Source organism: Anarhichas minor, unplaced genomic scaffold, assembly GCF_050575085.1.
Source record: "Anarhichas minor isolate MPS153535 unplaced genomic scaffold, ASM5057508v1 ptg000010l, whole genome shotgun sequence".
In the NCBI taxonomy this organism is placed as follows: Eukaryota; Metazoa; Chordata; class Actinopteri; order Perciformes; family Anarhichadidae; genus Anarhichas; species Anarhichas minor.
This window is the reverse complement of record NW_027466456.1, coordinates 18,388,073-18,667,697: the sequence shown is the minus strand read 5'-3', so window position 1 is coordinate 18,667,697 and position 279,625 is coordinate 18,388,073. Positions and strand designations below refer to the sequence as shown.

The window sequence follows — 279,625 nt, the reverse complement described above, 5'->3', positions numbered from 1 at the left end:
ATTCTTATTGTGTTGTTATAGTAAAATCTATCTGCAAAGATAATTAGCATATTTCCTTGTAAGAAACACATTTTTATTTTGTTAAATTCAAATAAAACGCTGACAGAGAGAGAAAGACATGTATGAAGGACTTTTAATAAAATGTCATGAAGCGCTAAGAAGAGATGAGAAACCTAAAGTATTTGGAAAAATATAGGGGACCAAAAATGAGGGGATTAAAGAGACATCAGAGATTCAAAATAGCATATGACTCAAACTTGAATTCTATCTAATTTTCCACTGTGTGAAAGGAAGAGAGGGTCTTAAGTTGAATGAGCCCTCTAATGCCACACATGGGTTTTCTATCCCATGGATCAGCCTGTAAGGATTTAACACACTCAGGAGGAACTCAATTGGCCTCAGTGAATATTAACTGGACTTAATGTGCAGCATATTGGCTCGCAAATGATTTAATAATATGTCTTCATTTCCTTTGTTAAATCAATGACAGTAAGGATTCAGGCCTTATTGGCGGGAAGCCTCACTGTGTCCTCAGGATTTCCCCTCTTTTTTGTGCAGTCCAATCATATCAAGAAAATAAACCCATTGTGGCTTCAGACCAGAAGGGGGCGCCCAAGAATGTCATTTATGAACTTGGCCTCTCCTCCGAGGTCTTGTTTGCAGAGGAGGAGAGCTAAAGACCCACAGAAAGCTTTGTTTTCGTTCAAAGTGAATGAGAGATTGGTGATCGCAGGGTTAACTTGGGGGCAACACAATATGTGGAACATCTTACAGCATAAAGCAGGTCATAACAACGCCAGAAACATCCCCAAAAATCACCATTTAGTTTTGTTGTCAGAGTTGTTTGAAATGTTTCGTGCCGAAACAATTCTTCAGTTTGGCATGATACCAAAAACACCTTACACTGATATTATAGAAATATAATACAGAAATATTGTTCTAAATCTTTTCATTTTCCATTGATCGAAGAAGTCAACGTTCTGAAATGTTAGAATTTGTCAAAACACAGTCTTACATTATCAACATTTTTATTTAAATCAGGACCCATCTGATGAAAGAACAAATAAACAAGATTCAAATGTGTGACCAGACATACAGATTTCCGTAATTAGACATATTTGTTGATGGGTACCAAAAGCCTTGAGCCTTAATATTCTGCCCTTACAATAACAACAACAACAACAACAACAACAACAACAACAACAATAATAATAATAATAATAATAATAATGTTATTTATAAAGAACTTATCAAGCAGGAGAGTGTGTCTCAAGTGCTTTTCTTTAATTGGAATAATAAAGTTTAAAAACAGGGAAAAGGCTACCAAAGGAAGAATAAAGTAAAAGTAAAATAGATTTAAAAAAAACAATTGTATAAAAGTGTTGTTTTCTCCATTCTATGCATTAATACATTGTGTGACTTGTGGTGTAATGTAAAAGATAGGTAGGTGCCTTTAATTTGGTTTCAGAATCCATGAAGAAAAGAAAAAAACGGTGTTTATAAAGAGCTGAATATACATCAAACACAAACTACAGGTGTGATGAACCAATCCCGGGCCTTTAAATCAGCAAAAAACATAGGGTTAATGACTTATTTTGGGAGCTTAAATGTACATGGTTAAGAGTATGTTTATGTGTGTACACAAATACTGTATGTGTATACATTACAGTGTGTGTGTGTGTGTGTGTGCGTGTGTGTGTGGAGTTGAAGCAGAGAGGCTGTTTGTAGTGAAAACAGTGAGAAAGAAGACACAGAGAGGAAGCTAAACACAGGCTGCTCTTTGAAGTACAGAGCAGGGTTATGCTATTGTACGCAGGTTATTTAACCAACACAAACACAAGTTATATGTTATTCTGGGACATATCTGATCATCTACTTCTGATAACATGTAATATATGGTATACTATTGTATAAATAGTGCAGATTAAAGTGAATATGTCATGGAGGCTATAAATTGTACTATTAATGGGTTGGAGGCGGCGAGAGATTTCCCGTGTTAAGTTGATGAGGTAGTGTGGCATACAGGAAGGGAAATAGCATGTGTGTAGTTCAGTGGGAGGTGGTGCAGGGGATGTAAGGAGAACTATAGGCCTGTGTATGTTGGAGAGGTGCGGAGTGCGCAGCAGTGCAAATTGAGGTCAGTTTCAGCCGAGTAGCCTTTTAGCTTTGATCCCTCGGCTGAACTGGATGAAAGACATCCTGCTTCCCTCGCCAAGGAGGGAGGAAGGGGAGGCGAGCAGGGGGAGGACCTCAGTTTTCTACCTGACAAATATGGCTTGATGCAGCACAAACTGTTTCCTCTATTACGCCGATAATCTTTTTTTTTTGTCATCAGTCTCTCCCCGTAGCCTGGAGCGATCCGCTGTTTGCGTGTGTGTGGGGCCTTGTGTGTGCAATCTGGTGCAAAAGCATCCGAGTTCATGCCAATCACTGTGCGTGTGATCAGAAAACAATGACTTAATGAGATTACGGTGTTTAGACTTGACTCACTGTGTCACTAATGTGTCTTAACTGCATGTGAACATAGTGTGGATGCCATGGTTCAAAGCAACCAGGAACTATTATTTTTTTAAGGGGAAATCTGAATGAATGATAATTGCAGTTTATTACAAATTAGGTGTTATGTATGTGGTTTTAAGCATCATTTCTACCAGTTACTAAAACATTGTAACGGAGCATGGGGGCATCACTGCAACAAAAACCAACATGGCAAGAAACAGTGACATAATCAAGTTTAGCAGAAGTTATTTGGGAAAGAAAACACAGAGTAAGTACGCAAACTATTTATCACAATTTGATGACTGTGGTAAATGAGACTCACTTTTAACTTTGACCTACCGGGCTTACCGTAGATCTATCAGCTGAGACAACACACGCTAAACCAAAATGAAAATGCTTTTGCAATCACCCCAATATAGCACGTTTATTAGGATTGAGCCCTTTGAATAGCAGCCTATCGCAGATCCCCCTGGGGAGCCATAGACATGGCCTTGACTTTGATGTTTGTTGGAATAGTGGTGGTGCAAAGCTGAGGCATAGACTGCAATGACAGCAAAGAAACAAAACAGGTAAAGTGGTTTCAATGTCCATTGGATGAGGAGAAAAGCCTGTCAACAAATCTGAGTGAAACTAGAGACCACCTTGCTGTGGGATCACGCCAACCTCAATGCCCCTTTCTCAGACCTAGCCCATTTCCAAACTCTGCCGTCATTTTAATCCAAACAACACACCTGTAAATTTTAGTGCCAGCATCTTGCAAAGCTATCGAGGTGACAAAATCTGTCCACAGAAATATGAACACCTGGCAAAGGCGTCTGTGGTACTCGCCATCGTCGCCATCGTGGCTGCTAATTATAGGGGCTAAAAGGTCGAGCCCAAGAGCAAATCATCTTTTGTGTGCCATCACTTTCTGTTTCACCTGAAAATTAAGTGATTTACACAATCTGCTTGTTTTATGTGGGTGTAGGGCTTTGTTGTAGTGACGTCGCTGTTTTCGCAGATCTCAGAAATTAAAGATGCTCTGTGGAGTTTTCTAGTCAACAAACAAAACTTATGTTTACATCCGGTGTTACTCAACAAAACACATTTAAAAAATATCTTGAGGTTCCTTCTAAACATCGGCAAAACCTTTATTTTTTATTTTAGGTCATGCATTGTTTACATCCATGTTTGCTAGCTTGCAGTCGTCACCTTCACTGTCTTTGGTGCGCATTGCAAAACATTTTGTCTCGTCACAGCCACCCAACTGTTGTATCAGAACAACAACGTTAAACCAATGGCTCCTCTTGTGTGCACGTGCGTCAATACAAACTCATAAAAACATCACTACACGGTGCTCCTAGTGGTCAAAAACTCCACAGGGTGTCTTTAACTTGGTGAATAAAATGTTATCTTAATGAATGTGTAAAGAAATGGTGACAAGTCGATGAAAAATAAGAACCAAGTTGTGACAAACTGTCCAGCTCTCACCTTATCTTCATTTTGCTTGTCCTCATTTCTCATTTGGCGTTCTCTCTTTGTCGTCACCTTTCTGCTTCGAAGCTGAACTACTTCAAAGGGTTTCTTCGCACTGGAAAGAACAGACACATAAGGAACATAAATGACAGGATGGAACTGTAAATTCAAATACAATAGAGCTCAGGAACAACGAGGATTAATAGAGGGCCACTTTCCTGTGTTTGACATTCGACCAGTAGAAGGTAAATGTCCTGTATGGTCTTCATTTATTTATTCTTGTCAGAGTAGAGCTTGTAAATGATGAAACAATGAAAACAGTCATCTGGAAAGAGAGTTTGTACAGTTGAAGTTAATCCATCACAAACAGACTAAAAAGAAGACCTCCAGTAAGATTTTAGGACAGAGCTTTTGAGAAGAGTCTGCGCTCCTAGATACCTTTGTAAACACTATAACAGATGTTAGATTACCTGGTTATATAACAATACAATTATGAAAGGTAATGATGACTCTCATACGGCGTGGAAACTTGCACACAAAGAATGCAATTTTGAAATAGCCTCCATCATAATGCATGACTGACGTTAGCATAAATAATCCAATTATGACAAACAAAAGTAAGCTGTTTACCAGGTTGCTAATTATGAACTCAACCTTAATTGATAGACAGGTTGACGTCTCACACCCAAATGCTAACGTGCCCTGAGGAGAAACACAACAACAACGACTGAAGAATGACCCTTTTTCCATTCAGCCATCTTGCATAATGAGACATGTTCCAACTGCTGGGCATCTCTCTGGCTCTGGCAAGCACCTTCTTCAATTAACTGAAGTACAGGTTGTTCTTTCATGGATTAGTGTTGTCTTAAGTTTGAAATTACAAGCAAACAGGTTGATATTCGCAGGTGTTTGATGTTGTGCATGCAAGTCGCAAGTTATCCTTTGGTGTAAGGAATATTAAAGTCCTTTATTCACGTTAAACAAGAAAAACATCAATGCAAAAGTACTACAAGTTTAAGTCAGAGTTTTGCAATAAAATGTACTGAAGAATCAAGACTCATTATGCAGAAATGCCCCGTTCGAGTTATTTTATATGCAGCAACATATGAGCTGGTGGACAAGACAATTTGAACCACGTTACAGTACATGTATACTGTTTAGGTATTTAAATCTACAGCAATGTGTCATTATATGCTGATCATGTGCTTTGTTTGCTAAGAGTTAATCTTACTAGACTTACTAGTTGCTATTAACTCTCGAGAAAGCAGCCTGTGTTTTATCTCTCTTTCGTTTTGTCTTCACAGGCTCTTCAAATACTAGGTATAAAAACATATTACCCTGATGGGATTTTTTCACAGAAGACATCTTGACATGTCACAGTAGGAGAAGCACAGGTGTAAATACTAAAATGAAGGATGGCTGATCCACGGAGACCCTCACGCTATGGAAGGTAACCTGGTGGTTTTATATATGACCAGCCCTTTTCAGTCCGGGCCCCTCATCTTTTTAACTCCTTGCCTGAGTATTTAAAGCAAGCCAAATCCATTTTCACTACAGGGCCTTTTTCTTATTTTGCTGGAGCTATGCCTATACATTTTACCTCTGTGGCATGGTGAGTTTTTTTTCTCTGTTTTATGTGTCACTATGTTTGGAAAAAATATGAATCAATGGTATAATAATGATTACTACTATAGCTGTCCAATAGTGGACTAAAAAGCACAATATTCCAACTTTAAATGTAGAAGTACAAAGTACAAAGCAGCATAAAACTGTGCTACTACAGTAAAGTACAAGTACTTCAAGATTGTAGAAGTATATTCCTTCAGTAAACGTACTCAGTTACTTGCAGTCTCGTCTTCTTTACTGACTTGCAATGTATGCAGAACCCAACAAGACCCCCGAGAACTCACATCTGTTTAAGTGTCCGTAGGATGGGACAGGAAAGGTAGTAAACTCCTAAATCAATCTCCCACTCCAAATTTAATTACATCCGGCTCCCACGCAACACATTCCTAACCCACTTGTGTGCAACAGGAAATAGAACATTAGGCATTTGGATTGGTTAATGCGTTTCATAAGCGTAACAATGAGAGTTACATTAAAGAATAATGATTTCCTCAGTGCACATCCATCATGGGTCTATACAGCCAGCAGACAATGCTCTCGCTTCTCACACACACATACACATGTTAGCATATAGACACTGGGACAGAGAATTCCCCAGATTTGCGTAATGGTAACTGTCATTTGGTTTACGCAAACAAACACACACGCACACACACGCAAACACGGTGACGCAGAGGCAGAGCCGTGTTGTGATCTTTCAACATCCAAGGGTTGCCCATCGCGTGACTGCAGTGCAGAAAGCGAGAGCACAGGGAGGTTTCTTGGATGTTTAACATGTCATCCAACCTGTTTCAGCTCATAATGAGATGGCAGTTGGATAGCTATCAGGGAGCCACACAAAGGCAGGATTGAGACGGGCTGACACCTCAGTGGGCTGCTCATTGACCTGGGATCAGCCCGGCGTCAGGCACATCATCAAAGAGCAACAACAAACCCAAACTGTCTGCCATAAAACAGAAACAGCCACGCAATACCATAAATATACATGTGATTGACAGGCATGTACTAATATGCCCATCTAATCATAATCTTCTATCCCAAATGATTTGGACATACAGAATCATAGTGAAATTGTTACTAAAATTGACAAAAAAAACGTAATACTGCGTCATTAAGTTCAGTCATAAATCCTCTTAAAAATGTTCAACATGTTTTTTATTTGAATGGTTATCTAAAATACCTGACACTAAATTTTGCGCACACTTTGACCATTCCTTCTATTTTCTTTGTCTTGCTGTGGCGATAATGTTTTTGTGATGCATTTTCCTTGTTTCTTTTGTTTGGACGGATCATCTTTAGTTTGATCCAATAGTTTCCTCTAACTGTACGTTTTGGAGTTTGTTGTTGAATGGCAACAACCAAAATTTCTGTATCATTTCAATTTGATTGAACTTATTCCATTGATACTTTTTAATACATTTTTTTCCCCAGGAGATTTAACTAATGACGGGTTCAAAATAGGGATATACTGAATCATTCGCTGTGCTTTCTATGTACCAGTTTCCACTTGTGGCTTTGTCTCCTCTGAAAATGAACTTGGTGGGAATAAGTTGTGGCCAATGGCCTTTAAAGGTTTTAGCATAATCAATGAAACTGTGGTATATTGATCACATAATTGTTGTTGGTTGTAATGAGTACTCATGTTTTTTGGACCTTGGTTGACAGTCTTTTTCTAGGTTTTGTTGCGCACATGCGCAGTAACTCACTGAAGGTATAACGGACGAATAAAGTAAATAAACGCTATCTCTGCAACCACCTCGTTAATACACTGCAGAAACAATAAATCGATGATAGATACTTTGAGCAACCCCAACAACAACACAAGGCTGACCTCGAGCCTCCAGGAACAGAACCGGACGGTGAGGTGATTCTGCCATAACAGCCACCGTCAGAGCGGTAGGTCACCAACTAGCTCTGAAGACTTTCCCCCCAAATACAATCATTAAAAAATGATCTTCCATAAAACGATGAATCAACTTTTCCGGGCGTCTCAACACAATTTGGCCATTAGGTCTAATAAACATTGAAAAGTTTCTGCTGTCAGTACATTATTTTAGAGCAGATCATCTGAGCGGGGAGTCAGCAGGACCATGGTGCTCCAGCTCTACGGGCCAAAAAGGCCGAAAACCTTCGATCTTAGGAGGCTGGATTCAATACATGCATGGTTTGGGTTTACTTTTTCCCAGAACAATCGTGCCTAACAAGCATTGACCCAATAGTGACATTATAATCTGTACAGGAACATGAAAAAGCACAGTGAGTATATTTAACTAGCGTACTTTCACAGAGTATATCGAGGGTTTAAGAATAAATACATATTGTTTAAAGTCTATGTCTTACTTTGTGACTGACAAAGATCCATGATTGAAATGTAGAAGAATGCATGAATTAGCTCGTACGGGAGCGTAAGGAGCGGATTCTACTTTCTGCCTTTAGTGTATACGATGGACATTAAATTGTAAGTATGGAACTGAAGTGTAGATAATATTCAAAGCCAGCACTCAAGGCCTCCTTCAGTAACGTAAATCAGTCTCCGTGTCCACAGCAGCAGCAGCAGCAGCAGCAGCAGTTTGGGACTACAGGCTGCAGTTAGAGTTTCACCAGAGAGGCTGTGTGGTCCTCCAGTCTCCTGCTATTAGTTTGTTTACAGAAGTTAAAGCTGTGAGCTGCTGAGTGCCCGGGGCCAGCATTCCAATACAGTGGCTCATACAAGCATGCACGGGCACACTCTACAAAGCTGTTGTCTCTCAATACAATGTATGCAAACCCGCAGCATTGAGCAGCACGTCCCAAACTCTCATCCCGAGCATTTCTTTTTCCGTTTCTCTTCTGAAAGAATCCTTCTTCCTCACTGCACACAGTTCCTCTTCTGCTGTTTTTCTCGCTATTTGTCCACATTTCAGAAATCCTTTGTTCCTCACTTTGAACATGCACAACCATCTCTTCGCGCCGCAAAACATAACCGCACGCCGGTCTCGCTATGGAAATGGAGGAAAAGTGGCGGTCTGGTCCGTCTGGACTTCTGAACAGCAGGTGATAGCTGTTGCAATGAATGTTACACACATCTTATATACCCAGTTAAAGAAAAAAGTCTGGCAACAATATTATGTAAGCCATTTTTACATGCTCCAAACACAATTCTACACAACTAATATAATCAACTAGAAGATTTACCACAATATCACGTATTTTTCGCCATGAGTCCGTGAGCTACGCACTACGGACAAAGCTACCAGCACAAAGCTAAAAGCTAACACGGACAACCAACATATCAGAAAGCAAGAGAATTCGACGTATATGACGTATATGTTATGTGTTCGACGTATATCCTGTTTGTCATTGAACTGTTTCCTTGAAGAAAGGGGGGTCAATCTAACTTAGGGGAGCTGGGGGAAGGGATTTGACTTTCGGTGTATCGGATTTTACGCTTTGCGAGGGACGGCGCGGTTTTGATTCTGACTGGCTAACGATTCTATCAATCAATACCACGTTGTCCCAGCTCAATTCTACAGGCTCTGACATGTCGAATGAGGGTTCACTGACTGAAATCGAGCAATGGGCTGCTGAGTTAGGTCTCCATAGACACAGAGAAACTGCAGTCAGACGAGACAGCTCCATGGATCACAGACACAAAACAGGGCTCAGATAGGATTCAAGCTCTTACAATGAAGCCAAACTGCTGTATTTGGATGTATTGAACACTAGTAGTGATAAAACAAGTGAAATATATAGTTATATAGTATATAAAATTACAATGGAACAGCTGGTTCCAAAATGACCATTTTGGTGACCTCGCCTGACCGCTCTGTACTAAAACCTCTCAAATTTTGTTTTGCTTCACTTCATCAAAGTGACAATTTCCAGAGAGACTGTTCACATGTTGTGCTATGATTTGGGAGAGGTTTAAACTTTCAGATGCATCATTCAAAAGAGATAATCATGCTTTCACTGTTTGTTTTTTCAGGCCAACCTGAAACTTTTCAATTTGAGCTGTGTGCCATCTTCATTTACTCTTAACCAGTAACATATACACTGATATTTACACATCTGAACAAATCTCACACGTGTTACCTTTATTATAACATCATAATTATTCAAAAAGACCTTGTAGTTGCAGAAATACACTCTTTTTAGTATGGGTATGCAATTTTCGAGCAGAGGCCTAAAAATAGGGCTAGGGTTAAACCAACAGTTGATTGATGAGATGACACACGGGGTGTAATTAGTTATGGGCCTGACAGCTACTTAAAACTGTTTCAGTCTTGGGGGAACAGACAAATATGCAGACATAATTCCTATTCTGTATTTGAAGAATCTGTATATCCATCTATAGCACACACTGTTATGCACCAACACGTCAAGTAAAATGGAAGGAATGTAAATAGCTTTTAAATGTGCGAGCATACAGTAGGGACAAAGCAATACAACTAAACTGCAGTAATTAGTCAGGGTCACAGGGTAGTTGAAAGAATGCTGGTTGTATTGAAAAGACTGTATCAACTGCCTCTGGCATGAAATGGCTGTCATTTCACATGCTGATAAGAATGTCATATTCATCTCTCAGTCTTTGTCTGAAGATTTTAGTGGGCAAGCTCTCGAGCTGCTTATCAGTACAGGTGTTACACATGTTGACTCGAAAGCCTCGATCTTGAATGGTTACACACCTGAGCTGGTAATGGACTCGCCTTATCTCGTTTAAACAGTTCTGATTGTTGATAGGCAGGCATGTTCACACCTAGAGACAAGAAACAACACTGCTCCAAAGCTTAGCTGCCATTGTTCTCTCAAACTATGGTCGCATATAAACTATTTCCTGCATTGTGCTGTCAAAGATTGGTGGAAACTTGAGTAATCTCAAACCAAATCCTCACCAAAACACATATACAGTTTCAGTATCAGACTCTTGTGCAATATAACTCTTTGTGGAACTTCAATCTTTGCTCAGTTCTTCAGGACAGCAAACAAAAACGTGATCTTTGGAACGTCTCCTCACGACCATTTCACCTCAGTCGCTCTGTACCTGAGAGCTGCTGGCCACATTGCATCAACATTTTACTCTCCATTCAACAACCATAAAGCTGTCATCTCATTTATGTTAATGTGAATGTTTAGTCATTCACACACAACAGAAAATTGGACAATATGCAGACACACCCTGCGCTAATGGCCCCAAACGCCGTTGGCCACAGGTATTGCCGAATTCTCCACTACTTGGCGAACGGCCCAGGTCTTTCAAGGCAGATGATGACCTCAGTTTACAGTCAGAGCACTTGTGTAGTCTGCAGTCACGCGATCCACTAAAACACTGAATAACATTCTTCAGCGGTCGCTCTTCAGTTTCAGATGGCCTTCAATTTGTCTTTGTTTCTGTAAACACTCCTCCGCGTTCCAAATACGGTAACTTCTGTTCACTGGTTGCAAAAAACCAACATGGCGACGGTCGTAATCCAAGATGGCGATGGTGAAATTGCCGAACTTGAGGCTTCAACATAGCAATCCACAAACCAATAGGTGATGTCACGATGACTACGTCCACTTCTTATATACAGTCTATATGGTCAGGACCAATTAATAACTTTTTAAGAATAAATTACAGTTTGACATTTTTATTAGACTGTAATGACATTATTACTGCAATATGTCTGTAACATATTATTATTAAACACAACAAGGAGTTTTCCACTGGTCTTGAAACAGTCTCAATGTAATACTGATGCCTCAATATGACCTACATCAGTAAACACGACAAACATCGAGAAGATTGGCTATTTCTATATAATTGTTCTTGATTCTTATCATCCATCCGACGGGTTAGATTCTGACGAAATCAGATGAAATTAGATAGTTTTACCAGAAAGTCCTCCAGCTCAGACTCCAGCGGGGCCTTCTGCTGCGTCCAGCCTACCACGGACAGACTCAGAAACACTCACATTGTATACACAACACCATTTAGGCATGGATAGCCTACACAATAACGGCCGTGCCTCTCTATAAAGTTCACCGCCTAACCCTAAGGCCACACAACCGTTATCAGATATTTCTGCTGAAGCCATGTCCCATTTACTGGTTTACACCTTGATGCCCCATATGTACACACGCTGGAAGTGCAGTTAAGGGCACAGGGAGGAATATGAATATAACATAAATGAGCAGGCTGCTTAAAGTCATACAGCTTATACTATCATGTACAACATCTGGTGGCATGAGTGGTAGAAAGGTCATGAAACCAAGAAGCGTGCTTCTGTAAACACTTAACCCCTACCACCTTAAACTATGAAGAAACCTAGCATAATGAATCCAATGCAAACATTCCTAGCAAAAAGTTAATTAATATGCAAATGTAGGCCGATCTTCATGACTGATACCTAAGCCATATAGTATAATGACATGTTTGTGATGCAAATGTGAACAGGCTACGTCACTGATTACCCTGGGAGTCCATTTGAGTTGGGTGATGCTCATTTATGTAAGTCAGTATCTTACTGATATGGCAATGTGGATGACACGGTCCCATCTCACATTTGTTGTTTTGTTATGTGATGGGGGTAATTTATGTAACCGCACGCTCAATGCGACACGTAAAACACACCCCAGAAGTCATTCAGAAGCTGGATTGTGTAACTGTCTTGTTCCCAGAGGCTGCCATTGTTTGTAATGTCTCCTGAGAGTGTCTGTGTCTGTATATTGTGTAAATGGCTGCCACATGTCCCGAGGCCTCCACCTGTGAAATAACCATTTCTATTTTTGGCCCTTTCTCCACAAACCCAACAGGCATCGTGAAACAAAAAAAGAAAATGTTATGTGTTTTAGTTTACATCCAGGGGTGTGTTTGGATTCAATGATTTACAATAAAATTAAGCAGTCAAAACAATCTCTCACTTACTTAGTGGTCCAGTAAAGACAAAAAGACAAAAAGCAAAATTCATGGGAGCTACCAGCCGCAACAAAAAAACATTGTGATTTTTTAAAGTATAAACTAACCGCATGAGTTTGCAATGATTTCATTACACAACTAGACGCATGATAAAGAATTTAAAGAAAGTCAATGCCTTTATTTTTGATTTGTGTTTTCAAGCTTCCTTTAATGTTACCAGCAATAAATCGACTTTACCCCTAGAAGGCCCTTAAATTTGTCAGAAAATCTGCCTGGAAATCCAAAATATAGCAACCACAGAGTCCTGTATGAAATCAAAATACTGGTGTGAAGGCGGATTGATGAAGAGCAAACATAAAATTCAGTTTTCGGAAGCAGTGTCTTGTGAAAAACACTTTTGATGATCTTTACAATGAATCTTTAGGCTCCAGTGAATCTCCTGGAATTCTAATCAACATGGCGATTGTAGATGTGACAGTATTACGTGGGAAAGAGCGAGACTGTGCGTGTGTATGTGTTTTTGGTCTCTGGCTGGGTAACCACAGGGCAGGTGAAGTAATGCCTGTCAGTGAACCCACGCAGGATGGCGTGTCTGGCAGAGCCAGCTGCTATAGAGGTGTCGAAAACCTCTCTTTGCTTGCTTTTACTGTACTCCATCTCTGCCCTCCAGCTTCTCTGCTTCTCTGTTTACCTCCCTGGTTCAATTTTCATTCTCCATCACAGAGAGAGAGACAAAACACACACATCTGTTCTGTTTGAATATTGTTCTTGAGTACACATTTAAGATAGTGTTACATTTTTGAACAATTTTGAGTAACTTTCTGCTTTTACTCACTCCATTTATCTGAAGGATTTACTTTCAGGTCTTACATTCAACATTAGATACGATCTTTATTTCCCCCTAACTTATGTAGTTTCTTTCTTTCTTTCATCGGCTGATCTGAATAGAGACAAATCCCACAAAACTGTAAATATAATCTGTTTGAGTTATAGCAAAACTAAACTCTACTCCTTCACAATAAATAGGTCTACTTTACAGTAGATATTTGGATATACATGCACTCTAGTATTCAGTGGTGGAAAAAGAGATCCTTCAGATCCTTTACTTAAGTACCACAATTCAAGCACAAATGTTTTGTTGATCAATTAAACCGTCAATCGACTGATCCTCCTGTCTCTCATTCTCTGCCCTTTCTTGACCTCCGTCTCTCTACTTTCCACACACTGTGGGCCTCAGGGAAAAGGGAGAAGCTGCTGAACTACTGCGCTAAATAAGGGCTGGTATGACGTGCTCGCTCATATTGTCTTTCTTTGTCTGTCAGTCTGAGGGTTTCGCACACCAGATGCCCTCAGACACATCTAATATCTCTACAATGTAAAACACCCTCATACAAGAGCAGCTCTCCTGGTTCACCTGCAGGACAAGGCGAGCTATGAACTTCTAGTCCTGGGTCGATCAGTCAAGAAGGGGGGGGGGGGGGAGATCAGGACACCAAAAACCAACATGTACCTCCACTTAACCCGCAAGTGTTTGAGTGACTCGGCAAACAAAGGCTAGAGGTAAAACCCACAGCTTATATGAACTGTATCTGCAGTCATTACTCAGGCCTGTGGACCGCTATAACACAAGAGGGCTGACCTTAGCTGTTGTTAGTTGAAGAACGTGCAAGTGTTCATGCATGATATCACCAAATCCAGTCACGAAAGGATTGTTTGCGCAGATAAACAGCCTTCTTATTTGATATCTCACTCCCAGCAGTCCAGACAGCCCCTGAACACATGCAGCTAACTGTGGGAGAGACACACAAATACCTACTGGTTTTGGGAATGGGAAGCTACATGCCACTCAAAAACCTGCCTCTCATTGTGAGAGGTAATAAAGCCGTGCACATGCAGAGCGGGGATGTCTAGCACCCTTATTGTGTTTGCTATACACAGGCACTCAAAGCAGCGAGTCACTGAAGAACAGGCCTGCTGTAGATTAGACGCTGTTACAGCGACCCTTGCGTCTAATCCTTGCACGCACACGCCACCGGGAATGTGTTACTCCCAAGACACAGGCTTGGATTAAAGCTGGGAGTTATCGGCATGTGCAGCGCACACACAAAGACAGAGCCATTAACATAGAGAACGGTACAAGCTGCTCTCCTTTGTGTGGGATGAGATGAAGTCGAGCAGCCACTTCTGCATAAACAGAAGTCACCAGCGAAGGAGCAGCGAGAGGAGAAACAGACAACAGCGATGACAAGGAGTGAAATTTGGTCTCAAACTCCGCCGAGCCATATTAAAATGACAAAGGCTGGAAACTTGCTCTTTATGTTGTTGCCGTGATGCAGCCTCATAAACTCGGAAAAACATCCTTTCATTTTGCCATATGATTTCCCCAATTTCCCCATGGGGATCATTAAAGTTTCATCCTTCTTATAATGACTGAGCGCATTGTGCTCAAACAACAAAAACTATTTGCAGTTGTGTACACTCTGAATGTGCCAAATATTAGAAGCTTCTTGTTGATATTAAGTTGCAGCATATTTTACATAATTCAAATCTCCTGTTTCAAAGCTTATACATCTTTGTCTGTTTTTATTGATGTCCTTCTTGGTGGATGGTAATCAATAAGATTAAAAGAGTTGGTTTATCCATGTTACAAATCATAATTTCTCATATATGTTTTGTATATTTAACCATGCAATTTGTTCTGAAATATCTGTCTAAAACAAGGGAATCTATTTTATTTTTGGTGCTCGCATACTTCAAAAACTCAACAACATCAACCCCTTCCAGAACCCTTTCATTTTCATTGGAAGTTAAATTGTAACTTAACAAATGCAAAGAAGGTGGGCAAGGGGCTGAGAGAAGAAACCACTTCAGTATGAGGAAAGCCTCGATGCAGCTTCAACACAGCTGTTCTGCTCATTCTCTGTAACCAGTGTAATGTTAGCATTAAAAAGTGGTGGAATTAGCAAGCTAACGTTAGCTAGCTAACTACCTAGCCACTATAAGAGAAAAATGAAACAACTAAATGTTTCATCCACACACTCTTGTCACAGCGCAGGAAAGCACAATGCTTTCATGAACACTGATTCACCAGTTTCATGCTGATCGCTTGATTTCCAGCCCACAGAAAGAAGAGAACAGGCTTGTGCAGTGCTGTGATTGTAATGTTACACAGTGGTTATGGAAAAAGTAAAAATGATAGACGCTGTGGGGAATGGCGAGGAGGGGGTCAGATTAAATGGCGTTAACATTCTTTCATTTTATGATTTAGATCCCAAACGGTTGATTCTATCTCAGATTTGGCCTTGCAAGATTAGGGCCGATTTAAAACAGTAGCCTAGATGGTGTTTTGAGCCATTTTCAACTATGAAATGCAGTTTCTATAAATTTGGTTAGAAATGTCTCTACAGTCATATTGTTTAGTTTATAGCTTAAAAACGCATTTTGTTCAGCAGTTACTCTTTAAAGGTGTCCTGTGGAGTTGTTTGACCACTTGTAGTGCTACAGAGCAGTGCAAGTGGGTCCCTGGATTGTTTGTACGACGCACGTGCACAAGCACACTTGCATATGGGTGAGGCAATACAAAGTCCTGCTGCTGGTTTCACGCTGTTCCACTGATTGACAGTTGATGGAACTTACGCTCAAAGAAGCACAGCAATGAATCAATCATGGCGGGGAAGGAGAATACTGCAAGCTAGCAAACACAGATGTAGCCTAATTCAGGATTTAAATATTCAAAAAATTAGCTTTTCAAATGTTTTATGAGAAAGGAAATGCATTCAACACATTTTCTAGACTTCAAGGATACAAAGTGCACTCGTGAGAAACACTGAATATAAACTTGGCTTTTGTTTGTTTACCAGAAAACCCCATAGGGCCACTTTGAACTTTTAGAGTGTTCTGTGGATTATCGAGAAACAAGAACACTGTTACTGAAAAAAATGTCAGTGCTCTGAGCACCACAAACAAAATTCTCTTCCATTGTTTTGGGATGAAGGCAGCAATTGCAGAGACAGATATTTACAAAAACTCTATATATAGAGATAAGAGAGAATGTTTGTTTTTTTGTCATTTGAGTGAACTGACCCTTTAATCATTCGCCCCATCAGTATGCCGTTTGACGAGCAACACAAAATAGTGTTAACATTCTGTGTATATGCAAAAATGCGTCTGTTTGTTTAAAATGAAACTGCGTCCTGTCTAACTGCAGCCTGTCACAGGCAGCGCCGGGCTGGCAGATGGAGTGTACATTGTGAGTGTGTGCAACCGCTCTAACCGATCAGTCAACCGCCCATGTTTGTGTCGAGCTGCTGAGGCTCAGAAAAGTTCCTGAGTTTGGTGACTCACGAAGCTTGGCCGCAGCTGGATGCTGACAATATGTTTTCGTCTTCTGCTCAGGCATTCATTCAGTATCTGGCCAGGCATTGTGAAACCTGGGAGTATCCCAGCTTCATTAATCCAACTCCCAGACAATAGCGTGGAAAGACAAATGTTTGAAACACTCGTGTTAGTCAACTAACCAATTGAGTCATTGTTTTGAGCATGCATCAAAACAGCTTGACAAGAGGTTAAAGAAAAGCATCGAGCCCCTCAAATGCCAGCACAGACCCCAGTACCTCGACCCCCAACCCATGTCAAAAAATAGAAACATACATAAGTGACGGTGGTTTGTGTTGTGTTTCTTACCATCAGCAACTGTTGGCTTATTTTGGACATGACAGCAATGGCATACTCTTCCGAAGCTTAACCAAGTAGTTTAAGACTAGTCCCTTTAAAAAATATTCATTGTTGAAAAAAAATAGAGAAGTCCAGGTCAATTTACCATCTTTCCTCTGAGTTTTTAACCACATCTCATGGTCATCATCAAGGGCGGGAGTTTGCTTAGTTGTCATCTTGTGACATATGATAACAGGTGTTCGTATGTGGGGTAGGGTTAGTCCACATTGTTTTGCCTTCTTGATTTGAGGTTAAAAGCTCTGGAAAAAAATAATAAATGGAGCTTGACTTTCTCAAACAAGCTCAAAAATAAACTTTTATGCTCAATGCTCATGTGTTGTTTTTGAAACGTCCACATGGGTCGATCTCCAAGATTCAGAACTGCAAACTCCACCTGGATAGTTCGTGAAAATGCAAGTAGTATGCCTGAGTTCCTAAAAAACGTTCCTGTAAAAGTTAATATCGGGAAAAAGTGCCACATAGCTGTAAGTTACTATGAAGGAATGTTGCTGGCCGTGTACTCAAACCTCTTGACACAGGAGACCACAATGCTCCGGTAGCTTGAATCATCCTCCTCCAAATGTTTGTTTTGATGCTAATCTCCAGCAAACGAGGTTGTGAATGACTTTTGCAATGGTTCTGTTGCTCAAGTTGTTTTGTTTATATTTTTGTGATGTTGCATAATAACCCAGTTTTCCTCAGATTTGTGAGGTCAGTGCACAATCTAAGTTTGCCAATTTTGCAACAGTCAAAGAATATAATTTGAGCTGTCGGCTCTGATTCCAACATCCTTACTGACGCATCATAATACAACAAATAGCTGTCATCCTCTGCTCAATTGGCAAAATGTACTGTTAGATATTCAGTCTCTAATAAATGACATAAAAAGCAGTACTTTCCATCGGTGAATCACATAATAGTGAACTACAACTCAGGTGATTCACATCTGAGTACAATTTGTATTAACCTCAACCACACCCTGATTTACCAAGCTTGTCTAAGTTGCATTGACTTAATCATTAGCTAACCTTTCATCACATCAACCAATTTGTGGTTTTAGAATGTTTGTCCACCAAACACCTAATCTGTGCTGAAGGGCTTGTGCTGATTGCACAAAATGGAGCTGAATAGCTGTGAAGTTATTAATGGGATTTTAGTGATTTTTTCTCACTTTTACTAACTATGAGCTTTTCATCTGGAGTTCTGCTGCGTTTGCAATTGGCTTATTGGCCTTTAATAAATATCTCCATCCGAAGGTGTTTCTCTGCATATTACCCTTTGGTGAAAGAGGTTTGTGTGTGTCAGAGGCTCACAATAAGAAGGAAAAGGAAATTAAGGTCACGTACAACATGAAAAATAAACTTGAAATATCTACATTAGCTTAAACATGTAAGAATTTATGTAACATTTTAAACCAGTCAACATACAAAACAGTCAAAGTGAAATTAAAGAAATACGTCAATATCCTTGTTTGAATCTACAGTCTGTGGTTTCATGTTTTTTTACCTTTCAAGTCAGCTGTAGTAAAAATGTCACATTGGAGAACATTTCTGCTGTATTTTACATTATCACAGCAAACCCCAATATAAATCAATACCAGCTTCACTACAGACCCGGTAGCCGAGTGTGTGTGAGCCATGGCTTCACGGTGTCAGTCCTCTGCCGCTTGGCTCCCATTATGGATTGGTTATTAAATGCAGGGCAGCGTTTGGCTTTGTGAAAGCCCTATCAGTGTTGACAAAGAAACAGATGACTTGTGGGCCTGGGCCAACACAGTGGCAACACCCGCTGAGGGGAAGAATTGCTCAATGGGCTGATAATGCAGCTCATGCTATCTGCTGCTGATTGCTTTATAGCTGTGTAATCCAGGGACAGTTTGTTTTAGAGTTTAGGCGACCAAATATGGCCGAATGTCACTGCAGCGATCCATATTTATTTTATTATTTTTACAAGAGCATGAATTCCCGTTGTGTATGGATCTTGTTATCTGTGCAAATAGAAATCATGGTAGAGGTTAATGAATGATACATTGTCTGAATCAAATCTGTCGTGTCTGCTCCTGAAATGATATTAGCCGTCTGCAGCTTTCAATAACACTTTTCACCAAAAAACCGCCCTGGATTCAATCTATATGCTCAGAAAGGATGTTGCATTACAAGCTGTGATATGGCAGTTTATGTAATAGGCCACATCCTGGTCTTAATTGTGTTGCTGTGTGAAGTGGGTCACGTCTAACAGTGTGTAGCATACCCAGTTATACGCTGTCCCCAGAGAGCTTTGATGCCTATTGACTGGAGCTGAGTAACGAAACGTCAAAGCGGCGTTAGAGTACAGCGTGTTCAGTAAGTCCCTCTTGTTCTGCCAGATTGAGTTGCACCAGGTATTCATAAATCTGCCACGTGTGAAGTCCTTCCTGAGTTCTTTGTAGCTACGAGCCACTGTCAATCTCAGGTTGCAGCACTTCAACTTAAGAAATGTTTAATGTATATTAAATGTAGTTGTCAATCCTTGTATCTGCATATGTGAAGAAATATGTCAGTTAATATCATCAGACCAACATTATTTTGTTGTGTAGCTTTGTCTAATATGATTTCTTTTGTAATTTGAGTTGTATTATGTCTGAAATATAATTTAATAATTTCTTCTTTAAGTCAGATATGTTGCCCATATTCTAAATTACATATTTTTTTCCTCGCTCTGAACGGGTCAAACTGTATATTAGCAAGCTAGTTTTAGTTTATTTCAGTTGGTTCTTTCAGCTACCTGGCCATTACTGGGTGTGAATATTGAGTAACAACTACAGTAATCACTACATAATAACTAGTTTATGTGGTGCAACCAATTAGGATTTTGAGATGAATAAATCTTCCCTTTGTTTCAACTTACAAAGACTGGTGCGACGGACGGGAGAAAGAATAACCCTCTACACGTCTTGTTTTGCCTCTGACAGAGAAGAAATAAATACTGTAGAGCTACTTTCCAAAAGCAAACCTTTGGCAGAGCACATTGCAGTGTTTGTTGTGTGTCTCCTCTCTCTCTCTCTGGGACCTACTGTACAGTACTGAGCCACACAGAGTGGGACAATGTGCCAAATGGGTGGCCTGAGGCAAGGAACACCAAGAAACCATCAAGTTTGGTGGTTTGACTGCGAGCAGGGGGAGCGATTGGTTTGGTTTACATTGAAATTAAGGCAGAGAAATGAGAAACTGCTGTTTACATTTTAGATGGACTGTTCTCTGTATTTCCATCCACACCCAGGGAAAACCTAAGTCAAGGAGTTATGAAAAATGCATCCTATAATTGAACATGCGAAATGTGAAACAGAGCTTCGACTCGCTTTAGTTTACAGTTCAAAACGCAGGCATTATAGATGTGCTCAGGGTTATTATAGCATTCAGCATGTGGACTTTTTAAAAGGTTTTCTGCAACGTGACGTATGTATAGAGTAAATAAGTATAAATACAGTATTGAAACTTACTGGACCATGGTTACCTGGATAACACCACAGCAATGTTTAACGAGAAATATGTTTTGTTTAAATTGTGAAGAAAGAATGTATTAAATGAACAGACACATTAAATATGTTATGACTTAAATGACTCCGCCGCTAAATTTTTCAAGATTTATGCCTGTCATAGTAAATGATGAATACTTCATTGTTGACCATTTTCAACAGCATAGAGATCCAGATTTCTTTTATACTTTTGTTCTATCCAGGGTGCCATTGCTTTCTTTTCAAAATGATATGAAAATCAATTAACAGACTCTCAATACTTGGTGAAGATATCTGTCACAGTGAAGATCAAGTCTGGATTGATTTTTGTCAAAGTTTTTATGAAGTTGCATGATAAACGTGATGACTACAAACTCTTGTTTACAACGTGTACTGAGGTAATAAATCAAGTGAGAAGTAGGGTCATTTGTTCATAGACTTTTATACAATCAAACTTATTTTTGCAACCAGAGGAGTCGTTCCCTCATGGCCATTAGAAAGAATGCAAGTTTAAGGCAGTTTTGTTGAGTCTATATTGTCATGTCATCATATTGACATATGTGTATATAGTGTCTATTTTTGCCTGTATTCAATTACAAAAAGAAAAAAGACAACAACAGACATTTCTACCAAATTGTGCCTGATTTGAACTGAGGCATAGATGTCTTGTAATTTGCAAATCATGAGATCAGTGTTTACTAGGAAGCAATTTGAGAGTTTGCCTGAGCCACAGTTTATTTTTGGCAATCAGCTCAGATTTAATGATCACCTTGAGCGGGCTTTAATTATGAGTAGATGCCATATATTCACACAGACCACATTAAACAAGGACGTACATGTCCATTGTCTGGCGTATTCCTCATAGGTGTGACCCGGTTTCTGTGACAAAATGACCACAGGGCGTTGTGTGCTTTCTTATTATGCAATGAAGGATCTCACCTCCTAGAAACTGTAAACCCTGCCATCTAATCACCAGCAACGGAACAAGGACAAAGAGAAGGGATTTGACTCACGTAATCTGCTGCTGTAGACGTTTTCTGCACATGTCAGTGTGGCGCTGAATGTTTTCCCCCTGAGGAGTTCTTCTTTCAGTCATGTGCTCAGCTACAGTGGGAAAAGCAGGTCAACGGAAATGTGAGGGGGGACAAGTGTTTCTCATCATACGGTGTGAGGTGTGCGACAACAGAGCAAACCACTAAAGTCATGAAATGAATGTGGCACCTGTGTTCTTTATGTTTTTGACCACTTACTGTAAAACCCTTTCTTTACCTTGTTGTTATAGATACCATGACATTTTCAGCGTGTTCCTCTCAAAGTATCATCCAGGCAGACAATCGTTTTCATTCATTTCTAAACTCAATGAAAGTTTATTGACAGACTTTAATTTTTGGGCATAAATACATTATAGATGTATAGATTTATACTTTGTATATATTTATATTCTTACATTTGATTCTGATTGGCTGCGTTCAAAATGTAGAGTGACTTGGTACAAGAATGTCTTCGTATATACATGTGTAGATGCTCTTGTTCTTTTAGATTCATTTGCTCCTTGAACTGAGTTGTTTCACAACAATAATGCCTCTTCAAAAATAAATCAAAATGGATGAGAGATTACTTTACTCAAGTCTCTGCAAATACATTTTAATAATAGTGAAATCAATGGAAAGCAACAGCCTTGAAGGTGGGCATCTAAAACAAGGCATGAGCCAGTTAGTATGACAAGAAAGGAATACAAAGCACTATGTCACAATATAGACATCTAATCAATATCTATATTGATTAGATATTTAATCTATATCTGTATATATAAATATATATATATGTATATATATTGTATCTATAGACATAATATCTCGAGAATAACACAGAAAATCAAATAGAAAGTTCAACTAGTCCGACATACAAGTATTGTGTGTGTTTATCCAAAGCCTGATATATATCTTTCCTCATTCAATAAAGCTCAATTTGTACCAAAACTAAAAACACATTGGTGCGCCACACCTGTGGCTCCTGCCTTATGACACAACCCACTTTGCTGCTCCCATGAATACTTAGTAGCCCAACAAATGTGTATTAAATCACTGTTCAGAATAGTTACTCATGTTTGAGTAACGTTTGCAAAAAAACTACGATGACCAGCTGTCATTACCCAACATTTAAAAACAATGAAGCCATATATAAGTGAGAGCCATTTGTGAAGATTTATGTCTCCAATAAGTACCAGTGGATTTGGGGCTGAGAGCCACAGACAGGATAGGAAAGACAACAACAACTCCTCATTTTAATACGGCACAAACCACTTTAAGAACAGTGAATGCTAAATAAAGCATAGAGTATCTAACCTTGACTTTATTGACTATTTAGTATACAGCATCACATTTAGCAGCTGTTTAAATTCCCCGAATGCCGAGGCTTTAACCATAAATTTGTCATGGGGCTTTCCTATAGGAAACATTGACACTCAAGCATCCAGCGCTGCAAGTGTGCAATGTACATGCACCTCAGATGATGGTGTCAACCGCTATCAACGTATTGAGTGTACACTAAAGTACGGCACGCAAGTTTATTTATATATATCATTTGTCTACCTCTGTGTTGTACGTGGTTGCGTATGTGTGTGTTTATGTGTGTGTGGAAAAGCAGGTATGCTCTGCCACCTCTAATTAACTCGGTGGAGATGCGTATGACTCAGCAGCAGTTGACAGCATAATCACCCTGTGGCTCACCTGTTTATACGCGCAAACACACACTCACGCATGCTTACACCACACACTTGGTAGTAGGCCGGCAAAACCTTTGTGAACCCCTGGGAGAGTTCTCGTTCTGCATCAGGGTGAAACCCGGAGACTTCTGTGGAAAAACGCAACCATAAAACACAGGCATGCCATAACCCATCACTGAATGCCAGCCGAGGAGCATTCTCGCCAACGTGAGTGCGTGTGTTTGTCTGTCTGTCTGATGTAACCTGGCAGCTCAGGTGCAAACAGAGGGCAACACGCCGTTTAGAGATGGCAACCTGCAGCCACAGGCAAGCTAGAAAATGAACGTTCAGGCAAATTAAGCAGCAGCTATTTAAGACACAAACAGACACAAACAAACACCATGGTTTCACAAAGCTGGAAATTATTTTTCTTATTTCTGTGTATGTAGCTTGTTCAATTAATCTGACTTTCAGTGTATTTGTGCCCGTTAATGGCTTTCTGTACCAGGTGAGTTCATGGCTTGAAGGAAAATCCAGATTTATTTTTTACCAACCTGAGCATTGTTACTTTAGTTATGATAACATGGCACCGCAACAAGCATCTTAAGTTCAAAAGGTCTTTAAGTTTCTGTTTCACTGGCAGTCTGTTGTTTCACGAGCAGGAATAACACACAGTAACACTGACATAACAACAGACAGGTGAATAAGACTGAAATGATCCAAACGCGGTTCATGACCTCCACTGGCATGCAGCAACAATCACAGGCTCATCGTGCTTTATCCTGCATCCTTTACCCTGACCTTTTTTTTAAATAACAAGTCATCACGTGCCAGGAAGCACCATCAGCACTGCCAAGCCCTGATGAAAGTTGTGAATTTAAAGAGATGCAGGTGGTGGCACAAAGGGTCTAAAAAGCTGAGTGTGGAGATGTGGAGGAGTGGAAAGTTTGCCACTCTTATTTGTAAAAATCTTCCACTAATCCCATCAGAAGACGAAGAAAAGGCTCTGGTATAATCTGTTGATAAGTGATCAGGCTTTGTTTACCACAACGTTGATTAGTGTACAAAGTACTGAAAAAAAAAAAAAGAAGAAGATTAACAAATACAGAGAAAACTTCTAAAGAGGAAAGGAAGAACAATTCCAGTAAACAATTCCACTTTTCAGTTTTGTTAAGAGAGAAGTGAGAAGTTTCTTGGATGTCTTGGTTTCATTTGAACAAAGTTTAAATTCCAAAATGTACGTCAGCAGGTGCTAAGTGCACCCTTGCAGGCATATGGGCTACAGCAGCAGAAGACCACAATGGTAGGGCTGTGCAAAAATATCGATATACCTTACGATAGTGTATCGAGATGTCTGTGACTACTATTGATACATTTAAAAAAATTCAGTTTTGAACCGCTCCTGTAATGCCAAATGTCGCTGCCTATTGCCTTCTAAGGCCAGTGACCTCCCGGCCTGTCACATGATTCGGCCAAAATCACAACACGGCGTCTCACAAGCAAGCGGCCGTGTACCGTGGAGCCGCGCGAGCTGTCATCCCGACTCGCCGACACATGATGGATGTAGCAGTGTCGTGCCCAGGATTTACAATGAGGTGAAGAAATGTGTGAAAACATCCCTCCCCCCTACAGAGAGAGAGAGTAGCCCTGACGTGCGATGTTAGTCGACTAGACCACCGAATCGAATGTTACAATTACGTCACACCACATCACGACACCACAGCACGAGAGCCGTACAGGCAGTAACATCGCAGAGTTTCTGAAAACTGAACCTGGAGGAATGAGGAACGAGCCATAGTGACTGACACCAATATGACGTTCATGGCATACTTTACATGTGCGTAAGTTAAGAGTGGTCAGTGACACAATAAGAAAAGAATACAGTATGAATTTTTGTTTCAAATGAAGTTGTGGCAAGGGCATTTGAGATAAAGTGTTCAGTGACACAATGAGAATACAATATGCATTTTATTTTCATATAATTTTTGATGGCAAATGCATTTCAGTTCAGTGTGTTCACTGCAGCAGGTTTGATGCAATTTGTCCGCTGAGTTATCAATATGTGATGTACGTATTAGACTATCCAGGTGGTACACAGAAAATTGTATTTTCAGTTTCAATTGTAATTTTTATATTTTCATAAAAAAATAGAGTATCGCAATATATTGAAATATGTATCGTATCATATTGCGATATATCGTATCATATTGCGATATATCGTATCGTGACATGTGTCGCGATACATATCGTATTGTGACGTGCTTGCCAAAACACAGCCCTACACACCGGGTGCCAATCCTGTCAGCCAACAATAGGAAACTGAAGCTACAATTGGCACGAGCTTTTCAGAACAGAACAGAACATTGGAAAAACGTTGATCGATCTGATGAGTCTTGATTTCTGCTACGACGTTCAGATGGTAGGGTCAACATTTGTCATAAACAACATGAAAGCATTGATCCGTCCTGCGTTGTATCAACAGTTCAGGCTGCTGCTGGTGGTGTTATGGTGTGCGGGATAATCATCTCAAAAGCGTCTTTCTTGAACATGACAATGAGTTCACGATACTCAAATGGCCTGGAACGGGAAATTGACAAATCTGCAGCAACTGCGTGATGCTATGATGTCAATATGGACTAAATATCTAAGGAATGTTTCCAGCACCTTGTTGAATCTCTGCCACAAAGAATTAAGGCAGTTATGAAAACAAAAGGGGTTCAACCTCGGTACTAGCAAGCTGCACCTAATAAAGTAGGTTGTGACCTAGATGTCTAAAAATTATTTTCTCAAAAATGATGATGTTTTTGTGCTAAACCATCACACAGTCCGTGACTCAAACAAGCTCAACACAAACTCACATTGGTAATGTGTAACTTACTTTTCACAGGTGTGCTGTACAAACAGGTGTGGTTTAATCCTCCCACAAACTGGGATGAGGAAGCGGCGATAGGGATCTCGTAAATTAACGGACAATCAACAGCGTAGGCGTTTATCAGAAACAATCAGAAGTAAGCGATGTGTAATAGGCTCTAATGAGTCAAAGTAAATCAAATTAAATGCAGGGCTTGCACCGATCGGCCCTCGCAACAATGAAACCTGTTTGTTTAAGTGTGATGTGGGTGGCGATAACTCCGGTGCTGCTGCCTTGGAAACAAAATAATTTAAACTGTGTTGTGCAATGCCTTGACTCTTCATCTATGATGACAAACTGAGGGATCGCCTCTGCCAAAATCATCAAACAGTTTTACGGCTAAAAATGGGAGCTGTGATGGGGAGAGAACCTGTTCATGCACACAGAAACTCTGCATCTTGTACAAATACACCTGGAACACGCCCCGTATACATGGCAACTGGGACCAACAACCACTTTAAACACAACCACAGAAAAGAGGTTCTTGCAAGCTGCTGGGATTCACTACACCCGGTCAAATCATTCGACAATAACCGAACAGCAAAACATGAACCCACAATGTTAGGCTGTTTGATGTTCCGTGGCTCTTTTTTTCCCCCTTCTTGTTTTTTAATCTTTCCTTCAATAGAGGGGAGTCTGAAAGGCAGAGTCGAGATGTTTAAGAACACGGTTTGTGGCGGTAAAACCCACAGATAACAATAAGCGTTTTACACTGAGCAGGAATTCAAAGAACTTGAGGAGAGAAACACAGAGACAATACTTGGCTGTGAAAGAGTGACGATGACTCTAACATGCTAAATCTCTGCCTTTGTGCCCCGAAGCTTTGATCCCAAACTTCCAGCGAGCCTCTTGTTGAGTCTGTTTGCTCTTATTCAGATATATTAAGACCTGCTATTATGTGCCGACTTCAGAAACAGCCTGTGGTATTTGCTCAAAGATTAGTTTACTTAAAAAAAAAAACCAAAAGGTCCTGAAATCAGAGGGGGAAACCTTCCATTGACAGAGATGAGAGGTAATCTGTGCACATTTCAAGGCTGTGCTAGTGTGTGTATGTGGACCGTGTGAGTGCATATGGCTGTTTTTGTGCCTTTCTTTTACTGTTAGATAAATATGCATTGAAAGTGTTGGGCTTGAAAGAACAAGCGGCAGGAGCGTAAACTTCTTCTTTCATACTCTGAGTCCAATACACTGTTTACTGAGACACATAGAGGTTAGAGCCAAACAGCCTCTGAGGAGCTGCCACAGGCCTGTCAAGCTTTTGTGTGTGTGTGCGTGTGTGTGTGTGTGTGTGTGTTTGTGTACTTTTAAGGGCATGTATCGGAGGGCTTGTTTGGAAGATTTGTGTGTTTGAATGTTGCCTACTGCCGTTCATCCAGCGAGCAGTCAAGGTTCATTTGGGTCACTGTGGTTCCCCGAGGATACTGACTGTGCCGGCGGCCGGTCGGGTCAACGAACATCACTGACCTTTGACCTTTACCCTTGTCCCGGGACTGACCCTGCCAGATGATTGACTGCAGCCTGGGAGGAATCTGAGGTGCCCATGAGTTTCAACAATGTCAACAGATGACCCTAAAAATATCAGTGTTCACTGTGGGCTTGAAGGATGGTGGATGGTGACGCAACAGGAATTACGTTCATGTTGGGCGATTCTGCTTGATTTCTTATGTCCAGTATGTTAGTCAACAACATTATGAGATGATAATTCCTGAGGGCTGTGTGTTTGTCAGCTTGTTTTGAAATTATTGCTCCTAGTGGTGAAAAAAATAATAATTGAATGCAGCTTTAAACAATAAAAAGAAAACTATAAGCTAGATGCTCTACCATTTAAGTTATAATTCCAACATCAAATTGAACAATTCTCACCAATAATGTGCAGTAAGTAAGTTATGGATTCGAGCTTTAACCCTGACATAATCATAGTCACCACGCTCAGTTATTGTTCCGTTCTTCACTCTTTTCTACAGGACTTTTCTGAATCACCCAATATCAACACTATATGTTTTGACAGGTTGTGACACACCCACACACACACACACACACACACACACACACACACAAATCCGCACTTACACAAACAAATCTTTAAATTAGATGAGGCATGAAATCATTATGAAAACAAAGACAGATGATGGGAGTGAATAGTGCGGTGAAGTGTGTTAAAAGTTCTTTCTAAACAAATGTGTTTGTGTGCATTTGAGCAGCTGATTGAGCAACATAGGTGCACTGAATGTTTCTGTTTGATGATTTGAATATGGACAGACACATACCACAGTCATACTCACCTGGGCCATTAACCCACCCTCACAGTCTCTTTGGAAGAATGTGAAGTAATAAGTGTCGTCTCAGAGGTTTTCTGTCTCTCAGGACCTGACAGACTGTGTGAATAGGGTTGTGCTGTAGATCACATCACTACTGAAGGAGTGCAAGGAAGTATTCATCATGTAAGAAAACACATAAATAATACACTCTAAATCATATCTTCTTATGAACAAAGAACGACACAACACAAACCTACAAACAATTCAACGTATCCTCATACAACGGTTCATATGATATTTTATATGACGAAAAGTTACGTCTCATTTTTTGTGCGTTTTCTGACAAAAACCAGCAACACTTGTCAATTTCCGCTTGTTACGTGCATACGATCTTTTCAAAAATAAACAGGAAACTCAGTTAGGTTTAATCAACAAAACTACTTAGGTTTAGGAAAAGATCAGGAAATAGTTAGGCTTAGGCAACAAATCCACTTAATTAGGTTTAATTAGATTGTTTGTGTTTAAATAGCCATGGAAGTGGACTTATATTTCCTCGTTCATGATATCATTCACAATAATTTCATGGAATATCTACGAATTACGGCACATTATTTTTCCTAGCTTTTGCTACAAATGCTGGATGAGGCCAGCCTGAACAATTACTCAACCCATCATTACATTTCAGCACCAGATGTCTAGCATTTAGCTATACTGATATTAGCACATGCTATGTTAGCATTCATTTCAAAGATGATTGGAATTAGTTAAAGTGACGTATTGCAATATTTATACATTTGCAGTACTACGAACTGGGTGTCTGTGGTGAAATTCCCAGAAAATATGCTGTACTAAGTTACTGTTTTAACCAAACGTTTGCTGCTGCTTCACATTAAAAGCATTTGACTAGTGAAAGACGAGATCACTTTTAATATAAAGTAGTCACAGAAATGCGATGTGTTTGTCAGTGAGCTTGACACTGACTGTTATCCTTCCATAAAAAATGCATCTACAAAACAATTCGGCATTTTTGGCATTTTTTGAGTGCCAATCCTTTTAAAAATAGGGAATAATGGAACAAGAAGGAGGAGCAACAGTGAGCTGTTAGATGATCAGTTAAAGATTTAAGGCTTCATTGGAGGAGTGGATTGAGCAGTGCTCATTTCCACTTGCTAATAAACAAGCTACGTAAAGAGGAGGTTCAACAATGCCCAGAATATTTAAGCAGAGGGAACGCAGCAGAAATACTTTAACCAACTGCCTCCATAGCACATCTTATTGTGAACATTATCATTTATACATAAAGAACGATTTAAATTTTGAATGTTTTTTAAAAGCAATAGCTCACTTCAGATGTTAAGCTTTGCATCGGGCCGGGCCGAACGCCCCTTAGCTGTGATATAATCGCAACATGCCATGGCCTGTCGTGAGCTATTGCTTTTTATTCTTTTATTCTAAAGGTTATTAAAGCTTCTGCATGTGACTTTTATTTTGTGTTGATTTTGAAAATCTCTGTGGACAACAATGGTAATGTTTCCAGGCACCAGAGTCCCTTTAGAAAACTGCTAATTGTACCGCAGCAGGGCCTGACATTCTGCCCCGCTCAGTCCGGGTTCTGGTTCTCCCGTGCCCCTCTTTCCTCCAGCGGGCCCAGTACAGCCTTGAACTCCAGCAGCGTGATGTCAGTGTTGGCTCCCAGAGGAGACCGGCGGAGCAGCGAGGCGAAGCTCTGCTTTTGGCCAGAAGAGGAGCCGATGCTGCCGGGTGCGGAGCTCCCCACATCCCTCCAGTGTTTCAGGTCAAAGCCTGATCTGGGTCTGTCCGCGGTGGGCTGGTCGCTTCTCATTGAAGTCTGAGCTGAAGCAGTTTCTGGTGAACCTGCAAGCTGAAAATCATTTCATCTGATTTCACGGGTAACTCTAGTAGATGACAGGCATTGAGAATAACTATTTAGAAATAGCAAATCTTCTCAGTCATGATCCTGTTTGCTTATGTTGATCATATAGAGGCATCAGCAGTAGTGAATCGAGGCTCTTTCAGTTAAAGGTTTCTTGTCGTAACTTTAAGCAAGGGTAACATTGAACTTTGCTTGGCAAAATTAAATTCCCTCATACTTGGTGCACAAGGTCAGAGGGGTTTCATTTTTGCCAACAGTTCAAATTCAAAAATCCATAATCCAAATACATAAAAGAAAGAAAAAAAAGATTTGAACCTGCCGTCACTTCCAAAGGGATTTTAAATGAGAGACTAACACGAGACTATGAGTACATCTAAATTATGGATGTTTACTTTACTGTTAAAGGTTTGTTTATATCAGTGATTGCTTGTATACAGAGCTGTAAAACTGGCCAACATATTGAATTATGATTAAATGGGAAACATACTCCGATTTTCCATCAATAACAACAACTCTTCAATTATATAAGTAAATGGAACTTAAAGAGCTTGTCACTGGACAAAATATTTTATTTCTCAGACATGTTTGAGTTGCAGGGCACTGAGCAGTTACTCTCAGTGTTGACAGCAGTCACTATCCAAACTTCAGGTTTAAAGGACCCAGTGAGACTAATCTTCTGTCATAATTACCATGACAGTAATATTTCTCTTCTAACTGCTCTCAGACTGGCTGCTGACCTCTGACCTGAAGATTACCTGTGATGAGCCCTGACTGATGTGCTTGTTTACTCTGTAAGGCCCGCGTCATTCTGTTGGCTGGTTAAGATGAGCAAAAAGGGAAAGAGAAAACCAAGGCGAGAGGGAAGTCAGAAGAAAAAATAATGTTAAAGAATGTTAAGATGAGGAAAACCCCCATCACAACATTTTAACCCTGGCTAATATCCGCTTTGTAGCTGTTGACATGGGAACTGACAAAAAGTATCGGTCTGTATCTGTTATTGTTAACTAGCTGGCCTACAAAAATGTCAAGACTGCATGTCTTTGTTATTGTTTTTTTTTCTACCCCTATTTATAGCTCACAGATGAGGGTTTTTACGTCTCTCATGAACAGTAAAAAGTTCAATTGATGGCCCCTCAGGAGTTTTAAACAGTGTTTTAAAGTAACACCAGGGTCTTAAAGGAGGCAATACGTGTCACATTCACAGAAATAGCTCTCCCTGCTTTTTTTAATGTGAAATATTAAGTGCCACATCTTTGCACTCTCTCTACTTACTCGTTTCTCTGTAAACTCTGCAGGGCGTAGTGACAACCCTAAAATCCAGTTAGTGTGTCTTCCAGTGTTTGGTGTTGACACAACCTGAGCCGGGTTTGATCTGCAGGAAGCTAAGGGCCGGAAGTTTGACTGAAGGGGCAACCTCCAAGGCTGAAAAATTAAGCCAACACGGAAGTGCCAAAAACCGTCACCTGAGCTAATTCGAGTCACTAAACTTAACTTCTCTGCAGTGTCCTTCTTGCATCACTCCACACTCTCTTTTCTAGTTTTCTAAGTTTGAATTTATTAGAACTAAAAAGTACAGCAACACGCATAGCATAGTCCTAAATTACGTATTTACCACCTACACGTGGTGCCTCAGCTGACTAACACGTGTCCATGTTGACGTGGTAGCAGTACTGTAAGGCAAAAGTTGACAGCCTCAACTTTTGTGTGGATAAAATATTTTATTTCCTTCAATGCATTTGTTTGAATTTTGAATAAAATGTGAACGGGGGGTCAACACAGCCCTACACCAAAAATGGGAACTAGCAGCATTAAGGACTGCAGAGCAGGGGGACACTGGTCTGTCCAAATTGGGTAGAAAAAGAAAAAATATTTTGTAATACCACATTTCTGTCAAAAGGTACATTCTGGTCCATTAGAGTATAAAACTGAACTCATATATTAGTGAAAAAGGTAAGGGCCCCTAAATGCGCATACAAGAAAGAATATGTTGACGTACTCTTTAATGTAGAATACCTTTTTCAGGTGTAAGTTTATCAGTTCATCAGAATTTTCTGGGTATGTGCGCATGTGTACGGGCGGCACGAGTGTCCGTGTGTGCAAAGTGCAAATGAAAATGATAAGCGATCCAGTTGGAAGCCGAGTCAGGGCTCCATCCTGTGATGTAACAGCTAATGACAGTAAATGAGTTGAGCTCTTTGCTCGGGCAGATCAGTGGCTTCCAGAGGAAAAGAGCCTGCGGTTCACTTTAAGTGCTGTGTTGTTATTTCTGAAGTGAATGGAGTTTGTTATCACAGCTTGGCCCCCCTCGCTCCCGCCCCCCCTCTGTCATTCTGCAGAGGGACATAGCAAATCCCCTGCTGCGTTTCTCATGCTAAACACCACATGACTGCACACACACACACACACACACACACACACACACACACACACACGAAGGAAGAAAGCATGCATGCACACACATTTATGTTGCAGTATGAAGCATGGAGAAAAGTACCTGAAGGTGAAAAAGATGTGTTTGTGGTTGAAGGAGCTCATGGCGTGCGACTCGCCGGCTACCGCTATGACTTTGCTTACATGTTACTTATCTTATCTGCTTTTCACGTTGGCAGACAATAAAACACACACACACACACACACACACACAATCATTTTGGTATGCACCAAAGTAACCAGTATTTTGGCAGGTGTTCCCCAGTTTACTTTATCAGGTTAAGATAATCTTCCCTTTGAGTACACACACACACACAGACACACACACACACAGACACACTAGAGGCAACAAGTAACTAAATACAAAACAATGACAGAAACCTTTTGCAGCACTTAAACCACAAACAAACATGTCCTTACCCTCTATCTAAACCCATATGAGTAATGTCAGACCTGATTCATTAGGCATCATTAAGGCCTAAGCCTCACTACCAAACCCAAGACTAAATAACAGCAGGGAACCCCATGCATCTGGTGATCCCTGAGCTATTGATATCTGTCAAAACAACATTTCAGAAGAACCAGTTTTTTAATAGCACACACACACACACACACACACACACACACACACACACACACACACACATACAGACACTAGAGACAACAAGTAACTAAATACATTTACTCAAGTACTCTCCTTAAGTACAAGTTAGAATGTACTTACAAACTGATACATGTACTTTACTTGAATATTTCTGATTCAAACTACTTTCTACTTCTTTCCCTTGTACTAGTAGTAGTTACTGATCACTTTGCAGATAAATATTTTGTCCTTAAAAACAGTATACGTGGAGCAGTTGCACCCGCACTGTTTTTACGTTAACACATCGTACTCTGAAAGAGACCATTACCCATGACTACTTTTACTTTTACAGATGCCGGCAGAAGAATGTCCAACCCTGAGAACCTGGCTGACAGTGAAACAAACTCGGCCCTAAAAGAAAACAATATCATCAACCAGCGGAACAGGTGAGTGTTGCGCGTCACTCTGCGTCTGTTGTCAGAGCTGCAGCGTCAGACGTGAGCCGTCGGGCCTGGGCCTGCATACCAGCCTGGGCCTGCATACGTCAGGAGGAGGCCGGCTGCAGCAACTGCTGCTGTTAATAGTGATGCGTGCGTGTTTGTGTGGGAACAACTGTAGTGGGGAATAAGATCTATTGTCTGGCCAGAGGCATGAAATATCAGATGAGCCTATTAGAGGGAACACACTGTACAGGAGATCATTGAGAAAAAGCACACAGTGCAACAGTAACGACGTCTCGTACTGGTCTGACCTGCATCTGGGTCGGGCAGACACATCAGCTTAATGCTACATACAAGGTCTCCCTCAGGAAACTGGTAGGCAGAGGTAGTGAATCACCTGCTGAGCTACATGAGACAGATCCTGACACATCTCATCTCGTTATAAATGTAGTGAGATGACTTGACGCCTTGCTCATCAGGCAGGAAACCTTGACTATAAAATGTGGGAAACCCTGTGATGAGTCAGCAAAGGATTTACTTACCAGCACTGTTTAAGTGTAACTATATATGGTATTTCTCAAGCCTGTTTAGTGGCTGCCGTCATTCTCCCTCAATGCTGGACCAATTAAAAAAATAGTTGTCCCTATTAGTCACTTCATTTGAACTTGTGGGGTGTAAAAAGTTCAACACCAAAGGTAGCGCTGCTGTGAGGGTGTAATCATTGTCTATATCAGAAAACAACGGCCGAAGCTGACATGAAACAATGCGCTGAGTATATAGACAACATTTTACCCAAAATCCATGAAGGTATATAAGAGTGCTGTGAAAATGTATCCAGATGACACCCATTCACGTGTGCTGAAGGGCACACGAAGAAGTATGTTCTGGCATTCAGATGGGTCACATAAAGTCATCTGGTCTCACACTCCAGCCTTGAAGACATACTTTTGCATCATCATGGGAGATAAGTCCGTTGTTTTTTTCCAGTTTCAGAATGTTCTAGAAAGCGTCTGCCTCTCCAAACAGGACAGGATAAGCCAGATTCCTGCACGAATATCGAGAAAGTTGATCTTTAGTAGAGTAGTATTGTAAGCAGGTCAAAATATTTCATCCCTTTGGCAGATCCTTTTTAATACTTTACAGAAAATAAGATTTAAAGACCCCGAGTTGTCACTCGGTGTCTCGGCCCTACAAACTGCTGTTGTAATACAACAAATTAGATTTGTGACGTGTTGTTTTTGCTCCAGAAATATCTGAGATTCCATGAGCAGCCAGAATAGTCTGCTGGATCAATCTTCAGCAGAGTTCTTGAGTGAAAAGCTCAAGGATATTTGCCCTTAAGGGAAAATTTAGTGCAAATACCGGCAGGATTAGCACATGCTCTGTGAGCTCTGATGCAAAAACACAGGGTGCAACGATGTGGGGTATGCACCTGGCCTAGACCATGTGGATGAGCACCTGGGAGACAGTCAGGTGAGTTTGGAGAGCCTGTCAATCCTAGTCCTGGTGGCCCCGCGGCAAGCTGCCAGTTCAGATTTACTGCCCTGTTTGGGTTTAAACCTGAGCTTGTGTTCTGAGATCTGTCCTATATAAACATGCAACCACGTAGTCTACACACTTGTATGAGAGTGTGCGCCCACAGACACCCAAGCGCACAAACAGATTATCTTGGATGTTTATACAGAACGACTCGAGCACAGATCTGATAAGGCTTATCTGATCCTTATCTGAGAAATTCTCACGCACCTGTGTGCTGCTCAGAGAATGTGTATGTGAGTTTTTTTTATAACACACAGAAAATAAAGGCAAAATAATGATGGCATCATGTGAGGTCTCGGCACATCCTGCTGCAGCAGTAAATGCATGTGTTTATTTCCTGGATTAGACTGGATTAGATATCAACAGTTTTACATATTACAGTGTCATTTTTGTAAAGTTCTCTGACGGCACACACCAAAAGAAATTCCAGCATGAAGAAGGGAGGGGAGGCCCATTTGTTAGATCTAAACCAGACTGTAGACAGACTTGAGAGTTAATTTGTTGAACTAAGAGGTTGAGTTTGCCCAGTGTTTGTGACATGACATGTAGGATGAGATGAAGTATGTTTGTATCGAAGTTGGCTATTGGCTTGTAGGTAATGGTGAGAAAAAGGGACAAGGTAGGGAGAATAATGAATGACGATAATGTTAGGGATAGTAACAACGGTGAAAGCTTTTTTTTTCTTATTCTGTAAATTCAACACTTTGTGCACACTGAAAATAAATTATGTTAATAATGAGTTAATAACAGAGTTAAAATGATTCGCAAAGTAGCAAATACTGAGTAAGGTTCTTGACTTTTTACACATTTTTGATGAATTCTCGGTAAATTAAGACATTTTTCAAACTAAAACATAGCTGACCAAGGAACTGCTTTAAACTGCTCTTACATTCTATCAATCATATTGTCATTTAAAAAATGTAAGTTGCAGACCTTCCAAAAATTCACTTAAAGGTCAATTTAAGTGAAGATGTATCTGCACAAATTTAAAATGATTTTTTTCCCCGGACACTTATTGGTCACCATACATTAGACTTGTCTCTATGGACCAGTCTAACATGTTTTTTTGTGACAGCACAGTATTTCCATGTTTGTCAAGTTTAACAGATGACTCATGATAGTGTAAAATCAATCAATGAGGATTGATACATACAGTATACATCCAGGCGTTGCCAGTTTAAGTCTGGAAGCCCACACTGCACCAATGGTACATCTTTATGTTGCTCTCATGTGTGCCAGGATGTGCAGACAGGATTAGAAATGAGACATTAAATATGCAAGCACGTGTTTAGTACTTAATCATTCTGTACATGCCTGCCACATGAACGCTTAAAAAGCAGTAGCACTCTTGCTTCAGTCGTTGTTGAACAGGCGAACAAAGAGCAGAAACTTCACTTGCTATTTTTGTCATGCACAACATCATTTGAAGATCAAAATAACAAAAATCTAGTTTTCTCTTTTCTTTGAAGCATTATGACCTCTCAGTGAATTTGATGTACTCCTAAAAGACACACAACTGCTTCTTTAAGGCTTATGACACTATCTGATTGACTGTTTTGTGGACTGTGTTGTCATGCTATGCGTCGCAGCGTGCTGCAGTGGCTCGGCTCAGTCAGATATCAGATCTACAGACCCCCCCCCCCCCCCCCCCTTACCGACATCACACACCTCGCTGAGCGTGCCAGAACTCTCTGAACTGACAGAAAATGCCCGCATGCGCTGGCACGTTATTGTCGCATGCGTGATAATCTGGCTACACCAGAAACAGAGCGGCGATGAGAGGGCCGATAGGCGGCAGCCAGCCGCTGGTGGAGCTGCTCCACTGAGTGTGCAGAGGAGGTGAGAAGGAGAAATGTGATAAGATTGTTGTTACATCTCTTTTTCTGATTGCAGGTAGAGACCATGTGCTGTGGGGGAAATAGTTGATTCACAGTAACGTGAGACAAATCTTCTTTTCAAGTGGAATTTTCAATTTGGCATCACATTTATGAATCTCTGATCAAAAGGAGACATATGAATATATCACATGTGAATATAACAGAGACCTATGCATTTAGGTGTGAATTAATTAGAGTGCAAAAGCTGTAAACAAAAAGTATGCAGCAAGTTCACATCAGACATCCAGTCCTCCATAACCAAATCAGAGAACAGAATGTTTTTTCCTTGGTGAAGCACTGAGCACACCTCGTACATTAAAGAGGAATACTTGTTCTGGAATAATTCGGACATAATCTGGGAGTTGGGAGTTATTCCTGGTAAGTAACTTTTAAATCCAGGGGACCTTTTGAGGGATACGGGTGCTGTTAACTCCTATGTTCAAGACTCCATTTTGTCATTTTCAGATGAGACTGATACAGGGGATAAAATTCTGATGCGAGGAATGGGGTTGAGGGTGTTGCCTGTTCCGGAGCATATGCTGAATCTAGACTGTGGCTTGGTGCAGGGCAGAGTTCCTATTGGAGTGAGACCAGCGTTACCAGTGGAAGGGATTGACATCATTTTGGGAAACGACCTGGCTGGCAGTCGTTTGTGGGCAGATGTGCCTCCTCCTCCGATAGTCACTCCTTTTCCTTCAGCCTCAGAACAGCCTGATGAGAGTGCTGTAAACTTCCCCAAAGTTTTCCCTGTGTGTGCGATTACTCGATCGATGAGTCGTTCTGAATCAAAGGAGGTAGATGTGGAGGAACATTTGCTGTGTTTACCTGATTTTCCTTTGTCTATGTCTCATAGTGATCTGCAGAATGGACAGAGAGCAGATCCAGCCTTGGAGGAGTTGTTTGGATCAGTGCTGTCAGTTGGTGAAGTGAAACATGTTTCCAAGGGCTACCTTCTTCATGATGGTATTTTGGTGAGGAAGTGGGTGCCCCATGGTGAGTATTTTGTTGGGGATCCCATTTTTCAAGTTGTCATTCCAGCCAAGCTTCGTGGTCATGTGTTAAGACTTGCTCATGATGGGTCAGGGCATTTGGGTGTCCGAAAAACCTATGACCAGGTTTTTCGCCATTTCTTCTGGCCATGAATGAAAAAGGATGTTTCTATGCATATTAAAACCTGTAGTTTGTGTCAGATGACTGGTAGGCCGAATCAGGTCACTAAACCCGCTCCACTGGAGCCGATTCCAGCTATCAGTCAGCCGTTTGAGTACCTAATCATTGATTGTGTGGGGCCGCTGCCCCGTGCGAAGTCTGGTAGCCAGTATTTACTGACTGTTATGTGTCAAAGCACCAGATACCCGGCAGCGTATCCTTTGCGAACAATAACTGCAAAATCTGTGGTTAAGGCCCTGAGGCAATTTATAACTGTGTTTGGCATCCCTAGAGTCGTACAAAGTGACCACATTTTTCTTCTTACCTGATGGCCCAAGTGTTAAAACTGCTAAAAATTTGTATTTTTTTTTTTTTCTTTTTATGTGTGTGTACATTTATTGTTTACCTTATGAGTACTTCTGTTTGGACGCTCGCTTGCCTAGATATTCCCATTAAGGGACCAATTAAGTATTTTTGATCAAAAACATGCTAAACATGCAACATGTGTGCTGCATGTTAGCCTTGGCGTTGTCACAGAGCTGCTAGCATGGAAGTAGAGACTCTTAGTCTCGTTTAAATGAGCAGTTTTGTTGTGTATTTTATTTTCATCACTGCCTGAGGCATTTAGTGGAATTCTGAGCGGTGACAATTTATCCTGAGTGCCACACCTGGCACTACCAACACAATGGTAGAGCTACGTACTGTATATATAAACTCATGATTGTTATTGAAGAGAACTTCTTGCCAACAGCCAAAGTTTCCATAAGATGTCGTGTTTGTGGGCATCACAAAATGTGACAGATTGACAGCAGCCATGCCTTAAATCACCTGGCGAACACACACAGACACACACAATTAATCAGCACAGGTGAGAATAGGTAAGGTAAGCAGGAGAAAAGGAGGTGGGAGTGGAGCAGGAAGGGGGATTTAGGTTAAAACCATAATTACAGACTTTGTGTTATTTTTGGGGCTGCTGTCAGAGAGCTACCATGTAGAACAAAAACAATGACAGAAACCTTTTGCAGCACTTAAGCCACAAACAAACATGTCCTTACCTTCTATCTAAACCCATATGAGTAATGTCAGACCTTATTCATCAGCGCGTCATTACGGCCTAAGCCTCACTACCAAACCCAAGACTAAATAACAGCCAGGCAACCCCTGTACCTGGTGATCCCTGAGCTATTGATATCTGTCAAAACAACATTTCAGAAGAACCCGTTTTTTAGTAGCACCTACCTACACACACACACACACACTGGGCAAACCTCAGCTGCTAAACACACACGCGATGGCATACTCTCAATAATGACTCACAGCTATACCTGACACTATTAAGCATTGTGAAACACAAGCTGGGTTACCCTCCGAGTCACTGTTTCCTCATATTTCATACTAATCCTTTTTTCAGACAAACACGGACGAGCAGCTATAATAGCACAAGTATGTTTGGACATGTTGAGTGAATGACCAGGCTACATGTGACAGGCGATCTGTCACACACCACACACACTGTACATAACCCCCCCCCCAACAATAACTCAAGTCAATATGATAAGATGCAAGATAGGGGCTGCTCCATCAGAGCCCCGGGTCAATGTCAGTCACGAAACATGCTCAACCCGCGATAAGAGAGGCCACGAAAACACACTAGTTATGTAAAATGCTATCTAAACATTGCACAAAGCAGACTGGCGTCTGGTTTTGTGGGTGTGATCCCTCACCTGTCTTGAAGATGAGGAATACACCCGTGACATGACGTGTGTGTGTAGGTGTGAGGAATGTATTTTTCCATCTAGAAAACGTTCAGCGCTCAGAGGCCTGGAGCAGCTCACAATATAAACTGCAAAGTATAAACAAGCACAGGCCCAGAGTCCTATGAGGCTTGTGAGGAACGAGCTTTTAAGATATACTGGATTATGCTGAGTTTGACAAACCTGAGACAAAAAAGTACACCATGGTCTTTCTTTTGCCTTTATCATTTGCAATTATAATCAGATGGGCGTGGATCAAACTGGAGGTGCAGGTGTTTTGGGTTGTTTTTGGCATTGACACTTGACTTGCCAAGTCAGGCCAAGTCCATTTATTTATAGAGCATGTTAAAAGAAAAGTAAAAACAAGATAATGAGATGATTAAAGTGAAAGTAATGAACAAAATAATTATAACAATACAAAAGGCATTTTGCTTATAGAACTCACTGGTTCATGAAGACAAGAAAATGAATAATTTACTGGCAATGACATTAGTAGAGAAACCAACTCAATATTTGAGATAAAAGTAAGACCTAAAATGGATTAAAAAAAATCTACATGTGTTACATGTACAGCTCTGAATTATTTGTTGAATCTTCAGCCAGGATTCAAAATTGAATTATTTGCATGGGTATTTACGTTTGACAACAGGGTGCAAAAATGTAGGTTGGCATACAGCAGTAGTCTACGGCACCAACGCTGTAGTTAGAGCTGAACAATTTCAGAGAAATATCTCTTTGCAATATATGTTTTTCTATTAATTAAACCCCTGTATTTGCTCTGCATAGTTTCAAAAGAAGATATGTTTGTACTCCAATCGCAAATTGAACTGGTTTAATTTGAATCAGATGAATGGATGCAGTAGCTTGTTGTTGATGACCAGAACAGTCCAGTAAACTTAGCTGTCTGTGGAAAAACGGATTAATTCAGCTGAAATTCATTAATCTATTAATGTTAATCTATTAGCGATATGCTTAGCATTACTCGATACTAGTTAATAACAACATTTTATAATCACATTTAGTTGCACTGATACTGAGACCTGACACTTGTTGTATTTCCTAAAAGGAGGACTTATTTGTGATTAATGTTATCTTCTAGCGTATTTTTAGTTAGATAGTTAGTACATAGTTCCACTTGTAAATTAAAAGTTTGATTTTAATTAAACGCATATGCAGATTTATTATGATATTATAATACAATACCCCTCCCCCTCCAACGTGAGGGTAAGGCAGCCTGTATGTAACCCGAGAGGAGAAGGGGAAACAGGGTCTGGCTGCTGGACACTAAGAGAGCACTGTTTATACGTCACTGGACATGAGTCAATACGCAGAATCTATAAACACACACAAATTATTGGACCAGTCAGAGTTAAAATTTGCAGATCTCTAAGCTACATTTTGTGTGCGTCAGTCTTTTTTATTCCCTCTGTGCAACGAGAACCATTTGGTGGCAGAGAGCTGAAAACACCATGAGTCAGATCCTCATGGCATCAATAGAAGTTCAGATTTTTGCTAAGAGACAGAGGGAGCTCCTGAAATACGAAGATCCAGGTTTGTGATTGCAGCAGCAGGCCTCTCAACCGGCGCGCCATTCCCTCTCTCACACATGGACCACCTGGGTGATCTGTTTATGGAAGCCGTCCCAGCTTCTGGCCCTGAGCACATTCAAGCTATTCATGCCTCTCTTGTTTAAAGAAAGTCAATTTATAAAGTCTCCTGCACAAGCAGTATGCAGATTAGAAACAGAGTGACTTGTCCAATCAGTCCAATGCTTTCAATCTGGACATAAAGCAGCTCAGTCCTATAACACAACCACCACGACTTACGTCACTGTTTTGGATTAACATTGTTCCTTTGGTGGATTATAGGAGACATCTCCAAAGATTTTTTTTTTCCATGCTCCCAGAGGAGCATCATGTAAAAAAAAAGAAGAGGGGCAGGTATTACGTGTGTGTGTTTCGTGCGAGACCAAAGTGTTTCCACAGGTTAATTTGTAGGGAGCAGCTCCCGCTGCTGTCACGCACGGCTCACAACTTTGTTTTGCTGCTGCCGTGAAAAGTGTTTTTGAGCTAACCCAAACACAGTCTATAGTAACAGTGATATTATCTACCTGAGCACACGGGGCCCACCTGCGGGGCACTGACACAGCGAGGGAGATGTTTTACCTCGTCTGCACGAATGGGCCCGGAGCAGAGGAGTGAGGCGGGAGGGAGTGGGGGCGTGGGGGAGGGGGGAGCGTGACGGAGAGTTTTACAAGCTAACACGGCATGATGCTGTTTGGGCAGGTTGAGCCTGCAGACTCACTGACTTTTCATCAGATAGTTTTTTTTCACCTTAACGGCCACACTGTAATTAATCAGATGTCTGGGTTGGATAGGCACGCAAGGGCTGGGTTCAAGACCTTTTGTTTGGATAGATGCCTGGTCAGGTGTGTAGCTGTATAAATAGTAACTGCCTGTTTTCTCACAATGTCTTTTGGAGAAAGTTCTATTAGAGTGGTGTGGCAGCGACACATCTCCTGACAGGAATGAGCCAACAGAGCAGCAATTATGGTTTTATTCTTATTTTTTTTGCATGATTGAACTTTACTGACACTCTGTGTCTTCGTCTTCTGACCCCTCAGTCAACGGTTAATGCTTTATCTAAGCACTGAAACACTATCAGTTTCTCCCGCCGAGATACAGCAGAGGGTCAAATGTTTTTGGGGACACAATCACACTGCTGCATTATAATTCTGTATTCCCACCGTTATCATGCAGATTGCCTATATGACCGCCCATCCCGTCATCAAGCAGGTGCTGCATTTTCTGTCTTTAAACAGTTTTTCCTCCCCACCATCCACCTGGCTGTCCCAATGGCCAAACCTGTTTCTCTGGCATGCAGAGGGGAGTTAACGGATCTTAGAGAACGTACAATCAAGGGCCGGATCTATTTCCAAATTAAACAGGAGAGTTGGGGATTGTGCCAAAACTCACACCAAAAAGGTAGACTCAAACTGCTAAACATTGGCAGCTGACACATGGGTGGCATTTATCCTAACCGATGATAAGGTTGTAGTGGATGGATAAGCCTTGTGATAATCATCGACAAATCCCCTGAAGAAACCATATCTACGTAATATTTGTATGCTAACCCATTTTGAGCAAAAATGAAACACATACGTAAACACATAAAAACAGCAATTCCGTGTGTCAATACATTTTGGGCACCCCTGGTGTCCAGAAGTACATAAAAAGTAGACAATGTTATATGACTCACATTTCTACATCGGCATAAATCTCTCCCGGTTAAATCACGAGCACAGTAGATAAAAACGATAAAAAGACTGGTACGACTACCAAGATGCATTTCATAAATAAACATACAATCACTGAGCTTAAGATTCTGTAGCACGCGCCACTAACTGCGGGCAGATTGCACCATTTATTAAACTGTTTTTACGATCTGCACCTTAAAACAAGTTAACTTTTCATTTCTGTCATTTTTGGATGAATTCAGCAGCGATGGAGCAGTTTTTTGCTCCCAACTGAAACAACTAATTTTTTATTTGCTACTGCTCTGGTTCGTGCCGCTGGCTGGCTTCTTCTCCATGGCAAGGACAGCCAAGGCTAATGCAGTATCTAGAGCCGTCCGTCATGACAAAATTAAGGACAAAACAGGATTTCTCATAAACAAAGTTGAATGAATTCAAACTGCTGGTCACAGCGTATAGTGCCTTTTCATTATCCAGGAGAGTGTTCCTTGATTGTTCTAGCATCTGATTCTCATGCTGGGGGTTGCTGTGCAGCCATGCAGCTGCTGTTTGCTCTGGTGGATCAATGCAGGAGCAGAGGCAGGAAACATTATAGCCCAACAGCCAGCTGGAGGAGATTAGGACTTTTTTTCCCCAATCAAACATCCGATCCTTAATGATAATAATTTACGAATTACCACCGGATCAATATCTAATAGCACTCACTACAAACAGTAGCATCTGCTCAGGAGCCCAGGTATCTAATCACCCCTGCAGTGAGCCATGTAAAGTCTACAGAGATTAGAAAAAGAAAAGGCATTTAACTCTACATCTTTGAAAATAAATAGTTAGCCTAGAGTTTCTGTACTTTGGGTGGGGACCCACCAATGGGTCACTTGATATACAAACAGAAATGCGGCATTTATTATGTTTGTAGTTATGATTTGGTTAGGAATCTATCATTTCTTAACAGTCTATTTGGAGATGCCTCTCTGAACATAGAAGTAAATAACTAAACTATTTAATCAACTGCACATGATGATTTGATGTCAACCTCCAAAATCTGTATAGTTTCCCTTTAAGAAAAGTCCCTCCAGAGCCACAAAAGACATAATAGTGCAACGTGTTTCATGGGCAGAATAATTATCTATGTTACGGGTAAACTGTAAATTTGGTAGAGTGCCCCTTTAAAGTGCTGCACTACTGCAATATCTCAAGATACCTAAAATATCCTCTTTTCTCTTTAATCCACAGCTTGAATAAAGTACAGGCTTATTGCATGAAAACAAAACTCCTTTCTTTTCTTTTTAGAAAAGCTTATAAACACCTTTGAAAAATCACCAAAAAACTCTATTTAGAATAAAATGTAAGTTATTGGCCCTTATGGCAAAAATATGAAAAATATACAGCTTCACGCTACATTGCACTCTATAATGGGCTGAATAAGACGCCAATGGTTATGTATAAAATAAGCTAAAAAGCCCAGGATATAGGCCTGTGATAGCCCCTTTTAAAACTGTTCATTGTGGTAATACATACTGGTGAGAAGAACGAGATCTAAATATATCCCACACACTAATGTTGTCAATCAGCGAGATGTTTGTTGGGTTTGTCTGTGGTATGGCTCCATGGTACCTGTTCAAAATCCGTGCTAAGTTTGCAGATAAAGGCCCCGGGGTAGATGTTCCACCTCTCAATCAAAGAAATAAGAGGGGCGGTTGAGGTTCAGACGGTGCAAAAATAGTGCTCCGGAGAGGTAGGTTGAGAGGCAGGCGAAGCATCTCGTGCAAACCACTATGCGTGAGTAGAGTGTTTGGATCCTATTTCAAGTTTAGACAGAAAAGGGCTGAACGGCTGCCAGGTAAACAGTGCAGCACAGGTACTGATTTGGCCCTGTGTTTATGCTTACACAAAAACAGCCTACAGCACACTGCTGAATGAAGGTAGGTCCTATCAGCTGCAGCGATAAAGCGAGGTGTCTATGGCTAAGATCAATCACTGCTCCTTTTTCTTTTTTATCCAAGCCCTCACACTCCCTCCCTCACACTCCCTCCCTCACACTCCCTCCCAGCTCGGCATGCGAGGGGACTCTAGCGTGTGAAGAGTTGAATTGGACGATAGCGGCAGATAGGGCAGGTACTGAGCCTGTGTTGCCCGCATGTCGGCGGTTCATTGACAGACACGCACTAACAGTTACATTTGACAGGCAGGATTAAGGGGTGCACTCAGGTCTGCTTCTCCGTCGATGGCGCTATGTTTTGAGTTTCTGTAGACAGCAGACCACCATCTGATCTCAAAGGCACCAGAGGTGTTCAGGAGATCAGAGTCAACATATGTTAATGTACACTTATATATACTGTACATACAGAGGTAGAAGAGGTGGTGTGACCATCAAAAGGGGAACCTCTTCTGTTGGGGTTAGGATTCAGTTTTATTGCATGTATCGAGGCAATAAGGTACGGGGGGGGGGGGTGTGAAATTACATCACTGCCTTTGTGTGGGATTTAGGTACTGGAGGTGCCAGGCTGCCTTTCACCTGTGCCTCACCTGTATTTCACCTCTATCCTTAATTACTTTAATTGTATGCTTGTTGGCTCCGTTTATTTATATGTATCTATTTTTTTTTCATGCTGTTGGTCTGGCAGGGTGTGAGCACCTCAGGTAAGAATGCAGAAAAAACCAAAATAGCAGCGCAGGCTGCCAACTGACTGGAGGATACGCTGCTTCATTTCATCAGATTTAATTCATTAATCGCTGACGCAGAAGCAGCAGAGTTTACGCCCATCAAACCAGGCTTATGAAAACTCTGAGTCACTGCACATACTTTATTTGTGTCTCTGTGTCTATATCAGGTATCCAACAATACATTTTATGCCACATGCAGCAGATGCCGGTGAGTGCATTCTTGCGTTATGCATCACGACAGCTTTGTGGGAACTTCTTGTTTGTCACTTCTTCAGTGTTCAGGTGTGCTTCTGATTACATGGATGAGGCTCCCCCACCACCATTTATCTTCGAAAACACAAAGGTATGATTCTACAGACGCACAACAAAGCAGGCAGCAAACGTTTAGAGGGCCGCATTGTCGCGTAATGACAGTAATCACTGTTCAAAGAATAGATGGAATGTATTCGTCTTACTTTTCTATAGCCGAAGTACATGCACAATATCACACATTTTCACACCCACACCTGAGCAGACGCACAGCTGCAGACAAACATACACCCACATACACAAACCCCTGCACCGGTGCCGACTGTGCTGAGTGCAGGAATATGTGGAATTGATGTGGAATGTCTGATTTTTAGGTTGGCTGTGAAGTAAACACATTGCCGTACCTACCAGTGCGCCCAAATGAAGCATGTTGACTATCAGCAGCCTCTGTCAGAGACTAGATCTGCTGCAGGGAATCTTGGGAATGTCAGCTACGCAGCGCGTCTTGTTGCAGTTCCTCCCTGCCCTGCTCACCCACAGCCCGCACTTTGTTTATACAAAGACATGGGGGGGTTGGACACCCTTCACTCACAGAGAAGAAAGAAACGAAAGATGAGATACAGGTAAGAAGTCATCCAGAGACACACAGACAAGGGTTAGCGTGTGAGCACAGACTGCAGCAGAGGTGGGGCTATTTTTGGAGCTGCAAAGGGTTCACCCGATGAATTTACATTACTGGAATTCCACTCATGTCAGCACTTAAAAGAGACTTCTCCTCTTGCTCAAAGGAGACACTTTAAATCTGAGGTGAGCTTAAACAACAAGGTGCCAATTTTAGGAGCGACACATTAACAGGTTATATAAGCGTGATGTGTTTCTCTAGTCCTGCTGTTGAGCAGACTTGACTTCTCTGACCTTGATGACCTTGCGATTAAAGCAGTTTGACTGCAATAAATATATTATTTTCCATTAGAACCAGAAGGTAAAAGATGATCCGGACCGTGTCATATCATTTTGAAATGAACCCGAATATCCGGAGAAGAATGGCAATATGATATTTTACTGATCCCTGTGGGGAAATCGTGTTTCCACCTCGGATTTCAAATTGCCATGTGGAAGATTAAAACTGAAAACAGGTGTGCTGCCTTTCACACCAAATCACTCCAGCACAGGTGTGTGTAGCCGCCTTGGCAGAGTACCTGAAATCAAATACAGCCTCATCAAACTGCTGCAAAGAAGAAGAAAAAACACGCAGGCACACCTACCACCATCCCGGCGGTGTAACATTCTCAGTGTGCCTTGTCAGAGTGTTGTACGGTGTCGGTGATAATGACAGCACGCACGCCGCTGCTTTCCTCAGCTCTGGTTTTAGGCTCACAGCGGTCGGCCTCCTGAGTTTCAACAAAAACATTTCGGTTTCAACTCTCCAGCTGCTGCAGCGATGTCACAGTGAGAGAAGGAAACTGTTTCCAAAATCTAAATTTGATCAGAGGATGTTTGACTACCTCTGGTTTCTTAGGCCGTCCATCCACCCGTTAGCTATACTCGCTTATCCTCAACTAAATAGAATACCGTTCAAAACCTCCTGCAATCAACAGCTTTCAATCACAAGGTCCTTATCAGTGGATGGAGTGTGTTTGTTGTAGATGGATCTGCTGGTGGTATGATTTAAAACCTACTTTAAACAGCCAATGTCAACAGATCCATCTCAAGACAACTGAGCAAAGTCCATCTGCTGATGACGACCATGCGATATGGTCGAAGGCTCTTGGAAAAGCTAGTAAGTTGATCTTGAGTTTTGTCAAACCACTCTCTCCGAGATCAAGAGTGAACTTTGACGTTTTAAATGTTACATGTTTTTTCAATCAGAAGGCCTAAGATTGAGTGTTTCAGTCATGTGTACGTACCATAACAAGCTAAAAGATGGACGAAATACTAAGTGACCCCGCTGACGAGCCATACTGTACATTTACAGAGGTCCACAGTAAACTGGCTGATTCCGATACACATTACAATCCAGCACACATAACTTTTCCATTTCAAATCCTGAGATGAACAGTGACAACCGACAGATTAACATTGTTTGAAAAAAATGTAAAAAGGAGCCGTCAAACACAGACAGACTGTACACGTAATTGATCGACTTGCCCTCCGAATTCCGTTGCTTTCCCACACTCACACAAACACCAACCGCTCTGGGTACGATGAGATCTGTAATCATGCCTGTCATGTACAACCAAGGTGATAATTAGGCCATACAATTGAAACACGTAGATACGCAAACCGCTCACGATGCGAAATATAGATTCATATCTCAGTGCTGTCGGGATCAGACTGGACTATCTTATATATGGTATCATTGTCAAATTCTTCATTCCTGTAGGGGTCTTTCATGTGGTTTTTGTTTAGCATAATTCCCAAAATCCATTACAGGGCCACTATGAATCTTTTCATAAACACTATGTGAACAATGTATAGTTGAACTTACACTAATTCGTTCAGGTCCCAGCAAAGTCCGAGCAGCTGAGATAGGAGGAGTGCTGGAGAAGACAGTTTAATGATTATTACCGGCCTGAGGCGAAGCTCATAACTCATGTTAACTCTCCAGCATCTTTCTGCACCATCAACTGGCTGAAAGCTGTTGGCAGGAGAAGAGTTAGTGGGAAAGACATTTGGTTTACAGGTGTCGGGATGTCTGTTTACTTAAAACCTGTTAGGGTAGCTACGCTCCCTAGAAAAATGTGCTTGTCGACTAAACGTCTGCAGACAAATGTGACATGGCATTGATTTATGACTCATATGTTCAAGAGTGACTTCACCCCCAGGTCTTAACCTAAGTCCACCTGATGTGTGGCAGTGGGCAAGGGGCTGAGAGGTGAAACCATGTTGGGATCAAAATGAAGGCTGGGTTCGAAGATGGGGGTAGTCCGAACTAGGGGGGGCCAGAAGTAGGGGGGTAGAAAAAGGTTAATTTGGCGTTGTTGGTTTTGCACCTCCGTCTCCGGAGCACCCATTGATCCATTTCAACCATAAAATACAGATTTTTATAAATTTGGTAAGAAATTTCAATACCAACACCAGCATTTATGTGTTTATCGCTATACAGTCATATAATTTAGTTTGTAGCTTGAAAATAATGTGTAAGTGTGCACTCTTTAAGGTTGTTGTGTGGATCTAATACACTGCAATCACACAATGCACATGCACTAGACCTACAGTCTGTGTTTATGATACTTCCACCAGGAGGCGCCAACCTTGGAAATGATCTAAAGACTTTCAATTATATTTTACTGCATTAGTTTTGAGCTTTTAAGCATTATGATGGAAATTTCAGCAATATACTGAAGTACAAACCATTTGGAGATTCAACACAAATAAACTGAGACTCTCTGATTGTTAGTTGAATGTATTGCGGGGCAGTTATAACCAGTCGTACCAAACAAACTGGCAACTTGTTGGACCAAGAACTCTCGGTTCATGGTGATTTTGTTGTGTGTTACTAACTGCACAACAAGCCAGAGGGGACAAGCAGAGGTCGTCAGTGTCAGTAGACCTGCAGCCTCACCAGGAAACTAACCGCAAGCCTTCACTGCATGTAGTGAGGAACTATAGGACCAAAAAATGTCTTGATCTGGCCCTTCTCATTCAAAAGTATGAGACTTGGACTGAATTCATGTATATGCTATGATATGACCCTGGTAAGAAATCAATTTCTTCATATTATAAATTTGGATTATGAGGACTCAAACAGTGTTTTTTTTTAGCCTATGATCTATTTCTGAAAAGAAATAAGCCCTATACTTTCAGATACATTAAACAATAGAGCAGTATTGTTGTTATCCATTGTGTATTACGTCATCCAAACCCATCTCTTTCATTTCAGTTGTGCGTCCGCGTTACTTCCCCGTTCCACCGGAGCGCCGGTGAGGGAGTAACAGGTCCAAGTGAACAGCTGTAAACACCTTGTCTATTTCTCCATGTATTCCGCTCTCTTCCATCCGCAGACTTTTTCTGATATTTTTTTCATAAAAGGCGAGTAAAGAGGAGAAATATTAATCCGGATCAAGAAAAGAATAATGCATTTGGACTAATTTTACGCATTTCACTGAATCTGGAATCCAGACAGAAAAAGGGCAACTGATACAACTTTTTGTCAATCTTGCGAGCAGAATACGTTTATGTGATAGGAACAAAATGCAGTTCAGAAAAAAGTGCGTCTTAAACTGTAAAATGTTGCCTGTAGTAGGCTATATATTGTATTTTATTTTTGAAAAATAAAGGACAGACAGACTAATTATTTTTCATACCTGCCCTCTTTTTCTTTCTTCCCTGGCGTGTCATGGTAGCGTCCAATTGTAAACATACACACTAAATCACTCAATCGCTTCAATGGATTCGGGCTGGAAACCCCGCCTGTGGGCCGTCCCTTGCCGAGGCATTATATTATACCAAGACATGCGTGTCTCCGGAGACAGATCTGTATTCTACTGTTCCAGACTGAGGATCAGGGTGCCTCCAGCGCTTAAGACGTGCCTCTACAACACACAAACACACAGAGTCATTTCTGCTGCCAGGACTGCTACACCTGCTCTGCTGCTTAAAGATCACGCTTCTTTTTGGGAAAATGAAACTTGAAGTTTTCTCAGCACATCACTTCGCGCAGAAGCCGCTGGAGTTGTGCATGGACGCAGAGGGGGGAATCCCGTCCCCTCTATCCGGGGACGAGATGGGGTCGGACGGGGACTGCGTGGCCAACAGCCCGGCACCTGTTACCCAGACCGGCGAAGGCAGCAAAGGGAAGCCCTACACCCGCCGACCCAAACCTCCTTACTCCTACATCGCCCTCATCGCCATGGCCATCCGGGAGTCCAGCAGTGGCCGCCTCACTCTGGCAGAGATCAACGACTACCTGATGAAGAAGTTCCCGTTTTTCCGCGGCACTTACACCGGCTGGAGGAACTCGGTGCGCCACAACCTGTCACTCAACGACTGCTTTCTCAAAGTGCTGCGGGACCCGTCCCGGCCATGGGGCAAGGACAACTACTGGATGCTCAACCCGCACAGCGAGTACACCTTCGCTGACGGCGTGTTCCGCCGCAGGAGGAAGCGCATCGCCAAGAGGTCCGCCAAGGAGCGGGAGAGCCCGGACATCCTCAGCGAGGACACCCGCCTCCCCGCCCCGGAGGAGAGGGTGGGGGCCAAGTTCTCCAGCTCTTTCGCCATCGACAGCATCCTCAGCACACCCTTCAAACGGAGGGAGGACAGCCACGTCGATGCGGAAACCCACGCCCCCCGGCTCTACTGGTCCCCAGGGGCCCACATACTGCCTTACACTCTGTGCTACCCGGCACAGCGCACGTACCTGTCAGAGGCTGCGTACAGCAGCACAGAGCCCAGCAGGGATGCACTCACGTACTACCTCCAGCAGACAGCGCCGGGCATGGCTGCACCTGAGGCCGCTCTCCACGCGCGCAAGATGCCCAACAAGGCGCGAGGTTTCCATATAGACTCCTTGCTGTCATAAAGCACCCGGACTGTTGTCAGACTTGTATGTTTTGACCCATGATGTGCACTTTTGTGGGCGCTCCTAGCTTTCAGTACTTTAGCTGTTGAACTGTTTGGGTCTGTACTGTAAGTCATTCTGCAGTGAAAAAAAAAATTGACCATGGCGTGTTGTCAACTGTTTGGTGACTTGGTAAATAGTTGCTGTCATCGCAGGACATTCCACTGCGAGTGCATGTGGGTGCGTGTATGTGTGTGTGTGTGTGTGTGTGTGTGTGTGTGTGTGTGTGTGTGTGTGTGTGTGTGTGTGTGTGTGTGTGTGTGTGTGTGTGTGTGTGTGTGCGTGCGTGTGCGTGTATGTGCATGAGTGTATCCATGGTTCTTTGGTCATTTCCACTGTATAACGGCAACCAAGCGCCATGTTGAAACATAATACTATTAATCTATTTATTCTTTTCATGTTTTGTATGACCTGCTGTATAAAAAAGGATATTGTCTTGTATATATGTCAAACTAATTATTGACTGAGCTACGGTGAGAATCACGTGGCTGCACTAGAAACGCATGGAAATGCCTGATGTTTTCTTAAGATTGATTCATGCATGCCTGGTATTTTTATGAATAAAAACGTGAAACAATGGGACCCTGATGTTCAATGAGATGTTCATTATACAGACATGAAAGAGAGAGGGTTGGAGATCAGAAGCAGGTGTACAGATCAGTAGGGGCGGGAGTGAATGGGCCGCACACCTGTTCAACAGGAGAGGTCTGCGGTAGATTTGACTGCAAAGGGAATAACAGGGGGGCGGGGAATTGTTGGTTTATAATCTGTTGAAAATTAACTACAAAATCATAATCATCAAAGTCAAAATAATAGAATAAAAGCCCAGAATACTGCCTCTCACACCGATTCCCTCAGGACTGATTTTTCCAAATTAAAATATATGACTATTTGCGGCTTATTAAAATGGAAAAACAAAGTCAATCTATTGCAATCAAGGCAACAACCACAGCAAACAACTAAAATAACAGATACAATAAGGATTTAACATAAAAATGTGATTGTTCAAATTATTGTTATATTGTCATGTTATTTATAAAGTAATGTACATGCATGTGCCAAGCTCACTGAAAAGATCCCAGAAAACACATCCTGTCACATAAAAAAATACATTTCAAACAAAGAACTATTTCTCACGAGCTACAATTGAAATCTTTCACAACAAGATGTATATAGCTATCTACCCTCATCATAAATGAACGTTGTATTAGAATGATTATTAATGTTTGTCATATTTTGATGTTAGTGATATTAATGCTTTTGCTGATTTATCAAAATAACAATATGAACAATGTCACGTATTGTTTACTAAACTATATTAAAATGTGTTTGGTGCAATGGTTTCTACATCGTGATCAGTGTTTTTTCACAAACTTATAATAAACAAGAGACACAACAAATATTCAAATATTGACACTTTCATTCCAACAAAGCCCCACTTCATTTGATAAAGATGCGATGTGAAACGTGCCCACAGCGTGTAAACAAAATATAAAGTAAACTCAATGTGTTTCGTCATCAAAACACAACTTTCAGTTCTGATTATTTATAGTAATGTTATATATTTGTATTTCATATGTTCGAATATACACACAATATTATTCTCCATGACATGCTCACACCAAACACTCCTGCAGGCTGTTTACTGCTCGTGTCCCGAGGAGGCTGCAGTTGCTCTCCGCGGTCCTGAAACAGACCCCAGACTCATCAGCCTCTGGTCCAGTCATGAGCAATAGTTTATGTAAAGTCTTAGGTATGGTTCTTAAGAAAACCATTCGACTAAATTCAATACAAAGACGAGAAAACCGTTGTTGACTCCAACACAAGTTCCCAAAGGTTATTTTCAAATAACCACTATTCATCCTTCAGTCTCAGTGTTCCTCAAAAACATGGCTGCTAAATAATAAGGTAATGCTATATGCATTTATAAAATAAGAAGAATTACAGGACACAAAATGAAACCCAAATATACGGATGCTACTTAATCATCATTGTTATTATTATTAAGCAAGTTGATGGAAAGCGAGTGTAACACTTTTATTATTATTCAAAGTAACAGATCGTATACGTAAAACATATCAAATGACTTAACTCAAGTAATTTGTAAAATGTTGTTAACCTGATGTTGGAGTTTTGGACATGAGCTCCTCCGGTGCAGATGGATGAGTCCAAACGAACCTGCACATTTCAACACTAAATATCCTGTCATCTTGTTTTTGTTTTTCATCTTAACATTTGACCATGTTCTATTAACACCTGTATAATGAGTATACACTGATCAGGTATGTACTTTACATCTCATGTGCCCCTGCTGATCGTCATGCACATGCACGTTGAGGCTTCGAAAACAGAAGACGAGGTCTATGTTCAGAGCGCACCGAGAAGTCTGACAGGTGACAGGTGAGACTTGCTCCTGTTTTCAGGGACAATGCTGCAACCTGCAGGTGAAACGCCGGAACAGCATACCTGTCTGCGGGGGCGGTCACGTGGCTCTAACGCTCTCGGTATCCCCTCATTGTTCACGTCCTTGTTGTCATGTCGCGCATCCTTCATATTTGTAAACAGCCTTTCTCTGCATCTGCATTTCAACTGGTGCCTGTCTCAACCCCGGTCCACATCGGCAGGAGCAGGAACTCGGGCCTGTTCCAGGGCTGGCTGCTGTGCAAATAAGGCCCACGGTGTTATGAAACCAAACTTTAAGGCAGGCACAATGTTAGGAAGTCCAAACAGTCTGTCACTCCGGCAAAATGAACCGCGCATGACCTCCCAGATTCCCGGAGAGGCAGCTCCAAAGCTCCCGGCACCGCCACAGGAAACACAGACGGAGCCGAAAGAATATTAGATTACCGTTAAAAGGAGCTGAACTCGGTGTTTGTTATTGTTTTATTCAATGAATCACGTTTGTTACAGGCCTATATTACATATAAGTATAGAGTAAAAACCATTTAAGACCACACTAATTATTGTTATGTACAAACGTTGTGTTTTTGACTATTTGGGAAAAACTTGTTTTTAAATATTTGTATTTATTAATCACAAATAGAGAATCCTTATGATTTAGTGTATTTCCATTTAAATGTGATATAATCATAGGCCGTCCGCATTTTATTTTAAAATGACCTGAAATAGGTTACCTGCGGTCAGACAGCCCGATAAAAACTCTCTCGAAATCGCATCTACCAAATGTTTTATGGGGGGCGAACAATATCTTTCAGCCTAAACATGAAAACAAACAGAAGGCCTTATTGTGTCGGCAACAGGCTCATATGGGCCTCCAGCCGAGACTGTACTCCAAAGGCAAACTCCTCTATCAAAAACAACTCTGAATAGCTTTCGTGGTGGCCGCCGATCACATCATATTTCCAAAAGGCTAAATTAGGAGCTCATATAATCTCGGTGCGTAAAAGCAGCCGGAGCACCGTCTTCAAAGCGCTCGCAGAACAAAGATTCCCTCTGCAAGCCGAGGCATCCTGATCTCGGCGGGGGTCATAAGTTTTGATGTCGCAGGAAATTTCTGGGGCCGTTAAGATCCTCCAAACTGCTCTGTGTGTGTGTGTGTGTGTGTGTGTGTGTGTGTGTGTGTGTGTGTGTGTGTGTGTGTGTGTGTGTGTGTGTGTGTGTGTGTGTGTGTGTGTGTGTGTGTGTGTGTGTGTGTGTGTGTGTGTGTGTGTGTCATGGTGGAAAATGATTTTATCCGCATATCCTTTGTTGTGCAAAGTGCAAAGGTTGTTGTTGCTGGTTATTGTTTGGAAAATCCTCCAGGCTATATCTAAACTTAAAAAGGTTGTGTCGGCAACACACGTGCACAGACACAGGTTTGAGTGTGTGAAATAAAATGTGACTGTGTTATTTTTTCCCTGCAAAGTTTTCACGGTGTTGTGGTTTGTTTAATCTCTTACAAACATCAGTATATTGGGCCTGTGATAAAGAAAAGAAGCAATCAAACGTACCTTAAACTATAAGCTGAAATAGTGCACGAGTACAAATAGCTTAGTAAAAATAAATCGTGACAAGTATGAACAACACAACCAAGAACAAAAGAATCTCGGTTTAGTGACAGCCACAAAAAGTGATGTTTTTTCTTCAATGATCTCCGCTTCGTCGCAACACGGATGTTGATACTACCTTTATGGGATATATAACTCCATCATGTTGGACAAATCTGTGTGTGATGTCTCCATAGGGGAGGAAACTGTCGACGCCCGTTCGCCTAATTTCGCTTTTCTCTCTCTAATGAACGTGGGGCCCATGGGACCGGCTCTGGCCCGGGGCGGTAAGCTGACACTGGCGCGCTGTGTGTGGTATCCAGGGCCGGGCTTGATGGAAAAAGCCTGCTTCCACTCATGTCAAAGTCATTTACTCAGAGCAACCCCCCGCTTACACACGCACGGTGAAGACCACCACCTCTCCATCTCTCACACTCCTCGCCCCAGCCCGGCACCGCGACAGTTTGTTTTTGTTATCCTCTGGACCAGTTTGGGAGGAAATTATGAGCAAAATAATACAAATAATACGAGACAGTGCGTTTTTTTTTCTTTTTGTTGCTTCGCAGCGATGCGTTTGGGTATCATCTGCCGCAGATATCACGTTGGCCAAAGTGAATGTTATGTGTCGTCATGGCTTCACTTTGCAAGTTGAACCTTTTGCACATACTGTGGTGGTTTATTCGTGTCAGGAAAATGTATGATCTGTGGCTGAAATCACAACTTCATAGATGCAGGACCAGAGAGGGTGGAAAAACTCGTTTTTTAAACGTGTGCGTCTGGCGTGTGGCGCTGTTGATTGGGATGTCTGGGGGAGGTTTGATAGATAGCCTAATTGCGTGTATAGTCCGAATTTGGACAGAGGGGGTGGGAGGGGGAGGAAGAAGGCGAGGAGAGGATAAAATGAGGGGCTTTAACACTGTTGAGAACGGTAAGTGGACCTGGGCCAGATTTGGCAAGAGAGCGGAGGAAGGGAGGGGGGGGGGGGTGTTCTATTCGTTACTGATTACAGGGAGATTTGCAGGCGCAGAGTGCGGATGAGGAGAAGGGGTGGGATGTGTGTGTGTGTGTGTGGGGGGGGGGGGGGGGGGGGGGGGGGGCTCTCGTGGAGGGAAGAAAGATTTATGAAATGATAGGTGGTCGAGCTTTGTTTGGCTGGACTGTTGCGCGCAATAGGTCGAGGGGTTTTCGTGTTTCCTCCACTTGAGGGATTATTAAGGCGGTCGATGGCCACCCGGCGCGCCACGCAGCACCACTTAGCACCGCTGTGACACCCAGTGGAGCCCCTGTGTCGTGCTAAAACCCTGGACACTCAGTCTCCAGTGAATAACCAGCTACCCTACCCCCTACCCCCTCCCTTTCTCTTCCTCTTCCTCTCTCTGTCAGTGCGTACTCGCCGTGCGTTCTGCATGCGTCAAGGAAGCACCGTGCGTAACGGGAGAGTCGTGCGTAACGGGAGACAGATTTCACTCCATTTTGCACTGGGATTCTGAGGACCACTGGCGGTGTAACGCAAGCTTGCAAGAAAACTGACCGCTGGATCCCAATATATTTCTACTTTAAAACATCTCGGAGCTCGTATTTTCTCCCTCCCTCTCTTCACTCTACGCCAGTCGTACGTCAGAGCTGACATGACGACCGAGACCCCTCAGCAGCAGCTGGACCCTCCGCCTCCTCTGAGATCCAGCCCGGCGTCCGGCGCCCTGCACCCCGCAATGCTGAGCCAACAAGCCGCCACAGAAAGTTCGTCTACCGCCATTAAAGGAAAGAAGACGGGCTCCGGTTTACGGCGACCGGAAAAGCCGCCGTACTCCTACATCGCTCTCATCGTTATGGCAATACAGAGCTCCCCCACCAAACGACTGACACTCAGTGAGATCTACCAGTTCCTCCAAGCTCGCTTCCCGTTCTTCAGGGGCTCATATCAGGGCTGGAAGAACTCCGTCCGGCATAATCTTTCGCTGAACGAGTGCTTCATCAAGCTGCCCAAAGGGCTGGGCAGGCCGGGGAAAGGCCACTACTGGACCATCGATCCGGGCAGTGAGTTCATGTTCGAGGAAGGCTCGTTTCGTCGCAGACCCAGAGGCTTCAGAAGAAAATGTCAAGCTCTGAAGCCCATGTATCGGATGATGAACGGCATAGGCTTCGGCACCTCTATCCTCCCGCAGAGTTTTGACTTTCAAGCTCCATCCGCCACTCTCGCCTGTCACAGCAACGGCTACAACTTGGACATGATGAGTAATTCAATGGCCGGGGGATACGACGGGCTGAGCGGTGGCCACCACGTACCCCACATGTCCCCGAGCCCCGGTTCCACGTACATGGCGAGCTGTCCTGTGCCGTCGAACGGGGACTATGGACCGGACAGCAGCAGCAGCCCCGTACCGTCCTCTCCAGCCATGGCCAGCGCGCTGGACGGCCACTCCCCGTACGCCAGTACATCCGCACACTGGGCGTCCTCCGGCGGGTCCCCCTACATCAAACAGCAGCCTCTAACCTCCAGCAGCCCCGCATCCTCTGGTTTACACTCCGGCATGTCGCCTTATTCCCTGGAGCAGAGCTATCTTCACCAGAACGGCAGGGACAGCCACAGCACCGACATATCAGGTACCACCAACTCGCGCATGGTTCATACTGGGGATGATGAACCCCGCCAAATATCTTTGGGGGTTATCATAGAAATTAATAAATAATAAAACAATCCTCACAGCATGTCCATCTTATCTCAATCAGAGGCTGCAATCAGCAACATTTTTGTTGCAAAGTGCAGCAGAGGCCTGCAACAAATTCTAAATGTTTTGAAGGAGTGAAAACTCAAATTATATATTAATTATGACTAATGTTTAAATTTCAGGATTTTCGTTTTTATTTCAAAGGCAAAAGTTTACATATCAGAAAAAAACTGTCAATTATGACTACTAATTTCAATTGTTTTAATTGTATTTAACCCTAAATTATTTCCGTTTTAGCGTTTACTAAACTCACCAGCTGTGGGAGACAAAATCATTTTCGCAATTGTTTAACTCATTGCATTGAATAATAAAGTTACATTCAATGTTAAATAATAAAACCTGGCCTAAGCTTGGTCCAGCCAAATTATCATTCAAAATGTTTTTGAGGCCAATAAATAAATAACATTCAGATTCTAATGCGTGAATGTGTCCCTTGAATCCACAGTCTGCGGGATTTTCTAAACCACATCTGTGCACGTGCTAATAAATAGATTAAGATAAACAGCTATTTTTTTTGGTGATCGCGTTCTTAATTCACCTCCCCAGTTCACGCTAATTTGCTTTAGCATAATACACCGAGGCTTTACTAAAGTCAGGGGATTTCACCGAGGCGAGTTACCCATGCTGGAGCCTAAAGGGTCCCAGAGGTTAACTAAACAAAGAGTTTGCAGCTCGGACCACACCGGCGGAGGATTTCAACCAGCGCGTATCCACAAGAGACGGCAGGCCTTGTTAAACTTTACGCAGCGTCTTAATTGAGCCTGCACGGAGGGTAAATGTGTTGGACTGCACAGTGCGGGGTCGGTAACTGTACTGTCAGGCAGAGGCTTGTGTGTTGTCTGTGAAAACGAGCGTAGGGCAGCGAGCTGTGGCCTGGAGGATAAAGCCTGCTGTCTTCCCCTGAAAAACACAGTCACATCTGGAGTCCTTATGACCTTGACGAAGCCACAGCCTCCCTATTTATTTTTCTCTTTCTGGAAATAGAGGCTCACTTACAGACACAAAATGACGGCCTCATTTAAATATGTTTGCAGGTTTGGGGCTCTCCAAGGGGACAGAAATACACAGATAAGATGACTGTGTTTAGTTAGAAATCAAAATAAAAGCATCCAATTGAATAAAAAATAAATAGCTAAAGGGAGGTGCGATGCTTTTAAGAATATAAATAACTGGAATTGAATGCACTGTCACCTTAGGAAGGTAGGCAGATTAGGCAAATTTCTAACAAATATATTTTTTAAATATTTTATTTCTGCTCTTAAATAAATTTGCAATTTATATAACTGCAAATTCATCTGTAAAAAGGTGAAGCAATGATTGCCCATCTTTTTATAAACAATTATTATTTATGCAAATCAAGCACCAGTCAATTGTATTCCTTTTAAAAGCACATTTGAACGTGAATACTCATTCTGCGGTTGTCTCAGGCTAATCTACATTTCATTTTGAAGATCTAAAAACATTCATTTCTGTTCACAACGAACCATATCTACCCCCACCCCAACACAGTTTTTTTTTTGTGCCGAATAATTTCGCAAAAACTTGGCTTAAGATGCTCAATATAAAACTATTAGGCTACTTATAAAGCCGAATGAATATTAATGTCTGCACCTCTTCATTTACATATCTGCACTTTCTCCTCTGCAGTGGGGATTCCACGTTATCAGAGCCATTCCTCGGTGTGCGACAGGAAAGACTTTGTGTTAAACTTCAACGGCATCTCGTCCTTCCACCCTTCGGCTGGCGGATCCTACTATCACCATCACCACCATCACCATCCCCAGAGCGTCTGTCAGGACATCAAACCGTGCGTGATGTGAGCTGCCCCCGTCACCGCGTGCGCGACGGACACAGTGAAACTGCAGCTCCGTCACAAGAGAACAAACAAGCGGACAGTTTTGGATGTATCGTGGCGTCCGCTTTCACATGTTTGCCTCCAACATGCAGCCAAAGTAGCTTTCTTGGTTGGACTTGAGAAAACTATGCATTGAAGGAAATGAATGAAGAAACCCCAGAGGCCTTTCAAACAAATTAAATTTAAAAAAAACACTCAGCCAATATGAACCCCGACAAGCGTTTTCTTCTTCAAAAGAAGCTTCAGAAACACGACTTTTAATGTGTTTGCTCTTGTAACATGTGCAAACTAATTATATTCCATGTAACTATGTTCTATCCTATTAGAGTAACTACACCTTGCACTTATTGTATAACCCTTTGCCAACTTTTTGTCCTGTAAAAGGTTTCAATAAAGCTGATATATATTTTAGGCTACATACAGCTTTCTGTCTTTTCATGCACATTCAAGTAGAAATCGTCTTGGCTTTGCACTAAGGGGGCGTGATATTGAGCTTGTGGCATAAACACATAATTCCATCTTGAATATTGCTTTCTGGCCGTTTACAGTTATGGTCAGCGGGTTGAAAGACCATTTACTAAACATACGATACTTGTACTTTAACCAAGTATTTCAATTAATGCTGCTTTATACTTACTCATTTGTTTGTCAGCTGGAGTTAATATGCAGAATAATAATTAACATGCCAAACCTATGATCAGTTTATAATATTTAAAGCTTGATTATAGATTAAACATATATATCCCTTGCAAACAGCTACAACATTGAGATTATTCTGACATGTTGATGCATCAGTTATTACAGTAAATTAATACTATAGACAGGGGCCATACATAGTACTTTAACTTTTGATACTGAATTGCTGTTAATACTTCTTAATTTGTAAGTATTCGATCATAACTTATACTTCTTAAGGAGCATTTTTATATTGTAGTATACTTTTTCTTAAGTAAATGATCCGATTACCTCTTCTACCACTGATGGTCATGTTTTGAATTAGTATTATTCTCTATAATCAGTGACATTCAATTAGAAAGGTATGACAACCTAATGTGCATATAGCTTCCACATAAATGTTTGCTCTGAATCTTGTTTTTTAGTCAAAGAAACCTTTTAGTCTTCAATCAATAATGTATGTTTTCAGAGTGCTTTAAAGGGGAAATATCTGTTTTTCAATAGATTCTGTGTTGGTTTGCAGCTGTGATGATAATGGAGGTGTTGCAGTGGTGGAAGAAGTTCAGATCCTTTACTTAACTAAACGTAGCGATGCCACTGTATAAACACAAAGCTTCAAGTTTTATTTCTGTATCTCCACTACAAGTAAAAGTGCCACATTTAAATAGTTTCTTTAGTGAAATTACAAAGGTATTACAGCAAACGTTACTTCTATACTTTTTTCATACATCAGAATGGCCCCTGTGATTATACATTTTTATACTAATGGATTGTCACTACCTTTTTATTAAAATGCAAAAAGATTTTGAATGTGTGAAGTCAAAGTGGAGTCGATTGTATGTCATGTTGGGCAGTTTCAAGCAATGAATCGGGTTATCTTGTCATTTATATCTCCAAGTATAGCTACAGCTGTCAAATCAATGAAGAGGAGTTGAGTTATAAAGTAGTATAACATAGAAATACTCAAGTAAAGAATGTGCAGCTCAAAATATTACCTGTTTGAGTAAATGTACGAACTACTCCACCCCTGTTGATAAGTAGAGGTATTTGGAAACACGATTACTTTAAAGCAATATAGATGAAAAACTACACAGGCTGAGCATTGAAGCTTGCAGACTGCTGACGTGAGGTGTGGGGCTCAACAGATTGACGTCCTTTGAAAGTAAGACTACAATGTAAAAGGAAGAAGTGACTTCTTCGAAAATCTGATCATTCCCCGGTTGAATATTTCCACATTTTGCAAGTTTCACAGCCACCACCAGCATGTCTAAAACAGCTGAAAGTCTTTTCGCCTCCTGAGGCTGCTCCTTTCCATGTGGACATCCGGGGCTGCCAAAAATTTCAAGACGCCATATAAACAAAGACACGACGTCTATGGAAATGCAACAACTTGGTATTTTTAGAGTGCAGTAAACAGATCGGACTCGCAGAGAGCTGCCTCGTCACACAAACAGAAAGCAGACTGGGGCGGCTGCACTTGTGCTGCTCCTCTAGGTTTTGTCTAGATGGCTTTTGGTCATGACTCAAACGCAGCATCCCCAATGACTAAAATATGCAGATAGAGATTTGGCAGTGGCAGCTCCTTACAAGGCCCCCCTGACATAATCACAGTTCCTTAAAATGCCCCGTTGAGTCACTATCTGTGTCTTGAATGCAGCGTCTCAGAAGATGTTTTCGCCAGGATGTTTAATATCTGTTACCTCAGTGTTTATTTGTCGTGTTAAAGCGCATCATGGGTTTTCTCTGGAGCAAAGGACTTTGTGAGTATCTTTTGTCATGTAACTTGAGTAATTGTCTGGTTGAATAAACTAAATTCAACCAGTTTTAAAATGTCTAAGGGATTACAAATGAGAACCATGTGAGAAAGTCATGCTTTCACAAGTTATATTTCCAAATTTGAACTGCCCAACAAGCCACATGTGGACAAATCCTCATGTGGTCCAATGATGCAGAGAACAAGAAAAGATCTGGCAGCAAATTATACATTGTCTTCATATCTGCTTATAAGCAAGCTTCAGATCCACAATCAGGCAGCAAAACACAGTGGGTTTTCAACACTTTGCGGTCCAACAAATGTCCTGTGGGATTGGTAACAGAGAGAAGAAAGAACAGTCACATATCAAAAAGAAAAATGTCTTCGACTAGACAACAAAGTCCCTTCTAATTACCTCGATGCAACCCTCCATGATGAAAAGTCACACAAAGTGGCCTTGCAGCTGCTGGATTTTCCATGAGAAGATTTGTAAGGTGTGCTGAACTTTCAATATGGTGGAGTACAGCGCCATCTAGTGGCTGACCTCATCACACAGAGATGATGTTTGTGCAGCAGGAGGATATTACGAGGGAGGCACAAAGCAGAGACACGGATGCATTGGCCAAATTAAATTAACAGTACTCTGAGAAAGCACAAACAAAATCAAATGTGACCTCTGTCTCAGCCAATGATGAAGTTCACCTGCTGAATCCCATTCAATTTAATATACAGTATATGTGTATAATATCATATCATATTATGACTGAAGCTGACTACATTCAGCTGACTACATTCCCAGCCTACATTCCCAGCCTTCAGTCTTTTAGCTAAACGAGGATAAACAAGTCCCCGGCTTCTTTGTGGTCTACTGGACAAACACAAGTGATGTCTCACTTTAACTCTCGGTTAGATGCCAAACAAATGTACTGCTCAAAGGGTCACTGTTTCTTTAATATGGACCACAAGCTGGGCAAAACCCACCTGGTTGATTCCACTCAGACACAGTCATGGTCCACAGCTTTTTGCAAATTGTGCTCAGTTACAAATGTGACCCAGGCTGTTGTATCACTGAATAAAATGCATCTTGTTACTGTATGTGTGGAATCCCTCACTGTTTGAGGCTAACCTTTTAAAAATACTTACTGGACCGATTCTGCCTAATAGTTTGAAGCCCTATGAAGCTGTGAAGCTCATGACACATGAACAATAAATGAAAAGACAATTTTGGTATTGTAAGAAAAGGTCACTGAATGAGAAGACAGAACTGTTTTATGTTCTATGGCTCTGATTGGTTGTTTCATTGATTAACGTTTGTTCCACCAATCGGGCAGAGAACAGTAAGCTTCGATAGCTCGGCTTAATTGCTCCTAAATCAGAGCGTTTTTGTTAGTAACCATTTTTAAAGTATTTAACACAATGCAAAAGGGAGTTTATTGGAAAGGGTGTGGTTAATTACCATGACTGCACTGAACTACCATCATGCACGGTTTGACAAAGAGCTGTGCAGGTGTTTCATGTCACGCCTTTGTTAACTAACTGTTATTAGTGTTATTACCCAACACAATTCCTCTTCATGCTCTGCGTACTGTAGCGATTATAGATAATTGAATAATTTGGGTTATGGTAGTTGTCAAACTATTCTTTGCTGAGTTAAAGGTAGTTTGGAAGCAAAGGGAAATAATGATAATTTCTTCCACACCATTTGTAGAAGCCTATTATTTGATGTGGTTCAACATGCTGGATAGTTCCTTCATTGTTTCAGAACCAAGGCCGCCTATCACTACTCACCTTCAATATATGGCAACAATACAGAAACATGCTGAAGTGATCAAGTGTCGAAATCTTCCAGAACAATCTCATAGTTTAGCGGATTGATTTGTCGCACCACCCTGTAGGGGCCTCTCCAACGTGGAGCGATTTTGGCAGAGAAGGACTTTTGCACTTTGGAATATGGTCGATATTTCACCCAGACTCTGTCCTTTTCCGCAAACTTTTGCTTTTTTCCTGTATCGGTCAGAATTGTGTGTCTGTCGGGTCTTGGCCATCTGTGGGCTCTTTAAACTGCTGCAGATTTGTTATTTGGGCCATTTTACGATAGGATGGTTCATCCAGCATACAAAACTAGGGGTCCAGCTCGGCGTCCACTGTGCCCTGCGGTGTCGCTCCTAAAGACTCATGAACAGCTGTGTGGAGGGCAAAACAAGAACTCGGGTAAGTACTTGTCCCGACTTTGATGATGTTGGTCCTCCACTTATGATTCAATCATGGCCTTCAAGTTTCGGTTTACCCTTTCAGTGAGGTTGCTCTGTGAATATGTATGATTTTGTTGATTTGTAAAACTGAGTTTCTCCACAAAGAATCAAACAAAAGCACCATTTAAATCTTGTGTTTACCAGAGATGTGTTCATACGTTCCTTAGATATAAGTCAGTCAGCATGAAAAAAGCATAAAAAAATGACTATTGACTCAAGAAATTGTAGCCAAATAAAACGACCGTTGAGTCGACTTATCAGCTAAGAGGGGGCAACCTTGTGGAAGGGTTGACTCTGAAGAGGAGAGAGAGCCCAGAGCTTGGCAGTGACACAGGAACAGTTTAAAGCTGTCAACGAGCAGCTGGCTGCCTGGTCCCAACCACTAGCAAGCAAACCAGAGAAAAAAGGGAAGAAGAAGAAAAAAGAAAAGTTAGGCATGTCTGGCCTTGTAGATGAGATACGGCACCTGTTCCACAGCTCTCTAAGAAGACCAAGACCAGTAACAATAACAACAAAGAGGTTGTACCCAAGAAGAAACTCAATAAATAGGAAGGGATGCGCTCCAACCAGCCGCCGGTTCCCAGATCTGGGGGCCGCCTGAGTCATCAGCTACAGGGGGAAAGGAACGAGGAGAAAGAGGCCTCTTGGACATCAACAAGCTTCCTGGGGACAAGCTTGGCCGTGTAGTGCATATCATCCAGTCCAGGGAGCCTTCACTCAAAAACTCAAACCCTGCAGGAGATCCAAATTGACTTTGAGACGCTAAAGCCTTCCAACTGTGCAATCTGGAGAGATATGCGTCCTCCTGCCTTCACATGAAGAAAAGGGTTCCGGTTGAGAGGCCTGTGGAGTCCACGGCTACCTCCAATAATCCTCTTCAGAGAGCAGCAGCTCACCACACAGACAGCCAAGATGAGGGGACAGCACTAATAAAGCATCAGAAGAAGCAGGGCCAGTCTGTGCAGGAGGTGAAGAAGACACATTGGACATGTTCACGTTCAGACTGGCCCTGCACAGACTGGGCTTCCTTCCCAAATTGCAGGCCTTCAGTCCAGCAGTCAGCTGAAGTAAAAGCATCCGCCGTCTCCTGCAGGTGTCACTGCTCTTCCTGCAGCTGCGCTCTTGAGTAACTTTGAGTACCTGATGCCTTTCGGCCAGCCTCTCATGCATCTGTCCCACCGCACAGGCAGCTCCCCCTCACCAGCACCTCAACACTTCAACCAAGTACAATTATACCTGCAGCGGTTAGAGCAGGCCTGTCAGCCCCTAGTAGTCCATGCGGTACTAGTCTGTCTGTGTGTCTCCTCCCAGACCTCACTGCCTTCTCCCCAGCTCCCTATTCAGTCCCCAGGCTCAGCCGGTCCCGTCACATCAGCAAGCTTATTACTGCCACTTTCAACAAGTGCAAATAATTCAGAAAATTGTCTCAGCAGATTGAGTCAAATGACAATACAGATGAACTGGGCAATGAAGACTGATAGTCTGCTACAGTCGCTTCTTGTGGAATTAGAAAGGAATGGTTATATTGGAGATATCTCACCTTAGAAATGGCCACTTGCCTACCAGCCCACCTAATCACTGACATGACGTGATGTAAAAAATAAATAAACGGTCTTAAGCTGCTTCAGATGCTAATAAATCCCCCAGGTGATACTGCAGCATTTGACTAATAAACTGCGGTACAGCTTGTTGTTAATACAGCACATTTCTAGTAACAACTAATAAAATGGATATCCCGGTAATTAAGCGTTTGCTTACCGGGTGTGAATGCCCAGTAGCATTTTAGAGACATTGTTCATTATCTAATAACTTGAAGGTTTTTATGTTGATGAATCTTCTGTTTCCACTTTTTTTCTACATAGGAAATATGAAAAACTTTATTTACATGTTACAAAATCCTGCGAGACTTGCTGACACAAATTGTTTTTTTTACACTAAAGTCAAACATTTTTCAGTAAGTAAACCTGTACAGATTATTAAATTGTCTAATGACTGAATGGAAAACTTGCTATTCAGGCTTGTTCTCTGTTGCTGCATGGACAAATATAGTGTGAAGTTCCAAAGGTTTATTGAACATAAACTGAGACACAATTCAATTTTTTTTTCTTCTGGTCAGTTTCTATGCTAATCTTGATTTCATTTGAAATGGCGTGCAAATAAAGATGGATAAAACTGCTTGTGTGTCATCGTGTGAGGAAAAGTATGCCACTCATCAGTGCAGCTAAATCAGAAACAGCTCAATCTGAAGGAAAAGTTTTCTGCAGTCATTTCCCATGACCTTATTTGGATTTTCAGAGAAGCTCGGCACATTTGTCCAACTGGTCTTAAATGTTGAGTTTAGGGGTTAAAAAAAAAAAAGGGGGGAAAAACTGCCACACTGTGAGGAGCTTTGTGGCCTTGAGAGCAGCTTCACCCTCTTCAAACCAGTCACAGCCGGAGCAAGATTAATGTTTTGCACATGGATGATTGGCAGCTATTTATTTGAAAACCAATTCCAATGTGCTCTTTGAGCGCATGACTTTGAGGTCCTGGAATATTTTGGAAATCTGTCTGTGTTTAATTAGGCACTTAATATAAACACTGTCGATGACACACTGAAGTGCCTGCAAAACAATTCTGTTCTCGATCCCTCAGGAGTAAGAATTCATAGAAAAAGACCACAAACTGATGTGAGGTCAGTAAAAATACAGAATTTAAATACACTTATTTTTTTATGGACATTCCTTATGGAATTGTGGACCTTATTGAACTAAAATGAGCTTTTAAAACAAAGGTTTTCTTTCTTTACCTCCTTGTTATTGCATGTGCATCAATGTAGCAGCAGAGGGGGCTATGTTACTACTCAATGCCAGTTTGTGTACTGAAATGACTTACAAGCTGGTGAGGCTGGTGGTATTTACATTTTTTTGCTATTTCTACTCCACTACTCTACGTCTCAGAGACAAATGTCGTACTTTCTACTTCAGGATCAGAATCAGCTTTACCGGACTGTTAAGTCGAGATGAAAGGCGTTGCGCAAACAAGTCAAGTTAATTGTCGGATGTTCAAAAGTTCCTCCTGGAGAATGTAAGAAGACCGGAAACTACATTTATTAATTAATTACTCTATCAGGATAAGATAAACTTGTGTGAAAATTCAGAAGAATTAGCCTAAACTACCCAACAGTGAACTAATGTTATGTAAAGTCATTAATGTGAGCTCCACCTTCACCTGCAACATTAAAGTCATGAACACATTATTACAATGATAATTATAATTCAATATCAGGCTATAATATATTAGGCTATATATCATTTTGAAATGGGGCGTTCTGTATGATTACTATTTTTAATTTCGGTACTTTAAGCAGGCTACATTTTGATGCTAATAGTTCTCTACTTTCACTCAAAGGTGCTAAATTCTAGATTCTGAGCACATCTATTGCCTCCACACGGCTCTCAACATGGGGATTGTTGAGCAGGAGGCTCACGGCTAACGGTGCTAACGGTGCTAACAGCGTGAACAGTGCTAACAACACAAACAGACAGAGCTAACAGTTTTTACCTGGGAGGGAACCGCAGGCTAAGACTCTATTCTTCTGCGATGCCTCCTCTGTTGGTCAGGGAGCAGTGAAGGGCATGAGCCAGTGGGGCTCACATGCACTAACATGCACTAAAGCTGCCAGCTCGGCTATCTAAACAGAGAAAGGGGAAGATTGGATTACAACAACAACAACACACACACACACACACACACACACACACACACACACACACACACACACACACACACACACACACACACACACACAGGGAGAGCGACTTCATTCTCTGCTCAGTTATTACTCCACTCTATCTTTACATAGTAAATAGTTATTAATGCTTTGAATATTAAGAACCTTTAAGCATTTTGAATGCAGGGCTTTGTAGCAGAGTAGTTCTACATTGTGCTATTTCTACTTTTAGCCAAGGCCTACTAAAGTAAAAGATCCTACAACGTCCATCCATCATGCACTTCTAGGGACCGACCACTGGGGGGCATGAGTGTGTCGTAGGCCTACATTAAGAAAACCTTCAGCTTCTTCTCAGCAGGAGTTTCTGCTTAAAACCTATGTAGTAAAAATCCAATTGAGTTCTCCTAACCGTTCATTTATAACAAATGAACACCACTGTAATTTTCTCATACTATTTACATATAAGGACGTCTGCATTCGATGTGCTTTTTGTATTTGGTGCAAGATATTATCTAGGAATCTCAGTGTAGTGACAGAAGGAGGGATCCGTGCTGCAGATATGGACGGGTTTGTCCTGTAACGAATGGCATGACTAATTAGTCAAACACATTCAACCACAGCTACAGTCTCATACACCCACCTGCGGGTCGCTGGTTCAGTTCCCTGAAGGGCCAGTTCTCCCTCCACACACACACACCGACAAGATGCTGTCGACAGGGGTCACTGGTCAGTCGTGGCCGGTTCAGAGGACTCACCGGCCGGACCTCACAGGTGACGGTTCGCTCTGCATTTGCTTCGTCGCGAGAGGCCTGACAACACATGCAAATCACAGAACAGAGAGCAGCATGGAAACAAGCAAGTGGGAAAGTATCGCTTCTCACAGATGATCACTGTTTTATCAGAGTTTGTTGTTTGTTTGTTTGTTTTTATTTCCTCCTCTCTTAAATAAATACTAATTCTGAAAGAGCTGTTCTCTTAGTCAATCCGGTAAATCTCCAGGATAAAGATGAGATAAAGAAGCTGACATGTACCTCTTTTATTGCATTAGGCCGGTCTTGTTTTTTAAATTAATATTATTGTTATTTCCATTGGCTCTCGTGCATGTTAACAATGAAATGTTAACATGCTCTCGTGCATGTTAACATTTGCCCAAAAATATGTCACGTTAAAAGGCAAAGTTTGAACTTCTCTCCAACAAATGCACAGTCGAGCTTTATGTTAACTTCACAGCTTTACCAGAATTACTTCCGTCAATAAATCAATTCTGGAAATATTTAAAAGTTTTAAATGTAAATATATTTGCAGAATTTAAAGAATATGCAGGTGAATTTTATAAACGTATTTACATGTTGTTGAAATCCATAAACTTCAATGAGAGATAGGACAGTTTTATGAAGTTTGATAAACATGTCATGTTGGAGTTGTCACTCTCTGGCTGCCGTTTAATAGACTAGTTGATATGACACCGTGATGAAACAGAACAACCTTGGCTTAAATGTTGCAAATAAAACTCACACGTTACATGTTGTTCTGATTCATACTTTTACAATAATTTTATACGATCAATTAAAACAGGTATTTCTTTCTTTTTCTAATAGGTTTTTAGACACATAAGTATATTCAAAAACAAATATGAAGACAGGGTTTCTCAACAAATGATAGCCTAGTCATAATAATACTGAATTAATCAAATTGAAATACTTTTAGAAATGCATTAATCTTGAATACAGGAGTGTTAAAGCGGTGAACAAACAAATCTAATAAAGAAAAAGGAGATTTAAAGACAATCATTAAATAGTGGTTATTATTTCATCCTGTTGTTTTCATACAAATTGTGTCAGTTTGATACTAATAAAATAAAATAAATGTATATCCTCTGTCATGTTAAAAAAGACAGAATAACTACACCCTTCCCTTAATGGCCTCCATATTCCTAATGTTTTTAAACGATTGTTTCCATCATGGCTGCGAACACACCGATGTTGTTTTGAGGCTTTGCAATCAACACGACGGAACATAACTTTCTAGAAGCCACGGGGGGGTCTCGATGGCTCTGTTAACAGCCGTTCAGTGTGAATGACATTTGGAAGGTCTTCATCTTAAAAAAAAAAAAACAGAAGAAAAATCCCACCTCAGTCTCAGCAGCCGCTCGCACCCAGGGGACCTTTTCTCACCCATCCCGACCAAATGATGTTCATTTAACCTTTAATTAGTTTCCACACACCGCCCACCGACGCTGTCGGGAGGCTCCCGCACTCTTTCATGTCCGTCTGTTTATTCAGAGGCTCGACAGCAGCTGATGCGAGTTCCTCGCAGACTGCAGCCTGATGAGTAGTAGCTCACTTTGCATTCGTAATCCGCAATCCCTTTGGTCTAATTACGGGTTAAGGTATCGAAAAATATGTTAAACCGTTCATTTAGGAGAAGGCAGAGTATTCCCGGGCCTACACGACTGATATGAGACAGCTATAGCAGAATATACTTGTGGGTGGCCGTTTTTGTGAATTTTGGGAGCTGCCTTTTCATTTCCACTTTTACGTTACGAGTTGTGATATTTGGGAGATGACGAGGAGGGTACACCGATTCGGTCAGACGTTTTAAGGCTTGTAACCCCACACTAAACTAAATATCCTCGTTTCAAGAATAGACTAATGAGAAGTTATTTTATGACTAACAATATGATACATTAATACAAAATAATAAATGTCTCACAAATTGAGTAATTAAGTGTTTTTTCTCAGTATTTTAGGCACACCCTTAACAGCATTTTAATAACTCCATGGAGTTATGAGGAGAGGGGGGAGGAGGAGGAGGAGGAGGAGGAGGAGGAGGAGGAGGCGGGTGTAGTAACTTTTGTCGCCCATACAGCTTTTCCACAGCTCCATTTCGTCCTCCAATTGGATGATGGAGCACACTTTCGGGGAGGAGCAGCTCGAGTAGCCAAAAGGGAGGAAAAAATGTTAAGGGTAAAAAAAAGTTCCTATCCGTGTGGACTCACGCTCCTCCAGTCTTACTTTTAGCCTTCTCGGTTTCCCAAATGTTCACTGCGGCAGCGTGCGCTCTGTCCGGTTCACCGTGGCGAGCTGTGGCTTAAAAAAAAGGACTTCCAGACGATACAGAAAGAAGAGAAACCAGTAACAGAATCGGAGCACACGGCGAAGTTGCGAGAGCTTCTGGAGGGGACGCAGTTTGGGGAGGTTTTACGCATTGCGCAGGATGCAGGCGCGCTACTCCGTCTCCAGCCCCAACTCTTTGGGAGTTGTACCGTACATCAGCAGCGACCAGAGCTACTACCGGGCCGGCGGTGGATACACCGGGATGCCTGCGCCCATGAGCATGTACTCCCATGCGGCCCACGACCAGTACCCGGCCAGTATGGCCCGGGCGTACGGACCGTACACCCCTCAGCACCAGCCGAAGGACATGGTCAAACCTCCCTACAGCTACATTGCTCTCATCACCATGGCCATCCAGAATTCACCGGAGAAAAAGATCACCCTGAATGGGATTTATCAGTTTATCATGGAGAGGTTCCCGTTCTACCGGGACAACAAGCAGGGCTGGCAGAACAGCATAAGGCACAATCTGTCTCTCAACGAGTGCTTTGTCAAAGTGCCCCGGGACGATAAGAAGCCCGGTAAGGGCAGCTACTGGACTCTTGACCCGGACTCCTACAACATGTTTGAGAACGGCAGCTTCCTACGGCGCCGGAGGAGGTTCAAAAAGAAGGACGTGCAGAAGGACAAGGACGACCGGGACAGGGAGGGCAAGGACCCCTCGTCTCGCACCCCGGGCAGTGAGCAGGACCCGTTGGTGCAGGGCTCTCATCCGGTGCGGATCCAGGATATAAAGACGGAGAACGGGACCTCAACGCCACCGCAGGCCGCTTCCCCGGCCCTGAGCGCCGTGCCCAAGACCGAGAGCCCCGACAGCAGCAGCAGCAGCATGTCAACGGGCAGCCCGCACAGCGTGCCCTCCACCCGGTCACTCAGCATGGATGGACCCGAGCACCACCAACACCACGGCCAGGTCCCGGCGCAGGGCTTCAGCGTGGATAACATCATGACCAGCCTGCGGGGGTCTCCGCAGGCCGAGCTGTCCCCGCCACTCATCGCCTCCTCTCGGACAGGTATCGCCCCTTCCATGTCGCTCAACTACTCCCCGAATCAAACATCCGCATACAGCACGACGACCTGCAACCAGAACGCCATCTCCTCCAACTCCAACGCGACCTATCACTGCAACATGCAAGCCATGAGCCTGTACGCGGGGGACCGGTCCTCCGGCGGCCACCTGGCGCCGTCCACCACGGTGGAGGAGGCTCTGCCCGACTATTGCATCACCACGTCCACCTCGTCCCCTCTCGGACACAGCAACCTGAGCCAGGCGGGCCAGGACGGCCACCACGCGCACCAGGGACGGCTCGCGTCCTGGTACGGGGACCTGAGCCACTTGAGCCCGGGTTATCCGGCGCAGCAGCAGAACTTCCACTCCGTGCGGGAGATGTTCGAGTCCCAGCGGATCGGGCTGAACGGCTCCCCGGTCAACGGGAATAATAGCTGTCAGATGGCTTTCCCATCCGGCCAGTCCATCTACCGCACCTCAGGAGCTTTTGTTTATGACTGCAGCAAGTTCTGAAAGCCAAAGTGTTGTCTTATAAATTAATAACTCTAATATATGTTTTACATTTTGTTTTGTACTTTTGGTCGTTTGCTCTCATTCCGAATGGACATAAGAGATTCAGAGACTTTTTTTTTTGTCGAGACGTGTGTAACACCGAAAACACGTAAGTTTTCTTCCCTCTAACTTTGAGAATTGTTTATAAAGATGGCTCAAATACCAGCTTTTATGACCATATACTGTAAATTATAACCTAATATAGTAATTTATTTTTTAGAAAAAGGGGAGTGGTTGGATATTGAGGACCAAACACTTTTAAGTTTTTCCAGTTTTCTTATTGCTTTATGTGTCCCAGTTCTTGTATAGAAATAGAGGGGGGGCTTTGTAGTCTGTACTGACTTATTTTATTCATTTTGTCTTATTTGTTAAAAAATATTTTGAAGGCATTACATTTTGTTTGTTTAATAAAGTGCCGTATTTGATCTTAATTTGACTGATTTATTAGCAGTGGGGAAGGAGTTTTTATTTTATTTTATTTAATTAAAAGATGGATAACCAGATAGAAGGCAAAATGTGTTTGGCGTGTAAAACATTTTACGTTATTTTGAACTTGCTAAAAATAGAGGCCAGTGAGAAACACTCTTTTTTTTTTTTAGTAAATAACGAAGGAGTGTGTAGCCTATATTTTTATTGCCGTTTTAGCAGATGCGTGCATTTGAGTTTCTCTGTGCATTATTTGGATTATTTTAATTAATGAAAGAAAAAACGAACTAAACACTAAGTAAATCTCATAGGACTTGTTTGGTTCAAGAAGGAATATTTTACTAAACGTTATCAGGGGGTCTGCGGCCCTACTTGGCGCAGCAGAGGCCAAATGTAACCGTCCAGAGGTTACCTCATATATCAAAGAGGTGAAACGGATTCATGTTCATTTTGACTTTCAGTATAAAAACCTAGACCTGCAGATTGAAGATATTTGACATGCATAAGTGTAAATGCAGCGGTAAATAAACTCACATGTGGCAGCAGTTCAGCAGTGCGGTTTGAACTCTACTAAAGGCCTTGTGAGCGAAACAAATCAGTCATTACAAACCGAGCAGGCTTCCGTCTGACTGCTGTTTGTGAATGATGGGAGGTTTTAGATGCAAAAAAAACCCAACAACTACAGCTGCATTTGTTTTGGATGTCTTCAGGGGACATTTTGCTGCACGAGCAGACCCCACAGGTCCTGCAGATGCATGATGGGGACGGTCTGACTGGTTCAGCCTGCTTTGTGTATGAAGGATAAAGAATTACAGCAGCACTGACCTGTTATGACTGACTGAAGCATTGCTGCTGTCAGATGTTTATTTATTTATGTGATTCCCTGATGACGTGAGCCCCCCCCCCCCCACACCAAAAAAAGAGACCCAGATTCCAATGAAGATCATTACGCCATTGTTTTAGCCTACGTGCAGGAAGATCAATGGCAGCGTGCATGTCGAGTTATTACCTATTCGTATTAAGATTACTATAAATTCGACACGTTGTATTTTTTTTAGATACAAAATAATCAGAAAAAGTGATCATTGTGAACCATTTAATAGAACGTAATAGTGAAATATATATAATCTATTATAAATACAATTATTCTGACAACATTCAAATCAGCAATAATAATAACACTCATAATAATAATGATATATCATTGTTACGAGTTCTTATTATTATTATAATACACATGAATCATAATTGTTAACAATAGCAACAATTATGATTCATGTGTATCATAATAATAATTTAGTTTTGTGTTTGTTTGAGCTCCTGCGCCTCCTCATGTGTGTTTTGATCCAGCGGCCTTCAGGCTGTCTGTCTGCCTGTCTGTGTGTGTCTGCCTGTATGTGTGTGTGCGTGTGTGTGTGTGTGTGTGTGTGTGTGTGTGTGTGTGTGTGTGTGTGTGTGTGTGTGTGTGTCCTTGCAAGGCGGAGCAGGCGGTGAACGCTTACACGTGATTGTCAATTTCAAGCCTGTGTTGATGAGATTTTAATGAGTGAGTAAAACTAAAAATTCCAGCGCACAAACGCTCCCCAGGGCCACCCGTCAGATGAGTCAAGCCCATAAAACGAACGTAAACAATGCGCACCACTGCCACTGCACCTTCCGCAGGGGTTTAACTGCAAAATGATGTTTAAAACCACAACATATGCACATAAAGATGCCCAACAATAATAATAAAACTAGATTGTGGCTTTTAAACAGACATCTGTGGGATTGATGCGGCACTCAGGGGTCAAGGAAGGAAAAGCCTGTCACGGCTGAGAATCATTTTTCATTGTAAGGACAAGACAGGAGGAGGTGATGGGGGTCAATAGAGAGGATGTCAACAATGCACTTTAGGAAAGGACGGCGAGAAGCCTGCAGTGAAGCCTGTCACGGCCTTATCTAAAAGCACCTTCACTGGGACTGTGGACCGCAGACCGGAGCAGTTTACAGGTTCTGCAGCGTTCAAATGAAAAGACTCCCAGAGGAGGAGAGGACAGGAAACGCTGCCATTACCCGCAAACAGACGCACCGATAAGCGCATTCAAAAAGATCCGTGTTGTGTTGGAGGTCTTTTTTATGTTCATTACTTCCCATCTATTTCAAATATACATCGCCTCAGGGTGTGTACCTACACAGGTGTGTAGGTGCCTGCAGTGCTCACACTATGATGAGCATTTGCAAAGAAGAATCAGTGCAATGTACTGTTGCGTTTTAGTGAGAACCCGATAGCTCACATCTCATGTAGTAAACGTTTGTCAGATACCAACGAATTTACAGTGGATTGATTCACTGAGGCGGAACTATTTTCTTGCGCAGATTGTATTCGTAAGAAGCTTCTTTTTTTCACTAAAGCATCGCTGATTATTTTTACATATAAAAGCCACATTATTAAAGTGTTCTATTTCACTTTTAGCATATTTTTGCAGCTGAAGCAAAATATATTTTAAAAAATGCACGCGGAGAGCTCTTGGATAATCGGCGTTCATGGTTTACGTCCAAAATCGGAGGAAAATCCCCGGATATTAAATGTAATCTGGGTTTTGAGGTCCTGCAACACTTATTTAAATTAGGAACAAATATGTATTTGATATCAAAACCTTACAAAAAGGACATTCAAATAGTATAAACAGAATATTGGATTACACACTAAAGGCGTTTAACTTTAAGTGCAGACAATTTGTGGCAACTTAAAACTAATATATGAAGGCCTAATTATAAGACTCTCTCACTCTTCAGTCTGAAGTGTGCATGTGTGTGTGCGTGTTTAACACAAGCAAGGTGAAACAAAATATTAAATGTATGTCCTCTGATGAATTGCATGATGATTTGATGCGTCACTGCTGATATCTGGATTGATTCATTTTTTTTAAAGAAAACGTTATTTGTATTTTCACCCATTCCAACATTTTACAGCCTGAATCATTGTCCGCGTTGTGACTTCTATTGAGCTTTTACTTCTTTACATTTTGTGACAACACGTCTCTCTCGAGTAGAAGAGCGTTAACATCAACAATGGAAGAGTCAGATTTCTCTTAATTATTTTGTCCCAATTACACTGGTTATCTAGCACATAACCACCAGCTGAAAAAGGAGGAAAAAAAGGCAGATATTTTGAAGGAAGCATGATATTTAGCCTCTTATATGAAATGATGAAAACATAGATTTTGCTATCCAGCAGGCATAAACAACCATAGTAGCCTACGTTAATATTTCATTACAATATAATTCGAATTTAGTTTCCTGAGAATATGTTTTTATGACAGTTAATCAAAAGATGTGCTTTACATTAAACAAGTCTGTCAAAATGTGCTCACAAGCAGTTAATACATCAACTTCTTTCTCCCTGCAGGCTTGATTTGAGATATTTCCCCCTAAAGTAGAGCCACTCATTGTCCATTACATTTGACATGAAATACATAATATTCTTATCTTAAGGACTCATGGAATCATGAGCTTAAATTGACCGTTAGAATCGTTTCATCCCCTTAAAGTGTTTGTTTAGCTGCATGACATGTTCTTTTTATTGCTGTACATTCGTGGTCCAAAAATCCCGGCGAGCTTTGCTTTCTTTGAGTGCCAACAGTGAGCCGGATCACAAGGCTCGCCTAATTGTTGTTGAGCGCTACGCGGTGCACCTGCGAGAGGCTCCGGGCTCTCTGTGTGTTTTCTGCTCTCAGCGCGGTTTCAGGCGCCCAAACAAGCTCAGAGCCACATCTGTTTCCAATCCAGAGTCCAGGACGATCACAGCGAGACATTTAAATGTCCCGTAGGTGTTGTCCCAGAGACAGACAGAGGCGATCCCGCCCTACACCCGGGCCGCTCACTGAGACCCGCAGGCCTCCGCACAAGTTGAATGTCAAACCGCTCAAAAATATAACCAGTGGTAAATAAGTTCATTTAGGACAATTTGAGCTACTACTTTCCTAAAGTATTTATACTTTCTGCTGCTTTATTGTGTGTTAATACTGTCATTTTCAATCCACCATTTTTCTGACAGCGTGCAATACTTTACAGATTCATATTTTCGATATAAAATATTATTTAAAAACTATATATATATATATATATACACACTGACAGGAGCCATTGTGCAGCACAATAAGCTTTCTTTCTCATATCTTGCCGATAGTAGACTTATTTTACTCACCACTTTCTAGTTTGTGTTGTGGTGCTTTTACTCGCGCTAAATTAATAAAGATCTGAATAAATCTTCCACTACTCGTAAATTCCCCCAAATCTCGCTAGCTGAAATGTTGCGGAATGTTGGGCCCAAGACGGGCTATTAAACACGACGCATGTTATTATAAAGTATATATCTGCATTATAATAATTCGATACTACGTGAGGAAATTACTACATTTATAATTACAGTCACGGACTTATTTTTGCAAACAAGACCGATGAAACTCTGTAAGGATTAGTAAGACTCACGTGGTTATCCCCTCACAGCAGTTTAAAGATATACTCTCGAATTAAGTGTGAATTCACAATTCACAAATGGAAGCAAACATATGTGTTGAGAAAGAATACACACCTGGAGGTTTAAATAACATCTGTAAGATGGTGTTTTCACTGTATCAGCGTAAACAAACCCCCATAACGACTATCATCAGGACCAGAGCAGATTCAGGCTCTACGCGCTCACTGCGCCCTCGAAATGAGCAGACAGTCTGGACGGACAAGGGCCGTTTGAGAGCGGAGCTCTGCGCGTCAGGCCCGGGGAGAGACGCACTTCCTGCCGAATAAAAGAGCGCAGTGTGCTCGCTAATAAAAACCCTGGAGAGCCGGAGCGAGCGGAGGGAAGAGAAAACGACAGGAGCTGAGTCATCCGACCTCTGCACAACCTGGTCAACACACACACACACACACACACACACACACACACACACACACACACACACACACACACACACACACACACACACACACACACACACATTTATCTGACAGACTTACCTGCATTTCCTGGATGAAGATTTGCTGCTTGCTGCCATGGGCAGGCGTAAAGAGATAAGACAAACACATACAAACAAAAACACACAAACGACACAAGTGCCTCCTGGAAACCTCCATCTTAATATTAATATGAACATCATTTATCACAGATTTGTTAGCATCAGAAAAAACACGAGAACAACATGTAAAGACCAGTCTTTATTATACCAAACAGCTCATTTGTTCATCATAAATAAACCCGTTGATTGCTATTTTCCATGATATGAATTCTTTAATTTGTCTATACATTTGGCCATTTCATCCTCCGACAGAGAGAACTTTGACATCTAAATCAATAAAGTTACGATCAAAAGAAGCAAAGACGTAAATAAACCTTCAACCCTTGCCATCTATATACATAATGACATGATCAGTGTGGAAATAAAAAAGGCATCCCTGCTATGTGATAGCAAAACAAAATCAAAATGACATGACGCTAGAAATGGACACAAGACACAAAAAAATAGAAGGTTCAGGTAAACAAAGAAGAAAGCACACAATTACTTCATTTGGAAAAGTCATGAACAAATACAACAGGTTCCTTCCTCTTGGTGGACCACCGGAGTGCTGAAACGTTTCCCTCCTGGGTGGAATGATGACTGATTTGGACTCAGGCATTTGGGTTTTTCTTCATCAGCAGGACGTCTGCATCCACCATCTCCTTCACCAGCTCCTGCAGAGGGACACCGTGCAGGCACAAGTTAACATAGTTACATTAAAAAAAAAAAAGTAACTTTAAAGATGAATCAGTCTTTTCAATGAAATGAATCTCTCGACTTCGTCTTTAGTTATCTACACTGTGGTTTATATCGGGCCTGCTATTAATGAGGATGCCAACTCTATTCAGTACCAGCAATAATTCAATATTAGCATTTATTGACTTTCAGCCAAAATGTATTTGAAGAATGACTGATGATTTTTGCTGGATATTAAAGCTCCATATTTTCTATACTGCACAGAATACTGTGAAGTACCAAAAACCGTCTTCAAGTGTCAGCTCAGAATTCGGGTCAGTTTTGATTTCATTCAAAATGTTGCTAATCTTATACCATATTTTATTTAGGCAATGTTCTCGTTTGGCTGCTTGTGGACTCTTTTGTCTCAACAAATGATACCTCTGGTATCCGTGTCGTACCAACAGTCACCCAAAAACTTAAAACAATACACATTCCTTTACTCACTACACTACCCTGGTATTGTTTACTCAATTCTGCTCTACATTCATGCTTGTAAGGAAATAGCAACAAGATGTAATTAAAAAACTAAAATAGTTATTTGAGTCTAACTGTGGAGACTTTTGTCTGATTTGTTTTTATGTACATGTGGCTTTGCATACCTTTGTCATATTTTGAGATGTATTGAAAAGATATTTTATCATTTAATTTGATTAAAACCCTTTCCAAAAAAGGAAGTGATTTTATATTCCTTCTCTTATAACGTACGGTCAGCTGGCATCAGGCTGACTCAGGACATGATGACTGAGACATGACAGTAGGCATGGACTCGTACTCTTTCTGCTGCTCCTTCACGTGATGGGCCTCAGTAGTCTTAGCACAAAAACTACACTCACGTTAAGAGTGATTTCACATCCTTCATCTCACTATGCACCCACCTACTCTGATAACCCCGCCCACCTTCTACATATGTAAAGAAATACAGACTCATAGACACTTGGTCCCCCTTTCTTTCTTTTTTTTTTTTTTTTAGCTCTGTCACAAATCCTTATAGGCCTTCAAATATATCATTTTTATCTTTGGGCATTGTCCTTTCTGTGGCTCAATTACAGTATATTTCATCAAATCATTCCCCGTCTGTACTCGTGTGTCAGAAATATCATTAATATCATATTGATTTCATCCACATCATCCAGCTCATCAGATGTGTGACACGCACCTCAAAAGTGACCTTTGTCTTCCAACCCAACCTCTGATATGCTTTGGTGCTGTCGCCTTGCAGGTAGTCCTGTTAAACGGAAAGAAAGAGGAGAGAGAAAGGGAGGGAGAGGGGGAAAGAGAGAGGGGAGAGAGAAAGGGAGGGAGAGGGGGAAAGAGAGAGGGGAGAGAGAAAAAACAAATCATCCGTCATGTCTGATGTGATGCCCACGGGGAGGAGAACCCTGCAGCCAGCTGATGTGTCGTCCTCAGATGAAGACATACTGGATTTAACTCAATGTCCAATCCTGACGTCTGCAACAGGGTGCAAAAGATGGAGGGTGATTCTCTCTCTTTCTCTCTCTCCCCCCCACCCCCACCCACCCACACACACAGTATCTCCCCTCTCTCGGGGAAAAAGGGAGGTCACAGAGTCTCGCTGGCCATCAATCGCCCCTCTCGGCTCCCCACCACCAATCTGTCCAGACGGCCCCCGTCGGTGCCAGAGGATGATGAATTGTGGGACTCTGGTGGTGTAACCCCCAGTCCAGGACCCCCCACTCACCTTCCCCCCCTCCTCCACCCCTAACTCATTTCCCCCCCTGTTGTGTTTTGCACCGGGTTCAAGATCCAGCGAGACCCTTCATGAGACCACCAAAGAGACCGAAAAAAAGAAAAACTTTCCCCTGTACGTCCTTTATGTTTGTAAAGCTTCCTTTCTCTCTCTCTTTCTCTCTCTCTCTCTCTCTCTCTCTCTCTCTCCCTCTCTTTCTCCCACTTCTATTTCCAACTCAATTTCATCTCTCAGGCATCATCCGTATTAAGTTTGTATCAGAAACGCACATGTTGGCCTCGAGGGGTCTAATAAAACGTGATGAATCTCCTCTTTCAATGAACTGATACTGTATGTTCCTTAATCCTGCAGCTGATTCCAAAGTGAACGACTGCTCTGAGAAAACCCTGCGTTGAAAAGTCAACAAAGACTTCTATTTTTCATTCTTTTAAAGTTTTTTTTTTTCTTCCTTGTAATCTTTAACAGTCGTGGCTTTGGTGCTTTCTCAAGAAACGCGTGGTGGTCTCCCCCTTTCTTTCTTTGTTGTTTTCCCTCTGCATGGAGGTTGTATTTATATAAACTATATCGCCAAAAGTATGTGGACACCCGGGCATTTCACTCACGTGTGATTGCTGAGCATCTCGTTCCCAAACCATGGACATTAATTGCTGCTACAATAGCCGACGCGCTTCTGGGAAATCTTTCTTCAAGGTTTAAGAGCCCGACTGCAGGAATTTGCTTCAATTCAGCCACAAGAGCATTTAAGTTGATTTATACTTGTGCGTTAAGGAGTTACAGGGTAGCTACGCAGCATATATGCACAGAGCTGCTTCAGCTGAAGTGCCCCTGCTGAAAAATACGTACGTCTTAATGGTGTGTTGTGTTATGTGTGTGTATGTACCTTTGCTGTACTTGGGAAAATCCAAAGACACATTTCAATTGAGGTGGAAAATAAAGACGATTTAATCTAATCTAATGCCCGTACAGAATTTTGTGAGCGAAGACGGCGTGTAGCAAAATGGAAATGCAGTTATCCTCTCCTTTTTAGTGACACATCTAGCCAAGCCAACTCCCCTACACATGCTATCATCACTCTCCATCATGGCGAATCACAGAACGTAAATATGCCAACTGCTCTGAATAGTCTGATACTCTCTAATGAATGAGGGCAGACCTTCCCGCTGACGCTGCCTGATCCCAAGCTGTGAAGTTCTTCCATAGAAAATAGAATATATGATGACAAACCTACTGGATCTTGTGCCATAATTGCATTTATTCTAGTGCAATAATTATATTCACACTATAGCAATTGTTCATTTGACTGTTTATTTTAGAGCCTGTGTTGTCGGGATGTATGTTTGCAGAAGTTGTTTTGTTTTTCCTGTGTGTCTTCAGGACTAGCGCTCCTAATTCCATTGTAAGGACAAGAAAGGCTTTCTATTCTATTGTGTTCTATTTATGGACCTGACCTAGTCCATTATCATTATCATGTTGAAACAGGAAAAGGGTTTTCCCCCCACACGGTTGCCACAAAGTGGAGGCGCATTTTGGGTGATGTGTCATAACATTTCCATTATGAACCAATATGCTTTGCCCGATCCATGAAGAACAGCCCAGAAGTACACAGGCGTCAGGCGGCCATAAAGTGAAAGAAAGAGAGCAGTGTGTGTTATCTGACGTTGAACCTCTTGAAAACGTCTTTTCTGGGTGATCTTATTACAGAGGAACGCTCACATGGGCACTGGCATAGTTCAGCCTTTTCAGAGAGCAGGGACCCACATCTCAGGGAGGCTCCACGCCGCTTAATCACAGTCTTCTGATTACACACAAAGGCACGAACACTGAACACACACACGGAGAACAAGCACAGGCTGATTCCGTCTGCGACACCGCTCGGTTTTGAAAACCTGGTTCAGTTCAGGGTGTTTTTTTTATTACTTTTGGACATCACAGGGTGCACATGCAGATGAAAGCTACCGGGCCTTTTCCTGTAACGGCAGCACAAGCAGCTCTTTCTCATGTGAGCAGCTCTGTACATTACTCACATCCATTTCTGGCTCCGAAGCCATAACTGGAAACATTTTCAGACTAATGACCTACAGCAACGAGACATAGTTAATCATGGGGCCGAATGTAATTATTATAGGGCGACTTACTCCACAATTACATTAAATAATCCACTTGCTTCATAATTATGTTGATTAGGGTTTGTAATGGTGAACATTTCCAAGCTGGCATAAAAGAAACATCGACTGGTCTCCTCACGAACACTGAAGCCGGTCTGAAGTCAAGTGTTACGCACAAATTCATTTTTTTCTTTGTGGAAAATAAACCCGGTTAAACATTTGTGCTTCTATGTCCCTTGTTGATTGGTTGCTAAATGCAAAGAGGGCGGGTCTTATCTGGTATGAGCCTGTCAGAGGCCAATGCCAGAAAAAGGAGAGGAAAACAAATGCAAGAAAGCTGGCATGCTGCAGAGCAGTGAGAAGAAAAAGACTCTGAAGCAGCGTTTTGTTTAGTTTCTGTCTGCGTGCATATGTAAATCAAATGAACTGAAATAAACTCAGAGCTGTGACGTAAACGGCAGGCGGCAACCTCCGGCTCTGAAGAGCGACGCCATGAGGAAGTGCCTTAAACTTGCATTCTTTCTAATTGCAATCAAGCAGTTCAGCTTGTTGCAAAAATAAGTCTGATTGTGTTGAAGTCTATGAGAAAATGTCCCTACATCTCACTTGATTCATCACCTTTGTAAATTACCTTTTAGCAAATGATGCTCTCATTTAGAGTGAAATAGACAATAAAGCATGGTACACTTTATATGTCGTGGCTTTGACTTTGTGATTGACAAAACCAAGATGGCGCCGGCCAAAATGCCGTACTCTAGATTTAAAACGGGCAGCCGTAAATCAATGGGTAACGTCACTGTGACTACCTCCACCTCTCATATGCCGTCGATGGTTGATGCCAAAAGACGATGTGAGGAGTGAAAGAACGCCCACGGGAGAAGACCCCCCGGCAGGAGAACCCTACCTTTAATGTATGCAGTGACCTTCAGCTACCTGCTATGTGTGTAGCCTCAGTCAAGGTGCCATCCATCTGTCACTCACTTCAACTGAAGCCAGAGCAACTGACAAATATAAAAATCTGTTCCCTGTTTTTAGTTCAGCTCCAATTGGTTCCAGCAGACTCACAGGTAAAAGTTTGCTTTCGCCGAACTTTAACTAGTGAATTTGCGTTGGCGACCAATACGAGTGTTGTCTCACAAGTCATCTAGAGACCTGGAGACATGAAATAGGCCTGACTGTCGAACCTTTCAGATTTGTTATTCATGTAAAGTTCTTGTAATGCTGCTTGTGATTAGGACACTGAGGAGTCTGGCACACTTTGTTAGTTGGATTTTGTAGAAAAACAAGTTTATATTCTTTAAACTAAGGTATCTCCAATATTGAAACATTTAAAATGATACGCAGCGCTAACAGGAAGCGGTGTACCTTGTATTATCATCATCTTTGTCATCGTCATAGTCACGCCCGGCCTCTGAAATCTCCATCTGAGCTTGGTAGGAGAACATCTGTTGAAATCAGACTCTTGTGTGCTAAGTCTGCCGTCTTAGCACACAACCACACGGTTCAGCATCCAGGAAGCTAATCCGGCGCCTGGTCTTTCTCAAGCAGGATTTCTGCAGGTGACAGACAATCTCACCCTCGCAGATCCGTCTGGAGAGCGACGGCTCACTGGAATAAAAAGCTGCTTCCAAACTGCTAACAAGAGCGTTCTGCGGCCAAGTGAACTCACCCCAAACACAGCATGTAGCAAATAATTCAAACACAAACTACTAACAGATGCGGGGGCACAATATAATCGTCATATGGATCCGATTTTGAACCAAACCCAACGTTTTGGTATATCCTGTTTAAGAGCAGCGCTCTGCCCAAGTCTGAAACTACGCAGCAGCGGTAATAACAACAACTAGAAAGCCGAAAGCCGTGACAAGATGTGTCCCTCACCCTGCGAGCATTAGAAACATTTTAGAGATTATATTTCAATGTGTGAGCTATACGCCCGCTCACCATCTGAGACCACGTTACAGGCCGGTGAGAGAGCATCACGGGCTCCGAGCACCGATGTGCATCCTGAGCAGGAAGTAAGATGGGGGAGAACGCGTATGCAAATGCTTTCATACCAGAGCCAAAGTTGGAAAAATTGAGAGCAGAGTTTTATTTGTTATGATGTGTCTGATGGGTTCAGAGCAGGCACAGTAGTGGCACACATGAGTATTTGTTTTTGAAAACGATGGATGTAACTCACTACGACAGTATCCATTCGCTTCAGTGGTTGTTGCTATACAGAAGATCAAAAAAGTGATTCAAGTCGCTAAATTAATTCAAGACGAAGCTCAAAAATTTGCAAAATAAGCTAAAGTTCTGATTGGCTGTTTTATAGCAATGCCCTCAGGTAGTCACATTAACTTTTACTGTTGTCAAGTACAGAATTGCCTGAATTTATTTGTCAATAAATCAGCTTCATTTTCAATCACTTGCTAATTGGTAGAACTGACAAATCAACCAGGAGACTTTTATGGCTCTCCGAGCGGTAGTAACGCTCCAGTGGCTCACCGGGGACAAATGAGAGCTGACATCTGTTCCTCAATGGATGCTCTCGTGGTGGTTGGTGATATCGGGGAGTTGAAACATGTTTTAAGTCCATATTTTATGATAAATAATTAGTTTAAGTTCATCTGAAAAGGATCTTGTTTTGGCCATGCTAAATACGACTTTTGCCACTCAGAAGAAAAGACAGAAGTAGCATAACCTTATACTGGAAAATGTCTCTGTGAAGAGGACGACTAACTAACTGTGACTCTTACTGTAAGTTAACCGGATTGCTTTTTATATGGTTAATGGTTTTGGAAGGCATTGACAAACAATGTCATCCTGGCATTATACGGCAACAGAGGAGAAAAATGCTGACGTGGGTTATGTTTCCATTTAGTATGAAGTACTTGCTGATATTTAGTTTGATCAGAAGCAGGACGAGGGGTGGAGGGTTGACCTTACTATACAGGACTGTTTTTCAAAACGTCAGTATATCCTCGCCAACCACGTGGCCTATCATTCCCCATCTCTCCCTTCTTGCCTTTTTTTTCCCTGACACGCTCCACTCTAATAAAGACTAGACGCCATAAAAAATAATCTTTAGAAATGTAAAAGTGAGAGACGATGGTGTGATCATGGTTCATAAAGCACACAGGCAGTAAAAGGCACTCAGGGAAGGCATTTAACGCAAAGGAATTCTGGTATCACTGCACGGCCTTTCAATAAATCACACAGCACACCGGGGCTGACCTCCGAACACATAAGGGCACGCACGCAAACATGTAGCAGCGTGTGAACACTCACACACACACACACACACACACACACCTACAACACATGTATGTCGGGAAAAGTAGAAATAAATACTAAATGTCCATAATATTACTTTCTTCCTACTGGAATCACAACTACTTACGGGAGACACATCAAACGTTCTTGAGAAAACATCTCTCTCTCTCTCTCTCTGAGGGGTGCATGCTGGGAGACTATGATGTGGTTTTGGAAGTCCAGCGTCTCTGGCATTTGTACAGTAGTGGACATGAGGCTGCGAATACAGAGACTTCAAAGAAAATCAGATACAGCGGCAGAGAATGCTGTGAGGGTCTGGAGCCCACGGTCTCCATGTCCCCAGCAGACCCAGATGTTCCGGCCAGACCCAGAGGTGCTGACCTCGCCCTCGCTGGGCTTTTGACGAAAGAACTCGACCCTTATCCTGGGCTTTTTATACACGGGATGACGACGACGCTATTACGACAGCGATGGGAGACATGAAGGAGGGATGAACATGAAAATTCAGTTCGCCCTCCAGAACTCCAACTGCTGCCTGTCCGTAGGGACATGGAGGCGGCTGCGTTCTCCCTGCGACCGGGTGTGTGAGCTGGTATAAGTGTGTGCAGGTCGGGACACACTCCCAGCAGAAAAAAAGAAAAGCAGAAAGAGTGAGCTTCATTTGTTCAGACTCAGAGCCACAAATCTGTCACTGGTCAATTTCTAACGCACCTCAACATACTTTAAAGCACAAAAGGCCAGTTTCATCTGGAGGAGGAAATAAGAGACTCATGTGGTGGTGTGCGTACCATTGGTTGTCTCTTTTTCTGCAAAATTCTGAATTCTTATAAATACAGGCCACTGTATTTATATTTTTGGATTGCACCGGCAATATTTATGTACATTATGTTATTATAGCTTATTGATGTTAAAATGTATGTATGTTTTTTACATTTTAACATCATAAGATCCAGTTTTTCCTCTTATATTTCCCCTTCAGTTGCTTTGAGGCAGGACAATAACTAGCTCTTCATTGACACTATATGATGTTTACAGTGAGTGAAATATGTAAACCCATGTGTTTTTTTTGTTTTTTTACAGCTGCAACGTTCCATGAAATGGAATCACTCTACATTCAGCCTGATTTATTTGGCGTTTTAAGGAATCCTGGCATCTCACTGGAATTTTAAAGGAAGTGCTTTGGGTTTGATTTAGATTTGTGATGATTGGGGTCGGAAAGGTTAACCGTTTGTGTCTGTGTGTGTGTGTGTGTGTTAACATACTTTGGCAACACAAATCACACATTTCAAAGCACCACTGAAATACATTTAGATGAATCGTGAGATGCTGCGTCTTTAGGAATCCAAGAAAGTTATTAGCCACTCCCAGCCAGAGGTCAAAGGTCAGGTCCAGTGTGTGTGTGTGTGTGTGTGTGAGAGCGAGAGAGCGCTGTGTGAGTTATAGCTCAGGTTTCCTTCCCTGACTCCCCATGCAGCTTGGCCTGCACACAATGTGTTGAGTGACCTCTAAAGGGTGGCCCTGTCACCCTGATGAGTCTGTACACTACACTACACACACTACACACAACACACACACAAAGAGAGAGAGACATATATGGCAGCCTTTAAAGAGTCTTGATTTACAGTTAGACCAATGCAGGACACCACAAACACACAACAGGAAACAATTAGCATAAAAGCAGGAACGTGTGAATCTCCAACAGGAAAAGAGTAAACTTGTGATATTTATGAAGCCAGAAGAACATCACATCGCAAACTGCCACTACACTCCGTCTCCTCGCCTCCACTGGGCTCTGCTGTGTTGATTGGTCTCCATCAGTGCTCATTAAAATTCCTGGGGGAGCCGTGTGATAAATATTTACGCGGCTGAGGACACACTCCACACACACTCCAAACACACTCGAGCGGCTGGATCTAACTGCCGATAGTGTTAAGTGCCCAGAAGGCTCTGGCAGCGAGAGAGATCCGCAGCCCGTCGCGTGGTTGCATACGCTTACTGTCAAGATAACGGGAGGAGGCCGTCCATTTATGGCCGTTAATCAAGGCTCAAATTTGAGTTTCTGCGTGTGTGTCCAAGGATAGTCTTCTAATGTGTGAAGTTTATGGAAATGAAGAGGAAAATATCGCACATTTGCACATCTGGATATAAATGCATTTGTGGACACACACACACACACACACACACACACACACACACACACACACACACACACACACACACACACACACACACACACAGTGTAACCACAGTGGAGCTGGACTCCTCACTACTGTTGCCGACCCCCCCCCCCCCCCCCCCACCCCCTCCCCCCTCCTGTATTCTATTATTCCTGCGGACGGGAAACAGATCATAATTCCTGGAGTCAGCAGAAAGTTGCAGACTGAGAGAGTGAGACAAGGAGGGAGGGAGGGTGAGAGAGGAGGGAGAAAAAAAAGTTGTGTGTGTGTGTGGGGGGGGGGGGCTCAGGTGACTGTTCACTTCCACTGAGGTCAAAATGAAACTGTGCAGTTAAGTCACTTCCAGTGAAAAGTGTAATGTGTGTTTAGTCTGTTTGTGCATTTGTATAATATAGTTTAGGTGAAGCAGCACTCCGCGTGTGTGTGTGATGAGTGTTTTTCTATCAGTGTTTCATATTTCAGGAGACATCAAAGGCGAACATAATTTCCCTTCTTTAAAAAAATCTTGAAACGACATTGTTTACAATCATACTACAGAGAGAGAGAGACAGAGAGAGAGAGCGAGAGAGAGAGACAGAGAGAGAGACAGAGAGAGAGAGAGAGCGAGAGAGAGAGACAGAGAGAGAGAGAGAGAGAGAGAGAGAGACAGAGAGAGAGAGACAGAGAGAGAGAGAGAGAGACAGAGAGAGAGAGAGACAGAGAGAGAGACAGAGAGAGAGACAGAGAGAGAGAGAGACAGAGAGAGAGAGAGAGAGAGAGAGAGACAGAGAGAGAAAGGGTGGGAGAGGAAAAGGTCATCCAGTCTTATCTTAATTGTTGGGTAATCTCGACAAAGCACTGGATGGTCTGTCTGGGCTTTGACACCCAGCCTCAGTGTTTAGATGATGTTTGTCGTCCACTCCAGTGAATTAAAATAACATCTTTCCCACCAGAATCAATGCTAACATTGCTAAATAAAGCTGGAGAAGAGGGGGCATAGGGCCTTCCAAGACAGGCAGTTCATGTGGAAATGATTCTTAATTATCGTTCTGCAGACTGACACCAAATTGCCCTTCATGGTTACTCAATGTATTGCACAAGTGTGTGTGTGTGTGTGTGTGTGTTATCCATTGTCATCCTTGAGAAAACTATGAGTCTCGACTGACTGAGGTCTGCATGTGGGAGTAATGGACATAATGCTATTCTGTGACAACTTCGCTTCAGATGGCACTTTTCAAAGACACAGCGAATATATTTTATGAAGAGTAATAATTTTGTGAGCCTCCTGTCTTTGTGACGCGGAGCTTACTGAGACCATTCTCAGACAGGTCCGCTGGCCTAGCTGAGAATCACTGGTTTAGATCACTGGAGTACACTGGACCTGTTTGACATCCTGTTTGATTGTTTGACTGAGGTTGCAGTGGACACTTGTCAAGCCGTGGCTGATAGGTACAATGTTATTACGCTCTAAAGGATTGCTGAGCTACACAAACCACAATAAACTACAAAAATATGTGTTTTCTCTAAAATGTTGTAACTCTGGATCTACAGCTTCACAAACCGGGCTCTGTATTCATTTGTATGAACTCAGGATAAAGCTGCACAATGAATCAAAATTTTATCGGAATAATTCCTACTGCCATTTTCAATCGCAGGAAGCATTTGTTAAAGGTGAAATGTGTGTTGAAATACCATTTTAAATGAAATATTGTGATGCTGCAGAAATGTCTTGGCCTACACATCATATTCTACAGACTTCAGAAATCTTTGTTTGGTACTGATCCGTAAAAATGAGCATTCCCTCTAATATCGCAAATCATATCGCAAGAATTTTTTTCAAAATCCAGGAGAAAAATGTGGACAAATATTGTGATGTAGATGTGCGGGAGAGATATATAGAGGGGAGTTATGGTTGAAACAAGCAGTGTAGCGCGCACACACACACACACACACACACACACACACACACACACACACACACACACACACACACACACACACACACACACACACACACACACACACACACACACACAGTGGATGTGATATATGTGGTCTGATTCAGGCCTTGGCTGAGCTCTCGGCGGTGTCGGGGTTAAGCGAGGTGGTTCCACTCAAAATCTGCTGTCTGCAACTCTCAGCTCCCAACACACTATTTATTAGTCTCTCGCTCTTTTAACCTCAGCTGCTCTCTGAACATGCTAACATAACGAGCAGCCATCACTCATCCTCTGCATGGAGTCTGCATCGCTCAGCGTTGAGAGGAACGCTTTGTTCTGGATATTCACATGCTCCGTGAACACAGTGTGGATCAAGCAGTGATGTGAAAGACTTGATCAAAGCCATTCAAATATTCAATATTTTTCATAAATTAAAACTATAGTAGGTTTGGGTTCTGATAACTGTCTCCATTTTCATTTCTCCTATTTTTGTTGATGATATTTAAGGTCAGGGGTTGCAGGACAAATCTAAGGGACCGTGAGACAATTAACAGGAAAGAATGGAAGAAAAAAACACAATTTGTCTTCTAACTTTTCTTGCGTTTTGTTTCCCATTAACATTAAACAATCTAAATTTGGCTTTACAGAAAATGTCTTCAAAGGCTAAAGCATTATAACTGTTTTGGAACAGTTCTGAGTCGGCACGTATACCTCAAATACGGGTGATAATCGAATTTACAAAATCCAAACAAACAGGTTATCTTCTGAAAACGGCCGCATCGTTTACTGCAAAAGCATCCTTCGTAAAAATTCAAACGTCAAGAATCCTAGAAAATAATCAAACACAAGCTGCTTCATATTGAAAACAGGGTGAAAATTAAAAAATGCTTTTAAACTCTAACATTTTAAATGTTGTGAATAGTTCAACCCCATGAAGAGAAAGCACATTTCTCACTTTCCTCTAATCTACACACTTCTCCCAAACAATTATCCTGGGGACATTTTCTTCCCTGGAAAGTGGGTCTCTCTTCTTTTTCTGCAGTGACATTGCTAAACAGTCGTGACTTTAGCATCTCATCAGTGAATAGAAATAAGGTAGAAGCAGCAGGTACAAAGAGGGCAAACAGGAGAAAGAAGGAGGCTTGAATGGGCATGCCCATCGGTCCTGGGTCGATGGATTTCAATCCCTGCGCCCTTCCCTTCTTCCCTCTGCCTGTTGGGGGGTTGGATGACATATGGGGAGGAGGAGGGAACAGTCCTCTATAGGCTACTTCTCCTCCAGAACGGCGTTTCCTCTCCGAGCAGCATTCCTCATTTTATCAGCCCCAATAATCTGCCGTTCTCCTCGTGCCCAAACAGGGAGAGCTGGGACCTGAGCGAGCGCGAGTGTGCCGCTCTCTCTCTCTCTCTCCCTCACGCCGACTCCCTCTTTCTATGTCTGTTGGCTGGCGATAGAGTGATAAAGCCGGGAGAAAAACAGTGAGCTGTCTGTAGGGGAAGCGGAATGTAACCGAACACACTTGTGCTTTACTTGAGTATTTCCATTTTATGCCGTGTTAGACTTCATCTCACAGGGAAATATTGTACTTTAGACTCCACGGCAATTGTAATTACCAGTTACTTTGCGGATGAAGATTTATTTTCACACAAAATGTGTGAAGATCTACAAATATATTAAGAACTGTACTTTATTAAACCAACAACAGCACATAATATAAAATAGGTCAGGCGGAAAAGGAAGACAAGCCGTCACATGATCAGGCAAATTGTAGACGAACAGATCAGCCAAACTTTAGATGAGAGAACAAAGTTAGTTAAATGGTAAGTTGTGGTTAGGTTTAAATTACAGACTGATTTAACAGTTGAACCACTATGTTGCCACTGTGCCACATTCACAGTTGTATTGTGCTATGAGGTGTTATTAGTGACATTGTGGGAGCACTCTGGTTTAGATCATCTAACTACACTTGTTTACGACCGGTCTAATTGTCTGCTTGTGTTTATTGCCCAATTCAATCCACTTCAGTGAAGTCGGTGCAACTCAAGATTTTCTTCTTTTCACATTTTTAATGCAGGACGTTTTACTTGGAATGGAGCGTTTTTTTACATTGTGATGCCGCTAGTTTTGCTGAAGTAAAAATATATAAATGTTTCCTCCACCACAGCTGCAGCAGTGGAGGGAGGTGTGTGTGTGTGTGTGTGGGGGGGGGGGGGAGGGGGGCACAGTACGACGAACGAGCGAGCTCCGAGAATGATTGAGTGAGAAACAGAAATAAATTGAGCAAGAGCCAGAGAGTGGGAGAGAGAGAGAGGGAGGAAAGAGGGGAGAGAGGGAAAGGAAAAGTAATGCGACGGAGCAGCCTTAGGGTTACAGGAATGTGGGGGCTCCTGAGTTCAGGAGGGTGTGTGTGTGTGTGTGTGTGTGTGTGTGTGTGTCATATTAGTGTGTGAATACTGGGGCGACTGAAGGGAGCGGCCCCAGAATTAATTACCCAATCAAGATAAGAAACCAGGGAAAGACATTAGAGAGGTCACACTACAATTAACCTCTTAGTCTAAACCCCTCTCTCTCTCTCTCACACACGCACACACACACGCACACACACACACACACACACACACAGAATGAAAAAGTCATAGACCTGGAGGTTCATTGCCGAAAACGCAGTGAAGTAAAGTCACAGGTCACAGTTCGATATCACCTTCCAGCAGTGACTTTCGCTGACCACTCAGCCCGATGTGCTTTTATTTTGAAGCATTTCCTGTATTCTGTTATTTTTGGGGAGGTGCAGTGAATCTACCTGTCCGGTTCCAGAAACCCTGGCAGAGCCGGCTTGTTTACAGTGGGATATTGAGTGAGTCGGGGGCTCGAGTGGAGTGGAGTCGGATGTGGTTCACACATTCCACCAGAGACTCAGATTACACTGCAGGAAACACCGGCCCTGCAAGACACACACTGCCTGACTCTGTGATTTATAAACACACCGCTCTATGGGACACACACACACAGACACACACTCGCAGAGACACATTAAAAGAAATCTCAGCGACTCGGCTCTGAGCCGGTGCTACAACCTCCATCCCTCGCTCACTTTCCTCCTTTCCTTCCTGCCTTTCCTGTGATTCTCAAACTCTCGGCTCTTAGCTCCGCGTACGTTTTCGTTTGTATCATCGTTTCATATTCTACTCACGTTTATCAAATTCTTTGATTATGATTTCGAAAAACACGATAGGTGCCACATTTCAGTATCAATATCATGACGGAACTGGTGCTTCAGTTAAAAAAAAGCACGTCATGAAAATCAATAATGATTTCAGGAATTCAATGTAGAGCTGTATTTTTTCTGAACTTTGCAAATGGCAGAATGCTGGATTTAGTGGTATTGTTTTGCAATATGAGATTGTTTCACTGCACAACAATGTGATGTTTGCAGCTCTTCTTAAGAGTGCAGGGTTGGGTGAAATGATGATATACTGCGAGACAACATAACTTTGTCAGTGCGTTTCTCTTTGCTTTCTATGTCGTCAATGACGAGGACTCTCCCTGGCAGTATTGCAACTTGCATGAATGTTGGAACAACCTTGATTTTTTTCAACTATTTACTTTCTCTGAATTTAAAAAGATTCTGCATCGTAATTCGCCGGGTTCGCTGAAAATATAATTTTGTATTTGCCGAGAGAAGATATTATCCATGCTGCCCGAACAAGGGGAGCATGTTATAACATTGTTATTGGGGTAGGAAGCGGCAGGCTTCATGGGAAGTGTAGTCCAAACACTGATATTCAAAAATGCTGCCTACCGAAGCAGATGTAACCCTTTAGGAATTAAACTACATTAGGAAGAATGATTTACTTTCATTCTCCGTCTCATAATCCTCACGTTACAGCCCAACATTCAAAACAGAACACAGCATCATTTATAAGAATGCCAGAGCGATGTAGGCGAGCACTGGTCCCGGCTCAGCTAAGGGGTTGAGGTCTGAATCCCTGCCCAGACCCTCAATTTCTCTCCCGTCTGACAGTCCAACGGCCATGTTCCCCGAAGTCGCTCAGTGGAGAACTCTGGGTAATCAAGCCCAGCTGGGACTAGGGGGCAAAGACACAGGCTGACGTCGCTCACCCCTTTTCTCCCTCACCCTGTCAACAAGGCTCTCTCCCTCTCTTCTCTCTCCACCTCGTCTGGCAGGTTTCTCTCGTCAGGCCCAGCGCCGAGTCGGGCTGGCTGATAGCGCAGGAATCCTGGCCCACAATCCTCGGTGCTCCCTCGCTATCCCTGCGTCAGCGTATTACTGAAAAAAGGTGCCGGAGATGCACCTATCCATCACACCCGCTGACGCCGCGGTACAAATAACTGCATAGTATGCAAATGCAGACGTCACAGAAACAACTCTCAGACCGCCGGATAGCCGACTACAGCCTGAAGCAGAACCGGAGACGCCGCCTTTCGCTTGGCGAGACCAGGCGTTCCGGCCTTAATAACAACGCACACCACTGTGTGTCACCATCTTTATCAATGCTCCTTTATATTCGTACACCTTCATATCTAATGTGGCTCCACACTGCTGCCGTGTCTCTCCTGTTTCTCTCTGGCAGCAGTACCGGGTCAGTCTGTGTGTTGGACTGCTGAGGGCCCCAGGGTGGTTCCGCTCTGACGGTAGGAGGAAACTCCTTCAGGAAATACCAAACTGCCACATACACACACACACAGACACACACACACACACACACACACACACACACACACACACACACACACACACACACACACACACACACACACACACACACACACACACACAATCTCTCTTTCTCCTACAAGCAGACTAAAGCTCCTGCACAAACTGCTCGGGTTAAGAAGCCCAGCACTCTTCTTTCAGTTAGTTTCAGCGCACAGGTCAGACGGAGTCGAACACTCTCAGGTAGTTTGCATTCTCAACCCTGTGGTGTGACACAACCCAGGGTTGAGTTGCAGCCAGGCTTTTTATTTGCATTAATTATAGCTCAATTAAACAATAAATCACGGTGGAGCCAGGTTTCTGCCCCTGAGAGGCCAACCTCTCCCCTCAGACTAGTAACAGTTGATAAGAGTTATGTGCTTCCTGAAGAGTTAAAAAATGAGGTTAATTAGCATGCAAGATAGACACTTCTGTACAAGACTTTACAAAAATGAACAAACGCTGCTGGCCTGCAGTGTGGTTGTACTTGTCAAGCAGTTTTGTCTATTGAACATCTTTTTTTTGTTAAAATAAGTTTATGAACTCCCTTTAATTCCAGTTGATTTTGAGTTGAATCGATAAACAATAACGTGACACTAGTGGAGATATTCAGCTTCTTTTTACAAGCTTTTAGTCTTCATTTTAAGACTGCAACAGGTAAGTAAAGCTCTCTCTCCTCAACGTCAGATTTGCAGAGGGGAAGACGGAAAGAGACAAAAAATAAACGACGTCCTCCTCCCCTGGCCTATTCACATCCGTATAGGTTAGTGATGACGCAACATCCCCTGTGTCGTTTTGCATGCTGTTGATATGAGTGGCGCTCGGCTCTCTCTCTTTAGAATCAGTGTTCTCTGTAGATAAGATCCCTCACATTTTCACATTTTCTTGAAATCTAAATGGGTTAAAACTATTTTGAAGTCTCTCACTCATCTGAATGTGACTGCTGGTGAGGTTGCCGCGCTAGAATTAGGGAAAAAGACAATTATAGAATTATTTTGTAACAAGTTAAGTCTTATTTCAGGTCAGAATGTTTTCAGGTTTCCTGCCATGTGCTCCCGGTGCAAAAAAGCTCAGCTGCCACATTCACTTCCCAAACCTCTGGTGAAGCTCCTCGTCGTCAGGTGTAAAGCAGCAAAAGTAATTCCTGTATTATTAAATGCTAAACTTCTACAGTCTTGTACTAGTGTTAAGGTCAGATAGTTTGTGGTGGCCTTATTGGCTTGGCTTTTCAAATTTTCCCAGATTACACAATATTTGGCGTGTAAAAGGTTTTCTTTTGCAGTCCAGCACCGTCTAACATGAAATATGTTGTGATTCTGACTGCAGTGTTAAATGTTTTTTTACACTCATTTCAAGGTACTGTTTGTCTGAAATGCACCTCTATGTCTGTGTGTGTGTGTGCGCACATTTGTGTGTTTCCAAGCTGCAGCTCTGTGGTTGACCACAGGAAGTTCTAATCAGCAGCACGGCGTAGCTGCTATACCTTCCCTTTCCCCTGGTGACCTCCTCCACACCCCTCTCCCTCCACAATAGAGATACCAGGATCACATTACAGACTCTGAGGGTTAAGGGTCAATCCCATTTTTCAGCCCTCTCTGTCCCTTTTTCCCCTTACAGATCCTTTCCCAGGGGTTAAAGCCTCCCGTCACCTAAATTCACATCAGTTCACGCGTGGCGAGGGAGTGGTATCCGTCGGAAACCCTCCGTCTCCTCTCCCACACTCTTCCCCCCCCTCCTCACCCACCCACCCACCCACACAGCCTTTTTAGTGTTTCCTTGACAGACAGTTCTCTGATCTCTGGGACCACTCACACAAAGACATGGACATGGTTTAAAAACATGTTTAAAACACTGCTGGCCTCTTTGTGTCATTGTGTTGGTGTGTCTCTGTTACACCCCAGTTAAAGTCTGTGCTTTACTGCTGCAGAGGATCGGGTTACTGGGAGGTAACGCTGAGTCTGTGATGACCTCCTGCAAAGGAAACCAACCACTTTACAATAATAATGCAATGCAGCAGGATATATATTTTGGGCACCCAGGGTTCCACAAGTTAAAGTCCTGCTCGTATTCTGCACAATTAGCCCTTTTCCCACCGCATGAACTTAATCTGTTCCCGGAGGCTTCTCAAGAGCTCAACTTTTAAGATCCTTGAGAGCCGTTGGTGCGAGGTTGTTACTTGCATTTCAAAAAAAATTTGAAATATATTCTATTAAAAACGCAACACTACTTACCACTTTCTCATTTTTTGGTTTGCTCCGCTGCACACTTTGTAACGCTGTGTTTTTTTATAATCCTGCTCCATCTTTTGAATTTAGTCTCTGCACTGTGTAGCTGCATGTTGTATTCCCATTTCTGGGTGTTTGTTCTAGTCTTTTAAAGTAAACCTGCGTTTAGTATAACGTTCTCACCGATTTATGCTGGACTGTGTTAGAATATATATATTTATTTTGTGCACAAACTTAACATAACGTTCATTTTATTTTGGGATTCTAGGTGACTTTTGGTGACTATGGCTCTGTGTTTTGTTTGCAGCAACAAAGTGCTCCGATACAAACCTCTGATTGGCTTCCTCTGCATAGCAATCGTGTCTGAGGATCGTGGATATTTAAGTACTTTGAGTAACTCAGAAAAAAAACATGATTTCTCAGAGACCAAGCTGAAATAATTAAAAATGGTCAAATTTAAACATAACAACCTACAGCGATGAGTAGCGTCCCGTGTCTCTAAGTTAAGGATATAAACGATGAAGTGGGAATTAACAATGGCGAAAAATACTCCTTCCACTTAGCAACCCTATACATGTGGCCGATTCGGAGTCACGGTTTCATAATCCCTGTTAACTACAGTTTGACTCTCAATCAGACAAGGGAGCAACAGCTTAACGTCACTGAATCTGACAGGTGATCATTTTCTCACACACTTCCGCAAAATGTCGTTTTAATAAGCGTCATTAAATTGCACTGAATAGAGAGAGAGAGCATGGCTCCATGAGGAGCGTGGGATAGTTACGGTGTAAACGATGGAAGAGGAAGTGGCGCTCATCAGATACGCAGGCCTATGGAAATGTGAGTACAGACATGACGCTGCCAAACGGTAGAGGGAAGCTGTCGTTACCATCGCAACGCCTCAAATCCTGCACTACTTCAAACAACTTCATGGCTCAGTGGCTAAACAGATTAAAAACAAAACAGTCCGGGACCTACAATGGTTTTGATCAGTATCAGCTCCATAAAGCCCATTTGATTTCCATTGTTCTTATATAACATACAGTAATATCCCCTTTATACCTTTCATTTAACTTGTTTTGGGTGATCGGATAGTGCATGACCACACAGGTGTAAACGCAGACAAAAACGCACTGAGGATGGATTGTGATCCGATTGTTTATGGTACACCATAATTCTGTACAAGTACAAAGGAAAACAGCCATGCAAACGTCTGCAAACAACAGCAGTGCATGTTCACTGATGTACAGACTCTACTTCACAGTCATTCTTGTGAGGAAGAGAGGGTCTCCAAATTCTGTCCAAACCTTCCGGTCACAACAGATCCAGATTAACGTTCCTCTCCGTCTCTAGTGTTAAAATCAAGCTGTCAAAGTAATAATTGGATTGAAAAATATAAATATCACATTGAGACTCAATACGATCAACATATTTTCAATATTAAAGGGACAAAGGACAAATAACTTGATTGCGATTCCTAGCATGAAAACCTGTTCGTCTGGACTTGGTAGATCTATTCAACTATATATTTCAGTGGACTTTACTTTGAAAAGTTTTTGAGTTGCGATTCATTAAAAATCATATTCAAATGTTTATGGTAACTGGTTGAAACGCTGTAATGGACACTGGGAAAATTGAACCTGCGCGTAAAAATCTGCGACCATTTTCTACAACCTTGTCTTTTATGGCTATCCGTGCAGCAGCAGCAGCAGAGCGCCTGGCTGTGAGCGCTGTTTCCAGACGGCAGAATTCCAGGTGAGTGGAAAGGGAATGGCTTGACTGGGAACCGTCTTGGAAAAGGACACCCAATTCCTCCCTAATCTACGGAAACCTTTTAAAATAATGCTAATATTTCATGCTCCCTTTGTGTGAAAGTACCGTGGACCTCTGCCAAACATCCAGACTCTGCACTGATAGCCGTTTCGTGTGTCAAGTGTCATAAATTCAGCCGGCGGGGCTCCACTAAGCTTGTTCAACGGATAAATCTTACTGCTCATAAAAGTAATTTGCTCCTTCATGTCTGTCTGGTGTTCAAACATTCGCCTCAATCCATCAACGCTGCTAACTGTCAGAACACTAAGGCCTCTCCTTACCTCACATTTCCCCTTATCACTGGCTTCTACGAAGAGGAATCTGAGGAATCCTGGAGCTCAGTCTGTTCGCCAACAACCAATACGACACGGCGAAACACGCACACACACGAACACATTAATTCCTGACACATAAATCGCACAAATTGATCACAGATGCTGGCGCTAACTACTGCGGGCTGAGAAGCAAGAGCGGAATAAAACAACATAATGGACAATGACGTGTGAATCTGAGCTTGGGGACGATGTTTCGCGTGCTAATAAAGTCATACACTGGCCCGTAAGGCCGACCGCCACCTCTTCTTGTTTTAAGAACTACAGCACTGTATAGGAACTCCACCCAGTGAAATGGGCTGACTTTGCTGCCTCAGCGCTTCCATCCAAACGGCTGCGGTTCAGTCAGAGGTCTCGCTGCCTCGGCCCCGAGATGAAGCACCTCGGAGAGCCAGCAGTCCTAACTGGCCCCTGGCTTCCACCGCCGGCCTCTGACTGACACCGCTGCACTGCCAGAGACATAAAGCAGGATAATAATAGCTGCTCATTCCTCCCTATCCCATACCGACCGACCAGACAGGCCCACACTGTCCAAATCCATATATGTAACTGCATGATAAAGATGAATACCTCAGTCTACAGCCGTACCGAAATCAGATCCATCTCGTCAGGTTCAACATATTCAGCAAGTCACGAGATCGTGGTCGGTCATGGACTCCGTCTGATGCTTTTTGTGTCAACCTTGTAATAAAAGTGAAATAGTCCCTTAAGAGGAAAATTAAATGTTATTCATTACCAGTGTCCTTTTTGTCCATCTGTTCTTCTGGTTATGATGATATAGTGTAGTTATCGCTTTAGCAGCGAGTGCATAGGACATCACTAAACTTCAATAGAAGGGGTACAAGTAGTCAACAAGTTAAAATAAATTACCCAGAAATCATCAGCAAGAAGTAACTCCAATGGACTGATGTATCCCTGCAGGGATGTTTCAGGCCGATGCTTCTTTTCAGCTTACAAACTAGTGACACTGGGAGGGCATTCCCCCAAAATGTCACTGCATTAATGATTTTTTTTGGGGGGGGGGTTCAGAACTATTTACAGTGAAGCTGAGATTGTTGATTCATCACAATTGCCCAGACTATATACTGTAACAGAACTGTAACATTGTAAAATGGTGTGCGTTCACCACCAACGCATCTACAGGAGTACAAATTACTTAGTAGTCGGTAATTCTGAGAGAAGAAGAGTGAGAGGAAACAAGAGTGAAAAAGGTGCAGCATTGCACTCCTTTCTACATATTTTCCATCACTCTTCTCCCCGTTGTTATTACAGTGAGGTTGGCAGGTGTGGGAGTTTGAGACCAGACATTGAAGTTCTTTGTCTGTGTTGTTCTGTAGACATTGACTTTCAGGGGGAAGTCTGCATGTTCTTCACTGTAGATACTTGCAGTGCCGCCATGCTGCTGTACCTCTATAATCCACCTGGTGGTTAAAACACTAGATTAACCCAAAGGAATAATGGCCACAAGAATGAAAATAAGACCCACGTTGTAAAATCTGCCTGAAAGAAGTGGAATATGAAACAGCTGATGAGCTGAAGAGCATCTTGTGATTTGAAAAACTTCTCAACTGGATGTATGAAGAGCAGTCCAACCTAATACTGGGAAACTCTAAAAAAGCCACAATATTTCAGGCTTCATTAAATAGCAGATATTACGCAACAAAGCAGGCCAACTGTTCAAATCTTCTCTGGGGCACAGGCACAGAAGTGTATGAGTTACTGCCTGCAAGGAGCCATTATGTCAGCAGCACACACATGTGTGTGTGTGTGTGTGCGTGTGAGGGGGGGGGCCATACCTGTTTTTCTCATTGTTAGGATAAAGAATTTGCTCCGCAGCGGGATCTGACACTGTGGTTGCTGCAATCTTCCTGTGTCTGCACGAGTCGTCCACCAGTGGTGGTACTATGTACTGGAAAGTTGAGACTGTTAAAGCAGTAAATGGTGTGGATTTAATTCGGGTTATACAATATCTGCTGAAAAACTAAGTCGCTGGACAGACAACAGAGCTCGCCTCGTCCTCCTCCAATCAAAGAAACTGTAAAACTCATTCTGTGTGTGGAGACGGCACTACAGTGGATTTATGAGGTCTGGTCCGCCAGCATGGAGTCAAATGAAACCCAACACCAGCTCTGTTTCTTCAATGAGGCCTAAGAACCGAGCACCTAATGTCTGCTGCTACAAAAGACACCATTCGGACTATAAAGGTGTCACTCTGCTTCAACAAAGTGCTTGTCGCATGGTCTGTAACCCCCTCCTCCAACCCCCTTTTTTGGCATAGGACTGCGAAGAGATTGTCCAAAAGCGTGAGGTGTTATCCCCATATGAATGACTAAAGCCACCCTCTAGTCGGCTTTTCACCTCACCTTTGACTGTCGCCATTTGGAACTTCCAATGTAGACGGGCGACACCTAATACCAACTACTGCACTTCATCTTGAGCATACCTTCACCTTAAGGTCCCTGCTCGCGTCTACTGTTGGTGAAATATTTGGTCTACCTTGCTTTGTCTTTCCTTTGGTCTAGTTTACTGAAGTGTTCCGTCTTCCCATGTGCTTTGTCATGTTGTTTTTTTAAGGAACTCTTTGTAACTTTGGTTTTTGAATAGTGCTCTACGACTTAAGATTAATATTCCTTCCATCCCATCACTTCCGTGTCAACCTGTGCCTGCTCCACCTCAGCTTGTAGCTCAGCTTTGCTGTTCCAACGCCATTGAGCAACAGATTGCATAATCATACAGCTGCAATGCAACATAAGAGTTTTTATTATTTTAGTTTTTTAAAAGAGGTAAGACACAATTATAGTCTGCCAGGTTGGTATCCGTTTCTTTTAGTTCTTTTCATGAAACTAAGGTTTTGTTTTTCTGGAATTTAATTGCATCTATAGTGTATATTCAGGGGTAATGGGGGATGAGGGTTGCACAATAGGGCCCATTTGTTCAGCCTGGTACCACCTAGCAGACCTGCTCAATATATTATGTAGCTTTAAACTCTTGAACTCAGATTTTCCTCCTTGAATTTCTTTCTTCAGCAGCCTCGACGCTAGAAAATACAGCTCTTTTCCACATTGTATGACATCATCACATATATTCAGCATCATATATATTGTGTCTCTGCTAGTTGCAACACTTCATTGAAACTATATGACGCTTGCACTAAATGAGTTATTGAAACCACCATGTTCTCACGGCTGCACGATAACATCATTTGGAAATGTTCAAGGCGTCATGTGATTTTGTACACACTTGTCATGTTATACACATTTCCCACAGTTTCCCACACGTTTTATATCTCTCGAGTCCCTGAGACCTCGACTAAAAGTTGAAACGTTTTTTTGGGGGGTTTGAACAATGCCTGGCTGTACAACATGCGTGTGTAACAATGGTCCAGGTTGAAAAGAGTTTTGCTCAGGCGCACCTTCACATATTGCGTTTTTCTTAGTCCTCTGAATACCTGGACAAAGAAAGTGCAGCTACATCTCAAAACACAAGTACTGAATATCAGGTCAGGGCGCTCACTGACTCACATTTCTTTGTTATAAATAGCAGCAGGTGATCAACTGAGACAATGAGTCTACTGATGCGGCTTGCTATTTAAAGTGTGCACACCTCTGCTTTGGGTGTGTGTTATACAGTTATATGGGCTGAACAGTACATAATGTATGTATGTAGCTTTCATGTTTGTTTATTCCTTTTATATTTGATATAAATATTTAATTTGACTATTAATGCACACAATTTGGAACTGTGCTTGTATGACACTGAGCCGTGCAACTTCAACGTGAACCAGACTAGCTAGTTGCTTAGTAATGTCTGTGCACATGCTCCGTGATGGCTCTAATTTAGGCCGCTTGCAAAACAAGGTTTTGGTTCCTGTGTCCAGCTTTGCTCAGCTCATGCATCGTCGGTGGGAGCAATCAAAGCGCGCTCCGCGAAACTCATGACATCACTAACTGAAGTAGCGAAGGCAGGTCGCAACACTTCAACACAAAGCCACAAGGAAAGCATCCAGCATCACACAGCGAGGATACCTGTGGTATCCAAGGGTGGACTTGTCCTTTAAGCTTAAATAAAGCTCGTCAATGCAAAACATAATTAAGTAACCAGATCAGTCCGGTTTGTCTTTGTTACGTTGATGACCTCAACTGATTTGTTTGAAAAGGTTTCAACAACACCCGTTGCCTTTATTCTCCTGGATCACTGGAACTATTGTCTGAGCTCCTCATCCGATGACGACAGGACTGATGACGTGTAAGAATACGCAGCAGAGTATTTTGGGTGAATCGGTTGCGCACATCTCACTACTGGAGTGACAGCCATCCACAGCGAGGAGGAAGTTTAGAGTTGACACACTCACAGACAGACAGTTGACAGATGCCGAGGTGTGGTTTGTCAACAGGGCTATTGTTCAGGGTTGATGTGGGAGCTTTCAATTCTTACCTGTAGTCTAAATAAAAAATAAAATAAAAATAAAAAACAGGCCTGGCAACTTCTCTGCAAAGGTCTCACAACCCACAATTAGCATTTCATGCCATGCCATGCTGTAAGAACTCTTTTATTTATGCATTTCAGGGAACTAAAAACAAAAACTCAACCTGAAACGACAAACTGTGTATTGCGGTGCGTCCGCTCATGTGTATGCAGCACACACACTCACACAGGCCGGTGGTATGCAGCACACCCGCTTTACACACTCGTTTGTGCCGCACAAGAATAAACTTGCACGTTTAAAACAAAAGGATGATCGACAGTGTATGACTGCACTGCTGTGAATGCTGCTACGTGACTGTAACAAAGACGAATCTACAGCTCGCTGTTTGTGATACATGGGAACATCTGACAGCGATTCCTCCGAGTCAATCAATTGCCTCCAACTCATGCTTACTGGGAAGATAGTGATGTCAGCGTGATGATCTTGCGCTGAAGTAGTTGATTAATTGACTGGCGCTTATCTTAAGAAAAACAATATTGACAATCGATTAATCTTTGGAGTAATTTGTCAAACTTCTTATTTGAAGATGTCACTTTGGGCCCTGGGAAATAATGATGTGCATTTCCTTCTACTTTCAAACCTTTTATTTTTACTCTAAATTGCCCTGATTAAGTAAAAAAGATGATGATGAGACAAAAATAAAGATGTAAATGTAACTTTCTTAAAAGAAATGATCGAAACAAGAAGAATGTTATTAGTTTCAGTTGATTTCGTTGCTTTATGATTTTGAGCGAAGTCGTGACTATCTGATGAAAGAAACAACGTTTTGGATTCTGGTCTCCACAGAGTGCGTAGGTGGTAGGTGATAAAGGGGGCACCTGTCTGTCTGCTTTTTCTGACAGGAGGATAATCTCGCCTGGAAGGGCATTCCTGTGTTGCCGACCAGCGCTTGCTGCATCACTGTGACTGAGACGCAGACATTAAGTGCAAGAGGGCGATGAGGTGGGCTGAGAAAATGACAGTGGAGGAGTTCTGTGCAACCCTGATCAGACAGAGAGCGATAAAGACAGAGTGAGAGCCAACTTCCCATTCATCACCACTTCTGCTCCTCCTCCTCTGCATGAGAGGTCGGACACAAACCGCAGCGCTGTCACTCAACTCGCGGCAGCTAATCCCCTGCAGCGACACGTGAACTTGGAAGTATGGCAGCAGGGCTGCATTAGCACAGAGACGCAAGTGTGTGTGTGCACGTAGACACATGCAAATACATGCACATACTGACTGGTGCACAAACATAATCGCCGCAGTCCAAAACTAAGTCTATATGAACAATCAGTGCTTCCAAAGCTAACTGGGACAAATTGGGATCTGCAACAAATAATTCAGGTTAAAGTTTAAACAAAAGAAAAGAGAGAAACTTCTGATTCGTGGAGATGATCTGAAATTTCACAAGCTCATAAGTAGTAAACTACAGTGTGGAGATAATGTTGGAATATTCCTTTTACACTTAAGGAGCTCCCCAATTATTTTATCAGTTTCCAAGTCATCGTGAATTATCTTCTGTGGCTCTGGTGGAGCTTCGACAAGTCCAGACAATAAAATAGCCCAGATGATGTCATAGTGATGTCACCAGGGTTATCCGACTTTTTCTTGGGAGAATGTTTTTGCGCAATACCTGCATTACAAACCAGGGGAATGATGTTTGAAAGGCATGGATGTTTGCCATGCGGGGACGGTCCAACTAAAATGCCAGATGCTATTTGTCTGAAGACGTCAACAGCAGCAGAAACTAAACGAAGCTCATTAAAGTACCTGAAGTAGCAAAAAGAAGTGATGTTTGACTGCAGCTTGAAACTACAGGAGCTAAACCAAAAAGAAATATGATAAACAGTACATGGAGCTGAGTTTACTCGGACTGTCTCAAGTGCTTCACAATGGCCTCAGTGTACGATTTGTAAAGTAGTGCTAGCTAATGGAAGCATGAGTTTCAAGCAGAGAGAGTGGTGACGGAGTTCCAAGGTGAGCCTCAGGGCACCAGAGGTCTCATAATGGGTTGCACCACACATTACTAAAGACCCAATGTCTATAGTATCGATGGTAACAGTTCTAACCGCACCAGGAATGTTGGGAGTTCTAGTTTTCACCCTACTTTTGTCTGAGGAGGGGCTCTAAAAGAACCTGCATTACGAAATGTACTATTCAGCATTTTTGGTGTTTGACCTATAGGGATTAAACATGACAACATGTTGGGCTCTATCGCAACAGTTTTGATCCTTCTTTTTTAAATTGAACTCTCGTAAATCCCCCGACTTCATGTACGGTGCAGTACAAAATGACTGCAGTGATCCTATAACTGCACTTAACTTCTTTCTGGCATATGCCGGCAGAACAACTCACGTACGCACACACCCTCAAGCACAAGATAGCTCCACCTCATCTGTTGTGCTGTACTAATTCACGTACCTATATTCAATTTTAGCATTGCTGTAGTTCCAGCCTTGTAAATCTCTCAACAAGGTCTAAACACAACCGTGTGAACCAGACGAAGGAAACCTCCTGAACTCACTAGAAATATCTTTGGCCACGGCACTACATGTCACCTGGCAACCAAAACTAATCACAACATAGCAAAGGCCGTGACACACCTTCGCAAAGATCAGGCAGAGGCCGCTCACCTGAGTCAAACCTCAGTGCTGGCAGAAACCCACAGGCTGACAAGTGTGACTGACGGCTCTACAAAGCCAATTCAATGGAAACGAACAGCAGCCATGACAGTTGGAGCAGTTAGTCATAAAACCCCCGACAGCTTCAAAACCAACATCTTTTGTTTCCGCGTGTTGACGTTCTATAGAAAATGGCTGTGGTTTATTTTATTCTCTGTTTAATGAGCATGTTTCGCATCCAGGAAACAGCTTCCACAACCACGGCGGTAAAATTCGCGGTCACCTCTGCAGCCTCGAAGGCTTTGTTTCCCAAATAAACACAAGACAAGTGCACCGTTATACACCGGGAAAAACACACACACACACACACACACACACACACTCGCACCACATGTGAAGCACACCTGCATATTTAACCCCCTCTCGCCCCGCCCGGGTTGCTCGCCCCTGTCCCAAGGGGCTAGGGAGATAAATGAGCTCATGTCAAACACACACACACTGACAGGGATAATGATGAATTACATATATATTAACACACAGCCTGAGGACTCACTCTTCTTACGTACAGACACACACATTTTCTTTCACCAACACAGCAAACCAAAACCAAAAAGGTGCGAGTAAGCTGGATACCTCACACACACACACACACACACACGCACACACACACACACACACACACACGCGCACGATGACAGGTATTTCCACTTCAGGAGAGCCACAATGCTGAGCTGTGAGCCCGGTGTCAGTCACTTCCTGTCTGAAGGGGTCAGAGGTTAAACACTCTTCAGTCTATTTAACCCCTTCTACAGAAATGAAGAGACAGTGAGACAGAGCAGAGAAATCGCCTGCTGTAATTGAACCGTTTCACTCTCGTTATCCCTGCAATCTTTACCCCGTTCCCACTGAGCCTCACAGGCAATGCAGTAGAAACTGTTGGTTGTTCCAGCTAATTCACTGAAACCTGGAAAGTGAAGCGCAAACTAACAAAGAATAGATGAAGTGGCTGACGGATAGAAGGAGAGCTTAAAAAAAAAAAAGACTACAAAAAACAGAAATCAAGAAAACTTTTGCTGGTTCCAGGTTCTCAAATGTGAAATCTGCTTTCGACAGTTGCTTTTCACTGTAAATTCAACATCTTTTGGTTGAGGACTGTTTGATGGACAAAAATAATAAGACGTCACCTCGGGCAGTCAGAACCTGTGACGCCTGATGAAGGTCGATGACAGCGATATTATAGCTCTAACAAACTAAGTGCTGCAGTGAACGTGCAGGAATTATTTATCTTCTTTTAAACGACTTCATTCTCTTATGCATCTGTCTACCAGGTGTGCTGTGGACAACACTTAGTTTTACCATGTGGAGGAGCAGAATCTTTCAAATCCTTTCATCGGCTGCTTAAGTCAGTAAGCGGATGTTGCAACTAGTTTCAGCTTTATTGATGGACTGGGTTGCTTGGGTTGCTTGATTAGGTCAGGTAGGCATCAGCACCAAAGAGTGTATTGTCCATTTGTTCTTGTATCACAAAAGCTCTTGTGAAAGACACCAAACGGCTCCTCTGCTGATAAGTCACCATTGGACCAGTGTCTAGAGTAGTTTTCAGTGCGGATTCTTGGTTAAGACCTTGAATGAATGAGCCGACACGCACAAAGAACACAGGCCCAGGTGTGTGACCGGTGCTTCCATCGGCAGTCAGTCAGCAGGGACCTCCTTGCTAATCCTCCGCCATCACTCAACTGCATCTCAGCTCTAATCTCGCCGGGCCAAAGCTCAGCAGAGGGGAGCTGCTGGCTTTAAACCGAGAACCTGACAGCTAATCTTCGGCCACAACACCCCGGGGTAACCCTACACCCTCCCCAGGGGAGCAGCCACAATACCCCAGGGCCACAGCGATGAGAGAAAGACCTCCCAAATATCAGAGACACTTCACGCCTTGGGAGAGACGGAGGGATACAATGATGGCTCATTTTTTTGGGGTTTTGGATGCTCACCGCCATTATAAACTTAAGCACTGGCTGATTAAAAAAAAGAGAGACATTACATTTCTTGAGTGCTTTCAAAGCAGCTTCTCATTCCACAGAATTGCCCTCACCGGCTGAGGGATTCAATTCAACACACGCCATCGCTATTAAAGTAGAAATTGTCAAGGTTGCTTGCCTGAATACGAGCCCCCATTCTTCACCAACTGGCAGGATGCAGCCTACATTACTCTTAAAGAGGCGGACTGGCTCGTTTAAAAGCATACAATAAGCAGTCGGGGGGCTGCCAACTGGACCCGTTACAGCTGATAAGTGTATGGTCCCAGACACAATGACCGGCAATCAGATACATGCAGAGAATACATGCAACATTCATGTTAAGGTCAGGTATATGGAACAATATGTGCTACGCTGTTTCATGAATTCTATAGAACTATATAAATGACAGATTATCAGCAGCAGTGAGTGTGGTTTGTTGATACGGTCTGCAAGTCTGCCTGATAAACGGCACAGCAAGCAAGAGATCAGAAAGAAAGAGAAACAAGTGCTGCAGAGAAAAAGGAAATGTAGGCAATAATAATAATGTGTAACATATGGCTAAAACATGCTAAACCACCAGTATGGTTCTCAAGTTATCAATAATTAAGTGACAAGTTAGCTTTGGCCGAAGTCGTGAGGAATAAGCGCTTTGTTTCCTACAAATGAACAAAGGAAAGTATAAAGTGTGAAGATCATGGTGGTCTGGAAGTGAGTGGGCTCACTGGAGTCAAACATTTCTGAAAAATCGGACTTACCACTTCGGTGGGACGGTAGTATTTAGAGTCCACCTTCACATGGACCACTCCCGTCTCCTGGCAACGGCCAACCTCATTCTCATCCTTTCCCTCCCACCTGGAAAGACACACACATTTTACAACACTGTCCCACATCTGCTGCAGGGTTCAGCTTTCCTTTCCTCCGTCTCCCTGATTATTTCTTGTGCAGTTTGTTTCTTTAACGTCTCGTGCAGACAAAACACGCCACCTGTCCAATTGTTTTTGTTTAAATCAACACAGCAGTCATACACACACACCTTCCCCAACATGCCAGTGTCTTCCAGGAGGTGAATGAGAGGTGAGACAGAGGAGGGGACTGAGATGTGGCACTGAACAGGAGACAGAAGTTTTCTAAAATATAGCCTCTTTCAGACATGGACCCTGTTACATTGATGGCTTCACTGATGACCATCCTGCTGGTTTCTCAGTCCACGAAAATACATTTTCTCAATAATTTGTCTATTGATTTCATTTAATATTGAACTCTGGTGCCGATTTTAAACAGGAGGACAATACCAAAGCATACTTTTCTATGTTAGAGGCATTTTGCTGTATATGTTTTGCTGCCTAGCCTCGTCTCATGTGGGTTATTTTACTCACTTTTGAATAAGAAACGATAATTATTAATCATTCATTTATTAAAGCGCTCTTAAGAAGACAAAAACTCTGGATAGAGTATCTCTGTGAGTTCACGCTGTGAACTTTACGTTAATGTGACGGCATTCAAATCAGACTTGTGCTGGAAGCCAAAACATCGATGTAAATGTCTGAAAAAGTACGGCGTATACGTGTATCTGTGGGCACTCACACAATGGTCTTCCCCATATGTTGGAAGGCCTTCTCCACAAACTCCCTCACGCTGTGCACCTCCCCCGTCGCGATGACGTAATCCTCTGGCTCCTCCTGCTGCAGCATCAGCCACATAGCCTGAAAGAGACGGAGACAGGACAGGGACAGAGAGGTTAAACCACTGAGCGATCATAAAGACAGTTCGGCGCTCCACACTGGACCCTGCCCAGTTCGGTCCTGACAGACAGGAAGTGAACCTGCGACCTCTGAGCGTTGGCATTCGCGCGTACCTCTGTCCTGACGTCACCGCAGGGGACTCATGGGACAAATACCGTGGGAAAGGAGGACAGAGGGCTCCCCCAGGCCCACTGTGTTGCCGGCACACACAAAGCACACACAGCATGCACCTACGCATGCAAACACAACGCTTTAAAACGACACCAAAAGTTAATAAAAAAAGAGAGGACAAACTTCCAGAAATAAAAGTACAGCAGCATCAAGTTCTGACTTGTATTTCTAACTGGCCGGTGCAGGCAGGCAGTATTATCATTAGCCGATATATCCCAGTGAAAGCTGATAGTCTGAATCCCTTAATGGACCCAGCGCTATATTAAACATCCAGCGAGAGTGCCTGTTCTCGGTCCCATAATATTTATGGTGAACCAGAGCCAGCAGGTCAGAGCTGCTGACCTCTGGCACGTCTAGCCTGATTAGAGGAGACTCGGAGGGGACACAGAGACAGACAGACAGACAGACAGGAAAATGCTCATAACTGCACGTTTAAAGTTGTTACATACAGTAAATGAGGGTATGGTTTTGATTTATTGATTCTGCTGGTAGATTGAAGTTCTTAAATATTTTCTGGTAAACTATTTGAGCTACAAGAACAGCGACAAAGAAACCAACGCGTGTTGAAATCAAAAGCTAGTTTATTTTTCAATGGATTTGTGTTTATTAACATATTGTAGCTCCTCAGTGCCTCCCTTTAATATCTCAAACAAGACGAGTCCATAACTCATGATGATCATGAAACTGACAAACAAATCCTGTCGATGGCTCCGTCCTAATGCTTTGGTTGTGACACAGTTACAGCAGTAACTGATATTGGCAACTCCTTGGTGCCCGAAAAATGTCGACATAAAGAACCAACATTTTTGTGCATGGTTTTCAGTTTTTAAATACTATAAAGAGGAACGGTTAAATAAAAAATGGATTTAGTGAGCTGACTTGATGAAGAGATGAATGCAACAGGTGCTTTACAGTTTGGGTGAACATCAAAACTCCCAACACTCAATGAAGGTAAGTGGCACCTTTCACCAGGAGCTCTGCTCCGGCCTATTGTACACGAGTCCAGCCACTCAGCTGCTGTCTGTTCTCCACAGCAGAAAGGTGGAGAAGGTGTGGAGTTGGTTTCCTCTCCGTCTCTACAGAGGTTACTTAAACACTTTGCCTGTCTCGCTCTCAGAGGATCACATCAGCGCAGTTTATGTGCTCTACTTGGTTTTGCATTGAATAGTGTGTGTGTGTGTGTGTGTGTGTTTTCCATGTGTGTGTATGTGTCCCATCCGGCCCCATCAGGATGTTTTATGTGATACAGTTGGACAGCAGAGACTGGCTGTCTCCCTCCGCACATTTAGCAGATTATGGGTTCCCTCTGCAGTAGTACTCATAGGTGTGTCTTTTGCAGAAACACACAGAAAAAAAATACTAAAAACCAAACTTCCCAGGAGCAGTTCATATAAGCTTCAATGTCGCTCACACCACGCACAAAAGAAATGCACGAAACGGATTCTGCAAAGGGTTTATCCACTTGAGAGCATGAATGTATTCATTAAATTGCAATGCAAACTGCCCATTAGATATAGATATTAGAAGTGGTGCAAGAGGAAACGTCAGGCGTCGCCAAAATATTAGTATGAATGCTATGAACGCCATAAATATACACAGCAAATTGAATGCTTGTTTTTGCGTTACCTTTAAGTACTGTATGTACCGATTGTGGTATAGTATAAGCGCATGCCTGCTCTGAGACACGCACACACACACACACACTAGCAGCAAGGAATGCTCCTCCTCGGGGGGGCGAGGCCATCCTATCTCAGGATCGTTCAGGGTCAGCTGACCGCTCAACGCTGATGGCTCCCCTGAGCCTGACCCCTCGCCCTCTGGCCCCTGATGAACACACCAGATTCTCACACTGCTGCATGAGCCAATAATAGCACCTCGGTGTCGGACTGACAGCAGAACAAATTAATCGAAGCATGTTCAATTTTCCACGACCAGAGCTCCATTACAATCTGTGCTCACAATTGTTCCCACATTTTGACATTTCCAATATCATGTACATCCTAGCATGTGCTTCAGAGAAACACAACCGGGACCCACTCATAGAAAAAAGGCTTCCATAGCGCTACGTGAGTTGTGAAACTGCACAGGGAACCTTTTTCCCCATGAATGATAAAACAGAGCAGCATTGTAGGACATGTAGGACGGTACGTCAGCACTAGTCCCAAAACAATAAATGAATTAGCTGGTTAATGCACTGACAGCATTCAGTTACTTCAAAATGCTTCATTTGAGATGAAAACAAATGAAGCAGAGAGCTAATCAGTCACAACTCTGACGATATATATATATATATGTATATATATATATATATATATATAATTGTAAATGGAATATCTTTTAGTTTTGGATGTTTGGCCAGACAAAACAAGATTTCTTTTGTATTTTGATGGTAACTTTCTAGATACAAGAATTTAAAAAATAAAGAATTCATCAATAATAAAAATAATCACTACTTGCAGCCTGACACATTACAATATAATATTTAAGAAATCATAAAGAATACAGATAGATCTAGCCTGAGAATTTAACCAGAGGCCGATTCACATCACGCCATTTTAAAATAACCGGACCTTTTCCTTCTCAGTATGAGCAGGATTAATTATCGGTGGAAACGCGAGACATCGACGCTGTTACACTGTTTTGATCGTCTTGACTGTCGGATTATTTGAACTGGTAATGGAGCAGGCTCTTTCCCTCTTCCCCGCGGGCCACACTGATGAATGTGTGGCCTGCAGTAAACTGGATGGCTGCGATGACGGGAGTTGGGAACGCAGCTCGGCTTCTCTCGCAGCCAGAGAAAATGTTTACGGCTGGAGCTGAGTGATACGGCCCGATTCTTAACCAGGAAATGTGATAAATAATATGATGGGTACTTTTCTGCTCGTTGTAGTGGGAATAAAGCTCAGTGAAATCATGGGAGACTGTGGTGCATTCTTCTTCTAATAACAGCTAAGGGGAGAGTGCTGGCTCCACTGCGGGTATTCCCACATTTAACTCATCTTTTTCTCACTCCTTTTTCAGGCCACTCTTCCTCCATTTTTCACTTTTAGGCCCCTTTCTCCTTCCTTTCCCCCTCAGGTGCCCCTCCCCTCTCTCTCTCTCTCTCTCTCTCTCTCTCTCTCTCTCTCTCTCTCTCTCTCTCTCTCTCTCTCTCTCTCTCTCTCTCTCTCTCTCTCTCTCTCTCTCTCTCTCTCTCTCTCTCTCTCTCTCTCTCTCTCTCTCTCTCTCTCTCTCTCTCTCTCTGCTTCATTAGCTATCTGATAAACAGCTCGGAGGTTCAGCCCTTCACACTGAACCCGCACCTTCCTGTTCACATGGCCACAGGATGACCCCCATCACACACGCCACACTCGACTCCAGCTCAGAGACAGATACTGACCCCTGCAGCCACCCGCGACCCCTTTACCTGAATTATATTTTCTGACACACGAGGTGGAAACCTGGTGACCAAAGTTCAAATGCCGTGTTTTGTTCAGAGACTGCAGAAATAACATGGATGTATATAATATCTGTGACATTGTAAGTTTCCGATGGGAATGCTTTTGAAATACATACTTAGCTTAACCTCTCTTTGCCATCTTTGTCAGTTTGACAACCGGGGAGCAGAACATTTGGAAACTGGAAACTGTTTAGATCTGGTCAGTTGGTAAAATGTCTGGACTTGTTTAGCTTTGTTGAAATGTCTTCTTTACTTTTTTCGTTGGGCAATATGACGTAATATACCGCTAGAAATTGTTTTGAATGATTGTATTTGCAGGATTTTTACACCAACAAGTATCTTCTCTCAGATACTTAATTAGTCAAAAATACATTCCCACCTGCATTTGTTATCCAAAACCTTTGAGAACATGTTTTATATCTATTGTAATTATTGTACAAAAATATACGTACCATGCTAGAAGATTATCCGTACTGGCCATCTAGTAAAGTTTATTTCATCTTTCAGGACTAAATGCTGTGGTAATATATCCATCTTTCACTTCAGTTTTGTTGTTTGTTGATTTGATTATTAATCTACAAAAATACATCTATGGATATGATGATAAAGTGACAACACTCATTTCCAAACATGTTCTCAAAATGTAAAAACCCATAAAACATGTAACACACATTAAATAGAATCTGAACACAAAATTAGTCAAAAACAGCCTAAAGAATAACAATACATGATAAAATGCCATCAAACCCCATCCCTAGCTGTCATCTGCTGAAACCTGCCGTAACATACCCGTCTATAGCTTTTATATCTCCTGAGTCATTTTCAAAATAAAACATGTTAAACGGCAGTCACAAAAAAAGTAGCAACTCTTCACAAATCAGCGACTTTAATCCAGTAGAAGTTTTCATGGCTTCAGTATTCAGCTGTGGTGCCACTTCGTTTTTTTTCTCTACCGGTGTATTATATTTAATCTAATCCTTTCCATATGCCCCTGTCGGATAGAGCACAGATAGAGCACAACCAAAGCTACGAGACTGCGGGAAAATCCCTGGTGCAAACCAAAGGCAGTCTGCTGACTCAGAATACTTGTGTATAGGTCACACAGTGCACTCTCACCACTGTGATACCAATGGCTGCAAAACTACTGTTCCAGGCCCTGAACTCTGTGTTGCTTATGCCCAACATCTGCTAATGTGAATGTAACAGAATGTCATACTTTATCAATGCCTGAAGATGAATTCTTCCCACACGCTGCATCTCCGAATAAAAAAAACACATAAGTATGTTCTTGCTTGAAGACAAGGGGGATGTTTCCTGGTATAGAAAACACATCAGACCACTCTCCAAACCACCGTGACTTATCTGGACCTCCTTCCTCTGCAGCCAACTGACCCCTCCATCCCCCCCCCCCCGCTCTATGTCTCGCCTCCCTCCCAGCGTCCCAGGCTGTTGTAGCACCCCCCCAGTCCTCCGTCTCTGGCTGCTTGACTACAGCTGACATGTGGAATGGCTCAAGGTAAACACTTAATAGAGCTGCTATTATGGTCGCAGAAAGCCATCAGCCCCAATCACAGCCTGCTAATGCCATTAACCCCGGGGTTTCACTCTCACACACACACACACACACACACACACACACACACACACACACACACACACACACACACACACACACACACACACACACACACTTTATGACTCACTCACAAACGCAAACATATGACAAATCCCCTTTTACTTGAAACCATAAAAAACTCACTCATGCCAGGATTCATTCACATTCCTGCATAAATAGAAACAACGTTAAGTAAGTTTAAACTCTATAGAGCATAAATAGATTGGCCATCTTTAATATGTTATCACTTAAAGCCACTTGTGTCCGTCTGATTCATTTCAACAGACATTTGTATTCTCACAGAGCTCAACATGTGCCCTGATGGTTTTGGAGTTTTGGAGAAGCTGCAGGTTCCATGTCTTCCCCACTGCAGACCTCGACCAGAGCCGGCTTTTCCACATCATTAGCAGCTCAAGAGGTACTCAGGACTGTTCCACAACATGCTAGCACAGCTGCCAGACAAGAATAATAAAGCTTGAAAAATAAGAAGAAGAGTGCTCTTATTTTGGCGTGGATCAGAGGGAAGCCTTGAATTGGAGCCGACGCAGCTCCGGGCCTGCCAGCCCCGACTCATACCACCGATACTGAGATTAATGAGCTGCACTCACGAGCTTGCGATACAAGACATTCATGCATCACGACGCAACGTCACCCTCGAGGCTCAAACGCGGCCCCGCTCATGTACGTCACAAGTTGGCGTTATCGGCTGCTCTTTTAGGACCCACATCCATCAAGGCCACTATACTTCCCGGATGCACTGGCAATCATCTGCAGCCATCTTGTACCGAGATTAGGCAAATAGTATTGAAATTACGACTCCAGAATGACATCGGCCCCAGAGCAGATACCACACTGAGGCCAGATAACCTCCTCCCATTGTAGATGTTTATTTAACATCTAATTTATTTACAATTATAGAAGACCTATTCTCTCCATCGGGCCCTCCATCGACACTCAACTTTTCATACCTGAAAACAATTATGTGGTCCAAAGGGGATGTGCTGTACGTAAAAAAATGTTGGTGTTGCATGTTGGGGTGAACAAGGCAAAATATCGTTTACCAAAATTATGACATATGACATATGACACAGACATTACTGGGGTGGCAGAGAAGTGTGTTTAGACTGAAAGCAGAGATATTTGTGTGTTGTTCACGGTCAAGTTTACCAGTGAAGTGCAGCCGCTGTAATAGTTTCAACAGCTCGTTTCCTTCTGTCTACAATCTGAACTCGTCTATGGTGGTTCATTTCACTTTGTTTGGCTAAACTAAAACACAAAATAAAACAATTGTGCAGGGTAACTTATCCGGCGCAATTTGATCTCGGCAAAGACGAATTCAAGCATCGTTGTTTTGAAAAACACGTCACCTAAAATTCTCAATGTGTCACAATTGTGAGCTGCAGTGCAAAAACAGAGCGACGCCATCTTTCAGCATATTTTGGTCTTTCAACATCATCAGTTTTTGGCAATGAGTCGATCACAATTAGCCCAGTTGTTGTTCTCATCATGGTTTCGTCCTTTTACGGGATTTAAGTGTTACGTGCACCTCCACAGGGATATGAAAACACAACTTTATTTTTTCTCCTTTATTCAATAGTGCAGCTGAAGAAAGGAAAGAGGGGGGGTGACGTGCAGCAAAAGGGCCGCGGATAGCATTCAAACCCGGGCAGCTGCTGCACCCAAATACAAATTTTTTTTAAATCCAACCTTTATTTATATGTTAGAATCAGACAACTGTCCGTGTTTTTGCAGGGCATTGTCATTTGTGTTTGCATGTAGAATACGTTCGGACAGAAGAGGCGGGACGACCACTGCCTGTATCACACAGACCGTTTACATCCACGGCCGTTTGACGAGAGCGCAGGGAGAGTGTATGGAGTTACATGCGAGTGACTGACATCGCATTGTGAGTGTGTCCGTCTGTGTGTTGAACAGCATTCCACAACAGCCCAGGATAATCCCAAACACCGGCTTAGAGAAGAATGGACACGTTTGACAGCTTCCTCTGAAATTCTGCTCTCAAAGGATCCTTTTGTTCTTTGAGCGTTCTTGCTGCGAAACACACACACACACACACACACACACACACACACACACACACACACACACACACACACACACACACACACACACACACACACACACACACACACACACACACACACACACACACACACACACGGGGCTCTTACAAGGTGTTCAACATGCTAAATGGTATCTCATAAACCAGGTGATATAAGTTCTCCCTGCCACTCTAAACTGCATATCACATAACAACTCCACAGCGCTGCCAGCACAACGCTGACACACAATCCACATCGGTACAAACATTTTGACACGGCAGAGCGGGCGGGTCAGGCAGGAGAGGAAGTTTAACAAAAGTATTTTCTGTGGATGGGCACTAAACCTCAATACTATTTGAGAACCGACCAGAATGTGTCCGTATCGGGTATCAAAGTGTTTTTTAAAACTTTTAAACCTTTGATTTGGTATTTCTGGATCTAAATCAGGAAAGGTGTTGAACTTGGGACACCTTTTATTTCCTGACAAAAAGATTAAAATCATGTTTATATTCACCAAACTAGGTTATTATTTTGGTGTCTGCAGCTAATCGAAGGTCAAAAGCAAAAGTTGTGGATATTTTGCACCCAGATGATTAAAGAGTGGCAGCCTGCAAAACTATACGGCATACATTATGTCGTGCAATTGACGACGTGCAGACGTTTCTCTGTTTGTTGCCGATGTAAGGATTCAGAAAGTGTCTCTCTGATGATCAGCTGACAATCCCAAATAGCCTGCGGGGGTGACTATCTGCAGTGGAAAAAGAAATAGAGAAAAGGACCCGGTAGCAAAAGTGAGGCGAGTGGAGCCGAGCCGAAGCCATGCACTGGAAATGAGGCATCTTTAAAACAACAATACGACAACGAAAAAAAAAAAGAAAGCATGACTACTTCATGAAATGATGTTGCATTAAACAGTATTTCCTGTGAACACTCCTCGCGATCGCCCGTAACAACATAACAACACAAAAGTCACATGCTTCTCAAATTGGGCCTGCAGGGACATTCAGTCTGAGGCTCAGTGACTAAGTCCTGCCGTCCATTATAAACCCAGTCCGTAAAAACAACAATGAAGTGAATCTCAGTTTAGCGCAGTGAAGGCCAGCACCCTTTCAACAGGCAGTCAGAGGGGGCCACATAGCAAGTGAATTAAAAAGCACTGAAATGGAGATTGGTGGGCTGACATTCCAGGAGTTCCTGAGTGGAGAGTTTCATCGCACGAGTTTTTCTTTTCCAATTTATTTTATGTGACTTCACTCAGTTATGTTTGTCTCTTTTCTCATATAAGGACAAGGCGTTTTGTTCATTTCTGTGTCCGCCTGCATCCCACAATCCCTGATGGTCTTGTAGTGAGTCAGTAAAGGGCAGGGGTGGATTTGGCAGAACCGTGAGCCAGACCAGACCGGGACAAATTGGGCTAGAGCAGGCCCGGACCAAACCAAACCAGACCAACTCAGGGTATAGACCGGGTCCTATCGGCCCAAACAAGACTGCTTTTCCAACTCTACTCTGCGTAAATACGTAAGTAAGACCCTCAATCATTCAATTTCGGTGTACATTTACACACAGACATTGATTCACACACACGCGGAGTGACATGCTAGTATGCACAGCTAACTTTCCCAGGCTCCACCTCAGGGAGCGCACATCATCCAAATGGCTGCTATGGAGCTGTGATTTTTAGCAGAACAGCTTTTTTTTTTTTCTTCCCGTTACTGAGCCCACTATTTTTAGAGATGGCTGAAATTATTAAACCCCCTCCCCCCTTCACCCTCCTCCTCCTCCTCCTCCTCTCTCCACTCATTCCCGCTCTCCTCTCTCCTGTTGTGTTTTGACCAAAAAAGTCACAGACTGCAGCGTGTTTCCCCGTCAGACAGACTGTCTGGACGTCGAGTCGAAGACAGACGAGGCTATATTTACGGTCTGACTTCATCCCGAACGGACATACGCACACAGAGACACATGCTGCTGTAGCATGGTCGGGGGTTGACGCACAGATGACCGCAGCTCCGCCGCCGTCTCTTTCACTCTGACCATGTTGTGCTGGCCGAGCCTCACGGCGGTGGTTGACCTCAGAGGATGCTCTACAGCACCGTTACCCCCGAAGAGGTCGCAACTTCTGACAGACGAGGGAGATCGCAATGGCTCACAGCGAGTCCAAAAAGCATTTTATTCACACACAGGGCTGCTTCTGGTGGGTCCACACGGTATGGTGAATCTGGACTGTGTCCAAGGGAAGGATGACTTAAAAGGGCTTTTACTCACAAGATGACACAATACCTCCCATCAGCCTAACTTAACGTAGCGTTCAGCAAGGCTCATTATTAACAGAGGTTTTGTTTAATCTGTAAACAAACACAAACATTATGACAATTTCTGGTTTTAGTTACAGGCTGGAACCATGTCTTGGCAGCTAGGAGCAGCAGCTTTCCACACAGTGTGGTTGCCAGGTCTGGTACCAGCATATCTGTACAGAGAGCTACACCAAAGGCTATGTTCCCCACCCGGATCCCCCCAGCTGGGCGGACATATGAATTCATATTTGTTAATTACTCTAGAGCTGAACTAAAAAACATGTTATTAACTTCTGATTTCCATTTATTCCAACTGAACAAGCTACAGATGCATTAAAGCGCTTATATACTTATCACACTTCACATGTGGGACCTTTAACACCTCACTTGGTTCTGTCACTCAAATAAATCCTAGCATAACGCTGCCCGACTCCAACCTGAGCAGAGGACTGTGTGGGTGCACGGGGCCGAGTTATCGCACACACCAAGCTCCATCTTCAAAGCTCGAAAATCTGATTTTTTTTTTATCGTACATGTTTAGGGGATTAGTAAAACAAACAGAAAAGATGCACTCGTTGGAACTTCTGTCAACAGCAGAAAATCTCTCCGCCTGTTTGCATTCGACCGTACAAACTGAGCTTTGTTAGCGCAGCACAAAGTCTTTAAACTGTTGTTTATGAACAAACCTCAAACACGGAGGTTTTAGTCTGAGAGAATAAAATAAAGGAAAATAAACTATACTGACTTTGGTTTCTTTTCATTCAAATACTGAATGCTTAAGCTTTATTAGCATGTTAAACAGAGAAAAAGCACATGATTTGATTTTGGGGCAAATGCTTTTCTTTAATATTTTGTGATATCTCTGATAACAAGCGGTCATCTTGTTGTCTTCAATTTCGGTATTTTTTCATCCGACAAATGGCTTTCAACTATACCCTTCCCCCCCAAAACACTACTGTTGCTGCTGATGAAAACATTAGAGGATGTTTTTTGGCTGAGACTTACACATGACAGCTCTGGTCGTAGAGTTTACAACAACACGCGGCTTTAGCGGTGTACCACACCAATATCTTACACATCGCATAAACACGGAGACAGATATATTCTGATCACGCTAAAACAACAAAAAACAAAAAATTCCCCTGGCCCAAGTCAAGCTAATGTTCATACGATCAATCAAGCCTGCACCCATTCCTTTGATACTATCAGCGTGTTTGGACATCTAAACATAGCCGCATGCACGGGGGAAGTTCACAGATTCACACACGCTTCAACTTGACTGTGACCTCTGGGCTGCATGAACAGTGAGTGCTCAGTAAACAATCTTTCCATGTTTTCACCAGAGGAAGGGAATGGCTCTCATAAAGACTGCCATTCACTAGTTAACGTTAAAACACACACACACACACACACACACACACACACACACACACACACACACACACACACACACACACACACACACACACACACACACACACGAGGTCAGGCTCGGCTCCACGTAGCGCGGACAGAGCTGCTGATTCTTGGAGCTCGGCGATAGCGTCATTTTTACACCGTGAGAACATGAGAAACACATTTCTCAAAGGAGCCCTCTCATTTGACGTGGGTGTGTTACCATTTTTTGGGGGGGGGGGGGGACAGGAACACACACATGCACACCAGTTAAGTTAGAAGTTAAGTTAAATATAGTAGCTGGGTTATGAATAGGCAGCATACAGGGGCTAAAGAAGGCCGTGAAAGGCTTTTTAAATAGTCGTCGCCGGACTTTATATAACTTTTACTGTAACCCAGTATAATCCCACATGCATGTGTGTACACACACACATCCTCGGCTGTCGGAGACGGGGTATCAATAGCAGGGGGATGAGTGATGCAGGGCCAGAAAAGCACTTTATTTATTTTGCCCTCTTTGAACAGGCAGGAAGGAAAACAAACATCAGCAGGAGGAGGAGAGCCACATGAACGCTGCGTTTGGACTTAACGAACCCACTGATTTTACTTACACATCTCTCACCTTGCACCACAAACTGCCTGTAAAATGGAGTATCACAGGACGCACCTCCGAGAGAGGGAGAGTACATGCACAGTATAAAACTCATTTTCAAAAGGGGGAATGGTGGACTTCGATGGGATAGGACAGGGAATAGGGCATGGTCTTGTAAAGTAGATTAGCGATGAAACAGTCGGTTGCTTAATCGAGTAAATAGCTTATTTAGGGTAGTATGATCGATCAATCAATCAATCATAAATCAATTCTGCATTCATCATTTTCCTCCTCCCTGAAATCGAGCCTGGAGTATGTGTGAAGTGCAGATAACACCATACACGACACAGGAAGCAAACTGTACGCATGTTTCGCTATCAGTGATGGCGTGATGTGATAGCAGGAGACAGATGATGGGAGTTGTAATATTTTTAGTCTGTCCACGAAAACTGAAAAGAGATAACGCCATGGGAAACTGGAGTCTGAGAGGTCAGATGAAGAGATGAGTGGTGTTTGTTTGTTTGTTTGTTTGTGGAACAAAAGGGAAGAAAGGAAAGAGAGAGGACACACAGATTCAATGGAAGTAAAAAATAAAAGAGAAAAAGTGAGGAGTTTAAGTGAGAAACCAGAAGCAGAGAAGACAGTAAGGGGACAGCGGGTAAACTGTACGGGTGTCAGTCCAAGCTTTCTTTGTCAAGTGAATTTCCAGACTTCCTTCATGGGTTAAGTTTGAACTTTGACCCAGTGACACATGACCTCGAGGCTGAGACCAGGAGCAGCACTGCTAGAGGAAGACTCCGTTTACACTGTAAAGGCTGATAAACGCTCCGCTGCTGTTTGTCTGTCACTCACACCAATGCCTGCTTTCCTCTTCACAGTGTGTGTGCGTGTGTGTGTGTGTGTGTGTGTTTGTGTGTGTGTCTACGCTGGGCTCAGTCTCTCTGCTTAGAATTCGGTTCCAGACGCAGTGATCTCATATGAGATGCTATCAGCCTGTTTACCGTTGCTATGCTCCCCTGCGGCCGCTACATCGCTTACAAATTGGACAATCAAGAGCAGGTGTGTGTGTGTGTGTGTGAGATACCAATGTGTGTGTGTGTGTGTGTGTGTGAACGATTTTTTGGTGGAACTACATCCTCTCCCCTTCCTCCTCAAAACCCCACTGCAGGTGGAAGAGTGACTCCTCCCCTGGTGAAAGCAGGGTGCACACAGACGCCAGGCCTGTAAACTTTAACGGTGTTTTGTCACATATTTAAGAAAGCTGTGAGTGTATTTATGGAGGTGCAGGGGCCACGGGCCCTCCGCGGGCTGCCGTCCAAACGAGGGCCATGTTGGATTGATTAGGCAGTCTGGGAGTGGCCGCAAGCCAACCAACAGTTTGGAGGGCAGATCTTACACGGGTATCAATGGACACTGGATGACAGAAAGATGACAGCTATTTTATTTCCATAGGGGCATCATTCTTTTTCTTTTTTGAGTTTTCTGACTTTATTCCTATTGAAGCCAATTTGAGTTTCCTACAGGTCTTGCATTTTTTCTCATCCTCAACCACCACAATTCAACGCAATTTCATATTGCAATCCTTGTTTTTTTGCAGTGTAGGACAGGACCGACATGGTCAAGAGATTAATGCGATACACTGTCCGGGTTAGTCTGTCTGTCAGAGCCAAAGTCTGTTCCGTATGTAGGGCTTGTGGATGTTTTATGTGATCCTAGTCTCCCACGGAATTAAGTTCCTATTGTACAATTCTGCAGCACACTACTCATGTCCAATGCTCAGTGGAAGTATAGCGTGTCCTCTTTGCAACGAGACCAAAACCATTGGTAGGGGTGTCGGAGTGCTGAATGGGCACATGGAAAGTACAGATTTACATGGAGAGTTTGTTTTTAGTCCTAAACCAACTTTATTTTCACCATGACCATACTCAGTGTGACCCCCCCCCCCCTATGCAGACATTAAAGGAATAAAAACACAAAATGGCTAAGAAGGTTCAAAAACATCAGATTTGAACATAATGTGGGTTTCGCAGAATCGTCCTAAATCAACGCTGTCTGACGAGCGGTTGGCCTTGTTGTCGTATGCTGAGACAACACTGATAGAGTACTGGGTGACTGGGAGAGAAACATGATGGCTGTGAGATGGTCGGGGTCTTTGGGGACAGCTGGGAAACTGCACATTCATCATTTTCAACAAAACATGAAGTGGGCACAACATAATATTTTACAAGCAGATAAAAATCCCTTTCCATCCTCCGTCCTCTTTATCTCTCTTTTGGGTGACTATTGATTCATTAACGTTATCTGACCACCGCAGCAGGAGCAAAGGGAGCCGTGAAACGCACAAACGCACTCACCATTTCCTGAAACACACAGGTACACGCACACGTTTCCTGTGGGAATTTATTTTCAAATCAGCTATCTGCGATAACCTGCTGTACGCTGCTGCTGCTGCTGCTGCTGCTGCTGCTGCTGCTGCTGCTGCTGCCAGCCTCATCCTCCGGCTTCTAGAACATCATTACAAATATCACTGTCTGATACAGAAAGCAGAAAAACTGGATAAAAACCACGGTGACGAGGAGGGTTTCAGAGAGGAACAAGTTGTGACATGAAAAATAAACGGAGGAGGGAAAAACGTCAAGATGAGTGAGGCACACCTGGGAAATCAGCGATATAATCGACTCTGAATGTTTGAGATCAGTTACAACCGTCACCGTTTCAGACAGATGACTGAAAGTAAACACACGAGTGTTGATTTTGGCAGGGACTTTCATTCCAGTTTTTTGACTAATTTACATATTCCTAAAATAGATATTTAAGTCATGAAACGCATAAAACAGTTTCAGTCCAATTACTCGCCGCAAAACAGTCCAATTACTGATTCTGTCTTATGTATTTAATATTCTGTCCTTTTTCTCATGTCTTCATTTTAGCTGATTTATTTTCAAAATTGTATCTAAAGAAAATGATAACATCCTCCTACAAGTCATATCAATGATTGGATATTAAAAGTAACTCTGGTCAGTAGCCGTTCGTCAAAAGCTTTGACAGTTGATCAAATGAACTCACATAGAATCTGCATGGCTCCTCAGCTGGCTGCATTAAACACTCCTTCCACGAGGTGATAAAAAAAAAAAAAAAAAGCACTCATATATTGTTTCTGCTTTTTCCACCTGCTGCTGCGGCTGAAAAATCAACGTGGATGCCACACTGACCTACAACATGTGCGTTGAATTAAATCGTCTGCCATGCTGCGAACTTCTTCACCTTCAGAGACAAACCATACAAACATTAAACAGCAATCTCTCTGAAGAAGTTCAAAATGTCCACTTTTATTTTGGTCATTTGATTTTTTTTTCCTTGTAGTTTTTCATCTTATAATTTTGTCAGGTTGATACTAAAATAAACATGTAATATTATCTCTGATATGTTCTTACTTTAGCATCACGCTGCATCGTATTACTTGCCGACAAATGATAAATACACACAAACACAGAGAAGGCTGTGTGACACTAAGGCGTTGCACCACGAGCACAGAGTTCAAACATAAACATAACTCCGCTACCTCATACAGTATCTCAATCATCCACACACACACACACACACACACCTCGCTGGTGTTATCAGCAGGGAAACCAGATCAGATGAGAGCGCCGTCGCTGTTGATACTGAGGCGATAACATCCGGACATTAACACAAAGATTCAGGGCCAAATGACACTGAAAAGGACAAACGATTACCAGTCAGTGTCATCAAAACACTGCACATGGTCGCTGCACGGTCTCACACACACACTCTCTACCCCCCCCCCCCCCCCCCCCTCTCTGAACCCAACAGAGGTGTGTGTTTCTGAAATGTTCCTGTAGTGTGTCCAATGTGTAAGATAAGACAGGAGTAGTGTAAACAGTAGAGTGTGTGTATTGAATGCGGTGCCTGCAACATGTTGAGCATAGGAAACAGATGCCTCACCCCTGGCTATATGAGAGAGAGAGAAAGAGAGAGAGGGGGGGGGGGGGGGGTTGTGTTTGTATTGGAGCTTTTCAGCAGGGACTCTGCAGTCTTGTGGCTGTTGTTCCACATTGTTCCACAGTCAGACACCCAGAGGGGTACAAGGATAATAAAGCAGTGGTGAAGTTCGGCCATTTTCAGTGGTTCATGCTGACCTTTGCAAATTCTTTACATATGGCAATATGTGTGTCAAAGGTTCTCTTTGAGAGAGAGAGAGAGGTTCTAAAAGTCCGCGAAATACACCAAAGTCAAAATGGCATAGTAGCTGTGTAGAGTTAATGTAGAACAGCTACAGCTGACAGAGAGGACCTCTATGCGACACACATGCCAGTGAAAGCCCAACTTTAAACATTGTTTCTGGCTGACCCCAAAACTGTCAAGTGTGCCTTTACCTGAATAAAAACCTTTAATGTTCTGGCTGTTTTGGATTGTGACTGGGAGGTAGGAACACAACTCGATTCATGTCAATAACGGTGGACAAAATATTTTAAACTTTCATGTACTTCAGGGCAATTCAACACTTTTTTTTTTTCCACACACAAGCGCAAGTTTTTAGTTCTAAAATGCGTCCAACCCCCTTGCCTTCTCTGACCTAACCTAACCTGAACTAAAATATGTGAGGCTGTTCTGCTACATTCTGTCAACATAACATTATTAACGACGCTCAGAAATACATTTTTACAATCAGTGAATAGATGTAGAATCGCTAAAGATGAGATGAAATTAAGACCCGAACAATGAGATACCTTGCAGACAACAAAAACAATACAGTATAACATAACGCAGCAAAGAGTGAGACGCTTGAGTGCAGGAGAATCGGCTGAACGATCAGCGGCATGAATATTTGCATAGTCAGCTTTAACATCTGGGATGCTACAGGTGAGTCACTATTCGGACGTTATCAGAGCCAAAGGTGGTCTACCTCAGTACAAACCAGGAACTTATATTTCTCTGGTGACTGAAAATGTACATAAAAATAAGTCCATCCATCTCTCCCCTCCCTCCCTCCTCCCCCCCTTTCACTTCCTCCCTCTCTTCCCCTCATCCATCTCTCACACGTTCTCCCTCTCAGTTATCTTCACTCAACCTTATCTCATTCTGCAAATCCCATCCCGCCATCTTTACCCGCTATCTCACCTAACCCCCCCCCCCCCTTAAACTACATGGATCCATCCCAGTGACGGTGCCTGAGGGTGCACTAACTCTGCCCTCACACTTCTGCTGCAGCTCTTCCTGTGGAGCTGCAGTGGGAGTCACTGGAGGAAGCCTTCATCTCAGAGGACAGCCCACTTCCTCCTGAGAAAGCCGGATGGAGTTGAGGGTTGAGGATTACAGAACAAGCCACCTGCTTGTTTGCAACGAAGTGAACAAGACCAAAAAAAGTCTTTGTAGATTGCGAGCGGCTGCTTCAGCCTTGCTGTGCAGCAAATATACAGAGCAATGCTGAAGTTCACCAGTACCATCCAACTTTGTAGAGCAACCGTGGTATCGTTTTTAGCAAAGCAACTATTTTCTTGCCTTTATCCGACCTATTACCATGTTATGCTGTCAAAGTGTCTTGGAGGCCTCAATAAGCCAAAAATAACAGCTATTACAATCAATTTAAACTCACTGGCTGCTGAGAGCGAAATGCACTTTAGTGCTAGAAATACGTTTTTGAGCGCTAATTCATTATTTTTACAATATCAGTTCATGGCGACTAAAGTATAGTTAAGGTGCGGTTAAGGGTGATCAACCGAAACACGTGATACATTTTGGGAAAGGTTTCGGTTACGAAAACAAGTCTGTTGTTGGTCTGTTACGGGACGCAAACTTTGATGACCTGCATGAAATTCCAGATTTGCTCCAAGCCCTGAAGCTACTACGCCCTTCACACCTTTATTCTTTGCCCCACCACAGAAAAAAAGCACACCATGTCCTGCCTCGGCAGCCAAAGTTGGCACAGGATGTGCATCATGCGGTTGAGATTCTGATCAACAAGATGGTAACTCATGGCATTACTGTGTAGCCAGAGAATAGATCAGCTGGTAATCTCTATGAGAGGCTCCTGCCGAGGCGAGACTAAATTTAGGGACTTGATGTTTAAATTCAGTGCAACGCATCCGAAAGAAAGGTGAGTGGCTGGGCAGTGAACAGGTGGGTGGCCATGTGTTCAGTGCATATGGTATGTGTAAGGGTATGGGTATGTGTGTACTAGTTTTACCCAGGAACCTCCATTCTATCTTCATCACGGTGGAGTAGAACCTCTGTCAAACTCGCAGTAATGCTGCATAAATCAGTGGAACCACTTAATATTTCATCTGCTGCTGCTGCTGCTGGCCGAAGGCCTTGGCAACCAGCGCCATGAATTTCCAGCGTTTCAGCTGTATGAGCATGCATAAACATTCCGAGTTATGAAAACATGCACCTGCACACACACACTCACAGCACATCATAAACATGCACACACATTAAAAACTACTGTACACCAGACTACGAAGTCAATCCAGCAGTGTGGTAAGACGGGGTTAAACAATTCATCTCTGCAACCAGCCTCTGAACAATAGAGCCAGTGTGATCTGATGTATGCGCTATGAAAAGAAAAGAAAAAATGCTGTTACTCTCATTGACGTTCTCTTTCCTAAACATAAAACACACACTCTGTCTGTCTCTGCACCCTACGTTACTGCACCCGCTAACAAACTGTAGCGCTCCTAGCGATGGAGGCAAACAGCCACCAAGAAAACAAAAGCACTTTCTGCTGGCTGCAGCGACAGTGAGCGCTGCGGAGAACAAACGACACGAGTGTTTTGAATCCCCCCCCCCCCCCCCGGGCGCACTCGCCAAAGGCTTAGTGGGAAATATTTTCCTTCCTATCACACACACACAATTGCCTGAGGGTGTTTTCTCTGCATGTAAATATTCAAAGAATCCTTTGTTTTGATAAGATAACAGTTTAGCCTCAGAGGGAGGCAGCGGCTTGAGTGAGGCGCTCATGCAACAACAACAATTTATCTTTTTGTATCAGTAAACTGTGATAAAAGGCTCTCTCGTCATCATGCGTGTGTGAGTTTATTGCACACAAAGGGAGGCAAAAACACCAACGGCCAGCTTTTCCCCTGTATTCCACGGTTTTGTTTTGGTTTTACTGTAAGTCACCCTTGACTACGGATTTCCATTACAACCCATAACTGGCACTTGCGGCCTCCATTACCTTCACAATCAGGATCACGTGAAGTCAACTCCCCCAGACCCAGACTGATCTGGGGGAAGCGAATCAAAGCTGCTGACACACTTACACATTAAGAACAGTAAACATTTCTGCTGAAACTCGTACAATAAAGGGATCTTGATCTGCGGTATTATGACCACATCAATATAGCATTTTGTGGCATTGCTTACTGCTGATGGCCCTATTGTTAAAAGCTGCCCCTCTCATTGAACGAGGCACACGGGGTTTTACCTTATAATTACCAGCAGCTATTGAGTCTTTCTTTGGTAGTGATTTACCATCTGATGATATGTGGTGGTTGAACTAGACTAGAGGGATATTCCCAGGAGTGAGGAGACATAAGGGAATACTTTACAGGTGCAGAGTTGATTTAAATACCTTTAACAACCCCCCATAAGAAAGAATGTCTTTTTTTATTTCAGTTATTTCATTGTTTATTTTCAAAGATTTTCTTTCATTTATAGTATAATGAAAAAAAAAAATGAGTAAAAAAATGAGTAAAAGTAGAATTTATGACAATACGTAAGTCGGTCAAAACTGTCATTGTTACAGACCTTGTACAACCTGCTTTGGGAAGAATGTATTCAAGTGTCATCATGCCATTAAAGCAGATCTGAGAAGGTTAAAGTTAAAGTTGGGGGGGGGGCAAAGATGCAGATCTGGATGGGGTTAACCTTGAGCGGTTCTTGTGGGTGGGCGGTAAGAAGCAGACCGGCTTCTTTTCATACTCGAGTTGAAACCTCGTTAAAAGCCAATTAGGCAAAACAATAATCCACGCCAAATTAAACACACACTCACAATCTGCAGCTCTGCCTTCTACCAAAATAAAAATGAAAGGAGATCATTCTGAACAAAAGAAATACGATCTCCAGTCATTTTTTTATTACCTCAGTGTGTATGTGTGTGTCTGAGCAGAGAGGCTGGTTCCCATGGCTTGTGGACCACCGGAGTGAGCGGGTCGAGCTCCGAGGCAGTAAAAGCCCCGGGCGCCGTTAAGGACACAAGCTGAGAGTCCAGGACTGGACCGGGTCTTCTTTCAGCGGGACAGTTTACGTGGCGAACACGAGGGGCCATGTGTGAAACTTTTAGGGAGGCTATGATGCCGGGACTCCAGCGGCCCCGAACGAAGAAAGCGCGCGGCCGTAAAAAAAAAAAAAAAAGCACGTGGAAGTGATTAGGCTGCACCGATAAGCATCTACATTACGTTCCTCTGTCTTTCACGCGCTCAAGTGCAGACACCTGCAGAGCTATTTTTTTTTAAGAATTATGCAAAACAGGAATCCACAGATATCCATCTGAGAAACACACACGCAACCTAAAAGGGAGCTGAGAAACACCTGCAGCGATGACATCATGCAGGTGTGGCTTCATGCTAAAAGACTCTAAAATGGATTTTCCATGTCTGAAATCAACAACGATCGTTGCATCAAGTACACGTGAACGCACAAAGACCCTACGGCTGAAACAATTATCCGCCATGATTGACAATGTCGGAAACAAATTATTGAATGGCATCTCTGTTGTGATTCTGAAGTTGATTTATCTGCCTGCACTTGGCAGACGATCATTCTGACATAATCTAAACATACACTGTATAAGCATTAATAACTTCAAATGCAACGAATTTCAGAAAAGGAATGTAACAACCCGCCCTTGATATCTGGAGCTTGCAGTGGGTTTTCCAGCGGCGTCTCAACGTAGAAGCAAAAGTTACTCTTTCAGTTTATATCTTGATAAAGTGACATTGAGTTTGTATTTTTTTTTTCTTCTCATCAGCACGTACGTATATGATGAGTCGTTATCCGACAAAAAGTGTAACTCAAAACACATGAAGGAGAAAATGAGGAAATCAGAAAGCATTGTATTAAGTTGTTTTGCGGTTATACAACCAAAACAAGACAAACAAGTTCAGTGTTTCCACTGCCTTTGTTCAAACGTGGCACAAAGGTAAGTGCCAGGCATTTCTTTACACACCAGAATAACCTCAAAAGGCCTATTCATTCACAAATAGACCATCGCGCGTGCTTGAACGCCTCCGCGCAGTTTGTAAAAAAAAATGTGCGTCAGACTGTGTGTTGTCAGAGCATTTTTGTAAAAAATAAAGTCAGAGTTGATACTGGACTGCTGCTGCACTGTTGCTCCTGCTGGCTCAAAACTGCATAATTCTGCAGTATGAATTAAAAGATAAATGCATTGTGGTGGGACTGCTGTACAACTCATTGCCCCGCTAATCTACGACGTGCGATACTCTGCTGCTGTATTTGGGGGGGGGGGGGGGGGGGGGGGGGCAAACACACACACATTCCTGCCCACAATTACTGTCCCCCAAGTCCAGATGTAGACCCTAAAGCAACCTCAAGCAACACAGCCTCGCCCCTGTGACACGAATAAAAGTAAAACAACCTGCTTGTTCATTAAAAGACGCGACCGTCCACCAACGGGCTAAATCAGAACCATGTGGCTGGCAGGGAGCCTCCCTGCCCTCTGCGTTTCAATATAGTGGGATGAACATCACACAGGACGGGCTGACGAGACACACATGTCCGACACTACATTACCACATATGTGGGTGTACGGCAGCAATCTCTTTAGGGCAAGAGGTTCACATTTTTCAGCTTGAAATCTGTAATATGTCTAAACAGTAACACCCTGGGAAGAGGATTTTTTTTTCAAACGTAAAATTATTCCATCAGATATTTTGGGCTCAAAGAAAATAGTTAGAAAATGCCGCGTTAAACCACTTCAAATCCAATTTATTTGGTAAAGAAATCCTGCGTCTTAAGCGGCACATTTGCTACTGCAAAAGCTTAAACCCAGCGAGATCCATAGGTACTCTAGTGTAGTCGACGTGGCTAGAAACTCAAGCAGCCATTATTGCTGTGTAGGCACTCGAGCTGCTCCTCCTCGGAATGTCTTTGTCTGTTTTCCAGAGGGAAACCGTATCCCCGGTATTTCTTGCCTCCGTTAGGCCATCGAGGAACGCCAGAGAGAAAAGCGAGCCCAGCCCGCCCAGCGCATACCTCCGGCCTCAGGAGGAAATGCCTGGCATATTCCCAGAACAAAAGGAGCGATCTAGGCACCGAGGGCAAAGAGGAAAATATATTAACTTAAACTTAAAGACTTTTTTTTTTTGTCATATTCAATACACAAAGTCAAAAATCAGAATCAGATGAAGTTAACCAGGCGGCAGAAACAAGAGGAGCTGGGTGATACTTTCAGCCTGGTTTGGATACAGCTCTAAGCAGTTCAGACACATACGTGAGTGTGTGTGTGTGTGTGTGTGTGTGTGTGTGTGTGTAAGTCTGAAGTGTGTTGTGACTTGTGAGTGGTGTAGACATTAAGTGGCTGACATTAGATCTAGTCTTTGCGGGCTGGTCTACTCGCGTGCCTCCTGATATGCGTGTGTGTTTGTGTGTGTGTGTGTGTGTGTGCGCAGTGCTTTCCAGAGCGTGCACCTGTGTCATATAAATCCGCCATGAGCTTGCTCCCGTAGCAGTGCTACATTTCCAATAACAGTCACAGAGAGGGCTCGAGGCGAGGGGTGGAGAGATGGCTACTGTACATTGCTGTAATAGAGCACAGCTGTGTATGCATGTGTGTGTGTGTGTGCGTGTTGTATGCACATGTGTTAAGACAGTCGGAGAGGTTCCACAGACGAGCGTGTTTCTGAGGCGAGCTGCTTGTAAATCTAAGAAATTGGCTTTCCATTGCATTTGGCTGCAGCTGAAACAAAAGCAAATCACTTTGTGATGGGAAACGTTGTCAGAATGTGTGACATGCTTATAGTGTAGAGAGGACAAAAAGACTTCAAATATCAGGGCGGATGGGCTGGTGTACAAAATAAATTGCAGGAGTTTGACCCGGGATTAACTTCCTTAGTCTCTCGTGTCGTAAGGTTCGGGTAAGATTGTGGTTTTGCTTGAAAAAAAGTTGTTGCAACATTAAGTCAGTATTGACATTTTCAATTTTAAGCAACACCCTATCCTTTTATTAAACATGATCAAATGCACGTAGATAACGAGAAAAAACAAGGGTCGTCTGCCATTGGAAAATGTTTTGATACGAGCGCCAATACCTGAAATTCAGTGTCGAGTTGTTCTTTGTTGTTTCGATACCAGCAATGTTCATTTCAAATATTAAATGTTGTCACACGTGCAGCCGATAATAAAATAGTCTACGACTGCCAACATTGTGATCTAACTCAAAAGCTTTCAGATCAAAGATTACAATAATGACGTAAGAGGATGAATGCATGCCAGCGCTGTAATGGACATGTCTTTGGTAAGAAAAAACAAGCATTGAGGTTCTTGACTCAGACCTCATATTTACATATTTACAACCAAGCGTGGATGAAAATGTTGTAGGAAAATGATGACAGTGAATGTTTTACAGATAAGTACAGTCTGCAGATACGGTCAGTGTAAACATTTTAGCAATATGATAACAAAAAAAATCTAGGCGGCATTACATTTCGTGCAAATTGCGTCGACAAACAAGTTGTACGTTTTAGGAGACGTGTTGATCTTGGCTGTCTGTTGGCTTGATTAGTGGATATGACAAAAGCACAGATACATGGAAGCATAAAGAAAGAAAACAGAGACAAAGAGCAAAGAAAAGAGAGACAGAGACAGAGAGAGACAGAGAGACAGAGACAGAGACAGAGAGAAGAGAAAAGCCTTCGCCATCACAGCCTAGCAGCAGGCTGTGTGAGGGCCCAGGATGCCTCTCTGTGTTTTAACTCTGTGGTTTAACTCCAGAGTTCTTCTTCTCTCCTGGGAAATAAAAACATTCTTGTTTTCCCTCCAAATGAGCGTTCTGGGGGCAGCCAGATGTGGAGGAGGAGGAGGAGGAAGAGGAGGAGGAGGAGGAGGAGGAAGAGGAGGAGGAGGAGGAAGAGGCTCCTCTCCTCTCAGTCTAAACTGAGGGGCTAGGCGGAGGGACCTCCTACAACAGCTCCTCTCCTCCAGGAGAGACAGCCCACAACCTCGCCTTTCACCTCTGACCCCTCACCCCTGACCTGAGGGATGGGGGAGTAGAGGGGGGGGGGACTGTGAGGAGCCCAGAGAATGTAAAAAGCCAATCACCACATACAGAGTGACTTTCCCTGAGTTTTTTGTCCCTTGCTGGAACAAAGGCCAACAGATGATGCAGATAGTGTTCTTCTCTGCACATGTACTGCATGTGTGTGCGTGAGGGGGTGGCTCTCGTTTCTTCCTAATCTGGTCCCTCCCTACAAGAGAATTGCGTCAGCCATCTATTTTGGCCTGTTGGACGATCAGGAGGAGAATACCATCAATCCTTCCGGGACCTCGAGAGAGACCACCGGCTAACACGGAGGAGCTGCAGGAGAGGAGGAGGAGGAGGAGGAGGACACGGGTTCGAGCCCTGAACCATGGGCGGAGAGATAGAGAGATGGAGGGAGGGAAAGATGGAGGCAGATAACAAGGTGAGGGAGAGTGTGGGATGGAACTGAGGCGGGGAGGGGGAGGGCAGGAGGTGTTAAGAAATAGAGGATGATACAAGAGCGAGGGAGTTGAGAGAAGAGTATGAGGTAAAGAGAGCAGGAGGGGGGGGGGAAAGGAGGAAAGGAAGGATGCAGGTCTCAAGGGAACAAACTTGGTACAGGACGTCCTCAACAGCGGAATGCTATTTCACTTCACTCTGTAACCGATATAGCTGAATGTGAGAAGTAGCCCGGCAAAATGAACTGATTTACTGGAGGAGTCTGGTCTTTATTCAACCACAGAGCATACGCCATCTTACAGAAGTGCACAGCCGATACACCACCAGCCCAGACCGGATGCTGCACCTCCAGCAGAGTCATCTCAAATAAATACACAACAAAGCATCAGTGACCTATAAAGTTACAGTTCCAGCAAAATGACTGTTTTTGTTGTTTGTATGATATTTGTGGGGTGTCTTATTTTGAAATGTCTACGTTGGAAGCGCAGCATCCTTTAGAGAGTGGACATCTAGACTAGAGACTCTCATTGCAACCCTATAAAGCACCCTGATGGAGGCTGTGTGCCGTGTTGGTGGAATAAGCGCAGTAACTTCCTGTTTGGTGTTCTTCTTCCTCTGGACTCAGTTCGCAGCGACAGCACACTCTTTCTTCAACTGTGAGCAGAACACACGCCCTTCTCTTTTGCACCTCTGGGTGCAGGTCGACGAGAAGGCAGCCAATGGGGCAACACTCACAGTTGCGAGACTGTTGAGCGTCAGATAGCTGGGCACGGCATTCTTCTCAACAGGAAGCAGCTCTCTCATTTTTTTTTCTGCACTCCCGGGACCTGGCACGCTAGGAAATCAATGCACTGCCCTCATAAAAGCCCTCACTTCCTGTCTATACAGGAAGCAGTCACTCACTCGCTCGCCTGCTCCTGATATCCTGCAGGTCTCAGTCTGTCTGTGAGATTGTTCTGCCAATCACAACATGTTTATCAATGAAAACAAGCGCAAGAATGTGGCCTTATCAGTGCGCCATTTGTTGTCTGAGAGCGAGCGCTGAGATGAATGTAGTGTAAAGGCAACGAAGGTTGCAAAACGTGGCTAAATCAAATGTGCAAGCACCGTTTCACTCCCATTCTTGCCTTCCTTCATGTTTTTTTCCGCGGTAATTTCCACAGCGGAGACCTAAAGTTTCTTTTCCGTTGTTTCTTTTCTTTCTTTCTTTTTTAAAAAGTCAACCTCATCTGTACGCTTTTTTTCCCACCCAGCACGACCGAGTCTCGTGTTACATGTTAAAACGTAAAGCGCCATCAATAAACGCTGCTCCTGCTTCCTGCAAACAGTCAGCACCTGGTGCTCCAGTTTGTGTGTAAACCGAAAACAAATGACACGCTTAAGACAGAAAGACAGACTCCCCAGCAGCATCTCTAGTGGGGATCATTTTATTCTTCCTAACGTCGCTAATCTCGGAAGTTCTCCCACATTACTGCGTCTCACCAAGTCCCACACCAGAGGTGCTAATCCAACAATGGTTATAAACCGGTTGGACGGTTGTCAACTCCACTTCCTCCTCAGGTGAAATATGCCCCCTCCCTTCAAATCAATTACCCCCTCCCAGCTGCTGAGCTCTTATTTACGGGCTGGAGCTGGAGCCTGGGATTATGGCAACATTTGACCTCCCACCTTCGACCCTCCAAGACGACCCTGTACGCCGTTAAACTGCCTCTCTCCCGTTATTAACCGATCTGATGACTCACTTAAGGGGGATCCCAGGTAACATGAGAACAAGATGGCAGATCTACCTGCTATAATGGCAGCTGAGGAAAATGGCTGCCAATTATGGGGAGAGAGGGGCTCCGGCGAACTGAAACTTCTGAGATCACCAACGACTCCTGGATGCAAAATGGGGCTATCATTTTACATCTCTGTGGTTTGCCACCCAGTGGCACCTGAGGCAACATCTGCATCACGGAAAAGATGGCCTCGAAGTATACTACCATCTCTGCCTTGTATTTTCAGATATTTAGTCTAAAAGGAGAAATAAAATGTGTGAATTTCTTGGTGTATTTTAACTTTTGAGCTCTTTTGCATTTTCTTATTCATTTTCTCTTCACTTTCTTTTTTTACTGGAAGCATTTTTTCAGCTTTTAACATTGTCAGAGGACCTCATTTACTTTAAGATGCAATAAGTGTATTCTTACAGCTTTTGAGAGCCTGAGGAAATAAAATCCTGTTGAAAAATGTCTTAAACTGACTTGCTTTTTGGTCTTTCAAGAAAGACATCAACTAACGTGAGTGTGAGTGGATTTTGGTTTCCTTCTCAGCTTACATTGTATTTTTCAGGGAAACCCTTTAAAAAAACAACAACAGTACAGTTTAGTCATTTAGGATCCCTTCACGAAAGAACAGCAATGGATACAATGAGTGGAAAAGCGAGGAACCCAAAGAACCTGAGAAAGCAACATGAGAGCCAAAGCCAGCGCCCACCTGGCCTCGCCATGTTTATTATTACCATTATCCAGTGGTAATGGAAAGTTGAAACAAACACTGGTGCACCTGTTAATTCCACCCCCAGGGGAAACGGGCCCACAAACTCTCCAGCTATTTCCTGTGGCCTTGGGGAGGGCGCGGGATGGGCAAGCAGAACCAGATGATGGGGTGTTGGGAGGTTACAGCTCGGTATAGTGCAGCAGTGGCCATCAGGGAGGTAGAGTCAGGGGGTAAAGGCCAGGGTGAAGGGGGGGAGAGGGGGGGCAGAGCCACACCCAGTAGGACAGGAGAAGGCTGGGAGGGGGGTGAAGTAGAAGAGGACCCGAGCCCTTCATGTGAATCTGTTCCAGACCCGGAGCTAAATGACAGCATATTAGATCCAGACACGAGCAGGACGCAGAGAGAGTGTGTGTGTGTGTGTGTGTGTGTGTGTGTGTGTGTGTGATGTGTATTTATTACATTAAGGGAGTCAGATTACGATTGATTATATAAGACAAAGTAAAATGGCTTTGGGAGTCTGTTCCAGTGTGGACCCTGGGAGATCACAATGTGATTCAGTCGATGCCTATTTTTCCTGTTTACGACCATTTTAAACATGTTTTACATCCAACAGAAGAAATGATGACATTACCAAAAAAAAAAACTGTCCAGAGCTGCACACAAACCCTGAAATTGTGCGGTGGGAAGTGAGTGAGAGGGCATTATCTCATTATCCACATCATCGGGGTTCAGTGCAGATCCAGCTGATGTTCATTTGTCTCTTAGGAAGTTAAATCACTTCCAGCTCTATCGGCAGAACCCTTCTACGCCCAAAGTCACTCCATTAACCGTCCGATTGAACATTTCCTCCGTTTATTTCCTCTTTCTGCCGGAATCAGAGCAAAAGATTTACAAGACAAGCAGTTGTTCATGGATGTTCTTGGACGGATGCTCGTCCTTTTGTATCAAAGGGGAGTTTGTGTTCCCGCAGGATTTCAGAGATTTCCTAACAACGCCATTCAGTTTACAGATAATAATTGAACCGCTTGCCTCCTTTTTCTCTTTAAAATAAGTTGGGGGTTTGTTTGAAACAGTCCGATAGTCTGACCGCTTGTGTTTCTTGACCTGTCGGGACTTCTTTACAGCAATGTCGCCGTGTTCTGAGATCTCAGCGACTAACTTGGTGGGTGCACTGTTCCTATTAGTGATAGGAATAACCAGGTTGAAGACCCGGGTTGTGCTCCTTGCATATCTTCCATTAAAGCGTCGACGTACACAGATGCTCCCTCAGCCCACCCGCCTTCTTCCCTTCGGTGTGAAAACATGATTCCTTCACCCTCATCATCCTCCGCCCTCCCCCCCTTCCCCCTTATGATCCTTCTCTTCTCTATTCCCCCCCGCTGTTCTGCGCTGACGGGAATTAGAAAGCATAACAGCCGAGAGGTCCACTCTCATGGAACACCCAGGTCGCTCTCTCCTCTCCTCTCCTCCCCCTCCCCTCGTCCCTGCCTCCACCTCCTCTGAGCTTCCTGCTCGCACACAGCAGGCCCTTTCTTCTCTCGGGCCCGTGTTTCAGGGGGAGCCAGTTCGCCAGCGCACCACACCGGTGAAGCAGGGCCATAAAGAAGGCCTCTGAGCTGCGGGGACGGACCCGTCGGTGAAATTGAGCATGGCAACACTAAATCCATCACAGAGCCGGGACGGGGGACGCACATAAATAGTCTACAGAAGACGGGGGAGATGGTGGAAAGAAGCGAAGGGTGGTGGGGGGCTGAGCTTTGGACTCCACAGAGGGTACAACAACAAAATCCTGATAAGTTTCTGCGTCGGGAGCAAAGGGAACATTGATTGTCTCTTTTTTCAGTGACGCTATTAAGACTGAGTTAAGACCAGCGTTAAAGCCTGCATGAAAGAAAAGCAGCCCGGTTATTCTTTTTACTACGGGGTGAACCTTTCCCCTATTTTTGCTAAAGCACAATGTGATGAAATCAGGCGTCGCACTGCGTTGCATGCAAGTGAACATTCTTACCAGATAGGTTTTTTAAACTGGGCCGGTGACTGATGTAATTCCTTCATGTGCCTCGTGCTCGGGACGGAGGTTACAAAAACTGCTTTCCATGTTTTAAAAAATCCGGTCTCATAGTTATGCCACCAACACAGCCCCCTGCGTTTCAATTTAACGCCTGCAAATACATAGTTGTGATGGCGATTGTAACTCTATTTGTAAAGAAATGAAACGAGAGTATTATAGGTCAGTACGTAGACAAATCTGTATTTTGCGATCTGACGCGCAAAAAACATTTCACATGAAAGGCTTCTTGTTGTCGCTCTTTCATGTTTGAAACTAAGTGCATGGAAGTTTATTGTCTGAGAATCACGTCCATGTCGTGTCGCCACGACGCTCAAGCGTTACACGTTCCTGCGCTGAAGGCTGCGACGGCAGGGCCACTGGAGCACCTTGACGAGGAAGCGAGGTCTCAGTGTGAAAGGAGGCTCATTAAGTCATTTGTCACGTCATCGGTGTGGGAGCCGGGGCCTCCGTGTGCCACTGGGGTCCTCTCTGTCCGTCAGCGAGCGCGAGGCCTCGGCATCGACTGAAGGGGTCGGAGAGGAGGCCGCACTGACAGACGAGACGGGAAAAAAACAAGAACAACAACAACCCAAAACAGAGCAAGAGAATGGAGAGACAATAAAAAGAAGAGAGGGGGAGTCAGAGAGGCAAATTGACAAAAGCATGAATGGTATGTCGTTCCACTTTAAGGAGGAGGGCTGGAGATGATTTACCAGAGCCGTGAGAATCCCTCCAAACACGATCTGACCAGACACGAGCACAAATCACTGCTCAGCGGACGCCTGCCATCGCCGCCATGAAACTCCTTTTTCAGACCCCTGGCATGCGCCAAGGAGGGTACTTCCAAAGAGTTGTTGCGTGACATATTTCCAATTAATAATGGCTCATCTCTGCTGGACGTTTCCCCCTAATCCTTAACCCTTCATCCTCAAACGTGTTAAAAAAAAAGAAGAGTGAATTCAAGAAGACTATCTCCCACCTGTCCGAGGAATTCCCTCTCTGACCCCATCTCATGTAACATGTTGCATTAGATTCCCTGTTCCTGCATGGCCTGCTGTGTGTGTGTGTGTGTGTGTGTGTGTGTGTGTGTGTGGGAATATGGGCAGGTTAGTCAGTGGCCGGTGTAGAGAAACATTACTCTTTGAGGTTGATACCCGCCTCACGACCCTGGAGCCAACTTCACCGCTCTGCAGATTACTTACTCTGAATTTACGAGCCCGACCCCCGGCCAGTGATCCTGCTGGTAACATCACTCACGCACACTGACACACACACCTGTCCCTGACCAGCTGTGAAGAAAATCACTTTACAAAACGGTGCCATTCGCTCTCTGGCCCCCGCCTGGATGTGCTTTGCCAAACTCCTCCTTCGTCTTGGCCCTTTTACAAGGAGTTGCCAAGCAGCGCTACTTCTGCGAAGTGAACGCAACGGGTCAAACCATTTGATACGGGAGACCGACCATGGGAATTTATGCTGGCAGTCGATTTCCAGTTAGTGGGAGGATAAGGTTTGAAAGCTGGAAGATGAATGACTCCTGTGTAGTCTTTCTGGTTAAATCTCGTCTCATGCAGTCACTGTGAATGCCAAAAATTAGAGATAAAATATAATATGTTTCAGACTTTATTTTATTGGAAATGAGCTACTCTTAGAGTCTCCTCGTGTGTCTCCAAACCATCTACCAGTGACACCCCTATTCAGGAGGTTGACTTCGCTCTGACATGTGAGGAGAGAGTCGACCACGACGCACCACTGTCCCTTCAGAAACGCGAGTGTGACCTCCGACCCTGGAGTCGGATCGGGGCGCCATGTCACAATAACCCTTAACGCTCCTGCAGGAGTCGGAAATTCACGGCGAGGATAAAGCCAGCACATGCGACAACAACAACTGGCAGACGTCGGCCACCGACACTAACGCGCATGTCTTCACCTCAGACTGGAGGACAGACAGAAGACTCCGGAGAGGGGGGGCAAAGAGACAACAGATGGTGGTTTATGTTACACACACATGATGCTAACACACATTCTCAGGCACTCGCACTCCAAAGATCCATCAAACAGGGATGATTCATGGTCTCTGGAGCCACGGGGGAGCAACAAACGCACCGGACACACTTTTTACGTGTGTGACGCGTGAGGCTGCTCACCGCACAGATCCTGTTATGCATGTTATCTTCACTGTAAAGCTCACTGCCCATACAGTCACTACCTTATAGTGCTTCAGAGGGGTTACATAAAGAAAGCCACTGTACTTATAGTACACTACGGGGTCTTTACTGCAGTATAACTATCTCCTCAGAGGTGTTTATTGTCGCCACTGCTTTCTAAGATGTCCCCGAAACTAAATGCGTCACCCTCGTAGACCGATATTGAGTGATAAACAGATGACATAATATATACAGCGTCCAGCTACTCAAAACATCCAGATATGATCTGTTGTCGAGGTAGGATAGTAAAGCAGTTGACAGTTGCATTGTTGGTTGTGAGATGACGAAATATGAGAAAATAAAAAAGGGAAAATACACAACATTTGAGTTCCTTAAATGAAAAGATCTGGGAGGCGAAGGTGTGTACGATGGACAGCGCAGTAACACAATGAATCGCTCAGATGCATCAACCAAAGCAAGTTCCTTCAATAAAACACGACTGGAATAGAGGTACAGGTGACATGTTTTGCTAACTGATAACTCTTCATATGTTTATGTGAACTTTGCTCACCTTCAGAGGTATTAGGTTGGAAAATACATCGACACCTGACATGCAGACATCACCGTCAAGCATTTGACAGACGCGACTGATGGGAGCAGACGTGCCGTTCACTTCTCGCCATGGTGATGCGATGTGTATTGCGTGAACAGATTGTTGGTGCAATGCTCACTATCAAAGTTCATATCTGGGGGGGGGGGGGGGGGTTCACTCTCATGAGTCTCGACACAACTGCAAAACAAATGTCATGTCACGGACAACAAACAATAGAGACGTGTACAGTGTGTACAGCCGGTGAGCTACGACACAAAGACAGCCAGAGATGTCCGTCTGCTCTCAGGTGATTGTTGAGTGTGTGTGTGTGTGTGTGTGTGTGTGTGTGTGTGTGTCGACATGCTTTGCTGCAGGCGAAGTCTGTGGCAAAGTGGAGAGCAGCAGAGTAGACAGAGAGGTGCTAATACTCAGACGGAAAGACACGACACTCTCAGTTAGAGATGCGCTGTGAACCCGTCACAAGTCACTTGTCGCCTTTCAGCACTCTGGATTCTGCTGGAGGCTTCTACACGCCGCACTGCAACGCAATACACACACACCCTCAGAAATTAGTATTTCTATTGTGCACGAGGTCAGAAACAGTGGTTCTCTCTGTCTCTCTCTTCGCACACATGTATACCTGTCTTCACTTAGGCAGCATGTACCTCCATAAAACGACTATTGTATCGGGAGTAACAGCACACAGTGGTTTGTTCAAGGAAGCCAGAGAGTATTTGAAATCAGAGATGCGCAATGAAGTGGCGACTGCTCCTAAAATATCTCTTCTGCGAGACTGTTCCTTTGTTTGCTGATGTTTTAAAGTATAATGTAGATCATTTCTATTCAACTTGCCAAAGTTTGAAGAACTTCACTGAGAACATCTGTGAGAAACACAATGCCAACATAATGGCAATGAATGGAATTCCATTTACATCATCACAATTAAAAGTAGCATCTCCTTCCATCAACATCAATTCAAACATGAAGTTCAGTTCATTTGTCACAAAGCAGTAAACCCCGTGGCTCAGTCAGGAGCTTTCCAAATAAAAATAAAAAAATAGCCCAATCTGAGTTTATAACAGGCGTGCGCATTTTTAAAAAATCTGGGCATTTAGGAGGCAGGGAAGATCTATTGAGCGATGATATTCCGTTGCATTATGGGAGTTGTAGGATCCAGTGATTTTGGAGCTTGACACATACTACATTACATTACAGTCATTTAGCAGACGCTTTTATCCAAAGTGACTTACAATTCAGATTCTATCACATTTCTACACCGTAGGCACAACTACGGGAGCAATTTTTGGGGTTAAGTGTCTTGCTCAAGGACACATCGACATGCAACTAGCAGAGTCGGAGCCGGGGATTGAACCACCGACCCTCTGATTGAAAGGCGGCCTTGCTATCCCCTTAGCCACAGTCGCCCACATAAACAATTAGCGAGCAGAGGCAGTGCCACTTCGCCGCGACAGACAAGACAAGACTAATGTAATGTTTTCATACTAGGAACTAAAAGTCAGGATATCTCCGCTGCTGGTGAGTTCTCCAACTTTACTGAAGTGCACAACTTAAGTCGCTGTAGAACCCCTTTGAACAAATGCAGTCTAATGCAACAGCCCTGCATTTAGTATACCCAGCGATGTATAATATGCGGTGGAACATTAATTAAAAACACCTTTCAGTTTCACGCAATTCAACAGCATCGCAAACTTAAACTCCATTACGTTGAATCAAGACCTCCCTAAAACAAAATATGAGCCTTTTAATCTTGAAGAAAAAAGAAATGCTCGCAGTCCTGGACATTATTTAAAAGCCTCACATGACCCTTGAATGATACAACACTGTTTGCCGTGCTCCTACTCTCTCTACTGTAAAAGGAGCTGAGCAGAGGAATGACAACAGACAGCGGGATCAGGATGATGTAACCGCAGGTCACATGGTAAGATGAGACGTTCACTGTCAGACAAAAATAATCAGCACTAACGCTATTGGATATTTTGTTTTTGTGTTTCCGTGCGTTGTAACTAAGGAGCGGACTGTAGAGAGCCAACATGACGTCAGCGGTCGAACGGCTTGCACGCAGAGAGGATCAGCGCAAAGCGGCCGCTCTCCTGCTCACACACACACACACAACACATCAATAATCGCCGTCAGTTCGGTCTCAAGCAGCCCGGTTCCACCTCATTGGCCGTGATTAATTGCCTATCATGTTTTCCCATGATCCTCAGCGTGTGCCGGCAGAGACGGACTCCAGCTCGGCATTCTGGGAGTGGACCCTGGCAGCGCTTCTCACCGGAGCCGTGACCTCTCTCCTTCCCTCCCTCACCAGCCCCCGCCTCCTTTGACCTTTCCACTCTGCCCTCGGCGGGTTCAGGGTGGACCGGCAGCGGCCGGGTGGATTTATGGCCCGCGCCACGGCGTGGTCGAACATGCCAGGATTTCTCACGCAGACCGAGAGGCACGGCAATTACAACGTTAGCCAGTAATTGAAGCATAATGAAGACGGATGGGGTCAGCGGCGAGGTCGCATCACGGACTAATGCACAACATTTAGTTCAGAGCGTAGCGAGCTAATTGCTGGGACGCAACAGGTGAAGTGGGCCGAAAAGAGGACGGCCATCACAGGACCGAGAGCGGTAAACATGCGAACCATCTGCAGCTGCCATCAGTGCACGCAATAAGGAAAAAACATGAAAAACGGAGTGCACTGGTTGACTACATTAACTGCCTGCTGATTAATGTGGTGGCAGAGTTGGATGCCAAATTCAGCAGATTAGGGTGGGCTGTGTCAATGTGGATTTTTATTCTTTTTTTATTTAAAAGACTACAGGATCTTACTTTTTTTTTTCTTTCTTCCAAAGCTGAACTTTTGGAGCAGCTGTTAACTACACAGCTGAGTAAACCCATTCTGGTTACTTACAAGTTTAAACATGCTCATGCGTCTATCAAAACAGGGCCACTTCTGATGGAAATATTACGTTTAAGACATCTAGATGACATAATACCTGTTGTTTTAATTTCAGTGGCTAGTTTTGGTTTGGGTTTTTTATAGCGCAATACAAATAAACAGCATGAAAATCAACAAATACAAAATTAAACAGCAATACATCCTTTCCATACAGAAATGGTAGTTACTAGTTAAAGTGTGTACTTTCATCTAGAGTCTGGATTAGTTTGTTTAAATCAGGAAACTCAATTTCTGGCCGTCTACAGACGAACGGCTGTCCAGATCTCCCAACCAAAAACAGCCCATCGTGGGTTTGTTTAGCTACTCAGTGGTCATGAGTGCAAAAGTGCCACCAACGCTTTTGTCGGACTAAAGCCAACGCTACGAAAACAGCCCCCAAAATCCCTCTCATGCTCGGAAAAAGGATCTCGTGCGCAGCGGTTGTGAAAATAGACAAGAACGAGACACGGATAACATGTTAATAAGCTCTACTCCGTTCACAGCGAGCTGTATGAAACACAATAGGTCAGGATTTTGTCCTAAATCTTCGCTCAACCCGGCCATAATCTCTTCATAACTCGGGAGTAATGCCCAGTAATGTGAACAAGGGACGAGTCTTGGAGTCTCTCCTCCGTGAGTAAATATACAACAACCTGGGAGCCCGCGGTTCTCATATCTGACCCGACTGAACACACTAACAGTCAAACACAGGACCATCTGTGGATCTCTGGGAGGACATCGATGCCTTATTGGCTTCTCGTGAGTGAGTAAGCCTCGGCCATACCCCGCCCAGAGGAAGCAGGGGAGTGGGCGGGTTGGGGATTCAAGAGGATCTGGTTCTGCCTGAAACCACCGGTGGTCTCCACAGCAAGCTCATTATGTGAGATTACGTACACTTGCTGCTTATTAATCATTTTCCTTTAATCAATTTTGGTGAGGTGCGAGATAAAAAAAAGTCAGTAAACAAGGTGCAGAAACGCACACTGCACAAAGTGGACCAGTTCAGCGCGTGTTTAAACTAAGCGATCCGAGTTAATGTGAATAAATATCCACTGAGCTGCTCGGAGGTTTCCTCATATCCTGCACTAGCCCCCACACACACACACACATACACACACACTAGGTATACACACAAGCATACACGGTATGCTCCATCCCCATAAAGGGCCCCCGTGGCTACTGTAACAGTGTTAAACCATTCCTGTAGCTGTCGTGAGAGCCAGTGAAATCCCTCCATCAACAATGGCCTTTGTTTCTGTGTCCAGGAGGTATTTAAAAAAAAACATGGCGCCTGGGCTCGTTTGTCAGAACCGATATTGTTGTCGCTCTAAAACTCCCCAGCCCCCCCCCCCCCCCTGCTCTCAGAGACTCTGGGCGTCCTCTCAGAGTGGCTTTGCCAAAGCTTGTACAATTGCTCGGCGAAATAGTGCAAATGTGGTCCGAACAACTCGCCAGTGTGTTTTTTCAGCGAAAGCTGCCAGCGTGCTCCTCATGACAGTGGCCCACTGTGTTTAACACGGCGCTGCCTGCCAAGGGTCACTTTCCATTTGGCTCTGGGGCGCTGACGCTCAAACCGACGACGGCGTGGAGAGAGGGGAGAGAGAGGAGAGAGAGAAAGAGAGAGAGACACGGAGCAGCTTACCGGGCATCTGCTGCAGTTTAAGGCGGGAAACACCCTTCCTCGGTGACAAATAGATGCCCAGGCCCCCCCCCACCCTAATCAATAATTCATAACAGTGACTTCATACGAATACAAACAAGCTTTGAGAATTTAATAAGCGCAGCTTTGTCCAGCGCAGCCAAACGGATGTCATGGGTCTAACAGCTCGCACTCAAAATATTCAAATCCATATTATAAACTTTGTGCGGTGAATTCAACCTTTGTGTCTCTGAGGATGTGGGAATGCGACACCCCAGGGTGCCAGTAGGCCGACACTGACGGCTCTATGTGTTTGCAAGAGCTCATTCTCATGTCAAACTGAGCGCTTTCTCACAGCTCCCGTCTGCTTCTCTGGGCGAGCGAATGCTCCTCTGTCGCTTTGCGTCTACATCTGTCTTCTGCTGGCAGAGATGGCTGTTTGGAGCACAGCAGGAGGCCAATAAGAACTCGTCCTCTGAGGTCTGATTTCAATCTGCCTGAGCATCAGACTGACGTCTGAGAACAACAGAAGAGGAGGAGGAGGAGATTCTGGTCTGTGGTCTGGGAATTTCAGGACACACGACGGGGACGTCAGAAAGAACCAGAGGACTGGAAACTGCTCATTTTGGGCTCAGCGGAGAGTGGGACAATACCGGCCGAGGCTGAGCGAGAGACATTCACACAGACAGGGAGAGAGGGAGAGAATCTGACTGAGGTGGATGATGATAGATAGCTTTCCATATAGGGCCCATCCAGTTTCCAGTGGCTAAAAACAGACATGGCAACCGAAGCAAATTGTTTTCGACTATTTGTACATGCAATGTGCTTTATTTAAGCCCTAAAACTCAACACAGCATTAAAGGATCATTCTGGTTTATTACATGTTAGATCATATTTTCATGGTTTTGGGCATTTTTTCTTTTGGTTATGATAACAATAGACTCACCAAAGTAATTGCTGAGATTTGGACACTCCTTAAGTCCACTGAGGCAACAAAAAAAACCACGAGCAGTCAGACAGGTTGTTAACAAGACAATAGTTTGGCCAGATTATCGAAAAAACTTTCGTAAAGTGAAAGTGACCGCACCCAAAATAAGAGTAGGATCCCTCATTGCACAGCATGCACAGTGGGACAAAGTTAATTTTGGAAACTGCCGTTTGACAATAAAGAATCTCAACTTCATCGTGTTTTCTACTTCACATCACGGCCTTCATCAGAAGCGAGAGTTTTCTCCGTTGTCATCATGTGTGCATTAAGTACCTTCACATACAGCCCAGTATATTCCATGCTGAAGTCATGCAAACTCCATCTACTCACGAAGGATGTGTGATGCTGCGGATATTGTCAGAAAAATTGCTTTTAAAGGTTAAAAAGGTTAAACTATTAACAACTCTTACTACCAATCTCTTGCACCTTTGAAAGTCTTTTACACAGGTGCGATCATTACCTCCGACTGTGAAATAACCTGAAACCTATAGATTTATAGAAGTCTGTCTGAGGACAGAAACATCGTGAAAAACGTGAGTAGGATCATTTGGCTCATTTGAACAATGCTGAAACTTTTTAGCCTCCCAGACTAAAACTCTGGGCCTGCAATGCATCAACAGAAAACCCGCCGCAAGTCCACAACCACGCGTTTGTTTCTAACCGACTGATGCTGAATGGAGGCAGACCCCCCCCCATCAGTGGCAGCACCCACCCTGTTTCACTTCTGTAGCCAACTGGAGATATACTGTAAGGAGCAAAAAAAAAAAAAATGCAGTCAAAGGATGAGAAAGTGTGTGTTTAAATGTGTGTGTGTGTGTGTGTCTGGGATATGAATAATGTATGAGTGGCAGGTCTGATTGATGTGGGGTGTAGGGTTTCTAGGCCGCCAGCGGAGGGGCTGTGTGTCCGTGCCCAAAACCCCAACACACAGCACTGCTGACTTCAAAGGGTGTGGTCTGGACTCACTCATATACAAACACAAACTCTCTCTCTCTCTCACACACACACACACAGTTGCACAAACTCACTCACTCATTCAGCCACACAATTTCAACCACTCACATTGATGAAGACACACATCTGCACACTCTCTTTCCTCACAAATTTACACACACACACACACACACACACACACACACACACACACACACACACACACACACACACACACACACACACACACACACACACACACACACACACACACACACACACACACACACGGACATGCTGGACTTCCTGTGCTCCCAAACAGAAACACACAGAGTGCTGTGTGCTGGACGGTGGGTCTGGGGTTTTGGGTGGAGGGAGGCCTGGCTTTCCACACCTGTGTTTGCAGCAGTAATTAAGGGCGCATGCTATTTTGGGGGGCGGCGAGCGTCTGTGCGCTCGCACACACTCTGCGGCACACAGAGAGAGCTCTCAGTGACTGGAGCGTGCACGTATAGGCTGGTGTTCGCTGCAGCGGTCGGAGAGTGTGAATGCCAGTGGAAAGCTCTAAATGGCCTGTAAATACAAACAGTCATATTTCCAGCTCCAGGCCATTTAAGAGCTCATCGCGGTCTGCCCACGCGGGCCTTCATGACGTGACGGACAGCAAACATGGAGCATTAGCTCAGAAAAGATGCTAAATCATGTGATCCACCCGTCTCGCGTTATTTCACCTTTTCCTTATTATCCAAAAATTCCTGAAGGAGACCTAAACCATTGATACATTTATCCTACGAACACGTATTGTAGCTTATACGTCTGTGCAATAGAACTCTGCGATAGTCTGAAGACACCTAAAGAACCATTTTGATCTCTGGAGAATAATCGACCTCACACAGATGAGTCCATACGCTTTATCAGGCTGTGATTTCGCTCTTTTAATGGGATTTATTGATTATCTAGAAAATGTAAAACACCTGTTTTTTGACATAATTATTCCGACAGTAAAAAAAACGTTAAAAATGCGAATCCAAAAAGTCATGTCAGATGCTGGGAAAAGCTCGGGAGAAGCTGATCTTCGTCAGCCTTTTTTTTCCCAGCAGATAATCACACACCTCTCGCACAGCACAGCATCTATTCTCTTCTGGATGTCTAAATGTGCATCTGGTGTATTTTTGAAATCGTCCCACGTGGCCAGCACATGACTTCCCGGCATCATGTCGCACCGGTCTGCAGCTCGATGTCTCGAGGAACAAAACAAGCGTGACCGGCCGTGTGACAGTCGGCAATCTGCGAGCTCTATACTTTTGAGGTCGCGCTGGCTTCGGAAGGGCAACGAGGCAAGCTATTGCGTGGCGAGAAAGAAAGAAAAAAAAGAAAGCGTACGATTTGTGAAGACGGGGAGTAAACACATGCGGGGTGAAACGTGCTTATTCATTCTCTCTCTCTCTCTCTCCTCCTCGCTCCCTCGCAATCTCGTAAACACACGCGCACAGTAATTACGTCTCATTAGAGCGCTCGGGGCCTTTCATGTAGCTGCTGAACATGGCCACCGTATCTCCCCTCTGGCCCACAGACATAAACAAACACTTCAGCTGGCCTGCCCCCCCTCTCCACAACGGAGAGCTAGGGATTCCCCTTCACTATGGCGCATGTCCCCACCTCTCTCCCTCTCTACAGCGCCACCCACATCTTTTTCTTCTGCTCTTTGCTGTTCCCTAAAACAGACGGATAACTGAAAACAGCGAGAGAGAAGAAGGAGAAGAGGGAGACAGAAGTCAGAGGGCCGCCTGCCTGCTGTGGGTCGGTAATGATATAATGAGAGGACTGCAGTGTTTAGCGAGCTGCTCTTTTTATAGCAAATGTCAAGACAAATGTGCAACCGTTCACTTTGATCGGGTGAGCGTGCGCGGGACGGCTCGGCGGGACAGCTGACTCGGGCATTGTGAGGTGGGCAAAGGAGAGTGAGGGGGAAAGTCCAGAGAGAGGGAAAGGGAAAATGGAAGGAAAGGACGTGACTGGGAGGGGAGGGGGGGGGGGGGGGGTTAAAAAGGGAAAAGGCAAAGAGAGTGGTGTCACTGAGGAAAAAAGAGAGAGAGAGAGAGCAGCGGGTCAGCGAGAGGTGACGGAAAGGTCAAATAAGGTGCAAAACCAGTAACTCTGGTGCAAGTTTAGAATGAAAACAAACTGCCTCTATCACTGCAGGTCACAGACGGGGCCTCCTCTCAGGTTACACACACACACACACACATATATATTGGCGGGGCCACTTAATTAAAAATGGGATCCCTGGCACTCCCTCAGAAAGTCCCACCTTCTGAAAGCAAACACACGGCTCTCCAACCAGGCTGTTTTAACAAGGATAGAGTTCAATACGAGCAGCGTGCAGTGAAAGCCTCATTGTGGTGCAGAGAGCGGCTCCGAGCGCCGTGTCACTTCTCTCCTCATCCGTCAGACCAACACCTCGGCGCAGCGTTTCCTCACCAATTACCAAACAGAACTCCAACCTCGCTTGTGCATGTGCCCAACTGCACACAGGCCTGTTGTTTTCTATTTAAGTATTTTATATGCAGCATGCATGCCTGTCTAAATATATGTACAAGTAGCACATCATTTGTTGCAGTGACCTTTTATCACAAGTTAGCCACAAAGCTTATTGCAAACAGTGCAAACTGTGTGTGTTTGTGCGCCACACACAGAGTCGTACGCCTGGTTTAAACCGATAAGCCGGCGCGAACGTGGATCTACTATGAGTCTCATAAAAAACAGACAACATAAGGAAGCCATTTGGCCTTGTGCGATGAGGGAAGAGCGTCTTTCATTGCTCTGACCCAACAAATGTTTCCATTCCATTAAAGCCATCAGGTCAGTTTCAAGTGGACGGGTTGGGAGGATGTCTCTGCCACGCTCAATAGACTACAGGCAGCTCTCAGCGGGCTTGGCGGGAAAATGCTGCCTGGGTCTGAATCAGGACTGCTTTCTACCTGGGAGCTGTTTTTAAACTCTTGTAAAAAACAAAAACACAATCAGGTTGTTAAATGAGGTCGTTCTGCATCAGTAGGGAGCTCTCAGTGGGGAGCATGCAAAGGCTGTTTGACTTGGATATTGACCCAAATGGAAAGAAGTTTGACTTGTTTATTAACCTGTGACACTGCTGCAATTTACAACTGGATTGAAAAATCAATCAAGTTTATGGATTATAATACCATACAAATTAAACACCTGACAAATAGCCCCATAAAACACACAACCAAGTCCCAAAAAAATGAAAATATAGCAAATAAACATTACTACAGGTGGGGGTAAAAAAGTGAATATATTACCTGCAAATGTAAAAAAACATGCATAACAGAGTAGATAATTTATTAATCCCAACACATTGTCCTGTGATGTGACTTATAGGTCAGGTTTCTGTTCAGGTAGGAGAGCAGTAGCCTGTCTTCATATAACTGATCTGATGGGGAGGTGCTGCCTATTAAAAAATGTTCCATTGAATAATAACTTGGCTGAACATTATTAGTGAATTAAATGGAATTGTTGTTATGTATGTTTCTGTGGTAAAACTGACACCACAGACGACCCTTTGTAGGTCTAAACAGAGAGAACAATCAGTATGTGTTGAATCCAAAGGTAATACAATGTGACACACAAACACAAGCAAACAATTACTTTCCAGATGTGCACAATGGGAGCTATTTATTCTTATAGACCAAGTAATAGCGATGCCCCTGTATAAGCACATGCACGCACACAGGCTGTGTGTCCACAGAGAGCCGGGTATCAAACGGGTCGGACAAAAAATGTAATTGAGAGAGAGAGAGAGAGAGAGAGAGAGAGAGAGAGAGAGAGAGAGAGAGAGAGAGAGAGAGAGAGAGAGAGAGACTGTGAGAGAGAGAGAGAGAGAGAGAGAGAGAGAGAGCGAGAGAGAGAGAGAGAGAGAGAGAGAGAGAGAGAGAGAGAGTGAGAGACCGTGACTGAGCTCCTGTGATATTTGGCTCGACATCGACACTCTGCAGTCTGGACGGAGAATCTTCCCACGAGCCGCTCGACCGTCTGACAGGGCCAGAGACACAATGAGGAGCGAGAGAGAGAGAAGGTCACACACATTCCAGTCCCAAAAAGAGTCAGGCCAGACTCCTCACACAATTTAAATAAGATGACCCCCCAAAACATCCCTCTACTCCATCAGTCCTGTCTGCTAGACCACTGAAGGCTTCACTGCACTCCCTGATACTCCCTAAAATGTCACGACATGAGACTCAGCCTTTTTCTGCATCACAAACACACACGAGTAGAGAGACACACACACACACACACACACACACACACACACACACACACACACACACACACACACACACAATGGCCTGGGAGGGATTATTGCATTAGGGTGTCCTCTCACACTTGTGCTTCCCAATCAGGCAGTGTCTCAGCTTCACAGAGCAGCTGTGGACTCTCCACCTTCTGCTGCTCTCTGTCTGTTCAGTGCAATTCAGTTCCATTAAATCAAGCTCTGCCGGCATCGCTAGAAGGCCGGCTGAAACGGCCTAAAGAGCACCAAAAAGCTGGCATCGATTGTCTCTTAAGTAATCTGTAACGGGAAAAAGGGAAAATTTCAGTTTTTTATGAATATTTTGTTAGGTAGGGGCTTGCGACAACATGCATGGACAAATAATCAAGTTATTAGAAATATTGTTGAAAGTCCATGGCTCAAAGTGTCCTCCCTAACACCCGCACTCACCGCCCCCAGCTGACACCCTCCCTCCTGCCCCGACCTGTTAAACCCCCAGCAGGGTACTGAGCCCTCCCACCACCCACCCCCTCTGGAGCCATCAGGCCCATCCATTTCCCCTGCTGCCTCACCCCCTCCTGCTCCACCCCCTCTGTCCAGGTGGGAGGTATGACTCTCTGCTGTTCTGTGTGTGTGTGTACCCTTCAAAGTAAGGAACTTGGAGGAAAAACTCGTTGGTTTGACATCAGCACCAAAACTATTTTACAAAACGAAGGAAACACTTTAAAAGCACTGGCTCAGATTGGGTTCTGGTTCTGGCACAAAGAACGTAAAGATTTCCTAAAAGCACAAATCACAGATTTCCACAAGGAGAAACACAAAACTGTATTTAAAGATGTCAATGTGTCAAAGAAGCATAGTATTCATTGTTATTAAGAGCCGTCATTGGCTCATATTCGTCTTCTCGCTTTTCAAAGCAAACACACAAGAAGCAACAGTTGGCTCTCACGTCGCTCTCATGTTGTCTTTGTATTGTTGTAGCCTGTTAGGGAGGTGGGGGTTGCATCTGAGAGGATGGAAATATGTTGCATATTTATCTATTTTGTTTATGACTTGGAAACAGGGAGACGTTTAAAAGGCTTGCCACAGAGTGCTGTATTACAATCGACTTTGGCTTTGGGGTTCCCTCCCGTTTATGAATCGTGTGCACATTTTCATCGAGCATCTGCATCGTCTTATACGTCTGTCAAACTCAACCGTCGGGCCCGTCAATGTTCGTAAAGCTTTCTGCGGGACTCCGGGGTGCAAACTATCCTGCGGGCTTCGTATGAAAGCTGAGGACTCTGGTTACACGAGGCGGCGAGGAGAAAGGAGAGAAAAACAGATCCGGAGGAGAAGAAGAAGAAGAAGGAGAGCATCTGCTTTCATCCTCAACCCAGCAGGGGAGAGAGCTTTGGCCTGTCACTCTGAGACGGACAGCCAGCTGCTGCTGCTCGACACACACACACACACACACACACACACACACACACACACACACACACACACACACACACACACACACACACACACACACACACACACACACACACACACACACACACACACACACACACACACACACACACACACACACACACAAACGGCAAAATATACTGAATGTTCTGGGAGTAGCATTAAATCTAAGTAGCACAAACATTTATCTTGTTTCCACCATTATAAAAGACATATTCCTAATATTAAGTTAATTTTAAAAAAGAAACAGGAACAGTAAAGGTTCCTTCCAACATGAAGGACTTTCAACCTTTCTTCTCTCCTTTAAAGATACCCCTCATACCAGAGCCAGCTGGACAGACGCTCTCTGGTTTGCGCTGGTTCAGGCAAAAACAAGCACCACCCGGGTGTTTTCCACTCCATCGGGCACAAAGAGTCATTGGCATGCCTACTACTAGTATATTATGAGACTTTGGTTCCAATTATAGAAGAATGATTTGCACTCGCCATCAATACCGCAGTAAAACCTTATTGAAATCTGACACACATTTGCGTTGCAACTTCCAAAAGTCGTTCCTCAACTGGAGCAGGAAGATTATTTTGCAGGTTCTTAATGTTTTATGGAGTGAAACAGCCTTGAAACAGGAAAATAAAGTCATTAGTCACGTCAAGTTGAATCACCTTCACTGCCTACTCTACTACCAAAAGGATAACGAGCGCTAGCCGCTTCATTTTTGAGGAACGGGAAGCCAAAAGGGTCACAAAACGCTCAACAGTAAGATTGGGTTCATGCAGATGAAGAGAGTGAAACGAGGCTTATTAAGTTAGAGACATGATTGGAGAAGTTTGACACTGCGTCCAAATAATGAGAAGCAAAACACACAGAGCGGCGCCGGGATGACAGAAACACAACACATCTCGTGCAGCTAACAAGACAAATATATCTAGTAGGAGCTTTCAGTTGTATCTCACAATCTCCCTCACCAGATGCAAAAAACACAGGTGTGCAAAAGATTGAGATTGAAACTTTAGAACTTGAAAAGATATTTGCTCACATTAGGTTTCAATGACAATTATCATACCAACGTAATAATATTAATAACGTATTCATAGTTTTTAATTTGTTGAAATTATTGATCTTTCCACAAAATGTATTACCGGGATTACTCGACCCTTTATGAACTCATCTTGTCCCAACACAGAAGAGGGTGGACGAGGAAGAGCACACAAGAAATAAAACGAAAAGCAAAAGACTAACGAGAGCCAAAGCTGTGGTGACGCTGTAGCAGCTAATAAAAGGTCCTCCTTTATTAGGAAGATATTATTATTATTATTATTATTTCGAGCTTTCTGGTATCATTTCTACAGGAAGAGATCTGGAGATGGACATATTCCTCTCAGGCATTGAATTACCTTTTGTCCATCTGAAATTAAACCTGTATTTTGGTGCTCCGAGTGCATCTTTATTTTGCTTCTTCACGTAAAACTGCAAGTTGTTTTTTAGGTCACATTGCAGCAATCAAAGCCCGATGCAGCATCTTTTGGGGTTTTAAACCAGTAGAAACACTGCAAAATTGATGAAAAAGAAAAAGACATGACTTCCAGCCTCCAGTAACCGTTCTGTCAGCCCCGTTACATTCTGAAGCGGACTAAGAAAGTAATTAACAGAACGGGAACAGGGAAAGATGTTCCCTGAAAACCCCTGAATCTCACCCCAAAAATGAGGACACCTCCTGGGTCAGGTTTCAGTGCGTGGAGCTGCAAACCCGACCGTGGCCCCTTCACAACAGCAGTAACCCCAGAATGTCTGCCGTCATGTTATCTGCTCCTCTATTAGAAGAGGAGGGAGTCACTTTTACACAACCTTTCTCCATTTATCTTCCCCGCTGCTCTAAATGATCTGGACTGGGAATACCCTCAGTATTGCTGCTCTATGGCCGCCCCCCCCCCCCCCCCCCCCGAGCCTCTTTCTCTGTCCCTCTGGTGCGATGCCACAGTAAATACTCACTCCACGTCTGGTGATTTAGGATTTGGACTCAGATGGGGCAAGAGTGCCTCCCTGGGGATCTATTTTAAGAGTCTCACCTAATGCATCATTCTTTTGGTTGTAGCTCACCTCCCACGCCTCTTTCCCGTGTGCTCAGCCAAGTGCAACTCTCCTCTGTCTACCTGTGTCTGTGTTCTGCTTTAATTTGACAACAACCCAACTATGTTTTAGTGCAAAACCTCGGCCCACGTGTGTGTGTGTGTGTGTGTGTGTGTCGACGGCCTACGGTCAGATAAGCAAAAGGAGATTTGATGTGGAAATTAAATTAAAGTGAGTTACTACTTAAGGAAACAGTGAACCCCTACAAACAGCATCGTTTCCCTTCAAGAAGCACAGCATTCAAAATTAGTCGACCCAGATCTTCCTGTTTAAAGGAGGGTTCAGAGATTTCTACAGCTTTGACATTGAAGTCCTTTTTGAATGTTTTTAAGTCATAGCTCACTTTCTTTGTCTCTTGACTTTACCTCACCAGATCACCGGGACAGTAAACTACAGAGGTCATCGTCTTCTTGACGCAAAACACAACGACTTGTGGGTGCATGAGAACGTAATAGAGTTAAACTAATACGTTCCTTTAAAAAAAAAAAAAGTCTCTGCGCCGAAAGGATTTCCCTACTTTTATTACATGAAAATCAGAGAGATGATGAGCATCAACACTGTTATATATAATAAGAAATGTCTTTTGTTGAGCCCATACTCCAAAGGACACCTTAGAGGCTCCATCAACAGAGACCCTGTATCAGTCCGTTAAAAGGCTTAACGTTTTTTTGTTATGCTGAGTCAACATTCTCTGTCAATGAACAATTTACACATCTCAATGTGTGTGTGTGTGTGTGTGTGTGTGTGTGTGTGTGTGTTCATGCATAAGGTTGCTGAAGGTTCAGTGTGGTTTTATTGCTCTGAGCCACAGGGGGGCAAACCCCAGTTTATTAAGCTGCTGCTGAGGCCATGGGTCGAATTTCACCTGCAATTAACGTCACAAAACCTCTCTCACACACACACACACACACACGCACACACACACACACACACACGTTCACGCACACAGCTGCTGTCGTTTACTCATCCTGCTTGTGTGGGATGCCAAGTCAACATGACGGGAGCTTCTGACACAGTCTCTCTCTCACTAAATGATCTACACTCAGACTAACCCACTGCAGAGTGCGCGCGCACGCACGCACGCACACACACACACACACACACACACTGAACTCTGAGATGACATTATGATTATGCAAGGGTGTGTGTGTTGTGGGGCAGCAGTGGTTGAGGGGGTGGGGGAGTTGAAGTCAGGAGGTGCTGGTGATGAAACCTAACGCGCCCTCTCCTCTGCCCTATTAGCTCTCATTTTAGCCTTTTACCACTCCAGCTGTGTTTATTAAAACGTTACAGAGCAGGCTAAGGTATTTACCAGCTCCCTGAATCACTGCTGTAAAGATCCAGGCATGCATTTAACACACACTCACGCCGACACACACACACACACACACACACACACACACACACACACACACACACACACACACACACACACACACACACACACACACACACACACAGTACAGGTACAAACACAGCAGGGGGACAGCAAAGCGCTCTTGTGCTTTTAAACTCGTACTACTCATGGAAATCATAATATCGTTATGTTTATGTGATAATTGCTGATAAATGATATATTTAACCTATGTGTTGATTATTATTGTTGCCATCTTCTATAATTATAAACTATATCTTCGGGTTTTGGACTGTTGGTCTGACAAAACAAGACATTTGGAAGAAGACACTGACGACTATGAAATTGACACGATGTGATTTATCTAGAAGATAATCAAAAGCCTAAATTAATAATGAAAATAACGGTTGGTTAAAGCTAAAATGAATATTCTCCTTTTTTTGTTTAAACTAGCAAACGAGCTAAAACCATCAAGGCTGTCAGGCTGAAACACCCCCCAACACTAACACATCTGATCTCCACAGCAAAACCACCCAGCGTCCATCAAGCCTCAGAATGTCTTTGAGAAAGTTAACGAGGCTTTCTGCACGCTGAGCGCCCCATCAACGAGCTGGAGGTGTAGACGTGCATGTCTAGTTTACTGTACCGAGTCCTGGAGCCTGACCCCCCCCCCCCCCCCCCCCCCCGCTGTCACCTCCAAGGCCAAAAACATGTGATGAATGGCCCCGCGCTCTCATCAATCATCTCTGATTGGCCCTGATCTGCTCTGTGATTGGCTAATTAGCCTCATCTGTAACCATTACTGCACAGAGAGGCAGCTGCGGCAGTAAAAAAAAAAAAAAAAAAAAGGATTAGAAAAATAAAGGAGGTGAAAGAATTACACCATCAGGGCTGTCCTGTCACCTCGCTGCCTCCACACAATGCCAGGAATCAAGACAGCTCCCACCACACAGGGGCAACCACACACACACACACACACCTTAAGACTGCTAGGAAACACCTTCCCAAGCCCATTTCACAGATAATTATATTTTGAAAATAAATATGCGAACAAGACAAGAGCGGCGAGGAGGGGTTGTCGGGACCTGTGTGTGTGTGTCAGCGGGTCAGCCACATCTCATCTGGCAACAGTTTCTGGTCCGCTATGCGGCAGCGAGAACAGCAACGCCAGCTCCAGTCGGGGGAAAAATAAGACGCGGTTATTAGATGTCAAGAGGGGAAATATCTGGTAACTGGGTGGTAGACTGCTCGCCAAACGAGAGCAAGAGGGAGCGACGCTTTGGTGGAGCGCTGGTCGGGTGACGCAGCTTTTCTGGGGGGGGGGGAACAAAACATTTAAAAGTTTAAAAAAAGGTTCAGAGGCGGGAGAGGAAACAGACAAAAGGATAGAGAAAGTAAGCCAGTAGAACGGAGTAGGAGGAGGGAGAGAGAGAGAGAGAGAGAGAGAGAGAGCGAGAGAGACACAGAGACAGAGACAAAACCACCAGGCCGACTCCTGCTCCCTCCCAGCCAGCCCTCTGCTCTGCACAGGAAATGGCTCTCTGCAGCCAGAAGGGGAGGAGGTGTAGGTGAGGGGGCTTCAAACAGCTGTACCCACCACGGGCAGACTCAGACTGGGGGCATAGGCTGAGACGAAGGAGGAGGGCAGTCCTTGGTAAAGATGGACAACCCTCTTTATCTGCTTTGATAAAGTCTTTAGTGAGTGACTGCTGTGGGGTTTCCTTTTCGCCTCGGCATGCTCAGAAGCAGAAATCGGTTCATTATCGCCAAAATCCCCGAAAAAAAAAAAAAAAAAGGGGCCATATGTTTCAAACACCATCAGCCGAACCGGAAAAATCCAAAGCTTTGAGGAAAATGCGATCAGGAGGATTTAAATCATTCTATCTGCCGATTTTGTACTAAAGGGTTCAGCTCCTGGCATCTATTCCATAACACCATAATAATAATAATAATAATAATAATAAAAGGACTCCATTGAGAGTAGCTGGGCAGCTCCAGGTCTGTCTTGCCTGCCTGGGACGGACACCCGATACCCGGCTGAGACGATGCCCAGCCAGCCGCACGCCTTCAGACGTCGTTAGGGCAGACACACAGCACGCCCCTCCTGCCACCCGCAATCCATCCACGGCCAATTACAAGCAATTTCCCTGTCCTGGGTGGGGTGAGGAGAGGGAACGAGCGAGCGAGAGTAAGAGAGGGAGGGAGGAAAAGCAGTTGTCAGCCTAAAGCAGACACACATGGTTCTGTTTACAAACTGCCAGTTGTTTGGCTTTGCCATGGTAACACAGTGCTGGACGCTGGACGGATATTTCAAAGTGAGATGGAGGGAGGGGAGGGGTCGTGGTGACAGTCGCGGCCTTTGATGGTCTGCAGGGCGGGAGAGATGGCTCATTTATGCATAATGTACAAACGTCCCCACAAACACGCGTCTGTTCCCCCCCCACACCCCACCCAACCCTATTTCCCCATCCTCCTCATCAGTTCCCCTCAGCACCTCCTCGCGCTTCTGTTTGGCTTCCCCGAAATCGGCCTTTTCCGAAACTGGAGACGCACGGCGAGGAGGTGCCTGATTCACCAGAGCTGGAATGTCGGCCTTTCCCACAGGAAACCTGGGGCGTCTCAAGCCAGGGTGTCCTGGACAGGCGAGTGCACGCACACGCACACACACACACACACACACACACACACACACACACACACACACACACACACACACAGTGACACAGGGTCGCATGAACATAGAAGCTCACAACTGGTCAGTGAGACAAAAATAACAGGAAGCTGAATGTAACCCAACAACTAGAGTTTTACTCTTGAAGAATAAGAAGCAGCCTTGTTGTTTTACACAATAGTGTACTTTAAATTTACACCGAAAATGCTTTTAATGACAACATCGATATTTCTCAAAATTGCAACATTACTACACTACAGCTTCTCAGGCCGTTGGGATGACGGCACCATTGATAATTTTTCCATTGACCTCTAAAATTTGATTTGCGTGTCTTCCACTCCGCCTTGAAGTGCCGCACCTTCCTGTCACCTCACATATGAACTGGACTTTTACTTCCAATATCTAATCGATACATAATAATAATATATACCATGCGCCATTTTGTCAGATGTGAATCAGTTTGCGTGACAGCAAAATATCCTCCGACAAACCGTCAGACTTCCTCCCACAGGAGCCAAATATAATTCAGTGTGGATATGATTGATCTTGTCTTGAGGCATCAGGCGGTGACCGCTTCACTGACGCCACCTTCGCCTCCGTGACCCGCCTCTACAGCTTGAGACGCCGCTTTTCCACCCGGCACTGCTCCGACGCAGTGACCCCCACACTGAGATCTGCAGTTAAAGCCAGGTTACCCGCCGTGACCTCCTCAGTCACCCCCGCTCCCATCTCAAAGAGCGCCCCCCCCCCCCGCCACCATAACCTCCTAATAATAACACGGTCCGCGGTGAGGGGTCTGCTGTCAGACATGGCAACCCGTCGAGCCTTTCATCTCAACAGCCGCACACACGTGTTCCAACCTTAACCTATCTCACACTTTGACACACACACACACACACACACACACACACACACACACACACACACACACACATGTAGGAATGTGAGTTTCCTTACATACACACACACACACATATGGACGGGGGAAAAACACACACACATATTCCGAAACACTGAACTCCGTCTGCTCCTGGACGTGGCGACCCCACTGTTCCGTTTCATCTCCCCACTCCCTTCTCTGCTTGCTGCTGGCACCATTACGTGAACACAAACACCATATTTCTGTCATCGTCCCCAGGATGCAGCATTCCCTTAATATCTCTCTTTTCTTCTGCGGGCGTTCGGGGAATGGCGATGGGGGCCCTGAAGGGATCTGGGACATGGGTGAGTTGTGGGAAACCAGAGTGCAGTCTGTGGCCTCGCAGCATGGAGCCCCCTCTCTCTCTCTCTCCTACGGCCCCCCCCCCCCCCTTTCTTTCTCTATCTCCGTTTCTCTTTTGGCAGGGAATCACAGGAGGCTTCATGCAGATCGCATACTGCGGCCTCAAACGATCTGGGAAAACATGGCCCCGTTAATGCTACGTGCACATCTGAACCCTGTTCAACTCTGCAGCAGCGCGCGCACAGTTTGTGTCTCTTTCTCTGGGACCGTGTGCGGTTATGGTTGTGTGTGTGTGTTTTACCTCCACGTAGTCTTTGGCGTGGCCCCAGTCCCTCTTGGAGTCCAGGTTGCCCAGGCTGAAGCTCTCCAGTTGGCCGAGGTGAATCTTTGCCACGGAGCGGCTGATCTTACGCGTCACAAAGTTCGAACCTAAAACACATAGATTGAAAACGCTTCGTTGGCACTTCATTCAATCACTGTTTACACGGGGTAAAAATATTACAGAGGGTTAGCTCGGTCCAACACACACAAACGCATATCGGTCAGAAACGGAGAAACAAACGGAGGGCAGATAAGTGAAATTGAGGCCTCCTCGTGGAAGAGTTTAGAGATTCCTACCAGACTTCTACACACACACACACACACGCACACACACACAGCCTTCCAAACCTCCTCTACTGCTCCAAATCCTCTTTAGCCAAAGCAAAAAACTCAAATCGATTCGTTACCACCTCACATTTCAGCCACTAGATCCTTTTAGATTCCTTCTCTCTCATTTTCCTCTCTAATTCACTATTTCAGTGTCAAATCTGGGCTGGATGCCCGACACAAATGTCAGAGCATCAGCCTGTCTGCACCAAAAAGAAAGCAACAGGAAACTGCCGCAGAGAAGAAAAAAAAACACGACAACCAAACAGGACCACCCTGCTTCTGCCGGTGTGGCGCAGGCGTCCAGTCCAGAATCACCACATCTGCCAGATCGGCCCGGCAGAGCTCCCCGACACACGTGGCGGTATTATCTGCGGGAGAAGAAATGGGCTCCTAATGATCACCTCTGTGCCACTGGAAGGGTTAGAGACGTTTTTTGGGTGCTTCTGGCAGGACACCGAGGGCCGGTGTCAGGTTCTCTGTTCCTGCCGCGGGGGGAGCGATGCCGCAGAGAGCCTGCGAATAAATGCGCCAGTCCTCCAAGCCAAACATTATAGCGTTATACTGAGGGAAATCAACACTAAATATTACGGTGTCATGTCTAATAATGCCACCGCCTTAGTCGAAACAGTTTATTAGAGCTTGAGGAGTTCAACTGTGGCTCGGCTCTTCTGTCTCGTGTTCAAAAGGCAAAATGGCAGATATGTGAAAGTTTCATTTCAAAGGAAAGCATCAAAGAGTTGGTTATTTTTAGCGCACGCGTCATCTCTGCTGTACGTAAATCTCCCACAACCTTGCGTGAACCTACATGCTGTATTTTCTATTTTTTATTTTTTTTTAACTCATCCCGTCTGAGATGAATGTTGCCTTTTAGCTCCGCGCACACCTCCAGTCCATAATAGCGCGGCTCTGTCTCCACACTGTATCACTGTTGCCCTGACATGGAGCAGAGCCTCCATTTAGACACAGGAAAATCCCATGAACCCAATCATGCGAATGCACCAAATTTGTAGTAATTATTTCATAGGAAAGCGACAGCCCCGGGGGCAGGCTGAGCAAAAACAGAACCAGGGAAGGTTAGACGTGCTTATTTGAGAAAATACAGCATGTTGTGTGTCGGTAGCGCGGTCACATGGCCCCCGTGTCGACGCTGCTTTGCCGCCACGTTGAGCTGGAGTTTCATAAAGTTTAAAAGAGTCTTCAGACTTTCTCTGAATTCAAAATCTGACGTCCAAACCCCGCTAGTATTCAGAGTTCTGTGACTTTTATGATGAAATAGCACGTGTCTATAGAGCGTAGATAAACTGCGGATGGAAACCCCCTCCGATGTCAGACCTGTCCCGTCTTTGCATGATCGTCTCATCTGGCCCCCCGGGGGCCCGTTCTCCAAGCTGGCAGGTCATCTGTTCTGGCAGATACCACTGAGTCAAATGTTAAGCTGCAATTATTCATCCGCTACTGACGCATGCATGATTGTCAGCTTTGCTCTCATCCACAGCAGACGGGCTCACCAGCCTGTGAGGGATATTTATTTGACATTCTCACGTCCGAAATGATCGGGCAATCAGCCAACGGACATATACTTAATCGACAACTATTTTTCAGGGGAACTCCGCAGATTCATGGGGAATGAATACACAGCTGGAAACAGCTGAATATGCTTTATGTGGAGGAACTTTGTTTATCCCACAGGTTTATCATATTGTGGGCATTTTAACTGTGTTACAATCTCTGGGTGTGAAGCTTTAAAGAAATGGGTTGAGGATCTAATGTACAAATGCTATGGAGCTGCATTATGGGAGGTGTAGATTGTTTTTGGATGTTCACCATTGTTAGGGAGTGAAAGCATTGTTGACTTTGACTTTTTTTTGTTGTTGTTGTTTTTTTTAAACCAGTCTCTTGTGAGTCTTGAACTTGATCGAAATGCAATTTTGAATTTCTGGAATGCTTTTTAAAAGTTAAATGAATTATTTTATCAAGCAAAACAGTCTAACATGGGTTTCCCTGCAGGCTGCATCTTGACATCCACTTTCTGCTTTGCTTTTGTTTTCCATTATTTCTCGATTTTATTTCATTGTAAATTCAATTTTTTTTTTTTTTTTTGATTATTGGACTGACGAGCATGTAATTCTATAATGGCAGCTTGGGCTCTGGAAACTTGCAATAGACAATCCCCCCCATTGTTGTATTAATTTTTTTGATCCAAAAATTAATCAAAAAATAATCCAAGAGATTAAAAGAATAATTACGATTTCATTAGTTGCATCTCTCTCTACAGTATATCGTATATTAGGACCCAGTGGGGCAAGGAAAGGTAACATGAGCCACGATTGGTAACAATCGTGAATTGGAACGCAGGGGTTTCGATTTCAACCAACGTCCAACGGAAAACTCAGGTTTGCAGGTTAAACACAGGTTGTCAAAACTCTGCGGGGCCGCGTTTGCTCTTAAAAAGGTGGCAGAAGGATACAGTGTAGCACAGTACACCCAATGAGTAATAAAGTCCATTATTTCCCCCCCGAGCACACCTGTAGTCTCCTTGTAAAGCTCACACCTATGTTTGGAGTGGCTCTGCTCCCTGCCCGCTCTAATTGGTGCGGTGTGGACCAGAGCGTGGGCCTAATGGACCGGGCCCTGCCTGGCTGTGGACAAAGCCTTCTCTGTTACTGGCCCCGGGTGTTAATGTGTTTCCTTTACTGGCAGCGGCACCGCAGGACAGCCAGGCGAGGGGAGCCGGAGGGGGAGCTAACAGGAGGTTTTCGAGCCCAAACGGGGCATCGGTGGCCGTTTAACCTTGCCCGTGGCCCGGCGGAAAGTCTAATAAAACCGCGGGCCGTGAAAAGTGAGCAGACAGCAAAACCCGTGCCAGAAATGGACACTCAATCTCTTTCTCTCTCTCTCTCATTCTCACTCAACCGTTTCTTTTCTCTCTCTCTTTTTTTTTTCCATCACTCCTTTTCATTTTTTGGCCAGAGAAGCGACAGGAAAAACGTAACACACGGGGTTCGTTGGCACAGCTGGGCTGAAATGTGGGGAGAAAAAGAGGAGGAGGAGGAGGAGGAGGAGGAGGGTAAGTGCGGAGATGTCTCCCATCCAAAGCCAGGCCATGTGGGCCCAGACAGGATGGGGACGGGAGCCGTCAGCTGGGGGGCTCGAGTGTAGGGGGGAGCCGGGGAGGGGACTGGGGGTTTGCGGGGGCTTTGGCCCGACTGGCCTTGGTTACTCAACAGATTCTGTTGTTAGAACCATGCTGCTACAGCAAGGTGACTTATGAAGTCTGTCTTCAAACTGTGTGACGGCCCAGCCCTCACTGTACGCACTCAAGACCTCCAGACGTCTGACTCACACACACACACACACACACACATCTATATTACCGTCTGTGAGCGTATTTATGTGCGTTCACTAATTGAGATTCAACCGCGGCGTGATTCATTCAGATCACTCTTCTGTAACATTTATTTTGCAGACATAATGTGTGGTTATGGCTCAGCCGAACGGCACATAAGCTCTGGAAAACCTGAAAAGATGGAGTTTATTCAAGTCTTGAATCACGTCAAACATTTATCACGTTGATCTTTGATGTTATATTTGCACGGGTAGAAGATCTACTTCCTTCCTAAGCCAAGTCTCCTGTTCCAGTTTTAGACCTATGGCGTATGTTTTTCATTACCACGTAAATCTGCTCCAAGGTGATTTGCAGGATGTTACCAAGTTCTCCATTTTCTTAATAAAGATGTGGAATGACTCGGTAAGCCAGACTGCTTTAATGAGCCACGTTCCCAAAATAGGACGGTGGATCGCCTACGTTTCTTAAAAAAAAGTCAAACACAAAGACTCGTTCCAGGTATTTTCCAGATACTTTGCGGTTGAGTCATTTCTGTCGTGAGCTTGTCTGAACTGGCCACGTTCTGAAGCTGGTAGAGAAAAAGAACAAAATAGCAACAGAGAACCCTGAGATTACCTCAACACAAGGTTTAGACACCTGTTTTGGAATTCAACCAGAACTGCAAATCCCATAATCCCACTCTGTCTTTGGCCAATGGCCCAGGGGAGTGAAAAGCATTTGTGGTAGAAGTGGAAAATGCAACCCTAATGTCCATCTCCACCCGCACACATTTCAGGTTTTAGGTCGACCCTGTAGCTCTGCATACATCTAAATGAGTGTGTCCTCATCTCATACGCATCTCCTTTATCTATACCGTGTTATGAACCAAATAACTGACTTTCAAGAGTGATTCTGCAGGAGGAATCTTCCCTTCATCTGGGATTGGCCAAATTCCACCCGGGCCAAAGACCTGTCAGTGTCTGCCATCGCTGTTATTGCACAATTCCCTTTCCGACTGATCTCTGGAGCCTCGACGAAGGGAGAATATTTGCGTTGCATCCAAGAGAGGTCATGCGCTCAGCTCCGCCAACACAGCGTCTATTCACACCTGACAGACCGCTGCCCTCGTTCTGAGCTGACTCAACCGACAGGGAGGGTGCCGAGAGAAAGAATTGCAATGCGAGGAGGGTTGGAATGGGGCTGGAGAGGTTGCGAAGACAAAGAAGCTTGCGGTTTTTTTTTTATTGCGTTGTGATGCAACAAAAAAACGGATGGATGGCACACGGTGTGCTAAGGTGTGGGGAAAGAAAGGCAGAGTGTGGAGAAAGAGAGGGGAGTCGATGATACATGTTTTTCTTGAGCTCGAAACACTGACAGCACCACCTCCACATCAGGGAACCGAGAGCGAATGAGTAGTATCGAAAAACAAAGACGTAATTGCGTCTGGCAGCATCCTGTAGTGTGACTAAATCACAGGTCTGTAGAGTGATATGTTGGGGTTTCTATTGTCCTATAAGAGGTACTGGCAAAGGTTGAGAAAGGCGACGGGGAGCCCTGAACTCGGTGTAATTAGTGCCGCTCAAAGCGAGCACTCAGTCAACAGAAGTCTTGGATACCATGGTGATCTGGGACAACAAACACCGATTTGAGGGCGTCGATGGGGATGAGTAAAAGGTAGAAACCTAAACGACCACATGATGGGTCTGAAACCAAGACAGGCGGAGGGAAGCACCTTTTTTTTGGCCACGTGACACAAAGCGGTGGGAAGTATGGAGGAGAGAACTCCGTCGTCGGCTCCGCTTCGAGGTGTCAAGACTCCGCTCTTCACCTCGCCACAGTTCAGCTGATGTTTAGACTGCTCTCACTCAGCCTTTTCTCATCAACACCCGGCGAGAACGAAAGACCGAAAAACAAAGAAGCGTTCGCTCCGTGCCGAGTTCCTTCTTACGAGATCATTCCGCCCCCCCCCCCTGACCGAGTCGATCCTATTTGAAGATTTCCTTAGAAAATAACCTCTCCGATAAATGGAAAACATATCCCCTTGCAAATCTATCATGCGATCTGACCTTTTGGGCTCCGTCTCAACGAAAGCAGAAAGTTGAAGCCAAGGCATGTAGCGGCTCAGCGGCTGTATGTGTATGAGTATTCGCGGGGCAGCATTGACTTTGGCAGTGCTATTCTTACTTCCCCAATGCTAACTGGTCTCCTCTCCTAACATAACAGTATATTATTCTATACTGCCAAGCGTGAACCACAGAGCTCTCAGGGTGGAGAGATGGATGGGACTTCCCCAAATAAACCGGGGGGGATTAGCCTACAACTGGAGCTGGTCAGTAGCAGCACCGGTGGAAACGCGCGCAAAAAATATTACTGGTCTGATTTACTACACAGACTTGGATCAAAACACTGCTAAATAGCTATAAATTAAACTGTGGGTTTCGTCTTTTATCGTCAAAATTAGATTTTTGGGGACTTTGAGGTGCTTGCTGATATGATGACCAAATAAACATATGAACTGGTTATTTGCACAGGCTTCACTGCTGATCAGTCATGCCAAGAGACTGTGGAGTAATGCACCGTCTCATGTGTCGAAGCAATATGGAGTCTATTTCGCGCCCCTGCTAACGCTAATCCCCCTCTTCAGAGTCAATGTGAGGGTTATTTATTATGGCTAACGACTAAGCTAACCAGAGAGGAGCTTTGCCGCGGTGTGAACTGGCCGGCAGATGCGGGCTTCTGTTTGCTTTGCTTCATGCTGGATTTCCATCGGGATATTTTTTCTTCGCGGCCGTCCGACTCTGACCTTTTCGCTGCAGAACAATGGAGGCCGGCTGTTTATTGGTTGAACGGTCAGGTGTTTATGAGAACTGTAAGAGAAACCAGAAGGGCATTCCTGCTGGGATTAAGTCATCGTGGGCGCTCTGAGAGACAGAGCTCCTTGTTGAATCCTGCAGACGGACGGAGAGTCTGAGGATGGAAACTGGTGTTAAGCGTCACTCCTCCGTCTACAGCCACCAGACCAGTCCGCCCCGTGTGACACGCCACACCACGCCACTCCGCGCCACAGAGATGATTGGCCGGTATGTTGGTAAGGTGACTTTGGCAGACGCCATTGGAGCAAAAAAACTACCCCAGAAAGGCAAAACCTCTATTTGTTTCTCAAACACAGGCGCACACACACACACACACAGCCACTGGCACCCTGGGACAATGACGTCACAGCTTTTCCTGTGTGTGGGAGGGGGGGGGGCGAGAGAGTGGTGATGTCAGGGCCACCGACGCTGACATCATGGACTTCCTTCCCTCATTAGTGACTAATTATGTAGAGATACAAGTGGTGCATATAAGGAAAGGAGGGGCAGCACACAGACTATAAATAATCCTTTATCTCTCTCTGATACAAGAGCGTTAACACACGTAGGAACACAGAACAGAGATGTTCATGGTGTGGCTGAGAGCGGAGGAGAGGGGAACATCCGTTTTTTTTAGTGATGTCATTGGTTTCGGTGGGAAATGTTGCCAAATCATGCGGGAATCAAAGAGAGTAGCCAGTAGTGTGAATTTATGGATTTCTTTTGATTTTGTATATATCAGTGATATCTTATTGTGTGTTGTTGGTTCAGTTCCTACTGTTTGACTTTCTGTTGGTGCACGTTTTTGTCTTTACCTGGGTAGCCACCGTCATAACGGCTGAATTCTTATATTATATATATTAGATTCAGTTTTGTCTTTTCCCAGAAAGATCTTTATAGTGTCCCACCACAATACTTACCCTAACATTATAAAGTATATAAATTACTATGATGTTCAATGTACTATTTTAAATTGAATTTAAAGGAAACTGAACTCCATTTACGTCACAAACAAACACTATCAAACGTATAGTGAATATCTCTGAGGACACTATCGATAATGTTGAATTCAAGAAATATTATAATACATAATATAATATATATTAATATAATTAATAGTGGAGCACGGTCAGCTTCACTCAGTACTTTTTCTGGCGTGAGGGTAGAAAACACTCAATGGCTTGAATCAGCATCCAAGACCCCAGGAGTGACGTAAAGGTGGATCAGTGTTCTCTCTGTACAGCACACAGCTATGTATCTCACACTGTGTAACGTACCTCACACCCCAACAATGACAAACTGTGCCATGCGGGTGTTTCGCAGCTCAAAGCATCGACTCCTCCCCTCTAAAGCACCTCCTGTGTGTGAAGGAGAGCGCGGCCAAACGCCCCCTCAGCGCGGCAGAGGCAGGGTCATGGCGGGCCCCGGGGGGGGGGGGGGCCCGGGTAAACACTGGCCAATCCAGCCAACACAAGCGCCACACTGGGTTGTGCAAGGCAGCAGCGTGGGACATCTGGCCACATCACAGCTCAGCGTTCCTGCTTTATGAGCGACGACGGCCGTAACTCTGAGAATAGAAGTGGCGGGAGTAAACCCAATGACCCGCTGCAGTAATGCTGACTGTGGAAAAAGGGAGGATGAAGATGTGAAATGAAGCAAGAGAGAGAGGAAGAAAAAGGAAAAGAAAGGAATGGAAAGATAGAAGCAGAGTCAGAGACAGAGATGAAAAAGAGCTGACGAGGGACCAAAAGGCTAAGGGAGTGTTACAGAGGGAGCGGAGAGCTTTGCCCTTATAAGGTCATTGTGTGGAAAAGGACACACTCCAATTTCATAGTTTCAGTTTGTTTATCTCGAGAGCTCCAACTAATGATTACTTTCATGATCAGTAACTCTGATCGATCGACTGATTTATCGTAAATCGCAAATATTGTTTTAGATTCACTTTCTGTTGATCCCCATGGCTCCTCCCGTCATCCAGCCCATTCTTTCTTCCGCATCACACATCCTTCCCAGACGGACTAGCTGTCCCTTACAAGACCTCGGACGGCGACCACACCGTCTCTGCTGAGCTGGCTGTAAGAGCGCACCAGTTCCCACACCTATCTATCTGTGGTAATCCATTAGGGTTTACTGGCTGACCCCTGAACCTCGGCCGGGGTCGCGGCCGGGGCCTTCATTAGGGGATAAATCATAAACACCTGAGCGGCTGACCTGGGCTCAGCGCTGGGGCTGCAGTCATGTGGTATTCATTTTTGGGTCGCGGTGGCGTGTAAATCGGGTTAAACCAGCGCCTGCGACCCTCGGGGCTCAGGGCGCATATTAAAAACGTGACCACAAACGACTTACTATGTGTCAGAATGCGTGCGATTGTGTGTCAAGTGGTTATGAGGGACCTGGCTCCACCAATAAATGAATATTACTTTATATAGAGCATGTAATTGAATACTTGTACAAAATCCAACAATGGTTTACCTTCTGCTGAACGGTTGCTCTCGACAGGTGATGTAATTTTTTCCACAACCAGAATAGAGCATCTAGTTTGTCAATCTGATAAAACATATTGGCAGATTTTTGACTGCAAAAAATAAGCTTATTTTCTTGTTTGGAATTATTCCATTCAGTTAAAAGTTAAATGTTTTCTGAATAAAGTGGTGATCCTCTTTTTTTTTACAACTCCTGCCTGATCATTATAAACAACAGATGGCACACAGGAATACTTCAATATATAAAAAACCTTCGCCAGCAGTTTAATGAAAACATTGCTCAGCCCTAATGTGACCTTTAATACGGCTCTTTGAGCAGCACATACTCCTGTCTTCTCCTCTATTACTATCAGATGCTCCTCCAAAATCTCATTTCCACGCTGTAGGACAAGAAACAGCTTTGTGGGGACGTTGAACAGCAGTATGCGTGTCGTGCTGCGAGCTCACCTCTCCTCGGGCTCTCGTGGTTAAAGAGGATCCCGTTGACGGCGAACATGTTGTAGGCCTCTCGAAAGTTCACCACGATCCAGTAGGCGTAGAGCTTCGCGGCACCTGAGAGGAGAGGCGACGGACACATATTAGCACCAGGGGGGGGGGGGGGGGGGGAGACATCACTTCACACAAAAAACAAACAAGCACAAGCAGACCTTTCACACTCACATTTTATTCACTAAATCGACAAAGGAAACTTTCACACAGCTATTAGCGTGGTTCAGTGATACGGAGTGACAACCTAAGCAGAGAGAGAGAGAGAGAAACACTGATCCTCTCTTCCCAGAGCTGCAGAGAGAAAGATCGTAAGTACACTGCATGTCACATTTGAACACAGCGGTACCGCAGATCATATTTCAACGTCAGGAACGCGAGCCGCAGACTCCTGCTGATTGACCGAAAGCAGGCTTGCACAAAAAGTTCTCCCCTCTTTTCCTCTTACTATCTTCCTCCTCCTCCCTCCTCCCTCCTCCTGCGATGAGGGGAATACCAGAGCAAGCAAAGGGAGGCGCCCGTTGATTAAGCAGTAGGTCAGGATGTACACTGGAGGTGAAGGGAGGGCGCCATGACCCCCCCCCCCCCCCCCATCCAAAGTCTAATTAATAGAGGAGCAGCCCTCCTCGGGATGGTATGTGTCTCCCATGCAGCGTCAGATTGAGTGCTGACAGATGGGGAAAGTGTCAGCGAGGAGAGCATTTAGACAACAGAGAACATGAAACCTGATCGCTCACACACGTGTACAGCATGCCTGACTGTGTGTGTGTGTGTGTGTGTGTGTGTGTGTGTGTGTGTCGAAAGTGAGTGCTGAGTGCTGAGGGTATAAAGGTGTCTTTGTTAAAGTGAGAGCCACTCCAGTCTTCAGTCAGACGCTTTGGCCTCAGGGTGTGCGGAGAGCTCAACTGCTGCCTGAGCACTGAAGCCCCCCCCCTTCTATTTCACTCACTCACTAACACACACGCACACACACACAGTGCTGCGAGGTATCAAGCAATCTGTGTTTGTATGCCCTTACATGGCCATAGGCAATGGTTTGACGAATGGTGCAAGGTAGAAAATGTTAGGTAATCCGTGTGTGTGTGTGTGCGTTTCCACATGGATCTACAGTACATTGCGTATGTGTGTGTGTGTATGTTACCGTAAGGTGAGCGAGGGTAGAAGGGCGTGGTTTCCTTCTGAGGGATCTCCTGGACTTTGCCGTAAAGCTCGCTAGTGGAGGCCTGGTAGAATTTGACGCTGTTGGTCAGACCGCACGTCTTCACGGCGTCCAGGAGACGAAGCGTACCGATGCCGTCCACGTTAGCGGTGTACTCGGCCAAGTCGAAGGAGATCTGAGAGAGAGAGGGAGAGAGGAAAAGAGAGGGAGAGATTATTAAGGGACCTTTGGTAGGAAGATTTCCTCTACTTATTAACAACAACTCTGTAAAGGATTAATAGTATTTTCTGTAGACTTCAGAAGAGAAATAAAAAAGGTGGAGTATGAGAATGGACTCCTGTCTTTTGGTACCTACGTATCAAAAATGAGGACTTGAGACTTGACTGTGACTTGAGACTGATCAAAAATTGAAAGCAGAAATAATTCAACTCTTGACCTTCCTGGAACAAGAGGAAAATAATACTGCAGTCTGACAGTCAGGCCTGGCATTGCGGAACGTCATTGGAGAAGGTGTTGTTTCTGGAGTCCATCAGAACCGATCAGAAAGCTCATTCCTCAAACTAAACACTCCAACTCCCAGAATGCCCGTTTCCACTGCTGAGGGCCAAGAGGGGAGGGAACTTAATGAACACTTGGGGTGGGGGGGGGGGGGGGATTAACTTTAAATGAGAAATGGATGTGCGTGTGCACGACTGTGTGCGCGTGAGACACCGTGCACTTAGACTGTGTGTGTGTGTGTGTGTGCAAGCGGCCAGGACGGCCTCAGGCTCCAAATCAGGCGTGACGGTTAGAAGCCGTGCTGGTTAGTGGTCACCACACCTGGAGCCAGCGGCATGAGCCCCGTCTGTACGGAGGAAACGCGGTGGCCCTTTAGTGCTTCCACGTCGGCGCTGCACACTCAGCCAGATAAAGACCCCTTATTTAAAGCTGGGGCCGAAGAACACTGGGCCTCTATTCCACTCAAAGTCCACACACACACACATGCACTGACACACGCACACATGCACACACACACACAGAGCAGGTTTGATCAGGTTCAATTAAACTCAACAGCTCGGTGTAATTACCGGTGACGCTCCACTCACTTTGCATTCTCCCATTTACATCTACAAGTGAAAGTGAGGGGACACCTTATACGCCTGCATATACTGTATGTCACATTATGACGAGTTACACAGCAAACACAAGAGGTGCACGCAGTAACGGCAATACCTGTGCAATAGAATCCAGCCTAGAAATCACTACAAGCTTAAAAAGTGACAGTTGAATGAACGCACTAAAGGTAAACTGTAATCTATCCAGATGTCAGAGGGAGGTTTGACTAACTGTTGACCAAACAGCCTCAACATGCTTTGTGTGCAGCTACCTCCAGGTACAGAAATATAGAAATAAGAAACTAAATTGTGGCAGGTGTCGTCCATTTTCAGTAAGAAAAATGAACAAATTCCCCCAAAAATCCCAATTCTTCATGAAGGAAGTCTAGACTTAGAGACTATAGAGCGCAGCAAAAGTAGGTCAATGTGGACTGGTTCTGATGTAAGGAGTTTAATACATCTATTTTGAGCAGACCTCAATCCAGCAGTTAGTTATATACAGTATATATATAGTCATATTATCTAGACAACATTCAATTTATCCAGTTATTTTTTAGTCTTTTAATCTTAAAGCAAAAAAGAAAACAATTCTTTAAAACAAATCTTCATGACTGACCATGAGCAAAAACAACCAGAAGTATTTCATCTCTAATGATCAACAACAGGGAACTCTTTGCATTTTAAAAACGTACTCAGGAAATGTCTGGTAATATATCGTGAAAAATAACAAAAGATTTCAATGTATGTATTTACTGAATACTTGTTCCAGCACCGCGATTAAATCATTGCAGAAGAAGAGGGCGCAACAAGATCCAACCTTCAAACGGTGGGAAACAATGTAGAAAACGTGATAGAAATATTGAGTCTTGTATTGATGTGAGGAGCATTAACGCTCTGGACAGATATGATGATTTCGTCTCTGCAGTGGACCTTGAAGTCACACGCTTCATGCGTGTCAGGATATATTTGCTAAGACTGTTTCCTTTGTTTGTTTGTTCAAATGTTCAGCATTTCCACTCAGTCACGACACTAAACACTACATTCTCACCGCTGAGTATTGAACAAGTTAACACAGAGGACACATTTGTAATCTTGTATACTTGTTCTTTTAATCAGAAAGTTCCCAATTTTGATCATTAACGTTGCTAATTGTATTTAATTAAAGCAAAACTCTTAGTCAATTTTTTCGACACCTTTTGACAATTTCAGCTTCTTTTGTAAAATGAAAAATCAGGTTTTTGTCCCAAAGAAAACTGTTAATGCTTCCCGTATAAAGTACTCTCCGATATTGATGTTTTGAATTCAATGTAAATGCGTCATGTCGGGGTTCTTCTGGTCAGGACTAGTGCTGGAGCATATCGATGAAGCCTGAACCTGAAACAGACAATACCCGCTTTCATGTTCAGTGAAGGAGAGGGGACAATCACACACACACACACACACACACACACACACACACACACACACACACACACACACACACACACACACACACACACACACACACACACACACACACACACACACACCATTCCCTCTCCAGCAGACATAATGTAATCCAAGCTCTCTCGGGTCCTCCTCCACCTCTTCCTTCCTTACACATTGCTCCTCCTGCTTCGTCACTGCTCACTCTCCCTGGACCTCATAAACCTTATTTTATGCTACTATAGCACCTTCCTGACCGACACCCCGTCTCTATCCTGCTGTCTGTGTGCGGGTCCCTCCATTCCACACACATGAAGAGGTCTGCAACACACACACACACACACACACACACACACACACACACACACACACACACACACACACACACACACACACACACACACACACACACACACACACACACACACACACACACACACACACACACTCTTGGTATCAAAACCAGCTGAGAGGGGCAGGGTCGAGGACGCCTTGACAAGTTAAATCAAACAAATTGCCTTAATGCCTCCATTCTCTGTCATTATGTAAGGCAGGGCCTGAGCGCTGACGGTTTAAAGGCCAGACGTTTGTGTACACCTCTCTCTGTGTGTGTGTGTGTGTGGACTGCTGGGCCCCTCGGTCGACCTGGCAGATATTGTTCTGTTCTTGGAAGTCAGCCAGGCTCTGTCAGCATTGGGGGTCCGCCGCCAACCCGGGTAAAAAAAAAAAAAAAAAAAGCGATCTGTTTAAAAGGCTTCTAAATGTACAGGGTACACGCGCTGCATTTAGTGGTTTCATTTCTTTCCTGCTCACACACGGCCTGTTGAAATGCATGCTTGGAACTGGGGAATGCGACTCTGTGTGTGTGTGTGTGTGTGTGTGTGTGTGCGTGTGTGTGCACGTGTGTGCGCTCGCTCACATACAGCAGAGTGTTGGTGTGTGTCTTGACAGATGTATAAATATGAGCTACATTTATTCAGCCGTGGCCTCCCTCTGCATACCTGCATGGCCTTCCACACACGGCGTAATGCGAAGGCATTAAACTGTATATACACACAGTGGTGAAGGAATGGAGAGCTCTATTGTGCAATAAGAAAAAAGAGCGCAAGTCAATCAGTCAAGAGCACAGAAGCAACGTTTGTGAGGTGATGCACTGATACACATAACCTTGTACACATATAAGGTTAAAGGAGTACCCCTATTCACAGCATTTTAATCAATTTGACCAATTTTTTACGATTGATTAATTCAGTAAAGAATATTTTTGGTGATCTTCAGAATATTATCATTATCTTTATATCGTTACACGTCTGTAATATCATGACAGAAAGAATATTTCTTTGGGCAATGTACTATGAAAATGTTCCTATTTTGGCTATTTTGCATGATAATATTACAATATTAATCCCCCAATTTGACTTCTGCTTATAAATCATATTAGTGATGAATCTGATGATAACCCTAAATATGAATGCAGTTAATCTGGAGCACATTAGCTTCTTTCTTTTTTTTGTTCTTTTTGATATTTATGTTATAAGTGCTTTTTTTGGGGATGTAAATTTGCGTTCCAGAAAAGAAAATGCTCTGGTTTTTCCAAAAACTGCAATTGTGAATAATCTGTATCCACAATATGGATAGCACATTATTTATACACTTTAACAATGAACATTTAACTGAAAACTGAGAAATGCGTATTTTAGAGCTATCCTATCCACCATCCACTCTGGTGCATGGGATCATAAAAGCTAGGAGAAAATATGTAATGTGTAATCTGATTTAATCCACTGTACGTTACCAATTTACAGCCAGATTCATTCAGATTTGCTTTCCAATTATAACCCAAAAGAATAAGTCCTTCATTACTCTCTCTGGTGCGTTGCTGTTTGTTCAGAGGCATCACGGCAGATTAATGATCTCTGTGGTAAACTGTCATCACACGTGTGTGTGTGTGTGTGTGTGTGTGTGTGAGCATGGGTGGGGGTTTGTTGGGAGAAACCACAGACAATTACACCTTTACTCATCACATTTCAGGCCGACTGAAATTAGAGCAGTCGTGTGTTAACAGGGCAAAGACAAACAGGCTGAATTCCCTCCAGGAGAGAGAGGTTTCGACCCGACCTGGCAACCCACGCACCGCCAGACGGATCAACGACTCCGCTTTCATCGACTCAACTGCAGCGTCACTCATCTGCATCGTGAAGCCAAGACGTAGACTTGCCCCGGCATTTTCCCCGGCAAACGTGAAGCCTTAGTGCAGTTTTCCTTCGCATCAGTAATCAGAAGGTGGGAATAATGGTCGGGCGAAGCGGGTTTCGAGGTCATAATTTGTGTTAAAGCATAGCTGCGCTAAAGACGTACTACAAAGTAGATGGCCCGGGAATTTATTCTTTGACAGCACATTAAAGTATGCAAGATTATGTTTTAAATAATAAATAAAAAAGCATGATGTTCATTTAGTAAATGACTGTCCCATGTAGAGTAAAACAGAATATAAGGCAGGGTATGCTTTAGGGCGTGGCTACCTTGTGATTGACAGGTCGCTCCCATGGCGTTCTCCGTGTTTTCATATAAGAACTTTAACCCTTTCACAGCGTGTTTTCATGAAGTGAATTGCAACATTTTGGTCGCTTAAAAGTGTTTTATTCAGCATTCAGTTGTACCTAGCGCTACCCTCTCATTTGACTCGTGGTTGCAGATAAACAAAATGGCGCCGGCCCAAAATGCCGAACCCGAGGCTTCAAAAACGTAGTCTACAAACCAATGGGTACAAGCTGGATATGTCCACTCCTTATACAGTCTAGGATTTTCATGTCCAGACTAAAGGTTGACAGCGTTATTATACACAACACATGCACCGCTCTGCACCAGGAACTAAACGGGCTGTGTTTGCATTTAAAGGACAATTAAAACGTAGAACACCGGACATCCTGACCTGGAGTCTCTTTGGTCTATGTTGAGGAAATCCTGCTGTCATTTTTAAATCCCTTCAACGGAGGTATCTGATTATTACTGTATGTTACAGAAGTACATACATACAAATGTCTACAAAAATATGGATCATTGTGTCCGCCACATGACGGTTAACACAAATCCTTAAGTAACTCTTTGTAATTCAGACGTCAGTGAGGACTGTGTGGTTGCAGCGCAACATGATTTTGAATTACTCCACAACTGTTCCATGTTTTCACCAGCGACCTTAGCCCACAGAGACCTGCCGTAGCCCACAGCTACTGTTGCTCTGCCCACTCTCCATCGTCATGTGTTGTGATGAAACTTGAGGGGGGAAATCTCTCCACCTCCAGTTCTGTCTTGTTGGAATTGTGTCACCAAGCTTGTCTGCGCATAAACACACACACACACACCTGTTAGAAAAACAAAGTGCTATTTCTTTCCTTGCAGTGTGCCAATTTACCTTTCCCTAAAAAACAGACCCAACACAATTGGAAGGAGAGTCAGAGATGTACGCGGTGAGTGACGGGCAGAGCGAGACAGAGGCGCTGATGTTTGACGTTGCGTCATCCAGCTGGAACGCGTGTTGGCCTTTTGAGCGTTTCCTCGCCGAGAACCTAAAGTTTTTGAAAATATCACTCCCCGACTTACGTCAAACTACAGACATGACTATCTCACACTGCAGCCACTGATTCAACACATTCCCAGTCTCAAAGAATGCAGTTCATACAACACACGCACACACACACACACACACACACACACACACACGCACACGCACACGCACACGCACACGCACACATACCGCCGACTTGCCAAGAATTCCTTTGCAACCAAAGTCCTTTGACATTTGAAGGCTGAAGGCTTAAATATAGACACGGTGACAAGCGGAAACAATACAAGCCTCCAAAGAGCGTTGATTACAGAGCGCACCTGAAGGAAGTCCAAACAGCCAGTTTATTAATAGAGCGTCTGTTTAACATGAGGACCCAGAATAGCTCAGTAGGTTTACATGACTTGCTTTATAGTTGGGTTGATGAAGGGTATCAGTTTACAGGAAACGGCTAGAATGAAAAAGATGCTTGTCTTTGTGTACAAAGACTCAAAACACTTGCATCTTGACAATTTCCTTTCCTTTCCTTGACTCGGACTTTTAAAACGAGATATTTCCTCGATACAAAAGCTCATGGTATACTTCCCACGCCTGCATGGCCACAAAAGGGTCTGCACGAAATTCATTTCATCGTCTGCAAATGTTCGCAAGCTCAAAATACACAAACACAGTCCTGCATGAAAGGTCGAAAGGATGAAAATTGTGAGCTGCGGTATTGTCCAATGTGAACGTATTTCCAAAGGACTGTGTGCTGGTATAATAAAGCAGGAAAGTCACTTTATGGATCATTGTTTGCATTGTGAATGCATTTGATAGAGCTATGAAGATTAGGCAAAAGAAGGGCTTTACTGTTAGTATGAATGCAGGCCTGCAGAGGTGGTTTCACATCGCAATTATGCGAGCGCACTAAACAACTACCGTAAACTTATCTGAAGCAGCTATACGTCGTAGCAGCCACGGGGTTTTAGTTTGCTTAGTGAACAACATTTAGAGATGCAAAACCTGTCTTGATAGTTCCTGGGCCCTCAGAGAACTGCAGGAACTTGTTGTTTTTTTGGGGGCCAGGAACCGGCTACATTTGGTACCCGAGGGCTTTATAATCCATACAGCATTTGACATCCACTGTCCATGGACCCTCACATCGGAGAAGGAAGAACCCCCCCCCCCAAAAGAAAAGCATCCACTCACATTCCTGTATAGCTTAAATTGGTTCCCCAAGCACTGGAAAAGTTCCAGTAGCGTAAACAAGCCAAAGGATTTTCCCCAAAAAAACTTGAAATGGAGAAGTTGTTTCATACCTCGGTTTTATTGTTTGTACAAAATAATTATCCTCAGATGAGAAAGAATTGTTAAAATTGACATGTGTATATATTCACCCTGTGAAACCACTAGTTTAGTCATTAAAGCTCAACTTTACTGTGAAATGGATGAAAAATGAGAACTGATGTGTTACTTTTCAGACAGAGAATGAAAAGCGCCAGCATGCTTTGAAACCAGACGTTCCCCCTCATTCACTCGGGTGTTTCTGTTATTGTGTCTGTAGAAAAGAGATCGTTACAGAATGTGAGGCCAGACACTGACGTCTTGATCTGAGAGAGCTTAAAAGATACCGTTAAAGCAATAAACCTAAGTACCTTAAACGTGGAGACAAATTCAAGATCAACATTCATTTTCTAAAGCAGGGATGTGTACATGGCATGACAAGCATCCACCCACTAATCCCCCCCCCCCCCCTCCCCGCTACTGGTGTTCACTCATCGTCGCGATCTTATCTTGATCTCTCTGTTTTTGTGTCTAATTGCAGGCGTCTTCTGCTCGGTTAGTGTGGAGGCTACTGCAGCTATGGCAATGCACAAATACGAGTCAAACACGCCAGGTGCACGGGAGCGAGGCCGATGGAGACGTGGGAGTGCGAGGAGTGCACGTGTGGAGAAACGCATGCTGCGGCAGCGTAAGGCAGGGCAGGTAGACTGAGGGCTGGTGATCGGCTGTCAAACTGAGGATTTATCCAGTCGAGTCTGGAAAGTCCCCGTCTGCCTCGAGGCACTCCACTCTACCTATTTTACTCTCTCTCTCTCTCTCTCTCTCTGCATCGTTTTCTCTCCACCACTCCATCTCTCAGGGCACCACAATTAAGACATGGACAGAAAGAAATGGGATCAGGGATGAATATAAAAGGTGTTCATTAGGACAAACACTTCCTTTAGTGCTGGATAACAGCGCCTGGAATTGTGTTCTCCCCGGAAAAGTCAATCAAGAAAAGAAAAGATCTTCATTCCTGCCTTCCCTCAGTCACGTGATCTACCCTGCAGACATAGACCACCAATGAATCGCCCCAACCTCGCAACTAAGACGTGTACACATGGCAACGGGTCTCACTGCAGCGGGCTGCGGTCATGCCCCCCCCCCTCTAACGCATTACATAACAGAAGAGGGACCTGGTGAGCCCCTAAAAACTACAAACTTCTCCACGACACACAGGAGAGACACCACGGAATCACAACAGCACCCTAAGTGAGAGATAACATCTCTCCCCCCGCCTCTCTGGGCGTTTCCCCTCACACGTATTTATCAGCTGATCAGGACCAGATGACTTCAAAGTGAGCGCTCAGAGGAGAGGTGAGGAGGGACCTCCCACATCTGAGACCCCCTGCCGGGACCAAACTGATCCCCTTTACGCTTCCAGCCCCCGTCTTTCCTCGCTCACCTTGCCACCCCACCCCACCCCCCAATTCCAGCTGCTCCATTTGGCTGTAATCGGCACCCAGCATCGCCCCTGATTAGAGGAGGTGTGGGGGGAGGTACAACCTGACAAATTGTCATTGACATTCTTCTCACCACCCGTTCCCCGTCTTCCCCGTCCCTCTCCATCCTCCTTGCCCCCCCTCACACACCCACAGTCCCCACTTCAATCTGGCAGCACCCCCGTCAACCCGACCCACCCTGCACCACTCACTTGATGAATGCTGTCTTTGTGAGCAGAGGAAGCCACCGCCCCCCCCCCCCCTACACACACATCCTTAAATAGAAGTGAAGTTTGGGGACCACCGCCCCTGCAGGTGCTACATCTCTTTGGTTATACACACACACACACACACATATATGGACTCACATACATACACCACCACAAGAACACACTCCCATAAATACAGACACAAACCACAGTCGGCCACAATAACGCATACCAGCACACACTCTGGCTGCCCTGGTAGCTGTCACAGAGCCATGTGACCAAAGCGGAGCCCAGATCCTGATCCAACATTGTGCCTGATTTACACAACCCCCCCCCCCCTCTCTGCACTGCTGCCCCACCACAAACCCCAGCCAGTCTATCCCGGCCCACCCAGGACCCCCTGGAAAGGAGCAGCACAACAGCTGCGTGTGTGTGTCGTGGAGGAAGGAGGGAAGGAGCAGGATCCAGGTTATTACATGGTGCCTGTTCAGTTATAAATACCTTGTCGTCTGTCTTGCAGAGTCACTGAAAGTGTCTCTTGAGAGATGTTTACGTGGGCGTGTGTCGTCGTGGATGCAAGCCTCCGAGGTTAAAATTAAATAACAAAAACCGTGGCGGAGCAGCAGACCAGCCAGAGGAAGGTGGCCTGGAAACAGTTAGTAACTGGGTTGTATTGGATTTATAATCCCATTTCAGCATCGTGTAAACTAGAGACCCGGTTCCTGTAATCCGGGTCGGGGGGGTTAGAGAGACGCGATTTCACCAAACCTATTAAATCTATTTCTCCCGGAGAAAGACGGTTTCTGGTTTCTACTTTTTCATGTTGAGACCAAAACAAATTGAAACTCTTACTACCGTTTTCCAAAACTTAAAACCACATTGCACAATCCGCCATTTGTTATCATCTTTTTACATCTTCCACACGTTTTTTTTTTTATACTTGCACATGTGCCTGGAAAATACTTCAAAAATGTTGCTGTGACACCAAGATCATTACACAGCCTTGCTTTCTTGTTTTCATAACAATCAAATTGAAAAAGTGTGAGTGAAACCTAAAGTGACGCTCTGCAAGAATAAAAAAAAAAGAATTGGCCCCCACAGCTGAACAGTCCACTGTTTGGACTTGAAAAACATTTTCAACTCAAAAAAAAAGTGCGGTTGATTCTTGAAGTCTAAAGAGGTCGGCTTCCATTTCTCAACCGTAAAATTCACACTACAGGGAAAAAACTGTGTCGAAAAGTTCTAACATGAGCCAGACTTATTTCTAAACTATGGTCCAGGTAGAAGATAATTCAGATTGACGAGGTAACCCGCAATGGGCATCAACGTTTCCCTCCAGTGACTAAACGCAGTGAGTGATGAAGATAATATTGTGCTGATGATACAGTAACCGGCAGAGCCACCCTGCGCTGCCTGGCACGCTGCTAACAACAAAAACAAGCAGAGAAAGACCAGGGACGGGTCAACGGAACCTTCGCCCCACACACCTTTGTGTGTGTGTGTGTGTGTTGCTCTCGCTCTCATTACTATGGCGATGGCTTGTCTTACAGCACGAGGAGGCGGAGTCATAGAAGATGGTGTGATGTAGGAGTGGCCAGCCTATCCCATCCTTTAACCCGAAACCCCGTTACACCAACAGCTTTCATCTGGAGGGATTAGAGACATTAGCACTTTCTTATCTCTATGCCTTCCTCCACGTCTTTCACCGTCTCCCCCCCTTTTCCTGTCTCTGGCCTCCCACACAACCCCCCCCCCCCCCCCTTTCATTTCTCCAGCTTTGTACCCGTGCATTCTTAAAATACATATTTATAAAGTATATAAATCAGGATCAGAGTGCCAGTCAGCCAAGTTCACTCTGATGTGTTTGAACGCACAAAGTATTCGGCTTAGTTAAAGAAAGAGCGGTTGATCAATCACAATCCTCACACACACACACATCACAATCACAAGTGGCCCTACTACCGAGCTGTGTTAGTGTGTGTGGTCGGTGGAATGTGCAAGAGGCTTACGGATATTACAGGAGCGCTCGCACAGGGGCTAAAATTAACGCAGCACTTATAAACAAACACACGCGCACACACACACGGCCGGTTATCCCCATTAATGCCGGTCATCAATCTTGAGATGATGGCACCCGAGGCTGTCCTTTTTGGGGAAGAGACATGACGGCGTGCTCGGTGGGAGTACGTGTTGCAGAGCCGGGGTCGCGATGGGAACTTAATCTCCGCCATCCATCTCTATTAAAGTGGCTCCAGATAGCCGATGGGTTGGACACACTGGTCTGAAAGGGCTCCGCTGTGGCCGATCCCTTACGGCACAACACGGGGACAAGATTCTGAGCAGCGAGCAGGAGAAGATTCCTGTCGACTGAACAGACAAACGGCACAAAACATCGTAACACGTAAACACGTTATTCTTCCGGTCCAATCAGGAGCCATTATGTTTTTTTAGTTCTCTGCTTGGGCTAATAAGGGACAAGTAGTTGGTGACAGAGAGGCAATGCTAATTACTTTTCCCTTTTCTAAAAAACTAATTCAGTGTAACGTGAAAAAGGTTGCTTGCAGCGATGGACCAACAGAAAATGATTAGTCAGACCTGTAGCTCGTCGTTTTGGTTCGACAGTACGTTTACTAAGGTTGCGTCTCCGAGCTCTCATCAACCTGTTTTGAGCGAACAAGCTCCATCACCTGACGGCCAAAGAGGTAAAGATATTATTTAGGATTTAGTGAAGATAAAAACATGAGCTGAAAATAGAGAGAATAATGGACGATATGATTCCGTTGCCCTTTGCCTGCTGAAGGCGTCTGCTTGCTAACAAGTTCGCCATGTCAGCGGTAAAACGTGGCGGTGTGTCGATCGACGTCATCTGACGTCCCTCTGCCCCCGAGAGGCCAAATCATTGATCACTATGACGGTGCCGAGATGCTATGAAGGAAGATTTTGCACACGGCTAATTACTGGTGAGAGACTTATCATTGATTATTAACGTTTAGCTTGTTAGCTACATCAAGCGCGTAGCTGATGAGCTAACAACAAGACAAACCACGAGTCTGACTTATTTTTACATTTAGCCCAAAAAAAAAGAAAAAAAAAGAAAAAAAAATATGGGTTTACAGAACTTTTGTCTATTTTCTAATATATTCAAATTATTATATTCGGTCTTAATTTTCTTCTAAGCTATTTTTCCTTCTTGCTTGAGTCAGGAAATCATGTATTATTCTTATCTTTCACTTCCACTGGCTTCTGCAGCTAAATGTGTATTTGCTGTTGTCCATCTTTACCTGTTACAATACATTTAATTAAATAATAATAATATCTTACCATAATATAAACCAAATCGTTCCTTCCACTACATTTTGTCTTTTCTTTGCCGAGCTGAGCTGAACATTAGCTTTTCCAAAGCCAGGGCCCTAAATATGACTCATCATTTCAAAAACCACCGTCTCCCTCTGTGAGTATTTAGATCATCACTATAGAGATATTACTGACTGTGACCTCAAATACCAGCAAAATATCAGCAGCACAAACTCATGATTCACACTTTCACTGACCCACGGACACACACACACACACACACACACACACACAGAGAGAAAGGTTAGCAGAAGACAATTGCTCGGGTTCAGGTCCAGCCCGCCTCTCTCAACAGGGCGGGAACATCGGAGCAGGGGTCGGCATGCCGGGTCGGAGTGGCCGGTCTTTGAAGGAGGCCTGTGGCGGGGAAGAGTTTTCGGGAAGGGGAAGTGCTCTGCTGGAAGTTTTGGATATCAATGGAAAGGCTTTCTTTCTGCCACACTCGGCAGCGGAGTGGCTGTCCTTTATCTTCCACCGTTATCCCCCCCCCCCCCCCCCCCCCCGCGCGCCCCGCGCAACGGAAAGACAATGTCAAAGAAACATGGAACGGGAACATTTCCAGGAAACGGCAGCTTAAACAACTGCAATCCAATCCCTGAACAGGGGGACGCTGGTTTGAAACCAAGTAGTGAAACATTATGTGTTAAGTTAAAGCTGCAGACAAATACGTTCAGTGACTCAAATCTGACTTGGCTGATGTGGAAAGAGCACAACAGCTACATACAGTCGATGGCTGAAGGACAGATGACGATCAGCCCACAGGAGAACTTGTAGGAAGAAAGTCTGCTGACCCGGACTATCCCACGATCCAACAGCAACCTGGCTCAACCACAAGCACAACCTCTGGCTATCCAGCTGTTTGCTCCAGAACATATCACTATATTCACACACATACACACACACACACACACACACACACACACACCAGCAGCAGGGAGTAGTTTGAAACCTACTCTCAAGTTACAGATAAGGTTGAAATGTGCTCTCTGAGTAGAGGCTCTGAAAATGTCTCGTTCAGAAACAGTCCAAAAACACTGGACAGACATTATAGAGCAGCAGACAGAAGCTGTTGGTACAATATTTTAACAGGCTATGAGAAATAAAATAGTCCCTTTAAAAAGGTAACACACACATTCTGGTGTGTGCTGAAGGCCATTTTCCGACTTTGGCGCCCCCCCAAAAACAAATAAAGTCAATTAAGTGACATCTGGAAGAAGCTTTCACAGCTTTCAGACTGAAAAGAGAAGATGATCTATTGCATATTTTCTGCTTATTAAACGGTTGCTGCCAGTTTGTCTTCTGACGGTTTGTCCTCAAAACGGTGATCCCAAAATATTCAAGAACAATGAGAACTTCACCAGGTCTTCCTTCTCTCTTAATCTAAACATCAAATAGACAGAAAGGCCTTTAACATTGCTGCCACACATATCAAGGGAGGCACCGGTCCACTCTAATGGCTTTCAGTCACTCTGTGGCACATTATTGGTCCAACCACAGTTTACATCCACATTTAAGAGTTGTGAGTGATCCACCGAGACAAAAACATCTCAATATCTTGTGTTGGGGGAAAGTTGAACCATTGCCACATCGGTTTTCTCTGAGCCAACCTGATCACTTCACGAAGACGGACGTCCACACATATCTTGTGTCTCCTTCCCCCCTTTCTTGTTTATCTTTTCACTGAGTCCTCTGTCCTCACCTCTCCACCACCACCACCACAGCAGCAGCAGCCGGAGCAACAGAGCGCTCTCTCCTCTCAGACCTCCCGCCTTCCCCCGGCGAGGCCGACCGCAGCCCGTCCAGGCCCGGGTCGCCTTACCCATTTTACCGCGTGGGAGCGGATACTGACGCGGGCTCCCAGAGACCCATTCAAAGCCCTGCATATGAAATCTCTTCCTCTGCAGCGATACCTTACACTTCATCTGCATATTCACATATTCAGAACGAGGTGTTCCCTTCCTGTCTGTGCGAGATAGAGGGGAAAACCGCGCCCGGACCGAGTTGGTTGTGTTTTTATTCGTTTTTTTGTCACTAAGTCTTGGAAACCCCCCCAAAAAAAAGGGGAAGCAGAACGTCTCGCAGAAAAAACTCCTCAGACTGAGCGGCAATGATGAGACTTAAGACATCTTAGTAGGAACCAAAATGATATTTCTAAAATATCAAGACTAACGATGCATTCCTGTCACACTCAGATTCATTCTGGAAAGCAATACAAACAGAAGAAATACATTGCAACCGTATCTCCCATTTGAGGAATTGTGCTGAGACCTGCCCATCACATAGCTGTCACGGATCACCTCTCAGTCAGACGGCAAGTGTCAACAAAACGCGCACCACGTGGTCAAAACAATGAGAGCTGCAACTGTGTCGCAATTACACTGGAAAGCAAACAACAGCATTCCACAATGACACTCGTGGTGCTCTCTGCCAAGCCAGCCCTGGCAGCCGCTCGGCAAGGCGCTGGCACATTGGACTTGATGGTTTTTATAGTGCGTTCTGCTGCCGTGTGTGTGTGTGTGTGTGTGTGTGTGTGTGTGTGTGTGTGTGTGTGTGTGTGTGTGTGTGTGTGTGTGTGTGGGGGAAAAACGTCCGCAGCAGTTGGAACACGGATCGTTGCAGCATTCCAGTCGCGTACGATCAGTCAACATGTTCCCGCCGCCGATGCCATAAATCAAGTACATGGCTGCTACGTGTGTTGCCAATTTAACCCACAATGTGCTCATCAAACATGGGTTGAAATGGTCTTCCTGAAGGAACATTAGATTTACTCCAGGACTAAACAAAGGCTTAAAGTTGTTACATGGCTACACGGTAAATTCACACATCAGATAAATACGGTGTTTGAGAGAGAACCTACACAATAATTGAATTAAATGGAGTAGTATACGACCTTTGCACATATTCTTATTGTTTTAAATATTAGCAGCGATTCAAAACATGTGCTCACTCAATATATAGCTCATGTTCACAATGTTATGGCTGATTATTTGCCAGTTGGCCAGTAATATGACGTAAAAGAAATGGCTTGAAGTACTTTGTTTGCAAAGTTTAGATTATTTTTTGATTGATTATTGAATTAAATAAATAAAAAACAAACAGAGAGCAGAAGGATGCTGTTCTCTAAAATGCAGATATGCAACAATTTCACTTTAAATATTGCCCACATCAATAAACACTGCTTTCTAATGCTTTTCATGCATCAACAAAAATAAATCTGAACTTTGAAAGCATGGATCTCTAAATATTTGAGCCAGTTTGGGATTCCTATTTTTCCCCAATCCTTATTCAAATGCAACTGAAGTCACATATTCCGCACTTATACCTTGAGGTTTTGCTTCCCGTCACTGAGTTTGTTGATTTATACTTTGGCTCCTCATATAATATTTAATACACTTACATTCTTTGTGTGACTGCACATTAAAGAGAACACTTCCCAGAAACCCCGGCCTCCATCAACTACTTTGAAAAGAACAAAAATCCCACAACTTCCTCCCAAACCCATTGTTTTCTTTTTTTTAGTGCTGTGCTGTGCGAGCGGTCAGCTGATGTTTCTGCATGTCACCTGCAGTTTAAAGAGTCACACTGACTCTATATAAAAAATAAATTAAAAAAATCATCTTCCTTAGAGCAATGTCATAACGAGTCTAAGCACAGCACGATGACAGAGTCGGTGTCGGGCTCATTCTTTTGAGAATAACAAGGCAACGCTAACACGGAGAGCAACAAGTAGTTACATCCAGAGCGTGATCCATAAATCTGCAGGACTGAGGAACAGTAGCGGTGAGACTTCACATGTGGTTATGATGGGCCATATTTTCTTACTTAACCCGCAAGTCAAAGGCAATAAATGAGAGAAGAACCAACTCAGACCAGAAAACAGGACTGCAACGACACAGCTAACTCTATGTAACAGTGTGCGTGTGCGTGTGTGTGTGTGTGTGTGTGTCCCTCCCCAGGGCAGTGAGGTGCTGACTGACACTCTGGTAATGTCTTTGAGTCTCTTGAACCTGAGCAGGGTCCACGCACACTGAATGAACACACCTGGGAGCAGACAGACAGACAGACAGAGAGACAGACAGACAGACAGACAGAGAGACAGACAGACAGACAGACAGACAGACAGACAGACAGAGAGACATGTCTGGCTCTCATACGTTCCCTCGTTCGGCTCTCGGAGGCCTCGGCTGCCAAAGCGCTGCAAGTTAAGACACAATCCAGAGCAACAAAAAAAGAAGAAAAAACCGCTGTGAAACTATTCTGCAGCAGCAGCTGTGGAGGCTCACACTGTACCTTACAAATAGCTGTATATTCAGTAGCCTTTAAGGTCACTCTTTTTAATAACTGCGTGTTCTTTACTTGATTGATGTTTCCAGTTTCCACTTTGATTGGAAAGACAGGAAATGACAAATTGCTAGTTTAGTTCTTTGGCATTTTCTTTTTATAATTTTTTTTTTTATAAATGAGAATCAAACTTAGAATCACTCATAAAATGCAACATTGAAACTTTTTTAATTTTTGTATTAGCAGCATTCAAGGGTGGGAAAAAAACTGTCAGGGATATCTAATATAATATAACGCAAATACACAACTCACTTTGTCAAGCTTTAAATATTATTAGGTATTATGGTATTTTAGAGGGCATATTGTTCCTATTATTCTGGCCACCCCTTAAATGGAGTCAGATTAACAGAGCCTGTTTAGTACTTAGTTCACTGAAAAGTGAAGAAACTTTGTCTTAAAACATATATTGATTATGAGCATAATCTCAAGACTAAATTATTAAAAAGACAGTGAAAATAAATGAAACCGTGGTAATAATATGGATATTACACATGTCCAACGGCAGAAAAGAGTTCCGGCTCTAATAACTGTGGAAAGTTGTGATGTAAAATGAGTTTTACTTTAAATAATAATGACTGAGGTATTATAGAACAAGCTATGTTTAATGTATCTAATAGGTTTTAACATTGTCTAAAGACTTCTCTCCGGTATTTCATATTGTATATTTAACAATGTACACCGAGATCCTTTTTGGATAATCACACTGTGAGAGTTTCATCACATCATTGCATTACACATTAAAAGGCTGAAAACTAAACCTCATCAACCAACACACTGGCATCGAGTATCGGATCTAATTATCAATCTTTAATCCTAAATAAGATTGTTCCTGATCTAAACCACAATCCTGCACTCTCTCCACACACATTTCGTTTTTGTACATCAATGCACAAAACAGAAAAGACTTTCAAACAACGACCACACGAGAAGAGTTATGCGCTTGAAACAACTTCGACATATTCCCACCACCGATTCTCCACATGCTGAATCGAGCACACAGACACACAAGACAGTCATCACACCTGTGTGTGATGACTGTGGAGGTTCTGGCGAGCACGGGTGTGTGTGTGCGTGTGTGGTTTTTTTATTTTTTTGTTTTATTCGAGTTCCACGGTTTACAGCCTCGCTGCCCCGAGGCACGACAGTTTAATTTGACTATAATAAGATCAGCGCGACAGCTTGGTTTCACTGCAGCGGGCGAGAAGCTTGACTTTTATTACAACAGTCATCACTTGGAGACTATTATTGTAAACGTTTAGCTGTGGTGGTGGCCTGCGCTGGCCACACATGTATATAAACTCAGGGCTTAGATTACTGAGCCAGAGCAGATATTACCAGACCAGTGGCACGGAGACGTAGGAAAGAGTTAGCATGGGGAGATCAGAATCCCAGGTGTGTGTCTGTGTGTGTGTCTGTGTAATCGTCGACACTGTCAAAATGACTGGCCGGTCAGGGGAAAGTGTGAACACTGTGTTTGTGTATCTATGGCTCTTTTTTTTTTCTTTCCCCCCCCCCTGTCATTATGCTCATAATTTGGGGGAAGGAATGCTTGGGGGAACAGTTAGGAATGTCAGGGGACCCTCGAGCTTCGCCGCTAAGCTACGGCTACACCCTGACATCCCGAATGTGACGAGGTCACCTACAGCAGAGAAGAGAAGAGGGAGAAAAAGAGCGCGGTGGAGAAACGTATTCGTTACGCACGAAGTGAACGCTCACAAAACGAAAACGCAACACCCACTCTTCCCTGTGTCATGTCTGGCTTAACTCTATGGTAATGGTTTAGTGTGTGTGTGTGTGTGTGTGTGTGTGAGTAAAGCAGAAAAAAGTAAAGAAAACAGCGTTGTGTTTTCCTTGGAGTTTGCCCACACAGACGGAGGAGAGGAGAGATTATCTCTTGACTAATCGTGTGCTGTTCTCTGTGAGATGGCACTTTTTATCGCCCCCTCACTCGCCCCTTCCCCTCGTCATCTTCATGACCGCCATCACACACACACAGATGCCCAATCACGCGCTCCCACGCGAAGGGATGGGAACCTATGCTCAAGGCGCCCAAACGGCTGCGCGCCCACACACACACACACACACACACACACACACACACACACACACACACACACACACACACACACACACACACACACACACACACACACACACACACACACACACACACACACACACACACACACACACACAGATATATCACTCATATCCCAGGGTCACTTGCTGCAGCTTAGGCATGTCTGCGACGCGGCGTCCGCTAAGAGGGCACTTTCACAAGTGATTTACACGCCTGAGAGGGGGGGGGGGGCCACGGCCCGCCACGGCTTCATCCTAAAGAAAACACCTCGGAGATGTTTTTGACTTCAACATGGTTTCCTGCTCATCCCTGACTCAGCATCGTGGGTTACTGGCCAACTAACAGAACATGACAATCCAATAATTACTAAAATCATTTATATGGCAACAATGCCAAAAAATATTACTTGTGAACGAAACAAGAAAACTGAAGACAACGCCTTGGACTCTGGGGACTTGTGATGGGCATTATTGGGCACTACTTACTGATATTTCACGGACTGAACGATAAATCGTGAATTATTTTAAGATTTAGTACCCCACCAATAAATAAGCACGCCAATATTAGTTTATCATATATATATATTTAGCTCAAAAGCAAACATGTGTTTTAGGTAGTTGCCAAAACAATCCCACCACAAGGTCCATTTAGTAGCTATTCCAGAGTTTTTCATCAATCACACAGGCAGGTGGAGTTTGCTCAGTTGCCGTGGCGTTGCAGATGCTCAAATTTCCATTTGTTTTCGGCAAATTGATGACTTCTCATCCACGTTCGTTTAAAAGACATTGAAAGTTTATTATTGATCAGAATATGATTAAATTCTCCAGAACGGCTACTATATTGTCAATGACCGGTTTTAAGAATGATTTAAAAAAAAAAAAAAAAAAATATATATATATATATATATATATATATATATATATATATATATAAATAAATATATATATATATATATATATATATATATATATATATATATATATATATAAATAAATATATATATATATATATATATATATATATATATATATATATATATAAATAAATATATATATATATATATATATATATATATATATATATTGGCCAATAAATGTATATTTTGATATCCGATTATAAATATGGGATCGGTCTCGGAAACCTGGTATCGTTCAGGCGTAATTAGAATTAAGTAAAAAAGAAAACAATCAAAGAGATTTCTTGATAAATAATGAATTAACTGCAACCCCACAGATAACCTCAGTTCAGTTTCTCTCTATGTTTAATGACTACGCCCCCGTCGACTGACTGATGCGATGATGATGATGAAACCAGGTTGGATTCAAACAAAAACAAATACAAGGCTCCGTCTGCAGGATGAGCTCAGGGAGGCCGAGAGGTTACAAGCTTTAAGTCAACAGTTGGAGGTCGGGCCGCCTCTCGACAGCTCGGCGCTCGTCGGCCTCACATGTCCATCAGCCTCTCCCCTCTGTCTGTCTGTCTGTCTGTCTGTCTGTCCGTCCGACTAACCCGCCCCGCCAGACGCCAGCGCCGATGATTGATGGTGGCGCGGAAACCTGGAAACCATTCTTCTCAGTGACAGAATCAGCGCTCCATAGCAGCAGACAATTGATCACACTTTGCAGCTTCTCACACTGCCGGGGACGTTTCTCATCCCCGCTGTCGATACCGGCACTAATTGTTGATAATAAAGACGAGTAATCATGAGCTCAACTGCAGTCCTGCAGCGGCCTGCGGGTGAGGAGCGACACTCTAACGGACGCTTTTTACACCTCTGAAAGATCCGGAGACACAGATCTAAATCTCCCACCTTCGCCAAGACGGAAAAAGTGAGAACAGGAAAACAGAGCTAATAGTTTGATTAATGATCTTTTTGTTTCTATTTGCCACTCGCACATCTGGCAGCACCACACTGCTGGACCGAAGGTGGCGGTATACGGACCACACGCTCACCTCCTGAAGAACTATAGGCCAACAACGCCGCCATAGAGAGGAGCAGGATGATCAACACACATCTTAGTCGTTATTCATGTTCTTTTTCTCATAACCTGTTCGTAGTCTATGGCCAGAAGTATGTGGACATTCTTAGTCTGCGGCTGTTTTTCATGGTTTGGGATAAGCCTGATAATCTTAATGCTACAGCATGTAGTGGTATTTCAAATGGCATTTGATATTGTGTTGATTTGTGTCATAAGTTTATTAGAGCTGCAACGATTATTGATTTATCAATAAGTCGATGGACAGAAAAATGACTATTTTGATAACAGATTAATCATTTTAGTAGTTTTTCGGCCTCTCAAACATGGATTTCCTGCATTGCTCTGTTTATTATCCTATTGAACGGATTGTCTTTACGACCTTGGACTTTGAGGAACTAGGATGGACCCATTTTTCACTATTTTCTGACATTTTAGAGACCAAACGATTGATGGATTATTCTGGAAAACAATCAGCAGCTTAATAGAAATTGAAAATAATCGTTAGACGCATCCCTAAATATTACGTTTGTCCCTTTCCTGTTTCCACATGACAATGTCCGCCATGCACAAAGACGGCTCCGTAAAGAAAGGTCGTTCCCAGTTTGGGGTGGAGTTACTCGACTCTCTGACCTGAAGACCACGCATCACCGTTGTGATGAACTTGCCCCGCTGTGGGCCAGAGACCTCATGCTGCATGTCATCTCGGAGCTGTAATTGGGGTTTTTCCACCATGCAAATCACGTTCAGCTGCAATACAGCCGACTTGGCACTTAAAAATATGGAAAGCAAAAAAAAAAGTGGCCAACGTCTGTCAACCAAAGTCTGTCATTCAGTGTATTTATATGCAAATGTTTTGGATACAGTGTTACACTGTCAATGCTTTAACCCTGTAGTCCTCCCACGTGGTTAACATTATTGTTGTATAAATAAAGTTAATATTATGGCTATAATGAAATTGTAAAAGTACCAATTTAGAGAGTTTAAGTGCAGATATGATGTTGTTTAAAGAGGCATAATATCACAAAGGTTACATCAAAAAGATAAACATGGACTGATAATTGGGAGCAAATATACGTCTCCTGTGGGCCCCTCCAGGCGATTCATGGGAGAAGAGGATTGTTTTTGATCAGACATTCAAACTCGATAGGGAATATCTGATATGGCTATTCAGTTTTAAATCACTTCAGCAGTTTGTAAAAAGTAGAATTCTAATTTCATACAACTGCCAAAACATCCTTGGGCGTAGAAACAAATGGCTGTTGATGTGTGCATGTCAGTGAGCAGCTGAACGTCCCGCTCTCTCTCGGAGAATAAAGGCCCGTTTGTTTGGCTGACAGCAGACAAGGTGAGAGTGGCCCAACCCTTCCTGCAGGTGTGACAGCCTGATTTAAAGCTTCAATCAAGAAAACAAAAACACACAAAGACGCTACAGATAAAAAAATAAAAAATGAATTCCACACTTTGATAACACCTTTGCAAAGTCTACAAGACTAAAACAATTACACTTGTCTCGATTAGGATCCGATGTCGTAACTCTTCAGATTCCCTCTATTCAAACTCTCCCTCTTCTTGTTTTCGTCCGCCCGATCATCGCTGCACGATGTCATCCGAACAAGTGCGATCACAGCTCATTACAGGCACGTTACTCAACAGACGCGTTCGCATGCACCCACCAAAATAATACAACGGTGCCTATTTGGACCGATTACAGATTATGACACTCTTAAAAGGGCAATTTACACATTTTGAAATCACGCTTACACAGCCCTTCAAAGGGGGGGGCCCTGCCTTCCATCTCTAAATTGGGTTTAACGTCATCATTTTCATTTTCGAAAACAGTTAAGAAACAATAGAGCAAGATCTGACTGCAGGAAAAACTCCAAACAAACATCTCTATTACACAAACATGCAATTACCAGAGGAAGAGAGTGTGTGTGTGTGTGTGTGTGTGTGTGTGTGTGTGCTGTATCTACGAGGGTGTGAGCACACAGCGGGGAGTGGGCAGCAGCAGTCAGGACTTGTGTTCACGGATTAGCAACAGTGTTTACTGTGAGTAATGAGCTCATGTCGCTTATGGAAGGCTCGACTGAAGGCTGCGTCTTTTCACCGCGCGCCGCCGCCAAGCGTGGGCGTCTGGGGATACGGTGTAATTAAGAGGCTTGCGCTGATGACAGGAGCAGGAGATCATTTTTGACTGATTGTCTTCGTGAAAGAATAATAATAATAATAATAATAATAATAATAAAGTCTAGGTTGCAGTTTGGCGGCCACCGCTCGATGCAAACAAGTGAAAATGGAGCGAAATGAGTGCACAGATCTCTTCACGCATCCTCACTAATCCGCTCTGCTTGTGTGAATGTTCACGGTTAGCGAGTGTGCTCACAAAGATCCCTTTCTACACACGTTATGATGTCTATGCAAACACCACTGTGTGCGCACGCCGGAGAGAAATACCTAAACTCTTTGTCAACTGAGCTGCCTGTGTGTTCATTGTGTAAACTTGTTGAGAGTGAACAGTATGTCCACACAGGAGTGATTTGCCTTCCCTTAACTGGAAGCACTTCTGGCAACGCTAACTGACAGCTGACGCTAATTTGAAACAAATAGCACACAAACTGTAGATAAACGTCACCTTTGGGTGCAGTGGCCTCCACAGTGCAGCTGCAGCTGAAGCATCAGAAGCACATCAGAGAAGCCACAATGTCAATAAGAAAACCAAACTCCACAGTGACTATTTGAAGTACTTTAGAGAATATCTAAATCATCCAAATGAGAGAAATAAACTGAAATAATACGGCAGACGTGTTGAAACTATGACAGATGTGCTCGTTTAATATCAAAGGCAAACCACTGAAGGAGCGGGAAATATCTGCGATGGCGAGATAAAGTTAAAGGGAACAGTCACAATCGCATGAATGGCTACTACATGCCATAAAAGACAACTGCAGCGTATAAACACGTACCTTGTTAAATTATTTGTTAACCAATTATATAAACAAAGCATTCACATATAGCGATCCTCTGTCTTTTACACAGAAATCTTGATAAAATTATAAAATAAAGATTGAGTGAGATATTGGCAAATGTAAGAAAAATCAAATGTTCTAACGAAATCAAAAGAAAAATGAAGATCTGAGCTGATGGAAGAACTATTTCCAGCTCTAAGCGTAGACGTTTGGTTTGTGTATCTAAGTGAAGGACAGACTCTGGCTCCGACCGTAGAACTGAGGAAAAAAGTCCATCTTTAAGTGGTGCGTTAACTGAAACAATGTCAAATATCTCTTGTCCACTTTGTTTAGTTGCTAGTTAAAACTCGCTGAGTCAACTTAAAGGGACATTCCACCCACAGAATACCCATTTGTATATCAATTACGCACTGCATGCTACCTTGAATTCTTGAAGAAAACTTCTCCTGCGCGCCTCTACGGCGAATTTAGGAAACGTAGACAGCAAAAGTCCATTTACACTTGCAGTATAATCAAAATCTCATTCATCCAGTCGTACGCTCACTTCTTCCCAAAACACCTGCGTAAACCGTGTGGCGGTTTGGGAAGCAGTGAGCGGACGTCTGGATTAATGACACTCGGATGATTCTGCAGGAGTTGTGTGAGAGTTTGTAAACGGATGTTTTCACATAGTTAAAGGCAGTTTACTTCAATTCATCAACACTTTTCCTCCGTTTTTTGACTCTTAGGTCACTGTGCAGGTATGCTAGTATGCAAAATGTACTTCAAGGTAACAAAGGGTGAGTACTTGAATACAAATAGTCATTTTGTGGATGAAGTATTCCTGTAAAAGAACTGTTTATAGTTTGTTTGTTTTTTACTTGTAAAGCAGTTTTAAGTCTGATCGTTGCTGTTTTTGCTGAGCTGTTAAACTACGATCATCAGAGCCAATTCATAAATCAGCTACTGTACCTTCATTGCTTTCATATTCATGAGAGTGAAGACCACTCAACTCATTTGAGACACTTGTAGACTAGTGTTTTTATCACCTTGTGAATTGACTAGACATGTTAACGTGATGTTGAGTTAGTGATAAGATGCTAATTATAGGTTAGGTCTAATTATCAAGAAAAAAATATATATATATAAAAAGCATTTTCATGCAGCACTTTCACACAAAGGCAGATGACTTGGAGTCATGACATGCCTTGTTGACTGACCACATAAATCATTACAGAACATCCAGTATGGAGCGATGAAGATGATCATTATTGCCAAATGTCTCCCCGGAGGACATAGCAACAGGAAGATTGATGACTTTGGTAAATATTTAGTGTAATCCCTGGTTACCGTCTCTCTTACCAACTACACCAAACTCATTAAGCACACCGGCCCAGCTTTGTGGGTTTACTGTGGTGAGTTATCGTAACGACAAACACGCTGCGGGCTACTGTCGCTCACTCACCACAGAGGTGGGACATGCAGGAGGAGGGAGGAGGGAGGGGGGGGGGGGGGGGGGGGGGGGCACTGACGGATGGTGTAGCAGATGAGGAAACCAGTGATAACTAAAATGTGGCCCCATTTTACCTTTTTGTGTCTCATCCCTGTCTGACGTTCTGTGAAGATGAGAGTCGGGCACAAACTCGACGGCTGTAACCCTGAAGCCTCCCTCTCACCCATCCACCCGTAGAGGAGCTGTGATGTGACAGAGCGACCTGCAGAGGGCCTCACCCAGACCTGGAGTCTGAAACCAAAGCGTTAAACCACACGGACACGCGCATGGAGAGCAGGAATCATTATTTACATTATCAATTTATCTGCTGATTATTTTCTTAAATAAGAAGGAAAACGTTTTTTGTTGTCTATGAAATGTCCAGAGCCCAATGCGGCCACTTATAATAACCAAAAGTATCGTACTTATTGTCATATGACGGAACAAAGAAAGATTTGCAAATCTACACATTTGAATAGCTGGAGGCAGACAAAAGTTATTAAATAGACATTTTTTGTCAATCTACTCATTAATATCAGCTGATTATTGTGACTCTACAGACATCAAGTTTAGTTGGTTAAGATTGTTCTTTTCGTAGCAATTTATCCGTCAGTTGCTTTTCAAAAAAAACTATTATAACATTTTGTATATAAATGTCAGAAAACAATTAAGTGTGTATCGCAAGTTCCCAGAGTCCAAGGTGATGTTTTTAAATATCTTGTTTTGTGCAACCAAATCCCAAATCCTAAAATATTCATACTGACAGCATAAATGAAAGAAAAGCAGCAAATCCTCTCACTTAAGCTGGAATAAAGATGAATTTATCGATAAAAAATCAATATCAACATTGCTATTACGTCTTAATTCTTCTATACGTTTTTAGTCATATTTTTATAGCTGTTTTATGAATTACTTTTCATATCGATGCATCCGCTACATTTAAATTCACAACGATATCAAACAGAGAAAAGCAGTTCTCACATTTCAGAAGTTGGAACCACTGAAGATTTAGTTTTTTTGCTTAACGTTAATTTATCTATTATCAACACAGCTGTTGATTGACTAATGTATACATTTTCTTAGATTATAATTCCTGGAGTATTTGAGTTCGTTTTTCTATTGATGATGTTTTTGTTGTTTGATTACTGATAGTAGAGTTGTTGAACGTACCTTTCCTTCCCCTGACCTGCCTGCTGATGAATACCTGACTCTACGGTCCTGACTGAGTCGTCACACAGCGGCTCACTGCTGCCATCTATGACTCACAGGTGAAACTACATCCGCACTGTTTACTTTGGCTTCTGTGCGTCAGGCGAACAAAACCGTTGATCTGGAATATTTGGGATTTGATTTAAGATACGGACTTAGATGCAATCATAATTAGCTTTGTGTTACTATTTATTGACTCAGTGCATTTACTTAACAAACCTCAAAAAGCCCCCCCCCCCCCTCCCACTCCTCCTTTCCCAAACTGCATGTTTCCATGTGTTACAACTTTGCTAAAAAACAGAAAAAAGAACTGACTCATGAGTGGAGCAATGACTGTGACCCACAAAGCACAACCACAAAACATTCCCCGACTCTGAAGTGCAGACTTGTTTCTCTTGGCACCAAACCGGCTATTCTTAAGCTAAAGTTCACTTTCGATCCAGGCCAGGCAGGCCGCCTCGTACGAAGGCCTAACCTTTCAAAACAGGGATCGGCCCGCTCTGGGCGCTATTCTCACCGCTGACTACCAGGCCACCAGCGCACCACGGCCCCGCTTTCTGCTCATTCAATAGGCGGGACGCATGAGAAAAATGTGGGCTCAGAGATTAAAATGCATCTCTTTATGGCCAAAAACCCAGCAGGATCCTGAAAGGCAATCTTTACAACAATGGAAAACATGGCACCTTAAAATACACGCAAACCGCACACATGCAACTAATGAGTCCTGAGAGGCAGAAAACACACAGTTCGGAAGGGGAATGCGTCTAATTTGGTTCCAGGCGAGTCTTTATCCCAGCGAGGTTCTAACAACCGCAGCAAGCGTGCCACCGAGGGCTGATTGGGCGGGAGTAGTGTAAACACCAATCACAGAGTGAGTAAACCGGGCCGACGGGCCGTAAGGAGACCGCTCATCACTCACTCAGGGGTTCGACGCCGTACTGTGAAAACCAAGTTTCTCCAAAACTTAGGAAAAAAATCTTGTTTGTATCAAGGAACTTCTGAAGACAATCAAAAAGGTTTTTAGCCAAAAAAAAAGCAGGAAAACAAAGAATTGGAATTCCCAAAATTATTCTTTCAAAGAGTCCAGATTATTTGATTTATAAATGATGATTTGCTGATGTGAACCATGTTCCTCCAAAATGTCAGCTTTTCATGAACGAAGGAAAAAGCAGTCTCGTTTTAAGCTGTGCAACAATGCCTTCTTGAGGTAATGTTGTTTTCCTCCTAAGAAGCGGGGGATTTGGTGTTTTCATTACAATATTTTTGGCACCGAACCGTGACAGCCATGTTTCTCCAATATGTCAAGATTTTTATGACTTCATGATAAACATCTTGTTTTAAGCTCTGAGACGACGCAGTTCCAAGGTAATCTGATGGGGTTTTATTAGCGAAACAAATTGATATTTGCATAACTGTCCTCGCTGTCCTGTTCAAAACCATGTCTCACCAAAATGTCAACTGTTCAAGACATAACACTTTAAGCTTTGAGACAGTGCAGTCTTAAGATAATTTTACGGTTATTTTTTTGTTTTATTTTCCTAAAAGCAAAAGTAAAGGCATTTTCAACTTTCTGACATAATCCAATGAGTTTTTAAACAGTCTAAGCAAGAAAGTCTTGGGATTCATTGTTGCTATCCTGATATGGAGACATTTTGTTTTAGAGTTTTATGAGCCTCAGATGAATAATCCCAAGCAAGACAAAGTTATGCTTTTTTTGAAGCATTGTCGGTGTTGTATGTAAAAAATAAATAAAAAGGCATATTCAACAGTTAGAGGTCTAATAAGGCAGGAAATTGTGCGTCTAAACACACTACAACATTCCCCACCCACACATCACACACACACACACACACACACACACACACACTGGATGACGCAAGGATTGCATAACATGCCCACAAACTATAGTAAGCAGTGGTATTACCACCCGAGTATGAGAGTAAACTGCTGGCAGGCTGCACAACAGCCGCTCCAGGCCAGTAAACGCATCAACACAGCGAGTTAAAAGTGCAGCGCTTTGTGGGGAAACAGGCGTGTTAAATCCTGTGTGTGTGTGTGAGTGTGTGTGTGTGTGTGTGTGTGTGTGTGTGTGTGTGTGTGTGTGTGTGTGTGTGTCTCCGGCATGGGAGCTTCTGACCCCGGATGGGGGGGAAAGACCAAAGGGTAGCGGAGAGAGAGCTGTAAGAAGATAATAGGATGATGAGTCCTCCTGAGGAGGAATTTGGATATGGATTATGAAGGATATAGATGCAGGAAGTCGGTCGCACGGATGCGATCTGCACTTCAAAAACAATAGAGTGGAAACCTCACCTCCCAACACTCTTTCCACCCTCTCTGTCTCCTCATCCCCATGTCCCCATGGGACATAATAATTCCTCCCGTTCTCCCCGTGTGTCTTGCTGTGACAGCTGCAGGTGGGAGAACTCGCCCGGGGGAGAGAGAGCGACATTGAGGGGGTTTTGTTCGCAGCTTTCCTGTGAAGCGCCTCAGTGGGAGAACACAATGGGGTTCGTGTTGGACCCTCAGATGCAGAACAGATTACTGAGAGCAGCCTGTAAGCACTTCCCCACATCACGTTTGTTGTTCATGCATATTTAATGTGTGCATCGTCCCAAAGATATTTGGTTTATTTTTCTTCTTGGTCAGTTAACCTGTTATATATAGTAACAGCAAACATATCAGATTCATGTACGTTTGTGGTGTTTCTTATTTTAGCACTACCTGCAATAAGCTAAGAATACGCTATATAAACCAAAACCAGATTACAGTTCCACCCCCGACACAAAATGAAGGTTTTAGTCAGTGAAACACACAGACGACACACATTGCCTGCACTACCACATGAGTCCCAACGGACTTCAAAACTGTCACTCAAACTTGCATTCCTGAAAGTTCCTGACCAGAAAAAGCAGCAAGACACAGAAGACGTTCTGCATGAGCTGCTGGTTTGTAAACATTGCAGAGCAAACTGGGACGCACAGACCTTTTCTATTAGGAAACCTTAGTGCTTCCTACTATGCTGCTAAAGAAAACGGTTAGTTGTAGGTACTAGACACACACACACGCTGCCTGAGAGGACAGGTTCCCGGGAAGACAAAGCTGTCGAAATAAATAAGATCGGATGTGGATATTGCAGCCGACTGACTTTATTGATCCCCTGACTTTCCCCGTAGCGCCACCAAAAGGTTGAAAGTTTGGATTTTAGATGAAACGTGTCAACCACATTCAGATGGATTGGTTCAGATATCCAAGGATGAATCCAAATATACTTTGGGGATCCTCAGACACCAGCAGATACTTTGGTTATCTGGATACTTACTCGGCAAATGCTACCGCGCGAAAATGAAATGGTGAAGGCGGTTATTATTTAATACAACATCTGCTAAACACGTCGAGTTATCCTGCCGACGATGGCTCAAAACACCACAAGAACAGCCGATGGTGCGGCTCTAGACTTTTTCCTCTTACTTTGCAAACAGTGAAGTTGTTCAGATGATGCTAATTGGGTACCATCCATCCCCATTGCTTCTACTAGTTGAGTTACTGCGACGCAGCGCTATTATAAACAATCCACCAGAAACTCAGAAGTGAAATAGTTTTTTTTTTTTTTTTTTTTTGTTACAAAGTCTTCTGGCCATCTTCGCTGTGCCTTATGATAACATGTTAGGAAAGAAAGATCAAACTGCTGTTGCAGTCACAGAGAAGAGACATCATATCCCTTCTGTTTTTGTTGGTGCGCTGGTCTTTTGATGCTGCAGCTGGCTGCCTTTCTGGCCCTCCGGCGTCCGTCCCCCTATTCCCCCGTCCACCTCCGCCCCTGCAGCATTAGAAAATAACCCTCACTGTGTTCTCAGTGATGACTCTCTGCAGCGGAAACCAGCACCCACCCACACACACACACACACACACACACACACACACACACACACACACACACACACACACACACACACACACACACCGACACCCCGTTGCAAACCGATGCCTCAACCCAAGTCGTTCAGAAGGGATTCCCTGTGAGACGGTGGGAGCGGGGAGAGGGCCGACGGGAAGGAAGAGAGCGAGATGCAGAGGAGCCGGTGTGTGAGTGATCTTTTCCTCTGTGGTGGGACGGACTGGAAATTGCTCCACACCACTGCTGCCAGTAACACAGCCGGCTCAGCTGTTCAGAGCGGGCAGCATGTGGTGAGGAGAAACCGGAGCCAGGTTTATTGGTGTGGAAACAAATAAACACAGGGGAGCCTCGTACAGGTACAGGGGTTTTCTGTCACTCCGAGAGTGTGAGTGTGTGTGTGTGTGTGTGTGTGGCCTGAGGATGATCTACCATGTGGGAGGTGGGAGCCGAGTCACAGCCTCTGACCACAAAGGATGTGGAGAGAGGAGTCATCGTTCTCCTCCCTTTTCTCCCACTCTCTTCTTTTTCATGTCTGTCTTCCTTCTTTCCTCTTTCTTCATTCTTAGTCCCACTTGTGTGCTATTAGAGCATCAGCAAACAATTATCGTCATAAGTGAGTTATCAAGATTTTTTTTTCAATCAACTGTTAATTGATTTGCTACTTGAGACGGTAATGCAATAATAGTTCAAGTACAACACTATACTGCTTGCGCTGTCATTTTGAGTCCAACAGCTCTTTTGTAGTTTCCAATTTTCTTCTGTTCTTATTTTCATTTTATATACTTCTAATTATTCGTCTTATATTCTTTTTTTACCTTTTTCTGTGTGTCTGCACTTAATTCTGTCCTTGTGCAGCTGCAGCACCTGAATTTCCGGGGATGAATCATCTTAATCCTTAATCCTGACAAATACCCTTTCCACAGACTGAGAGCAAAGTTGTTGGAAACTTAGCATCTCGAATAAAACTCCTTTATTCTTATAAATTGTATAAAAATTGTCAATTATTGGATATATAATTAATATGTCTCATGTTGATTTACTCAATTAGTTATCGATTCTTACACCAGATGGCAGAGAGCGGGCTGACCTGGCTCTTCCTGTTTGACCCAGAGAATCAAAGAGCAGAAACAAACTAACTAATATAAACTAATTTCAACTGAATGATGTCATCCAAATGTGGTTGGATTCAAGAAAGAAAGGACTACTATTGAAGAGCAGAGTCTCCTGTTGACATTACAAATGGCCTCTTGGCTCCGTATCCCACCCAAACCGCCGTAGTGAAGGAGGATCAGTGCTGCCTGGAGACGGTGTGTCAGATCCCCGTAGTGGTGTGTGTGTGTGTGTGTGTGTGTGTGTGTGTGTGTGTGTGTGTGTGTGTGTGTGTGTGTGGGGGGGGGGGGGGGGGGATCTCCTGGGATCTGAGACAAAAGGGACATTGTGGCACAGACTGACCCATCCCAGAAAACATTACTTCCTGTCCCATCAGCTCCAGCGTCCATGAGCGGCTCGCTTCCCAGAACTGAGAGTCCGTTTTTGACAGCGTCTGCTGTTAACCATTCGCAGCAGCAGTCAGCGCTGACATGTACACACTGCCACTCAAACACAGGGAACTACATTTGGGGAGAGACTGGGAAGCACTCCGTTTCAAATTGACTTGACGAATAATGATTTAAATAGACAAGAAGATTTTCACTTTTACTAAATGCTGTAGTGAAAACCAAATTCGGGCAAAAGAAAAGTAGGCGTTAGAGACTTAAAGTGTGTTGAAGACGCGACTCATATTTTTGAGCCCATTATTTCCAATTCTTGCACACCGGTGACAGGGAAAGTGCTTCACGGCACAAAACAGAAAGCAGTTTTACTTCGGGAATCACAGAACAATCTCGTTCACTACTCCTGTTCACCGTTATCAGCTCTGTTCCGTTGTCTGGCTCTTCAAAACAACCCCATGTCCAGTGCAGTGATTCCAGGAAATGGGAAGCAAGTGAACACTGTTTATCAGAAAAGGTGGCCTTCATTGGGAGGAACACGGTGAGCTGCAGAGACTAAAGACCCATGAGAGTGCTGGAGGATGTGTTCACAGTACCTTGACATGGCTCTGAGCGCCCAGGTTGTAGATCTCTGTAGGCTTCACCTGGTTGATGATTTTCACCAGGCACGTGCTGTCGGTCAGATCGCCATAATGCAGCTTCATGTCTAACAAAGAGGGGGACACACACACACACACATGCGTCATTCAAACTTGTATCGGTCCTTCATATATTCAATCATCGGGCAGGTCTGAAATAGCTCACAGCCGTCTGATTCTGGTGTCTTATGACATGGCTCGAGTGGCCACAGCAAAAGGGAGACACACCAGCACCAATTGTTATAAAAAAAAAGATTCGCTTAATTTCAAATCAAGTTCAATTTACATTTTATCAAATCGCACCCAATTAATTAGGAGGTTGTGGATCTTGTAAGGCTCAAGGCAAAGCAATATGGTAAACTAAGGCAACATAACCATTTCCTGTAGAGGGTAGCAGAGAAAGTTATTAGACTGCAACCACAATTTAACCCAAGAAGGTGCAAAAGACGAGAAGTCACGCCGTCATGTCATTTGGGGTACAACATAGATCGGTTTGTTTCACCGAGTCTAAATATAAAAATTATATGAATTAATCTGCACGTCATAAATAACATAAATTAAATGTTCATACCCAAAACCGCCGTCTAATTTCCAGCTCAAAAAAGCAATGTAAGGCCGAGCGTGAGCGGCCACCATCCCTTTATTTTTAGGGCCATCCGCTGTAACCCTCTAGCATTGCAGCTCCAGTTACACTGCACACGCGTCATACCCCAAAGCTCTCACGGGAAGCAGGTCAGTACCAGATCAAACTCCAAGAGGACCCCAATTGGTAACGTCAGTGGTGTGTGATGTGCATGAGTGAAGGAGGTGGGTGTAAGGCAATAGGCAAAGCAGAACTAATGGTAAAAAAAAAAATCTAAAATCAAACCAGAACCTGGTGTGCCTGTGGAGAAGAGCAGAAAGAGGGGGTCATCACATGACATCCTTAGATGTTGGCATACTGTCAATGTGAAATCTGTTATCTAGTGATTTCGGTTTGGTATGCAACATCCTTTTGGACCAAACCCCTAAATGCCAAGTACTCGCTGTTACGGCTGTATGTGTTCCCTGTGCTGTCGTCTCTTGTCCCCCTCTTGTCGCTCTGCCCAGGTGAGCTGCATTGCTTAACGAGGTGCACCTGGCCGGGTAACGAGGTGCTTCAAAGCTCCTGTGCCACTGAGGCCTCTGGTGTGGGTAATACTGGTTTTGCTCAGCCTAGGATTTTTATGTCTTGTTTGTTTTTGTGTTAATAAATCCCATGGATTCAATTTATTTTTGTAAAGAGAGTCTCAAAAGCATGTTAGGCAGGTTAGTCAAGCGCAGTGAACAACGTGTTGTATCAAACTGTATGCAGACAATGTTCGACTGAAGTCTGGTCAGTGGATACACTTCAAACTGTTTATTTACGACGGCATCGCTTGAATGCGTCGATTAGCGGAACAAGGCAAAAACAGACTGGCTGGCTTACTAGAGAAACTAACACTTGAACATACGTCAGCTTGTTCAGAACTACCTAAAGTGGCAGAAACCATCTTTGAGAGAAATGTCTTTGACGTGTACTTCTTTATGTTTTAGTTTGGCGCATATCCCATCTGCTACAATGGAGGGGGCGCGGTGTACCAGGGGGCGATCGAGATGTTTCGGCTTCACTCCTGAAGAGCTGTCATGTCGTCCAATCTTTATACAGACTATGGTGTAAACAGGATACTCACTGCCTCCAGTGTGTGTCTGCGGGTTCTGGTAAAGATGCTCGATGCGACCCGTGTTGAAGGAGCTGGAGTGACGCAAAACACCATGAACCTGTGAGAAAAGGAGGCGGGGTTTAGAACACTGTTATTCTGTCTCACAATAATATTATCTAAACCACTGCAGTTTGAACATTAACACTACGACTGACAAATACCATGACTTTCATATCGTCTTTAAACAATAATGTTTTTATGTTGGCATGTTGTTAATGCAAACTTTGTGCAGCTCCTTCACAATAAAAGCTCCCACTGAAGAAAATACTGCTGATCATAGCTTTTACTGTGAAGCACACATTTACACAGACTGACTAGAGATCAACAGAAAATTGCAAAATAAATATGATACAAGTCCCAGAGCTATTCTACACATAAGATCATTGGAAACAGCCTGTCACTGTAGAATTGTTAGAGTCACTGGTGGAGATCCAGTTTACACCAGATGAATTCAGTTGTTCAAGATGAGTCTATTCAGCATATTCAGTCATGCTTACTGTATTGCATGTGTGTTTGTTTTTCTATGCACTTTATATATTTACTTTAGTTGATTGGTTTACCGCACAGTATTTTTCTTGAAATGTGACAAGATGTCAAACATGATAAAGTGGCCTACTTTGATCTACTGCGTTTCCTTGAAAGATCTTTGCAGTAGCGGCGTATTCTGTATCGCAAAAGTCGACGTAACAACATTGTGTCTCATTGTGTTTTAAAAGCTGCCTGTGACGTGTGATCTGGACTTGGTGTTCTGAGCGGGATGTGTGCGGAAGCTCTGCTCGGGGAAGATAACGGAACCTGATCAGAGGGGAGTGCATTAGTGGGAGGACGCTGTGCCCCGACCTCACTTCCTTTATTCACTGTGCACTTCCTGCCTGCCTGTGTGCTCCTCTTTAATGCCACAACCCCCCCCCCCTCCGCGTGCAGTATCCCCAACCCGGACCGAGCGCTCTTCCCCCTCCGCTGTCTCTGAGTCAGGGGGCGAAGCTGACTAGGCAGTCTGGGATGAAGGTGTGTGTGTGTTGGGGAGAAAGGAAGTCAAGCAGCTACCGTCAGGGAAACACAACGTGCACTGGTGCAACGCATATTTTTATGCACGCGTGTTGAACTGAATGCATCGTCACATTGTCGTGGGTGTCAAACAGACGACGAAGCCTTACGTAGCAGCAACAGCTTGTTAAGCTCTGCATCCACCGACAGGATGTGGACTTTTTTCTCTTTTTTTTGCTCCTAAAAAAACAAACCACATTGCGCAGCAGGTGAGAGTTAGTGACCTCACTCGTATGACCATTTAATAACTATTTCCCCGTTAATGGTTTGACCCAGGGGTAAAAGGTGTGTGTGTGTGTGTGTGTGTGTGTGGGGAGTCGGTCCGGTGTACGAAGCCCCCGACACACACAGTGCTGTGGCTGGAGGAAGCTTATCGAGGGAATGTCGCTCTGCGTGCGTCTGTGTGTGTTCGTTGGCATTTGCGACTGTCTGCGTTGGTTTCTGAGAATCTGAGTTTAGTCCGCAGTCTGGATTTCTCCCTCACCTCGTAGCCTTTAGCGAGCAGGAACTCAGCCAGGTAGGAACCATCCTGAAAAAGACAGAAGACAACACCAGTTAAAACCCGTAAATGGCACACAAGTGTGTTAACAAGGTTTTCTTGTACCGACGGAATCGCAGCACTAAAAACCCAAACGTTCTCCGCCCGCGTTTGGGAAAAACCGACTTCAAGATGTCACAAAGTGTAAATGCTTCACGCACTCCGAGGACACAAACATTGTCTTTGTCTACGCCAACGAGAACTAAACCTGATGGCCCATAATGCAGAGCAACCAAAAACTGACAAACAGGCAGGACAGGAACACATAATAACTGCTAATTGTAAAATTACATAACAGTTGAAGGACAGGGCTTCAAATAAAAATTTAAAATAAATTAGCAAAATAGATTCTAGATAAAGGCAAAACCTTTTCATACAAATAATTGATAATTGATTAAAAAAAAAGAGAAACATTAGAGACAACAGAACATGAGGATGGAGGTTTCAATGAAAGAGAAGTGTTCTACTGAATGACTAAATACTTGTTTATATTATTTCATTCATGAATTAATGAACAACAAGAACAGACGTAATGTTATACCGGAACTTTTAGATAGAACCTTTCACAGGAAACCCGCTGGAAAACCTCTAAATGGTCTTTAAATACAATTATTGCTGAATTGGCTGCTGCAGTAATTTGTTGGAAAGTGAACCTGTGTATTGTTCACTCCGTGACACATCAGTGGAAAGTTCTGTGGTGTTGGACCACCACCCTCCTGAAACTGCCACGCCGTAGCTGAATACTGGATCTCCTGGGATCATTAGGTGTAACATCCACATGAACCAGGAGCTCTGGGCAGACCAATATGTGTGTGTGTGTGCGTGCGTGTGTGTGTGTGTGTGTGTGTGTGTGCGTGTGTGTGTGTAAGAGAGAGAGAGAGCGAGCCCTGTCAATAAGGTCTTGTTCCCCTCACCCATGTTACTCCTCGTCTTTTTTTTTTCTTGCTCAGACTTTCCGACCGCACATTCTGAAACACTCTGGAACATTCCGAACCAGTCATGGCATTCATCCCTCCACCCCCCCTCACATATGTGCACACACACACACACACCGTGCGTCCTCTCCAGGTCTGGGGGTGACCTTGGAGGTGGAGGGTTAGGGAGCAAAGGAGGAGAGAAAGGTTGGGGGTGGGGGGGGGGGGGGGGGAGACCCAAAAACGCGTGCTCAGCACCGGGCAGGGACATGGCTGCTCCTGAAGAGAGCTGCACAGGTGGGCAAAGTCTGACATGAACAAATCAGACCGCTCTAACAGAACCTGACCCACTGAGGATGGAACTTTCAGGTCAGTGGGGCCTTCAAATTCAAAGCATGATGTAGCCTATTTTTAATATGGTTTTCACTCCTTTCTGGCAGAACTGACGACACTTTATATATCCGTTTATTTATCGCAAATAATGTTGCCATAACGAGATTAAAACGTCATCGGGTAGTACTTTCCTCATATCTAGACTCAGACCTCATGGCTGCTGCTTGAACACCCTGAAAGGTGTAAGCCAAAACTTGTGGCAGTTTTAAGCTTTTCAATTTAGATTCTCACACTTCTCCGCTAAAGACTCACTGAATGCAAATAGGTTTTTCTTGTTTTATGAATATAAATGTATGCATTAGTACTACGTTAAATGTTTTTTTTGAGATCATGTTCAGCTCTGCAGGTTGAGCTCCCAGGTTGTGCGGTCGTTGGCACTGATTCTCAACCTGTTTCTGCCCAGCCCTATGGGGGGGGGGGGGTTACTGGCAGCCCATCGCCCGTCCCCACGGCGTTCAAAGCTCCGGCCGGTGTCATGTTTTCCTGCCCCTATGCCAGGGTCAAAGCGTTTCATGCCAGACCAATATGGAAAACAAGCCTGAAGAGCTGCAGCTCTGTTTCAAAACAAGAGGCTCCTTTGAGGCCGTATTAGCCCATAAACCCTGGCCTCACCTCGCTGTTTCCTGTTATGGGGAGGTGGGCGCTTAGTGGGAGCGGGGGGACTGGACACTCTCACTCACACACACACACACACATACACAAACAGTATGCTCACCTGCCAGGTCAATGTCACACCACAAACCCCTCAAAGACTGAGCCTTTGACACAATATGATCTCTGCACTCTACAGCTGCACTGAATTGAAGCAGCAGGCTGGCTCAGCAACAGGAGGGTGAAAGTTAATTAAAGTACAAGACACTGACTGTCTCACACTTCAATACTGGTGTTATCAAAGTTACTGATTCCCTCCTCTGAAGGTTGAGGATCGTCTGCAGTAGCAGAGATGGTCTGCTGTTGCATACAGGTACAGGTGTGAAATATTTTACTAACAGTCAACAGAGTGGGGTGAACTCAGTAATGATCAGTATTTTAAACTTGAGGCCAAACAGACTTTATATTTTATATATATATGTATATGTATATATAACTGTATATTTCCAGGCACTAGTCGTGTTAAATGACTTTAAAAAGAAACTCTTAAGATACTTCAAGGACTGAAACGTGCAAGTCCAGCTCTTTGGATGCATAGCTCTGTGTGCGTTTCAATATATTCTAAATACTATTCAAGCTTGTTTTCATATTCTGTACGTTTTGTCGATGAACCACTTTGCATAACACTTGAAAAAACAAAAGAGCAAGAAGGTAAACAGAGAAGAGCATCAGGAAAGGGTGAGAGGACAGAAGGGTTGATGACGATGTTGGAGTAAATCGGTCCATGTGTCTGAAAAATGTTAACAATGCATTCCTCCAAATGCTATAATTAGCTCCAATCAATCAACATTCACATTATCATCATCATCACAGTGTGGTTTCACCGAGAGGACGCATTTATATCAGAGAGGTGGCACCAGTGTGTGTGTGTGTGTTTTTGCGTGCAGTGCTTTAAGAAATAAACATGTTTTCATGTAATTTTCTACCCAAGAAGAGATCAGAACAAAGTTATGATTCACATGGGGAACTATCTGATCAAAGTAAAAAGAATAGAAACCTCACAGAAAGTTTTGTCACTTTACAGTTGACGATATCAAATGCAACAAACACATCTTTGGTTCATATGAAGAGTCCAGGAGAAAAGTTCTAAACAATATCAGGGATGTCAAAGATGGAGGAGCATCAGCTGACATCTGATTCTAATGAATGGAACTAACAATGTCATGATGAAATATCTGGAAGTATTGCAAAAATGTTGACAAAACTCATCCTCTGATGTCATGGGGTCTCTTTTACTTCGATGGATACTGTATACTGTGACTGTATGCTGTGTGTAGCCCAAGTTGACTCATTCAAATAGCTTGTTTTGTCCAACTAACATTTACTATTTTACCATCATTGGAAAGTAAAATAATTGCTAATTTTCACATTTGAGAAGAAGCTGTGAATTTTTTTTGCCATTTGAACATCATTGCACATACAGGTCAGTATGTGCAAATTTAATGTCGTAAACAGCAATAACCTCTTTAAACATTACGACCATCACCACAGCTACCATCATCCCTTCAGCCAAAGAGAAGAGAAGAAGGAAGTGTGTGATGGCTTTGCACAAACCCCAGCACTGTGAGTTTACCACCCCCTGCTGGTGGATCAGTGAACCAGTGGTTTAATGACGCTGTAATCACAGACACAAACACACAAGTAGGAACACTGAATCTCTCCCCTCGACTCAAGCATGTCGCTGAAATAAATAAACAATTCAATACCCTGGTATTAATATGACTTCACTTACTTAATGTACAACATGTAAATCTAAAGCTGGATTTAAAATCCACATCCATGTGTTCGCTGCAGCTGAACTCTCACCTCTTCCTACAAGTTACCAGACTTTCATTCGGATGAGGGATCAGCCTTGAAGGAGCCATCAGCAGCAGTTATGAGCGACGGAGGAGATGCGCGCGCGGATTCTTATAAGCTTTATGATTATTATTGCTGGCACCCGGCTCAGATTCTATCCCGTGCTGCTAACGGAGGAGTCGGTTGAAGGAGGCGAGGGAGGAAATGAGAGAAGGGTGACCGAACGGCAACAAAAGGATTGAAGGAACAGAGGCCTGTAGGATGAGCATCAAACGGCCTCGAGAGGTCGTATCGCGGTGCCGCTTTGTTTTCCCAAGCAGACGAGCTGTGGAAAGACGTGTGAACCTCAAAGCCAAAGTAAAAAGTTTTACTGTCGGAACGAGAGAGGCTGGAACCTGTCCTCTCCATAACCCCGGATCGTAAAAAACAGCTCTATCAGCCAGAGACCCCGCGTCGCTCCGCAAGCAGTGCCTTGGCACTCAGGTGGTCTCCCATAACTCACACCCTCTCGCAGCGAGACGGCAGTCAAAAAGTATTCAGACTGAGCAGCATGCTGCCCTGAAATTTATGAACAGTAGTTAGCCAGCCGATTTACGGCATCACCGTGACCCCGACACCCCGGGCTGGTGACTTCTGAGATGGTCTATCCAGATGCCGGCCTCCTGCACGGGCTCTCAGGTATTGAACGGTAACGGCGTGACCGACCGCTATAAAAAAAAAAAAGAATTAGCGCTGTTATTCTTTGTGTGCTGTTAAAGAGTTTGACGGGAGTAGGAGCTGTGGAAAGTGCAACTTGACTAAAATAAAAAAATAAAAAAAAATAAAAAAAAGGTCGACAATGACTTTCCAAGAACTCTGATAGTTTGGAGGACAGGGTTGCACAGATGCAAATGGTCTCTGTCAGGTCCGTGCTGCTGCCACTTGTTTGAGAAACAGCCATGGTGGTTAGACGTAATACTGTGTCATGTAGTTTCTTCAGATCATTACGCTTTCTGAGGAGCATTCTTCACTGGAGAAATGGCCAAGTGGAAGGGTTGAACTTCCTCCATCAGGACTTTTCAATTCTATTCCAACTTTTATTCCCAATATAGTATTCATGTATATTCATTTTATTAAATGTATTGATGTGTAGGACATGTAAATGTAACTGCATTTAGAGGTAAAATGTCAGATTGAACTGCCTGACAGATATCCAACAAATCAAGGAACTTGTACAAAAATCCCACAAGGCAACATTTCTTGCAATGGATTATAAAAAGTAGAAGGCCGATTACTCAGTCGGCCGATTAATTGGGTCGATTAATGTCATTTTGAGATGACCGGCCAATGTCCACACTAAAAATTTCACCGTAAAATAACGGTAACTTACTGGCAGCAGGGCCCGTAGTTTACCGTTTTTTTTACAGTGAATCTACTGTAATTTAATTTTACGGTATTTTACCGTATGCTGGATTACGTTATGTGATAGTAGGATAACTGGGTTTTACGGGGATTTTACAGAATATGCCAGAATTTTACCATTTATTTACAAAGGGTAATACAACCCAATACTTTTGCATTTAATTCCCAACAAATAAAAGAATAACAGACATTCAATACATAATTGTCTCAAGACAAATAATAAATAATCTCAAGACAAATAATAAAGGGGCATTTGTATTACATCACAAAACTCACAATGTACTGCATGTTTAGAAGAAAACAAATAAAATCATAAAATCTTTAATGATCGGCTTAACTGAACTCCTGAGGATAACCTCAGACCAGTAGCGCCGAGATCGAAAAGTGGCCGATGGTATGCTACTGTTGTTCAGTGGTAGGTACTCATCCCTAAAGTGGTATGCTACTTGTTCAGTGGTAGGTACTCATCCCTAAAGTGGTATGCTACTTGTTCAGTGGTAGGTACTCATCCCTAAAGTGGTATGCTACTTGTTCAGTGGTAGGTACTCATCCCGAAAGTGGTATGCTACTTGTTCAGTGGTAGGTACTCATCCCGAAAGTGGTATGCTACTTGTTCAGTGGTAGGTCCTCATCCCTAAAGTGGTATGCTACTTGTTCAGTTTTATGTACTAGGGGTGCAACGGATCACAAACCTCACGGTTCGGATCACGTTTCTTGAGTCATTTTTTGGATCAACAAAGAAAAGGGGGGGGAGACAAATATAACTTTGCTTTCCATTTATTAATCATACCTGCAAACTCATGAGAGGTGACAAAAGTGACAAGCCCGAAACCCTGTTGGGTGGGGTGCTCCGAGAAGTTTATTTTACATTCTGGCGTACTCTGAGAAGAAAATTAAGTGATAAGACATTTACTTTAAGCAACAAACTAATTTATTATTCAGTTATTAATCACTATTTCAGCTCTATTATTAATATTATCCTTTATTTAGACAAAATCCATAGAGACCGAGGTCTCATTTTGAAAAGTTTTGGTCAAATAAAAACAAAGATAGCAAGAGTAGCGAGAACCATCGCCTGTACAAATAAAGTGATTCGTTTTCATTGAACCCTGTTACTGTATGGCTTCATATTAACTTCCACTGTTACTGTAAAGCTGTTAGAATTGTGGCCTATCTTATATTTGCAATTAATATGCATTCAATCCAGTTCAATTATTTAAATGAAAATCTACTCTGGCTAAAGTAGTTTATCAAGAGTAAAATAATAGCTGTGATCTATACACACCTCTGCATTAGCAACCTGCTGAAATGAAGGTACAGGCACCTTAACCCTCATTACTTCAGGGTTCTTGAGAGCAACGTGGGACTGTTGGTACACTGGCTGTGGTCATCACAGTGAACAGTGTGTACAGTGTGATGAGAGGGCATGTGAGCCCTTGTTGCTGTAGTTCATCTCCTTGGAGCAGAGGCTGCATTTAGCATACCCTGCCTTATCAATGTATTTAAAACACTGTGACAGCAGGAAGCTGTACTCGCGTCTGTTTAGACCTCCACCTTTATCCAGGCCCAGCTCCACTCACAGCTCAGCCCTGCGTCAAGCTGCGCTACACAACCAGCCTCCTCTCCCTGAAGCTCTTTGACCTCATCAGTATCTGGGCCTCATGTTTCGTGGTCATAAAAGTTATTCTGACCACGAAATCATCCTCATTCTACTTTGAGTTAAAAAAAAAAAAAAAACCTGCAACCAGATGCGCCGGTGTTCGGGTTTAACGTTAATGAGTGACCGCGTGAACTGAACCGGAACACGGGGGGGCTTCATGTTTCATCACGTTACGTTTTTTCCTTCTAAAATCGCGATAATGACGAACGTTAACAGTCGACAAAGTTCCGCATGCAGTGGACGTTAACTTAACCCAGCAAGTCCGAACGGTAACGGTACATAACGTAACTTAAACTTTAACGGAGGGAAACGAAGGCGCTGTACACATCTGAACGCTGATTGGCCAAGACTCGACACATCAAAGATGTTATATTGCGAAGATCACGACATCACCTTTTCTCGTCTCACTCCAATCTGAGAAACGCTGGCTTTTATTAAATAAATAAAATTAAAACATTCAAGAATATTCAATTCTGTTAAGTTTAAGTGCAACATGAGGTATGTTGATATCCTCGTCCTTTGATCAATACTGAAAGAAAGAAACAGCCAGTGAGCTAGCTTCCACAGTTTCAACTGAACTGAACTGCTTGGCAACAACTTGGGTCTATGTTTACTTCCTGTCAGGTTAAGTCATTCAAATACACAATAATGTTTACCATTACCATTATTTTCAAAAAGATGAGAATATCTACATTGCCTGGGGAGAGGGTAGATCTGTAGTGATATTACTATTGGGCCTGTCTAGCTTCCACTCTGATGCTTCTGTCAGCACCTGCCCCAGGTGTGTGTCTGTGTGACTCTCACAGAGGGGGCGTGTCTGCAGCCATGACTTGCTCCGTTCACGTGAACACACTACTGCTTTATATCTGTTCACTGACACTCTGCATTGATATTCGGGGACTTGTTACTTGTAAAGGAACAGCAGCAGTAAAACATTATTACACACTGTGATGATTACACTGTAAAAAAATAAAATAAAATAAATAAATACTCGATTGATCCGCGGTTCACGAGTGATCCGAACCGTGAGGGCTGATCCGAACCACCACTCGTATGTACCCATCCCTAGAGTGGTATGTCAGTACTTTTCCAAGGGCACACCGTTTCCTGAAGGCAGGTGCCACTTGAAAATTCATATTAGTGGTATATGCCGTTGAATGTCAACATTTGTTGCAATAGATTGTAAAAAGTAAAAGACCGATTACTCAGTCGGTCGATTAATACCTTTTTGAGATGACAGGCTAATAACTGTGCTCACAAGATTGACAGACAGAAAATGTTTACAGACTTTCTCAGTGTGGCTGCTGTGGTAGCCAACACCAGGAAAGGTTTTTACTTTTACCACAGACAAATTTCCCCTTGGGGATGAATAAAGTATATTTCTATTCTTCTTCTACTTTCGTTCTCTCAGAAACAAGGAGATCTGCTGACAAATGCTGCTGTTAAGTGCACTTAAACTACATTTTTCACAAAGTCAACTTTTTTGAATTTGTGCAGCGATTTATTTTGTTGCTACATTTTTTTTTTTTTTTTTTTTTAAATACGTGGACTGCAGACCGAGTGCAGCTCTCCTTAAGCAAACAGAAGCAATGCAGACAATAGAAGTGTTAAATAAATGTTAAATGTATTGAATTGCTGTATGATATCTGATGCAAAAAAAGAGAGTAACAACGTTTTGTTCTGGAAACTTCACAATAAATGAATAATAAAAGACAAACCACTTAAATCTAGAAAAAAACTAAGTACATCAAACGTATCGTATCAGGCTACTCGACCACACTCTTTTTCATGTCAGAATGAAACCACGACAACAACTTCCTGACCTCCAGGCAAAGAAACATCGATCAAAGCCGTGATAATAATAAGGTGGCAAACATCGTTGACAACATTGTCGCTTTACAGGAGTAGTGTCATTCAACCAACCTTTGTTGACGTCAATCTGTACAAAAATACCAGTAAGGCCAGTTCTGCTAATCTACCACTCCTCTCTTCCCATTGTACAGGGTCTGTTCAGGTTACGACACTTTAGGTGAACGGCAGATTTAGCATCTTAAACATGACTAATGTTTCTCACCACAGCAGCAGCAGCATGCAGTCAAACAGTAAGTCAAACAGTGAAGCCTTCCCATAGATCCTACACAGAATGAGATGATTCCTCATTATGTTTAAGCAGCCACAGAACGGAGTCCGTCACACTGATAAGATAACATCGCTCCATTAAAAAAAGGCATCAACGAATTCAACTAATACAGTCCAGAATTTGACGCAGACCCAAACATCACCACTTCTAAATGACATCAAACGGGTGACACCGACACCTCTGCACTTCCACTCAGCAGTTTGTTCTCATGGTTTTATTGAATCGGTTGTCCCACAGACTTCCCCACCCTTTTGCAGGCACGCATTTTAGCCTAGGCTGCTAATATTTGGCATGGAGAAAGTGTGTGGGTGCGACAGTGGGCGTTCGTGTTCATGCTACTTAACAAGGTTCCCCGAGTACCATTTTGGTCAGACAAATCTGTCTCGTGCAACTAAACATTTTCATAAAAAGAAAACATTTCCTGTGCACCTCACAACCGGCAGATCTGTCTGTTTGCAGGTGTGAAACCGCGCCCTGTACTCCTCCTTGAGCAACATCATAAACTTAAAACGTAGTGGTCATTCGAACTGTAGATGACCGTTGCTTGCCAACATCACAGATGGAGCCGTGGAGGTAACCGCTCCACCTTTCTCACCTGGCCCCCCGGTAAAACTCTTGATCCTGACCAGAGGCACCGACACAAACTTTGTATGACACTCATGCGGCAACCTTTGGGTTCTGAAGAGTGAAACCAATGAGGAAGTGCCTTTAAACTTGCAGTGGCCCATTGTATTCCCTACTTCTTGGACTCTGGACTTTGACTTGGCCTCATCTATTTAAAAACAATTAAATTAAATAAAAAAAATAAAAAAAATAAAAAAAACTTTATTGCCGTTTACAATAATTTACATAACGTGTTAAGAAATTACCAATGCGTGTGGGAACTGACAAAAATGGTGACGCCTAAAATGTTTATTATTAATTAATTAATTAATGCGGCACCAAAGTGCAACCAATGTAAAAAGTTAGCCTGGAGCCCTGCAGTAGAGACAGAGCACAATATATCCCGCCCACCAAAGGGGAAAACAATGAATTGCTCTCCATCGACGTTGTATTGCTTGAAGGCGCCTCCTTCTCATTTCCGTTGGTTTACAGACTACAGAAAAATGCCTACAGCTGTCATGCAATGAGATGCCTAACCAAACAGGTTAGGCATTTTCAGTGTGACTAACAATGAATGCACAGCAAAGCATTTTGTCCAGATGCCAGTTTCAGGCTAACCTGACAACTTCCTTTATGTGAGAGCAGGTCTGAGACACAGTAGAGGCAATATGATAAGGAAAATAAACATTTTCTCTTTCCTGTCAGCCAGAACATAATGGGACAATAAGGGCAATATCCCGGACATAATCATACCGTTTGAACCATGCACTCTTACCTAAGCTTCCGATTCATATTGGTCATAAATATCTATGTAGCTACTACTGCCCTTTCTTTTTAATGGTCCACACGTGCATGGGCACTCTTCTCACTTTGTATGATATGCTGCACAGCAATTCCCCCTCAGGACCGGCTTACCTCGGTGAAAGTCGGGTCAGAGGATTCAGTGTAATCAATAAAAGAGATCAGCACAAGTCAAACGCCAGAGGTAACGTTCAAAAGACAGGAAAGCTAACAGACATACCGACAATGAAGGAGTTAGGACGTGTGTGAGCAACAGCTGCGCGGTTGTATGAACGTTGACGTTACCTGTCCGGTGATGCCGGTGATAACGGCCACCTTGCTCTTCTTCAGCTCTCCGTTCAGCGCGGAGCTACCGTTAGCGGACTCTGAGCTCATGGCCATCTCTTCTCGGCTGGATGTTTGCAGTCTGCTGTCACAACGACCGACAATAAAACAAAATAAACCTGTCCGTGCTGAGTGCGTTTAGCGTGTGAGTACCGACGAGCATCCACAGCATCCGTAAACCAAAATACACGCCGCTACAAAAAACTGCACGAGCCTACGTGTGAGGAAGCGGCCGCGAGATCAGCCAATAGGAAGAGAGCAAGTGGGAGCAGAAGAGCAGGCTTCTTTAAAGAGGACGGAGGGTATGAGGACTGGAGGTCCTTGGCCACAGCGCCATCTAAAAGATGGCGAGAGAAAGCAGCCTCCTATTATGTCAACGATGGAGGTTGTGTTGTGTGGCTTTTTGTCAGAAGTCGTAGTGGAATGTACATTTAGGTACATTCAAGTGCTGTACTTAAGTAGGATTTTGTATAGTATTTCCATGTTATGCTACTGTACTATATTTCTGAAGCCAATATTGAAATTTTCACTCTTCATATATTTTACAGGTTACTTTGCAGATTCTGATTATTTATATAGGCCTACACAATATACATCAACTGAAAATTATGATGTAATAATATGGAACCCAACAGTATATAAAGTATAGTTGAAATGAGCTCCACCTTTAAGTGATGAACACATAATGCACCAATGATTCTAACCCAGAGACATTTATTATTATTCCAAAAAGGGACATTTGCCATAATGAGTACTTTTACTTTTGGTACAGTATGGTTTCAATTATATTTTGGTGGCAATATAATCTGTCACACATCTGAGGGTGAACCAGAGCCGGTAGGTGCAAAACAAGACTTATATTAAAAGGGGAATAACAGGAAAGGTGAGATGGAGGCTTGCAGGAGTCCTGGCTGGGGAGTGAGGAAATGCACCCAGGGGAGAAGGCTTGACAGAGGGAATCCTACACTGTAAGAAACGTACTGTGAAATTCACAGTTATTAACTGGCAGCAATTGACAAGTAACTTACTGTGAAAATAATCACAGTAACTAACTGTGAAAAATAATCACAGTAACTGGCAGCAATTGACAAGTAACTTACTGTAAAAATTAATCACAGTAACTAACTGGCAGCAATTGACCAGTAACTTACTGTGAAAATAATCACAGTAATTGTTACCATGTATTGTATTTTTTAATACAGTAGCAGTTTTATATTGTGAAATCAAACAAAGTAACTAAAGTATTTACTGTATTTTTAATTACAGTAGTAGTGTTATAACCGTAATATAAAGAACAGTAATCTCCAAGTATTGTAATTGTTTTGACGGTTATAGTGTTTAAACTGTAAAATAAAACACAGTAATATCAAAGTACCGTTTTTTTTACGGTAATATTGTTTAAGCTGTAAAATATAAAATAGAATGTTGTATTTGTAAGTTACAGTATCTTAATGGCGTAATTTACATATTACCAGTATTCTGCTGTTAAAATAAAATATCACTATCTTAAAATACACCCATTTTTAAGCTTCAACAATAACTGTGGGGAGACAGCAAACAATACATTTTTAACAATTTATTCTTAATTGTTGAACAGTAGCAAGGATAACATTATTCCTGTGCTTGCGAGTATACCATGGCTTCAACAAACAATGCACTAGGAATTGTTTTCTTTTGATAACCCAATGACAATTATCTTCTTCTGAAATGTGCATAACTGACAAGAGCTGTAATCTCTAAATATTTACAATCACAAAACGATGGATATTAATATCCAAAAACATGAATATTGCAACATTTGAAACCGTGGCGATAACAAAAACACAAAAATATGAGGCCTTTTCTTCTGCCAATTTTAGATATGTTCTGTTATTGAAAAGGCACCATTTGGTAAATATATTACACACATTCTTGCATAAAACACATTTTAAAAAAACTTTGAATACACAAAACCAAATGCAAAAATGGTGCCAAACTAATTCATTCCCCTGAAATCCACCGATCTTACTAAACATTAAGAGTGTAGAGGAATTGCCACAGTAAGAAGGGGCCAATAAACCAAGTGCTGTGACAGTTAACATGTACTCTACAGGAGGAATTTGAGGTAGACAGCTTAAAAAGTAACTCTAGCTGTCTCTCAACTTTTAAGTATTAAATCTCTTTTTGAGAGCTTTTGTGCATTTACTTCTGGGTAGATATAATACACAAATATCACACAAAAAAGTATTACATCTCCATGAAAACCTTAATGCTAACTGCAAAAACAGTGTACTATACACATTAGTATACAGTGCAGTTCATACTTAATTGGTATATTTTATAGAAATTGAACCAATCATATGCATCAGTGACAGTTCCATTTAAAACAATGATAGTAACATCTTAATAATACTGTTTCCCCTTTACATACAAAGAGAGCTCACCCTGTTCCACGGACGAACTGAGGTGACTTCACTGAGCAAAGTAGTCTGTGGCTCCTTGCCTCTTAGTGAGTCCATCACTATTCAGTCCATCAGCTCCACAGTGCAAAATGAATAGCAGATCCCTGAAAAAACAACAAAAACAATAGCAAATAAGAAATTAACTTCATTTGAGTGGATGAAGCAGGGATTAAGGAATATTATTTGACCTGTGGGAGATCAATGTCCCACATATATCTTTAGTGGTGTGAAGGCAATCTGGCATTCATGGGGTGGAGTCACCAGTGTGGGGACAGGTGTATATATTTTTTTGTTGTGGCGTGGGGGGGGGGGTTACATACACCTAGGTTACAGTCGGCCCTTTCCAGCAAACTGATGCCTGAACTGTATTATAAACAAGGTTTTGCTACCAGGCGAGCAATGTCCATTCCAACCACATCTACTGGCATAAAAACAGGAAGTCAGTGGTAAAGTAGTAAAGCCTGCATCTTGCTTGACTTGATTGGCTGCCTCTGTCAATTGTGACATTGACAAGCAGTGCGACTCCGCACCTGGTGCTGAAAAGTTGAGAATATTTTATCTAAGGTGCGCACGGTGTATGAAAGGAATGCAATGATTTTGCAGGTGACGCGTTTTAGCGACGCGTCTTGGTGTAGTCAGTATGAAAATTGGAGGTTTAGTAAAACTCATACTGTTGTGAGGAACTCTGCTTTGTCTGTGTGCATGCTTGTTCTCTCACTGCCACCAGTTCATCAGTTCTAAATTATCTAAATATTTTAATTTGAAGTTCGCTCAAACAGACACACGGATAAAATAACACGGAAGAAAAAAAACGAGGCCACATCATCTTTTATCTGTAGAGCTAAAATCAGTAAGCCACGCTTGCTCTGGTTACTGATATGCTACATGTATATATGCAGATTTACAGTGCATATAAACCTGTTGACACAGTTAGCGCAGATGAGTTCAATAGTATATGGCATCAGAAAAAGCCACATTCTGACAGATTAACTTCTAGCGTGCAATAGTAATAAAACTCAATTCGGAGTTTATGAGTGTTATTTTACAGATTTCTTAAATTTTACTGTTGCTGGACAGAGTTTAACATATGTAATGGGCACTTAGTGGTGGTAATGTTTACGATTACTTACTTACATTCAATTGTTTGTTTTTGCTGTTGCATGCTGGGAAATCTAGCAGATACAATATAAAACCTTTGATCTTACACAATACTCCATTCAATTCTATGCCATTAGACAATATACATATATACATTTTTAAATATCTATTCAAATTACTTTATAAAATCGGTCTAAATGATCAGATACAGTTCCTTTTTCCACGCTCATATGCAACAAAAAGTCTAATCTTTTATTCACAAATTATTTCTGTTCTGTGTGGAGCAAGGTTGTAATAGTTTTTAAATTAAGTATATTTTATATTAGTTTTGACTTTTCAATTTCATAGTTTTAGTTAGCATTCAGAGTATTTGCTGGTTTTAGCTTAGTTTCAGTTTGTCAGAAATGAATAGTTTTAGTTTTTGCATTTAGTTGTTATAGTTTGTTTTTGTTTGGGCTAGGTATAATGTCTCTACATAGAAAATACATGGTAAAAAAAAACCTGTATGAATGGCCATAATTTTGAAATCTTTTGATTTGGGAATAAACTTGTGTATTTTCAGAACCACACTCGGAAGAAAACCAACTGGCAATTTCAATCCTACCCCAGCTGGTCAACATCAGACCTGAATAGATCTGGTAAATGTAATTTGTTCTACTAAATCATATTGTTGTTAAATTCTAGACTGCATGTGAAAAACAAGAGGGATTTATTGTGAAAGCAATTTGCAGCATCCCGTGGAATGTCATGTCTGTTTAGTTGATGGAAATTCCTGTCGTCTCCTTTTTTATCTGAAGTGATATATTAGCAGTAAAAGTTTTACGTCCATTTTATATTATTTTTGTTGAATGCCAGATTGCGTTTATACCATTAATAGCCACATATTGGTCTTTTTTGTGACTAGAAGGGCAGAAAACAGACATCTATGCCTGCACACGGTTCAAAATATCCCATTTGAAATTGACATTACATGACAATGACTATTTCTTCAGTGGAAATTAGTTCCATTGAAAACTGTCCAATGTGTCTTCTGGATATATTATTTAAAGTATCAAGGACACATTGAAAGCAGATTTAACTTTAACATTATCAAAGAGAATAATATTTCAAAACTTTGACAAATAAAAACCAAACCTTCATGGATAAATACCACAAGAGGGAACTCTTTAAAGGCCATGTTATTATAAGAGCCTCACCTCCATCTGGTTATTCTGCCAGTCAAATGCAGTGAAGTCCCTCATGAAGGATTTGACGCGTTGGTTCATATCTGATGTCTTGCGCTTTACTTTCCATTCTTTTCTTGACCTTGGCACTGCATTTGCTGGAGTCTGGATTTACCCTGACAAGGAACCCAATACAAATGAAAGTTAATATTTAGAACCACCAAGCTCATCAGTCTTTTCAGGGCATATCAACAAGGTCATACAACGATTAAACTCTTTTTAGATAATAATTGGGCAAACGGTTTTTACAGCAAAATCAAATAGATGCTGATTGTAAGAAGTCCTATTCTTGTATTGTCCGCAAATGCCACCTAAATGCAAGTACGGTGATTTTTACCTGGTCAATGCTACAAGCAGACTTTAATGGAGAAATGCAGGTAATGCAAATGCAAAGAAACGTGATGTACATAAGAATTTATAACAATACCTTTGTATACGTTGTGGCTGCTTCCACCTGATACTCAAGGGCCAGGGCAGTTGTGAAATCTGGCATGGGAGGTAAATATGTGATTACCACACGGCCTTCTATGGACAGCATCCACCTGTTCGCAGACATACATACAATAAACACGTGCTGTACATGATTTAAAAAGTCCAATCGTGGAAAGTGAGCATATTTGTTTAATCACTTATTATAAACTGTAAAACTTACAATCCGTGCCTCTCCACCAAGTCAGAGACGCAAACTTTGACAAGTTTCAGCCTGTTTTTTTCTGTAACAATGGCCTGAGTTTGGAGTTCCTCAAATATTTCAGGAACTTTCTTATCGAGGAGCGGTCTCAATCCATCCTATACAAACGGTTCCTTTGTAGGCTGAAAAGAGAACTAAGAGCAAAGCCGAACAAAGCAGAAATTTAGACTAATTTCCATGAGATTCTTCGAAACTAAATTTGACAAGATGTACACATAACCCCAAATAATATACAGTGGGTACGGAAAGTATTCAGACCCCTTTAAATGTTTCACTCTTTGTTTCATTGCAGCCATTTGCTAAAATCAAAAAAGTTCATTTTATTTCTCATTAATGTACACTCAGCACCCCATCTTGACAGAAAAAAACAGAAATGTAGAAATTTTTGCAAATTTATTAAAAAAGAAAAACTGAAATATCACATGGTCATAAGTATTCAGACCCTTTGCTCAGTATTGAGTAGAAGCACCCTTTTGAGCTAGTACAGCCATGAGTCTTCTTGGGAATGATGCAACAAGTTTTTCACACCTGGATTTGGGGATCCTCTGCCATTCTTCCTTGCAGATCCTCTCCAGTTCCGTCAGGTTGGATGGTGAACGTTGGTGGACAGCCATTTTCAGGAGGTTGGCGCGGCGTCATGTTGGGAGCGTGTCGATGCAGGAGGTCTGAAAGGAAAGGGTTCAGGGTTATGAAGGGCTTTGTATGTGATGAGAAGAATCTTGAACTGGATTCTTTTCTGTATGGAGAGCCAGTGGAGGTTTTGAAGGACTGGGGTGATGTGGTCTCTGGTGCGGGAGTGGGAGAGCAGACGTTCAGCTGAGTTCTGGATGTATTGTAGTTTGTTGATGATTCGGGTGAGCCGTACAGGATGCTGTTGAAGTAGTCCAGTCGAGAGGTGATGAAGGCGTGGATGAGTGTTTCAGCAGCTGTTGAGGAGAGGGAGGGCAGAGACGGGCGATGTTTTTGAGATGAAAGAAGGCGTTTTATGGGATGTGATTGACGTGGCGTTAGAAGGAGAGGGTTTGATCAAAAGCAGGGACATCGATGCAGAGAGAGAAGTTGTGGTGGGATTTGTTTAGTGATTTGGGGCCGATGATGAGGATTTCAGATTTGTTGCTGTTGAATTTGAGAAAGTTGGCTGGCATCCAGGTTTTTATATCTGTGAGGCAGTTGGTGATGGTGGAGTGGGTGATGGGGTGATGGATTTGGTGGAGATTTAGAGCTGGGTGTCAGCATAGCAGTGGAAGTCGAGACCATGGTGGCGTATGATGTCGCCAAGGGGGAGCAGGTGATGAGTATGAGGATGAAGAGTAGGGGACCGAGTACCAAACCTTGGGGGACACCTTGGCCAGGACAGAAAAATGCCGTGACCGGGTCGATTGGCCGCAGGTACTTCTGAGCGAGGCAGCAGAGCGAAGTGGCCAGACGGGGGTGTAGGGCTTGACCATGGGCTGGAGATAGGAAGAAGCTGTTCCTTTCACTGCCCTGTAGGCTAGCACCAGAGTCTTAAACTGGATGCAACCTCTTACAGGGAGCCAGTGTAGAGAATGGAGAAGGGAAGTTGTGTGGGAGAACTTGGGCCGATTGAACACCAGACGAGCTGCAGGTTTCTGGACAAGCTCCAGAGGTCTGATGGCCGACGCCGGGGCTCCGGCAAGTAGTGAGTTGCAGTAGTCCAGGTGGGAGATGACAAGAGCTTGGATGAGCACCTGCACCGTCTCATCAGTGAGGAAGGATCGAATCCTCCTGATGTTGTAGAGCAGGAATCTTCAGGAGCGTGTAACCGATGCAATGTTTGCTGAGAACGACAGTTGGTCATCTAGGGTCACACCCAGATTCCTCGCAGTCCGAGTTGGCGTCAACACGGTATCATCAATGGTGATGGACAGGTCTCGGTGAGGGCAACCCCTCCCCGGGAGGAACAGTAGCTCGGTTTTGTCCAGGTTGAGCTTCAGGTGGTGTGTCGCCATCCACTTTGAGATGTCAGCCAAGCATGCAGCAATGCGTGCCTCCACTTGAGTGTCACCGGGGGGAAATGACAAGACCAGCTGGGTCTCATCGGCATAACAATGTTAAGAGAAGTCATGAGAGCGAATAACAGAACCCAGAGATGTTGTGTAGAGCGACAAGAGAAGGGGGCCCAGAACTGAACCTTGTGGAACCCCCGTAGTCAGCATGCGTGGTTCCGACACGGCCCCCCTCCATGTGACCTGGTAGGATCAACCTGTCAAGTAGGATGCAAGCAGGGAGAGTGCAGAGCCTGAGGTTGGAGAGGAGGATCTGGTGGTTCACCATGTCAAACGGCGCAGACAGGTCCAGGAGAATCAGGACAGAGGAGAGAGAATTCACCCTCGCGGCATGAAGCGACTGTCACCGCAAGGAGGGCTGTCTCTGTCGAGTGACCCACCTTGAACCCGGACTGGTGGGGGTCCAAGAGGCTGTTCTGGTGGAGATAGGAAGACAGTTGGTTAAAGACAGCACGTTCAAGTGTTTTGGATACAAAGGGTAAAAGAGAAACCGGTCTGAAGTTCTTGACATCAGAAGGGTCAAGTGATGGTTTCTTCAGAAGAGGGGTGACTCTGGCAGTCTTGAAAGCCGCGGGAAAGCATCCTAGCAGGCCGCTAGAAGGCTACCCAGCTTGTTAAGATGAATACCATCGTTCTTAAAAGAGGAAGAGCGGTCCCAAAACAGATTAAAATTGTCAATGAAGCCTACGTTGTGGGTCCTTGACTGGAGTCAAGCGTGGAGGCTGAGGACTCTGCTGAACCGCTGTGATCCACGGCCGAGTGTCGGAGTTGGACCACTGATGAAAGCAGACCGTCCACGGCTGTCTAAAAAGTGTAAAAGATTTAAAAATTCAATCTTATTCAACTCACACTGGTGGAGTCTGAGTTGACCAACTGTGTGATTCCCACATGAACGATCATTTGCCGAATGGTAGACGGGAGTGCATGCAGCAGGCGAGGCAATTTCAACAGGATGTCGGGAGCTGTCGCTCCGGGGAAACAGTGTGTGGCTGCGTTGAAGAAATGGATATTCCTGATTATGGAATCCACGACTATCAGTGCTGTCGGGGAGAAGAGGGGACGAGGAGACAACACAGCGCGTGTAATATGGAGGAGACGAAGATTTAACAAGTGGTGACGGAGTGGACAGGGAAGGACTGAGAAAACGGGGGACAGAAGCTCGCCGCGGTGCTGGTGTAAAGAGCGGTATGGAGCGGCGAGTCCTGGTGCGAGAGGAGGGCTGAGGAATGACTGGCATAGGGATCTCAGGGGACCCGGGGCCGTGGGTCCCGCGAGGCGGCAGGTCAGATGGTGTAGTCAGAGGAGGGAAGTCGTGGAGGGCAAAAATGTCATATTTATTCTCCAGCTGGACATTAAGTCCAGCTAATGGGGTGTAGGAAGTAATGGGGTGTAGGAGAGGGATGTCTCCCTTTCCGGCTGCTGCGAGCACAGACCAGGGACCAGGGCTCGTGATGGGATGGAGTGGAGCTGACCAGGGCTTTAGGCTTAGCTCCGAGCCGTAGCCAGGAAGCCTCAGGGATTTTGACCGGAGGAGGGGCCGCGTCAGCAGGACTGGAAGCGGTGGAATCACATGGTCGCTGGCTGTGTCGGTTTGTGCTGGACCGAAGATGATGGTGTCCATGAGCTTCTAAGCATCCTGGATCCTGTAGAGTGTGGAAATTCTTCCTTCAGCTCTGTGATTTTATCGATCAGGCGCGCGCAGCTGACACAATTGGATGGAGAGGTGAGTGGAGCCATAGTAGATGTGGTGGACAATTGGGCTCCAACCCGTAGCCCACAGCCTTGTCCAGGTATTAGCAACGTAGCTGATTCACAGACGGCCCCGTTTTCAGTTTGCTGATCACTCTGTATCTGTGGTCCCTGTAGCATTAGCTAGCTTCAAAGCCCAAAGCTAAAAACAAGCCGGTAGTAGCCCAGCAGGCTATCCGGTCTGGGGAATGCCAAACCTAAGAGGTATAGTACGTGTTGGCTGACATCGTGCTCCTAGTTCAATACACACGGATCAAAACAGCCAGGATCTCAAAAGTATAGCGCAAGAATGTGGCCAAAACTGGACAAAAATGCCAATTTGTGGAAAAGGGGAGCGGAGAAACAGCTGTGAAATAACTGAAATAAATAAGTGTGGAATTACGAAATAAAATTCCACTGAAATAAATAAGTCATTTGAAAAACATGTATTTATTTATTGAACTATACTGACTATTTTAAATATTTATCATTCCATTTATTGAAATATACAGATATTTATTGCCTCAATTATTTATTTCAAGATTTTTTTCAGTGCCATATTTATTTATTTCAGAGGCATTTTTTTAAATTTAATTTTTATATTGAATTAAATCCATTGCAATGCAGCTATCAGTTACTGTGATTTTTTTACAGAATATTCTCAGTTATTGGGATTTTCTACAACATGTTGATTACTGTGACTTTCTACAGTACTATGATGGGTAATGTGATTTTCTACAGTACTATGTTTGTTATTGTGATTTTCTACAGTTCTATGTTCGTTATTGTGATTTTTTACACTACTATGTTTGTTACTGTGTTTTTTTTACACTACTATGTTTGTTACTGTGTTTTTTTTACAGTAGATTGTTAGTTACTGTGAGTTCTACAGTACTGTTTGTTACTGTGATTTTTTACAGTACTCTGTTCGTTACTGTGATTTTCTACAGTAGATTGTTAGTTACTGTGAGTTCTACAGTACTCTGTTCGTTACTGTGTTTTTTTACAGTACTATGTTCGTTACTGTGTTTTCTACAGTACTATGTTCGTTACTGTGTTTTCTACAGTACCTTTTTGGTTACTGTGTTTTTATACAGTAAACGAGTTATTACTGTGATTTTCACAGTAAAACTTTGACTACAGTAATATTTGGTTGAATTCACAGTATTTTACTGGGAAATAGTATACAGTAAGTTACTGCTCACATACACAGTAAATTACTGTGGATTTCACAGCCGTTTTTTACAGTGTAGGACTGTAAGGTGGCTGGTGGGCAAGCTGGCGAGGCAAAGCAGATTTCCAGGTATTAACAAGCAGAGCATGTCTTTCAAGTAAGCAGCCGGCAAACAATAAGATAAGATAAGACTACCAGGAAAGATGAACAAGTAACAGAGCTGGAAGCGTGACACAAACCCTCTTTGGCTCATCGGTCCAGTGGGAACTGGCTGTTGGTGCAGATATTATATGCAAATATATAGAGCGGAAACACTGCCAACCAATTTCTTTTGGATGTGTAGCCATATCTTACACATTGAACACTTTGTTACAAATTTTGCAGTATGATGGATAATTGGTTCAGAAAACATCCTGGTCAAACAGGGGAGGACATGTCAGTTGTTTGTACAAATAATAAATTAACTCTCTGAACATTGTTCTTGTTTGACGAGCATCACTGCGACAGGAACAAACACTCATTTCACCCTCCAGAAAATGTTTCCTCCTCTCTTACTGGCACACACTGGTGGACAAGCGTTATTCAAACCCACAGAACTTAATTTCTAATTTCAGTAAAGTTCTCAATATATACCAATTATGTCAGCTTGAAACATGAAAAATTGTGTGAACAAAGAATGATGTTTTCATTTTGAGCTATATGCTGAAGCTTCCTGGGTTTGGCCACATCAGTCAAGTGAACTGCGAGTAAGTGGTAGGAACCAAACCCAGACGTGGCTGAATTATAAAACAATGGACCAGTCACGTTCTCTCAGGTTCAGCTAAGACTCAAGCGCAGACACAGACACAGGAGACGAGGTGAAGTTGGAAATAAGGTCTTTCACTTGTCACCCAAAAAAGTCAAACAAAAACTTAAAGCGACTCCAACAGGGAGCGGGCAAAAAATCCAAACAGAATTTAAAAAAAGGCATAGTCACAAAAAAAAAAAAAGCAAAGGTACAAACCCGGAGCAAACACGAGGACCAAACGCTGGAGCACGGAGCAGACACGAGGGAGACGCAATGCTGGAGCAGACAGGGGAACGAACAAAGACGATCTGACCACCAGAACAGGGAAAGCAGGGGAGTATATATGTGTAGGGTGATGAGAAGATTGAAGGCAGCTGGGTGGACTGGGCAGGTGAGTAGGATGAGTGCAATCAGGGGAAACACACACAGACAGGAACACAGGGAGCAAAGCCTAAACCGTGACAGGACCCCTGTGCACAGACATGCAAAAGGCCCCACCGCCTCTACACAGAAGCAAGACACACAGACGTTTTAGTTATTTTTGTGGTTATTTTGTGTCTCTCTGCAGTTGTCGTGTATCTCTTTGTGGGTTTGTGTTGTTTTGTGTCTTTTTGTAGTTGTTTTTGTGTCACTTTTGATAATTTTGTGTCTTCTTGCAGTTATTTCTTGTCAGTTTTGTTCCTTTTTGTAGTCGTTCTGCATTTCTTTGTAGTCATTTTGTGTCCCTTGTTGTTGCTTTATTATTTGAAATGACCTCTCATCTTGTGAGGAAAGAGTCTGGAAGACTTTCAAATCAGGGAGTAAAAAGTATAAAATAAATACCCTCAATTATACATCTTATTTCATTGTCATAGTAACAAAATATGTTGCAGCAAAGTGCTGTCCCATTCCTATTCACACCATCTCAAGCCCTCACAGTCTCTCACACACAACCACTTACCAGGTGACGTCAGTAAGTCCTTGAAGATTCAGGGTTTGGGGCTTTAAGGGGGACATTGGGATTGGGCCTCTCCCCGCCCTGATCAGCTCCATAGGTTCCCAATTACCTCTCCTCATCCCGAGAGCATTTAGTCTGTGTGCTCCCCTTTGTTTGTGCCGTTTGTCTTTGTACCTCTGTATCTAATGTTACAACAATTTTTCCCTGTGCTGTTGGTTGCCTGGTTTTTTGACTCTGTTTGTCTCTTTTAGCCTCACCCCCGTTTTGGATTTGTTTGCCTGTGCTGACTGCCTACCTGTGTACTGAACCTTTTAACAGTAAAGACAGTGTTTTATTTAGCTGCCCAGGCCTCGAGTTGTGCTTTTACGCCCTTATCTCATCTCTTAACCTTTCATAGTCAATGTCAGTCGCTTTGCAGCTGTCCTTTTGAGTCTCTTACCGGTTTGTATGTGTCTCTTTGAGTGTTGTTTTGTAGGTGAAGGCCAGGGGCCTTTAAACTTTGGGCCCCTGTAATAAATACAGACGTTGTTAACGATACTTTCATTAAGTGTGGGAAAGGGTGTTTTTATTTAAGAGGAAAATCGGGTTTTGAGTTGTTAGGACTGACTTGTCAGCATGCCAGAATAAACACAATTTCTGGAACAGAACTTGATATATTGACCCAGATAGAGGAATTCATTTCACATCACTTGAGACGTTATCTCAAGAGGAGCGATCAAACACTCGGAGCAGCTCCTAATCTCTTATTATTCTTGTACATTCGAGCATGTATGAAAACATCTGCTCCAGCTGAGAGTGTCAGTAGCCTGTGAAAGCACTCTCTCACCGCTGGACTTCCCAGAGTGCACAGCGTGATGGGAGGTTTGATTACATTACAGTCTAAAGAGCCTTTCCCACTGAACAAAATACCCACTAACACCCATTTTTTGTCAGTATAGTCACGGATATGTGTCGGCTCCAGCTCCGCTCGGCAGAGATAGAGACGTGACAACCAGAAGGACACGCTCATTTTTTGCCCCTTTTCTGGTACAATGCTATATGATGCATGTTGAAGATAAAAAAGATGACGGATAAACTCGAGAAAAACTGGACAGTTATTACAATTTGTTAATTTACAAAAAATACAATCAATACGCTCTATCTATAAAGCTACCGAACTAACCTCCGGTGCCAAAAACATAGAAGGGCCTACTCCTCTACTGGCAATAGGAAAGGATTCTTATACTTATTTTTAGCCGGTTTCCCCGTGTTTAAAAAACCTGCATATGTCTTAATTTTGGTGAAAAAACGGGTATAAAGTAGGCCTAAACATGATCATATAAAAATAAGTGCCTGGGGTCCTGAGAAGCACAGCAGTCTGCTCATCCACCCTCCCTGATCAAAAGAGAAAAACACACAGCTATGTTACAGCCAGGGGCTCAGCTTCTTCTCTCATTGTTTGGACGGCAGGTGTCTCGCTGTGCGTCCACTGCGGTGCAGAAACCTTCATCCTTCACTCATGTGTTGTGTGCGTGGGAACACCAGAGAGTGCAGGGTTAAGTGCAAATGAGAGAGTGATAAAACCGATTTTGTTATATCAGACCAACACCTTCGTGCTTTCCTTTCCCTCCCTCCTCCTATACACTAGCACACGCCTGTTTGCCCACACTCTTATATTGATATAAATCAGGGTGATTCATCACTCATTCACGAGTTGATATGATGGATGGATGGATTTATCAATCAGCAAAGCGAAGTGAGAAGCCTGGACCAACAAACGCATTGTGAACATTTCTCTGTAACTGCTGGATAAAAACTAATTCAGTTATTTATTTTCTGCAAAGGGTTACCTGTACTTTTACAACCAGACTAATACATTGAAAAAACGTCACATTAGTAACATGAACAGTGGTTGTATTGTATATTCAGGCTTATTAATATAAATTCATAAGTCATCTCTGCTAAAATACACTTTTGTAGCAATGCAAGCAATTGTTGCTTGCATTATTAAAAGCCTCACTGTTTCACTCTATGATAGGACTTACTGTATGTTACTGTATTTGATCTTCATCTGTCTTCCTAAAAAAATGCATATCTCGTTATTTCGTTGACTCGTAAGTAAATATAATATATATTTTAAAAAAAAGATGTGGCTCAGCTGGGCTCCGACAGCACTGCAGACCCCAGAAACCAGCCTGACCAGAGCTGGCCCTCTGGACTTAGCACCGCAAGCATTGCTCAAAACAGTCCAGCTAAGAACGAACAGGGTGACGGTGACGATTCAGGGTGTCGCAGCATCTATGTGTTAAAAAGATTTCCCTTTTTAGATGCTTTAGAGCAGGGATTCCCAAAGTGTGGTGCGCGAGCTGCCTCCAGGGGGTGCGCGAGAGGAAAAATGTAATGGTGGTCTAATGGTGTAATAATTGATATTAAATATAATTTAAAAAAATGTAAGTGGGATTTTTCACAAAAACATGAATTATAAAAATTCCCTTTGTAACATTTTAATTTAGAAACTTACAATTTAATAAATAAATGCACTTCTGCTCCTGCCGCCAGACTGTCTTTTACGTACACACTAGCTAGCCTAGCTTGTGCAGCTATAACATCAGCTAACAGCAACGTTCATGCAAATATGCTAAACTGGCTGAAATCGGGGAAACTGTCAGGTGGGACATCTGAAGCTATCAGTCATAAAAGAGGAGAGGGATAGAGAGAGAGAGAGAGAGAGAGAGAGAGAGGAATCGGAGGCGAGAGGAACGGAGAGGTGCGTTGGGGAGAGACCGGGAGAAGAAATCGAGCCGGAGTCAGAGAAAGATGAGGGGAAATATGATGAAAGGTATCTGGGTCTGGGCTTCACCTGGATCGGCAAGATTGCCCAAAGCCACAGTGCGTGGTGTGCAGTGAGGTTCTGGCTAACAGCTGTCTGAAGCCCTCTTATTTACGTCGCCACCTGAACACCAAGCATGCCAGTGCAAGTCAGAAGCCCCTTACATTTTTTATATCGAAATTGGAGGAGTTACAAAACAGCCAAAAACAACTGCAGTCTCATTCATGTGTTGGGTCTATAAAAAACGCACTGCGGGCTTCATATCTGGTCCGTTACAGAATAGCAAGAAAGGGGCTACCGCACACAATCGCCGAAGACGTGTGCTCGCCAGCTGCCAAAGAGATGGTGGAATGTATGAGTGGAGAGAGTAACTTTATTGTAATTCGATTCAGATGAATGTAACCGCTATGTATGGTTAATTGTAAATTAAATGTGATGCAATCTGCCTCTGAGCCTGTGCGCGAGTCCTCGCCATCCTTATTGCTCTTTCAAAGTGACGCCTTGTGTAACTGAAATGTATTGAAACTTTGTTGCAGTGTTTCAGGGCGTTTTCACACCCGTAGTTCGTTTGCTTTGTTCTGATTCAGGGATTAATATGATACAATGTTGCAGTTGCCCCTTTGTTCGGTTTGTGTTCACACTGCCACATTTAACAGCGGACTAAATCTTGTAAACAAACGCCACGCGCGAGCAAACTGTTCTCTCATTGGTCCGATTGTTATGCGGCTATAAATAGGCTCTGTTGATTTTTTTTTTTTTTTAAGGTGTGGGGGATTGGGGGTGCGTGAACCCGGTTGGGATGTAGAAGGGGGTGCGTGGCCTAAAAAGTTTGGGAACCGCTGCTTTAGAGGAATCATTTGACGTTAGGGGAAATACTTTTATTTGCTTTCTTAATGTGGGTTAAATGAGAGCAATAATACCACTTCCAGTCTTTAGGCTAAGATAAGGTAATTGATTCCCATGTTAACAAATGAGAGTAGCATCGATCTCCTCATCTGACTTCCGGCAACAAAGCAAAAAAAATTTAACTATTGCTTTAAGATTCAAGAGATTCAAACTATTTTTTTCCAATCCACACAGAAGCCCATGCAGACAACGCCCCGGGCCAATGAAATCCTGGATGTAGAAGCAACAGTGACAGGAGGGCAAACAGGCCCACCGACGTCACTGCTGCACAAACAGAAGCAGGATGAAGCTGATCTTGCCTCAGATTGCAGCTCCCCAGCCAAGAAGCTCCACGTTTACCTCAACAAGGAGCTGATAGCTGACAGTGTCAACAGTAAACTCACAACACACACACACACACACACACACTTGGGATCGTTTTGTGTTAAATCAAATAAGGTCTTTCTTCCTCTTCGCTCAATGAGATTTGCCATGAGAGGTATTTGATGGGAATTGAGTTATTTATTGGGTCTTGAATGGTGTATTGGAGAACAATCAAACATTTGCCTTTTTTATTTTAGAACTACTCCTGAACACAGAGGAGGAGGTTGTCCCAGATAAGAGGAGGAGGAGGAGGTTGTCCCAGATAAGAGGAGGGCCGATGAAGAGGAGGCCTCCCCACATAAGAAACAGTGGACCGATGAGGTTAAGTTCCCACCAGACAAAAAGATGTCTGGGTGGAGGAGAGGCGTACACTTACCCAAAGGACACACCGATCTAGTCAGAGACAGTTACTGACAAAATGTTTTCCTGTTTTTTAATGCTTTGTAACTGATTGATTTCAAAATATTAAAAATGTTGAGAAAATGTCCATACAACAATAGTTGAATATGAAGTTATTTGCCACAGTTTTACTCTGCCATTTTGATTAACTTCTTTTAATAATTAGCTTGAGGTTTTTAGAAAACTTGCTTTGTACTATAAGAAAGTTCTCCAAAATAATCTTTCTGATTATTTTCTGATCTGAGCCGTTATCGTAACTGTCAAAAACGACCAACTAATTAACTAACTAATTAACTAAGTAAATGGTTAACAATTGTCAGTTATAAAAAATATTCACATGCCAGTTTTCTGATACGACACAACTGTGGCTTAGGTTTGGTTGAGTTTAAACAAATAAAAATATTAGGGAACAACACAAGCAATGCTGACTGTTGGCAGGGCACTGGATGATCCTTGACAGGTAAATGTTAAACATTTTAGACATTTGAACAAACAACTCATACTGTTGGTTTTTATGTTGGGAACAGTCTCTGTAAAGCCTCTGAGTTTCAGCCATGTGACCTGGGGACGCTGAATGTAAAATAAAGTGTAGAAGACAGTGATGTGCTGTGTTTACTGTATGTCTCATAATACTCATGTATCATGTCGGACATACGTGTAGTATATTATGCATGTGAACACGCACACACACACACACACACACACAGCAGAATGAGAAATAAATAAAAGAGGTTTGAAGTGACGGTGAAACCTCCAGAAGTCGATTCAAACTAAAGATCTCATGATGAGTCGAGTCACGTCATTACATGTAAATAAATAATGTCTTCCTTTACAACTGTCAGATTAAAAAAAGGACACATGCTTTAGTATTTTCACATTACGCTTTCATTTAATGCCAATTTTTTAACTTTCAGCATTATTCTGGAAGCAACGTACTCATTCAGGAAGTCGTGTTTATTCCCTACTGAGTACAACTTTCATGCAAATGGTGACACAATTTTGAAATTCAAGTTTTAGTTCCAAAGATATAGACTGTAAGAAACACTGCATATGCTTTTTAGTGTGCTCTATTTATTTGCTTGTTCATATTCTACATTGAATTATGTCATCATTACACAAGAAAACTTGGAAAAAAGGTATCATGAATTCAAATAAACAAGTATTCAAGATCACAAAGCTGTTCCATTTCTAATCGGAGCAGCCAACAACGGAGTGATAAACATTCATCCAACTTCCCGTCTCTTAGAGAGAACGGGATAGTGAATCAGTCGGCGCTGATATCATCTCCGCTCTGTCGCTGCAGATCCTGTTTGTCTCCCCTGAAAGAAATCCCATCTTGAATATAAAAGCTTTGCACTTCAAGTACAGTCTGGTGTTGAAGCAGTAAATAAAATGAACATAAGAATCCACTTCAGTCGTAATCGGGAGTCATTCATAGGTAGTGTTCTGTTGTTCGTTAAGCCTTCATGGAAGGTGAGGGGGCTACTGCAAACTGCCGAAGCGAAGGCGAGCTAGTGGCATGAACGCATACGGAAGGCAATCCGGTCTGCAGTGAAAATGTACCAGAAACGTGGGATGAATATGGCTCGAAACAGGAAGTATTCAGTCATTGAGAGATCCTCACTTTTCAGGGGAATGAGAGTATGAGGGGTTGTGTTACACACTGTACAAAATACATGAATGTGCTGTGACTTCAACTGCAACCAAGTTCTAAATGTTGTCGTTTTTTAAAACTCTGTGCTCAAGAAAGAATAACATTTTATAAGACTTAAAATAATAATTAAAAGAAAAATTGAAATTAAATTAAAAGAAAGAAAATATTCACAAAAATATATTAATTGAATAATAGCTTTCGCTCTCTATATTTTGCTCAATGTTTGCTAAATCTTGTAGAAATAGGACAAAAAGTGCAAAGCATGCAACAAACCAGGACAACATGACAAACTGCTCACTATCAGGGGGAGAATAACAGTGTCTGTGTGATGCTAAACTGCTGATTTTCAGTTTTGCCTTTTCACTACATGTGGAAGTTGTGGAAGTGGCAAATAACTCAGGTCTTTAGTCGCTAATATTTTGGATTCACCGCTGCGATACAGGTCGTTCTAAACACCGCCGTAGAGCGAGCGAGTCCACGCTGGTTCAGGAGGAAGGTTTGTCCTCTGCGGTAAGCACGCTAGTAAGCATGCTAGCAGATGATTCGTGACTCGACGGCAGCCTTTGAAAAGTCAGTTTTTCTCCTGCGGGCCTCTCACTATTCAGGTCAGAACTACAAGCTGCGAAGCTAAGCTAACACGAGGATGCGAGAGTAGTTATCCTGTAGCCATACAGGTACAGCAGCATTGGTCCAGTGTTGAGCTCCAGGGCCCTACATTGTCAAAAGGCATGCTGAGGGCCTCACAGTGTTTCTAAAAAGGGAAAGAAGAAAAGGCAGATATCAGGTTTTAAGTTCGTAAGTAGCCGGATGGGGAAGAAACAATGCTTTAGATTCAGAAATGAATCACTAACTAGCAGGAAACATGTCTTACCTGTCTGGCTCTCTGGAGAAGGAGCATGCGTGGAGTGGCACTTGTTTTTCTAAAATGAGAGAGGATCCGCTGAATTAGTGCATTAGAGCGATGAACTGAACACGTTTGTTTCTTTGTCTATTAGTGTTTTTTTAACTTTTAATTATTTACAATTTCTGTCGCTGTGCTTTGCCACACATGTTCCCTCAGGTCAAGCCTGGTGTCTTCACTAACACAACTTATATAACTCACATAATGTTTGATGTACATATTCAAAGTTTCATGATTGCTGTAACTCAGATACAGCTTATAAAAGCTCTGTGCCACCTAAGAATCCCCCACAGAGGAGCAGCAAGAGCTCTGATTGGCCAGCTGCCTTTTGCTGTGGACAGGGAAAGATAGCAGCAGTAATCATGAGAGCCCTGTCTTTACATTACCTTCTGATTTAGTCGATAGTGCAGACTCCGGTCTGACAGCCAGGGGTGCCGAAGGGACTCTGCAGCGCTCATCCTCCAGCTCTTGCTCTTCACCAGCAGAAGGGTGATGAAGTCTTTGGCCTCGTCGGAGATGTCCGTAAACTCCTCCTCCTCAAAGTTCCACTGACACGCCAGGATGTTGTTCAATGTCTCGTTGTCATCGTCTCCCAGAAACGGAGACAAGCCACTGAGCCTGGACCAAGAGGATACAGAGTTCAGGGATGCTACTGTGAGTCTATGTATATCTATATGTATATGTGAATGAGCATCCACAACTCACAGCATGTAAGTGATCACGCCAAGGCTCCACATGTCAGTGGGGAATGAAACAAACTCATAGTTGATGACTTCAGGGGCTAAAAATTCAGGTGTTCCAAAGTTGACCCTGAGCTTCTCCCTGGGTTTGTACCTGTCAGAGGACAAGCAGAACCATAAGAGGCATATCTGGGGCTCAGAAGGTCCTGTTATGAAAGATGAGAGTTAACAACGATGTCAAATGTAAATAGATGTCATATTTTACCTCCTGGCCAGGCCAAAGTCAATGATTTTAATCTTGTTAGTAGCTCTGCTGACACAGAGAATGTTCTCAGGCTGCAAAGGAACAAGAGAGGAGGATTATGGGGGAGGAAAGAACAATGATGCATCCAAGGTGACCAAGTGGCAGTAATACAAAGTTCTGAGTGGATTTTTCTTCCACTGGTATGTAAGACCATTAAAACATCACACCAGTGCATGTTACTCTTCATAATCAAACAATAGATACATAAATGGGCATTAAAGTAGTTGCAGAATGTCCTGAAAAGCAGCCTTGATAATTAGGAACAAGAAAGCTGGTATTGGAAAACAAAATTACAGTAAAATGTGAAAAATCAGAGGGATAGTGCTGATTGTGAGAAGACGAGATTCAAAGTTGAAGTGGGTTTACCTTGAGGTCAAGATGTAGGATGTACATCTTATGCATGTACTGCAGCCCTTCACAGATCTGGCGTATAAACAGCACCGTGTCCAGCTCCGTCAGGTTGTAGTTCTCATCAATGATGCGGTCAAACAGCTCCCCTCCCTCCACACTACAGAAACTAGAGCTGGTAAGTTTGTTGTATTGACGAATGAGAATAAATACTGTGCACCCAGATGAACGCACGTGCCCCCCCCCCCCCCCTCCCGACTTACTATTCCATGACCAGGATGATGTCGTGGCGTGACTCAAAGGCGGCGTACAGCTGGATGAGGTTGGCGTGGTTCAGCTGGTTCATCACCTGGATCTCATTCCTCACCACGTCCTGAGAGACAAGCAGACAAGAGGCATGAAACAAATACGAGTCAATGAAAAACCTGCAGTGCAGTATGGGGTACGCACATAATGTGCTGGAAAACCATAGAAGAAGATCGTATGTAAAACCCTGAAATGAGCTGTATCGCCATCCTTTGCACCTCCAGTGTAAAATAGGAGTCACTGTTGTTTGGCGTTTTATTTTACTTCCCTGTTATCGCTTTTATAAAAAAGAGATGGACCTCTGGCTGCTTTCTCATCGACTCTCCTCTCTCGAGCCAGACTTGTAATGAAGTCCATTGTTGTGTGAGCTACTGTTAATATCAACTGATTTCTTGCAGCTGCTTCAAAGTAAATGCTCCACAAAAAAAATCATCTGATATTAATTTACCAGCTAAATTAGACTCGATTTCAGATTTTTTTAGCAAAAATGTAGCAGCGCATTGTTTCTAAATGTAGCACTTAGAACAGTTCATCGGAGCCATTTGAATAGCTCAGATGATAATGTAAGAGCTACAGGCCGACATCTGACCTCTCTCACGTCACTATCGGATGACTACGAGCAAGAAAGACACAATAAGGCTGAAAAAAACTGCCACATGCCCTCTGGGCTGTTGAGCTGTATCTATTTTTAAAACGTAATCCTTCTATGGTGCTTAGCAACAACGGAAGTGATCGTCCATTAGACTGTGTGGGGAAACAGGCATCCCGATGCCATTGTTAAACATACACATTCTGCTACGTATTCAGCATTCATCGGCCGATCATTACTGCACCTTCTCTTTCTGGCTCCTGGCTTTGATGATCTTGGCAGCCAACATTAAACCAGTCGAGTTCTCTATGCACTTGTGGACTTGTCCAAAACGTCCCCTGATGAAAGAAAAGCAAAGCACACATGAGTCAAGCACATACATAGATACTAGCGGCAGAGTAGAAGAAGAACCATCCTAGAAATTAGATTTGTTGTTTACAAAACACGTATTCTGTTGAAAGGATGACACAATGGACAGAAATAACAATTTAGATTTTTTAAATTTTTTGGAAAAAAGGATTTCGTAATAATTTAAAGAATTTCTCATGGTCAAATTTTAAATAATTGCTGGTTCAACAAATAACATTCTCTGTTTTATATCACAGTCAATTGGATTTTGGATTGTTAGTTGGACAAAACACCCAATTTTAACACTCTCTCTAGCAACTTGTATTCTGGGAACAATGACCGATTCGTTAAAAAAAATGATTATGAAAATAATTATGAATCATCATAATGGCTCCCTCAGTCATACAGTAATTAAGGCTATATGCTGTGCCATTATGTCAGTCATTTGAACAACGTGCTTGCGTGCAGAGGGGTAATCTCCAGCTTGAGAGGCAGGATTTAGCACTCGTCTATTACATCAGAGAGGCCCGCTATTTCACAAGAGCCCCTCTGAGGCTCAAAATCAAATGCTCTTTAGAGGGGCAATAAAAAGGTCTTTGAAAAAGCTATTAGGCGTCCCCTTACAGGCTGCGAGATCCTCTGTTATTTCATCAGAGAGGGCCGATGTGTTGAAGTGTCTCTGGCTGAAAAAAATGAAGACAAACTCTTCGGAGGTACTCACCCTCCCAGGACCTCGTCTCTGTGGATGGTGTAATAGGTGTCTATCGGATGGGGTTTGGGAGTCACGATGCGGTGGTCGAAAGGTGCTAACGGCGGAGGGCTTGACTCTGAAGAAACCGCAAAGGAAGACAGAATGAAACCAAGAATTTGCCGTTGCTGAAAAACAGAGGGTATATGAAACCGGAGGAAGAGGCCTCGGAGCCCACAAACAAAGTGGATCAAAATAGCAGCATGCTAATGTCTCATTATCTGCTCTGCCAGCTGTGCCGACTGACATGTTAGTGACGCTCGAGCAGCCGTGGTGTAATGACATCGGAGCTGTTTCAAAGTCTGGGAAACGAAAAAGTTAAATGTCACCGCTTAACAACCAAGTCGGGCCTGTGTGGAGAGCTCGCAGCACATGCATACGACACAAAATGGATTCATTTCAAACAGGTCCAGAGCCAGGATTTTGAAAATACTGAGGCCAGGAGTTATCGTTAATGCCGAAATCTGAGTTCGTGTCTGAACTGCAGGCGTATGGTTGGACTATTTCATCATTTCGAGACAGTTTTTGACTTGTCTTTGTGACTATTTATCTTGTATTTGAATGTAAGTGTTAAGAATAAACATGTGCATTGAAACAAAGAAAGCAGACACCTTTAAGCCAAGGTCTAAACTTCAAAATAAAAGTTGCTCACTAATCAACTAATCCTTATTTCGGCAAAAATAGTTACACACCTGATTCCCGACTAAATTGAAAGTTACACATGATAACAACTTCAAAAAAAAAAAAAAACATGCATTCCCTACAAAACCAAGGATATGCCCGCAGTGCTTTCCCTTAAAAAACATAATGTCTTACCAATGATGAATTCCTTCACTGCTGACTCTCCCTCCTCCCCCTCCTCGTCCACCTCTGTCTTTACATCATCAGATTTGGAAGCCCGAGGCTCGTCCCCGTCGACCACCTGCCCGTCAGCACTTTCCCCTTTACTGTCTTCCACTCTGCTCTTTTTGAGGTCGTCCTTCACCAGGTCCTCTTCTGTGACACGACGTTTGCTGCAAGTGGCCACATCGCCGACTTCCTCAGAGCTGTACGTGGAAATAACATAATATTGACACAGTTATCGTGTCCAGAGTTCTATTCTAAGACAGAAACGATAGCATAAAACTGTGATCGGCAAGAACTACCTCTCCTGTGGCAGGACAGCGGTCTGGCAGATATCTGTGATGATGCTTGGGGCCTTTTCCGATTTTGACGACTCTTCTGCCTCCCCTATATGCTTTCTCTTCCCGTCGTCCTCCACTTTTCCAGCCTCTTCTTCCGCCTTTTCCTCCTCTTCCTCTGACTCAGAGTCATCAAAGACACCCTCCTCCGCTTCCTCCTCTGTCTCCTCGGTTGCCTTCTTCCCGTCCTCTGACTGGGCGGCAAAGGTGTGTGGTCCGTCCAGGATCAGCTCCGCCGACTCCTGTCTTCTTCCCCCACTTCCCCTGTCCTCCCCCTTCTGACTGTCAGCCTCGGCCCTTCCATGGGAATGCTCAGTGTTCTGCCTGTTGAGCTTTTCCACCTGCTCCTGCAGCACAGGCTCATTCTGCGCGCAAGTGTCTGACATGGGGGAAAGAAAGCAAATAACCAAAAGCGATGTTTGGCACTCAGTATGGACGTTTTACTGCCATTACATTAAAACTTCCAAAACTGTTGTTTTCACTGTGTTTTGAAAATGGCATGGATATAATTCACTCATGGTAGGCCTATATACTAGTATGTATTTTACGCAGTAGTTAAAAATAGTTAGAAATGCCAAATGGAAAAAATCTGCTGATATAGTATTACTAAACTTCCAAATGTCAGTATCTAAATTGGCTTAAAAAATCCAGTATTGGTCGGGCTATAGTCCATATGTATTCCAGCAGATCGTCAAAGGATAAAGATGCTGTGTGCGTTTCTCTATAAACTCCGGTGATTGGAGGTTGAGTGTCATTTCCTGTTTGAGCCTATACCTGTGGAGTCGGCAGGTCTCCTCTTCTTCTGGGCCTTCGAGCCCTTCAGGCTCAGTTTGGCTTTATCCTTGTCATCCTTTGCCTGGTTGCAGAAAGAAGAAACGAAGATCAAGCATTAGACAAAACTTGAGACAGGTTTAAAAATCCGAACTCCTATATTTGCAACAAATTCGTTTTCTCTTTTTCAAAAAGTAATTTTTGAGTCTGATTTCTGTCGGGAACAGCGTAGTCATATGTATATATATGTGTGTGTGTGTTGTCATTTGCACATTAGTCAGACAGCAAGCCAAAGTGCTTGTTAGCGCTGCTACGGTTGACCCCGTAACTCAAGCATAATGTCGAGAGGAATGGATGCCTCCTCCAGGAGAAAGAGGAGAGGTCACATGCCATCTGTAGCAGACGACATGCCGCACAACACAGGAAACCGTTACATTCACTCTTTCCCACATCTGCTATACAGTGATTAAAGGACATGAAATAAGTGCAGTATCCATGCATGACACTTTACAGGATGGCAGAAAAGAGGTTCAGGTGACCCCTGCTGCGGTTTCTCTGTTATTTAATATGTCATAAATCTGTTTGCTTAGCCACATTCCTAAAACACACAGCTTCTGAATCAGCCGAATTCAAGCACGCGAGATATTCCAACTCACACGCAAACATACATGGATATCTTACAAAGACAAGGCAGTAAAAAGCTACGCAACGGCGCTTGGCACATTCTCAATATTGCTCCAAGAGATTAAGGATAACAAACATGCACAGTGTGACGCAGACTAGGTGTGGCTTCAGAACCGGCCAGGCTAGACTGAGCCTGTGCAGCCGCAGTCCAATCCACTGCTGTGCTGATAAAGACACCGTTTGGATAAGATAACCAGTCTGAACCATTTACACCTCAGAGGCAAATGACAATCACTGCACGAGGGAAAATCACTTAACATTACAGAGAATGACATGTTGAAGTACAGCAGAGCTAATAATACGATGTGTATGTAGTCACATCAGAACAATGAGGAATGACTGGCAGCTTGATACTCAAAGAAGGAATCTAAAAGCCTTGTTTACAGACTTACTTTATGTATTTTACCGGCAAAATCTTCAGGTTTTAGAGCCAGCTATATTTGTTATGTCGCTGCAAACATTGTCACATATTCCATCAAGAGGATTTGCAACCTTTCGAACAGCACTTAATGCATCTGTCGCTATGATCACAATGCAATTAGACCTCTCACCATGTTGACATGTTGGCGACACAGCACACAGTAACAGAACCACTATGAGAACATTGCGCTGCACCTTCCTCAAAGTACTCTGTGTTGGAGATGAGAACAGATGGATTTTATGGCCACTTCTTGCTGGAAAACCTCGCTTGTGACGTTGTTAAATCTCTCACCTTCTTGTTCGCCTTCTTTCCGGGCTGTTTGAACAGCAGCTCCACCAGCCTGGAGCTCTTCACTACCTCCCCAATAAAGCAGATCACCTGCTGGGTTCCCTCCACAAGCCTCTCCACCCCGTCCAGCCTGCGTCCCTGACTCTCCATCTGCTCGCTGGCCCTCTCAACGGTCCCATGCAGCTCTCTGCACGCCGCATGAACCCCGGACCCGCGTCTCCCCCCGTGGTCCTCTTCACGCATCGATGCCGGATCCCGACCTATGCCCCTGACGTCCAGGGACAGGCCATCTAGCCGGACCAAGACCGTCTGCTGCATGCTGAGCAAGCGCTCCATCTGAGAGCTGAGTGAGTCCATTCGGCTCTCCACGCAGCGCAGGGCGGCATCATGAGGGGAGCAGGGCGATGGCGAGGAGGCTTGGGACTTGTCTGATCCATTAAGTGAGAGCTTCCTTCCACCCGTCTTCTGGCCATGAAGAGGATTTGGATCATAGACTTTGGCTAAAGAGTTGACCAGGCTGGAGCTCATGACTGATTCAAAGCAGGCCTCCTCGCAAACACCGTTTCACTCACTAATCAAGTCCGTTCACTTTTCACGCGGGCTCGATGGAAGCGGCAACAAAAAACATAATACCGGACAAAGCTACTGGCAGAAGGAAAAGAAGTGGAGGGAGAACAGAGATCTCTCCCTCAACACTGCGCCACTGAGTTTTAAGAATAGCAAATGGCTGTACTCCAAATTAAAGCGCGCCCCCCCCCCCCCCCCCCCCCCCGCGGACGTCAGGGACTGTAAGTGGCCAGTGATAAGAGCTGAGGGCTCTGGTGTGCAGCTGGGGATTGATGTTGGTTAGGGGGAGATGCTGCAGAGGATCGCTATGTGACATTTGAGACACTTCAAAAGCCCTTCAGTCAGGTGTCAGAATCCCAAGAATCTGGGACTGAAATATGACGCCGTCAAAAGTAAGACAAACAAATAAAATGTACAGCCAATAAAAATCTCATGATTGAGGACCGGTGCAAAGTTTCAGCAGGTGTAGTAGTATGAGTATACAGTATATTGTGCAAAACATGGATCTTATTTTTAGATTCTATATGGGAGTTTGTGGTTTTCACATCGTTACATAACAGGAAGTGGGGTGACAGGTGCAAGCGTGTGCAAGGCCCCAAAAACGTTAATAACCGTTTGAACCTCTGTTAAAGATGAAAGCATTGTGGGTATTTCTTAACCTCCTCAAATGCCACACAGTTCTCACAACTGATTTGTTGGGGAGTCAGCAGAACATTGCATAATTGCCACAAATTCCCAAGGTCAAGACTTTCTCTTAAAAAAGAAGTTAAGTTAATTAAGATTACTTATGTCTTGTTACTAATGCTGGAAAAATGCATTCTAGTAATTCTTCTTGGGATACTATAGCATTTTTCATGCACAAATGTACGATGTATACTTGCTAACAAGTTACCAAATCACTTGAAAAAAAAAAGTCCCCTTTATTTGACAAAGAACGGTGTAGAAATGGGGGGAGAAAGAGAGATGTATGACATGTAGCAAACGTCCCAAGGCTGGAATCGAACCTGGGACGTTGCAGTACGGCATGCGCTGTGACCGCTCGGCTATCAAGGCGCCAAATGTTGTCTTTAAATACAAATAGCCTTTTTGTGGAAAGAAAAAAAGGTCGCTCAAATAATCTAAAAAAGACAGTTTTCACTTAAACATTTTTGCAAAGAGGAAAAGTTGATTTAAGGTTTATTTGAAGAAGCCTGCAACGTTCCCAATATAGTCCGTGCAACGTGAGGGACAAGACAACGGAAGACAACAGGAAACAGGTGATGCCACTGACACCTAAGAGCTGTTGATACAGAGGGGGTAGTGGGAGAGAAAACGGACTTGCACATGTGTTGTTGCTGAGAATTAACAGGGACAAACTGACACAAATGCACGTGGACACTGAAATCCATATACACGAACAGACGCAGGCCATCGGCACTTATTGAGACGTGTCTGACTGTGTGCATTGGCCTCAAGCTTTTCCACGTCTCGGTGCAGTGATATCTAGAGTGAGCAGGGCTTACATACTGGCACGCATCCGTCTAGCACAAGAAAAACCTGACCTATAGCCCGTCCCTCGCACTGTTCCCAGTACACACAGCTCGTCAGCTGTCAGGTTTAACACTCGGATCCCCGGTGCCTGTTTACCAGCTAAGGTGAGAATGAAAGAGGACACTGTGCAAGTGCAGCCAGAGTACAGTTCATAGCCCGGAAATGCACTGAGCGGACAAAGGAGATCCCCGATCAGGAAGAGCTTTCAGCTAACCTGGTTTGAAAACATGAATACAATGTCTTGACATATAGTAGTGCAGTTCCTATGTACTGCAGCTATCCAGGGATTTAAAGGGCCACTTCACCTAAAACTAGCCTCAAGTAATGTTTTCAACAGGACGGACACATGTCTTTCCAAATACATATATCAGTTTCTAGCCATTATACACTAGGACACCATTGTGAACAGATTTACTAAAAACTACTTTTAACTCACATTTGCCAGCCAACTGAATCTGTCTTTAGGACAAAGGAAGACCTTTCTCACACTGAGGTATGTGTGAGAAGTGTAACATATTCTATTTGGAAAATATGTTGCTGTTGAGTTGCGCAAGACAAACTAAATGCCACAGGAAAAGCTGCATTATTTGACTTTTTGGCCACTTGGGGGTGTTGAACTAGCTATAAACACAACATATTATCACCTTATAAAATTAGCATTGCAACATTAGCATTCATTAGTAGTCATGTAAGTCCAATATTCACTCGTCTTTTAGCTCTGCTTTTGTGTCTTACTCTGAAGCTGCTAAATGCTGCGACATGTTTGTGTCTAACTTCGTTTGTTCTGGGCAAGTCTTTCCCATTACATCGTTGGATCCGTTGTTAACATTAAATGTTGACTAAAGCAGCTTTAAAACCTGTATTCTTTTATCCCTGTGGCAAGGGGCTTTGGTATAAAGTCACAATGCATTAATGGTCGCCCCATATGGATAATAATGGACTCTGTTGCCATATTCGCTCTAACCTCATCTGTTATTTTCTTATATCGGTCTCGTCACACCCACAAGATGTCTGAAAACGTGACAGATGGCTGATACAATTAAAGAGAGATTTTTACATGATGCAGCAAAACAGGGGCTACGAAGAGCGATGGGTAAGAAGAGCAGGGAGATTGGTCTGGGTCTGGTGCTGAGGGCAGCGGGAGGTTTAACTGTACCCCGTTGGACAATCTCTGAAGTCAGAAAAGGTCACATGGTAAGATGAGAGCCAGCGTGGTATAGGAGCACTCTTTAGGAATGAGAGAGTGACGCGGCCTCGCCACTCTGCCCACACATATAGAGTTACTCAGCAGAAAGACACAGAACAATACATAATGCTTATTCTAGTGCCACAGACGGTCCAGTAATCCAGTGTCGTTGCAGCTCAATGGACCGGACAACATGAATGCAACAAGCTTTAGCTCAGAGCCACAAGAATAGACCGTAGACAAACGCGTGCCTCACACTCAAGGCTGCTGTCCACATTCAAAACAATACTGTAGTTTGGCAAGCAAAAGCTTGAAGTGAAGGCAGAAGTGGAAAGTAAGTATTACTCGAGTTAGGTGCACATTTTCAAGTACTTGGGTACTTCGATATCTTATGACTCCTCTACAGTTTGTACTTTTTACGGCACAAGCTTTGCAGAAAAAACTTGCGCTTCCATTTTGTCTTTTATAGAAATTAAACAGTGCGTTGGCTTCATTTTGTTTTCACTAACACTTCCGAAACTGCACACTAGAGACCATCTTTTGATGGGATCACATCAGCTGTGACGCCTAATTGGGCCAGGGTTGTAAAGTAGGGGGGGTGGGGGGGGGGGGGCAATGGCTCCTTCCCCACTTCCTACCCCCCTACTTCCGACACACCCGTGTAGTTCGTATATAGTTTCTGCATCCAACACGTTTGTGACGCTATCCCACTGACAATATCTGTCCAGAGACAGACGGAAATATAAACACCTGGTAAAGTACACAAAACCGCCTGTGAAGAACAAGACCAGTTTGGAAAATGCGGCTGGAAAATATCAACATAGCAAGCAGTCAAATTCAAATCTTTAATTATGTACGTTCACTCACAGAGGGGTCGTGTATACTTTGAAGTGCGTGCTTAGTAACAGACTAGACATTTTGGGCAACCTGACAACAGCTCAGAGACAGCTCTCTGATCACTGGCATGTTCCAGGGCCCTGGTCCAGCTCTGGGGTCCCTGAATCATCCTGGTCCCCCCCCCCCCCAAATGGCATCCCTGCCCACAAAGGATTCACCATACCATCCTCATGTCATTCAGGTTCACCGCCAGCGGGTTCCCTTGAGCAGCCAGCAAAGTACTCGTTGGTAAAGGTGTGAGTGGTGATGGTCTTTAACATGTGATTGTCCTCTGTACATCCTTTGTTTTATGTCTTATTTTTAGAAGCAGTTGTATTATAGCTATTAGCAACAGGCTGCTAAGCTGAAACAATATCCTTTTTGTGCACAACTTTTATTTTTACTTTTATTTTATTTACGCTTTTTAGTATCTTTTTCCATAGGTCTTTTTCATAGGTCATGACAGACATTTTGACTTGTCATAATAGGAAAAAAAACAGGTGAAACGAATTTCAACAATGCGTCACTAAGTGTCCCGCTCAGCCATGACTGTGAGCTGGCGTGCGCAATACCAGCTCCCTCGGAGGAGGTTATTTAAAATGTCCCTTTTCATACCCTATAATTCCTTTGTGCTTGATGACGAATGTCTGGCGCGTACATCACAATGGAAAGAAGGCTGCGCATTATCTGCGTAGCTCCACCTGCTGCTTTTCTATCTGACAAATGTACTTGTGTCACCCCTGGCCGATGACAGTCTGTACTTTCACAGTTCCGCTGCGGCGATAACATTCGTCCAGCTCCCTCTCTTGAGGCCTTGGACGGACACGAAAAGATTCCTTTCATGGAAAAGAGGTGCTGTATGATGTCAGCGAAGGGTGTGTCTATAGGCTATGTGTGTTTGTGCTGGGGAGGGCGGTTAGGCCTGTAAATATGTTACATAAGCACCACAAGTATGTGCACAGACTCTAAATGCATGCACACAAACCACTTCCCCCGGTTATCGTGAGTGCTCGCTGTCAGCGTTATATAATGTGAAGGCAACTGGGCGTGGCAGGACCGGTTTTTGAAAGGGGATTCAGGATAAATGGTGACCTCTGACCTCGTGGAATGACTGTCAACTCCCCCCTCCCCCCCAAACACACATGCAAACGCATCCATGCAAGAAATCAGCAGGGCTTAGTGGAGAATTTAGGCAGAGGATCTTATATCTCCCGCTGTCTCTCAGTGTCACAGTGTCAACACAAACTGGTGGTGTAAAGTTGCAACTTGATAAAAATGATATCTAAGCATTTACTTCAACAAGGCAAACAGGCCCAAAGAAAGTATTGATACGGAAGCTATTAACGGGACTTCAACAATGTGGTGGTTAGAGACAGTTACGGAGTTTAATACTCAGTGCTCTAACTTCAAGATATGTCACACGGTCGCCTTATTGTGCTACCATTTAGCGTTTGAAATCACATGCAGCCCATTTCGTTATATCAGACTACACTGCTGAACAAATGCATACATGCATACTTCTACATGGAAAACCAAATTAAACCAAAAATACACAAATAAAAGATACATGTTGAGATACATGTACATGAATAAGAGAGTGAAAATCAATGACAATCAGATAAAGAAGTGAAGAAACTGATAAATTAAACAATTACAAAAGTATATTACCGGAATTATCCATTAATGTATTTCTGTAATCATTGTTTATCTAAAAATATATTGCATGGAAATTTGGTCAATATGTGCAACACTACTGTTGCATGATATACAAGTTGCATGCATTTATTGCACTGTTTGTAGTGCATACTAACTTAACTTTGATTTTAATAAGTCCAACATGATGTTTCTTGTATAATAACATAAGTGAAGTTGCAAAAAACACAAAACTCCCTAAAAATAAATCTTAACATTTGGTATGATTTGCAAAAAATGTCTGCAGCCATGTAAATGGATATATATACTATATATGTATACTTACATGTCTATGTTTACATGGAAGATTAAAGAGTAAATGAACTAAATCATCAGCAGGCTGCATGGTGTTGTAATTATAAGGAAGGTGCATTTCTGTCTCGATACCACAGGATGGCAGAAGAGAGCCACCGACCCACGAGTCCTCTTCCAACACAACATGCTGATGACTTTCTGTGTCAATTGGGAAGCAATAGGATTGCATTTGAGTGTCACGCGCCCAGCTGTTCTCTGGTTACCTTGAACCCTGACCTACTAACCCCCAACACACACATGTATCCACACAAATAGTCAATGTTTGCTATGTATGATGACAGATCATAAACACCCAACGATGTGTCTTTATGTCTGTCCTAAAATTCTATTCAGCTTTATGTCCTCCTGCTCTCAGTCACTACATCTGCACTCTCCAAGTAACGAGACAGAAAAGCAACTTGCATGGACCGCAAACACCGCGTCTGTTTATATTATCATTTGTTAACTCCAGCAAAACCCACACTTTAGCAAACACTGTGGCTTCATCCATATATGTCCCCAAATCTATGTGCTGTAGGCCGACTGCCTTTCCTTGGGATTTGGTCTAGATGTGCTGATGAGGGCATTACTGTAGAAATCGGTCCTGCGCTTATAAGCAACAGAACACAGTATAAATACTCAATGCAGTTGGTTTAACAGGTAACAGGCTACATACAAAGCCGACTGATCACAGCTGGATCAGAGGCCACCGACATCAGAAAGAGACGTCGCTTCACGCGAAGCTTCAGAGGAAAGGACGTCTCATTTCTCCTTAAAACCTTTTTAGGACGCAAGTGAGGGAAACGTGGATGCAATTAAGAGACTTGGGATGCACTCTTAGTCCCCTCACACCCACATCCAGCCACTTCCTGTTGCCCTGCAGTAAGCCCTTTCTCTCTGGTCCCAGACACTTGACCGTCCCTGCCCACCTGCTCACCTGTTCCCAGTTTCCTCGTCAGCCCTGCAGATATTTAGCAGGTATTTCCATCATTTCTCTGCCATGTTGTCAAAGAGGCAGTAGCGGCAGTATTCTGTTATGTGAAACCTGGGATCTGAGCCTGTTTTTGAACCTCGCTTGATCTTTTTGGACTTCATATTTTTGCTTGTTTGGGCTGCCTTTTTAAGATTTTACCCTTGTCTGCCTTATGTTTCCGCAAGCTTTTTTGCCTTTGCTATGGTCAGTAAATCCCCGGAACTTTATCTGCATTTTGGACCTATCCGTTGTTTTGCACTCACCAGCCATGAGTATTGTGTCGCTTTCGTTTTTTTTGAAAGATTTATTATCGGCTCAGTGTATCATTACCTGATGCCAAGTGGAAGACTGTTGTCCATTCTCAGAATTTCTGTAATACTAGCATGAAGGAGAAGCATGGCTCTTGGCACACATGGGACACACAGTAACCTTTTCAACATTAAGGAAATACTCTCACTCAGAAATATTTGGTTTTCGTTTCATATATTTCATATTAATCTAACCTAATAATTAAATGTCTGCAACTCACCAAGGGCAATGGCCAGCAAGCACTTGCACTTGTGTGCACTGAGTGTGTGTGTGTGTGTGTGTGTGTATGTGTGTGTGTGTATTAGGCCCCGCCATGATGTATCAGCACTTGGCTGGTTATGCAAACGGCTGAAAGTGGACACCACCCGAGAGGCCAGAGGAGTACAGGCGAAAACAGCACATTCCCCCGGAGTCCTCATACCAGAGACACACACACGGGAAGAAGCACGGAGCCAGCAGAGCGGAGGATTAAAAGTCCAAATGAAATGTAGGTTCCCATTCAACGTGTTGAAGAAATAAAACTCACCGCAAGCCTCTTTTCCGTCAATTCACACAATGAACAGACAGTCATTGCCTGTAACTGGTCAATGTACATTAAGGCACTGTTAAACTGAATACCTCATGATTGAGTCAAAATATTCACAGATTAAAAACAAACAAACACTATACATATTTATAGTCAGGGCCAGCCACAAAGAAAACTGTAAAAATACAGTGTAGGCTTCATGTATTTCAAGCAGAAAAGCTGTAACTATGGGAAGACTGTCCTATACTGAGGAGTAAGATCCTTTAACATTCTCGTCACACACATGAAATATATTTGACAATGTAATCCAATGGAGTGAGAATTTCTTTGTTTTCCTTTTTTATACTACAAAAAAATACACTACAAGTTTTTATACAGGGTGTCTTCAGGGGTCATTTCATCAAACACCAGTAGGTAGTGGATAAATAACTGTTTAAATATTTACATTAACAACAGTGGGGGAAATGTGACCTAGTCCTGAGTATAATATAAATGAATAAAAATGAGTTTGCTAACAGGAATCATTGGAAAGACTTTTATGTTTTTTTTGCACATGGATAAGAAACACTTTTCTTTGCTCAAATGATTTGATCAAATCAGGAAATTCCAGTCTTTCTGTTTTTTATCAATACTCCTCCTTACTTAATGTCCTGCCCACACATTCAGTTTCAGCAGAAAACACTTCAAATGAAAGACTTGAGACGCTGTATTTTTGAAATGTTTGATGTCTGTTAATCGCAAGCTCTAATGAAGAGAACACTAATACGCACTAATACGTCACTTCACTTCTTGTGTGCTAATTTCGTCCGAGTCATGTGAGTGTGAGAATCTGGGGCAGGAGAAGCCCTTGTCACGTTAGTCATGCTCATGCGCATTAACACAAGCCACACTTTAAACTGTACAAGCATCGCACAGAACCGTACGCGCCTCCAATCAGACATGCACAACAGTGAACCTCTCTTCTTTAATTTTGTTGCTGATGTTGATTATTGTTTTAGTTTTATTAAAAATAAAACATAACATGTCCCACTTAAATATAATATATACTGTGATCTGGATGAGGAGGATGATGGTACTGCTACACTGCACTAGTGACTGTTTGATGTTATGCAAACCCTTTATTAGATTAAAGAGCTGTTACTTTAAAAGCACTTTAAAAGTGTTAAGTTGAATCATAATCTTCTGTGTTGCATGGACACAAACAACAGAGCATGTACAGAAGAGCTCAATCTGATCTCACTCTCTGAACCCACAGAGAGTCACAGAAATGTGGGCTTTACTTGACGTTTTACTGACGCTGTCGCTTTTGTTTTTCCGCAGGCCGGCGTTTTGTGTCTAAACCCGGAGTTGAGGCAGAAAATCCCTCCCAGTTTAGCCGAGAGATGACCCCGCGTGTATCCGGGTTACTGGAGCTTTGGCATGAATGAAACATGGCGACGTAAATCGAGTTTAAAGTAAGGAAAGTTAACTGAAAGTCAGCTATACGAACAGGGTTGTTTCAGCACCTTGGACAGAGCTCACCTAAACAGGTTTAACCTGTTCTGCACCCAGGTTTCAACACGCTTTGATTCAAAGTTCAAACTTGACTTTAGATCACCTCAGATCAGTCCGATCTATGATCGATCACCACTTATTCACCTGAAAACCAACATGACATCACACCACGTTGACACATTTGGACTAAACTGTCCAGCGTTGTAGAAATGATAGATAGACCACTGTCAGCGGAGACAAGAGTCCAATGAAATGTTATTGAGCTGACACTGACAGGCGTTAACTGCTCGAAGCACCACAGCTCTCACGCTGTACGAGGAGGCAATCACATTCGCCTCCCTCTGAATTACGTTAACATAATGAACACAGTGCGTGTAGCCTAGAGGCCAAGGCTGGTGTGAACGGAGTGCTATTGAACAGAACTTAGAGGTCACTGCTGGTGACAAGTGTGACGCATGTGAGATGACGTTATGTTTTCCACTGGCTGTCCCGCGCTGGCTACGGATGGATGCTTCACTTGTTGTTGCATTGCTTTGTCAAAGCGACAATGTTCAGTTCAACTTCAGCAGCTCAAGCCAACAGCCGAACTGATACAGGTGCCAGGGATACCTGCGCTGAATAGTTTTACTGCCAGTATACAGTACATTCCTGGAAAACAGCTGTAGTCCGCAGACACACAGACCAGATTAGTCAGTAATGCTCTACATTATCCAGGCGGAAGACCAGTTCTGAGGGGCGTTAGCCTGTTTACATTACCAGAAACACAAATCCTCTTCTCAGAGCGAAAGCAGAAACCAGGCCACCTGCAGATAAAACCAGCATTGCTGAGCTCAGCGTGTCCAGGGTCTTCTTTCCAAAGTCAAAGATATGATAATCGAGCCACCTACATGCAATGTCTCCAGCTACTGCTCTGCTCCACCAGCCAGAGCTTTTGCCACAAAGTATGGAGGTCTAACTGCAGCAAGATTGTGATTTAGAAAGTAGTCAGATTGTGAAAGTAGTCAGATTGTGTGTCCATCTTCCATCAACCACCAGTTTGTTTTAAATTCTGTGTGATATTTCAAAATACTGAAAGTGTGCAAAAAAGTGCCAATAGTTGTAATGTTAAGAACGCTGGATCAACATCCAGGAGCCTCTGAGGCTCAGGGATGGAGCGGGTCGTCCTCTAATCAGAAGACCGGCGGTTTGATTCCCATTTGCCATCAGTGTGTGAATGCGTGTGTGTGTGTGCGTGTGTGTGTGTGTTGAAATTTAGTGTACAGCGCTTTGGGTGATCGTAAGATTAGTCCTCCGTCGTTCCTTGGCCTGACTTTCTGCCAAATTTCATTTGAATCTGTTAACAGGTTGTTTGTTTTCAGACAAACAAACACAAAAACACAAGCGCCACGGTGAAGGAAGAAAAGCAACAGCTGCGGTCAGAACTGTGAACATGACAGAAAAGAGAAACTATCTAGTTTGAATTCCTTTGGCATTAAGGCAGCGTTAGTAGGGCTGATAACATGATGACTTCCATTACTTCATTTCCGGTTCACGCGGGGCCCGCAGCTTGTTGGGCTCAGCCTTAATCCTCGACATGACAGCAGGGTACAATAAACAATGGGGTTCGCTTTACATCATTTATAACCACTCTGCTGAATGAACTTCCTGGCGTGTTCCCAACATTCTCCTGTTGACATGTGGCGCACACCGACACCTCCTCTTGCTGTGTTTACCTGTACGTCTGCAGACACTGTGGTCCTTCTCCTCCTCTTGGCGGAGAATAATTTCCACAGCCGTCCCCACAGGAAAGTGGCCACCAGACACACACTCCCTAATATCCAAATATCTTTATCCTTCAGGACGTTCTCCATGATGGAAACCTTCCCTCTTCCTGCCCCTGCTGTCCCTGCCCTGCACAGGCTGCGTTTCCTATCTCACCCTTGTGGGCGAATCAGGTCTCAGGTGCACAGGCAACAAGTTGTCGACATGGGGCAACTCGGCGGCCGTTGATTAACAAAGAGTCAGGCTCCTGTGGCTGTGCATTGGATACTCAGTCTCTTGCTCGCTACAGACTCGGACAAGAACAGGGAGTCGTTGCCGTGTGAGCCACCTGCCCACTGAGCCAACCGATCACCCGCCACCCGGCTTCCTCCCATGCCTCCCACCCCGGGACCTAAAAGGAGAGAACATGCCGTCTCCAAGACGAGAACGGGACAGGTGGTGTTGGGTTCAGGTTGTCGTTGCCGTACGCAGAAATCACATGCTGGCATGTTAGTGAGACCCCGGCGGTATCCTTTAACTTCGGACACAGCACTTGACGCGTGCATGCGTCATTGCAGACACCTGTGTGGCGCTTGGTTTGTCCATTCTGTGAAATGTTGGGTGTGTATAGTAAAAAATGACACTCTGACGAAGATAGAGAGGGGAATAAAAATGAATAGCTAAATTCTGATTATAAATATGAAAAACAAACATAAAACGCTGTTGCTCCTCTTATCTATGTTCAGTACACGCCACCAATATAGTGTTCAGATGCTCTCCATTTGTGCTGTCAGCAGCAGAGTTTCCTTTTCGGACTTTAAGTGCCTCTGTGTGTGCGGCACCTATCCGTCTGGATGGCAGCAGATGATTTATACTGGATAGTGGAATGAAACCACTGTAGTCAAGCAGATCCGATCCCTCCCCATGCCCTGCCAAACCTGTCGGTTAACAGTATGACGCTGGTGCCTTTACAAATCTCTTCAAGAGAAGATACATTTTGTGTCCCTTGAAGTGATTTGTGTTGATTACTCAACCTCAGGAAATCATACAGAAATATGGACACCCCTGTTTTTGCTTAAATTTTAGAATATACAATTTTTTTTTCCACACAAAAGAAAGTCTTACGAGCAGCAGCTGAAATTTGATGATTTCACCATGTTACTGTAGGGCAGTGGTTCTCAAACTGTGGGGCACGCCCCTCTAGTGGGGCGCGGTGGTATTACAGGTGGGGCGCAGGGGGAAAATGCAGAATTTAAAAAAACAAAATTTAAATTTTTATTTTTTTATTTTTTTATTAAGTAATTAATAAATACATGGCGAAATGTATGGAAGCCCGTTTCCGCCACTGTAAGGAAAAAATACAGATCCTGTAAGTCATTATAATGAGATACTATCTCAAAATAATGACTTAGCATCTCATAATTATGACTTACTATCTCATAATAATGAGATACTATCTCAAAATAATGACTTAGCATCTCATAATTATGACTTACTATCTCATAATAATGAGATACTATCTCAAAATAATGACTTAGCATCTCAGAATAATGAGATAGTATCTCATAATGAGTTAGTATCTCATAATAATGAGTTAGTATCTCATAATAATGAGATAGTATCTCATAATAATGAGATAGTATCTCATAATGAGTTAGTATCTCATAATAATGAGTTAGTATCTCATAATAATGAGATAGTATCTCATAATAATGAGTTAGTATCTCATAATAATGAGATAGTATCTCATAATAATGAGTTAGTATCTCATAATAATGAGATACTATCTCAAAATAATGACTTAGCATCTCAGAATAATGAGATAGTATCTCATAATAATGAGTTAGTATCTCATAATAATGAGTTAGTATCTCATAATAATGAGATAGTATCTCATAATAATGAGATAGTATCTCATTATTATGACTTAGTGACTGAGGGCGGGACATAGCAGAGCAGGATTACAGTTTAAGAAGGGACCCTGTTAACTGGTGACCTTCAGCCAAACTCAAATGAACTGAACTTGACACATCTGTGTTCTTGGCTGGTTGAATTCTTAATTTTATGGCTTTGCTTTTCTTGTTGCCTCTGATGCGTTATTGTCCACATTGTGCATTTTCACCTCATGACAACATCACAAACATCTGCCTCACTAATTTGCAGCGCTACAAAGATTTGTCTCGGAAACCAGCTGTATTGTAAACTGCTCCGTAGTACACGTCAAAATGCTCCACGGTAAACACGCAATCTGGTTTACTTAAAAGTGATTGCAATTTTCTTTCTTCTATTATTTGAAAAAGCACGGACGGAGGAGTCACAAAATGTTATTTCAATAACAATTCAACATAGACCATTTTGTTACAATTTTGTTGGGGCGGTGGGTGGGGCATGAACATTTTTTCTTCCTCCAAAGTGGGGCGCGACAGAAAAAGTTTGAGAACCACTGCTGTAGGGAGTGGTAATCGCTGGGCAGAGTAATTCTACGGAAAACTTCATACTTCAAATAAAAATACAAGAGCTTTTTTTCGGGCACCCATTTTTAGCAGATTGTCAGAAAGTTATAGCTCAAAGAAATTCAACAATCTGCAGCAGGCCAAAAACAAGCCTGATTTAACAAGCAGCAACAGGTGTGTGTGTGTGTGTGTGGGGGGGGGGGATATTATATAATATATTCGCAAGAGGGAATCTGAGGAGAACCCCTGCACAGAGCAGGGCTAGGAGTGACAGCGTTTGTTAATGAAGCCGGTGGATCAGGTGTCTGACCCGCATGTTCGTGATGTGTGGAACGGCGTGTTAAACTACGAGAGGGATGGACAACAGAAAAGCTGGAAAGCGTAAGCAAAGTGGTGGAGCAAAGGTGCAACTGAGGTCAGAGTTCAGACATAGAGAGGAAGGTGCGAGAGCTATTCGCTTGGTGCTGTGATAGGCTGAGGATCTCAAATTACACACGGTGCCTCCCGTGTAACTGGAACGTTTCCCTCGGCGTTCCCTGGTGGTCACTTGGAAAGGACCACTGATATGTAGTCGGACAAGACAAACGATAGATGAAGCAAATCCCCAACATAATATAAAAACTATTTGCTCCACTCTTACAGTAGCTGCTGTCAGACCAAAGAGAACCACACATAAAGGCTGCAATAGTTCACAGGTTCTCATATTACTACAAATGTCATTTAAAAAAAAAGGGAGTGATCCAATGAGTAAAACAAAATACACCGCCTGCAACTAGTACACAAGAAAAATTGGCAAAAACATATTTAACTTTACACTGTTACATCACTGCGTATGTACTGTATATTAAACCGATGGACATGTTTAGTCTCATGTCTTCCTCAATATCAATCACATGCAGGTCTTTGAATCCAGACATCCATGTGACCTGATGTGAACTGAGTTGATTGGCAGCTAGTAATGTCATATCGGTAATGTCAGCCTCAGTGTCACTATTACCTTTCTAAAAACATGTTCATGTAGGTCACATTTACTGAGTGTTAAGTACACGGTTAAGTAAAGGCTACGGTGCTACTGTTTAATCACATAACTATTTATTTATTACATATATATATATTACCATTAAAAATGAATCCTAACAGTTTAAGATGACCTCTTCTCTGGATGCTGACTGACTGTAACTGTATAACTCATACCAGAGTGCAAGGCCTCTGCATTCATTCTCCCGAATGAGCAAAGCAAACTGGCCCAGGGCCGCCATCTTGTGGCAACTGGGTCTGTGTGCGTTGGCCAAGCAGCCAAACATTCATGTCAGTCTGTGGTTTTGCTGTGCGTATGTGTGTCTGTATGCGCGAGGCACGGCTGTGAGTTGAGAAGGTTCAAGCAGACTAAAAGACATTCAAAGATCTGCAGCTCCCTCTAGTGAGCTTGTTGTATTCCACCTGTCGGGGCATGTTGTGTCTGCAAACAGGTGCAGAGAGAGACAGAATAGTTTACGGTGGTTTATTTCAGTTCCCTTCTTCCTCCCCTCTGCACAGACTACTGATTGTGGCTCAGGCTGAACACATGGCAGCTTTGCCACCAGGGGGCGCAATATTGTTACAGAGTCATTCTCATGTAATCTCGCTCCCTTAAATACCGGCTGTATGAAGGAGCAGAAAAAGCAACCACCCAATTCAACTGCTCGTTCATTGATATGTAGTTTTAAAACACAGGATTTAGAGAATCATACTGGATTTTGCTGTTTGAGCCAATTTCTTTTTTACAAATCTTATATACGTTTTATCTCTGTTGAATAATTTTCAAAAACACGATTGCATGCTTTGCAAAAGCAAAAGTTTTAGCAAATGGGCTAAACATGCGAAAAGCAAACAACATTTTTTTTCTTTGACAAATGAGCATTTCAAGATTTGGACAAGTCGATGCAGTTAAATGTGGCCGTTGGGTGGCAGATGTTTAGGTCAGGTGGATCAGTAAGAATGTATTCTACCTCGTGTCTTTGAGCAGAAGTACTCGGGGAGTAAAGGGAAAGCTATCCACGTTTCTAGGAATCACAGATTTATCGGAATCAACGCCACATGAAGGCAGTGCATGTTACCTGCTGGTGTCCTCCCTCCAGCTCCACAAGCTTGAGCTCCCAGAAGCAGCGCATGGTCTCCACCTTCTCCAGGTGTCGGTAGAAGGCCAGTCGGCCCAGACGGAGGCTGTTGCTGCGGTTGCGGATGGCCTTCAGCCCCTCCATCTTTTCAACGATGGGGGACATGGGCATCGGGGGCGGTACGGCAGATGAATGGAGTTTGACAATCGTTCCAGAAACAGACTCATTACACAGAGTCTTGTCTGAGCTGAAATTACAACAAGCTGTTTATTAACGTCTTTTCTCTAAAATATATCACTACATTGACCATGAATCTATCAACACAACAGCTCTTCAATATGAATCATATCTACTGCTAAAACGATTAGTCGAAGCGATCAGTTAATCAACAGAAAACATCCATAAAAATAGCCGGTGCCAGATTGTCAAATGTGAATCATTAATCAGGCAAATATTTGGGATTTGGGCCGCTAATTACATTTTCTATAAAGGTATGTGTACATTTGTATTATCACAATTTGAGCTGAAATTGAGTCGACACTCATTTATGCAAAAGTTCTAAACATTACTCACTTCCAGCCCCTTTTGCTCTTCTTGCTTGAAGAGTATACTTTGTATATTTGTGTTTTGGACCGTTACTTGGACAAAAGAAGCAACTTGAAGACCTTACACTTTAGGAAACTGAGAGGCATTTGTCACTATTTTCTGATCTTTTATTTTAACCTTATTATTGACAGAGAAACTAATTTGCTGAATAATTGATGATTAAATAACAGAAAAAAAAGAATGAAAGTAATATTTTATTAGAGCCCTATTTAATAGAGACAATTAGGAAACAATCTATAGATAAACTAAACAGATAGGGATGATTTTGACAGTGAATTACCTGAAAAATCAATGTACTGCATCACATTGACGCAAAAAGCTCCTCTAAATCCGACAGGATTGCCATAAAGCAGTTGCTTTCACTTGCCTAATGCAACCATTGCATAGGCAATTGCACGACATTGCATGTCGCCAGCTGTCGCCTGTTGGCGACAGCTGGCTTTCTGCTTCTCTCTACCTGTTGAGCCACCGGGGGTGTCATGGAAGATCACTGGGGATATTTATACCTCCAAGTGTAAACGTCCTGCCTTTTTGCTTGACAATTACAGAGGTCAGAGTGTCTGTAGTGTCAGCACAGCGCATGAATCCGACTGTGTGTTCCAGCCAGGGCTGTTCTTCAGCATCTCAGGGTAGGATTTCAACTCCAGTGCTAAAACCGAAACACCTGTCACTGTTATTTATCTTGGACTTTTCACATTTGGTGATTTATTTACACAATCTATAGTTTAACTTTTATTATTTTACTTTCCCATGGACAGGGGGAATGTGTTTGGGATGCAGACGCACCAACTGTGCAGATCCACATTGTTAATTAAAAGGTGCACGGCTCGAGGTACAAGATGAAGGTTGTTTCATAATATGGGAATTCTAGAATAAAGTAAAAACAACGACAAATGCCTGAATAAAGTCTGCGAAGTTGTGTGGAAAAGTTGAGAAAAATCGAAACGTTTTTTACTACACCAGGCAAGTTTTTTTGCAGAGTGTCTAACATGAATATTCGCGCAGACTCATTACCACGAGAGGCCTAATGTACCCGTCAGACCACATTACACATCTTAACAAAGCTCTCATTAATTACATTCTTCAATTTTCACACGTTACTCAGACTTACAGAGTAGTTGTTTGTGCCAAAGTGACCAGACTTCACTACGTTACAAAGGTACTTACTCTACTATTAAATTCACTACATGCAAATGAAGTAGACTCATTTTGCAGAATAAGATTTCTTATTGAGTATTACTACAGTAAAATGTGAACTGTATTTCTAAAATTTCTCAGAGACTATGAAAAGTACGTTCCTGCTGTAACAGTCTCAGTTTTTCTGAATGAACTACGATACATGTTCCAGGCACATGTTTATAATCACTATGATACATATTTAAGTACATTTTACTGGTAATACATGTGATCTTTAGTTTTCTAGGAATACATTTGAATGCAGGTGTTTTATTTGTAGTATTTCTACATCTATATATTACTGCTTTTACTTGGTAAAAGAGCTGAGTACTCCCTCCACCACTCACTGTGGGACACAACAGGTGTTCAACCTGACCACCACCCAGCCTGTTCTTTTAAATGTAGTGTTTTGAGGAAGGTCTTTGAAGAAACTGTTGCCTGTTGTGACGGTGTCAGCTGGAGCTGAGATGACTCACAGCCCAATGGAGGCCTGATGCTCCTGAGACGCTGCGTGACCCTAGGTCACTCACTTTAAAGGGCTTTATTTTGGGTGCTCCACCACATGGGCCGAGGGTCAGGGAGCGTCACGCTATCACCAGAAATGGATAACACCCAACATATGAAAACATATTAGGAGCAAGGAGCTGTCACGATGCTTGTTGTCGGACGGGAATTAAAGCTGAATAGATTGCTTTCCATTGTGCTCACTTTGACTCAATGCAGTTACATAAGGGTATTGTCTATGGTATGAGGCTGTGTTTTTATTTGATCATGCGTGCCAGTAGCGAGAGCGCCACTGTCCAAGCGATGCTGTAGTTTTGTGTATGTTTACTTTGCTTGGCGGCCTTTGGTAATCCCCCCTCTATAAAACGGCAGGGGGGTTCCTATCTGTCTTCTCCATGGTAATCCCTCCATGTAACTGATCGGAAGCCCCGCATGCGTCTCATAACTCTTAAAGTAGCAATGAATCATAGAGGCCCAAGAAGACTGAGTGAGTCCACGAGTGTATGTTTAGATGAGTAAAAAGCCGGAGAAAAAAAGAAGCATTTGTGCCAAATGTGCCACAACAGCAAAATTATGAGAGGAAGCATCAATTCCAAGATCTATTTATACTGGTTGTCTATGGGGGATTAAAACCACATGCACAGCAAGTGTTGATTATGACAGTCATGCTAATCGGAGGGGACAGCGTCACAATGTTTTTGGCACTGTTAAATTATTTCTCCATGTTCAGGTCTGTGGCCAAATGCTGTATCAAAGCCTGTGCATAGCTTATTGTAACAGGCTAATTGCACAAGCTGGGGACAAAGGAGAGCGTTAAAAAGAGAGGCACTGTAACAGACGGTAGCAACAGGTGACACTACAGCACTCCTGTGTCACTCTTTATGCCTTGTAAAGGACACAACATGGTACTGGGGTCGTAAAGAGTGTAATAATAAAACTATTGCCGTTAAAATGCACTCGGGCCCCACAAGAAAAATGCCTGCTCCCATTATAACTGATGTAACTGTCTTACTTCCTGTCTGTGGTAACGAAATGCAAATAAGTTTCATATTTATTTATTTATACTTAGTATTTATTTTGATCTGGCACAACAAAAAGGCCTGCCAGCCCTGATCTGACCTGGTGTGGAATAACAAGCCAGACTTGAATATTGCACAATGACTCAGGGTGAGCTAGTTCCACCCAGTCAACATTTCACGGAGCAGTGTCGAGGGGAGACACAGAGTCTGCTTGTGTTGTGTTCATGTATGCATCCATCCATATATATATATACTTAAAATACGGCCTAAGTCTGCTAGGGATTGGTTGTTAAATGTGAGCATGGTACAGAATCAGCAGGGCAGATTAGGGGTCTTTTTTAGGTATCAGGCCAGGACGGAGAATCAAGTCCCAGACGGCCTGAGTGGGAGGGGCGGCCTTGAGCGGACGGTCTTCATCCCAGGGTGCTATCTCTCTCTCAGGGGCCTCTGTTGTCCTGGTTTAGCAGTCGCATGGAAACAGCCATCAAAGCCTATAAACCATAGGAATGTGGGGGAGGTGTCTCTGAGTGCGTGTATGGAGAAGAGAATAGACCAACAGAACAATATCATCCAACCAAATTTGTCTTTGGTCAAAGTAAGCGAAAATCTTAAATATAGAAACCAAAAGTCAGTAAAGTACAGTAAACACACAAGTCAAAAGACTTCTAAAGAGGCCTCGAGTGTAGATCTCCAAGTTCCCTCTGCTAAAGGAAACACTGTTCAACTGCAACTTCGTTCACCAGAAAAAATAGGAAATTACTGAACATATTTCCCAGTCTGCACTCCTTCGTTAGTGGGGATACTCAAGTGACCGCAGGCACTTCTTAAATTAATAGCCATCAAATGAAACGTGTTGACACCGACACGATAATATCAAGTGATCAACAGGTTTATTTTTCTAAACTTGACATTCCCTCCTTTACAGCCTGCCAGCTCGCTGAGGCTTTCACCACGGCCGGAGCCAAGTCACGATCAAAGTATCACTGCCGTAGCTCTCCGGAGTGTCCAATGCAAATAGTTGGACTGAGGGTGTCCTCTTAGGACGCGGCCAAATTGCTAAGGAACTGGGGCGACCTTGAAATCCTTCTGCAAGTGTCATATACAATACACAGAATAAACACATAGACAAGATGAGTGCAGTGACTCCCTACGGGCTTCTCAGAAAATGCACCAACTCTGGAAGGTCATCACACTGGATCTTGTGCACACAAACACACTTCTTTCACAGACACAAGCTGTACAGTATGTACAGAAATACACACTCATTTGTGTCCTAACGGACATATTCGGTGCCACCAGCCCTTCCAATCCGTCACACTGACAACAACTCGGCAACCTCCGCAGAAGAGTGTAACTGTAGAGCTTTCACTCAATGTACTTTTCCATTTTGCCAAGATCAAAGCAGAGACCTTATTTTAGTCCACAGCAGATAGAGTTGCATTCTGCTTTGCACCAAAATCATGTAAGAACCAGCGGTGGGCTGATTTAGATTGTTTTCTCACTTATTTTTTTTATTGGGAAGAATAGATTCTTGTTCTTGCCCAGTTTGTTGAGCTATTGCACATGAATGTAATAACACAATCCTCAAAGTGTGATACAGGAGGTCTTGTTTGAAGAGTTTGAAAATGATAATGCCAAGGAGCGCCTTATAATTTAGGAGCTGAGTGGTTACAGCGTACGCCACATAACTACAACGTACCAAGTTTGTTTCCGGCCTTTGGGCCTTTTACTGTCATACGTCATATCCCCTTTTCTCTTTCCCCCCATTTCTTCACTAAACTCTGTCAAATAAAGGCAAAAATATCCTCCGCCCCAAAAAAATTTTTTTGGGGGATTGTCTTTAAATTCAACATATTTAAAATATTATTTTAGTAGTAGTTTAAAAAAGTATTTTTTCAAATATTATTTCATTTCAAGCCAAGGCCAGAGTAAATGTGCGCTAAATAAATCAGTATGCCTGGTAACTGGAAAAGTGTCAGCTTGCTCTGTGCGTAACTGATACCACAGGAAGAGAGGGTGTTAGAATTCAAAACATGGTGCTTTACATTTCTGAGGATAGCCAGTGTAGGAAGGTCAGAAATAGCTATTCCAATCAATTAGCGATGGTGAAAAATTTGATCATATAGTTGCAACAGAAGACTCACCCTTGGTAGTTGGGCACATTCGCAATCACCAAAATCTTCTTCTCCTTTCCTCCCATGTCTCTCATGGGTGTGATGGAGTCTGACTCTCCAGGTTTCCTCTCTTCCTCCACCGGTTTGTGTTTTTTAGATCCTGGCGCCGGATGCTCTCTTCCTACACACACCAGCCAGCTGGGGCAAATTGATCCAGTGTGACAGACGGACAGATCGGGAGAGACAGCTCATTGGGAATCTCCGGCTGCTTGTGGCTCTCTGCACTGGGAGCCACAGACGCCCAGGGATAAGCACCCACCAGAGGGGGCGGGTGAGGGAAACAGAGGGTGTATGGGAGGAGGAGGAGGGGGTCCGCTCTGGGACGCAGGGACCACAAGCAGGGACAGAGTGGAGGAAGTGTTCCAGGGAATGTGGCTTGTTATAATGGAATGAGTGGCATGCCCAGAGTGCCATGTGTCTCTTCAAGAGTAGGGATGATATACTGAGAGGAAGATAAGTACAGCACGGGGAAGACAGGGGAAGGAGCAAAGATGCAGAGTAGGGTTGGAAAAGAGTATCCTCCTTGTTTGCGGTATTGTTTGTTCAACTGATTCGATTTCTCGCACTTAACTGAAAAACAGAAAATGAGGTAATTGGACTCCAAATAATAGTGATACAAGTATTAATTTTGCAGAAACATGTCAGTCAACCCTGCCAGTGTTTTACTATTATATATGGATGTTAAATATGTATATTTTTTGGATCATTATTCCTCCTGCAGATGTTTCAGGTGGAGCTTATTTTAACTCCTTTATACACTGTTGTTCAGTTTGGGTAGTTAGGAAGGGTTTGAAAAATGTATAATGTGCAAACAACTAGTAACTCAAGATGCTAGACAAATGTACACAGCTTATCAAAACCATACAATTTACTGTTTTTTATAAAGAGGTGGAATAATATTGAGCAGGATTGAGTTCAGCCTCCACAACAGTCCCTGTTTCTCATGTGGCCCCTTTGGGGAAAATAGTTGCCCACCCCTGGGTTACAGTGAACCAAAACAAGTTGCAGGCCGGAAAACAGATACCTTGAGTTAAAAGAAGCAGGGTCGGGTGATAAGTATCTGTGGGTTCATCACTATGACATGCGCGGAGTCATTTGAGCCGTCATTGATAAAGATATCTTGATTATAGCAGCTTTAATCCGTCTTTGATCTGCTTAACCAGGATGGAGGGGCGAGCAACAGCAACAGCATATACAGTGAAACCAAAGTCTCATTGAAAAATTCTAGTCAATTAATAGATAAGTAGGTAATGTCAAAATTCACCACCACTAAACAACATTTTGGAATGAGACACGAGTTCCTCCGATGCGCCGGCCTTTCACGGGATTGCCTCATTATCATCTGTCGTGTTTATCGCCATCGTTTGTTGTTCTCCTGAACTTCCCATTAGTGAGCTCACACTTTAGTCTTCGGTCCTGACACTGAATCCTACTTCAGCCCCTCTGTCGCCTTCCTGTCCCCTCTACCATCTCTCTCTGTGCTAATTGGTGACACCGGTGCCCGTGGCTGTAGGGGTTTAACAGAGCTTTACGTCGGTGCAAAAGTCTCGCCCCGGGCCAAATGTTTGTATTCCACTTGTGCTATATTTAGCTCACACATAATTAGATTATGTTGGGACAATAACGTTTGGCACAGGAAATATGGCAGCACAGAGTATTGTGTGTATGCCAACGAAAACGACGAGTTGCAGCAACAGGAACACTCAAAGCTACAGCTTCCATGAACAGCTCCATATTTCACTGTGAGATAAGATGAAGTGTGCCAGACACTCTGCTGTTCATACCTGAAAAGCAACACACACTTCACAATGAAGGTGACGTCTTTATCTGTAAATAGATTTTTTTTAAACGAGCAAATGATAACGCAGTTAAACAGACAGCTGGCTGCTGGTTGACCTGACCACCACCACCTGCCTTCACCCCCCCCCCCCCCCCCATAGTCTGGTTTAAACTGGGTCGTTCAAGAACCAGCATGCCTGCTTTTATCACACAGCCACAAAACATCGGCCTCTAATAAAGTTATATAGATATTATGTGTTTTCTTTCTCAAGAAAATGTATCAACATTACATTAGGGTAAATTAAGTTGAAAACTAGGTTTGCAGCATTTGTAGAATGACAGCTATCTCGACGCTGCCCTTATTTTTTTATACCTTTTCAGTTTTGTATAAAGAAATTTGGGATGATTTATCCCCAAAAAAATTTGCACACTGTAAAAATAAAACTGCAAAAAACAAATCTCATAAAACAAACAAATCCTGCGATCACACATTGTTCGACAGAGCCATATAACACAGTTACTCCAGACAGGAAGTCACGAAGCCTTATTTTAAGAGCTGCATTTACTTGCGAGGTATTTCCAGGCTGTATGCTGCGTAAACTGTCTGGTATGGTGGCGGCAGAGTGTTTCCGGCACTGACTGCACGCGAATGGTCAGTAGTACAGTACACTGACATGATCGCATGTCAAATCTGCAGCACATTTATAGTTCTGCTGCCCGGCTACAGACAAGCAATGATGGAGTTGTTCCTCCATGTTGAAAAAAGCTCAATAATGAGGCCTATGTGTGGTACTAGAGTGGTAGAATGGTTGCTTCACAGAACCACCAGTACACACGCTGCTGAGTACATCACCGACACCCAGCCGCAGACAGCTTGGTGACTTTCATTCAGTTTTTGGCAAGATTTCTATGACGTGTCTTATGCAAGGACTTCGAGCTCATTGGCTGCATACATCGATGCTTGCCTTTGAGTTTGAATGAAGTGTGTTTTACGTGTTGTGGCAAAATGACGAGAAGAGACGCTGAATTGGAGTTGCCACCCAGCGGGAAGTGTTTTCATGAGCACACGGCAACATTCAACAAAATCCAATGTATTACTTCTCACAACTTACTCTTATAGTCTAAATTCATCCCCCTTAAGTCACTTTACACCAATCAAACCAGTCGGTTGGACCACAAACAAAGCACATCTGGTCTCCTCATTATGTCATGCTCTCATGTCTACGTCTGGGTCAAGATAACCTTTTGGCAGAACACACGATTCATGTACGTGAAATGTTAGGAATCAAATTGGAGTGATGTATTACACTTTGTCTGGTATATTTGTCTGATATATTACACTTCATCACTTTCTAGGAATGTTTTTATGAAACCAAATGTCTTCAACATAACAAGTTATATAAACCGTTTCTTTATGAAACCAAATGTGTTCGGTTCAATCCCAGTTTACATGATGACTTTCTTCAACATACGCAGCCTTGCAGCTAGTGTCTAGACTCAGTGGCCGTTGCAGACACACCTGGCGGACATTTGAGTGCACCTTTCTCAGTTATTGCATGTAAACACTCTTTCCCTCCACCTCGTCCTTTTGGTCTGCATCACTGCTTGCTAAGGTCAAACCACTGCCTCACCGAATCATAGACACATACTGCACACATGCACATGTGTTCACAGTATTCTTAGACCAATTTGTGCTTTGGCTGAATGATCCTCTGCGGGTATTTCCCAACTGTAGCACTGACTGCTGATGGCACAAGTTACCATCTTAGGTCTATATTCTCCAGCAACAACATCAGATGCAATTCTGCAAATAAGAGCATGTAATTACAAGCAGGTCCTTTGACGTATGGGTAAGTGCTTAGCTAAATAGCTGGAGAAATCTGAGCAAACACAGAAAGAGCCAGTACACAGTGTTCACTTTCGGCTGGTTCAAACTGAGCAGCTGAATCGCTCCAGAATCTGTATCAAGTACGTGACACCTTATTTAATTGCACCTAAGTGGAGCAACTAACTCTGGAGTGATGCATCATGCTGAGGTCAATATTGTGATCATGCAGCTAAGGTAGTATCTGGTGATATGTCATGACCGTAACTGCCATTCATCATGTAAACACAACACAACTCCAAATGAAGGATCATTTCGCTCCGTGTTTGATAAATATTAGCCATAACAACTCTACGTGGTGATAATATGTGAAGGGTGTGTGTCTTTCAGATTGTTTTTGATACGTTAAGCCTCATGGCAGACACAATTCATTTAAAGAAGTTGATCTTACTTGCTTTCTTTAAGAAATAAACATAGAGGCAGGAGAATACGGCTACCACGGCTATTCTCGTGTCTGCCCACCTGTGTCTTGTTGTCTGATTAGTTTCTTGTGTATTTATAGTCCTGTCTTTTATCTGCTGGTAGTTAGTTTGTCTGCTATGTTCCCTGTTATGTTCGTATCCCTCGTGCACATGTCTGATCTACCTGATCCGGTTTCGTGTTGTTTTGCCCTGGTTTCTGGTTTCTTGGATACTCACCGGGCATGTAATTCATGTTTAGTACTGGTAAGCTGTTTGACCTTGGCTTTACACCGACATCCAACATTGTCGTGGGTCAAACAACTCATCGCATCTGTTTATTCTTTCACCACCTTAGACCACCTTGTACAGACTTCTGTTTTTGCGGCTTAGGCCTCCTGTGTCATGGCTGCCGCAGCTCAGCGAGCGGGCTTTAGGGGATACAGGCCTTTATTTGTTTTGTAATATGTGCCATTCAAGCCATGGTCCTCTAGGGTTAATAACTGTTAACTGCTGCTCTGGGGCATTAGAGTGTCCTTGATGGGCCTGCTGAAGGACAAAGGCAAAGTAAGTTAAACAATGTGAAATTGAGACACACACACACACACACACACATCCCTCAGCCCTCACCTGCTGGTGGCAAGCTGCTACGCACACTCCTAAGTAAGTCAGAATAACAATGATGAGATTTACGGAGAGTCATATACTCTGCCAACATGCCCTCTCTCCTGCCAAGCGTAACATATTGAACAGAGACGTGTGCCACCATCGAATTCTAGGTCAGTTAAAGGCACAGTTCATAGTAATCACAGCACAACATTGGAACCAATCGTAACACTGAAACTATTATTACAGAAAGAAAAACCCGACCACAAAGAGGTCTTATTGTTTACTGTTTATGTGTTTGTCCATTTAAAGGAGCAACCCACTGCTTTCCTAGTGCTGGGGACTACTACATAGTTTGTAACTATCGCTTTCACATTGTCATTTGGTTAGAATAGTGTGGCTGCTCTGCGTTAGCTGCACATGTCCTTTTTTTTACGTGAGGTCTGACATTGCCCTCAACTTCCTCAAGGCTAATCCTGTTTCCATGTTCTGTGTCCCCCTCCCAAATGACATGCCTGATGAGTACATGGTCCATCATGAGGCCCTCTGATGACAGACCACGTTGACAGGACAAAAGATGCTGCTGCTGCTGATGGAAAGGCCGAGGGGAGGGGCTCCCCTCTGGCATGTGAGTCCCCCACCCATCTCACACTCAGCGGGGGAGTTAGGGGACGACAGGCTAGGACTGTAGTGCAGGTCCCCCAAAAATCTTTAAAACTGTTCAAACACGTTTCTGCATGCAGATAAGATACCTCATACAGTCACCAAGTGTTGTTTGCATAGAGCATAAAGACTTACGAACATTAAAAAACATGCCAAAAAAAGCATCATGTTATTGGAATTTATAATATTTAAAATAATAGTTTATTAAATGGTAACTAATATCCAAAACAGTGAATTATGATAACCATGTTCATTTGACTCCAATTGCAAGGGATTAATGAACCTTTTTGACCAGAAAATAAAGGTTCATAAAATAAAAAAGATGAGACAATAGGATGAGTGCATTATTTATATTCTCCTTTCGTCCCACCAATATGTTTCTCCTCAGGTGTCACTTCTACATCTTTCATCCGCGGGACAACACATCCCTCTGGCTCCCTCTAGTGGAAGACAGATGTTAAGTACTCTCTGTTTGCGTGTGCATTGATTGCCTTTGTTCCTTTTCCATGCTGATTTTGGGCCCCTGCAGCCACTAGAGCCCTCAAATTGTGCACAAAAGCAAGCGACATGAACATACTCATTTTCGTATATAATTTCCAAAAGATAATTATTCCATTTCAGTATCATTCAGCTTTGCATTTTCCTCTTTGGCAATTGGTAGACTTAAAACGAACTATACATGTGACGTCTCCTTCCTCTGCTCATTTCTTGTTTTTTTTCCTTGTTTTTTTTCCCTATCAATGTTCCACATTCTGTGAGAAACAGAGTATACTGAACAGAGCCAACTAAATTCATCTGAGGCACATAAATGCACTTAAAGTAAATGCCTCTCTTGTCCCTGCAGGGGGCTGGTTATCACTCCTTAATACCTTTTGGGAAGCGCCAAATCGAGTGTCGGCCTCAAATCCTTAGTCAGATTCTTCGTCTGGTTTGGACTCCTTATTCTTTCACTAGATATTTTCTGGTCTAAATTGAGAAACTTCAAGTCATTTAGTCGGGCATAATGACTTGTATTACATGTAAAAAAAAAAGCTCATGTGTGAGGAAGCAAGAGGGGAGGAGGGCTTCTACAGTGGGACAGGCTATGGTATGGTGGTTATGTAACAGAGGTCTGGAGTCCAAGCGTTGTCATGAAACAGTTGATCATGTTTCAGTGGTTGTCAAGGCTATACTGTAAGCCTTTGTGACGGGTGGAGACAAGGTATAATCTCTACACAGTAAATCATACGGACACACCTTTCAAGACACGAAACGTTTCAAAAGAGCAACCTCTGCTTCTTCTTGGCAGAGGCCGTGTGACCCTTCACGCCCATACTTAAAGAAAATAAGTTTATTCAAACTTCTACCACAATCCAAAGTGGAAAGAAACACCTGCTGTATGGTCAGGTCTAGTGTGTGTTAAATTACACTGATAAATATTAAATTAATGAGATGAAAAATGACTGAATGATTCCTGTTTTTGTGTAAGTTTTACAATGATGTTCAATAACCTGTTTTGTATTATTTGATTATGATACATTCGTTCATGCCTTTAAGTAATAAAAGTCAGAGAAGATACTATTTTTAGGATAAGGCAGACAGGAAAATATATTTTCTTTGTGAAACCTGAAGACCACAAAGTATACCTCACATTCCACACTCTTCAAGTTTTCTCAATCTGTCTCCGTCCAGAATTATATTGAAACTGTTTTCTGGTCTCCAAAAAGACTTATGCTCCGTTTTGAGTTTTATTATAGTTTACGTTGGAAAATGTATGGGTTTAAGATCTGAGCAGTGGTGGAAGAAATAGTGAGCTATTTTACTTAAGTAAAAGTAAAAGTACCACAGTCTAGAAATATTCCAAATTAAAGTCCTGTATTCAAAAGTTTACTTGAGGAGAAGTATACAAATATTAGCAACAAAATGTAGGCCTCCTCATTATGTTGAATGAACCATTTCATCAGATATATGTTATATGATTAGATTATGATTATTGATGCATTAATGTGTACTTCAGTTCAATGTTGCAGCTGGTTAATATGGGGCTGTTTTTAACTACGTTGTATACTGCGGAGTGGCTTAATCTATAATAATAAAAGAGTACGCTGGTATGTAGTGCAGCAGAAGTATATTATTGTGTACAAGTACCTCAACATTGTACTTAAATGCAGTAATCACAAATGTTATGTATACATGTAAATGACATTACACCTCTTGATCTGAGCATAAGATGTGACTCTGATTTATATGTATGTATATATATATATATGTGTTTATATATATGTGTATATATGTATATGAATGTGTATATGTATGTGTATGTACATGTATATGTAAATGTCTGTATATATGTGTGTGTACATGTGTGTATATAAATGTGTGTGCATGTGTGTGTATATAGTATGTGTATATATGTATACATATGTGTGTATACATATATACAGTATATTTGCTGTATAGCAAATAATAAAAATCTAATAATTTCTTACGTTAAAGCCCACCGCTTAAGGTTGCGCAAACGTTTTCACAGCACTGTGTCGGTTCATTTGTCTTCCCTTCCTCAGTATAATGGGACGCATTTGTAACTGTCAGTGACTTATCGCTCAGTCACGCGTCCCACCCACAGACTACGGTGACAAACACTGCTTGTGTTGCGTATAAATGAGAAGCGTTGGACCTCTGGGGTCAGCCACCGCCCCTGCGCTTTGTGCTTTCTCTACTTGTAGGGGCTTTTCTCTGACTTTCGCGTGCTACGTTTTGCTCTCTCTTCCTCACACATTGAGTGCGTGCGAGCAGAGCGTGCTTCAGTCGTTGCGGGAGGACCGTCAGGTAATGTAACAACGTAGCTAATAGGCCTGGAAACACACGCACACACACACACACACACACGCACTTTGTCGTATGGCTATAATGCTGATTCCTCACATGTATTCTGCGCTACGTGTTTATTAGCAGCTGTTAGAGAGGGATGTGTGCGGCTTTATTTCCGGGTATCTGAACGCGTCTTTACTCGCTCCAGGCAAAACTATGAGACTAGTCACAACAATACATGTGGGAATATACAACATTTGATATAAAGTTTGTGTATAAATACGTGTAAAAAGGTTTGAAAAGTAGCATAATATTATTTTATTCTATGCAGAGTCTAGACTCACACACATGTTAAACCGTGGCGGTGAACGTAACGTTGCAGTGTCCACAATATCAATCGTCTGCATGGACAAACAGATTATTAAAAATGATTATAGATTGTGGGTAAAATATCAAGTGAATCAACAAAAGGGAGAATAAAGCTTTCTGTGACAGTTCATTTGAATAATTTGTCTTTTTGGAATCTATATTTATGAGGTAATTCACAGGCTGTGAAGAAGAAGACAAAAGGAAAAACAAAACACCTTACCTTACAAAACATTGCAGATTATTTTTTGGCTTTATTTAAATAAATCAAGGCATTTTGCTTATATTTGACGGTTGACAATAACGTAACAGAAAACGGGGAGTGAGCAAAGGAGATGACATGCAATTAGCCCTTTCATTTAATTCACATTTATTTTTACTGTGTTTAACTGTTTTTAAGGTAAACGCTTTCCTAATATATACTGTATTGTATATAGGATCCAGTTTGTTTCCTGTAAACACCATGAACCATAAACTATGAAATATGTTAACATTAAAATCTGAAATGTATTTTACAAAATGGAATTACACTGAATAACTGTTTGAATGTAATTTGCTCATTACAGGAAAATCGTACAGCATCAGTCATGGCCGCCATCAGCAGCTCAAACACAGATTTTGCCTTAGAGCTGCTCCGCACTCTGAGCCAAGCAAGTCCCACCGGGAACATCTTCGTCTCCCCGCTGAGCATCAGCTCAGCCCTGGCTATGGTTTATCTGGGGGCTAAAGGAGACACTGCTGCTCAGATGGCAAAGGTCAGCACACTGTCTCTCAATTACATGCCAATAAATGTCATAAACATTATGAACCGCAGTCATGCTGGCCTGTTTCCAGAAACCATTTTGTGAGTTCTGAAGTTCAGGCTGTTTGCCCAGGTATAGGCACAGGATGAAGGGTGTGTCTTCAGACGGCCGAAGTCTAATGAGACCTGAACCTTGAGCTCAAAAAGCTCCCTTGAAACAAACCACATATTGTTTGCTTGGAAGCAGGTGGTTGTAAAAGCAGGTAGTTGACAATGTGGTTTCAGTTCATGAAACCTGTTTGCTTTTGGAAGTACAGTAAATCCTCAGAGCCTTGTTCTTCTTTGTCTTTTTTTTTGATGAATGACTTCTGTGTTCGAACCGTGTTAGCTCGAGCCAAAGGGAACATTTTCATCCGCAGTGGTTCAGCAGGTCGAGCAGCAGCAGCAGAAATATAGAAATACACGCTGTATGATCAAGAGTATGAGGACACATGAACATTACATCCACAAACCCACAGACCCGTCACACCGTGCTCCCCTCTGGTAGGCGTTACAGAACTGCGTACGCCAAAACAACCAGACACAAGAACAGTTTCTTCCAACTCGCGGTCACTCTGAGCAGTTAACATCAGTTCAATGACACTATATATCAGTATTTAATCGTTTGAATATTCATTTCGGTTACAGTAGTATAGTTCAAGAGCAGTGCAATGTCCTCACGTTTCACTTTCTGTAACACACGTTTTTTGATCCCAGATTAAAGTCTGTTGTTCCAAACTTTCCCGCAGGCCCTCTCATTCAGCAGTGGTGCAGGCGTCCACGCAGACTTCCAGACACTGAACGCTGACATCAACTCGCCATCTGCGTCATACGTCCTGAAACTAGCCAACCGTCTTTACGGAGAAAATACCGCCAACTTCCTCCCGGTGAGTTTTCAGTTTACACCTCAATCACAGAAGACTCCGATACTGTATATTGAATGTCCGGCTTTATATGACTGAATTCATGAGATGCTATCTCCTCACTGCAGCAATTCCTCGAAGCCACACAGAAGCACTACCAGGCAGACCTGAAGGCTGTTGATTTCTTGGGGGCGGCAGAGGCATGCAGAGCGGAGATCAACGGCTGGGTGGAGCAGCAGACAGAGAGTGAGTCATTCTTCTTAATGGACACTAAGTATTCCTATACCAACTTGTACAGCAACCATTTTAAAGTGTACTTTAAGGCTGTCCACGACTAAGAAGTTACATAGTCAAGTCTGATTGCTCAAGTGATCCCTATTGTCGACTGATCTTCAAATCGTGGTGTTTATTATTTTGCTCATTTATCCCCCTCTGTTTAAGCTTCATGTATCTATAGAAAAATAGTCAAAACAACAACGTTATTGGCCAAGATTTTTGACTATTGCTTTGCTGTTGTAAATAGGACTTTTGGTCCCAATTCCATTGTACCCGTTGTATCAATGCACAGAGAGGAAAGGAAAGGACGGGGAAGTGTGGAGAGGGAGAGAGAAGCAGCAAACAGCTCAACGAGCATCCCTCTGCTGATTTTACAAAGTCATTCATAAATTCAAAAATATATTTTGCGCTCTGATAGTGCTACGGTCTTACATGAGCACTCCGATTTAATAAATATATTCTTTCATTTTGAAACGCCAGCCTTATGTGGTTGTTATTCAGCATTTCTGATGGTCACACAAATGTGGATAGTGCAACTTACTCTCCATGGTGATTTATTCATGCACACTAAGGAGGTTGATTGAACCCACACAAGTTATTTTCAGATTGCTATTTAACAGTATTATTAATGGACGCATATTTATACCAAAATAGGCTACATATATATCATGATTTATTGAGAGAAACCAACCAATTCCGTATAAAACCAGACATTCACTCCACATTTTTCCACCAGTGCGACAGTTCGACTGTGAGATAAAGCGGTCGAACCAAAGTCTGCTTCACCCCTAGCGTCCTCTGTGAATCAGTGTTCAATGCTTGCTTGGCCTCTGTATTTCCTTTCAGATAAGATTAAAGACCTTCTGAAGGCAGGAACAGTCACTCCTGCGACGAGATTGGCTCTGGTTAATGCCATCTACTTCAAGGGAAACTGGAAGAACCGCTTTGATGAGAAAAACACCAAAGAGATGCCCTTTAAAGTCAACCAGGTGAAGCTTGCTGATGTAGAGGCATGAAGTTTGAATACATGAAACAGTTTAACTTGAGCCAAAATGAGATCCGATCACCTCGATTTACTGTGTTTCCTGTGCGTCAGAATGAGGCCAAGCCGGTCCAGATGATGTACCAGAGGAAGAAGCTGCCTTTCAACTACGTTCCTGAGCTCGGCCTGCAGATCCTGGAGCTGCCGTACGTGGATGAGGAGCTCAGCATGTTCATCCTGCTGCCTGAAGAGTCCGCGGACGGCTCTGACCCTCTGTTGAAGGTACCTAACCTAGAAGAAATTACCTATGATGCCTAGGCCTGCTGTCGCTTTAATATAAATATGAGCTAGAGATTAAATATACTGTGTGTGTGTGTGTGTTTTGTTCCAGCTGGAGAATGAGCTAACACGGGAGAAGCTGGACGAATGGACCGACAGGGAAAAGATGGACGTCCAGTCAGAAGTCAACGTTCACCTGCCTAAATTCAAGCTGGAGGAAGACTACGAGCTGAACGAGCCTCTGGCCAAACTCGGCATGCGGGACGTGTTCTGTGGGGCGAAGGCCGATCTGTCGGGCATGAACGGTGAAGGAGGACTCTTCCTGTCCACAGTGGCCCACAAGGCCTTTGTGGAGGTGAACGAGGAGGGGACGGAGGCGGCTGCGGCCACAGCGGGCATGGTGGGGTTCTGTATGTTTAGGGAGGAGCACTTCACAGCGGACCACCCCTTCCTCTTCTTCATCAGGCACAATAAGACCAAGTCCATCCTCTTCCTCGGCAGGTTCTCGTCTCCTCAGTAGAGAGAACCAGCATATGAAGATATTGTACAAATTGAAATAAAAAATAAACAACTAGCAAAATCTTTGAAATGAAGGCTTTGTTTTCTGGGATATTTAATTGAATTTAATAGATTTTTTTTTTGTCTGCCTTTAGACTGACGTCATAGATATAGCTATTTGAGTTTGAGTGTTTTTGGTTGAATCAATGAGTTGTAATACTGGAGTGAACTTCATTAAAATAAAGCGATAGACTGGGGTTTTAAAGTGACTACATTGTTCAAATGGAGGCAGTCAGAGGTTTTAAAAGGACTGTTAATTGTTCTGTTAAAATGCACGGCCCGCCACTGCAATATAAATATATATGGTAATATATATGATAATCAATCTTTCTTTAGCGCTGTAAGGACAGGAAGTACGTCACTTCATTTCGTCTTCCTGGTCGTCGCTCTTTCACTCACCAGACGATGCATGGCTCCACGAACCAAACAGAACAGCGACCCCACCTGGGTCTACATCGAAATTACATCTTCATTCTTGAAAACAAGTTACAAAGTTCAGACTGTGTTAAGACACCAAACCTTGAGGAACTACATAAAATAACCCATGCTGTGATTTGGTATCTAAATCTTTTCACATGGAGATTTCGGCCAAAACTAAATTTTTCGGCGATTATGCCTCTGTTCTGGAAACTGCTCAGAAACCCCTTTATTGTCAATACAGTTTGATTAAGTTGTGAAGTCGTCAAGTTTAAAAAAAATAATCTCGATACAATTAAATGGTTCTATGGGGAATAACATCATCACAATAATACAATTTGTCTCACTGGATGCACAAAATCGTCGGCTTTCCAGACGAACCCAATTAATGCAATGCAAGACCCAGTTAAGGGACAGTATGCAGAGATGATACCATACACCATTTTAGAATGGGTAGAAATAACATTTTTATATTGCATGAAAGAAAAATCATCAAACACAAGGGATTAGCATGAAGGGGGCATGTCTGTAAGAGGTTCCTCTAGTTCAGGGATTCCCAAAGTGTG

General features: G+C 43.3%; 6 protein-coding genes and 1 long non-coding RNA gene across 7 annotated transcripts; 5 read left to right on the top strand and 2 right to left on the bottom strand.

The window, feature by feature from the left end:
* The first annotated feature begins 50,989 nt into the window (after positions 1-50,989).
* Positions 50,990-51,889, top strand: foxq1b (forkhead box Q1b). Its single transcript, XM_076088698.1, has one exon. The coding sequence runs from the start codon at positions 50,990-50,992 to the stop codon at positions 51,887-51,889; it is 900 nt and encodes a 299-aa protein (XP_075944813.1).
* Positions 51,890-57,542: 5,653 nt separating this feature from the next.
* Positions 57,543-60,463, top strand: foxf2b (forkhead box F2b). Its single transcript, XM_076088697.1, has 2 exons — positions 57,543-58,518; positions 60,291-60,463. The coding sequence occupies exons 1-2, from the start codon at positions 57,543-57,545 to the stop codon at positions 60,461-60,463; spliced, it is 1,149 nt and encodes a 382-aa protein (XP_075944812.1).
* An 11,643-nt stretch (positions 60,464-72,106) lies between these two features.
* foxc1b (forkhead box C1b) lies at positions 72,107-73,547 on the top strand. The gene has a single exon (XM_076088696.1). It carries the CDS (start codon positions 72,107-72,109, stop codon positions 73,526-73,528), a length of 1,422 nt encoding a protein of 473 aa, XP_075944811.1. The 3' UTR covers positions 73,529-73,547.
* Positions 73,548-79,173: 5,626 nt separating this feature from the next.
* Positions 79,174-219,583, bottom strand: gmds (GDP-mannose 4,6-dehydratase). Its single transcript, XM_076088486.1, has 11 exons — positions 219,357-219,583; positions 208,658-208,702; positions 207,097-207,184; positions 205,364-205,473; positions 172,931-173,123; positions 171,751-171,855; positions 162,294-162,421; positions 110,707-110,825; positions 109,878-109,974; positions 80,921-80,989; positions 79,174-79,700 (listed from the first exon to the last, which is right to left on the bottom strand). The coding sequence occupies exons 1-11, from the start codon at positions 219,450-219,452 to the stop codon at positions 79,638-79,640; spliced, it is 1,113 nt and encodes a 370-aa protein (XP_075944601.1). The 5' UTR covers positions 219,453-219,583; the 3' UTR covers positions 79,174-79,637.
* On the top strand, positions 208,039-213,296 carry LOC142946871 (uncharacterized). Its single transcript, XR_012953153.1, has 2 exons — positions 208,039-212,232; positions 212,464-213,296. It is a non-coding gene; the product is annotated as an uncharacterized LOC142946871 (long non-coding RNA).
* A 17,348-nt stretch (positions 219,584-236,931) lies between the features above and the next one.
* On the bottom strand, positions 236,932-245,952 carry mylk4b (myosin light chain kinase family, member 4b). Its single transcript, XM_076088485.1, has 13 exons — positions 245,205-245,952; positions 243,812-243,893; positions 243,002-243,416; positions 242,673-242,902; positions 241,830-241,935; positions 241,005-241,098; positions 240,129-240,238; positions 239,884-240,025; positions 239,479-239,549; positions 239,239-239,367; positions 238,920-239,151; positions 238,504-238,552; positions 236,932-238,383 (listed from the first exon to the last, which is right to left on the bottom strand). The coding sequence occupies exons 1-13, from the start codon at positions 245,727-245,729 to the stop codon at positions 238,373-238,375; spliced, it is 2,196 nt and encodes a 731-aa protein (XP_075944600.1). The 5' UTR covers positions 245,730-245,952; the 3' UTR covers positions 236,932-238,372.
* Positions 245,953-274,384: 28,432 nt separating this feature from the next.
* serpinb1 (serpin peptidase inhibitor, clade B (ovalbumin), member 1) lies at positions 274,385-278,839 on the top strand. Its single transcript, XM_076088484.1, has 7 exons — positions 274,385-274,555; positions 275,470-275,658; positions 276,434-276,571; positions 276,676-276,793; positions 277,670-277,812; positions 277,920-278,087; positions 278,197-278,839. Exons 1-7 carry the CDS (start codon positions 274,388-274,390, stop codon positions 278,602-278,604), a joined length of 1,332 nt encoding a protein of 443 aa, XP_075944599.1. The 5' UTR covers positions 274,385-274,387; the 3' UTR covers positions 278,605-278,839.
* The last annotated feature ends 786 nt before the right edge of the window (positions 278,840-279,625 follow it).

Coding starts and splice junctions, on each gene's coding strand:
- foxq1b (XM_076088698.1), top strand. CDS start 50,990: ATGAAACTTGAAGTTTTCTCAGCACATCACTTCGCGCAGAAGCCGCTG.
- foxf2b (XM_076088697.1), top strand. CDS start 57,543: ATGACGACCGAGACCCCTCAGCAGCAGCTGGACCCTCCGCCTCCTCTG. Junction 58,519..60,290: donor CCACAGCACCGACATATCAG/GTACCACCAACT, acceptor TCTCCTCTGCAG/TGGGGATTCCACGTTATCAG.
- foxc1b (XM_076088696.1), top strand. CDS start 72,107: ATGCAGGCGCGCTACTCCGTCTCCAGCCCCAACTCTTTGGGAGTTGTA.
- gmds (XM_076088486.1), bottom strand. CDS start 219,452: ATGGCCATGAGCTCAGAGTCCGCTAACGGTAGCTCCGCGCTGAACGGA. Junction 207,185..208,657: donor TGCTCGCTAAAGGCTACGAG/GTGAGGGAGAAA, acceptor CTTTTCTCACAG/GTTCATGGTGTTTTGCGTCA. Junction 205,474..207,096: donor GCAGACACACACTGGAGGCA/GTGAGTATCCTG, acceptor CCTCTTTGTTAG/ACATGAAGCTGCATTATGGC.
- mylk4b (XM_076088485.1), bottom strand. CDS start 245,729: ATGAGCTCCAGCCTGGTCAACTCTTTAGCCAAAGTCTATGATCCAAAT. Junction 243,417..243,811: donor GAGACCTGCCGACTCCACAG/GTATAGGCTCAA, acceptor CCCCCATGTCAG/ACACTTGCGCGCAGAATGAG. Junction 241,099..241,829: donor AGAGACGAGGTCCTGGGAGG/GTGAGTACCTCC, acceptor TTCTTTCATCAG/GGGACGTTTTGGACAAGTCC.
- serpinb1 (XM_076088484.1), top strand. CDS start 274,388: ATGAGAAGCGTTGGACCTCTGGGGTCAGCCACCGCCCCTGCGCTTTGT. Junction 276,572..276,675: donor ATACCGCCAACTTCCTCCCG/GTGAGTTTTCAG, acceptor TCCTCACTGCAG/CAATTCCTCGAAGCCACACA. Junction 277,813..277,919: donor TGCCCTTTAAAGTCAACCAG/GTGAAGCTTGCT, acceptor CCTGTGCGTCAG/AATGAGGCCAAGCCGGTCCA.